The sequence below is a fragment of the Sturnira hondurensis genome, unplaced genomic scaffold, assembly GCF_014824575.4.
Source record: "Sturnira hondurensis isolate 20B ecotype Veracruz unplaced genomic scaffold, ASM1482457v3 Scaffold0005220, whole genome shotgun sequence".
NCBI lineage: Eukaryota > Metazoa > Chordata > Mammalia > Chiroptera > Phyllostomidae > Sturnira > Sturnira hondurensis.
The window spans coordinates 7,630,973-7,847,667 of record NW_028077851.1 but is presented as its reverse complement, the minus strand read 5'-3'; the positions used below and the strand labels follow the sequence as shown (position 1 = coordinate 7,847,667).

Here is a 216,695-nt window from a genome sequence, read left to right as displayed (position 1 = left end):
GTTCTAGAAGAAGCAGTGTCTAAAGGCTAACTTTCCTTTTCTCATTCTGGTAGCTATTACCAAGAATTTCTGAAAGTTTTGTTTAAGTAGTCTAATATTTTTTATGTAAAGAGCATTAAATTTTGCTATGTATAAATTTTTGTAACCTAACAGTGAATCAATATTTTCTATCAGTGCCAAGGGCTTCCTGTAGTTCTATTCAAGTGTTACAATAAATATTTGTAGATAATAGTCATTACTTGTGTATGCTTATTTTAAAGAGCTATTTAGGTGGAAATAGTTGTGGATGTACTAACAGAAATGAAATAAAATTATAGCTCCATGAAGTTGCCTTTTTACATACATAAATACCTTCGTCCTCAGTATGGTGTCATTTTGAAATACATGCACAATCAAGATTTCACATTGGTATGAAATCAACTTTATAAGAGAGTGCTACATTTTTTCATCTCTGACAAATCTCCTTTAAGTAAGAACAATTTGAGGAAATGGTGTCGCCCCCCGGGCTATAATTCACATAACGTACCATTAACACTTCATAGCTCTGTGAAAAGTACAGAAATTTTCCAACGGGCTTCAATAAATGAGAGCAATAAACCTATGGCATTAACACAAAACTTAAGTTTGGGGAAAGTATAAGGAAGAACCTTCATAAGGGTCCACGTGCCACATGGCCATTTTATAAACCCAAGGTATGAAAATCTGCTGAAAGGTTTATTGGGGGATATTTAAAAAGCCCTGACCAGGTGGCTCAGTTGATTGGAGTGTCATCCTGTACACCAATAGGTTGCAGGTTCAGTTCCCAGTCAGGGCACATGCCCAGGTGGAGGGTTCGGTCCCCCAGTTGGGAGGTATGTAAGAGGCAACCGATCGATGTTTCTCTCCCTCCCTTCCCCCATCTCTAAAAATAAATAAATACAATCTTTTTTTAAAAAAGAAAGAATGGCTGAAAACTTCTCTAACGCTGGGAGAGAAAGAGACATCCAGACATACAGGAAGCTCAGAGAGTTCTAAAAAAGTTCCCAAGGGATGTACACAAGACATGTTATAATTGAACTTTCAAAATTTAAAGGAGAAAATCTTAAAAGCAGCAAGGGAGAAACAACTTGCTATATCCAAGGGAACTCCCATAAGACAGTAACCATGTTGTGCAGCATAAACTCTGCGGAAGGGAGTGGCATGGTAAATATTCAAACTGCTCAAAGAAATTCAAAACCACCAACCAAGAACACTATACCCAGCAAAGCTGTCCTTCAGGACTGATGGAGAACGTTTTCCAGAGCAGCAAAAGCTAAAAGTCATCATCACCAGACCGGCCCTGCAGGAAATGGTAAAAACAGTCCTGCAGGCTGAAGTAAAGACACTAATTAGCAACAGGAAAACATGCAAAGTACGAAACTCGCTGGTAATGATAAATACACAAATTCAGCATACTCTTGCAATAGTGGTGGGTAAATCACTTTTAACTCTAGCATGAAGTTTCAAAGACTGAAGTACTTAAAAAACTATACAATACTTTTAGTGGATATAAAATATAAAAAGATGTAAACTGTGACATCAAAAAACAAAATGGGAGGGGCTGTATAAATGTAGAAGGTTCGTGTATGTTCAAAATTATCATCAGATTGAAAGACACAGTTATAAATATGATTCATGTAAGCTCATGGTAACCACAAAGCAAACACCTATAGTAGATACACAAAAGATAAAGAAATATAAGCATACTACAGGAAATTATCAAATCACAAAGAGAAGAAAAACAAAGGCATTACAAACCAACAAAATGGCTATACTAAGTCCATACCTACCAGTAATTATTTTAAATGTACATGAACTCAATTCCCTGATCACAAGACAGAGTCACTCAATTTTTAAAAAAGACCCATAAATATGCAGCCTGAAATTTTAGCTTTAAGAACACACTGGATTGGGTGGCCACTGGTTAGCACCGAAAGTCTAATGTACCAGGAAACCTCTCAAACTGGGGTGGCTGTTCACCCTCAGAGCAGCTCTCAGGGTACTTCTTGGTGACTATAATGGCAGTGTCATTAACTGCTCCCACATGGCCCGAGATGCTCCCACAGCGAGATGCCAGACTGAGAGCTGCAGGTGTACAAAGATGAAGGGGGAGCGAGAGCAAACGGGTCTCCTCTTACCTGTGTGGAAGTTACGCTGCTGCTGCATTTCAGCGCGGTTACCTTGATTTGGTTGATGTGTGGTTTCTGAAGGTCATTCTGGAGAGGAACACCTAATGGGTGAGCCATTCCAGGTCCTCCTACTGGATGAGCTCCACTAAGGACCAGGCCAGAGGCAGTACTGGTCTCAACCCTGGGTGGCCTGGCTCCACAGCTTGATGGTCACAAGCCTTGGTCCAATCTCCAACCTCTCTGCTCTGTGTTCCCTAATCTATAAAATGTGGGAGGTCACAGTACCTACACTTCACATGGGTGATGTGAACATTAAGTGGGTTAATACAGGTAACACAGTGAGTGCCCATACAGTGCCCTGTATGGGCACTCTCTTCTTACCACCCTCTCTTCTTACTACCATCTAAGGGTTTGTGTTGATTTCCAAGAAACAGACGCCAACACTAAAGACCAGTGGTGATACTGTGCTATTTCTAGAGCCTAGAGTGGAAAAACCTGTGTCTTTATTTTCAGGGACAAATCTGAAGGATAGATTTGGGAAAGATGGCCTCGGTATGACCCGTGGTAGCTGCACTCACTCTGGAGAGCAAGGAGCGCAGATGAAACTTCCAAAATGCAGGACAGGAATCTGAGCAATACGTTTTCAAGGAAGAATAATACAACACAAATATGAAAGAAATGAGCAGTTCATTCTAGTGTAGTGAGAGGCCTAAGAACAAGAAATTCTGAAAAGGCGTCACCTGACTAGATTATTTTTGGTTTGTGCACCAGAGCACCAAATCAAATTATGAAAAGGAAACCACACTGGATCAAACACGTTTTATTGAGACGTCTGCCTTATTACAGAGAAGTCATAGGCCCTTCGGTGTTACAGGAGCAAAAAGCTGGCCAAGCACACGCAGTTACCAAAAGTCATCTGGTTCTTCATGAGAAAGGTCTGCGAAACTAAATTAAGACAAAAATTTTTTAAATGTTAAATTCTTGTCCAGTTTATTCAAGGACCTTTATAGTATTCCCATTCCTTCCCTGTGGGGTTGCTGCTCTTGCTCACAATTTGTATCAGTAGTAATATGGAACTTACAAATATAACGGATTTGAACTCGGTAATTCTGATCAATTCAATCATTTCTTACAGGCACACTCCAACATCTGAATGGTTGCCTTGGCCAACGAACCCATTAGCAGGCTAATGGTTTCACGAGAACACTACGCTAGGGAAAGCATACCTCTCATCTTTGTCACTAGATGGCAGAGTGTCCACTTGCGAAACTTCTCTGACAATCTTCACGGAGCTCTGATACAGAGGGGGAAATAATTCTTTTGAAATCAGATACATATTAATTTATTAAACACTTTCTCTAAGAACTTTTGAAACATTTATATAATTTAAGAACCCCCAAAAGAGGTGACTTGTAAACATGAAATTTAGCAAGCACTTCAAAGTCTCCAGTATGCATTCTCCGTACCCATAGGGTTTCAGATTTATGCAGCATTTGAATGTCTCGGACAGTACCGATGCATTCATTGTTCACTGACAGGGCTTTCATTATATTTCACTCTGGTTCCAGAAACAACACACATCTCAGCTTTACCAACTTTGACAAGTCAAAATCTGTTCAACCTTTTACTCAAGCAAAAGCAAAAAAATTCTGTCAAGAGTGGAATATATTTTTTCCCAATTCTTTTATTTAATTATTTTTCAAGTAGTTTTCTGTCTATTACTCCCATCCCATCCCACCCCCCATCCTCCCCCCTCCCTCCCATTTCCACCCTTCTCAGTTGTTGTCCATGTATCCTTTATATATGTTCCTCTAAATCCCTCCCCTAATTTCCCCTGAAATTCCCTCCCCTCTCCCCTCTGGTCACTGTCAGCCTGTTCTCTATTTCAGTGTCTTTGGTTATATTTTGCTTGCTTGTTTGTTTTGTTGTTTAGCTTCCTGTTAAAGGTGAGATCATATGGTATTTGTCCTTCAACACCTGGCTTATTTCACTCAGCATAATGCTTTCCAGTTCCATCCATGGAATATATTTAAAAGACTTCAGCTCTGGCTGGTGTGGCTCAGTGGATTGAGTGCCAGCCTGCGAACCAAAGGGTCACAGGTTTGATTCCCAGTCAGGGCACATGCCTGGGTTGTTGGCCAGGTCCTTGGTGGGGGCACATGGGAGGCAACCACACACTGGTATTTCTTTCCCTCTCTTTCTCCCTCCCTTCCCCTCTCTTTAAAAATAAATAAGTAATCTTGAAAAACAAAAACCTCGAGGTTCCATTTGAACTTTGAATTTCCTCTGCTTTTACCTTTTTGTCTCCAGTGGAGAAGACAGGTTCCTGTCCCAAGGTTTTCTAATAAAGCACAGAAGCCCTCATGCCCCTCCCCAGACAGCGGTTCACAGCACTGGTACCTTGTCGTCCTCCTTCTGGTCCTGATTCTCCTGGATAATTTTCATGTATTTCTCGAAAGGACTTTCAGCACAAGCAGATTTGTCTTTTGCTTCTTGAATACTCACTTCTAATTCTTTCTCCATTTCAATCTTCAATGACTCTTCAATCATGCACTGTCAAACAGATGGCCACCGAAACAGGAAATATAGAAACACATTTTAAAAAGACATGGTAATATAACTCTGATCCTTTAAGTAAAACCTGCATGTCAGAAAACTGTTTCCTGGGGGTGGGTAGGGTGGGGGCAAATTGGTGGCGGGAAAATGGAGACAACTGTACTTGAACAACAATTAACCAAAAAAAAAACCCCAACCCTATTTCCTTTTTTTCCCATTGAAGTCATTACTACTGGATGACTTCAAAGGGGGACAAACACGTGTCCTATGATAGACCAAACAGGAAACCTCCATATGTAGGATTAATTTATGTAAGATTCGGCAGGTATGCAAAGTGGCCAGAGTAATCCATCTGTCTGAGACCAGAATCAGGACACTGAAAACCAAAGAGAAGCAGGAAGGAGGTGGGCAGGGGAGCCTGAGGAAGCCACCATGGACCAGCAGTCACTTTCCTGGGGCTCCTGTGGTCCCAGCTAGCTGACATGTAAACCGCACTTACAAAGGGAAGATCTATAGCAAAGCACAGTCCACCTCCTTTACGAGTGTGTTTTTAGGACCAGATGAGAGTGCATGCACACGGGCTTGCAAAAGCTCCCGTTCACTATCGGACTGCTAAGGCGTGCCTGTGCAGCCCTCCTGCCTACAGCAGGCTTTTTTATTGTAAGTTACCCACCGCTGCGACTTTGGGGCACACGAAGGTATCACTTCCCTGAAAGCAAGGTGCTTACTCAAGATGTGCCAGGCAGAAACCAGCATGGAAAATTCAGCTATACTTAAAATTATTACCCGTTGTTGGTTGAGTTTTTCTAGTTCTCTTCGATCCCTTTGTGAAGCTACTTGCAGGCTCTGACTTCTTTCTTCTCTTTGTTCTTGTTCTTTAAGCAGCTTCCATATCTTTTCTTCTTCATTATCTTCCACAGTTTGTGTTTGATCTACGCCTGAAGGGACAGAAAATAAAGAGTAGCTCCCAGCATCATTTTTTCAAACCAACACAGGACTTGGTTTATAGCCGCCCCTGCGGAGCCTCGGGAAGACTCCTTGATTCTTAGCTGATGCTGCTGGCCCGCCGATGCACCTTCATGGTCTTCCGGCCCCCAGCTCCATGCCTAGCATGGCACCCGCCTTCTACTTTACGGAGATGAACACAAATGACCCTGACCGTGAACAACTTCACCTGTCCTGCCCTCCACTCCACATTTTCTCACCCTCCTCACCCCTTCCTCCCTCTTCCCTCCTTCCCAAGCCCTGCATTTCTACCACTACACTTGTTTATAATGTTCCTCCACTATCTTTAGGACTCTGACTTACCACCAGTCCCTATTTATTGCCACAGCAGTTTTATAGCGCTTGTCCTGACTCCCACAAAGGCACTTGAGCCTCTCCTGCCCAGAACACTACAAAACCACCCCCCGCCCCCAGGCATCTCACTGCCATTCTCTTCCTCCCAGATGACACCTTCCTGGGTTTTAGCTATCACCTGTGTCCTGATCATCCCCACATCTTTTCCTCCAGTTCTGATCCCTCCCCACCTCTGCATCCATGATTCTGATGGGTTCCCTGCCAGGAACTCGCGGAAGTCCCAAGGCACGGGCTTCATACCTTATCATTCTTGCCCCTTTAATCATGTTCTTCCTGCACTGCTTTCACTCAGCCACTAGGGCTTCCAGGTTCTAACTCCTCCTCTGCTGTCATTAGGGTCCTCATCACCGCTGACCTGAACAGCCAAAGTCACCTAGCCAACGCTCTCCCTGACACGGGTCCCTGTGCATGCAGGCAAGCCATCTGCATCAGCACCAGTCATTTCCTGAAGAGAAGATGTGGGTTTTCTGTGTGCTGGCTCTGCTCCGCTGGAGTCCAAACCCACAGCGCTGTAGGCTCTGACCACCTGTCTTTTTCTTTGTGGACTGACTTCCTACATCCCCTTACTTTTGCATTCGGAACCCTCTCCTCTAGCAGCAGACTCGCTGTTTTCTGACTACAGTTGTACCTCCCTTGCTGGGCCTTTGCCGTCACTCTCCCCTAACCTGACGTGCTCCCTTCCGCCCACCTCTCCCACAGAGCCCTTCCCCCGGCAAGCCCCCACTCAGTGCCTCCTCCAGGGGAGGTCCTCCTTACTCTTCAAGTGACAGTAAGGCTCTCCAGCACTGCACTCACACAGTATTCTGTGCCTACCCACCAAAACTACACTTGTCTGTCTGTCCTGGGTCTGTCATGTCAGGCTTTACTTGTCTATTCCCTGTAGCTTGCAGCACAAGTCCCTATGTCTCACAGGTTTAATGCAACTTCGGTCCCACAGATGATAATGCTGACTTTTCTCCTCCAGCTCTAGACAGGGGCCTAAACTTTTCTTAGGCTAAACTTTCTCCCTCGGCTCTGCTAAGAGACAAATTCATAGCTTCACCAGAGAACTCAGAATAGGGCAGAGCAAAATGTTCGAAGTCCCCTGCAGGAACTAACTAAGTTTTACTAATAGGACAAAAGCAACACAGTCTGTTCTGTCTCGGGATCCTGGTCATGAAATCCACATACTAGAGGAGGTTGGGGGTCATTTCCACAGGCAGAAAAGCAATCTCCTCCTTGCTGGTGGAAGAAGGGCGAATCCTAATGGCATGAAATAGCAATCGCAAAATAGGAATGCTGTTTGGTTGCTGGTTTAAAAGGATAAAGAAGAAACAAAGGCCACTTCCTTGCTATGGGGTCTGCAGTCATACACCACATACCAAAACTGCAGTCACAAAGGACCACATGTGCAATGGTAATGATGACATTGTGGACAAAGATGGACCGCATATATGATGGGAGTCCCGTAAGAGTACAATGGCCCTGAAACTCCTGTCTGCTAGTGATGCTGTGGCCACGGTGATATCATACCGCAGTGTACCACTCGGTGCTTGTGGAGATGCCGGTGTGAGCAAAGCCAGTGTGCTGCCAGTTGTATAAAGTAGGGCACATACAGTTACGTACAGTGCATAATGAAAGCACCGCGTCACTGGTTTGTTTGTTTACCGGACTAGATTTCTCATCCATATTTTTGAGCATACTCTTTCTACTTACAAAGAATACCTTGCTGTAAAATGGTATGTCGTGTTACATGGGCAGCACCCCAAAACACTTCATGTTTCCATCTCTTCATGGCCTCATTTTCTCTTGTGCTTCATTAAATGTTGTGTTTTATACACTAAAGTACTGTACAGGCTTCTAATCTGAGAGAAATAGGCTGTACTATAAAGCACGAGTGTACAGGCGGCGGTTACCATGTCGGTTTGCGTAAAGTGCACTCTGGGATGTCCACACAATGACAAATCACCCAAGGTCCCGTTTCTCAGAATTTACCCCTGCTGCTAAGGGGCGCATGACTGCGCTTTGGAGCTGCAGAATGACACACAGAAACCTCTTTGGGTGTAAGAGCAAACAAAAGCACTGCTTCCCTTGGGCACCTCGAAGATACCAGCTTTTGGCCTTTTCCATCTCCCTTTGTACCCAAGTGAAGATGGGAAGTGATAACCAGAAGAGAATTTTTTAATGATCAAAATGTAACCAGACTAACAATTTTAAAAGGCATTACTGAATTTACATTACCTCTGAAGAAGAACACCTCTCACCTCAGTTAGTTTTCCTTGCTCTATGACATGATCTTTATTCCCTTCTCACCCACGTCTCTGCCGAATGGCTGCCTGTCACATCCACCTGTGGGTGGCCAGCACCCTACTCAGGACTTACGCCCTGGGAAGCCCTCAGAGATGGCTTGCTCACTGTCCGACTTCCCCACCAGAAGCTGCATGAAGCACAGGTTTGGGTGGGCTCACTGCTGTGTGCCCAGCTCTCCGGGAAGGGCCCAGCATAGAAAAACTTCTTGATCAAGTGTCTGAATAAGTACTTTCCAGAATGATTCACTCTGGAATCAGTAACATGAACCCTTTCAAAGTCTCTCGCTTCTTTCACTAATTCCTCCTATTTCTGAGTAGGTCGAATCACACCAAGAAACGACTTACAAGAGAAGGAAGGCTTTGCACACTTAGGTTTGGGGGGTGGTAGTCCTACTTAAACACTGGGAAAACATGGTGATTTACAGGAGAACTTTCCTCTCAAGTCTCAGGCTTAAACACTTTGGTTGAAGGAGAAAAGGACTGGACTACAATGAAGCCGTGGTCTCCCACCGTGGCTTTCCTCCCTGCCCACTCACACGGGGGCAGGATGTGAGTACTCTGGGGAAGGTGAGAGGGAAGAGAAGGTGGGCCACACACATCTGATGACCACTTCCCCCTCATCCGCTTCTCCAAAAACTGAAATATAAAGGCTTTTCTGTCCTGATTTTTCAGTACATGAAGGCAGCAAAGATACAAATGGTATGTTACTGTTTCTTATACTATAATGACATTGACAATGTACATGGGTATTAACCATTATTTCAATTTTACGCTATGGTTTCCTAAGATGGAATGGTTTTGTAGAAGTATCTTAAGGAAAACGGTAACTGCTCTGTCACACTTTGGACAAGAAAAGATATAAAAGCCACCGGCCCAGGAAGTCTCAAGAAGAAGCCTGTTCTTCGGTTTCCTCCTTGGCATGGTCTTTACACGTTCAAATTGGGAGTTACTTCAGAAATGTCATTGACAATGATAACACCCCAACCAACCCCAAGACTTGGGAGTAATTTGTGCTTACAAAAAGTCCTCCAACAACACATGAAATAATTTACAGGGCACAGACTGGTGTCCAGTGAGAGGTCATGCTACCTGTCAGTCACAACCAAGGAAAACTTACCTGGGTAGTGGGAGGAGACAGGTCTGGCAGGAGGAGCAGCCGCGGCAGCGTCCAAGTGAGGCATGTCACCAGCAGGACGGAGGCCATCTGCTTCTAAGCGCTTCGGCATGTCCCCTGCATCTACACGAGCTACAAACAAGAGTCCCATGAGTCCTGAACAACTACAGCAAGAGAGGGGAGTGCAGGGTCGGGGTAACTCACTACAGAGTGCAGAAGTCTCAGCCAAAGCAACCATGCCAGACCTTTCCTTACAGAATCAGTTCTAGCCCCGGCTGGTGTGGCTCAGCGGATTAAGTGCTGGCCTGCAAATCAAAAGGCTGCAGAGGTTCGATTCCCAGTCAGGACACATGCCTGGGTTGTCGGCCCGGTTCCCCAGTGGGGGCATATGAGAGGCAACCAATTGATATATCTCTCACACATTGATCTTTCTCTCCCTTTTTCTCCCTCCCTTTCCCTCTAAGAAGTAAATGAATAAAATCTAAAAGAAAAGATTTTATTCATTTATCTTTAGAGAGGAAGGGAAAGAGAGAAATATCAATGTATGGTTGCTTCTTGTGAGTCCCCTGCTGGGAACTGGCCTGCAACCCAGGCATGTGCCCTGACTGGGAATCGAACCGCGACTGTATGGTTCACATACCCACGCTCAATCCACTGAGCTACACCAGCCAGGGCCAAGAATCAATTCTAAGACACTTGCAACACAACCACTTGCCAGTGTGCTCACTTCTCCAAGTGGTCTAACACTTTAAAGAGGTACATTTGTTTCCAAAATTAGATTCATAACCCAACAGGAAAGGGCCAGAAGAATTCACCTGGCTTGCTGATAATCATTTCAACTCCATTTAAATAGCAATGACTCAACTAAGTCATTAAAGTAGCTGGCAAAGAATTTGCAAATTTTAATAAGCCCTCTCATTTAACTGTGCAAAATACACTTTGAGTTGGTGCTGAAGCTCACAAGGAGAAATGACATTTATATACAAATATAAAGACTCCTCAGGCTAGAAAGAACCAGAGCCGACTGACACTACACCCCAATTGTACACGTAAGCAGTTGACCCTCAGGGAACAATCTAAGGCAGGGCCAGAGCCAGGACACCAGTCTGTAGACAGTGAGGCTGATACATGTTTACCTCCCTTCTTCCACTAAGGGTGGGTTTTCTAAATCTGAGCCAGTCGACAGAATCTGTACGATTTAAAGAAAACAACATCTTCACATTCCATAAAATGGGGAAAAACAAATTAAAAACTCGCTTTTAAATCTGAGGTTATCCCATAGTTGGTAAATTAAGGGTTCACTTGTGAGCTCAGCTCCAACTTTGAAATTATTGGTTATCCTGAAATCTTTTGAAAACGGAACTCAAATGTACCCCCTGAAAACCTTTGTGATATAAAAATGAGGCTATGTATCTGTGTTTATGGTGTTATCACAAAATACAAATGTCCTAATTTGTAACTGCTTTGATTTTTATAACAATGGATATGTTTCACCAAAATTAAGCTTTCCACATTTTCAACGTACAAACACTGGTACTTATATTTGAACTTACATTCAAGAGATGATTCAAATTCTTCATTAGCATTCAGAGATTGCTTGTCCTTGTCCGGATTCGAAAATTCAGATCTGTCTCGGAATTCAGCTTGTCCTTGATAAAGACTGGGTTGGAATAATAAAATTCGTGAGCGTGAAACTGCAGTAACCTAAGACCCAAGAGCACAGGATGGTGCGAAGCTTCTATGACTGGAGAAGACACTTCAGAGTGTCTGTGCTCCCCGAGAACGAGGGCCGCCCGGCACGGGCGCTGTCTGGGCAGCCGGCAGCACGCTAAGCAACAGCACGTTAGCTCACGGCCCTCAGGGCCCCCTGACCCTGGGGGGAAGACACCACCGTTGTGCACAGGGGAACGCTGCACCCTCGGTGCTCCTCCTGGGAGTTTGTTTCTTCAAGAACCACAGAATGTTTTAAAAAATATTCTGCACACCATCAGCATGAGCCAGCTGAAGATACAATCTATACACAGCATGGCGTCAAAGTGCCCTAAATCCCCGTGTGTATCCTGTCTCCTCTCCTGGCTTTATTTTGTCACAAGAGAGAGTGATATAAAATGTGTGTCTACACACACATGCATATGTGTGCATATATGTACATGCACACACACGCACACACAGACACAAGTCCCACATGTGACTCGAATCCTGGCCTGGGTGACCCACTGCCGAACTCCCAAACACATCCACTCCACCCAGCTTCAGCAATCAGACCCAATGACCCACTATCACTTCAGAATTTATCTCCGTAGACATATTAGGATTCTGTTTGGACACAATAATACACCATCATAATTTTTAAATGACTTCTAAACGCTGTGTGAAACATCTCCAAGTTTAAAAATAAACTGAAGTTACTTGCCTTTGCAGATTGTATGTTGCTTTTTTACCTTTATAAACTGAGTGTATTCATGTTACGATGAAGATGCTTATTGATATCTTAGGGTGTATTCTATATGTCAGGCTTAGCAAACAAAAAGAAATTACTTATTTGCTACAAGGATTTTTTCCCCAGGTAATTCAGATGACTCTATCACATCGCACATCATCTTACGGCCTGACTGCAAACTCTATACTGCCACAAGGTCTCGCACATCACCTGAACAACCCAGGCAAGTTGAGGCTGAGCTGCTGTGCAGCTGACCAGACCTGGCTGAGGCTGACCAGCACGTGGACTCACCTGGCCTCCTGCTCCAGAGGGCTGGAAAGCGAATGGATGGAAAGGCTGTGCCTAGACTCAGCAGGCGAAGGCTGCAGCATTCTTTCAGGATGAGGACTGGAGGCAGCAACTTGGGATCTACGCAGACCTAAGGGGCACAAGAAATCAGGACAAGAATGTTACAATCACCTGGGGGAAAAGGCTCTGTGATTTCTAAGGAGTTCTATTAGTTGGAAACTCTACCGCCCTTTCACACAGTTTAGTGTGATGTATAAATGACCCACGCCATGGACAATTCAAGCACCTAAGTGAAACTGCAGTGATTACAATAAGACATATACAAGTAATCGGCAGGAAGGGAAAGCCACTGATTGTCACTCTCTGAACACTTCCGCGTACCAAGCAAAATGCTGGAACTTGCCACTCTATCCCATTGCCTCCCACACCAACCCTGTGCCATAGGACAGACACTACTGGTCAGCAGGCAATCACTGGGGGAGCAAGGATGCAACTGCTCCGGCTAGAGATTTCCCAGGCTCCCTCCTGCTTTCTAAGAGGTCCACCGAGGACCACCCAAGCCCAGAGCACCCTGCAAGTCTTTCTGCAGAAGCTTACCTTCCAGGTGCATTTCAGCATCCATGGTCTGTTTAGCTCTCTCAAGAGCAGCGGTGGAGAGGCGTCTGCCAGGACCTCTGCGGAGCCGGGAGGCTGTTGTGCCCATCCACGCTTCTATCTCGCTCGCTGCAGGCTGCTTGGGCACAGCTCCTTCTTCTGCAAAAACACGTCTTTCCAAGGAGTTCCTGGGAGCTCCTCGCACCTGCAGGGGAGGTGGGCTCTGGGACATAATTGGGTTTTCAGACTGGGGCCGATGACGAACTCTTTGACAGTAATCTCGAAAAGCTTTCTCTAAGCACTCGGCCTCAAGCTCTAGCCCTCTCATTCTTGCCCTGGTGTTGGCTACAAACTCAAAGTCAGATTCAGGAGAGCTACCATCTGTGCTTGCACTTGGATAATTTACGATTCTTGGTGTAACTGTGCCTGCCGTCGCCGGCTGTTCCTGTTTGAGAAGATTTTCCAAGAAATCCTCGGTTATTCCATCAGGAGACAGCATGAATCCGTTGTCCAGAAGCGGCTTTACACTGCGGTACAATTCATTCTCTAGGACTGCGGGTTACAAAGAGATAAGGTGACAAATGAGCTGAGAGTAAAATTCAAATACGCTTGAGAATGTTTTTGAAAAATGAAAGGAGGTAACAATAAGAACAAGTATGCACATTCAATCATCTCTGCAGCCACGATAATGCTAATAATTATTTAGTAGCATTTACTGAGAGCTTTTATATACCAGCTACAGCTTCATTGGTCTTCTTTTTTCAGGCCTTCTTTCTTAAAGCATGGTATTATTTCAAAGTCCGTGATACACAATCTTGAAACCCTAAAATCTCTGAGAACCAAAAAGGTATTCGTAATTTATTTGATCGTAAAACCTCCCAGGACCTGAACTCATTGGGCTGATAAACTTGACCTGAACTGATGTAAACCCATTCATAATCTGTACTTATTCTAGCCAGCAGGGACGTTCATACCTGACTGCAAGCATGTTTCCCTAAAGGATGCTGCCCCATAACTCCCAGAGCGGGGACAGAATCTGTCATAGGATAAGGAAGTTTTGGACAAGGGCATGAGGACCTGCGGTCAAAGCAAGGCCGTGAGCTAAGAACCCCCACCCCTCCCATACTACAGATGGGGGCCGAGGCGGGCTCGCACAGGCAGCAAGGTGTACAGACGCCATGACCTGCTAACTCCAAGTCAGTGCATGTGGACACTATTCCCCCTCCGCGCCTCCAGGACAATGCACGTGTCTGAAAAGGGCCCACCCTCAAATTGAGACAAACTAAGGAACAGGGAGAAGAACTGGGCAAAGAGAGAAAAATTAAACTAATGCGGGAGAAAGGGACAAGGACTAGTGAGGAAAGAGTGCAAATGGAACTGAGGACAGCTTAGAATCAAGAAGCACAAGAAACCAGTTCAAATGCTAACACACAGAAACTTCCTTTGAGCGCCTTTCAGTGAAAGAAGGGACCTAAGCTTCAGAACATGTCTGACGAAGTAGGAAGGGGCGGCTGACACGCCTCCTTAGTGAACACATGTAATAACATGACAGCAGTAACTGTTCTGAGTCTGATGTGTCCTGGGCGCCCAATGGGGACCCATCCCTTTAGCTTCTTCACCAAGGCACAGTAGGTATTCTTATCCCCACTACAAGTGCGGAAACTGAGGTCCCCAGAAGTGAAATGTGCCCACCATCAATCAACTAACGTCAAAATTAGGGTGCAAAAACAGACATTATACGTAATCAATCTGACTTACACTGATGTGACAAAAGCCACCCTGCTTCTCCCGTATGTCTACTCAGATCTCAAGGAATGTAAACACTGAGGTGTCAGAATTGATAATTATTGGGGTAACAAATATCAAAGAAAAGCCTAGGACCACGATGAATTTGGGGACCTCAGCGTCACCAACACACCTTTCCTATTAGAGGTATGAGGCTCTTGCAAGCCATGGGACCTGTAAAAGTAAACCACGTTAGCAGATGACCCAGCTGGTATTCCTGAAATTTCAGAATGGAGAGTTTTACATCTAAGATGATTATCTCTATGGCTTTTCCCCTACTGTGAGAATTACTAAAAATTCAACAAGTAACAATCATATTTCCACATATGCCCGAAGTTTTACACATACACGTACACACTTATAGGTTAAAAATGTCTCTAACCTGTCTCAGTTTGTTTCAGTTGCATTTTTAAATCAGCCACCTGCACAGTTAACCTCCTTACAGAGGCTTCGTACTCCAGTATCTGAGCCTTCAGCTTTGTAGAACGCTCAATCTGAAAAGATTTAGAGAACGAAAAGAAATCAAATCAAAGAATGAAAAGAACAAAACCAACAAAACGAAATCTCAGTTCACTTCAAAAGGACCAATTCTCTTATTGGTCGTAGTCTCCTTCACCAGTTCTGAGCAGCCTTACACCCGTAATGTGCAGGTCCCTAGAAAACGATGAGAGAACGAACACACAAATTCCCCACCTCCCTTTCCTCTCATCTCAAAGAACAGCTACTGCAGGGCATGGGGCAGGCACCAGAAAGACAGTGTCAATATGCCTAAGTCGCAGGGTGAGAATCAAGAGACACTAATAGTGGGCACCATCAGGACTGGACAATTTCACGTTTACATGCGTTTGCTTTCCTCTGGGTTTCATTACTATTATGAATATAGAATCACATAATCATGCACGCATTTTCTGGCATGAGACAGATACCCTTACATATTACATGAGTAGTTTTTAATGTTGAAATCGATCTGATTTACACCAGCCTGACACACGCCAAATTGCACACGTATACAGAGTGACCAGCTGAACACCTGGCCCGGCAAAGAGCAGTACTCACTTCAATTTTCAACTGCTTCTGCAGAGCTTCCCTTTGGGTTTCGAACTCCTGATGCCCTAACAGGATAGCAGCTTTTGCTTTCTTCAATTCCTTCTGAAAACTCAGCAGCTCAGGAGATGGCTGAGTTATGCCTAAGGTAAAAAAGCCTGGTGATTACAACTCTAAGTTTTCTCATTTTACTTGGCAAAAGCATCTAAAGAGATTTTACATGGTTATTTCTTTTCTTTGTATGCATGTAATTAATATTATATTAATTCTATTAAATGGACTAAGTGCAATCCTGACCCACAAATTTCAGAAGACTGTAACACATGCAAATACAAACGACAGTACTCTTCCTAGTCCTACTCCAAGTAAAACTTCTTTTAAATCCTCAAATTAACTTGAAAGCCCGCCACTTTCCTCTACCACGCACAGAAGGTGCAGAAGGTACCCTCCATCAAAACGGCTGATGACCACCCCGAGGCCCAATCCAACCTGTGCATCTGTCTCCGGCATTCTGGGTCCGGGCACAAAGCAGATGGAGTTCCCCCATCTCAGTCACGGGTGGACCCGCTAATAAGGGATGACTCATGTAGGGTGGCAACAAAGGATGGCGGTGTTCCCTGGGCTAGTAATGGGGCCATACCCTTACCATCCTTGGGCCTAGAGGATCAGGGAGGGACGAATTCCCAAAATTGGAGCGAGTGAGCTGGCATAGGTGCATAGCGCTAGTGACAGGCCATCTGCGGGCACTGGGATCTTGCCTGGCTGAGAGGCACAGGGCCACCCCAGAGCCACTTTACACAAGGAGGGAGGAGCGGGGTAGGGGGTTGCAGTGAGGGCATAACAACAAACTTGACCTGACTCTCATCCCTCCTTCCCAGTGCTGAGGGTGTCCCTACTGGCCAGACCCGAGCAGCGGAGAGTGAGGGGACACCAGTACAATCCAGAGAGGCAGATCTGGACAGTTTAAAAACATTTCTTCTTAGTGACACTACCAATTATGCAATAGCAAGCACAAAGGAAGTAACTTCAAATCGAGAATGTTCATTTTGTAAAATTTTCCCAATGGAAGCCTCCCTAAGTTGTTTCATAATCATAAGCTAATATGAATTTAAAAAAACACGAAAATCAGGAAAACAACATACGGTTTAAGAGACTCAAGTTTTCATTTCTACTCTCTTGCACTTGTTCTTTGAGTAGTTTATTTTCCTCCTGAAGCTCTTCTTTCTCCTCTTTTAGAAGTGAATAGTCGCTCATGGTTTTTGTCTTTTCACTCAGCAGGTGGTTTTGCTTTGTTATTGCCAAACACTGGGCTCTGAGAGACTCAAGCTCAAGCTGGAATCGAAGAAAGTAAAGACTAGCAATACATGCTTTTAAATGTGAAAGGGGGAGCTATTGCAAACTTGCTGTGGGAGCTTCCTTTTCTTTGCGCCTCTCAAGTTTTCAAAAAAAAAAAGCCAACAGAGTTTTTAAATAGGTCATTACAGCTGCAAAAATAAATTTTTATACAGAATGTGTTTAAGTACCTAAAGTTACAGCTCTGTCCTTCAGATAGCACACCAGAATGAACAGAAATAAAATAACAGTGGCACATGGAAAATGCATCTCGCTTTGTTTTAAACTATAAGACCCTGACGTAGTAACAGGACTTTTTAGCTATTGCTGATGGGAAGGAAGAAGAGATTGTGGTAGAACTAAGGTGTACTGGCTGCCTGCTACGGGGTAGACACATGAATCAGCTCAATGAAGTCCCTTAACACCCATGGACTGTGGGCAATATCCCGATGTTTAAGGACCATGTTTGGAGGCACACAAGCAGTAAGGGAAAGACAGGGCATTCAAGCAAGATTCCAGACCCCTAGGATGCACTCTTTCTATGCTTCCCTAGCAGACTAAGATTGAAATGAACTACTGAATCAACTTAAGGTGGGCTATCACCTTCTTAGTCATATAATACATGGGCCAAACATATCGAGAAGATAAATAATGACTGAAACTAAAAGGTCATGTATTGCCTAACAGTGACTGCAAAAAAAATCCATAGGCTTAACAATTACCTGAAGTTCTTTCACATGATTTGCAGAATGACTGAGTTCTTCCTTCCTCAAATTAACAGCTGCGAGCTCCTCTTGCAAACGTATAGCTTTATCTGAAAGAGAGAACCAACCAATTAAACATCATGGTTTCCTAGTGAATATAAAACTCATTTAAGAATTTATGGCCAATATATCAGACCTAATGACCATTATTTCATAATCTGAAATAGGAGACATGAGAATCAAAAAAAAAAAAGGGACAGGACAAGCAATAAATAAGCCCTGTTGCCCAACAGGTGATGAGAAGTCGGTTATAACAGTCACATATGTGGTGAGCTTCCTTTTGCTACATACACCAACTAGTCACACCATGTGCCAAAAGATGTGAATTTCCTTAAAGACAAAGATTTGTCCTATAAATTTATAGTCACTATTTTGTCCTTTTCACTTCATCTAATACAAATTTGTGTAGATGTATCATCAAATGACCACTCGCTGACTACATGACAGTAGTAATTCCTAAAGAAGTATTAGTCTCCACAGTATAGTCACAAAGAAGCAGCCACACACAGGGTGACCTTACAGATCAATATCAAGTACCCAGCCCTAGTTTACTCCAGGGATTCCTTTGAAATTTCTACCTAAAGTTCTTGTCACAGGCAAGTTCCTAGAAATATACTGAAGTGTAAAATACCTGGAGATTGAAAATGACCCAATGTTCCTACTCCTGGGCTAATGTACAGAGCAGTTTAGGGGGTTACAAGTCAAGTGAAAATCTCATGAAGCATAAAAATATATTAGAACAAGTAAAGGAAATAAGGAATTATGTCACAGGGACAGAGAAGCTAAAATACAAATGTCCAGAAGTAAAAAATGAAGCTTCTCAGGGTTAAAACCACAATGGGATATTCCCTCACACCTGTCAGAATGGCTATCACCAATAAATCAACAAACAACAAGGGCTGGCGAGGACATGGAGAAAAGGGAAGCCTCGTGTACTACTGATGGGAATGCAGACTGGTGCAGCCACTGTGGAAAGCAGTATGAGGGTTCCTCAACAATTTAAAAAATAGAGCTGCCTTATGATCCAGCAATTCTACTTCTTGGTACATCCAAAAAAAAAAACCCAAAACACTAATTCGAAAAGATGCACCCCTATGTTCATTGCAGCATTACTAGCAACAGCTAAGTAATGGAAGCAACCTGGATGTCCATGAACAGACGAATGGGTAAAGAAGATGTAGTATACATACACAATGGAGTATTTTGCCTGTCTTGCCCCACCCCCCCAGAAGACCTTTTGCCTTGGGGGCTGGACAGTCAAGTGCCAGCACCTTCACGTCCCCCCCAGCAACACCAGAAAGCACATTCAAGCCCTTTTACTTATCTCTACCATCTGTTACTAGCCGACCTGGGTTCAGAGATGGTCTAAAGGAAAGATGTCTCCTGTGGTGAATGTCTTGGGTTCTCTGACCTCTGACACGTGAAGTCATAAAGCAATGGTCTCCATGGTGATGTAAACACATACACACACATTCATTTGTTCCTAAAAGTTTAACAGCTATTGCTGCTTTAGTGTTTGCTGCTATATTCGAAGAGGTGACATAAAATATGTCAAGATAACACCCATTCTTTCAAAACTGATACATGGAAGGGTACTATATTTTGTTTCATTAGAATTCTTTTAAAGAATGACCTCAAGAAACCCTTGCCAGTACTATGTGACAGAATATCAATGACAAATTATGGGCAAGGCAGTAAAAAAAAGGCCAATGATTAAGAAATAATCATTGTATTATTGCCCTTTTCTCCACTGTATATATATATATATATGTATAATATATATCTGTATATATATATGTATATATACAGTATATATATAAAGTTGAATAAAACCCTGCCAGTACATCACTGACCTTTGTGAATATACAAAAGGTTAAACATGAAGGCTGCAAAAATGTAGTGAGAGACAATGGTTACTTTGTAAATTCTGTAAGATTAAAAGGGCAAAAATGTGTAATTTTGTACTAATAATGAAGTGTGAGCCTTGTATATTGTTTCAGTCTTGAAGAGCCCCAAATCAGGAAGCTAACAACCTGTATCAGAAACCAAACACAGCTCCCCTCCCCCAAGAACCCTCATACTGCTTTCCACAGTGGCTGCACCAGTCTGCATTCCCATCAGTAGTACACGAGGCTTCCCTTTTCTCCATGTATATACATATATACTACATATATGTGTATATATATGTAGTATATATGTATATACTCTCTGTATATACTTACAAATTCCAAATTCCACCTGTCTTGCCCCCCCCAGAAGACCTTTTGCCTTGGGGGCTGGACAGTCAAGTGCCAGCACCTTCACGTCCCCCCCAGCAACACCAGAAAGCACATTCAAGCCCTTTTACTTATCTCTACCATCTGTTACTAGCCGACCTGGGTTCAGAGATGGTCTAAAGGAAAGATGTCTCCTGTGGTGAATGTCTTGGGTTCTCTGACCTCTGACACGTGAAGTCATAAAGCAATGGTCTCCATGGTGATGTAAACACATACACACACATTCATTTGTTCCTAAAAGTTTAACAGCTATTGCTGCTTTAGTGTTTGCTGCTATATTCGAAGAGGTGACATAAAATATGTCGAGATATGTGTATATATATGTAGTATATATGTATATACATATGTATATATATAAAGTTGAATAAAACCCTGCCAGTACATCACTGACCTTTGTGAATATACAAAAGGTTAAACATGAAGGCTGCAAAATGTAGTGAGAGACAATGGTTACTTTGTAAATTCTGTAAGATTAAAAGGGCAAAAATGTGTAATTTTGTACTAATAATGAAGTGTGAGCCTTGTATATTGTTTCAGTCTTGAAGAGCCCCAAATCAGGAAGCTAACAACCTGTATCAGAAACCAAACACAGCTCCCCTCCCCCAAGAACCACCTTTAGTCTTCCTTTCCTCTTCAGCCAGTCTGTTAGTTCTGGCGATGTAGTCGTCCTTTAGCTCTAGTTGGTACCTGAGAATCAGAATGACCGGAAATTAGTTTCTTGTCACTTTCCTGGACAGACCCCTATCCATGTTCGAGCTTAGCTATGGCACCTGGGTGCCGAAGGGCACTGAACATGGCCATACATATGTCAAGGTCTCTCAGTACTAGGCCAGAGATTCAAGTTCTGAATTGACAGGGTCCAGCAAAAGCCCATGGCAAACCTGTAAAAGGGGTCCCCAAATTCATGTTACTGAGAACAATACGGTGGTCTGAACTGACACAAAAACACAAACGAAGTTAAATTTACACTGTATACATCTGACCCTAAATCCCCCAAAGATAAGTAGTGGGTCACTTCCAACCCACCTGTCTTGCCCCCCCCAGAAGACCTTTTGCCTTGGGGGCTGGACAGTCAAGTGCCAGCACCTTCACGTCCCCCCCAGCAACACCAGAAAGCACATTCAAGCCCTTTTACTTATCTCTACCATCTGTTACTAGCCGACCTGGGTTCAGAGATGGTCTAAAGGAAAGATGTCTCCTGTGGTGAATGTCTTGGGTTCTCTGACCTCTGACACGTGAAGTCATAAAGCAATGGTCTCCATGGTGATGTAAACACATACACACACATTCATTTGTTCCTAAAAGTTTAACAGCTATTGCTGCTTTAGTGTTTGCTGCTATATTCGAAGAGGTGACATAAAATATGTCAAGATAACACCCATTCTTTCAAAACTGATACATGGAAGGGTACTATATTTTGTTTCATTAGAATTCTTTTAAAGAATGACCTCAAGAAACCCTTGCCAGTACTATGTGACAGAATATCAATGACAAATTATGGGCAAGGCAGTAAAAAAAAAAAAGGCCAATGATTAAGAAATAGCACCTCAGGTGACTCATCTCTTCACCAAGAATTCATTTACTCAACAAATATTAAAGTGAACACTTATTATGTGCCAGACAGTATACTAAGCACTAGAGAGAAAAGTCACCACACTGGCTTAGTGTCTTTGCACTAAGATATTAGTCACTGAAACACAATAAAACTCAGGCTATATAGAAAAGCCATGGAAACCATAGCTATCCGTACTTTCCTTTACCTGTATCATTTTTTTTGTTCAATATAGTTCATTTTAGTTTGCTTGTTTTGATTCTGGCTTTGCAGAATTCTGAAGGACTACAAGGCACATGTTCACTGACAAACACTAGAACCACCAGATACAATCATTTGAACTGACAGACACCCCACTGTAGCAGCAGTACAAGTGGGGCGGAGGAAGAGAACTAAAAGTGACCATTCCGATCGTATCATGCAGCGGCAGTGGAAGCTGAGCACATCACAGGATGTCCTAAAAATTAAAGCAAATCACAGGCCCTCGACACCTGTTACAGAGGCTATGGGTAAAAACAGAGGACACTATTCTGCGTACTGTATCTTTTTAGAACTATCCTAACTCAAACACTCATGGGAAAAGCTTGACTATCAATGGAAACATGTGTTCTTTTAAACACGTGTTTAACTTTCACCGTAACATTAGTTTTATCTACTTCATCAGTGTTGCTATGTTTCCATCAACTTAATTCAAACACATTAGCTCTTTACAAATTCCAAACAGTTACTTGAGAATTTCATTCTTGAGCTTCTGTTCATAGGTCTCCTCCATACTCTTTATATTCAGTTCCCGTCTCCTAAGTGCATCACTCATGCTTTTATTTTTTTCTTCTTGTAGCCTCTGGGCCCTGAAATGAGCAAAAATATTAAAAGCAAATTACAAAACTATTGTACCTGAAGTAAAGCCTTAGGAGAAAAAAATAGCATGGGGTTTTAGCTCCACAGACTAAAACTGTTACGTGACTGTCACCACTGGGAAGTAAGCAAAAAGAGCCAGAGGTCTACTTTATGAACTGACCTCATTAAAGTATGGGTCTGAAGTAGCACATGGAGCTCTACAGTGGCACCAGGCTGCAGGGAGTGTGAAATTGTCAAGACCAAAGTGCTTCACACTTAAAAAACATGGTTACAGGTGATAAATGGCCATAATCAATTCAGAGGTGAAAGAATGTTACTAAGTTACAAAGCTCTAGTGATTGAATATTGCAAAGAGTGCTGAAAGAGAGAACAGAAGTTAGATGGCTCCATCAGAACTTCCAAATACTGAAGAATGGGATGGTCTTCAGGGTGAGATCTTTAGTCAGCCACACATCAATTCCAGAGCCTGGAATCAGGTTCACGAGTACCATCAGGCCATGAGAAGTGCTAGGGAACGTGGACTATTCTAAGCAGAGGGTAAAAAAAGTTCCATGTGTTAGCTCCCTCTGCTGGCCAACCGGTAAAGCAAAGGAGCAGTAAACTGCATTTACTTGCTCATGTGCTTAATTAGAAGGACAAGTCAGGGGAAGTGGAGGCAAAGTGATGATATAATCATGAGCATTCTCCACCCAGTTTTTGTCACCTTCTTCTTCTCTTTCATGATCAATTTACCACTTCAGTACTGCCAAAAAGAGAGTAAGGTAGGCAGAGAGGAGAAATCAAATGAGTTGAGCCCATACAAATGAGAGAAAAACATTCCTGAAGATGGAGACAAATTTTTTCATGTAATAAGAGTAACTGTGAGGGTCAATTAATAGCAAAACCTAACGGGAAAGAAAGCTTACTCCAAAAACTACAGACTGGTGATCTTGCTATTAATCCCAGGTGAGATATGAAGAATGAACCATTTGCAATCACTTAGGAAAAGTACACACACATCACAATACATAGTTTCACCTGGTAACATCAAGTCAGAGCCCCGATATTTCCTTTGACAGCAGAGCAGGTAAATGTGTCTGAAATTCAGTTACTATATGCACATGGCAACCATTACCTCTAAAGGACTGAATGTAAATGTGCAAGAGGATTTGTTAAACCATTATTGCCTTCTTCAAATTATTTGTCTGGTTATACTATAGCCTGGTGATAGTGTCTCATTCTGCTTTTCATCCCAATGTCTAATATTTCAAAAGCAAAATCCTAGTCTTTATTTCTCTTAACTTGGGGCTGTTAAAACTAGGTGATAGCACCTTCACAACCAAGAACTCTACTTGGCAATTAACCTTAGAATACTTAGACACATGTAGTTTTTTTTAATCTCCTAGACTGTCAATATCCAAAATAAAAGTGTATTACTTACAAGTCAAAAGCTTCAATTCTTTGCTTCAGCTCCGCCTCTCTGCCTCTCAGCAAATCTATATCTTTTAGCAGAAGCTGCCGTTGAGCATAAATTTCTTTCGTTTCCATCTGTACAGGAAAGCATGAATGTTTAGCAAGTAAGCTAAAGAAAATAGAACAGATCTGAACTAATAGACGGCTTCCTAAATTCCAGAAAACAACCAAAGCACAGACAGTCAGAGTAACAATTTCACTTTCAAGAGGTTTCACTTTGAGATATGCATTCTGCTTGTTCTAGTTACACAAAAATGTATTCTCTCCCCTAATGACGGTTAAGCTACATTGCCCTGTATTTCTAACATCCCTGGTGTAATTATTCTACTTTGTTGACATCTGTCAGACATTTACTTAAAATTTTGATAAGTTCTTCGGCAAAAACAAAACAAAACAAAACAAAAACAAAAAAAACAGAGCCCTGGCTGGCGTAGCTCAGTGGATTGAGCACGGGCCTGCAAACCAAAAGATCGAAGTTCGATTCCCAGTCAGGGCACATGCCTGGGTTACAAGCCAGTCCCCAGCAGGGGCCAGTTCCCAGCAGGGGACACACGAGAAGCAACCATACATTGATATTTCTCTCCCTGTCTCTTTCCCTTCCCTTCTAAAGATAAATGAAATCTAAAAAATAAATAAATAAATTTTTTAAAAAAGAAAGAAAAAGAAAAAGAAACAATGTACAGTAAGCAACATAACTTAACAAAATAGAATCCCCGTGGTTCAGTAGTTGTCCAAGAGTTTCAACTCATAGGTAATTCTCACTCAGCATTGGCAAGTTCATACAAACCCCGGAATGAATAGGCCACACTTCCATTCGCGTGTTCCCTGAGCAAGAATTCACTGAATGGCATGTTAGAAAGCTCACAGGGCCCTGGCTGGTGTAGCTCGGTGCAGCTTGCAACCCAAAAAGTTGCAGGTGCCATTCCAAGTCGGGGCACGTGCCTGGGTTGCAGGCTGGGCCCCAGTGGGGAACATGTGAGAGGCAACCATTTGAAGTTTCTCTCCCTCTGTTTCCCCCCCCCTTCCCCTCTCTCTAAAAATAAAATCTTTTTTTAAAAAATCACACTGGGAGCTGGATATAAAAAGGTGAGCAGATACAGTCCCCCCATGCTTTCAAAAAATTCACAATTTACTAAGGGAGAAACAATCACTCTACAATGTGATGATTTCACAACCAGAATCCACAGTCCCTGTGGCAGGAATGAGGCCCAAATGGGTTCATCGGTGGGAGTCAAGGAAGGTGCCACCAAGAGGTGGCATTCAAGCTGCAAGTCTGAACGACAGGGCAGTTTTCTCAGGGAGAGAAGGGGAAGGACATTCCAGGTGGTGGAGTAAAGGCATGGTGCCTTTTGTGAGGACGGCAACCTGCTCCAGAGCCTTCAGAGAACCCAGTAACTAAATGGGAACTCAGGGGTTGTTAGCTATCAGGTGGATCTGATCTAGTCGGTCACCTACCTTGAAGATGGAAGTGTTAGTCTGTACACAATCCAATCCTCTCAACGGCCAGTGCTCCCAACATTCACTTTCACAGCTAAAATGAGCCCAATTCCCAGACATGCTATATCAAATCATGGAGGGGGTACAATTACTAATACTAATGGGGCCTTACTGAGAAGCTCCAAGCAAGGGTTGACACCGGAAGCCTCTTACTTCCACCATCCCCCGGTATCAGTAGCTCTGGCCGTACACAGGAAATGGTGCCCCAACTCCAGTCTGGTCTGACACACCCTCGGGAAAGGAACTGCTTTTCCTAAAGGAGCAGCTCTAATCCCTCTTGCCCACATAGGTCCCCCACTGCTCCTCAGCCTCTCCACTCCTGTCCCGCCACTTTCCTGGGTGGCAGGATCAAACTGCCACATGGCAGATGCTTGCAGCCCGGGACTCCTCAACTCTGGGGCCCTTTGCCTTTGCTCCGGTGAAAGCACACTGCATTCGGTTTCCAACTTCACCTAAAACCTCAACCTGCAACTCTGTCCTCCTCGTCCACCCTTCTTCTTCTCCCCATCAGTATCTCCAGACCTATTCCTTCCAGTCTTTGAGAGGAATTGCCACATGGCCCTCCTTTCTCCCCTAGGTTAGAGCCACGCACCCTCTGTTCTGGTCCCCTTCACCATCATGCCGGACCCCAATGTCTTCAACTAAATGGGCAGCCTTTCTCAAATCAAGTAAACTCAGCTCCATAAAGCTCCATTCCCCAAACATGACTCTGCCCTGGCTCACCCTCCGAATCCTCCCAAGAGCTACAGCAGAACAACCATCGGTAAGCACTTGGTCTACTTCAGTTCCAGGTTGCCCACCTCAGCAGGGCCCCTGGAACAGATGAGCAGCCCTGTCTGCTTCAGAAAGCTGCTCTTCCTTTACCCCAGCAGGCGCGCACACCTCTGGCCCTCTCCTCGAGGCTGCCCCATAACCCTCACACCTGCCACTTATTTAGCATGAGTTGCTCACACTCCTGACACGCACACTCACACCCAGTTTCCCCCCCGGCAGTCTCGGGAGAAGGAAGTCTGCGTGTTGTTTTCCGGGACAATTCTTCTACTTGCTCGGGACCCCAGTCCCTACTGCTCCTCTAGAGCCTTGTGCCATCGATTATTCCAGCAAATGCCCCATCTGTCTCCTGGACTTTAAGTCAATCTACTAATAGCTGCAGGAAAGAGCCAACCAGTAAATGACTAAAATATTACCTCCTGGTGCTTTTGAATTCTCTCAAGGGACATCTTTTCCCGAGAAAGGAGGGCTTCCGATTTTGCTTGACAAGCTCTCTCAACGTCATTCCAGAACTTCGCTAATTCTGCCTCAGACTTCTTCTTCTCTTCCTTTTTGATTTTTTCTATTTCATTATTTTTAAAATGCTGCAGCTGCCAATTGATCACAAATAACTGTAAATACTAATAAACACACTTAAAAAAAACAGTAACAAATTCTCCATGGTCTAAATTTAACATTTGTGGTCTAAATATATTGAGTTTCGTTCATCTTTACTTTCACCTCATTCAGTGTCCTGCAGGAGTCATTCAAAAGGCAAAAAGACATGACACTGAGTGGAAAAGAAAATAATATTAACAACAGAATAGTGTCACATTCATTAATAAAGATTCTAAATATTGTCCTATATACATAAGATGAAAAATGAAAAGATAAGCAAAAACACCATTTTTGTTAATAGCAATAAGATACATTTACCTTTTGTTGCATTTCTGCCTGAAGCTGCTGTTCCACTTCTTTCTTATACTCATTTAACTTGATTTCTAAAAACTCTAACTTTGGACGCTGAGGGTAAGCATCTGCAAACTGGTCATCAATAAGCTGAAGCTTCTCGGCTATTAAAAAATAAAACAGGAAATTAGGATAGAGGAATGTGGTCAGGTGATCAAGAGGCCAGAGTGCACTGTTTAAAAAGTGTACTTAGGGGAGAGTGCAGGGATGTTTATGGCTTACTCTGAAGTAATTCAAAAAATTAAGATTAGTAGATGAACATATAAGTGATCAAGCAAGTAAAATACAAACTGAATGGTGAAATCAAAGTATACAAGTGTTCACTATAAAACTTTCAACTTTTATGAATGTTCGACAATTTTCATGATAAAATGTCAGGGGCAAAAGAAAGCAAAGAGTACAGCTGAAGTCAGAAAACACTGGCATCTCTTTGCAGCATCTAAGTGCCAAAGCGGAGAGTTCTTTTATTGGTCTTTGGTGAAAGTGGAGTCGCATGCTCAAAACGCCGACTGTCGCATGACTCAGTGACGATGAGTTTCAGGTCTCCCATTTTACAGGGAAGGATGCAGATGCCCACACAGTGTAAGTGACCCCAGAGGCTACACACCTCCCCGAAGGCATAGCTGGGACTAGAGCCAGGTCTACCGATTGTCTCTCACCCCAGTGCTCTCAGCAGACCCACGACCCTCAAACCACCATGTGGATCAGAATCAACCACACAGCAAAGTACAAACCCAGGCAGAGAGTAAAATCTCAACCACGTAAACACCAACGCCCACCAAAGAGTTATGCACAGGAAAAAAAGGCTGGCAGAAGGAGATTAAGATATCTGGACTTTTACTGTCTTACAAGTTAAAGCCACCAATGCTCATGAACGGTAGGAAGGGCCGAGAAATGTGTGTCCCTTCTGTCCTGAGCACACCACTCACAAAGGGCAGGAAGGTACTGCAGAAAGGCTGCGCAGCGGGAAAGGCTCTGGACCATGGACAGAAAACACGCACTCTAGCATCAGTTCTGGCCCAGACTGGGTGTTTCCAAGCTGCTTTTCCTTCCTCTGACGACCTCAGTCTCCTCAACTATAAAATGAGCCAATGGGCCATTGACTTGCCTAGTTCTCTGCAATGCAAACAGTCTAGGGTTTTCTCACGCTAGTGGCTACGAAGTAATGTTCAATGAGACACAGGAAGAACCTCCCAGCTGAGAGTTTGAACCCTGCAAACAAAAACGTGGGCCCCTGCATCCCCATGAGTCTTAGAAAGTGTGTCCCTGGTGGTCCCAAAGGGAGGAGCAGCACTGGAGAGCAGCGCCTGGTCCCTTCTACCAACGGGGCCCAAGGGGAGGAGCACCCCGCCTGCAGCTCACATCCCCACGGGTCCAGGAACACACACAACATGGTCAAGCAGGTCATTTCCTCCCGCCCAAAACAAAACAGAAACTGGAAATCCTGAAAGAAGCCTACAATTACCAAGAGAGTCTTTGCCAAGAAGTGTTGCACTTGTCTGAGTTTCCACGTCACGAATCTCTTTGGTCTGATGGTATTCGGCCATTTCTTTTAGAAACTCGAGGAGAAAACCTAAAAAACATAACACACGGTTTTGTCTCACAACTTCCTTTCATGCAACCATTGTTCAGTCACACTGTAAATTATGGTTTTATAACATTATCCTTTACCACATTGTGTACCTTTTTTATTTATTCATTTTTAGAGAGAGAGGAAGAGAGGGAGAGAAACATTGATCTGCTGCCTCTCCCACGCCCCGACCTGGGGACCTGGTCTGCAACCCAGGCACGTGCCCTGACCGGGAATCAAACTGGTGACCTTCTGGTTAGCCAAGTCGTTGCTCAATTCCCTGAGCCACACCAGTCAGGGCACAGTATGTATCTTTTAAGAAAAATTTCTGAGGGAACAAAAATCTAGATGCAATAAAAAGAAATATTTAAAAACATAAAAATCAAGAACTTTTATATAGCACAAAATAAAGTCAAAAAGTAAATGATACACTGGAAAAAATATTTGCTATAGTATGGAAACAGAGCAGTTATTTTCATATCCAAGAGCTCTTACAAATCAGTAAGAAAATTTAAAAAGGGGCATGGACAAAGAGTTTATAGAAACAAATTAATGTCAAATAAACATATACGAATTTGTAAATAAATGCAAATTAGTACTACAATAGAGAGATTCTATTTTCCCACTAAGATTGCTAAGATTACAACTCTGTTCATCCTTAAGAGTGTTTACAAGGGAGTGGGGAAATCGACAGATCCAATCACTCCAGGAGGGACATTGTCTGTGTTTGTATGTATTCGAAATGCATGTACTCTTTCACCTAGTCAAACAATAAACTCACACAATAAGTCAACAAAACCCCCATCAAGAGGTGGTTAACTAAATACATTCCTTAAAAATAATTAGTCTAAATACAGGGCTATGGAGATATATTGGTGACTAAAGAAAGCAAATTGTAACAGTTATCTATAATATGACCTCATGTGGGTGGGAGTTTTCATTACATAGACACAGGTTTTCAGGTTGGTAAACTAAATTCTGGTAGGATAAACAGGAATCTATTCATCCTAGTTATCAGCAGAATGTGAGATTTAGAGAATATGGCCATAAATTTCTACAGTTCTTTCACTTTATACCCTTCTGAATAGTGGCAAACTTTCTTTTTAACCCATGAGTATCAATTATTTTAGAAGTTTTTACTTTCTTCCAACAGAGCTGAATGGACTCCTGCCTGCTTTCACATCAGCCAAGTCAAGGGCTCTTCTTTTTTCCTTTTTAGGATTTTAGACCAATAAAAATTTATTTTATTTTTAGAGAGAGGGGAAGGAAGGGAGAAAGAGAGGGAGAGACACATCAATCAGTTGCCTTCTGAACACCCGCAAGTGGGGAGCTAGCTGGCAATCCAGGAATGTGCCCTGACCAGATTCAAACCTGAGACCATTTGGTTTGCGGACCATTGTCCTGTGGACAATGCCCAACCAACTGAGCCACACCATTCAAGGCCCCAGCACCCTTTTCTCCCCGCCCCCTTGTGTGAGGTTACTGCAGTTTTGTCTGCATTCCATCCTGGGATCACCTGACCTCCTATATTTGCATATATTAAGGTCCACTTTGTAAAGTTCTACAGGTTTTGACAAATGTCTAATGCCATGAATCATACAATTACAGAATCACAGAATACTTTCACCACCCCCAAAAAATTCCCCTGTGCTTCACCTATTCAGCTTCCTATCCCTTCCCTCCAAATCCCTGGCAACCAGTAATGTATTTAATCACCTCTATAGTTTAGCCTTTTCCAGAACGCTATATATATAAAGTTGTATAGCACGTAGCTTTTTCAACAGGCTCCTTTCATTAATGACACACGTTTAAGATTCATTTATAGCCCTGGCTGCTGTGGCTCAGTAGACTGAATGTGGGCCCAAAAGTTTGCCAGTTTGATTCCCAGTCAGGGCACATGCCTGGGTTGCTGGCCAGGTCCCAGTTGGGGGTGTGGGAGAGGCAGCTTACTGATGTATCCCTCACGCATCGATGTTTCTCTACCTTTCTTTCTCCCTCCCCTGTCTATAAATAAATAAATGATTTAAAACATTAAGTCAACTGATCCATTTTTTTCTTCCCAGTGTCATGCTTCTGGAGTTACGGCTCACTACTAAACCCAATTCACATAGATTTTCTCCTGCTTTCTTCCAAAAGCTTTATAGTTTTGCATTTTACATTTAGATCTATGGTGTGTTTTGAATTAATTTTGGTGTAAGGTGTAGGGTCTGTATCTAGTTTCATTTTTGTGCATATGGACATCTGATTGTTCCTGTACCATTTGTTGAAAAGACTATCCTTCTGGTGGGGGAACTCAACAGTTAAAAAAATAGCTTTAATTTGCACTTAACAGGCTTAATAATTAATGCATGTAGAAAGCTACTGTTTCAGGAACTGGAATGTATGACCAGTCCTACCCTGATTCCAGGAGGCCCACAAGCAATTCGACCTTTGAGCCCCAGGAGGACTGCAAGCCGTCAAGATGGTATCTGAGCCACTGTGCTCCAGGGACAAAACATTCAGACGCAGATGAAGAATTGCTGGGATGCCAGGAAAATCATCGGACTGCACCTTTCATCTGACTAACCTTTTCCCTGAATTCCAAACCCTTTACCTACTTTCTTCCTGAATTCCAAACCCCTTACCTACCCTTTTTTCCTCCTAAAAAAGGTCAGCTTGAGATGACTGACATGTTAAGAAAGTCTTTGAGGGCACATAACCCGCCATCTTCTCAGATCGTCAGCCATCTGAATAAAGTGCCCATAAAGAGTCAATCCTTGTCTCTACTTATTGGTTCTGGTAGTGACAGGCAGCACAAATACCACCTTTTCCAGTTTCACTTCCTCCAATAAACTGTCTTTGCTCTTTGTCCAAATGAGTCGACTGTATTTGTATAGATCTATTTCTGGGCTCTCACATCTGCCCCACTGATCTATGTATCTATTCTTTTGCCTATCACAGGACAGGGCCCTAACTTCGGGAAGCAAAAAGCCAGTGCCCAAGTTTTTTACCCTCATCCAAATTTCCTGCCCTGCTATTTTCTGGGCATAATGATCTCTGAGGGAAAAATTAGGGGCAAAAAGAATGGGTAAGTGGCATCTGGGGCAAAAGCACTGTGGCCATTCAATAGATCAGCAACACTGAAGTACAAACATGGAAAGATAAGACTATAGGTCCCTGTGAGGGGACAGACAATAGCTAGGTACGAAATATTTTCCTATATGTTTTCTGATGGTCTTACCCTATTAATCGGAAGCCACCAATTTTTAAAATCGCTTCACTTTAACAGTGGCTGTTTCACTGTTAGCAAAGTTCTATTCAAACTTTTCCACTAAGATGCCTGACACGTGTGCTAATTTCTGAGTTTCTGAAATTCTACTAGGATGCTGGCTAAAGCTGGGAAGAGCTGTTAGCCAGATGTCTTTCTGAACCAGAAGGATTTGCAGAGAGTATATAAAGCTGAAAAGCTATTTTTAAGGATAATATAAATACCTATAATAAGTGGATTATTTCTTAATATCCATTTAAACCCCATATCTTTCTGCAATAATAAAACTATAGACACCAGCTATCTACATTAGACCTGTGCTTTGTAATATATAACTACTATTCATGTGTAGCTGTCTAAATTTAAATTACAATTTCAGTTCCTTGGTCACACGAGCCATATTTCAAATGCCCAATATAACCACATGTGGCTGTTAGCTACCATAATCAGACAGCAGAGATACACGCATTCCCATCATTACAGAGAATTTCACTGGACAGCACCGGCGTAGAATATAAAATAGAGGACCACTCACCATACCGGACTTCCATGCGGATAACCTACTTTGCAGTCAGTGTAGAACATCTTGTGATCCAGTTTACTCATCCTCTGCTAACATGACTCCAAAGTGACCAGGCAACTAAGTCACATACTAATGGCTGGCCCAAAGTAGGTACTCAAATGCTTGCTGAGTGGTAGGTTCTGAATGAATGCTAGCAGTAATGCTGACAACAGACAAAAACCCAGGAGTGCACAACATAAAAGGACCGCTACATAATGTTGCAGATGACTTTGAAGACCTCAAGAATAATTATGCACTATAAGCAGGTTACCGGCCTAAGCTCATGCTGCAACGTCCATCGTCAAGCCTAGCCCGTGGTCTGGCACCATGGCAGTTGCGAAGGAAAAAATATCTGGTTTTCCCCCTTCTGTCTAGGGGGGAAACCCAGCTCTTCCGTACTAGGTCTCTCTTCCCTGCGAGTCTCCTTTACGTTTACACAGGCACCACCCAGCACTGTACTTGCGACACTGCTGGTCACCAGATGTGTGTGGGGTTTTCCCCACGCCTAGTGATTCTCAGCAACTTTTGTCAAAGGTTGTCAAGAAGAAAAATCATAATTTAATTCAAACTAGATTCCCTAGTCTTCACCCTAAAAGTGATTAGTTTCATACTTTTATAGGAAAAATACATGACAAAAATGTTACTATTATCTCTATAAAGATGAAGGCTCCTACCTTTATTGTTTTCTTTATCAAATCCTGAAACCTGTTAAAAGAAAAGTTTACTTTTATTTGACTATTCAGGTATAATTAACAAACCAAAGTAGGTTATAAAAACTAAATAATCCTACCAGTGATTTGTAGAGACTGGACTCAGGGTTGATTTTAATGAGCTGTAATAGATCCTGCATAGTAAATACCTTAAGAGAAAAACATTAAGTAAGTAAACATTTTTACATCAATGTTTAAATGATGAATTAGGATGTTTCTGAATATAAAACTAAGAATCGTTGCCAGATTAAACAAAAGAACTAGATTTTCCCCGGCTGGTGTGGCTCAGTGGATTGAGTGCCAGCCTGCAAACCAAAGGGTCGCTGGTTTGATTCCCAGTCAGGGCACGTGGCTGGGGTCCCCACTGGGGTCATGAGAGAGGCAACCACACTTTGGTGTTTCTCCCCTTCTCTTTCTCCCTCCCTTCCCTCCTCTCTAAAAATAAGCAAATAAAATCTTTTAAAAAATAAAATGTAAAAAACTTTTGGGCAATTATAGATAAAAGGAAGAGAGTAAAAACATAGGGACAACACAAGAAGTGCACCCTGATGTCAACTGCAGTCTTCGGGTCATGCTAACATCACAATGCAGGTTTGCCAAGTGTAAAAAGTTGATAATGGGGGAGGCTGGACCCGTGCAGAGGCGGGGAGCGTACAGGAACTCTCCTTTCCTGCTCCATTTTGCTGTGAACCTCAATCTCTCTAAAAAGTTAAGTCTATTTAAAATATACAGAGATGTTTTCTCTATCCACCTTCAAAATAATAAAGTGCGACAAATATGTTCAAAGCAATGGTAAAGAGAATTAAAATAATTAGAAGAGTGATAAAACATGTTTTAATATTTGAGAATGCCACAGATTTTGAAAAAATTAATGCATTCCTCGCTTGCCTTATGTAAGCACGGAGAAGAGAAACACCACGGGGCAGAGACTGTGGCACTGTAAAGTCATCTCTCAGGGGCCTGCATTTACTGCCCTGAGTTGCCACCTGGCTATCCTGTGGCCCTGAGCAAACCACCCACCTCTCCAGACTGTGCTTCCTCATTAGGATACACGTACATCTGCAGTGCCACGAGCCTGGCGCCGAGCTCTCAACAGACACTCAGCACAAACGGCACTTACGAGTCTCAATTCGGATCAATTCTAGCTGTGAAACATTTTGTGATTCTACACAGCATAAGCTCATAAAACTCTAATCGAGACTCCATCGACCCGATAACAGTATCAAACTTGAGTCGCGTAGTATACCAACTCTGTGATGGGACTTTAAAGATGACTGAGAAATGGACCGATCCAGCTGGGGAGCACTCAGCTATTATGCAGCACTTTACTATCATCTGGGAGGGGGGGCGTTAATAGGAAATTCAGAAACAGAGAGGAAAAACTTTACCTGTTCCTCTGCCAAGCCACTTTCTGGGAAGAACACCGAAAGCGAATACTCATAGCCACATCTTCGTAAGTGATCTGCCACTAGAGAGTTGGAAGCGCCTATTAAGAGGGCGCTTCCTTCCACTGAAATGGACCGGGGCTCCATTTCTCCGCTCAATACAGGGTGCATCAGCTCCTGAATGAGCTGCTTTCTCAGCTGCATCTAGCTCAAAAACAAAAAAAGAGAAACGGAGGGAACAAACTTTCAGCAGGATTGTTGCACGGAAGATGCACATTAGCCACATAAATGAGAATCTCCCTTCCCTTTTATTTCCACAGAGGTCCTGGGTCCATGACCAGAAGTTAGAAACTTCTTTGCTGCACTTTGCCTCACCCTGTGAGACAGGCAGCCCACAGGTTCTGGTCAAAGCAGCTCACTTTCGCCAGTGTCCAAGGGAACCGGTGGTGAGCCGGGACACAGGGGGACTCCAACTTGTCCCCCGTGAGCCCATGTCAGCAGCATTTGATTGGGATATCAAGTATAAGAGAAAACTCTGTTGCTTCCTCATTTCTCTGCGAACTGTGGGAGGATATGAAAACAATACTGGGCGAAACCAGCTTACTGGGCATACCGATCAAAATAAAACTGGGTTCCCCCAAAGGAAATAACAAATGCAAGAGAGAAATCAGTAAACCCAAAGAAGGCTTATTAAGATACACTTTTGTATATAGTATTTACATCTCACAACACTGTGAAATCCAATATTTTTTTCAATTTTATAAATAAGAAAATTTAGGTTCAAGGTGGGTAGTTTTCTCAAGGTTCTAACTAGTGTTATTATTCCTTTGGGTTTTAAGAAATCTCTGAATTAACTGAACTATTGATATTTGTTCTGATCTATTTTGCATATAACCTGGAAACATAATTGGGCTAAGCTTAAGAGTGTGTTGCCTATATCCACACGGTTCAACACTAAATAATATCTCATGTATTTGTATTAATAAAACACAAGCAAGAAACAAGTGGAGCTGCTATACCTCTATCTTCTGTCCTTCAGCTAGAGACAGGAACAGTATATAATTACCAGTACAGAAGAGGATTTATACATCGAAAATCCTGTCATACAAAACACATTTGCACTGAGCAGAATATACATGCTTGCCCCATCTAATCCAGTTCAGTAACAGGAATAATAAAACAGAAGAGAAACTACAGCATTCTCCACTGGTAAAATTAAAAGGTAGTTTAACTAGATTTGTAACATACTAAGGAATTAATATATTTACATTAATTGATAAAAGTGATTCAGGGTGTCTTACAAACAAGTACTGAAATAAGATAAAATTTAAAGGAGTGATACAAGCAGGTTAAAAGGAAAAGAAGAGTTAAAAAAAAAGAAACGTTATAAATGAATTCCCATCTTGACTAATACAAAATCATGCCATCTAACATTTGCTAGAAAGAACTGCAAAACTGGCTGGGCTTTCCAGCAGCCAATGCAAAGAGGACAATCCGTTCAAACATGAACCTTGCAATGTCCCTAAGATTAACATACTAAGCATAATTATTATGGGGTGGGGGCAACTGGGAGAAGAGAGTCCTAGGAATCCTCAGCACATCTCAGAAATTGACAGACGGAGTAGACTCAAAATACGGAAATGATTTCATACACTTCATTTAATATCTATGACTTTGTACTCAATGATAATACAAATTCTTTTCAAACATCCAAACAGAATATGAGCTAAGCCACTAAAAAATTCAGTAAGTTTTTAAAAGTTAGAACTCACCCAAGCCACAGTCATTGAACTGAGAAAATAAAAATTAGCTCAGACTGAGAGTAAAACTCTGCCCTGCCACGGATGAAGCCTGAATTCCAGAAACAACATTCCAGACAATGCGCTGCAGCTGCAGAGCAAACAAGGCTAGCTCAAAAAAACAAGGACACCTCCAGAAGGATTAGTGGCCATTGGGACTACAGACAGGAAGTGAGATACTCTCAAATCTAACCCAGAAACACAGGAAAAAAGTGCCATGCCCAGGAACACAAGGACCATTCCACGTGAGAATGTGGACTGAAGTGCATTATACACTACAATTCACTCCAGGTGGGTTCAAGTGTTAACTATAAAAACTAAAGCCTGTTTCAAAACTTAAAAAGTGAATATTTGTGCTCTTAGTAGAGGAAAATTTACTGAGAATACTCTGAAAAATAAATCAATAGATTTGACCATCTAAAAATATAACATCACATTTTAGAGAAAAAATAAAATTGAACACTGAGATAAAGTATTGCCACAAAAGTGGAAAAAAGATTAATAATTTCAATTAAAAGGGTTCTTACACATTTATAAGAAAACACTAACACCCTAAAAAAAATGAGCAAGAGACACGAACTGCCAATCCATGGAAAACCATACAGATGGCCAGAAAATACGTACAATCTCATTAATAATCAAAGGAATAAATACTAAAATAAGGGATTTTCAATCTTACATTGGTTAGTGTTATTTATTTATTTTATTGATTGATTTTAGAGAGAGAAAGGAAGGGGGGAGAGGAGGAGGGGGAAGAGGGGAAAAGGGAGAGACATACCAATTTGTTGTTCCACTTATTTATGCATTCACTGGTTGATTCTTGTATGTGCTCTGGCCAGGGATCGAACCTGCAAGCTCGGTGCATTGGGACAACATTCTAACCAAATGACCCACTCGACATTTTTAAATTCTGATGATAATATTGGAGTGAGACAAGCATTCTCAAACTCCTGGTGGAATATACACTATTACAATCTTTCTACAACGAGATGCTAGGAGCCTTAAAAAGAAACGCTCATGCCATTTTATTTGATTTTCCACGATAAAGAGTAATATGGCAACATAAGCAATGCCACTTAATCTATCCTAGGCAAGAAATGAGACATGCAATTGAAGGATGTGTAGACCTGGGTATAACCTATTCGACATTTTAAGTGTAAAATACACTTCTGAAATACATAGTAATGAAAACATATTCCAACTAGCCCCACTCCTTGCTGTGAATTTATATATAAAGTGTCCTAATAAATATTTCCTGCCCAAATTAAATATTCAACAGGGGACTGCTACATAAATTACACATACATCCAAACACAAGCGGAGTCCCAGTGAAAATGAGAATTTCAAGAAACTTTTAAGGACACAGCAAAAAGCTTAGCATGTATTGAACTGAGAATACACACACCCACACACACACCCACACACCATTATGCCAATTAGTGGTTCTGAGAGATGACTGTCCCCCTTTGTTTTCTGTTTTTTTCAGATGAGCCTGAAGTGTTTGGTTTTTTTTTTTTAAGTTACAAAAACAATGGGGGGAGCAAAGCTCACTTTGCCTTAATTTCCCATTTTAAGTGGGAAATACACTTTGGAAATGTATATAGTCATGAAAACGCATTTGAGGTAATCCTACTCCTTTGCTGTTAATTCATACTAATAAGTATTTGCTGCCCAAAGGAAGTATTCACGCCTTTCGACAGGTTTTAAAGAAGAAAGTTCTCATTCCCCAAACTATTTTACGGTAAGCAGTACACTTAATGTTTTCTATATGGTGCCAATGTCCTTCATTCAAGCACGACTATTTCAAACCCATTTATTAATTTGGGAACCTATAAACCAGTTTCACAAAACAACCCTAACTTTACTAAAATGTGTTCATTTCATAAAGTTACTCCTGTCTCTTGATGTCACTTCAATAAATCTATCTGAATATATTCTAAGGCTCCTCAAACTCTAAGCCATTTGAGACTATCGTTCCAGGACGAGTTACACAAAACATTAAACTGTCACCAATACAACTTATATATCATACTATTTTTAAAACCCAAGACCTGGATGGATTTAAGTGGGGACTACCTGTTACAAGTCACACCTGAAAAAGTTATGTAACAGATATGCCTAGAACTGATACCTTGAGCGCGTCCAGTATACCCCGGTCCTTAAACATCTGGTACAGCCTTTTGCGCAGCTCATCTTGAGTCAACACGTCATATTTGGGGGGCATGGTGGACTGAAAGAGAAGATGGTTTGGGTTACCTGGCAGGCAGAGCGGATGTGAGTTTCTGAAAACGGACCAGTGGCTGACCTCCGGGGAAGCCAAGCCCTAGGAGGCCGGGCGGGGAAGAGCGCTTTAAGGAAAACAAATAGGACGCTTCACCTCTGCCGGCGCCCGAGAAGGAGCCGGTGTGTCTACCTGGCTCTGCCCTCACTGGGCGGCTTCCTTCCAAGCCAGCCCCGCCCAGCCCGCCTCGAGGTGGGGATGAAGGGAGTCCCTGCCCCAAGAGCCCAGCCTCTGCGCCGGGGAATCCGGAGGCACTGGGCTGCTTAACCCTCGGCCGCCCGCAGGGAACTGGAACTCCGGCAGAGAAAAGTACTTCCTTCCTTCGGGTTCTAACGGGCGGGCGGCGCCGGGCACAGGACCCGGGGGCGACTCTCACCACGGACTGGAGGGCGGAGTCAGCGACGGAGGAGGCCTGGGAAACGTGAGGCCAAACAGGGCGAGGCATCATGTAGCCCCTCCGCTCACAGCCGGTCCCGCCCTCTCCCGAGGCCCGCCCAGCAGAGCGCTCTGGTTCACGTCACGCCACGCAGCCGCCGGAAGCCCCGCCCAAGTGGCGCGAGAGCGTGGCGGCTGAGTCTCGCGAGGACTGTTAGGCGGTCCTAACTGAAGCTGCGGAAGGCGGGTCGCTGCCGCGGGAACTCCCTGGATATTTACGCTGTCTGCGTCTCGGCGCAGGTAGGGGATGGAACGAAGGTTGGGAAGGAAGAGGTTGCTCCGGGGGACGTCGGGCCCTTGCGCGACCCGGTGTTGACCCTGCCTCTCCATCCTGCTGCGGATTGGGGTGCTGGGCCCAACCTGTCTAACCGCCGGCTGATCCCATTATAGCTCTCGCATTGCAACCTACAAACGTCCTCCAGCTCGAGGGCTTTGCTTCTTTTGCCTTTCCCTAGGTCACTCAGCTAACCCAAGGCTTCTTAACCGCGGCACTGTCGCACTTGGAGCCCAAAAAGTCTTTGTGGTGGGCGCTGTCCTGTGCACTGTGGGGTGCTGAACAGCATCCCTGGCCTCCACCCACTAGATACCAGTAGCACCTCCCCACCAGTCTGACAGTCATGAATGTCTCCAGACACAGCCGGATGTCCTCTGGAAGGCAGAAGTCCCCTGCTGATAATCAGTGAGCTAATCTTTCAGTACCCCCCACTTTGCATGCAGTGAGGAAGATCAAAATGAGCTGGGTACTCAAGATGCTTAAATCTAATTAGAAAAGGAAGCAGTCTTTCCAGAAGCAGTCATGGAAACAGCCAGAGAATTGGATAAGAATAAGATGCACGGTGGACTGGGCTAAGAGTTTAGAAAAAAGAGAGGTGGTTGAAGATAGAAAGCAGCAGGGACACATCTCTGGAAAAGTGTGAAAAGTGTGACTTCATTTGGGCTTTAATGGGTGTGATTGTGATGGCAGCAAAGAGTAAATACTCAGCACTCACGTAGGCAACGGCCCTCCCCCAAACCGAGGAGAGTGGGTAATTATTGATCGCAGCGATCTTTCCCACTGACCACACTCAGTCTCAGAATCTTTCCCAGCACCAGTTCTTGGCCCTGACTACCAGTTGATGGGAACTGCCTCAGGAAGGGAAACCCATTTGACATCACTAGTCAAATCCCTTTTCCATTAGACAACATACCATCTTTAAGGATAACAGTGTGCTGTCCACCATCCCTTCCCCCAAAAGTCTTTCCCCTGCTCAGTTTAAACATCTTCAGTTCCTTCAGTAGCTTTTGTCAAGAACGTTCCCTAGCCTAGCTCTCACCCTCCTCCTAGTGCACAGTTCAGTTATTGATTCTTTTAAAATGGGATTTCCAGAACTGAGTCCATTCCCCAGAGATAATATTATTAGTGAAGAGAACATGGTCTTCTCTTAATGCAGCCTGGAATTCCATTAGAGTTGTTTTTTTGGTTGTTGGTTGTTTTTTTTTTTTTTTTTTGACTATTGTATCAGACTGCTACCTCTTACTGAGCTTGCAGTAAATGAAAACTTTTGGGTTCTTGCAGTTGCTCTTAAAATTGGATTCCTCATCCCGTTGTTGTGCAGTTCATTTTTTTAAGTCCATGTACAGGACTTGATCATTCATCCTATCAAATTCTACTCTGTTCATTTCATACCTAATGAAGAGAGATTTTTGAATCTTGACTTTTGCCTTCTAATAAATTGACTCCTTGGAGTATTGTTTTTGAGTGTGGTAGGTTGGTGTCCTCTCACAGTTATTGATCCAAATGTTGAGAGCTGGTCTAGGTTAAGGCCAACTTCAAAGGCTCCCCAGAGTTCCCATACTGTCTACTGCCTGGGAGCACTTCAAGATTCTAGTCAGCTGTGAGGTGTGTCCCTTGGTCAACATAGAATGAGTCCTTCCTTGGCCCCCAGCACTGTTGAAGCTCTGGGCCTACAGAGCTTGTTATCATCCAAGCTAAAGGTCTCTAGTTGTTTTTAGGGAGATACTAAATTACTTCCCCAGAGGACTTACTGGCTCCTGTGTTTTCCTTCCACGTTTGGCATGACTTGTTCTCAGTATAACCAGGTGTACATGAAGGAATAATAACCCCTTCTTTTTTTGTCTAAGGATTCACATTAAATGACCTAATGTATAATGAAAACTCCTAGTCTGGTGTCTGACCAAAGCCGGCCATTTAATACATATTTCTTGGTGTTTTAATGTCTTTGAAAATACTGAATTCTAGACTAGGAGATAAGCATTTTTGTTTCGGAAAATAGGAGTAACACTTACCTGTATCTGATGATATGGTGCTTTTCTGTTCCTGCAACTTCTCAAATGTCACTGATCACTAGATATATAATCACATTTGTGAATCCAACATATGTAGTTTACTAAGACATAAAGAGTTGTGTTTATTGAAATGTTTAGATTTTTAAAAATATATCCGTCCTGAGGTTCATAGCCTGCCTAACCTTGTTGCTATCACATTTGCTGTTTGAAAGTCATTCTCTTTGAGAAAATTAAAGTTCAGCAGATCTGTGTCTTCTGTTATTTGTATACCAGGTGCTTGAAGCAGTTGCCTATGGTCCCGTGCTTGTTCTTGATTGCAGCCTAAAAAGCCTTAACATATTCCACACATTTCAGCTTATTTTAGGCTGTTGCCCTTCTGAGGCTACCCTCGCAGGTTTCTGGTCCCAGGTCTCATTACTGTGTTCATTACTAGTTTGTGCCCGACTTCTTACATTGTGTACACATCCACTTTGAGTTCAGGGTGGTCCAGAGCTCTGTGAATGCTGACTTCAGCTCTGGGATGCTGAGGCCCCCTAGGCCCCCTCCCTGCACCCCTCCACCCCCCACAGGCCCTCACCTGGGCTAATTAATCCCACCTGGCCTCTCACATTCTTTTCTGTATGCCAGGGTCATCCCCCACTGTGTAAACTACAGCCCCCTCCTGGCAGTTCCACTCTGCAAACATTGAGCATCTGTTATGCCCTAGGCTTGGTGTTAGAGACTCAGGCTGGAAAAAACCACAGCCCTTGTTCTTTTGCATACTGTCATCCCCATTTGGCTCTAAGTAGCTTCGTCTGGACACACCATTGACCTGCCCAACCTTTTCCACAATGCTCTGGAACCCGTGTTCCATGGTAAATGAACTCCCTTTGTCCTGACTGTAAAATGCACTTTCTACCAGTTTGCTGCCGCTTCCTTGAATAGTTCCTTTTTTCTCGTACCTACAAGTTTTTTTCTTTGCAGCTTTCACGTGTGTGCTAGTTTCCTGCTGCCGTGCCAAATCACCACAAATGCAGTGGCTTGAAACCACACAAATGTATTACTTCACAGTTTGTAGCACAGAGGTCCAACATGGGTCTCCCTGGGCTGAAATCCAGATACCAGGAGGGCTGTGTTCCCTTCTGGAGGCTTTTGGGAAGAATCTCCTTCTTTGTCCATTGCCGCTTCTAGAAGCTGCCCATATTCTGACTGGTGGGCCCTTCCTGCCATCTTTAAAGCCGGCAACATCGCATCACGTGATCACCCTTCAGTAAACAGAGTTTCCCCTCCCCTTCCTCTTGTGCCTCCTTCTTCCATTTTTAAAGCCTATTGTGATTACATTGGACCCACCTGGGTAGTCCAGGATTGTCTCTCTATCTTAAGGTCAGCTGATGAATAATCTTAGTCCCTTCTGTAGCCTGGATTCCTCTTTACCTTGTAAATTAACATTCACCAGTTCCCAAGATTAGAATGTGGGCATCTTGGTAGGGGGTGGGGGGTGCTGTTCTGGCTACCACCCCATGTTCAAAACCGACATGTTCATTTTCATCCCTCTTATTTCTTTTCTCAGTAAATAGCATCACATCTTGGTATTCTACCTGATCACCTCAGCCACACATTTGGAAACATCCTCAGTTCCCCAGTTCGGTCCATTGCCAAGTTCTGGGTAATGACCTCCTCCACAGCTTGAGACCTAGTCTTCCTTGGAGATGCTGGAAGGGCCCCTATGTGAGGTGATGGGGAAGTTTAGCGGACACATACACAACTCACACAAACACAGCAGCTTATTTCATTTGTATTGTGTTCCGTATTGGAGTTTAAGTCATATTCCATGGGTGGAGGGAAGGTGCAGGAGATCCCAGTACTTTCAAAAAAAAAAAAGGTTTGGAATCCACTGATCTAGACCTGTACTGCCCAATACAGTAGCCATGAACTCCACGTGGCTATTTAAATTTTAATCATTCAATTAGATTTCACATTCGGTTCTGCAGACACACTAGCCACATTTGAAATTGGCCTCCAGGGGCAGCCACATCGGACACGGCGAGTATAGAACATTTCCATTCTCGCAGAAAGTGCCACATATAGGCCAGCACAGAATGCTAGAGTGTCTCCCCTTTGCCCACCACCTGGGCGTGGTAAGCCCGGAAACATTAAAGGATTGTAGGTGTCCCCTTCCTGAGACAATGGGTTGTATGCTTTCCTTTCCTTCCGCCTCACCTTTCAGTTTTTCCATGTCAGAATGGAACAGAGTTACTTCCCTTCTTCAGCTGTTTTGTGAAACCATATTCTTAGCAGTTCAAGTTCTGCCCATCTGGGTAGTTGGTGCTATGACCTTTATGTGGTGTTTCCTCCAGTTCCCTTTCTGTTCACCCGCACACTGTGCGTAGCTTCTCTCCCAGTCATGGGTTTCCATACAGAGGAGGGTGTGTAGGGGGTAATCTTCCTCATACACGTATTGTCTTCTGCTGCTTTTTAAACGTGCATGGGCGTGGGAGGGAGTATCCACGCTATTTCTTGTTTCTCTGCTGCTGCTTAAATGTTTGTGCTGGAGAAAGCAGGCCCTGTCCTTATCAAACTCCACCTATGAAACCTATTCCAGCAAAAATGAATGATATCATTGTTGACTTGGGTAAAATTTCAAGCCCCCATCCCTCTTCCCCTCACTTTCCCTTGAGAATTATTGCCAGTTCTCCTAGTTTTTCATAGCTCTCATGTCTTTCCCGCTTGTCTTTGTTATCCAGTTTTACTCTTTGGGCCTTTTTCTCATTGTTCCCCTAAAACAGGGACAAGTTTTTCTGGAAAGGGCCAGGTGGTCTCTGTCACAACTGCTCTCACCTCTGCCATTGTGGAGAAAAGCAGCCTCGTAGGATAGTAAAAGGATAGATGAGGCCACGTTTGGCCTGCGGGCTCTAGTGTGCCGACTCCTGCCCCAGATCCTATGTTAAATCCTACTTACTTCATCGTGCCCAGAGGATCTCCCGTCTGCCTTTTTTTTTTTTCCAGACGTGGCCTTCCGATTCTAGAGTTCTACATGCTAGCTGTGCCCTGGTTACCTTTAGAAAATGTTGTATTCGTTAGGAAATGCATTTCAGATTTCTTGGGCTTTTGTTGCATGATCTGTGTGAACCAGCAGGGGTCCCAGTGAAGTTTGGCGCGCCCTGGGCTCTGGCACCCCTCGGTTCTGCTTTCCCCGGGACGCCACACTCCCAGTTAACGGATTCCTGCCCCGTGTGGAGGCCTCCCTAGTCACCACATCTGTGCGTGTGGTGTTCTGTGTTCTAGAGAGCCCTTCCTGAGCCCTTCCTAGGAGCCAGACACTGCGCTGGGTGCTTTACGTGCATTAAGTTGTGCAGTCTTCAAGCTCACCCTAGGGCAGCTAGGAGCGTTATGTCCATTATCTTTATTTCACTCAGAAGGACACACCACTCCGAGAAGAACAGCCATTGGGAGTGGGAGGTTAAGGACCCTTCCTTGGGTGGTCGCATTGCTAGTAAGTGGCAGAGCTGGACTTGAACCCGGCTTCATCTGATTCCAGACACCCTATGCGACAAATACACACGGAAGTCCATCCATCCATCTGGATTTTGATCGTGTGTTTCGAAAGCCACAGAATCGCTGATGTCCCCCCACCCACCACTTTCTATTAGTTGTATTTCTTCAGCAAACCTATTGACCCCAGTTCCCAGTCCTCCTACAGCCTCAGCATATCTTCTTCCCCTTTGGATTAGAATTTCTTCCATCTTTTCTAGAATACAAAACCTCCCTTTCTCATAAGTGGTGTTGGAAAAGGTATATCATAGGCCCTTTTATTTGTAGCAACTTTGTAGATAAATGCTATGAGTATCGCTCCTCTGTATAAGTGACACGAGGCAGAGTTGTTTTTAGCTCCCTTGGAACCATCTCTCCTGAAAATTCCCGAGGCAAGCCAGTTATTCCCGAACAAGCACCCTTTATTAATCCGTCCAGGTGTTAGGGCTAATGCTCACTACCAGTCCAGTCCAAAGATAGCCCAGCTTCCTCTAAATGCCCCGAACTTTCAGGTCCTGCGATGTGAAGGTATGATTTTATATTAGAGGTCTTCTAGTTTACCTATGAAAATAAAGCACTGGGTTCTACAGGCATATCTAAGGTATAAATCTGTATGGTCCAAAAGCCATATATCTGTGGTAGTATATTGGAAAGCAGGCCAAGCTCTGGCCTTTTCTGCAGTGTCAGGTTTAAATAAAAAACTGAATTCTAGACTTCCTGTTAATGTTTTTGATTTTCAGTTTTGATCACTAAAGTTGTGTCTTATTTTCATTTCATTAGGAGCCACATATTGCAGACAATGTCTGGAAGTTTCTACTTTGTCATTGTTGGCCACCATGATAATCCGGTTTTTGAAATGGAGTTTTTGCCAGCTGGAAAAGCAGAATCCAAAGTATGTATGGAGCTTGAAAAACTCCTACAAGAATTGTTGTATGTGGTAATGTTGATGGTGTAATATGATTTTAGAGCTGGAAGAGATCCTGACATGTGAGGTAACTAGAATCTACCACAGTTCAGCGAGGCTTGCTCTGCAGTCCCACGCGTTGACAGAAGCCAGCCAGGGAACGTCCTCTGAATTGTTTCTTCCTCCTTTAAATCAGTGCTCACTTAGCATACACTAGGGGATGCTCTGGGTTTCTTCACCCGGTCTGCATCTCACTGTGCCACCCTTAGGAAAAGCTGCTCCTTACGCACATAGAGACATGGTCCACCCATGGTGGGTCTGGAAGAACAGTCGTTGCTGCCTTGAAAGGCCACAAAAGCCTGTTCTATCCCAGCAGATCACATGTTTCATCAGGACAGATGTAGTAGATCCATTTACACTTGGGAGGGGCAAAAGAGACCCTTCCTTACATGTCTTCCTCTCGCCCCTGAGACTAGGGCAGTTTTCAGTGGCCTTGTACGTCACCTGCTGGCTAGGTGGTACCCTATGCTCTGCTCCCCAGTGATGCACTCAGCTTCCTTGTTGTCTAAATAGGCGAGCTTGGTTGGAGAACTCACCTTGCAGAGTAAACAGAGCCATAGAGTCCTGAGATGAGAATGGCCAGGTCCCCGCCATCCTTCTGTACTAGTCCATGCTGACAAGTTGTGCTGTGTCTCTCCCGACCTCCAAAATTAAGCTTTAATGTTAAGATAGGAATTGAGTTTGGAAATTAATTGTAATGCATAATGTCCAGTCCAGTGTATGATGCTTCTCAACTATTCAGATCTTGCTGCCAAAATATGATAGAAATTTAAGTGATTGTCCTACCGGGTGTTGTTGCTACATTATTGTCCCACATCCCTATGAGCACACTGCTGATGAAAGCTTTGGTTTGAGGCATCTCTGTAGCAACAGTTGCTTTGCATTACACAGCTACTTAAATATAGTCCCTGTACACTCCAGCGGGCTGGTGGTACATAAAGCAGTACATATCTTAGGGGCGTTTTTTCCTGCTACCATTTACCTTCTGAAAGCATTTCCAGTTTTCTGATCTCTCAAGATGGACCATCAGTGTAAAGTAATGGAAAATGCTGCTGTAAGCCAGGCACAAAAATACATCCACTTCTCTAAGGATTGAATTAGCTGCATCATGGCAACGGGAGTGAAGTAAACATGCTTGAGCTGTAAGAGGGATTCTGGAGCAACGGGCAGCCTTCCTCCAGCCCAGGCACAGGAACGGCCTCCTCAGCAAAGAGGTTGTATTAGTTTCCTAGGGCTGCTGTGGCAGAGCACCCAAAACTGGGCGGCTTAGAACAATGGCAGTGGATGGGCTCGCAGTTCTGGAGGCCGGAAGTCCGAGGTCAAGGGTCGGCAGGGCAGGGCCACCCCAGGCAGGGGAGGTGCCGGGGAAGGGTCTGTTCCGGCCTCTCTCCCAGTTTCAGGTCCTTCCTTGGCTTGTGGCAGCAGAAGTCAGTCTTCACGCGGCGTTCTCCCCGGGTGTGTCTGTGTCCAAAGGTCCCCCTTTATGGACACCAGTCCCATTAGATCAGGGGCTCACTCTACTCTAGCATGACCTCATGTTAACTAAGTACATCTGCAAGGACCCTCTTTCCAAAAAAAGGGGCCACATTCTAAGGTACTGGGGGTTAGGACTGCAACCTAGGAATAGGGGAAGGTGTGGGACATAATTCAACCCATAAAAGAGGTGGTCTTGGAAAAATGCATTTTGAAAGGAAGACTTCCACAGCACTAAGACCGCATTCTGGGGTGTGAATCCCCTCTCCGCACTGTGGTGGGGCACATCCCCCTTCTCCTCCAATGGAGCCTTTTCAGCCCACGAAAGGGACAAGCCCAGCTCCACCAGGGCTGTCTTCTGCTATCACACAGGTGACCAGCTGCTCACAGGGGCTGAGCACGGCCTCCTGCTACTCCCAGGTCCCCCATCAGGTAAACTCCTTACACCTGAAAGAGGCATATGCCAACCCTTCAGGAGTGCCACCTCACCTGTCGTCACTGCTCACCAGGTGTCACTGCATAGGAAGCCTCCCCCTTCCCCCCTCCTCGAGGCCTGTGTCAGTAGCACCTCTCCATAGCTGTCTTCCTCTGAAAAGAGAAAAGCTTCTTGAAAGAAGGGCCTATTTTTTCCTTCAGTAAAGTATTTTTTTTTTCAGACGCTTAAAAGGTTACAGAATCTGGTAGCTTCCTTGCAAAATTTTAAAAAATCTTTATAGTTTCTTGAACATGTTTCATTTATTTATATTATAGTTAATGTACTAGAATTCACTGTTTCTATTTGGTGAGTTTTATAGATACCAAATTTAAAAGTAGAATATGATATGAAAACACTCAAGATCTTGTAGAAGTCTCATGCCAATAATGAATGAAATAAAAGCAGAAAGTGCCCCCCGCCCCCGAGAAAAACTGTGTATACAATGTAGGGAAGAAGGGTTGCCTTTCTCGATGCGGCGCGGAGATGTTAACGTGGTGCTGCTCACACTGTCATCCAGGACGACCATCGCCATCTGAACCAGTTCATAGCTCACGCGGCCCTCGACCTGGTAGATGAGAACATGTGGCTGTCCAACAACATGTACTTGAAAACTGTGGACAAGTTCAACGAGTGGTTCGTTTCAGCATTTGTTACTGCAGGTCATATCCTTGCCTTTTCGATAAAGATAGTTAACTAAAGGTTGGGGTGACAAGGTACACCATGGGGGACACAGACACCAGGCTGAGTCTGTGGACTTCAAAGGATCAGGTAAAAAATTGCCATTTATGGGGCTACCTTTTTCTTTTTAGGGGAAAAATACATTTTGTTTAACATTATTTGAAAACCAAGTTTCATATAAAACTAAGGTTTATCTGAACCCTATCAAGGGTGGTTTATTTTACAGTATTTTTTAAAAGACTTTATTTGTTTATTTTTAGAGAGAGGGGAAGGAGAAAGAGAGGGAGAGAAACATTAATGTGTGGTTGCCTTTCATGCACCCCCTACTGGGAACCTGGCCTGCAACCCAGGCACCTGCCCTGACTGGGAATCCAAAGGGCGACCCTTTGGTTTGCAGGCCCGTGCTCAACCCCCTGAGCTACACCAGCCAGGGTTATTTTATAGTTGTTTTTTAGCTTTAAAAGATTATATTCTCTTTAAGGTAAAACTAACCTAACTTTGAACCCAGTTTGTGTTCAACTTTTCCATCGTAAAACACACTGCATGTCACTTATTTGAAGAACATTTGTACCAACTGATTGCTTTTCATTTTTCATTTCTGAGATTATACCTTAATTATTTCACATATGAGATTTATTATGCTTCATGACATAAGGCAAGAAGATGGAATAAAGAACTTCTTTACTGATGTCTATGATTTATACATAAAGGTATGGTATGTTCTATAACTTTTTAAATCTGCTTATCAAAAGGGTTTCAAATTTTGACAGGGGACTGGCCTGTTGTAGAAGGTCAGTCTCTAGACTGGTCAGAGACTAGACAGGCCAGTCTAGAAGGTCAGTCTCGTAGAAAGTCAGGTCTCTAAAGGGACCCCTTGATAGTCCAGCTTTCATCCCAGATTGGCCCTTCCTCAGTCAGAACCATCCCTGAAGCTCCTTCACCAGGCAGGTCTCCATCACCAGGGTAACAGGTATCTAGGAGAAGAACTCAGGGTGGTTATTTCTACATTGCTTTCATTCTCCCCCTTTTGGTGCATAGAGTTGATTTTCCTGGGGAACCCAGAGAGAGAGAGAAGGAAGTATTCTCCATAAGGGAAATCGCTTTATAATTTTAACCTAAAATGTTTTCCACATGCTTTACAAATAAGTTACAACGCAGGAATAAGATCACAAACAAGCAGGAAGTGATTCATATATTATCAAATAGTTACTCAAGTAGAATGGTGTCACCCATATTTCTTGATACGTAAGTGGAAAAAGGTAAAAAATTAAGAGGACGTCAGTGGTTAAACTGCAGTGCTAAAAACAGTATGTTCTTCATTTAAGTGTTCTGTATTTGAACAAGGATTCTTTGGCATATCAGCAGAGCTAACAATCAATATTCCTAGTCAGCAGTAGTAAGTAAGAATACTTATCCCTCTTATGAAAATGAACGGCGATTAAGGTGTAAAAATTGGTAACTCCTTTCCTCACTTGTGATTCCATTTGTTAATCATTTTCTCTGCCATGTTATGATACGCCCATTACATTACCTGAGAAACTGATCAATTACCTTGTGTTAAAGGAGAAAACTAAAAACCTGGTTATTACAAAATTAATAACACAAGAGTGACTTAGTATCAGTGAGATGTAAGTTTTTCTTATCTCTGACCACATGGCAGGCTTTTCGTTTGTGTTTTATGTAGCCAAAGAGCCTTACAGCTCGATCCACGTTTACAGTGGATGTAAGATTAGTCACACACAGGGCGAAGCCTGAAAGTTCATTTCACTTACTTGGACAACGCCTACCATATGGCCACAGGCACTGCTCAAAACTGAAACACCAAGACAAAAATGTCCTTAAGGGGAAGGTACTGTTTAACAATGGCACATTTTTGTGGGAACTTAAAGTGGAAAATGTATTTTTCAGACTTTTGTTTTGAATGTCTGATGATTTCTTTTCATTTTAATGTTTAGAGACCTATGATTTGTCAGCCTTTTTACTCTGACAAACTCACTAATACTTTCTTCTTTCCTAGTTTGCAATGAATCCCTTTTATGAACCCAATTCTCCTATTCGATCCAGTGCATTTGACAGAAAAGTCCAGTTTCTGGGGAAGAAACACCTTTTAAGCTGAATGCAGGAAAATTCGGAAATAATGTCACCACAATGGGGTATACTCAGGAATGTGTACATTGTAAGTTACTTGATTAAATAGACTGGGAAAATTTTACTTGTAGTATCAATTTATCTAAACGTAATGAAGTTACTTTTATAGTTAAAATAGTACATTTACTTTCTTAGAATTACCAGTAGATCAATATTTGCGTAGGAATAATTATTTATAAGGAGTGCTTTATCCATAACCTTGAAATACCTTTATTTTAAAAATTGAAAATAAGCTTTTGACTTGCACATTCAGATAGCTTGACCTTGATGTAAGAGTCCTGAACCAAATGCCATTGTCAGGATTTGGAAGACAGTAAGCGTCTGCAGTGGGGAGTGAAGTTGATAGCAGGTATATGGGCTTACCTATACATCTGGAGATGTTATAAAAATGTATAGGCATCTTGCATAGCATTACTCAAGAAGCTGAAGCAAACAGCTTTTGCAGTATCCAGTGCCATATGCCTGCCTGCCTGAGACTGGGGACAGTGACCCTGCTGTCATTCTGGAATCCAGGATCCACACTTGTAAAATGAGAGATTGGGCCCAAAGTGCCAGGAGGTGTTCTTTTATTTCCTTTCCCTTAGACTGTATGCTAATCAGGGGTATCCAACCCGGGGCCTGTGGGCCCGTGGGCCACATGCAGCCCACGATGGCTGTGAATGCTGCCTAACACAACATGGTCAATTTACTTAAAACATGAGATTTTTTTGGTGTGTGATTATGTATTGCAATGTAGTTAATGTGTGGTCCAGAGATGCCAAAAGGTTGGACTCCCTTGGAAATGAAGCTGTTGATATCTGTGCTAGTAAAAAATTGTAAGGCAATTTTAGAGTTGTAAACAGAGAAAAGCTTGTATTATGTTAACATTTGCACTCCGAGCTATACACCGGAAGGGGCAAGAGTGGTCTTTCGTACTGTAACACATGTGGGATCTTACCATGAACAAGTAAATGTCAATCAAGAAGCACGTAATATAACCACAGATTTTCTGTGCTAATCATGAGCACTTGAAGAGTTTTGTTCCATTCTGCGTAACTTGCACAAGTAATTGTAAGTTTGGTCTTATGTGTTGGTGTGAACTTCCTACCATAACTTTCCCCCCATCCATTTTTTTGACTTCTTAAATAAAGATGTTTCTCCAAGATTGTGGAAGTTTAACATCACGTTTTTAAAGGGCTGCTCATCCTGCCTCCACTATTTTTTTAGCTCTCTTTTCCCTATCGACGGTCTGCAAAGTAATACATACCTGCACCCGTGTTTGCAGAACTCGGATTGCCTCGAGTTAGGTGCCAGAGCTTTGGGAGCAGAAAGATACTCAGCCAGAAATCCAGGAGTGATTTCAGCTCATTAGAGAGACTCAAACACGTTTTATATATAGTTTGCTTTACCCTCAATGACCACGCAACACAGAAAGCTGTGACACAGCAGGCCACCAGCAGGGTGTTTCAGTAGGAAGTTCTAGGGTGGAGACAGACCAGGTGCTGGCTCAGTTGCACAACAGCGGTGCCCTGCAAACAGGGATCCTTTTCTCTAGGCTTGTGAGGGTGAGATGGGAACAGGTAACGAGAGCCGTGTGTGAGTACATTACAGCAGTTAAGTACCAAATTTCATGGAGGCCTGCATCTTTGAAGGAGCTGGAAGGCAAGTCCAGTGATGAGTACAGGAGCTGGTCAGCTGCAGAAGAAAAGCATGCTGGGCAGGAAGGTGTGGGGAAAAGCAGCACTGGGTATGAGGACTGGACAGCTGATGGGACAGAACCAGGACCAGTGGGAGGGGGAAACCACAGGCAGATCGTTAGGAAAGCTGAAGAGCTGGCACAGCACTGATCTGCTAGTAGGTGATGTTACTGAAGGTTCCAGAACACCAGAGCAATGGAGGGACATCAGCAGCACCCTGGGCCTCAGGCCGCACTGAGCACAGGTATGTCAGCACTAAATCTGTAATCATTAGCACTCCCACCGTGGTCCACATGCAGCAACCTGGATTGTCCATCCCCAGAATGCTGCATTGTTGCCCCCATGTCCCGTGTATACAGAGACCACCCATCTCTGCCTGACGCCCCGTGTCCTTTCTCTTCAGTCACAAAAGCGCCCCCTGGTGGGCAGTCCACATGGGTGACTTCTCAGAATCCCAGGCCCATTTTTCCACTGAAAGCTTACCCAGGTTTTTACAGAAATGTACAACAAAGTTTCCTTTAAGGAGGAAGAACATCTAGGGTGGTTTTTTTTTTTAGCTTCAACTACAGTTTTTCATGAGGGGGGAGGAGGTGACTAAAACTTGAGGTAACCCACTGATGAAGCTGTACCTTTTCATCTTCTGCACAGCATACCATAATTGCTCTCTCGGCAGTCAAGGGCACATCTGTCCCTTCTCCCAGCCCAGTAGTCCTGCCGTTAACACTGAACTGAAAGGCTCCACGTTCAGACAGCATGGAAGCACACAGTCACAGATGGCCCAGTACACAGTGGCGAGCGACAGTACTCCATCAAACACGTGCCCTCTCCCCAAACGAGTCCTTCCACCTGCTTCGGGGGCTCTGCAGCTATTTCTGCCACTCCTGCACCCCCTGCTTTGGTCCCCAACTCTAGTTTTCCCCATGTATAGGTGATAGCAGCCGATTAAAGCACCCTTTCCTTTCCACAAAAGAATCGAATCTCGGCTACCTCTTGATGCTGTGTGCAGAGCTTTCCCAACAGTTAGTTGCAGTTTCTTTGACAGACAAAGCTATTCGGCTGTCCCATTTGAGTACTGTGCTTGGTGTATTAGCCACTGTTCACCAGGTCCCCGTAAGTCACCATGTAAAGCGGGATTACTCCCTTCTGTAAGCCCGTCTCCACACACGAAGTCCTGTTCCTTGGATCATTTTTGCTGTCCAGCCCTAGACCTCTTGAATGCCAGCTAATCTAATCCTTAAGCATTTATCTGAAAATAGATTAGTTCAAAAGATGCTTAACAGTTTTTAAAACACTAAGGTATTAGTTAAATCAAGTACCAAAACTGTACATTCTGTAAATACCTACACATACAAGTTATGGGCCAAATTGTTGCCCTCCCCTCCAAATTGTTGAAGACCTAGCCCCCATCCAGACCGTCAGATTGTGGCTGTATTTGGAGACTGGACCTTTTCAAGAGGTGATTAAATTGGGATGAGCCCCTTTGGATGGCCCTAATCCACCCTGGTGGATTCCTACAAGAGGAAATTTGGACACAGATAGGGGGTGGCAAATGACCCAGACAAAAGGTCATTTGCAAGCCAGAGGGAGAGACCTCAGGAGAAACTAAATCTATCGATGCCTTGATCTGGGACTCCGAGCCTCCAGCACTGTGAGGAAATAAAAGCGCATTGTTGAAGCCACACAATCTGCATTTTGTTAGGGCAACCTAGCAAACTAAGACAATATGCTTTCCTTATGTACTCAATATCCACATGGGTACCCCAGAAACTGACACAATACCTCCAGGGACAGGAACTAGGTGGCAAAGGGACATACGTCCCTGGTGCCTTAGCATTTTGAAACATGTGACATGTAGAATGCTTCATTGTTGCCCCAATTTTCCATGCATGTAGAGACAGTACCGACCAAGGCGGGAACTGGCACTTTCCTAATTACTGCTCTGTGTCTATTGAGGGAGGAAGGTTTGAAGAGTTGTTAGGTATCACACAGCTAATAAACGAAGGAGCGGTCAACTATAATGTAAGTATGTCCCAGATATATTGAGAAAAGGAAGGGCAAGTCACAAAACAACGGGTACGTCTCTGATTTTAAGCAAGCCCCCTCAACAAAACAAAAAATATGTAATACATACCAATTTGTTAGTGGTGGGTTCCTATTTTGTTTTTTGGATGGAAGATTAGTTTTGGGGGGCAGAGAAATGATTGTGAATAATAAAAACTAGAGCTCTAACCTGAGAATATGAAGGAATTTAGTTTCCTCAAATTAAAAAAATTTTGCTTATAGCCAAATTGTTATGTTAGGAAATGAGATTTTCAAAAGCTTATCTTACTGTAATCGTACTCTGTTTTCAGTGGTTCCCAATGAGTGGAGCCGGGGGGGGGGGGGGGAATGCATGCTTAGTTTTTCAAACTGTACCCCCACCCAAGCAGGTCCTTTGATAACCCCGCCGTTCCATAGTCGGTCCCGTCTTCACTGACACGCGGTCCTGGCATTGATTTGCCTCTGGAGGATGGAACTGGCATGACTGTGCAGCACGTGTCCTTACCCACAAAAGGCCACAGTCTGATTTATCAGTAAGTCTGGTCATTGCAGCAAGATGAAAAATCTTGAGAAAAAGTCACTAAACAATGTTCAGTGAAAGAGAAGACACTAAATAAATACAAGAGCAAATGGTCTTCTATTACCTTCACACAAAATACAATCCTCCCCATTTTCTCCGAGAATGATGATAAAACTGGCTTCTGGGATCAGGGGAGGGGGCGTGGTGAACGTGCGGCACACAAATGACGAGCGATTACTGGTGGGATCGATTCTGACACATAGAACAAAAATGTGCACACAATTTCGGAGAGAATGAAGAAGTCATCAAATCACTGCAGTGTAAATGCATTCAACTTTAATCTTTAATATCTAACATTATTGCTTTAGGAAACTTTTACCCCCAAACCAGGAATAGAATGCTAATTACATAAAAATATACATATATAAAAAGTAGTTCTCCATTTTCCCAGGAAAAGAGCAATATTTCTAGAATATTCAAGTGTTTTGTTTTAATCGCAATTAAAGTCTTGGTCATCTATTAGCACTGTAACTTACATATTTAAATTAAATGTTATTAGACAACCATTACAATTTATAAATGTAAGATGCCATTACAGAGTAAATAGGTTCTGCTGCGAGTGGTGTGTCCCTTCCCCCACCCAATCATGAAGCAGCAATATGATTAGTTTAATTTTATGAGTAGATGACCCACTGCTGCAAACGCTAATTCTCTTCTCCCCCCGTGTTTATTTGCATGTACGTGTGAGTTGGTTAGAATGATGGGGCAACCTAATGATCAACAGCAAGAGGAGCTCGCCTTGGGCTTCCGGTGCAGACTGACAGTGTCTGTCTGAATCAGGGGGTCTGACCTATCCTCCACGGCAAGCACTCTTCGAACTGCTTCTTCGAAGGCCGCTGCGACGTTCGTGGCATCTTTCGCACTCGTTTCGAAGTAAGGGTAGTCGCCGTTGTCCCTGCACCAGGCTTGGGCTTCTTCCGTAGACACCTGCCGATCACTTATGTCAATCTTGTTACCCAAAATCACAAAAGGAAAGCTTTCGGGCTCTTTTACATCTGCATAGTATATGAATTCTTTCTTCCAGTTACTCAAGTTCTGGAAGCTTTGAGAATCATCGACACTGAAAGTGAGCAGGCAGCAGTCAGAACCTCTGTAAAAGGGTGTCCTCAGGCTTCGGAATCTCTCTTGACCAGCTGTGTCCCAAATCTGCATGGTAACGAAATGTCCATCTACCTCCAACTCTTTATTTAAAAATTCCACACCTATGGTATGGAAGAGCTGGGCATCAAACTTATTAGTTACGTATCTGTTCATCAGAGAACTCTTTCCAACTCCACCATCTCCAAGGAGAATTACTTTAAAAAGGGATGATTTTCCTGCCATTATTAATCTCAAGATCTTTGACTTCAGAAGCCTGTAAAATAAAAAAGCACCATTACATTCCCTTAGACCTGTGCTCTGCTCTACAGAATTCTATGCATATCAGCATTTATGGGAAATAAACGCAGAGCCCCGATGACTTTCTGCACAGAGACAACCTAACAGCGAGAGCTGCCATTTAGGGAGCACTCCACCATGCAGCAGGCACAGTCCTCCATCGCCCCTGCGACGGCTGGTGTGGGGGGCTCACTCTTCCCCTCCTCTGGGCCTCAGCTCATGGAAGCTGGCACTCAAGGCCAAGACTGACCCCCAGCACCTTGCTCTCAACCGTTTCTCTCTACTCACAAAAAAGCCCTGCCACCATTTGTTAGAGACGCAGTAGGAGGCTGAAGTAGGCAAGTCTCTGTGACAACTTCAAACAGCCTTTGGTGACAGTGACAGTGTTCCCCGATGGCTTTCCCCTCCTGCCAGGGGTTTTCTCAAGGACACCCGCTTCTTCTCTTCCAATTCTGTCACCACAGGAGCTGGTAACCGGGAGACCAGAGACAGAAGCTGACTGATTTGGCAGGGAACAAAAATAAGCCAAACACTGAGTAAATGAACTGTATTCTCTCTGTTAGGAACACTACTTTGACTTTGCCAAAATTATATGTCAGTAGCAATGGGATTTTTTATATTTTATTTTTTATATTGATTTGAGAGAGAAAGGAGGGGAGGGAGAGAAAGAGAAGGGGGAGAGAGGGAGAAGATGGGGAGGGGAAGAGGGTAAGAAACATCAATTTGTTGTTCCACTTATTTACGCATGCACTGGTTAATTCTTATATGTGCCCTGACGAGGGATGAAACTCGCAGCCTTGGTGTATCAGAACAAGCTCTAATCAACTGAGCTACCAGGCCAGGGCATGGAATTTTTCATATGATATTGTAATATTGCACATTCTACCCACAAGACTCATTTGGGCAGTTTCAACTTAACAAGTGCGAGCCTGTGCTGTTACTTGTGAGTTTCGAGGGGGAATCAAGTACACCTTAAATAAAAATACGGTGCTTCACGTACTCCTCGGGAAACCGCGGGGCAGGATTAAACACTTTCCTACAACCCAGGCACCAGCCTGGCGGGAGGGATTGCAGCTGCCCATTTATAGACGGCTGCTTCTAAGTGTTGTCCCCATTTAAGCTCCTGTTTTAATTCTTCATTATGGAATATTTCAAACATATATAAAATTTCTGAATAATAAGAAAATGATGCCCCACCCTAAACCTACCTTCACCAATTATCAACTTATGGTAAATCCCATTTCCTCCTTAACTCCCAATTCTCCCTTCTCCCCAGTTACTTTGATTCACATTCTATCACTTAATCTATAAATGTGTCCATAATAAGGGGCTTTTAGCATATTAAAGGTGATGAGAGAAGACAGGCTTCCCATTAGCTGCAGTGGTGCGCACATCCCCGACCAACGGTGTCTGTCTGAAGGCAGCCACCAGCCACACGTGGCTGTGAGGCACTTGGCATAGGGCTGTGGGGCGTGAAGGACTGAATTCTGAACTGTATTTAACTTGAACTCATTTGAATAGCCATATTTAGAGGGCCAACAGCTATATTTGAGAGCACAGCTCCAGAACAAAAATGATAATTACCTTGAACATGAGACTAGATGTTATGAATCCCTCAATGGGAAGGTAATAAAGACATAAACAATAGCTGTGGTGTTACTGGGATGAATTTGCCGCAGTAAACATTATCTGACTATCTCCTGGTTATATGCAGATGTGACCCAGTGTAAAGTAACTGAACACCTCCTACAACATGCAAGAATTCTGTATTTCCAAATACATGCTATATACTGTTCTGGTAAAACCTGTAGCAACTTGTCCCTGACTCCTACTGGCTCTTTTCAATTACTACTATAGTAATTACCACTAATAATTAATGCAATTTAAATTGGTCAACAAAAGCACTTAGGGTGCATACCTCTTGGAGAGTTCTGACTGCCAATGGATCACTCAGCCCAATGCCCAGACTAAATGTTAAAGAGGACATTGAATCAGTCTCAAGCCTTTTAATTTCCTGCCTTATATAACAATGTACTAAACAGGTTCCTTTGTTTAATTCTTTGCAATCTTGCTTAAGTAACTTCACCTTAACAGAAAAAGGAGAAACAAAACCAAGAAAGCACACCGACTATTCTGACTTAGGGAAAGTAGCTATTCAATGGCCCTTCCTTAACATTCTTCAGTAGTTCTCCGCAGATGTGAGTCCAAGTCCAACTTCTAAGGCAAGACACTTGGCCCTGCTCCCCATTCTTGGCTTCAGTCCTTCGGAAAAGCACAGTCAGATGCAGCTGAAATTCAACTCCACTTGCTCAGCGCACACCCCTTCCCTTGCCTTCGCCCTGGCACAGACTGTCCCTCCACTGGTGATTCCAGCCCGCTCCACCTAACTCACCGCTAACTGACCACTGGGCCCTCAGATCTGCTGGGCATGGTTGTTACCAACACTGGAAACCATCCCCAGCAGCTGCCATCCCAAGGTTGTTCCTTCCACACAATGCTTACACCATATGAACACAAAAGGACCAGGTTGTGTAACAGATGTGCATAATTCTAGTCCATCGTGTATCCCAATATTTTCATAGGTCCATAACTGCCTTACCAGATACAAAGTTCCATTGCACAGCCCTGAATTGTTAGATTCTCTACATCAAATTATAAACCAGAGTATGCAACCCAACAACCTCCACTCATGACTGGCTGTGTATGTCTACCAAATAGAGTCTTAGAAGTTCCTTGGGATTTGTCATGGCACATTGATAGTTCTTTTCTTTTTTCATGATGGGGGATTTCCTAGTCTGTGACATTATTCTGACCAACCGAATTTGCAGAATGCTAGACTCACATATCAGGAATTAGGGCACAATGCTTATGTTTCCCATCTAAAATTTGGGGCCTTCCAGATATTCTGTTTGGAAGTATGCTGGCACTGACTAAAACAACAAATATACACACACCTCTCTGATTCTAACTAGAATGTTGTATATAAACATACATGGTGATGTACATAATTGTATAAACCATCTCATGCCCCAATGACATCTAACAAAAAGTAGTTTCATGCAATCTATACATAACTAGAATCAGTTTACAGATATTTAAAATGTTTCTTTTTTCAAGACTATACTTTCAGGGATCATTTCTATAGTTCGTTACTAAAATGTTTCTTTTTTCTTTTGTAAAAGCAATAAAATCTTTCGAAACGTCTTTAATATAAGCTGAATGAATAAAAATATCCTGCTCCGTTATTTTCTGAACTTACCTTACAATATAACGTTAAGTCTTTTTATAATCCACAGTTTGGAATGATTGCCCAAATGCAACAATCTTCACCAAGGTTAAAATACAACTTTAGCAATTCAACTAAATTCTATAAGGAAATCTGCACAAGAAAAGCATACTACATAGGTCATAAACCTGACCTTAACTATTCAGTTCAAGTGTCATCATCTGCAAAGCAAAAATTAGAAAGCTCAGCTCAGCAATGTACATTCGATCTGTTTTCATAATTTTAAGAGTAAACACAAGAATTAAAATGTGAAAGATGTGACTTCCCATTAGCAGCTAAATTCTTCTTGTTTTAAAGATTTTATTTATTCATTTTTAGATAGAGGGGAATGGAGGGAGAAAGAGAGGGAGAGACACATCAATGTGTGGTTGCCTCTTGCACACCCCCTACTGGGGACCTGGCCCACAACCCAGGCATGTGTCTTGACTGGGAATTCAACCAGCAACCCCTTCGTTTGCAGGCTGGTGCCCAATAATACTGAGCCACTCCAGCCAGGGCTAAATTCTTTTTTTTTAAGATTTTATTTATTTTTTGAGAGAAGAGGAGGAGAAAGAGAGGGAGAGAAACATCGATGTAAGAGAGAAACATCAATCGTTGCATCTCACACACACCCCAACCGGGGACTAAACCCACAATCTAGGCATGTTCCCTGACCGGAAATCAAACGGGCAGCCTTTTGCTTTGCAGAATGATGTCCAACCAGCTGAGCTACACCAGTCAGGGCTAAATTCTTAATTTAAAAAGGAAATTACACCTGAAAGCTGCTCATGACCTTTTTCAGCGTAAAACTCCTGGAGTCAAATACTACCCTTTAATCATTGTTTTTTTTTTCCTAGAAGTATTTTACTTGCCTACTCTTCTTTTCCAAGTTTCACTCAGACAGCTATAAAATTTTGTTAAGATGTAATGTAAAATATTTCATTCAATCTTCAACATTTGCCCAATTTTTTAGTGGCTCAGAATAATCACATGCCAGAGAATAAAACAACGCTAACACAAAGAAGGGAAAAGGAAGGGCCATAAGAGGGAAGGGCCCCAAGTGGACACAGGAAAAGTCAGGCTAAGGCAGTAAAGAGTGTCATGAAGCTTCTTTCTGGACAGCCACGCCAAGGTGAAAACTTTCTGATGAACCAAGTAAAAGCCACCATCAGACAAGAGAACTGGTTCCTGGTGTTGAAGGCCAAAAATTCTGACCCACATGCAATCTACTTGACATCCTGAAGCTCACAGGACAATGGTGTCAATAGTACTTACCTCTTGAACTTTTGGAAAGATTCACTCAAGATGCAGACAACGAGGAGAGAGATTCAGCACTGTGCCAGGCTCATCATAGGAGTGCAGGAAGTTTCTGTGGAATGAATACAGGAAGAAGTCTTTACTGGCACTGTTACAGAAAGGTTTCTTTTATGGCCATTTCTTCAGTCAAATTTCAGTGAGAGTTCTGGCTGGAACAAGTCAGAGGATTATGCAGGCAGACAAGGGAAGCCAAAGGTTCCCAGCCCTAGAGATGAAATTCAATGGGAAGGTTTCCCTGGGCTAAAGCACCAGCCTCTCTCTGTGTAAATCAATGTCTAAACTCAAGCCCCCATCTCCCTTAAAGTAAAGGCCATTTTGGGGGGACTCACATACAGCAGTTCTTAACTTACAATTCAATCAATGAAAACAATGAGACTCCAAAGCCTTGCTATTTCGGAGTTAAGAATAAAATAGCAGTAATAATACAGGCAACCTCAGAGATATGGAGGGTTCAGTTCCAGACCATCGCAATAAAGTGAATGTCACAAGAGATCAAGTAACATGAATTTGGGGTGTTTCCCAGTGCATACAAGTCACGTTCACACCACACTGTAGTCTACTAAGTGTGCAATAGCATGATGTCTAAAAAACCAATGTACACACCTTAATGAAAAAATGCTTTCTTGCTAAAAAATGCTAACCATTTTCTGAGCCTTCAGTGAGTCATACTCCTTTTGCTAATGGTTGCTACAAACCTTCCGTTTGTAAAAAACTGCACTATCTTCAAAGTGCAATAAAGCACATCGCAATGCACTGAGGTGCGCCTGCGGTGACGACAAGGCCCACACTGACTAAGCCCTAAGAGCCGTTTACCCTGCTTCAGTGCCTTCACTCCTCACAGGTCTCTCTATTCCACCCTGTAGATGGGGAGACTGACTCAGAGCAGTGGCACACCCTGCTCAAAGTCAGACAGCCCGTAAAAGGTGGGAATGACTTTAAAAAAATGTGGCACACTTCTCTAAACCCCAGCACTTAGCCCACTAGGCTCAGGTGCCTTGGCATTTATTTCCAAGGGTTTTCCTGTTGCTGTCATGGGCACAATGAAAATAAGCAGTTGCAATGGTAAGTCTTTCAACTGTTCACTTTATTTCAAGATCTGCACAAAATGAAGTTAACCAGACAGCAGGAAACCCATTGGTATGTAGCATAAAGCACATCTGAGTGTACCTAAGTTTTATTAGAGTTTTAATAGCTGAAACATGTTTTAAATGAAACATCAAGCAAATGTTTGCAGAACTCTATAAAGTGTCACCCCAGAGGTGGGAAAGCAGTTTTTCAACAAGCACTTAGAGAGTGCTTACTGTGTGCCAGACGCCGAGGATGGAAGCCACACCCAGTCTAAGCACCTACTGTGCACCAGGTGCTGAGCATGCAAGCCCACACCCAGTCTCAGGGAGCTGGTAGAGAGGAGGTGATGATCCACACCCAAAGCCATGGCATTACAACTGTGGCGAGTCCTACAAATGAGAGTCTGTACTTGGTACAAAATACAGCTATTCTTATTCAATCAAAAACCGAAGAACCACCTCAACAGTACAGGGGATTCTACCCAGCATCTCCCTTGATGACAGATGCAATGTGTAAACCTGCCCCTTGTCCGGGCATCTCAGGAGTACCCCAGAGTTCTGTGTGATTCCACCCATTGGAGGACAGTGTCAATTTCCTACACCACGGTCCTGTGACACAGCCAGCTACTTCACCTGCCACTCGGTCAAAGAAAAAGCGGTAACTTCCAATGCCAGAGGAAAACTGGGTGTGTTCAACGTTGTTAGTGAGAGACTATACACCAGTTTCCAGTGTAGGCTGTCCCAAAGCAATGTCCCAATGATCAATTTTGCCACATGTGGACTTAGAGCACAACCTCACCAAGGTCTGCTTCCCTATAGGTGGGTCTGACCCAGGGAATGCGGGTTTGACTACAAGCTGAGCTCAGTGGCAAAAGAAAACTGTGAGAAAAGCGGAGGGAGCCAGAACCAGGAAGAGGGACCAGCCCAGACCAAGGTCCTGCCAAGGCAGCCTGGCATACGCTGGGCGAGTCCAGGGTAGGCCCGAGCACCTGAAGTCCAGAAGCAGGCAGGGCCCTAGAAGCCAAGGAAGGATTTCTGGAAATGACCTAAATGTCTACGTGGAGACATGGGACTACAGAAATGCACTGTTGAGTGATAAACCCAAGTAGCAGGCACACAGCGATCACAACATGTAAAAGCATACAGATTTATATTAAAGTCTTCAAGAAAACATAAAACAATCAAAACCAAGTTCAATCTTCAAAGATGTGATTTGGTGGCAAAGTCATACTTTTTTTAAAATATCAAAACTGTATGAAAATGGATCAATATCTTCATTTTCAGTTAAAGTCTACCTTGACTGAATGCTGCAATTAAATGAAACAGAAAGTGTTTATTTTTTAATATTATTTATTTATTTTTAGAGAGGGGGGAAGGGTGGGAGAAAAGGAAGGAGAAAGAAAGGGCAAGAAACATTGATATGTGAGAGAAACATCCATCGGTTGCCTCTCACACGCCCCCAACCAGGGACCTGGCCCGCAGGCATGTGCCTTGACCAGAATTCGAACTGGAGACCTTTTGGTCGATGGGATGATGTCAACCAGCCATACCAGTCAGGGCAAAATCATCTTCTTTTAAATCTTCTTTAAATGCTGCTGTGCACCAGACCTCAGGAACAATTGTTTCCTAAACTTTCCTACAACTCTGATTATACTAAAATAACTCGATATGACACCAAAAATACAACAAAACAAAAAATTAATTAATTAAACTTCATCAAAATTAAAAACCTTTGTGCCTAAAAGAACACTACCAAGAAAGTGAAAAGACAACATACAGAATAGGAGAAAATATTTGGAAACCAAATATCTGATAAGGGACTTGTATCCAATATATAAAGAACTTACAACTAATCAATAAAAAAATATAAATAGCCTGTCCTGGCTGGTGTGGTGCAGTGGACTGAGTGCTGGCCTGTAAACTGAAAGGTTATAGGTTCAATTCCTGGGTTGCGGGCCAGGTCCCCGGTTGGGGGCATGCAAGAGGCAACCAGTCGATGTTTCTCCAGCACGTCAATGTTTCTCTCCCTCTCTCCCTCCTTCCCCTCTCTCTAAAAATAAGAAAATCTTTTAAAAAAAGAAAATAAATAATCCAACTTAGAAATTAACCAAAAAAAAAATGGTCCACATCAATAGCCAGTAGAGAAAGGCAAATAAAAACTTCAAGACATCACTTCACACCCACTAGGATGTCTAGAAATCAAAAAGAAAGATCATAACAAGTGTTGAAAAGGTTGTGGAGAAACTATAACCCTCATACACTGCTGATGGGAATGTAAAATGACGCAATGATAACGAATAACAGCCTGGTGGTTCCTCAAAAAGTTAAACATAGAGTTAGCATGTGACCCAGCAATTTCTCTCTTAGGCATATACCTAAGGGAATGCAGACATACGTCCACATAAAAACAGATTTGTGAATGTTTACAGGAGCATTACTCATAATAGTCCCGAGGCAGAAACAACCCAAATGTCCATCAACTAATGGATAATAGGCATATCTATACAATGGAAGATTAATCAGCCAGAAAAAGGGATGAAGTACTGATCCTAAAACATGGATGAACCCTAAACACATTATAATAAGTGAAAGAAGCCAGACAAATGGCCACATATATAATTCAGTTTGTATGAAATGTTCACAATAGGGAAATCCACGGACAGAAAGCAGATCTGTGGTTTCAGGGAATGTCGGGGCAGGGGACACAAACAGGGAGTGACTGCTAATGAGTACAGGGTTTCTTTTGCGGGGAAGGTGCAAATATTCTGGAATTAGAGAGTGGGGGCAGCCGCACAACTTCGTGAATATACTAATAACCACAACTGTGTATGAGGTCTGTGTGAGAAAAGGCCAACCACCGTTACTATAACAAGGTCTGCACAACATCGAGGCAGTCAAGGAGCGTGGACTGGAATCCACATATGTAAACAATGACGACTTCATTGTACTAGTCACTGAGTAGAGCAACAAACCCACATCAAATTTTGCGTTAAGCTTGAACATTCCTCCATGGAAACTATTTGGATCAGAAGGTCGTAGTTATGGGCACCTGGTGATTGGCAGCTCATCAAAATAATGAACCCACTCATGTATCACATTTCATGCAGTTTTTTTGCAAAACATCAAATCACCCAGATGACTCAGCCTCTCTAACAGCCCAGATTTGGCGCCCTAGGACGTCTGGCTTTTCCCAAAACCAAAGTCACCTTTCAAAGGGAAGAGATTTCAGACCATCGGTGAGATTCAGGAAAATATGATGGAGCAGCTGATGGCAACTGGGAGAACTGTGTGAGGTCCCAAGGTGGCTACTTTGAAAGGGACTGACATCTCATTGTCCCATGTACAATGTTTCTTGTACCTTGTGTCTTCTTCGATAAATGTCTCCATTTTTCATATTACATGGCTGGATACCTTCTGGACAGACCTTGTATACTAGAAAGATGGAGTTCATGGTGTGTTAGATATAATTATGGATACAGATATATTTATGGATATACCCACATATGGCCCAAAGTCTTATTAGCAAAAAAGACCCTAAAACTAGATTTACACAGAGCCACAAATAATCTTGTCCCTGCAGCACTGTCCTTTTACATAAATCAGTTACAAGCATAACAGATACTATTTTAGGATTACAATTCCATGTGCTGGCACCAACACACCTATATGGCACACACTAATCTCAATGGGAACCTGGGTAAGTAGGTCACTGGCAGGAAAGAAAATGAACCATGTTTTCAGCAGGTACCACAAAACTAAAGATAAAAAAAGAGCACTGTATGTCAACCCTTTCCTTTTCATAATACTACTTTTCCAACTCTTCTACTGTGGACTTTTATCTTGCACCATCAATTGTTCATGGATAGTTTACGGGTAGTAACCTTTGCTCTGGCCTCTCTCGGACCCCTTGCTGGTTTCCAGAGCCATATACTATAATAAACCAAGGGGGACTCAGACCCAAGCATGGAGAAATCTTTAACAGGAATGTTTAATTAAAGATAGACATTTTGTCCTGGCTGGTGTGGCTCAGTGGATTGAGCACTGGCCTGTGAACCAGAGGGTCACCGGTTTGATTCCCAGTCGGGGCACATGCCTGGGTCTTGGGCCAGGTCCCCAGAAGGGGGCAGGTGAGAGGCAACCACACATTGATGTTTCCCTTTCTCCCTTCCCCTCTAAAAATAAATAAATAAAATCTTTTTTAAAAAAGATAGACATTTTTACTGGCCATAGATCTTATTGTCTCCATTCTTACAGATAGCTAAATCCATTTATTTCTTCATTATTTTTATTATACAGGATTTTGAGCATGACATTCAAAGAGGTATCCAACCTTATCCAACTTACAAGCCTGTCCCAATTATATCCCTACAAGTCACCATCCCCAAATCTATCATAGGCATTTACTGTCCTGCCTTTGATCAGACCCTTATCTTGACATGGGAGGCCCCTCCCTATACCTGGACAGCTATGAAAATCCTAGTCATCCAAAGGCCTAGTTTAGATCCCTCACCCAAAAAGCCTGCGCCTCCCCTGCCTAATCTTTCTCTGCCTTAATCATTTCTACCTCTGTTGCAGCTCTCATTCACTTACACTCTAACCAGTCAGTCGTGTATGAGTCTGTTCAACTCCCCGGAAGGACACACGACACGTAATGCCATCACTCGTTTCTTCTTTCATTGTTCTGCAGCAGTTTTCACCAAGCTTTACAGATGGTCTGGTACCAAAGAGGTGCTAAACTAAGAACGAAGTAAATTACTTCCTCCTTTATTCTTGTTATTCTATTTTTACTTTTCCATTTGTACTTTCCATACTGACAATTCTTGGTTTCTCTAATCAATCAGTTCTTCCCCCATTCTATTCTTGAGGTCTCTTAAAATGTGTGGGAAGAGACAAAAAAAAAAAACAATTCTTACTTGCAAGTCTAATAAGGAAAGCACTTTAAAATAAGTACTACTGACTGCAATGGGGAGCTGGTGGTTGAAAAAAACAACATTCCTCTAACAAGCAGCCAAAGGGAGAGCAGGCCACATTTGCAGACTGCTTTTCTCAAAATTCCAGGTTTTGAAACACATACTGTGGCCCCTGACTAGTTCTTACTTCCAAACACTTAAAATGAATTTATCACTTCTGGTATAAATTTAGGAACAGATTTGTTTTTCAAAATCATGCGTTCCTTTTGTATTCATCCTCAGTGTCCTAGTTAGAGGCATACCACTGATTTCGTTTCATAGATTAAGAAACTGAGGCTCAAAGAAACTAACCAAGGAAATAAAAACATGGATAATCTCTAAATTACTTCACTTTTCACTGGAGCTGTACTTATTTCCTTATAATATCTTAATATAGGTGTGTCTTGCTGAGCCTAATTCATTCCACTCTTTGTCTCTAAGGCTTTGCGATTGTCCTGCTGAAATACATGAGCAAGAAGCAAGTCAAGGAAGTCATTAAATCTGCCTCTACTACAAGAAGTCGGCCGGGGTCGGGGAGGAAGAATTAAACAAAACACCATTGGAATAGACCAACTCGGAGGCAGAACCGGACAGATGAAATAAATTATCCAGAGGATCACTGAGCACTACCTCACAGAGACAGCTAGAGAAGGAAAAAAACTAAAATCAAACCGCACATCGCATCAGTGCAGCTCAGCCTACAATATTTAAAGAACACTTCACTATGTTTCTTTTGTGAAGATGAGTCATAGAATGAAAACTTTTAGGAACTACATACTCACAGTTTTGCTTAAAACAAGGCATGTCTGTAGAGCTGGGTTTACTTACTGACTAATCATTAACAGTTGTGGAGAGAGTAGGAAAGAGAAGAGGAAAAAACAGACTTGGCTAAGGAACTGTTCTGTTGGCCAAAAAGTTCACTTAGTTTTTTCCATATGAAGGCTTTAGTATTGCTTAGTTGTCTTTGACTTCATTTGAAAGTTAGCTTAGATTGTATTGTGCCATCTGTCATATCAGTGAGCATTTAAAAAGAACTTATCAAAATTGGTGAATTTTTGTGTGGCCATTTTAATATTGAAGATGGAAGAAAATATGGAACATTTGGGGCATATTATGCTTTATAATTTCAAGAAAGGTAAAAATGCAACTGAAATGCAAAAAAAAGATTCATGCCATTATGGAGAAGGTGCTGTGAACATGTCAAAAGTGTTTTGTGAAGTTTCTTGGTACTACTGACATTTTGGCCAAATAATTCTTTGCTGTGCGGCTGCCTTATGCTTTGGAAGATGTTTAGCAGCACCGCTGGCCCCTACCCACTAGACATCAATAGCGGGAGATGGCCGACATACTCCAAATATCCAGGTCAATGAAGTGATTGCTGAAAATGAAAAATGTGTCTTTTATTTTACAGAGAAAAAACGCATGGACTTTTTGGCCAACCCAATAAATCTTAAACTATCCTGAAAACAAAGAGCAGCAATATGACAGCAGTCATGGAAGCATTCTATGGCTGTGCTGTCCAATACAGCATCCACTAACCTCACATGGTCACAGAGCATGTGAAATGTGGCTGGTCCCACTGAGGATCTGAATTTTTAATTCTATTTCATTTCAGTTAAATTTATATTGGTACATGAGTACATACTGGACAGTGTAGATACACAGTGTGCTTCACTGGAGGTCCGTGAAGGAGCCACAGGAGATAAATGCACCTAGAACCGCATGTGAAATAAGGATGAGTTACGGATGGAAGCATGTGAGCTTCGGCTCTTCTCTGGAAAGAGTAAAAAAGGTTTCATCAGATTCTTAAATAAATCTGGACCTTCAAGAAATGGTCAATACATGTCTGCATCATTCGTGTATCACATATGACCCATTTGTGTAGTTCATAACACTCTCAAAACTTTCATCTTTACTCGGCTTCACTATTTCCCGTTCCCTCCCCCAGTCATGAGACTTCATTAATATTACAACCATGAACTGTGATGGTTCAGCGAACAGACTAGAGGAAACTGCTAACCCTGGAAGTAAAGATGTTTCGTTCTCTGTTGTGTTTACTGGGGCCCTTAAAAGAAGAAAGCGTGAAGATTCTACCTGTAATTGGACACTTATCTATAAAAGGCACTTAAAATGTTTGTCCATAAAGAAAAGAGTTGGGTTGTTTAATGTATCACTTTGGGAAGCAGAACTAAAATGCAAAAAAAAAAAAAAAAAAAAAGATAAAGATCACAATACAGGAATATAGTACTGGGAATTAGGCTGTTATTTCAGGAAGAACTCATTGTAAAAGAAATGAATTCAAATACACATGTTAGAACACTAATTAAACATGATCTGCCTCCTTTCAAGCTAGATAAGAAACTAGATGTCTCTAATTTGGAGCAGAAACGTGTAAGGGCTGGAGAAGTTCCAAATAAATACAGGAAAGAGTTAGTATACAAACACTGCCCTCGAGGCACAAAGCCACAGCAAAGTGGAACTTCTTGGCTGTTAGAGAAATTAAGTAAGTGGAAATTTCCCAAGATATATTTCAAGAGGACGGCTCTATGTGTGGCATACAGGACTCAGCTAGATGAAAGGTTCCCATTTTGCAGAAAAGTTGTCACCAGGTCAAAATGAGAACATAAGAGTAGCTTTCCAGAAAGTTCACTTCATCCCACTTCTCTAACAATGATGCCCGTTTGCCGCCATCCAAGGTAATGAAGCTGACTTGGCTTACAAAAAGCTTCCCAACCCTAAACTTCCTGTGTCGTCACTACCCATTTCACGTCTACGCCTCATCAACCCTCTACTCTGCTCACTACACGTGCTCCCAACTTTATTCCCCAACTCCTATATATGCAGAAGTCACCAAACAACTCCTAATGGCCAATCCAAAGGCTTCTCCTCAGGCCTCATCTAAATGGCTTAAGGCATATGTACCCCCAAAGTGAATAAAGAGAAAAGTGTTTCTCTTAGGACTTCACAGTGTATGCTTCTAGAAAACACCCTCACGGTTAACCAGTGTCCTCCCCTGAGGCCCGCCTGTTAGACAGTCAATTCTCTCAGATGTAGCCAGTGCCTGGATGTATATGACATAAAATCTCAAAAGGGTACTGCAGCATTTTTTGTTAGTTTGGTGTTTTAAAAGGAAAACTGGGATTTTATTGTGAAATCGTCGTAGATGGAAAATTAAACTGAATATTTATTCTGTCCATTTCATTTAAAAATAACCTTATCACTTTTTTTGGGGGGGTGCCATGTATTTCAATTCCCTGTTTAGTGAAAGTAAAGAAACCTGTAATTCTGGGCTTGTTTTAATTTAAATTTTATCATTGAATTCAAGACCCCACCATAAAATGCATTGCCAACAACCACATCCCAAGCCCCCAAGCAAGCATTTTTTTTTTAAACAAATAAGCCTATAAGTTGGAGGCCCAACTGGGACAGACTCTTGCAAAGTATCACACCTCTAGCTGGAAGCATAAGACCTTCCAGTCTTAGCCAGACTCAGCTGCAGCCGAAGCCCAGCAGTGACCTTGAAAATGCTTCCTACTTAATCGTCCATAAAACTACCCTTGACAATAAGTTCCACCTTCTCTCCCTTTCACCCCCTTAGCTCTCTGAAACCAGGTGGCTCCCTTTTCTAACAAGCTCTTAATGTTGGTATACGGCAAGGTTGAAGCCCTTTTGTCTTCCCAAACCATATCTCCCTGGGATATAAAAACCAGTGCTTTCTAAACTAAATCCACCTCCACCCTCCCGCCCCTTGGGGGCCAGGCAAGAATTCCAACTCCTTTTATAATATGTTCCCCCTAGTACTCTGATGGCATTGAAATTCAACACCTCTCAAACCAAGCTAATAATTTCCCCCCGTTTACAAGATCTCTTGCTTAAAAAAAACATCTTTCTTCTTCTGTCTTACCCGCTGTATTCGCCACACAAGAAATGTGTCCACCTCCCTAACCTATTGCTATTGTCTTGTTTGCTCACCTAACAAATGCTATGATGGGAATAACATGAGCTACCACTGTTTACTAAATATCTGCTAGGCATACAGCACCTTCAAATCACCTGCAAGTTGCACATTATCACCCATGTTTTACAGATCAATACATGCAAGTTCACAAAGATTAAACAACTTCTCCCAGTCGAAACAGGGCAGGTCAAACAGGTGTTACCTTCACTCCCACAAACGACAGAAAGGACTAAAAAATGCACAAATCCAAAAAGGACTACAAGAAGGAACTACAGATGAGAGCCAGCAACAAAATTGAGAAAATGGAAAATAAATGGTCCACTAGTGACAAACTGAACCCTAATGCGCTTCTTGACACTTACTGAGACAGGCCAGCCAGGGCTGAATGGAAGCGCAAGGTTTTCGCTAGAAGGCTGGAGACTCCAGGAGCACCGCTCTGCACCAAGGCCCCTTTCTCCACCAGCTCTACTTCCTAAAGAAGCGTGAGCAGCAGAAAATGGGAACGAAACACTATGGACAATGAGGGAGAGGGGATCAAGGGGCAGTCTGCACAGAAAATAGAGACAGGGCAGGCTGCTTTAAGTTTCTGAGGGAACCGCAGAGGCGCTGGGCATTTTGCAGGACACCATGCAAACTGGCGCTTGAAGTAGTTCACAGGTCCAACAGGAGATCGCACCACATTCCTTTCGATGACCTCATACCTTTGCAAAGCTGGTTTTCCAGGGCTGCTGTGATAAAAACTCAGGTACTATGCAAATATTAGTGTGGAGCGGGACATGAGGGTGGCAGCTCTTTGCTCCAAAACAACTTTTCATGACGTTTTATTTAAAAGGACTGATGCTTGCCCTGACCGGTGTGGCTCAGTTGGTTGGGCATCGGCCCGCACGGCAAAAGGTCATCATTCCATTCCTGGTCAGGGCACATGCCTGAGTTATGGGTTTGGTCCCTGGATGGGGCACGTGTGAAGAGGCAACCGATCCATGTTTCTCTCTCCTTCTCCCTCCCTCCCTCTCTCTCTAAAGATAAATAAATAAAATCTTTAAAAATACATACATAAACAAATCCAGAGAGTGTTCTACATTTACTAGTGTCTGGTCCTCACACAGTGCTTCTGTTGTTCTGTTGTGACTTCTGACCAACCCACAGTGCTTCGTCCTTTTGGGCATGTTCATCTAATCGCTGCTCTCATTACACAACCCTGAAGCTGGAAAGACTAGAGCGGTCGCCTTATGGCATACGTAGCTTAGTGACTCCTAACTCTTTTGAGCCTGTTAAATCATTTCAACGCTCCTCCATTAGAGTTTTACATAGCAAGTTCTCCAAACAGCAATCTGTAAGGTTTTTTTTTTTTCAGGCTTCTCTCACACTGATAACACAACCACTCTTATGAGAACTAACACAAAAACTACCTTAGCCTCTGAAACCAAAAACTTAACATGATGCACAAGAATTTCAAATTCAAACAGTTCGGTTTACACTAAACAGTGCAGTTTGTTGGTGTACACTGCTCTGCTACCCCGTCTGCTACACACTTGGATAATGAATGTGGCCATGGAATGAATGCATCACGTTGTGCCACACTGTTTCTTCACCCTTGTCAAACAATGCCACACATTTGTGAGGCATCGGGCCTGGGATAAACGTGAAGTCTGTGTTCAGACTCTCCATGATAAAATGGGCCAGGTTCAGTAAAGCCTCGACTGTGTTTCCAAAGCGCACAGCTGTCTCTCTCCAACCCCCCGCTGATCTCGCTGTTACCTTGCTTACATTCATTTCCATCTAATCATCCTCTCTACGTTCATGACTAGCAACAGCATTGGAAAACCTGGGCCCACCATGGTCAAAAACAAAAGGTAATGAGACAATCCAGATTGGGGACATCCCAGAGCTCAAGTTCACAACACATACAGTATCAAGATTCACTTTGGGAAACCAAATTGTGAACCCCCAAATTGTGGTATGAGCCGAAGCACCCCGAGGCTCCCGCCTTGCCTTCCCAGCACAAAGCAGCCAGGCCTCCCTCCATCTACAGACCTGAGCGGGAAATGCCCTCCCTCAGGTATTCTGACCTTTAATTTACATCAGAGCTTCTCACACTCCCTGAGGCATCGTGTGAGTTCACCCTTTCCCTCCCAAAAATATTCTGTAATAAATATTCTGTTGACAACCTACGTAATCATAATTCCTATTTTCTTTTCCCTGGTTTGGACTAATAAATTTATTTCCTAGCTAGCTTTCAAGTGAGACACATTTCAAACACAAACACACAGAGACTTCCATTTGGCTTATTTCTTCCTGCTGCTTAACTAGCAAATTGCCTGGAGCAGAACTCCTTGGAAACCAATAATCTGATGTCTCTACTTGGTCTCCTGTAATCTCATAAAGAGAAATGTGGTGACCTAATTTGAGCAGAGCAGCAAGCCAACTCTACAGATTGAGCAAGACTCCTCGGAGGCCAATGGATGTCCTTCCTGCACCAATTCCTGTTGATCCTTTCCAGAATAGAGCCCCTCCAGTAAGAAAAGAAACACAGATTCCTTTGTTAGATCCCATGAGATAGCAATCATTTCAGATGTATAATTTAGCATCCGCTCTCACCCCACAGCAGACAGCTCCTGATGAGAAATCTATTCTTTGGCAAAGAACACACTGTTCATCGGCATGAGTCAAAAAGCAAAGCTATCCACAAAAGATGCCATGTTGACTGTGCGAGTAACAAACACTTTCATAGAGCTCACCCATTTTGACTCCTGATCTCAATCATTCCCAAAGTTCACCTAAAAGTTACACCTGTCCCCAGAATGAAGCAGTACATATATCGAAGCATGGTGAAAACAGGCTGGAAATTGCAAGAAAAGAAAATGACCTTTGGGTCATTTTTTAAAAAATACTTTCATCATTTATGTCTTGATTTCCATGATAAAATGCGTGCAAAACTATTGTCTAGTGAGGCTAAATTTCAGAATTTTTATGCTCAACAATAATGGCTATGTGGTTTGATTCTTGTAAATATTCACAAGTGGTCAACCCACAAAGCTATCAAAAACACACTAACTTTCTCTCGCACAGTAACTATCATGATACAGGTACATGTGTGTGCGTGTGCACCTATTATGTTTGTTTTTTTTTTTTAAATGACACCTGGCCCCTGACCTTGGGCAGCCCAGACAATAAATTTTGTTCTAGGGTGAGTCAGAACCTGATCTTATGATCGTGATTACACTGTAAGCACCTGAATGCCCTTCCTATTGGCAGTGCCTTTCTATCGGTGGACGACAGGCTACTCAGAAAATGCTTGTTGACAACCAGAATAACAGACACCAAACTCCCTACGTTTACTTCTACAGATCTGAATGGCTCTCGAGTTTCTTTGGCCACTTGTGCCTTTATAAAATGGATTCTGTAGCCCTGACTGGTGTGGCTCAGGTGGTTTGACGTCATCCCACAAAGCAAAAGGTCACTGGCTGGATTTCTGGTCGGGGCACGTGCCTGGGTTGTGGGTTTTGGTCCCTCGTACAAGAGGCAGCTGATTGATGTTTCTCTCCCTCTCTTTCTCCCTCCCTTTCCCTCTCAGTAAAAATAAAATAAATAAAATCTTTTTAAAAAATGGACTCTGTTATCAGAAATTATTGGCTCACCCCTTAATCTTTCAAATGAATAAATGGCTCTTAGTCAAAGGAAATCTCTTCAAGTTCTCAAATTTCCCCCTTGCTCTTTCTTAAAAAAAAAAAAGAACAAAAAGGATGAGGACATATCCTAACTAGGAAAGTATTGTTGCATTTGAAGAACTACATAAGTCCTGAAACATGAGCTCTGAAGTTACAGACCACCAGAAAGCAGGCTTTCTGGATGCCTGCACTGGTGACATTTTGGGCCACACAACTCCCCGTTGTGGGGCCTGCCCTGCACATTGTAGGATGTTGAGCAGCACCCCTGGCCTCTACCCACTAGATGCCAGCAGCTCCCATTCCCAGGTGCGAACCCCAAATGCCTGCAGACATTACCAAAGTCCCCTCTTGAGATTATCACTGTCAGTTTACACAGACCTGCTTTGAATCCTGGCTCTGCCCTATGTGATCAGGGCAAACAGGCCTAACCCCTCAAGGCCCCAGCAAATCACTCACCTGTAGAATGGGGCCAGTAACAAAGAAGTGCTGTAACAATGAAAGGAAATGATGTGTGTACAGGATTCACACACACACAGAACATCCAGCAGCAGCCAGAGTGGCTGGCTGCCCAAGAAGTGACGGGAGGCTACAAATGTAACTTATAAAACCACAGGGACTTACCTTCAGGCCTCTAGAGTAGTGTAGCGTAGGTGGACGACGTGCCTGATATAGAAACAAAAAGAGAGGTTGGAAAAGGGGGAGCAGTACTTGAGTATTTCCCTAATTTCCCTAAAGAACCAAGTTAGAATCAAGGCCAAAGCCGTTCCAGCTAATTTTCACGGTCCCCTTTAACCTCACAAATGATACACCAAAACTATCCCCACGTGACAAAACTCTCCAAAATAAGTGAATCACCAGGCCCGAAACTTTTTAGTGTAAGCAAGAGGCATTGACTACAATGTGTACACAAAAATACTGAAAGCACCAGCCTGCCATCCCACTGTCTTGGATCTGGAAACCTAAATAAGATACTGAGAACTCTAGAGAAGTAGCGATCACTTTAACATAAGGCTCTAAACGAGAACCTAAGAATAGCCTTCTTAAAAGTCCGCGAGTAAAGAGTGCTGGGTTTCCCTCATCATTACGGTTTAGCGCCACGAACTGGTTTTTTGAGATTACAGGCAATTTAGGGATTTTCCATTACCACCACTGTAGTAGAGGCTGCAAGTCAAGTAAAAAAATTTCTTTAAAAAAACTTTTTAAGTGTCTATGGATTTTATTGAGACAGGAAGGGAGGGAGAGGAACGTGGATGTGAGAGAAACATGGATCCATTGCCTCCCGTATGCGCCCCCCACAGGGAATCAAACCGACAACCTTTTGGTGTGCTGGAGGACGCCCCAACCAACTGAGCCACACCAGCAGGGGCAATTATTATTATTTTTTTAATTTTCAAAAAGCAATCCAATTCTATTTGGTTTCATCGGGACTCTGAAATCCTATAAAAAAGGTTGGTCACGTGACAATGTGGAAACTAGCGAAAAAAGTCATTCCTCAAAAGAACCGTGGTCACGGGATGTGCCATCACTTAAAGAAACAACAAAACCAACACCTCCACCACGATTTATTTGGTCGGCACTCAAAATTCTCATCCTGCCTCTTGACATACGAAGTTGGAAGAGCGCAGGGAACACGATTCTGAAACCTTAGCCAGTCTGAACCCGATAACACCCCAAACCGCCTCAGCCCGAAGACTGGCTTTACATTCCAAATTCCTCACCCGGGGGGTCACGACGGTTCGCAAGCGTTCACCTAGGGAGCACGGGAGGAGTCGCCAACGTCCACTCGTGCGCGCGCCTCTGCTTTCTCCGCACGAGCCACTCGGGATGAGGTTCGGTTTGGGTGGGCTGGGGTGTGGGGGCGCGTGTCCCCAGTGGTCGGGGGAAAGGCTGGTGTGTGAGTGCGTCCCCGCGGGTGGCGTGCGCCTCTCTCCCCGGCTGTGTGGGTGTGGGAACCCGTCTTTCCCGCTGCGTCAGTCAGCAGGAGGCAGGGGGTAAGAAGCCGGCCCCCTCTCGGCGTGGCAAGCGACCCGCGCAGGCCCCGCGCGTCCCCCACCCCAGCTGCAGGAGGCCCGGACCGCGCTGGCCGCCTCGAGAGCTCAGACGCCGATGACACCCACCCGGGCCCCGGCCCCCGGCCCCCGGCCCACCCCGAGGGAGTCCGCGCCCCGCTCACCTCCCGGCCACACGGAGGATGTCCGCGAGCTCCGGCCTGGCCAGTCTAGGGGCAATGAGGAAAGCGACACCGTCGGAGACGGGCAGGCTGGACGCTGCGGAGAAAGCGCTACCACAGTCTGACTCCAGTGGCTCCCGCCCAGCGCCGAGAGAACAACATGGCGACGGGCAGGGGCGGGGCCCGGGACGAACGGGGGTGGGGCCAGGGGCGTGGGCGGGGCCTGAAGTGGGGACCTTGAAGTTGCCATTTGTCCCCGCCTAGCACATTCCTGGACTGCCTATCTTCCCTAAATCAAGGTATTTCTTCTGGTAGGCTGTTCCCCGTGTCCTGCGTTCCGTAGGAGAGGGCAGGACATGATGGTTATCTGTAAAAATTTGCTTCACGTAGGAAAAAACAGATCGCACAAGCACCATCACGGGATATTGTGTATTCGACCAGAAAAAGAATGCGCAAAGAACAAATGGGTAGACGACAAATGAAAACAGCTGCGATATTGTGAAAGAACAGGAATCAGATTTACATTTTTTCTTACTCTTGTTCATATACTGCCTCTGTCATCTCTAAATATAAAGCAGTAAAGCAGTAATGGGAAAAGGCGTTATTGGGGAAATTTCTTAATGCCTCCCTTTGTGTACTGAGTTGACCGCGTGGATCTTAACGGTGCAAGGAGTCTGCTGGGGCTTTTAGTGACCTCTCAGTATATTTTGTAGGGCGGATTTCATTTGCTTCTTTCCCAGGAGAAATCTCTCACTTTTATGATTTGCTGGGTTATCATTAAATAATCTCTGATTTTTAGGGAGTCATTTTCAGGCAATGAATCCAATGTAGTCTTTTCATTCAGCACTGGAAAGGTAATGTTTGAGTTTCTCACAAGTATAAAAGACAGTTTTAGAATACCTGTGAAAACGAGGCATGTAAAAAAAGTTGAGTTCTAGTTTCAGTTTAAATGAATTTTTCCTTCATAGAAAAAAACGATTTTTTATCAATGCAAGATATTTCCCTGAGAAAATATGAGTAAAGGTTTATAAAATTCAAATCTGTTGAAAATAGGGACAGGGGAGAGATATTCATAAACATATAATCATTAAATCTACACAAAACATATAAAACCATTGCAATTAACTTTCAAAAGAAGAAATCTAGAGGGTGATGTACTTTGGACTACATTGCAACAAGCCATGCACAGGGTCACTAAGGAAATGGTCCCTGAAAATCGTATGTCAGACTCATAATCAAGGATCGATGGAACAGGAATTTATCTCTGCAAATGCTAATACGGACCAGCTATTAACAACTGTCCTTATGAAAGTATTGTGTCTTGGCTTAAAGCAAGCATTGGAAAACCCAAGAGTTTTCCAAAAAGGGTTCTAAGCAGGTCCTACAAGTGATTCTTAGGCTTTTCCCAAATGTAGGTGGAGCATGCAACATATCTTGGGTGTAGTTTATAGTCAGCACCTGAAGAAAGACTAATGAAAGTTATTTTTTCTGAAATCACTATTACTTGGACACTAGCCAACTGACACTTAAGAATATTCATTTTTTACCAGCCCCCCCTGCTTGGGGCACAGTCCTTCCCATGGCAGACACTTGGCTTCCGACTTTGCCTTCTTATCCACACCAGGTGGTGGAGGCAATGGGCCAGGAGGGCCAGAGCCAGGCTGGGTTGTTCCTGGAAACTGGCTTAGCCTCCAGGGCCCTCTCAGTGGGTCGGGAATGGGAAATCAGATGTGGGGGATTCCTTGCCCACTGCCCTGTGAGTTCTGCTGGGAGGATGGCCTACTGTGGACCTCAGGCTAGAGTGGGGCAGCCTGGAAACCCAGCTGCAGGGGGGCGGGTGAGGCAGGACAGGGAATGGAGACCAACTCCAAGGGGGACTCCCCTGAGCCCTGCACCACCCAGACTGGGGCAGTAATATTAACTAATTTAAGAATATCCAAAATCTAAAGTACTCTTAGCCAATGTCATTGATAGTTTGCTTCAGAGGACAGTGGAATCTAAATCCTTGCAGCCTTTCCTGGAGGACTGTAGCAACACTGTATTTTTTGTACTTGCTCTGTGCTGCTTGGAACTCTTAGTTTGATCTTCAAATGTTAGAAAAGCTCAGTATTATTCAACAGAAACTTTCAAGAATAATAAGAAGCTCTTTGAACTTTTTACAATTCATCTGATCTTCCGGAAGTATTGGGTTGGCCAAAAAGTCCATTATGTTTTTTCCATATGATGACTCTAGCAGTGCTTAGTTGTCCTTAACTTCATTCAAAACAATTTTCTTAGACTGTATTGTGACACTTGTCATATCAGCGTACATTTAAAAAAATATCCAAATTAGTGAATTTTTGCACAGCCATTTTAATATTGAATATGGAAGAAGATGCACAACATTTTCAGTGTATTATGCTTTATTATTTCAAGAAAAGTTAAAATGCAACCAAAACACACACACAAAAAGATGTATGCAGTGAGTGTATGGAGAAGGTGCTGTGACTGATAGAATGTGTGTAAAGGTGTTTGTGAAGTTGCTTGGTACCATTGACATTTGGGCCAACCAATTCTTTGCTGTGGGGCTGTCTTGTGCATTGTAAGATGTCTAGCAGCATCTCTGGCCTCTCCCCACTAGAAGCCAATAGTAGGAGGTAGCCAACATACTCAAAACGTCCAAACCAATAAAGTGACTGGTGAAAATGAAAAATGTGTATCTTATTTTACGGAAAAAAATGAAACAGACTTTTTGGCCAACCCAATACAAAGGACAATACATCGAGACCATACCTTTCTCTGTATTAATCTAAATTCAACTCTCTTCATTTGGGGTTTACTGAAATGCAACTCCCTGGCTTCCAATGCAAGTCATTAGACTTATTATTTTATATATATTAGGTATGTGTTGCTAATTTGTAAGATTAAAAAGATCATCAAAGTGCCCTGGCTGGTGTAGCTCGTGGATTGAGCACGGGCCTGTGAACCAAAGGGTCACCAGTTCAATTCCCAGTCAGAGCACATGGCTGGGTTGTAGGCGAGGTTCCCAGTAGGGGGCATACAAGAGTCAACCATTCATTGGTATTTCTCTCCCTCTCTTTTTCCCTCCCTTCCCTTTTCTAAAAATAAATAAACAAAATATTTATTTTTAAAAAATCATCAAAGCAACTAAAAGTCTTCCAATTAAAGTTTTCAGTAGCATCATTTATCATGAAAAATAAAATGTTTTTAACTTTAAAAATGAAATTTATAGAAGCTCTGTAATTTTTGAAATGTTACAGTTCAACTTAGGTAGTGCTAATGTACAAAATACAATTTCCAGAATAAATGACACTGGGGTTATTTTTTGTAAACTTCAGAAAAATTCTTAAAATATGTGATTATTCAGAATAAAATTGGTGTTTATGTGGGAAAATAGAATAACTCGTTTATTCCCCTCCACCGTTCACTTCTTTACCTAATTAATTGGACAGTGCAAGAGGAGGGTGGGTCAAAAGATTGTTCCCTGGAGGGCAAGTTTGGGGGATTTTTGTGCTGCGACAAGTATGGTGGCAACTTGACATACATTAATTTAATGGTCTCATCTCTCTTGCTCCATGAGCATGTTTACTGATGAAAAGCATTTAAGAACTGGCCTAGTTGGACTCCCTTCATGTAATTAGGATTTTCCTTCTTATATTCTGTAAACATCCAGTGCATCACTCATGGAGGGAAAAGAGGTCAAGGTTGTGAACACTAATGATTCCTTTCCTCAAATGACACCCACCCATTAGTATATGAGCACTGAGAGTTAATACCCATTTCAAGCTGCAGTCTGAAAGCAATCACTGCTGGTAAAGAGTTTTACGTGGGCCCTAGATTCAGGCAGAAGAAATACTATTAAAATGACGACAGGCGTACCTCGTTTTACTGAGCATCACTTTATGGCGCTTCACAAATGTGAGTTTTACAAATTGAAGGCAAGACCCTCCACCAGAGAAAAGAATACTCACTGGATTGCAATACTCTATTGATGGTGGTGGTCTAGAAATGAACCCAAAATATCTCTGGGGTGTGCTTCTATACTGTATACATATGAGGGAAAACACAGAACTCGATGGTAGGCAATGCTACCATTAAACAGCATCTAAATAATCAGAAATTTGAGTCTTTTCTCATGCCATTGGCCAAAATAAGAGATTTGTTCTCAATATTGCGTAAAGGTTCTTGTGCAGCTATATTAAGAAGGGAAAAAAGCATAGAAAGTAACTCAAATGCCAGTATATTATCTTTTAAGGTAAAGTCAGAGTAAAAATAGATAACTACATAGTATCTTAGATAAACATTTCAATATATATTGAAAAGTTATATAAGAAATGCTTCCTTCACCAAATTGAGATTTTCTTCCATATACTATTTGGCAACATTCTTTTTTTAAAAAAAAACACAACATTTTATTTATTTTTAGAGAGGGGAAGGGAAGGAGAAAGGGAGAGAAAGAAACATCAATGTGTGGTTGCCTCTTGCATGCCCCCTACTGGGGACCTGGGCCATAACCCAGGCACGTGCCCTGACTGGGAATCAAACTGGAGACCCTTTGGTTTGCAGGCGGGCGCTCAATCCACTGAGCCACACCAGCCAAAAGTGTGGCTTAAGCGTGTGTTTTAAAACAAGAGAAAGAGAGGTATATCCGCTATGACCCCTCTCTTAAACAATGGAGGTCCTAGCACACAGAAGAAAAACAAGCATGAGGACTGCAAAGGGAGAAGCAAAACTATTCAACACAGACAGGATGCTTAGAAAATCCAAAGAAACTTAAAGAGTTAATTTAACAAGTTGGTTTGCTGTAGACTGATTGTGTCCTCCGCCAAATTCCAATGGTGAAACCTAACACCCAATGTAACGCTATCAGGAGGTGGGGGCTTTTGGGGGGTAACTAGTCCTGAGGGTGGAGCCCTTACAATAGAGCCCCCACAGAGCTCTCTAGTCCCTTGCACCAGCTGAGGACACAGTGAAAAGCTGGTCATTTATGAACCTGGAAGTGGGATCTCACCAGACCCCGAATCTGCTGGCACCTTGATCTTGGACTTGCAGCATCCAGAACAGTGAGAAATGAATTTCTGTTGGTCCACCCAGATTATGGTGTTTTGTTATAGAAACCCAAATGGACTAAGACAGTGGATAAATTAAAAGTGGTTAACAAAAATAACTTACAACCAACATACATAGGAAATATAAATTTAAAAAAAACCACCAATTTCAATAACAAACTTTATTTAGGAATAAATGTAACAAAAATGTGAAAACCTTTGTGGGAAAAACTAGGTATGGTATGGTGCCTAAAAGGACTAGAACTGTGCTAAATGTAGGCCTCTAGCTACAAGTACTTACTTAAATTGAAATTGAAGTAAGTTCAAATTAAATAGCATCCAGGATTTGTTTTCCTTAATCATATTAGCCTAATTTCCACTGCTCAGTAGACACACGTGACTACCCCACTGGACAGTGTAGATATAGAATATTTCCCCCATCACAGAAAAGTCTACTGGACAGCACTGGACTAGCATATGGGCCTTCATCTCATAAATCTCCCATTACAATGGATTGTTAACACTGCTTCTATTATACCCCAATCAAGGGAAGCATGACTTAGTAAGAAATACAGATTGGGAGTTGTAAAGTTTTCTTTTGAGAGTTTTGGGGGGTTACCTTTTGGGGGGGTGGAGGTTTTGCTTAGCATCTGAACACCCTCTGCCAGAGAGCCAACTATTTTGTGAGTCTTTTCATTAAAAAGCCCCAGAGGCCAGTTATTTTGATAGTTGCTCTTCCAGCACCCCAGCAGCAAGGATGCAGGCACAGGACCCAAGACTGGCCAATCAGATATTGCTTTTGGAGATCTGAGTCTTGGGCGAGCAACTGAGAGGTGCTGGAACAGCTCAGGGTTCATTCGGGCGTGGGCAGTAGTGGCCTCTGGGCAGGATGTCGTGAGCACGGGTGGCCCCGGTGGCAATGATGCCAGTGGCAGTGGTTAGTACCCGGCAGTGACAGCATCTTAATCAGGCCAGGCGTGTTCTGGATACATGTTGTTCTCGCCACTGAACAAATCCAATGCTCCAGGCATGCTAACAAATACCTATTATCTCCCCCAAGAAATTCCTTTTCTAAGTCAGAAGGAGTTGTCTTTATTTGCAACAGTACCGAGTTACAATGTATCTTATAGATTATCTAGTGCAAGCTTACTGTGATTCATAATGTGAATGCAGGAGATGGCATTATACCGTCTCTTAACACTTCCTATCAGTCAGTTTACGCTAAACTATGCTGTGGATAAAAAAAATCACCCCCACCCCCTCTCCCCAAATATGGCTTATAAAGAACAAAGATTGATTTCTCACCTTAATGTCCATTATGGGTCACCTGTGGTTCCGTTCCACGTCATCTTCCCTCTGGACCCAGGCTGATGAACCTGACCTAATGGAGCAAATCCTGTCTCAATATATTGCAGGTCTCCTTGGCTGATAGAAAGAGACCAAAATAATACTTCTTCTGGCTCTTTAAGCTTCCACCCAAAAGTGACACCAATCACGTCCACCCACATGTCACTGGTCAAAACCAGTTCCCCACTGCGATGTACAATCCAAAAGCGGGGAAGTACTGCAAGTCACGTGGCCAATCTAATCTGAGTGCTGTGGTCCCACTGGAAGGATCATCCAATATTTGATCGACACTACAGCTAACACAGCTCTTATGACTCAGGGCTTTGTTTTATCAATACGGTAAGTTTCAAATTCGATGACAGGAATGAAATAAAGTTATTTGGAATAAATTCTTTTTTCTAGAGATTGGGCTTGAAACATGAATACAAGTAACAGTGATTCACTTTCTTAAAGTTAGACACGGTGCTTCCAACGTGTGGGGTGAAATAATGCAGAACAGAAACACATACGAACTCATATGGAAATTCCACTCCCACTTGGAGTAAACACTGACTTTACCAAATTGCATTAAGCATCTGCCATACCCAGAGTTAACCTGGGAGCTTTGAGGATTACAAACATAACTTGATGGACAACTGAAAGGGAAAAAAAAACCATGTACACAAATAATATTAAGCTATGATAAAATAGAGGAGATAGAATACAAAAAAAAAATCATCACATGAGCTAAATGTGAAGTCCCCCAGCCTTGTGAGGTAATGGAATTACGTGAGGAAGGGACGACTTCACAAAAAGTCATACAATCCAAAAGCACCATCGTCTTATGCCAGAGGGAACCGATGCTACTACTTGTTGCTAAGAATTCCGAGCTTTGTTCCTCACTAAACACAATGACTTAAAAGTCCTTAATAAAGGCAGTAGTTGTGGTGATGAAATTAGACTGAACACAGCTTTGCCAACTAAATTAGGAAATGAGGAAAAATATCTGTGTTTCCTACTTCTTCAAGAAAAAAAATCATATGACCTTTCTTTTGTGGCTAGGAGTTGAATTTTTCTGTGTTCAATATGTCAAGTTTTGCATGTGGTTAACCCAAAATAATTACTGACACAAACGTTTGAAGAAGTGTAATTGGGACAGGTGTAAATGTTACATTACTTATGTAAATTCTGTTAAAGCTGCACTTTAAATAAAGGTCAGCACGGTTCCTTTGGTTAGCAAAATATGGTTTAGTTCTTAAGTTTAAAAAAAAAATTCACGTGAAAGAAGCCTGAAATAAAAGGCCCCATATTGCATGATTCCATGTATATGAAACACCCAGGACAGGCAAATCCGGACACAGAAAGCAGATGAGTGCCCGCCACAGCTACGGGGGAGCTGGGGATGGGGAGTGACTGCTAACAGGGACTGGGTTTCTTTCTGGGATGATGAAAATGTTCTGAAATTCGATAATGGTGACGGTTACACAACTTTGTAAATATACTCAAAACCACTGAATTGTAACAAAAATAAATACATGCACATGAGCTTTAAAAAACTTGTAAGTTGCAAACAGTGTTTACATGTATGATTTGGGGGTGATTCTTTTCAAAGAGGCACTTTTGAATCACCAACATACAGACAAGTACAGTCTGTAATGCAGATAATTAAGTCAATGACAACAACAAAATCCCCAAACAACTCTTTCGACTATATTATTTATTAAATACTTGCAGTGAACAAATAGAATTTTATTTTTGACCTCCTATTCCTTGTTTGTTTCTGGTGAAAATGCTATTGAATACTAAAATGGAAAACAATGAAGAAAAAGAGAAAGTCCCTAAGACAAAATAAAGTTCAAGCATATATGAGGGAGGACCCAATGAAAATCACAAGTGTCTTCTGGAGGGCAGGCCCCTTGTAGTACAGGTTTCCCCAGCTACATGACTGTTCTCGGAACCCATCTGTTACCAGGGTACCAGCTGGCGCTGTTGTGAGAGGCTGTGTTCAGCTTCAGTGAATTTTTGTTTTGGAGACTCTTTGAACACATTTGCCCATTTCATGTTGGGTGACTTACCCACACCTGCCCACACCGTGCTGCGTGTTCAGCAGTTTTTGACCAAAAACAGCATGGTCCCCATGCCCCAACCTCCCTATTCACCAGATCTCACCCTTCGCAACTTTTTTTTTCTGGTTTCCCTGGATGACAAAAGTCCTCAAAGGGAAACATTTAGCTGATGTAAAAGAGGTGAAACAAAAAAGGGCAGAAGCACTAAAAGGCATCAAAAGCAACAAGTTCAAAAACTATTGTGAGCAGTGGAGAAACATCTCAATAGATGTACTGCATGAAATGGAGAGTACTTGGAAAGTGACTGAAGTTGAGACACATATGTGCATTTCATATTTCTGGCTTTTCTGTTTTCCTTAAGTGCATGAATTCAACAAATATTTACTGAAGGCTTTCCATGTGTCAAGAACATAGGGGCTGAGGATAAGCTCTGAACCAAACAGACAAAATTCCCTGACCCTATGGAGTTTACAATTTACTGAAGGGGAGAGGGTGGGAAACAGACAGTGAACAGTATAAATAAGTAAAGCATTGCATTAAATGGCAAATAAGCTTTATTTTAAAAAATCAGAAAGGATGCTTAGGAATGTATTAAACAGTCAGGGAAAGCCTCACTGCCCAAGATGACATGTGACCTAGGGCTTGGCAGAAGTGAGGTCAAGTCACTGGGAAATCTGGGATGAGGGCATCCCAGACAGAAGCAACAGCCAGTGCAAAGGTCCTGCGGCAGGTGTATGCCTGGCATAGTCAAGGACCAGCAAGGAGGCCAGAGACCTACTATAAGCCACGAGAAAAAAAGGTTTTCAAGTAGGAAGCAAGAGTGTAAATGCTGCTGATAGGTTTCATGGCTGAGAACTGCCCCTTGGATTTACCAACACGAAGGGTAGAGATGGTGGTTGTGACCGAGACCAGGGAAGAGAGCAGTGTTAGCCAGAACTCAGGCACCTCATCCAAAGGTGTAAGTGTGAGGCAGAGTTCCCATGTCCAATTGCTGTGGACAGGAAAGTGTTTTGCAAACTGGAACATGTGTAGGACTCACTGAGGGCTTTGTGACGAGGCAGATTCAGATTCAACAGGCCTGGGTGGGGCCCTGGTTCAGTGTTTGGTCTCCAGTGATGCTGATCCTCTATGAGATGTGAGGGGGGCGGGGCGGGGGGGGGGGGTGTTGNTCCAGTGATGCTGATCCTCTATGAGATGTGAGGGGGGGGGGGGGGGGGGGGGGGGGTGTTGCAGGCCTAAGTGCCTCCTGACTCAGCCAGAAACCCTCAGGCTCAGGGCGTGGCATACATTGAGGATCCTAGGCTGCAGCCGTACTCCTGACCACACTCGTGGCCTGATACCTCGGCTGTGAGTGGGGCAGTCCTGCAATTTTGGTTGGGAGCCAGTGTGTCTACAGACAAGACTTGGCTGGTGGCTGGAGAAGGCCAGTAGCGGAGTCACCAGCCCGCCTTCCCCAGCAATCCCTACAAGGCGCATGGCAGGACATACGCTGATCAGGAACGTTGGTTCCTGTGCATCCTGACTGGCCTGCTTTCTTCCCAGCTTGCCCAGGGCCCAGCCCCACTAGGGCCTACAGCACTTTACAAGTAAGGTCTGCCTTCTTCCAGCCCTCACTACACAAGTGGGAACTTCTTCCTTTACCCCTTCATTGGAGCATTTCAGCCATTTGCTACCTGAATTCCTCCTCTGGTGGACAGAGGCTGGGGGCAATGCAAGCCTGGTTCTTCCTACCTACCCGCCCCTGTTCCCACGCCCTGATGGACGGACAGTTTGCTGTTAATAGGAATAGGGAGTGGTGAGGGAGGGTTCTCCCTTTACTCCTGACTGGGCTGATCCCTCCTCACTGCCACTAGTTGTTGTCCTGTGATGTCATCCTTTCCCCCTCCCCGCAGTTCAGAGGGCACAGGATAGGATCAAGAAGGACTTAGATGCCTGTGCCTATTCACCCCCACACTGGAAGGATACCATCCACCAACCTGCAGTGAGGGACAGCATTCCCGGGGTTGGTGCCAATAACTCTGAAGAGCCCACCACCCCTTCCCCTACAGTATGCCAATTCCTCAAGTACTGGAACTGCTGGGTAGGGAAAAGGAGAGAACTGTAAAAGAAACACTTAAAATGTGGCAGTTTGTAAACAGTCTAGGCCATGATGTTGTTGGGGCAGAGTCTGATTCTTACACAGAAATGACTTAAAAAAAAATCCTTACTGCGCAAGCGTTGCACTTCAAGACTATGGGAAATTGTGTAGGGAGTGTGTCCCCTGATCTAGCAAGGCTGTTGTGCTATTTCTTCAGTTTCAATAAAATTATTTGTAGACCCTGCAAAAATACTAACATTATAATTAATAACTACATATGCTGCTAGGTGAATACTGGAAATATCAGGGGAACGCTTTGTAAAGTATATGACTGTCTAACCACTATGCTGTACACCTGAAACTAATATAAAATAATATTGAATGTAAACTGTAATTGAAAAAATAAAAATAAACAAAAGTAGCTGAAGGGACCTCTCTCTGTGTTTATAGACATTTTGAAACTGAGTACATATTTCAAAAGTAGTAAGAGCCTGGCCGGTGTGGCTCAGTGGATTGAGTGGCAGGCTGTGAACAAAAGGGTCACGGGTTCGATTCCCAGTCAGGGCACATGCCTGGGTTGCAGGCTGGTTCCCTGCAGGCCAACTCCCAACAGGGGATGCACAAAAGGCAACCACACATTGATGTTTCTATCCCTCTGTTTCTCCCTCCCTTCACCTCTCTAAAAGTACATAAATAAAATCTTTAATACAAATAAGAAGAAAATTTTGAATGACCAATATTTTAATTTGCTTATTCATTAGATCGGTAAATTTTCCATGGCTGTTGTACAGTTTTTAACAGTGTGGTTCATCATCAGAAAAAGATTAATGGCTACTTGGAACCCACTCCTATTTGTACCTTGTTTATATTTCAAAAGAAGGCAAGAATGTGTTCAACGAATCAACTTTAATTCTTATCTTTTTACTGTCCTGTAGGACACTTGCAATAATTTAACAAAGGATGAACAACAGCCTGGCTATTTTGTCATGATTGTGACCTGTGTTACATATTTTTCTAGGCCGTACAGATAGAGAACAAAGATATAAAGGTCACTATATTTTTTAAATATTTTATTTATTTATCTTTAGAGGGGAAGGGAAAGAGAGAGGGAGAGAAATATCAGTGTATGGTTGCCTCTCATGGGTCCCCTGCTGGGAACTGGCCTGCAACCCAGGCATGTGCCCTGATTGGGAATCGAACTGCAATCGTCTGGTTCACAGGCCCGCACTCAATCCACTGAGCTACACCAGCCAGGGCTGAGGTCACTATATTTTATAGGAAATGGCATTTGAAACTGTATTTATAAACCTATAGTCTTCAAATTCATAAAAATATAAACATATAAATGCCCCTTCCGAAGCTACATGTTTTTATATTTTAAAATGTAAGTGTTTAAGAAATCATGTCCTTTTCAGGAAATCAGATAAAACCATGTAGGTGCCACAAGAAGGTTCGGGGAGGTTCTCTTATGTCAAGAAAGCTGGCGACACATGCCAGGCATTTTGGACTGATCTCTCCATCAGAGGCAGGAATACACAATGCCAAGGTGAAGTATACAAACCACAGGCTGCTGTCACTGAAAAAACCAAACCATAATTTTTAAGAAATGGTTTAACCTCGTGCGGAATTAACAGGAAGCCTGGCCTTTTCTGGAAGCAAACTGATAAGAAAACCCCACATGTTTTATGAGATATCCTGGCTTTGTCTGTGTACCCTTGGGCAGGTAACAATCTCAGCGTCACTTTTCTCACCTCAAAGATGCTGGCAAGGTGGTTGTAGAGATTCAATGAGATGCTGCATATAAAGGGCCAGGAATCCAGCAAATGTGGTGATGGAACGTCCTTTGCCCTTCCTCCGCCAGGCTAACTTTAAGATTTGCCTGAAGGGTCACAGCCTCTGTGAAGCCCTCCCTGATGCCTCCAGGACCCTGCACCCCCACCTCTTCGGCCTCTTGAAATGTAAAATGACTGCTGGCTCTTGGCATTGGCACTTCCCCCGCTTGTGTGGGTCCCAGGGATGGTGTCTTGGTGATGTCTTTGCCCCCAGCACATGGCAAAGTGTAAAGCACTGTGCAATCATTACCACGCAAGCCTTTCTGATAACACACAGTGACACCTCTGGAAACCCAGTTGTAAATGAGATTGCAAACCCAATATTGCAAATGAGATTATATGAAGTCGTTATGGGTTTTGCCTTCAAATTCTGGTCTCTTATGAAAGCCAGAAAGGTGCCTTGTGTATTCTATGTCCTTACAGTAAATACGTCGGAGACAGAAAAGTATTTGAGTCAATCACTTTGCATTTACTGGCAAGTTATAAATAACAAAGCAATCTGACCCAAAAGATGAAGGCCTGGCCCGGGGAAAGGCAATGGAGCCCTGCCAGCCGCAGGCTTCCTGACTGGTCCTTGGAAATGGAAATAGCGAATGAAAGGAGCCTCTGATCACGGGAAAGGCTGGGAAGGAGACAGAGCTGCGATTGTACCAACTTTTGATCTAAAAGGAATGACACGGACAAAAGGAGAGTGGTGCGGGCAAGCCCATGAAGAGGGCCTTTCTGCATTCAGGTGTAACAACTGATGTTTGTGCCCCACGCAGAGCGATTTCCCGTAGCCATGGCAACCAGGGTCCAGGCTATACTCACATTGTGCAGTGTTTCTGTGCTGTTTACTTTTCATTATGGGCCACAGGTAGGGAATTAGTGGTTGGTAGTATTTTATGAAACACCCATGTACAATATTGCCAATGTAGAGAGGGAAAAAAATCGCTTTTCTTCTACCCACATCTATATTCTTGGCTGAGGCTCTGTAACATAAGAACAATTAACAAGAAGAAAGCACATGTACTTATTTAATGTAAGTTTTACATGACATAGGAGCCTTCATGAGGAAGTATCCAAAGAAACGGTTAAACCCAAGTGGTTTTATATTGGGTTTCATAGAGGGTGGAAAACCATGGGAAACTGTGATAGGACAAAGGATATGAGCCAAGGGTAGTAAACTGGGGGAAACCTGGTGGGACCCGTTTGCTCAGATTCCTCTCAGCCTCGCTTGATCGGTAGACACAAGAATGGTCTTTCCCTTAGCCGTGGGGGTGGGGCACCTCTCACTTCAAAGACCCTATGACCTGCTTCAGGAAAAAAGGGGGAGATCAGAGTCCTTCCTGCACCCACCATTTCTCAATTCCTTTGGCTTAAAATATCCTATACGCCAAGGTGCCATGTTTTGGGGTAGCGTGCCCTGAAACCCATCATCAAGGACTTTCTCCACTATAAGGATAGACGGAGAGCTGTCTTTGCGCACTCATGTTTGAACCCAGGGCCATGAAATTTGGGTCATTGCTATGGCCACGGGACTGGTGTCCCTGCTTCCCTGTCCTTGCTTCCCTCCCCATTGAACTTAACATAGCACCCTCCTTAAAGGTCATTCAAATCTTATCACTACCGATTCCCTAGCTTCCATGGCTTCCCAGCAGGCTTGGGAAAACTCCTAAGTCCTTATCGGGACTGCCAAGGCTTTCATGAACCCAGTGGCTCTTTGACTTCACCTCCTTTCCCTTGTAACTCTGCCTCAGCCCCAGTAGGCCTCTGTTTGTGACAGATAGCCTCAGTCTCGGGGCCTGTTCCCGTAAAAGTGATTTTAAATCAAATGAAGGATCCTTACCCACAAGTGATTATTCTTTTTTTAAAAAAAATATTTTTTATTATTTATTTATCTTCAGAGGGGAAAGGAAGGAGAGAGGAAGGAAACATCAATGTATGGTTGCTTCTCGTGCATCCCCTGCAGGGAACTAGCCCCTGCCAGAAACTGGCCTGCAACCCAGGCATGTGCGCTGACTGGGAATAGAACCCCGATCATCTGGTTCGCAGGCCCATGCTCAATCCACTGAGCTACACCAGCCAGGGCGATTATTCTTTTTTTTAAAAAAAAAAAAAACACCCTTTATTCTTAGGGAATAAGAAATAGGATGTGAAAGAATAATCATCTATGCCTAGAAAATGTAATGCTATCTCATTGGTTAAAAAAGAAAACAGAACCCAGACCACAATTTTCCTAACTCTAGTTGGAAAAGTCACTAACAAAGTTAATACAGAAATGAGGAAGACCACTGAGATTTTTACATCTTGGAGTATAAAGGAATTTCCATTTCAGGTGCTTTTGTTTAAAATTTAGTTTGTAAAATTCCAGTATAAATAAAAACTACCCACCCCCAAAACCCCAAATGTCAAACACGCTCACCAAAAAAAACCCACCCTAATTCAAAGCAAACACTGACATGAACTAATCACACTTGGTTTTAACATACTGTGCTCTTTTGTACCCACTGAATACTTTTTTAGATCATTCCAAGTCACGTGAAACCACACTTCATGAAACTTGAAGTTTTAGGTGACTTTGCAAGTTTCTCTTCAAAAGACTAACATAGCACACCTGAATAAGCAGCCCTAGGAAGTAACAGGGAGAAAAGAGATCTAAATAGAATTCACACTTGATGGCCTCAGGCTGATGATCTCTTCAAAACCATTTGAACGCATGAAGATATTTTAGATTTCAAGCACCTTTGGAGGATTCTGTCAATGAGGTAGGTAAACTGTGCATGCTCGTAGGCTTTCAGAGTTCAGGCACAGCATGTTAAAAAAGTTAGGAGACCCTGGCTGGTGTAGCTCAGTGGATTGAGCACGGGCCTGCAAACCAAAGGATCGCAGTTCAATTCCCAGTCAGGGCACATGCCTGGGTTGCAGGCCAGTTCCCAGAAGAGGACGGACGAGAGGCAACCATACATTGATATTTCTCTCCCTCTCTCCTTCCCTTCCCCTCTGGAGATAAATAAATAAAATCTTTTTTAAAAAAAGTTAGGAGAAGTCATGAAAATGCGTAGGTTGTATAGGTCTGTAGATAACTCAGATGTAAACTTGTTAAAGCTACTGCAATTAACATTCCATGAATTTTTAAGAGAGAAAAAATGAGCTGTAATCCCATAGAAGGATTGTTGTGTTGAAAGAATGATACTGATTGGTTAAACACTGTAAGGCCTCAAAGATGTCATTTCCTATTCAATTCATTTATTAGAGGAATGTTGGCAGAGTCAAAGGCTGAAGCATGAACTTCCTGACAGTTTAACCCCTGTCTTTACATAAGCAGAACTGGAACTTCAGGCCCCGAGGGGTTCAGAGGATGCCACTGCAAGATAAGGATCATTCTGAGCTGAAAGCACATGAGAATAAGCAGGTATAGGATGAGTTCCCTGTCCTTCCCGAAAGCAGAACATAAATCCCCCTCACGAATGCTGTCCCAAGAAGGGGGAAGCAACCTTTTCGCCAGAGAGGAGAAGGCGCTGCAAAGAGTCTACACGAACAAACCTGACTAAATAACTTACCATCTTCCACTAGGTCCCTCATGTATCTACTTTCCCAGCTTGCTGCCCCTAGAAGCCTTAAAGCCCCTTTGCTTTGTCTTGTTACTACTTCTCTACAAATTTACTGTTCTTTGGGGTTTTTTTTTAAAGATTTTATTTATTTATTTTTAGAGAGAGGGGAAGGGAAGGAGAAAGAGAGGAAGAGAAACATCAATGTGTGGTCATCCTGCCTCTCTCGCACCCCCTACTAGGGACCTGGCCTGCAACCCGGGCATGTGCCCTGACTGGGAATCGAACTGGTGACCCCTTTGCTTCACAGGTCCGTGCCCAACCCACCGAGCTGCACCAGCCAGGGCTGTTTTTGTTAAGACACCAACTTCTGATGACACCTTTGCATTATCCATCACTGAGTTTGTCCTATGTGTATAATAAACTGGTTTTCTCTTGCTAACCTGTCTTCTGTCGGTCTGATTTGCCACCTCCCAGCTACAGAGCCTAGGAGGGCCTTTGTCTCCCCCACCCCCCTGCCCCGCACAGCCCTACCATTCATGCCCTTGAGAACACGAAGACTCCCTAACATCAAAAACAAAATGTCACAGTTGAAGAGTTGATATGCCTTGGAGAACTTTGCAAAGAAAAAAAAAATACATGACTCCTTCCACTCATCTTAAGGACTCAAAACAAAATACTGTAGGATTAGTTATAGGCTAACTTTTGTAGCTTAAGGGAGACCTTGAAAATGAGAAAAGAGGGGGAAATGACGAAGCTCTGGTTATTCAGTGTTAGAGCCTAAAGGCACTATTCATTAAGTTCCCTGTCTCCAGGAACACATTGCTCAGGGGTCAACTTGGGGGCAGTCTCTGCCAATGAGTTCAGAGGAAGAGAATCTGGGAGCAGTCAGAGTCAGGCTCTCTATGGCTGTGCAGTCAGGGCAAGTCACTGCACCTGGGGGGGGGGTCTGTTTCATCATCTGTAAAGTTTACATAACAGTCTTTTCTCGGAGCTGTGTGACAAGAACCACGTGAGAGCCTCGAGGCGAGCAGTGCTCAACTCTGGGGGCATCTGAAAATACGTTGAGGAAATAAAATAGAAATGTTGACACCCTGGGGTGCAGCCCATAGATTCAGATGTCACTGTGCAAGGGTGGGCCCTCTGCCTCGGTGGGGTTTAAAACCTCCCCAGATGATTCTAATATGCAGCCTAGACGGCAGCACTTCTCAAACTACTGGGCCAGATTGCGCGGGGATCCTCCCACAATGCAGATTCGGATTCAATAGCTTGGGGCCTGAGAGCCTGCATTTCTAACAGACTCCAAGGTTACGCTGAACTCCTCTCAGCCACTCTGAGGATAGCAAAGTACTAGGAGGCCACAAAGCACAATGCAGTCATCCACTCTCCATCCAAACCATCAACTTTGTGGCAGTGGTGTGAACTTCAGCAAACGACTTCCTTTTCTTTTTTTTTAAGCTTTTCATTTATTTATTTTTAGAGAGAGGGGAAGGAGGGAGAAAGAGAGGGAGAGAGAAACATCAATGTCTGGTTGCCTCTTGAGCGCCCCACACTGGGAACCTGGCCTGCGACCCAGGCATGTGCCCTGACTGGGAATCAAACCGGCGACCGTTTGGTTCGTGGTCTGGTGTTCAATCCACTGAGCCACACCAGCCGGAGCTCTTCCCTTCTTCTTAGGGTTGTTTTAAGAACAGTGTGCGTAAGATTTTAAAAACAAGCATACAAGGGTGACACAAATAAAAGGTATCACTCCTGTCACCTGTGGTGGAGAACATTTCTTTACAATTACAAGCACACCCAGCTGCTGTGGTACCACTGCTCCCCACACTCATTACAGATCACATAGGTCATCATGTCTTCATCTGGGTTTGATTTTCGCACCCAGCTTGGAAGGAAAAGTGTGCCTCTGGCAATTACAGTGACTCTGCAATTGAACTTCTCACAGCGTCTGCATTTTATTTTCTGCGTCTGTGTGCCCTCGGCCCCTTGTGGAAGGCAATGCTCCTGTATGCCAGATTCCGTATAGGAGGCTCTCAACTGTTTCAGTTCCTTGCTTGCCATTTGCATTGGGGTCATTTCAGCAAATTCTCTTGGCGACACGGTCCCAGAGAGCAAGTTTTGTTGTAAGTGAGAATTCTGGGGGTTCTTCAGATTGGCGACTTTGCTTCTGATACAAGTTTTATATTTTTTGAGATTCTTCGAATAAAGGGTAAAAATGTGCTCCTCTATTTCCCTTGCAAAGTTTTGCCACAATTCAGCTTCAGGCTGGTCTGTGGAAGAACTGGTCAGAGCTCCATAAAGAAGCTCTGTGCACTTAGTTCTCACGGCCACGACAGGATCCAGCAACTCACTTGCTCTCTTGTCAGTGGGTTTCGGGCCACCGCCCTGGAAACACTCTTCCTTAGGTTCCATTCGACTAGGGCTGTTTTCAGGCGCAATCATTTCAGTGGCTTTTGCCCTAACATCTTGGGACAATAGCAGGGAATCAGAACTGGAACCACCCAATGTCTCATCTTGACTTGAGTCACAAGAAAGTCCTGAGTTTCTGTTATTTCCCCCTACAGGGCAGAATTTGGGGTCCCCTGGTTTGAAATGAGGATCCTTATAAAGAGCTTTCCATTCTGAGAGCAAACACTTGGCTTTCTTTTTCAAAGCCACCGTGGGGCAGGTTTTGAGGACTCTGTACACAACCCTGACCACATCTGTCTGCTGGAGATGTTCCCTAGTCACATGTAGAGCTTCTAGCCCAGTCAGGTGCTTGCCAAGATCCTCAAAGTTCCTTTCAGACATCAGCTGCTCAATGAGGGAAGCCCTGGCAGCTATCTGGGTCTTGTCAGACATTTTCACAGCTGCAAAGAAAAAACAGAGTTTTCCATTTTCTTAGGCTTGCGTTTGCCAGTCACAGCTTCCTGATAGGAGCAGAGCACTTTCTGCTACTCAGTGCTTTCTAAAGGAGTTACATAATAAACATGGGTGTGACGCGTTAGAAAGTGGGATCTACAAAGTGGCATGGTTTAGTTTCCAAAGTTTGATTCTCAGTCATTTTTTTTTACAAATGACACTGCAAACAGCTTCTGCATTAACTGCTTCTTAAAGGAGGCTTGCTGGAAGACCTGCCATAACTTTTGCCACCTCCAATTTCACAATCAATGAGCTTCCTGGATCAAGATTGGTCAGTTCTCTTGCATGCATCAAATTTAGTGGTCACGCTGGGGATGAAATCATGCCAGTTGTCAACATCTGCGGGGTACGGCTGAGCAAGACTGGACTACTTCCCCCCCCCCATACTCAGCTGTATACCAGAACTACTGACTGATTTTATAATCTTTCCATGAGACTTTCATGAATATGAAAGAGTGAGAAACAGGGCACAAGGGGATGCTGTTTAGATGTCCCACGGAATCTAAAGAAGTTATGAGCTAGCACAGGTTGGGAGGCAGTTGGAGCCAGGTCTGATGAGCCCCAAAGCATTCAACAGGCCCCACTGTGCTTACATCTGAGTCTTCTGAACAACAGGGTGAAGGTTCAGACTAATCAATCTGGAGGACTTCTGACTTTGGACTAACTGGTCCCTAGGCCAGGGTTCAGCGCTGTCAACTTTTTTCTTTTCTTTTTTGAACTTTTAGGTGTAAAAAGTTGCTCCATGACTACATCTGTGTGCATCTCATCCTGGGCAGGCAAATGTTTACTTTACCTAACCAGTCTATCTTTCTCTCCACGAACTTACTTAATGTGCAGAACCCTGCCTACATGATGCCCGGGGATCTGTATCCGCTCATCTGGTCTACACGTGAACATGAGCAGATGGCAGGGACCCTGGCTTTTAAAAAGTTCATGGACTCCCGTTTTACAGTACTTGATATGAAATACCCAGCGCCAAAGATCCCCAGGCTAACAACATGGAGGTGATCCCAGTGAATGCAGTCTTCCTAGAAACCATCTGCCAAGTGCTGGGAAGTGTAATGTCCTTTTGGTTAGCAAATCCACTACTATAAACTTACTTTCAGGAAATGAGAGATGCAGGGGCTGTATAGGTAAGCATTACTCATACCAGACAAAAAGCAGAAACCACCCAAATGTCTATCAATGGTGAATACACCATTGATGAATACACAAAATGTAGTATATCTGTACAATGAAATGTCATTTGGCAATAAAAACACATGAAATTCTGATACATACTACAACATGGATGAGCCTCCAAAACACTATGCTAAGCCAAAGGCACAGAGGACCACACAGGGTATGATTTCGTTTTATGAAATGTCCAGAACAGGCAAATCCATAGAGACACAAAGTAAATTAGTGGTTGGCTACGGCTGGGCGGGGGGGATGAGTGGGTCAAATGGGAAGGGAGTGGCCCCTAATGGGTGCAGAGCTTTTCCTGGGTGAGGTGAAAACTTTCTCCAGAGCTGACTGGAGTGACGAGTTGTGACGAGCTGTGCAACTGTGAATATACAAAAACCCACACAAAGCATTCAAATTCACCATCTTAGCCCTTTCTCAAGTATATAGTTCGGTAATGTTAAGTACATTCAGTGTCCCTTAAGTGTGGTAACGTTAAGTACATTCAGTGTCGTGCAACCAACCTCCAGAACTCTCGTCTTGTACACTAACGTGCACACTTTAAATAGGGCGATCATACGGCATATAAATGATATCTGAGTAAAACAGATATGTACAAACAACATATAGAGTCTGAAGCAAATTTTACTTAAAAATCCCATGTGAAAGGCCGAAAATTGGCACATGAAATTTTAGACTGGCATTTTCTGAATGGTTAGATTAAGGTGATTTTTTTTGTTGTTCTCTTACTCTTTTCTGTATTTTCTATGGCGAGTACGCTATTATTTTCATAATCAGAAAAGTTATCAGTCTGATATAACTTCATGACAAAGTCTACAGACATTTAAGATATGTGCCTGTTGAAAAATGGCGGTGTAAATGGATCAACTGACCCTCCCTCGGGAACCAGAACACGGGACAGGTGCTCCATCACCTGGGGCTCTGCGTTCGGATTAGCCTTCACAATGACCTCGGAAGCCTATCGATGGCACCGAAACAGCTGACTCTCCCCCCTCAAACTTTACCACCAAATATAAGAATTAAGTACCCTTGGCCACAGCTATGAGGTTCCTCCTGGTGTTTCCCTGTAGGTCAGCTCAACAATGACCAAGATTCTGAGAGATTCTGAGTCTTGCATTTTTGAAAGATTTTATTTATTTATTTATTTATTTATTTTTAGAGAGCGGGGAAAGGAGGGAGAAAGAGAGGGAGAGAAACGTCAATGTGTGGCTGCCTCTCGCACGCCCCCACCTGTGGACCTGGCCTACAACGCAGGCATGTGCCCTGACTGGGAATCGAACTGGCAACCTTTTGGTTCACAGTCCAGTGTACAATCCACTTAGCCACACCCAGGTAGGGCTGAGTCTTATATTTTTTACCACCAGAGGAAACTGGAATGTAGCCAACCTGGGCAGTGTGTTATTTATCTATTTTTATTTTTTAATTTATTTTTTTAGTCATTTAAGTGTCACTGAATTGGACCAATGAGCCATCAATTCAGGATCTTAAGTGAATGGTTATTTTTCTAATTATTAAGATTCAGTGTTTCTGAGCGCGGGCCTGCGACTCAGACGATCACGGTTCGATTCTCAGTCAGGGCACATGCCTGGGTTGCAGGCCAGTTCCCTGCAGGCCAACTCCCAGCAGGGTACACGCGAAAGGCAACCACACATTGATGTTTCTCTCCCTCTCTCCTTCCCTTCCCCTCTAAAGATAAATAAATAAAATCTTAAAAAAAAAAAAGATGCAGTGTTTCAAGATCACTGTTTTTCCTTTTTGGGACTCACACCTCTAAAGACCAAAAACAGTAGAAGAGGTCTTCTCAAAAATCAAAGGCTCAGTAAACAAAAAACAGGCAAGATAGCACAGAAAAATAAAAAAAAATACACACCCTCAATTGCTGGATATTTGCTTCAAACTTATCCACCTGAGATCTCGGGGTTCGGAGGAAGTCAAGGAAGCATGTCATAATGATGAGGTCTCAGGCCCTCCCCCACTTGCTGGAAGGTTTTCTAACAAAGAGGAGACATTCATCCTGCCTCCATTCTATATTCATTCTATATGCATTCACACCAAAAAAAAAATCAGGATTGAAGTTCGCTGGATGTCAGCAAGCTGGTTAATAAGAGACAGGTCTAGAGTGCCCACAAGGAGGTTAGGCAATATTTAACTTGGGTTAGGATTTCTCAACGAAGGGGTCAGAGTATCCAGGAAATTTTGAAGGGGAACCTAACTGTAGCTTCAGGGCGTCAGTGCCCTGAGAGCAGCAACCTGGCATCCGGCAAAACTTGTTCCTTACTCATGGCAATCTACGCAAGGTATGCATTCACACGTAAGCACTTTGCTCTTCACTCCATATGTTCCTTATTTATCCTTTTTCCGTATTTATTCATTTTCCGTGTTTCGTTGTGGCCAACTACACATACCACAAAATTTACCATCTTACCCCTTTTGAAGTGTACGGAAGTATTAAGTACATTCAGCACTCTGCAACCCACCTCCAGAACTCTTTTCGTCTGTCAAAACAAGCTTTGTACGCATTAAACACTAACTCCCCAGTCCCTACCCCTCCCCGCCCGCGGCGCTGGACAACCACCATCCCACTGTCTATCTCTACGAATCTGACTACATTCGATACTTCACACAAGGGGCATCATATAGCATTTATTTGTCTTTTTATGTTTGGCTTATCTCACTTAGCATAATATTGTCAAGTCTCTTTCAAGAACTTTATTTGTGTTAACACTTAAAAAACCCGTATGGCATGACAGTAACTACTTAAGGAAAGAGGTTTCTTTCCCCTTCCGAGTGTATGATATTGTGATAGTTCAGGCCCTGAACAGAACTAGTTTTTTCAGCCTCGACCTGGCTTACTCTAACAGGATGGGGTTATGTTTGTTATGAGGTGTGTGTAGTCTCATGTTTGTTAACTTTGTGGTCCTTAATCTTTTGTTATTGAAGTGTTGAGGTAAACAACTTTTATCCCCTAAGGGGTACGTTTTAAACCTTCCATCCCCTCTAGAAGTCAGTGTGCCAAGCCAAACCAGCTTGATGGAAGTAACGATCCACGGCTCTTGTTTCCAAAGACAAGTAAGTACTGTTCGGAGTAGCAAAACTGTGAGCCAACCCAGGCACGGTGTAAGGCCATTCCGAAAGCAGCTCAAAGTTTTGCGAATGGACATGTAGTATGCAAGCCACATTCTGCTTTTAAAGGTTGTGACAAATACAGATGAATTAAACAGAAAAAGAAAAACAAATATCGTCAGGTTTCACCCATGTTGTAGCAAGTGTCAGGATTTCCTTCCTTTTTGAGGCTGAATAATATTTCACTGAATGAAGAGCCCACTTTTTGCGCATCCATTCATCTGTTGGCGGACACTTGGGTGGCTTCCACCTTTTGGCTGTTGTGAATAACGCTGCTGTGAGCACAGGGGGACAAATACTTCTTCAAGGCCCTGCTTTCGATTCTTTGGGGTACGTGCCCAGAAGGACTGCTGGATCATACAGTCATACTAGTCTTAAGTTCAAAAGGATCAACCACACTGTTTTCCATTGTTCTCCATATTTTTTAACAGCATTTAAACCCTGTGAAACTTTCTCCTCCCCCATGGGACAATTTTGTGAATATAAAGAACGTATTCCCTAGGGAGGGATAGCACAGAAGCACTGGGATACAACGTTTGGGGAACTGCAATAAAAAGACAAAAGCTGCTGCTCTGGAGTTCTACCTAGCTCCTTCAATAGTTATTATGTATCTAGTGCATGACAGATGCTGAGCCTAAAGAGATACTCTCTGCCTTGAAGGAGCTGCCAACCAGTAGAAGGAAGGAACACAGATAAGAAAGGGGCCAATTACATTCCTTAAGGACAGACATCATCCACTAGGGGACACAGAAAGGAGGAACACTGAAACCAGATCTGGGCTGGCCATCCTCTGGCCAGCTCCAGCTGCTTCCTCACCGCCTTCCCTGCACTTGGTTAGAGAGCCCATTCTTTAGCACAGATCCCAGCAAGATAGTCCCTCATTTTCCCACTTACGGCCCTTCAAGGCTTCCCTTCTGCCCTCAGGATGGAGCCAAGGTCCCTGGCCAGCTAATAAAACACCCCCTTCTGGCCTCCTTTGTGCCCTGACTGAACTACCTACAGGCATTGCCCACTTCACAGCTCGGGGCCTTTGCTCCAGTAGCTCCCTGAGCCTGGCTTATCTCTCACCATGAGTGGTTCTCCATCCTCACTCTAAATCCAAATCACCTGGAGAAATTAAGCAGCAAAAAAACAACAAAAACAAACAACACCAGGCCCTCGTTTGAGAGAATGACATCAGACTGAATTAAGAGTGTCTGAAGGTAGACCTGGGTATTGTTTCAGCTCGCCAGGTGATTCTGATTTAAGCCAGAGCTGCCACCACTGCACAGGCACAAGTCCCTTCCGGCAGCAGGAGTGACCCAGGTATGCTGCCATCAGCCCAAAGACAGCTCCTGTCCTGCTCCTGGACTGAACACACAGAACCGCCCGACAGATGCGGTTTTGCTAGATGAGCCCCCAATAAATCAGGAAATAGTAAAAACATCTGCCATGCACAACCACTCTGAGACCCTCCCCTACAAATTACAAGTGGTGGCTGCCAGGTTGTGTCAGTATGCACCCAATTCCCTTATTTATTCCCTCACTCACCTCTTAACAGCAGAAGACAATGCACATTTATGGAGCAAGTCACGTGCCGTACACACTCATGTCACCTCAGTCCTCACAAGAACCAAGACAGGCTTATCTCTGTCTTACAGATGAGGAAACCTGTTAAAAACATCAAGCATTTGCACATTGCTTTTTCATGGCACGTATCACATTAATTTTTTTATTGCCTATCTTCCCTCACAAGACCGTAAGAAGGACGCCTGTTTCATTCACTGATACACACCTGGCAAACATTTGGCCTGTGCTCACTAATACTCAACAAATATTCTTTAAAGATTTATTATTTATTATTTTTTAGAGGGAGGGGAAGGGAAGGAGGAAGAGAGGGAGAGAAGCATCAGTGTGTGGTTGCCTCTTGCACACCCCCCACCCGGGACCTGGCCTGCAACCCAGGCATGTGCCCTGACTGGGAATCAAACCAGCAACCCTTTGGTTCACAGGCCAGTGCTTAATCCACTGAGCCACACCAGCCAGGGCTCAACAAATACTTTTTGTTAAATGAGTGAAGAGGTGAAGAGCAACCAGGATGCTCTCTCCTGTGTGCTTGTGAGCTTCATTCTTTTCACTACAGATCATCTTGCTTGTACCCACTGCACCTAAGCTCAGGGCCCTCTCAGCTTCTTCCACGACAGACCAAACTCATCTCGATTCCAGTGTAAAAAAATCACTAACTAAAATTTTAGTTAAAAAAAAAAAGCATCATGTCTACTGTAAGGTATCTAGGGGCTCTAGGAGTCAAATCATTTGAGGCTAAGAAAAGGTACAGTTCCCAGAAGTGGTGTGTGTTGACCACACTGGGTAACCTTCATGACCATTCCGCACCTCGTTTTCCTCATCTACAAAATGAGGGAAATCCAACATCCTAGGATTAATGTGAGAATTAAACCAGATAGTCCTTACAAAGTCCTTAGAACGACACTTGTCACACAGTAAGCCTGACTGACAATTACACAGGCCTACAGTGAAAAGGTTTAGCATGTATCTGCCACACCAGGCATTATTCTAGAACAGGGAGTTGGCAAACTCTTGAAAGGACCCCAAAGTCAGTGTTTTACTTTGCAGGCCATCTGATCTCGGTGTGCACTGCTCAACTCTGCCGATCCTGCAGCAGGAACACCAGCCACTGATGATATAGAAATGAATGGGAGGGGCTTTGCTCCAAGAAATCTTTCTGCCAAAGACAAGGAGGCTAGATCGGGCTGCAGGCCACAGTTTGCTGGTCTGTTTTTAGAGCAATGCTCTCCAATAGAAACATAATGCACGCCGCTGAAAGAGCTTAAAATTGTCTAGCAGCCATATTAAAAAACAAGCAGGTAAAATTAATCATACATTTCATTTAACCCAGTGTATCCAGAATACTGCCATTTGAACGTGTAATAGACATAAAAATTATTGAGATACTTGATCTTTTTGCATACTAATTCTCAACAGTTTGCTGTTTTATACTTCCTTCACAACTCAGCTTGGACTAGGCACATTTTCAAATACTAAATACTATATATACTTATAGTATTTATGTACTATACTTATGTAGCTAGTGGCTACCATTCTGGACAATATAGCTCTAGAGCATATGCAAATACAGATAATGCTTAGATAACCACCGATGTGCCAGCTTCTGAATACATATCAAAAACAGAGTTTATATAGCACCAGCAAGAGCAGGCCCTATATATCTGTTGACTGAATGTATGTGAAAGCTTGTAAATATTAACTAATACTATAGTATGGGCAAGGTGCACACATTGGCACATCTCTGGCCTAAACCCAGAAGAACAGAATAAGCAAAGAAAATTTCCCCAAAGCTGGTAACAAATCAGCCATAACCTAGATATGTGTAGACCTGTACACCTCTCCAAGATCTAAAGAGAAAATTTAACTTTCTAGCTATAACCCACATACACTTCAGCTACACACGGAGCCCCTTCTCTGTATAGAGAGAAGTGCCAAATGTTGGTAAGGGCGTTCAAGTATCTGAATTGTCACTCAATCGTGCACTGGGGCCCTCTTATGTTATTCTAATCCCTAGCAAAGGTGCAGTGAGGGGAAGGGATCAGCCCAAGGGCCCACCAGGGTTCTCGGTCCAGAAGGTGAGGTGGAGTGATAAGCAATGCCTGCTGCCAACTATCCCAGGGGGACAGCCTGGCACCAAACACACAAGTACCGCCGTAACCCCCCCCCCACCCCGTCCCACCCCCGAGAAACCTGGCCACCCTGGTGACCTCATCTAGAGGAGAGGAGGAGACAAAGGAATGTTGGAGCCTACCCAGCCCAGAGTACACCAAGACCCTCCCCGTCCTCGCTTTGCCCCTCCCCCTTCCCCCCTCCTCCTTTCACCCCCGCCCCCAGCCCCAGAAGGCCCGCCCAGGGAGTAAACAGACCCTCCCCGAGCAGGGGTGGGCAGAGATCCAGGCAAACCGAACCTGGGCAGGGCTCACCGAGAAGAGCAGGCTTAGAAGGGGAGCCATCAGCGGCCTCCAAGTCTAGAGAACTCCCGGTTCCCAGGGCCAGTTCGTAAAGGCTCAACCGATCAGAGCCCGCAGTTTAGAGAACAAGGCCGCATTGAGCGCATGCGGGCTAGGGAAACAGCGCCTGCGCAGAACGATCAGTGGCGGTGGGGCAGCCTTTTTTCGGCAGCTCTCTCTGGAGGCTGTCAGCCCGGGGCTCAGAGTCGAACTTCAGAACTGGAATTGAAAAAAATTGTGCAGCCAATGTTTTTGAGCAGCAGTGTTGAGCTACTCAACAACATACCCTTTCTGCTTCCAGTCAAGATAGTGTTCAGTTAAATATTGACAAAACTTTGGACAAAATGTTATCTATTTAACACAGTAATTAATTCCTCAACGATTTATTGCACCCTGGGCATACTTCAGTTGATGTGAAAGTGGTAGACATTCATTAAGTAGCCATGTGCTTCCCACACTAGTCACCTGTACACATCTTTCCCTGCAAGTTTCCAATAAAATCAAAGTGATGGTGGAACTAGAGAATGTGGCAACCTTCTCTGCTGATCCCCTCCCGTAAGGCAGCTTGGGAGGAGGTTCACAGTAGCGGGGCTTTCCTCTGGATTGGATGCTGTCAGGAAGCAGAGTGATTTTACGAATCAGCAGTGTAATAAACCTTACCTAGAAGAAGGGAAGACAAGACCAAGACCGAAGCTGTAATTAATAATAAAAAAAAGGCAGTGATAAAAACTTTTGAAATACTGTAGGTCCATTCTGGATGTAACCCAATAGACTAGTTTCAAAAGTTTATTGCTATAAGATTGTTTATATTACAAGAACAAAGTGAGATATCTATAAATCTAATTTATTGCACAACCTGGGCTTTCTAGGGGGCATGTAAGAAAAAAACAATTTTTACCCTCACTATTGCCTTCAAACAAGGTCTGTGGTCTCTCTCCCCCGCCCAATGGCTCCTCCAGGGCTGGAGCTTGAGGCCTGAGCAAACCCAACTTTTCCAATTACTGTCAGGTACAAAGAAATCTTTTTTTTTTCAAAATGATTTAGGCTGTTAAAAAGTCCTTTCTGCCCTGGCTGGTGTGGCTCAGTGAATTGAGTGCCGGCCTGTGAACCAAAAGGTCACCAATTGGATTTCCGGTTAGGCACATGCCTGGATTGCAGGCCAGGTCCCCCAGTTGGGGTCTGTGGTGGCAACCAATTGATATATCTCTCACATATTGATGTTTCTCTCCCTCTCTTTTCCCCTCTTGTTAAAAAGTAAATAACATCTTTTTAAAAAGTCCATTCTAACCTAACATAAAATGTTCAATTATTCCTCTAATTCTAAGCTCTGACCTTCCCTCAGTTCAGTTTTGTTTTGTGACTCTGTGAAATAACAAAGGGAAAAACATATGGGTTAGTTTCCTCATTCACCTTATTGTACCCTTTTCTGATTATTCCACTGTTTTCTGATCTCTCCCGGGTGAGGACAGGAGGAGAAAGAAGTGATTTTTAAAAAGTCCTATTTGATTAGTGTTGTAGGTTGAACGGTGGCTCCCCCCTCCCAAAAGATATGTACACTTCCTAACCCTGGGAACCTGTGAATGTGACCTTATTTTGGCAAAAAAGTGGGGGGGGGGTGGTCTTTGAAGATGTATTTAAGTTAAAGATCTCAAGATGAGATCCTCTTGGATTATCCAATCCAGGTGGGCCCTAAATCCAATGACAAGTATCCCTATAAGAGACAGAAAAGGAAGAAACACAGAGGACAGAAGAGAAGGCCAAGTGAAGACAAAGATGGACATTGGAGTTAGGCAGCCACAAGCAAAGGAAGTCCTGGAGCCACCAGACCTGAAAGCAATGGGGGTTTCCTCCTAGAGCTTTTGGAAGGAGAGTGGTCCTGCTAACCCCTTGAAGTTGGACTGCTGGCTCCAGAACTGTGAGACAATGAATTTCCATTCTTCTAAGCCACCCAGTAATGGCAACCACAGGAAACTAATATGATTGATGATGTTGTTACCTAGTATTGGAACTCTGTTCTAATGTCCGAAGGCTGCCTCTTTTCTCCTTTGTATAGGTTCACTTTGGGGGTTTTTCAGAGCCCATCCCCCAGCTGGGGGCCCTTTCTCACCCATACTCTGCTTGAGATGATACACCGGTTGACCACTAGCTCCTGCTTTTGGCGGCATGACTCATCCAACCTTTTTCTGTTTGTCTCTACATCTGCAGACGGGCCCCTCGGGCAAGGTCCTTCAAAAACAACCTAAGCCCAGCTATTTGCTTGGTATGTGCTTAGCCTATAGGAAAACCCCAGCCACCCCACCCCCACAACTAATCCCTGGAAGCAGAGGCTGCTCCCTCTGCGGCCTCTCTCTTCACTGCCATAGATGGTCTTAGGCAGCCCCAGCGGGTTTCTCGCCTGTTGAGTTTTTCGGGAGAGTCAAGCACCATCTCTTGTGCCCTTTCATGAGAGGGGAATCTGTCAATCCCTCTGAGTGGTTCTTTCAAACTTCCTCCACTTGCCTGGAAGAGGGCAGGAAGCTTGCAGAATTCTAACAGGCCTTTTTTGCCCTTGCCTTCTCTTTTACATAAGCTGAAGAGGGGAGAGGGGTCGTGAATGGCAGATGTAGTTTGGGTTCTCCACTTAGTCCTGTGTAGATTGTCTAGCAATGTCTCTTTAGAACCAGTGGGTAGTTAACAGCGTGTTCCCTGTTGTTGTCTTGGGCAAAACTCCAAGGCAGGAAGAGTCCCATTTAACACCCTGTGTACCTGTAGTAATAATCTTCAGGCCATTTTCATACCTCTTACTCTCCTTTCCAACACCATTAGTCCATTTTGTCATTTCTCTAGAATGTGAGTTATTCTACCATAGATTTGTGGCAACGGATCAGCAGAGAAATGAAGGACCAGTAAGTCTGGCTTTGAAATCACTTCTTGGTGCAGATCATAGGATAGAAATTCAGAGGCAAGGCAATAATACTTATACTGCTTGGCTACTGGGGAGGCTTCAAAATTCCATTTAATTTGAAAAATATAGCAAAAGCACAGACTTCTGGCCAAGATGGTGACATAGGCAGACATGGCTAGTTTCTTCCCATAACCACATCAAAATTACAACTGAAATATAGAACAACCATCACTCATAACCATCAGAAAGCAAGCTGAATGGAAGTCTCATGACTATGGAATTAAAGAAACCACATCAGTCCAGACTGGTAGGAAGGGCACAGACACAGAACAGGCTGGTCCCACATCCACTTGTGGCGGACAAAAATTCGGGAGGGATATCTCTAGAGTGAGGAGTCCCAGCCCCACACTAGGCACCCCCAGCCCAGGGTTCCAGTCCCAGGAAGAGAAGTCCCACAACTTCTGGCTGCAAATACCAGTGGGGATTGAATCAGTGGGGAAAAAACTGGAGCGCCAAGCAGTTCCTCTTAAAGAATCCACACGTGGACTCACCTACTCAGACTCACTCCCTCTGAGCTTCAGCACTCAGGTATCAAGGTGAAAGGTACCAGTGGTATATAGGGAGGAACTGAAGTGTCTGGCAACAAGGCAAGGAGAGGCCATTGTCCCTTTTCTGAACCTTCCCCCAACAGAGCCACAGAGCTAGCAGGCTGGTGCCATATCTGAGACTCCATCAACATGGCTAATACTGTTTGCCCTACCTTGGAGATCCCCTGAAAATCTGCCCTACCCAACTTATGGGCCCACCCAAGCTGCTTTTCTATATGACTGGCTGGTCTTGGCTCATACTTCACAACTTCCTGAACCCTCTCAAACAAGCAACAGCTGGCTTCAGTGAGCCCTAGGCCCGGTACTAGCAGCAGCCAGCCTAGATTCACAGCTTGGCTTCACCTGGGAATCTCCAAGCCCAGCACAAGTAGTAGTCATCTCAGTTTGCTTTATAACTCAGGAAGGGTGACCCCAGATAAAACACAAGTGGAGGGTTGACCTTGGCCTGTACCACCCAGGAAACCCCAGAGCCTATACACCCAGTGGACAGCTATAGACCATGAAAGAGCTCCACCAACCTGCCCCTGCACAGCTGATCCCCCACAGAAGGCAGAGGGTGGTGCTCAGTGGTCACGGCCAGTCCTTGCAGCTGACTGGCCTGGATAAATCCCATCCATTGCCCTACCAATAGCAAATCAGGCTCAACTGCAAGAGGAGGGTGCACTCAGCCCACACGAAGGGTGCACCAGCTTGGGTGAAGAGGAGGCTGTACTACTGGACCCTATAGGACACCTACTACATTAGGCCACACTACCAAGACACAGAGGCAAAGCAGTTCTACCTAATACATTAAAAACAAACATAGAGAGGCTTCCAAAATGAGGAGAAAAAGAAACAGGGCCCAAATGAAAGAGCAGATTAAAACTCCAGAAAAAGAATTAAATGAAATGGAGATAAACAATCTATCAGATGCAGAGTTCAAAGCACTGGTTATAAGGATGCTCAAGGAAACTAGTGAGGACCTCAGCAGCATAAGAAAGATCCACTCAGAAACAAAGGATACACTAATTGAAATAAAGAACAATTTACAGGGAAACGACAGTAGACTGGATAAAGCTGAGAACCAAATCAATGTTTTGGAACATACAGAAACAAAAAACAACCAATGAGAACAAAAAGATTTTTAAAAGACTCCAAAAAATGAGGATAATATAAGCAGCCTCTGGGGCAACTTCAAGCATTCCAACATTCACCTCATAGGGGTGCCAGAAGGAGAAGAGAAAGAGCAAGAAATTGGAAATCTGAAAAAATAGTGAAAGAAAACTTCCCTGATTTGGTGAAGGAAATAGACATGTAGGCCCAGGAAGCACAGAGAGTCCCAATTATGATGGACACAAAGAGACTCTAAGACACATCATAATTAAAATGCCAAAGGTTAAAGATAAAGAGAGAATCTTAAGAGCAGCAAGAGAAGTTACTTACCTAGAGGGGCATACCCATAAGACTGTCAGCTAATTTCTCAAAAGAAACCTTGCAGGCTAGAAGGGATTAGCAGGAAATATTCAAAGTCATGAAAAGGGGGGACTTACAGCCAAGATTGCTCTACCCAGCGAAGCTAACATTTGGAAGCAAAGGGCAGATAAAGAGCTTCCCAAACAAGAAAAAACTAAAGGAGCTCATCATCACCATTATATGAAATGCTAAAGGGACCTATTTGAGAAAAAGAAGATTAAAACTGAACAATAAAATGGCAATATACACATGTCTATCAATAATTGAATCTAAAAAACAAACTTTAGGAGGAGGACAGTCTACCAGCGATCCCAATGTGTCGACTGCTCCATAAAAGCCTCACTTCATTTTGGGGCTCCTGTTTTTCTTTTAAAGGGAGATCATTTTGTGATAGCAGTTCATTGGAGTACCAATGTAAAAAAATCACTGGTCTGTGCTGTTTCCTTGTCTTTTGTTCCTGCACCACATCACTTCGAGGCTCATTTTCACGGGCTGACTCTGTACACACCACCCACAGCCCTCCTTTCAGGCTATAACCAGGGTGTGCTGTCAGCAGGGACCATTCATCAAAACGACAATATGAAGGATAACCATGTTTATTCCAGGTCTTCTAAGTCTTCAGGGAGACACACATTTGGCCAGAGTGCACTGTTCTGATTTATGGTACCTAAGAGAAGCATTTTCCATTTTGGCCTCATTTCCCCTCCCTTCCCATAACAACCTAGCACATTGTTCTCGCTGTATCATTTGGCTCATATAATAGTTATTAGGCGTTCTTCATTTCAAACATGACTCAAACACCACCTAGGTTTCTAGGCGCTGAAGAGAATGAAAGCATCAAGTCCTTTGCCATGACAAAAGTAACTCATTTAGATTGGTATATTCATTGGAACAATTACACGTAGTTAATCCTGGCTGCTATGTGATAGGGCCCGCATGGTAGACTTTGGTGGGTTTGGGCCAGCAGCTTTCAGCCAACTTTCTGAACAGCTCATTAGACACCCAACCTGCCCTAGCTAGGGGACAGCCACATGGCCCAGCCTGGTCTGATTGCACCTCCCCTCCCCAGAAGGTGAATTTTGAGCAGAGTAATGTGGAGACTAACATGGTAACAGATCATTCTGGAAGTGGTGGCATCCTGATGGACAATGGCTTTTTTCTTACCTCTGTTTGTAGCCCTGCAGCCCATCTCAAGTCCGGGTCACTGGTCTTTTCACCTGCCAGCATACTTCTGCTTCTTTACTGCAACTTCCCATTGGCATAAGTTAGCTGAGATCTGTTTCTGTTGCCCGCTACCAGTGAGCACTAACTGGCACAGCCCCTGTCTGAGTGTAGCTGTGAGATTTGAGGGCCATGAGAGGAGAGTCCTTGATTTTACCATGGTGCTGAAATTGCCTTCTTACTCATTCGTTTGTATGAAGGCATTGGAAGTTGCTATTATAAAACAGAAAATATGTCCTGGCTGGTGTGGCTCAGTGGATTGAGCACCAGCCTGTGGAGCAAAGGATCACCGGTTCGATTCCCAGTCAGAGCACGTGCCTGGGTTGCAGGCCAGGTCTCCAGTAGGGGGCAGGTGAGAGGCAACCACACATGGATGTTTCTCTCCCTCACTTTCTCCTTCCCTTTCCCCAGCTCTAATAATAAATAAATCAAATGTTAAAAATAAAATACAACACAATATTAGTCAAGGTTACAGTTGCAGCTGTTTATTCCTGACCCTTGAGTTATCTTACAAGAGTAGTATCCCTTCACTTGTTGTAGGACTGATAAGTGTTGACAGGAAAGAATGAAAGTTCTGCAAGATTGGAGTCTCCAAGATCTCAGGGGTGACTGAATTGAAAGAAGCATGAGTTCCTTCACAAGACTCCTGGGAAGGGAGAAATGGAGCAAAATGGGGAGCAGCAGAAGCCGAGGCTACCACAAGGGGGCACTGCTGGGGCTCTGAGAAAGGGCCTGAAAAATGAATGGTGCAAGTGGAAAGTGTCTCACCTTCGGCAGGAGAGCAGTGTGACCACAGTGTGCTCTCACAAGGGAAAAGATTTTTACAAGACCAGTGACAGGGAGGAGGTGATGCTAACTGGAACAGAGGAGGTCAAGGAACTTCGAGGCCAGGATATTGGATGGGTCATTTGCACAGGTTGGTTGATGACATGGCTAGGAAGGACAAAGGGCTGTAGAGCTACTTAAGGGCACCTCCGATGAACAATGGCTTTTACATGGGGCTTGAGAAATAAGAGATTGTAAACAAGAGTAGAGCATGAGAGATGCTGCCTTCACCTCTACACCCTGACATGTGTGCAGAGTGAGAGGATGAGGGCAGTCATTCGGTAAGGCTGCAGGGGTAGAGGAGGCTGTGGGAGAGAACTCAGTCCAGCTAAGGTTGAAAGATGGAGGAAGACATCATCAGCAAGCATTAAGATGAAGCAGAGTTTGTTTACCAGACCATAGAGTATGTGTGATGGGGGAGGGGCAGAAAGAGTGGGAGTTAGTGTCCAGAAGAGAAAGCCCATGAGAGTGTGGGGATGAGCAAGTGGGAGAGGGTGGGTGGAAGACCTGGCGGTTTTGCACACTGGATGCTGTCCAGGGTCAACCGATATGGGAGTTGTGGCTGAATCGACTGACCATAGGTTTCCTCAAAGGAGGCAAAGTATGATTCGGTGCTGGTGCAGGCTACAATTCCATGACACTACAGGCTGTTGATTGGGCTTTAAAACAATCTTGGTATTTAAGGGTCTAAGAAGTGAGTCCCCAAGACTTTATGCTCTTGTGGTAGAAATGGCAGAAGCAGCCCTCAAGAATGGGAGAGTGGTCACCTGAGTCTGGAGTGTGCCTTGTTTGAAACCCTAGGTGGGCCAAGAAAGGATTTATGTTTCTTTCACTTCATACAACATCTGGAGCAGAGGCCAGTCTGGGACAGAGGCAGAGATACCAGAATGTCATCAGTGACCCAGGCTTCCTCCAGCTGTGCACTCCTTCGTAGAGTGTGGCCCTTGCACTCGTGGTCACAAGGTAACTCATAGAGCACCTGCCTTCACAACCACACTGCAGGCAGGAAGAAGGAGGAAGAGATATGGCAAAAGTGGGCCACCAGCAAAGATCCATCTTTAATGATGCTTCCTGGAAGCCCCAACAATGCTTCAGTGACTTCCTCCAACTGAAAGAGATTTTAAGAAACGCAGTCTTTTAGTTGAACACATTGTCTCCTAGCCCCCAAATATATTCATATGTGGTTATATTAGTAAGGAAAGGGGTGAGAATGGATATTGGGTAGGTAACTAGAAGTCTCTGCTGCAGATAGAGAAACAGGAAATATTATTATTCAGTTCAGCTTAGCTCAGCTTCATACCTTCATTTTCTATCCAGAAAGGAAGTCTTCTTTAGATTCTACCACAGTATTCAAAACCACATGCATCAGTTAGCTTTCGCTGTGTAACAAACCACCCCAAATTGTAATGTTTTAAAACAACCATTTTATTATGTCTTAGAGTTCTGTGGGCTGATTGGATGTAGCTGGACGGGTCTTCCCCTGATCTCACTAGAAATGCTGTTTTGGGGGTTTCTATACGTACTAGCTATTCAACAGATACAGCTAGTCTTGTGTAGAAGTAACTGCTTCACCTGAAAGAAAAACAATGTTTCCTCACCCTCCCAAGAGTTTCAATACAAAAAAACTTTAAGAGTGAGACTAGAAATTTTAAAGATTAGTAAGTGAGCTACCTTCTCTCTTTCCTTTCTCCTGTGGCCCCATGCCCTCACTGCTTTAGGAGACAGCAAGCCAATATCTAGAGAACCTTTTTTTGGAAGCTTTCTTGGAGCAATTTGTGACTCTGAATCTTAAAGCAGAATATCCCTTCATCTTCAGAGAACCCAGTCAGGGTTCATTACCACACAAAGCTGTTCTTGACTTTGGAAGAAAAGTAACAGAAAGAAGGCATCCATCTTTCTTTCGAGTCCTGCTACTTGCTTAATTTAGTTTTAGGTTCTCTGAGGCCTTGAATTCAACAACTTATGCTAATTTGCATTGCAGTTGTGAGGCTTAATAAAGTACTCACGTGTTCCCATTGTAGATAATAATTTTAAGAATTTTTAAGAATATAAAGTATTTCTATAGAGAAAGAATAAAAACCATGTTGTTTTCCAGCAAAGCAAATAACCATACACATAACTAAACACAAAATCAAATAACCACAGTTCTTTACTCAGAAAAAACTTAAACCATGAGACAAGGTGATTATTTGGATATTATTATTACAAAGAATTTAAATATACAAGTTTGGATACAAAAGATCTGGTTAAGCCACTTAGGTAAAAGTCTATCTGTGGTGTCATAGTTTTAAAGATGTGTCATAAAAGCCACACAGTTAAACATTTCTCTGTTTTGTTTTTTTGTAACTCTAGAAATGTTGTATGGAGAGGTTCATTAACACCAGTAGACATACGAGATATATGGGGCGGGGGGCTGAACTGATATTTTCACATTTTATCAACCCAGAAATGAATTTAAAGCAAATATTGATGCCTCTCTATAAGCAAGGCACCTTACAACAATGCTTGTGTTGGTACATGGCAATTTTTCAGTTTGCATTTTTAAAGTAGAGGGGAATCTGTGATATAAAATCAAAAGACAGACACGTGACATTAAAAGTCACATAGAAAGATAGAACAGACATCAGTAGCATTCAAGCACCCACGGATAAAAGGCCATCGGGACACAAGCCGGACACGAGCACGACACCGTCCACTGCAATCTCTCCGGTGTTGCCCTTGCCACGTTCTGCTTCAAAAACGATCTAATAATGGAGAGAGGATAAAAAATTACTTCAAAATATTAAAAACAGTGATACAATCAGACTCTCTAATGGCTATTAAAGAGGATTAACCTCATGTGCCCCTACTGCACAGAAACAGGCTTTGACATTGAATAGTAGGAACATATTCTATTTTTCCACGTGACAGCTGTCTGTGCTGAGTGACTCATGTTCAGAGAAAACTGGAACGCCTAAGAGAACCTGGAAACCCCTGTAAAGCTGAGGAGGGTACAGTTTAAGAAGAAATTTTTAAATTCCCACTTCAAAAAAACCCAAAAGTAAAAGAATATGGTTTTCTTAAAAAAAAAAAAACCTGCCTAAAAGAAATTTAGTATTCCCTGTGAACATCTAATGCAAAACTATATAGTTGAAAGGGAATTATTTTCAGATATTTAGATTTTGGTAGTTTGCAATAACTAGTTATTTTTCTTAAACGATTGATTTACGAACTCAAATTTATCTGGCATGTCATTGTTTTCATGCATTGAGAAATGTATCATAATAGGCCATAATCACTTTTATCTAAGACATTTCTTAACAATCAAGGGAGAAGCAAACTTCTTTACATTTTAGAAATTTCTACTGTATAAAGAACAGAATCACAGGGGAAAAGGGGAAGGACTCACATGAACAAGTATAAAGGACACATGGACAATAACTAAGGTGCGGGGGCGGAGATGGGAGGGAGGTGGGGAGCACTGGGGGGGCGGGGCTGGGAATACAAGACAGAAAACTGTACTTGAACAAGAATTAAATAAAAATTTTTAAAAAAGAACAGAAGATGAATACAAAAAAAAACCTTATCTTCAAATTGGACACAAAATGGCAGGGGTGACTCATTTAACAAAATTAAAGATATACAGTGACTATTTTATATTCACTCATTTACCTAAAGATATTTTCAAAGAAATATTAAACTTTTTGCTGAATGATGCGTATAACTTTCTTCAATTTTGTAATGTTTTAAAAACTTTTGTAATCAGAAAAAGACACCAAAATATTTTTAATTCAATAATTATGAAACTAATAACAGTTACAACTTATTTTTTTAAATGTTTATTTATTTATTTTTAGAGAGAAGGGAAGAGAAGAAGAAAGAGAGGGAGAGAAACATCAATGTACGGTTGCCTCTCACGTGGCCCCTGCTGGGAACTGGCCTGCAAGCCAGGCATGTGCCCTGACTGGGAATCGAACTGGCGACCCTTTCAGTTACAACTTATGAATCACCTATTAAATACCATTTACTATAAGGAGTAGCAATAAAAAGGGTAATATGCCTAGTGTGCTCTTTAATTCTCACTATTAGAGATAAGCAGATTAGAGGACAGCAAAATTATTCTGATTCACACATGATGAAGGTTACTCTGAATCACACAATTTAGGAAGAAAAGAATATTTAATTTGGAGCATGTTATTCTTCTTTAAAACTCCACACTCATGTCCCTCCCTCAAAATGAATTCAACAGCACGCACTGTTTGTACTGTGGATATAAATAGATTCAAATATGTATTCATGTGGACAGTAAAATGCAAAATGTGGAAGCATTGATGTTACTGTGGAATGATTATGAACCTTTAATTTTTTTTTAATGAAGTGATTTCCCTTTGTCTTTTCTAAACTTTTTAAAAACAAAATTCAAACTTGCAGCAAATTGGCCTTGTAAAGAAAGGTCCTTCACAGATCATGCTCACGATACCAGCATGCAACTCTTCATTGTCCCCAACAGCGTCTCTGTCCTGCTCCATAGATAATCACGGGATAGTTTTCAAGGATGAAGTGACGTTAGGCTCGCTGTCATCAGCATCCTAATCTCCCAGGATCTCCAAAGACAGAAGGGGGAGGCTCAGGGGGACAAATGGGGCAAAGGGAGAGACTGCCCACTGCCTGGTCTGCCCTCTGTTGCCCCCAAGCTGCTGGGATTCATTTTCTTGAGAACCGCTGCAGACAAGTTATCACCAGGCCGCAAGTGACAGCTCAGTGGGGAATAGGAATTTCTTCCCCTCCTAGTCTCCTCCCAGGAAGGAACTGCTTTCAGGAAGATGTCCTTCTGAGTATTTTTTAAAAGTAGCAAGTCAGCCCTGGCTGGTGTGGCTCAGTGGATTGAGCACAGGCCTACAAACCAAAGGGCTGCCGCTTCAATTCCCAGTCAGGGCCCATGCCTGGGTGATGGTCCAGGGCCCCGGTAGCGGGTACATGAGAGACAACCACACATTCATGTTTCCCTCTCTTTCTCCCTCCCTTCCTCTCTCTCTAAAAATAAATAAAACATTTTTTTAAAAAGTAGTGAGCCAAAAAGCAGACCTCTAGGTGGGTTAATGAGGGTGGGCAGGTGTAGACCCTGGGATATGGTGGCCTCCCCATCACTGAAATCCCTGACTGATACTCCAGGATAACTAGAAATAAGGGTCAGGATAATTAGTTGCCATCCTAATTTGTGTTGGTATTTAACTGCATTTTTCCTTATCCTGGTACAAACATAGTCCGCAGGCTTCTTATGTTGTCTTAGAGAAAGGGCATTTGGGATCTAATAATTGAAAGCAGATTTTTCCACAAGACAATTCCTTCCACAAGCTCAACCTCCTTGAGTAGACAATGCCCGTAGAAGGTGGAATGGACTTGGGTCCCTGGGAGATTGATTCTAAGTCTTTGGAATATTCTAACTCCTCAGACCATCTTTGGCCATGCCGGGCAAATTGATGTGATATACAGTGGGGACGTGCATCCCACAAGTATCAGCCTGACCTCTGGAGAAGCTGGAGACTGAGGAAGTAAGGTCAGCCACAGGGTCAGTCATGTGGGCAGGCCGACCCCCAACAAAACCCTACAACTCCAAGGCATGAGTGAGTGTCCTTGGTGGGCAGTACTTTGTGCACATTGTCACACATAATTGCTGAGAGAATTAAGAGTTCCCTTTCTCTATGACTACTGGTAGAGGACAACTACAAGCGTGTGCCCAGTCTGTCCCAGACTCTGCCCTCAGTCCATATTCTTCTGCTGTGACAAACTTCAATCATGAATGTTAACAGTTTTTCCCCAGTTCTTTGAATTCTTCTGTGGTGTCATGGGATGTGAGCATGGTTATGGGGCCTCCAGACAACAGCCACTTAAAATATGACCTTCTGGTTTTCATTCACTGTGATAAGTGCTGGGCATAGAATGAATGAGGAAGATGTTCTTTTACACATTAAGGAATTTATAGCCTGGTTCAAAAGCACGCTGGTAAGAGGAGCTTGACACACAAACAGACTGTTCCCCCACAGCATGGCATTTGTGCACCTGACAAGCATTATTATTAGCAGTACTGATTTATCGCCTTGCCTAGTTTGTTCCAGAACACAAGCTCTTCAAGTATAGGGGAAAAGCCTTATTTGCCTTTGCAGTCCCAGCGCCTAGGTACTTCAGGAAGTGTTTTGTTCATTAGATCATCGAAAATAATGTCAATGTCTAGTGGAATATACTTTTTCCACTTACACGTTTGGTAGTGTCAGTCCCTTGATGTAACTGAATTTTCCCGGTCTTCCACCTTTCAGTCTCACTCTTGGTCCCCTCCCATGCCAGAGGACTGTTCCCGTTTTTCACCAGCACTCGAAGTTTCCCGACTTTGTCTCCGGCCAGCCAGTAATGAAAGAGCAAACAGAAGTTGCTTTGGGGCTGCAGGTCAGGGAGGAGGAGTTTCAGTCGGCCGATGTCCTTCTCACGGCCTGCCCGGGCCGGGACTGCCATATAGTAGCCGACAGCTTTAAGAAAAGAAAGATGCGCAGTTAATGAGGCCATCGCAAAGAGTTTGGCTACAGGGTATCAGACAGCTATAAAGAAAGAATGGGGTCTTCTATAGGGAGAGCTGAAGTGCTTTTCATTTCAAACATAGGAACAAAATTTTCATGCGAAAATAGACTTCAGGGAATCGTGGACTCGAAATCCTTTTTTGTATAGAAAAGGAGGGTCAGGGAAACTGAGGAACATGTTTACATTCACAAAGCCTGGCAAGAGCAGATATGGGGTAAGAATCTAATGCAATGACCCCTTAGCACTGTGGGTAGTTCACAGTTGATGGAGAGCTTGTGCTCCAGAACTTGGTTTTTTTTTATGATTTTATTTATTTATCCTTAGAGGGGAAAGGAAGGAGAGAGGGAGAGAAATATCAATGTATGGTTGCCTCTCGTGAGTCCCCTGCTGGGAACTGGCCTGCAACCCAGGCATGTGCCCTGACTGGGAATCGAACCACAATCGTGTGGTTCGCAGGCCCACGCTCAATCCACTGAGCTACACCAGCCAGGCCAGAACTTGGTTTCTTGAACTTTAGAATACATTTCCTCACTGAATCAATGATATGGATGATAGCCAGTAGGTGGGTCTATAGTAGGGCATGCAATCCACAACCTTCCTGAGTTTATACTAACAAGTTTCATGGAGCTCAACCACCGTGTGTAACATAGCATTTCAACTTCAGATTTAAGATGATCAGAACACACCCTCTATTCCTAAGTGTCCATCTTCTGAGTATCTTTTAATCAGGGATAGTAGATGTTTGTTTATCTCCCATCTCCTGAGTGTGGCTTTGATGAACTTGGGCAAAAACTCTCATTGAGCAGGGTCTGAAGAAGTTGGTAAGAAAGATGGATTCCTGTAGAAGCTCGGAGGAAGACACTGGGGGTGGCATGGAGTCTCTTGCTGGTGCAATTCCTGGAGACACTTGAGGACCCAGGCTGACATGGCCTTAGTTTTCACTGGACTCAGAGACTGTCCGGTCTTCTTAGCCAGCTACTAAGGTTGTCAGATTCCGCAAATACAAATACGGGTTGCCCGGTGGCGTTTGACTTTCAGATAAACAACACGGCTGAGAGATATGAAAAAGTATCTGTTGCTTATCTGAAATGTAGGCATCCTATGCTTTATTTGGCACCTCTACCAGCTACAGTCTCTCTTCCATGACCCACTGTGGCAGGTTTCTATTTCTTTCCCAGCTAAAACATACTTCAATCCATCTATGAGATTTTATCCTTTTAATGATGTTGATTTATCCTGTGGTTCTTTTTTTCTATTTAACTCTGTAGGCAAAGACACTCCCACCTATGGATGGAGAGGCAGAAGGGGCGGAAGTACAGTTTCGGTGATGCAGACCCCAGGGCCTTTTGTGAATCAGGTGTTTGTAAATAGGGGGTTTCCCACTGGTGGAAATCCCAACGTAAGACATTGCTGACCGTGTGAGTGGTCGAGATCCTGGAAAAACCTAGCAGGGGTATCCAACCTTTTGGTGTCTCTGGGCCACGCTAGAGAAGCGTTGTCTTGGGCCATACAGTAAATACATTGCGACATGTAATCACAGAAAAACTCATCGTGTTTTATGTAAATGTAGGATTTTGTGTTGCGCTGCATTCATAGCCATCCTGAGCCACATGCAGCCTGCAGGCCACAGGCTGGACACCCCTGACTACAGACTCCTGGCGTGAGACAGCTCTGGTAGACATAAGTGTGGAGATTCCATGATGTCAGAAAGGAGAAACTCAGGTTAGTTATGACAAGATAGCTTCTCCGCATATGGATTCTCTGGGCTGGTTGTTGAACTTGCCCTGTGCCTGCCCTGATTCTTTAGCGGTAGTCCCACTCACACAACTTGCCATGTGGGGTGAATGCCCTCCACTGGAATCCCAAATTCTAAAAGGAAATTTTGTTAGGACATATCCATGTTTTCTGATTGCATGTGAGGGCTTGAAGGAAAAAACCTTGAAAAGGAATTAGTCTGAAGGAAGGGTCTAGAAGACAGATCTACTAATGGAGGAGTGAGCCTGTACATCCCCCAGAAAACAACTGGTTTGGTAAGAAACCGGAGTCCCTGAAGGTATCACAATGGTCTCTAATTATATCATAACCCTTAGGAGACAGGGATTCGATGTATTCTCCAAATAGGATCTGCCAGCCATATGATTTGCCCCAAAGGACAGCTAGGGCCCCCCAAGAGTGTTTAGGTAGGCCATGCAATGTAGGCAGGTTGGAGCTGAGGTGGAGAAATGTCCAAGGTTAGGTGGAAAGACAGAAATACTCAAGGAACAGAAGGGAAAGTTCAGTCCGGGAGTTCACACCAGGTGGCTGATTTGATGCTCATTATGGTTTGATGCTCTGTGAGGTACTCCACTAAAATCCCCGGTTTAGGGAGAGGTCCTACTTCCTCTTAAGATCCCAAACAAACAAATAAACAAACAAACTACAGAGCACCGTAGGCGGTTAACTGGGGGAACGGAACTTCTTTCCACCTTTCCTGCAATACTCTTGAATCTCATACAAATGCCAACGTCTCTCTCAGCAGCAGGGCAATGAAGGTGGAAGGTTTGCTGGAGCATCCTTTGTGGGGGTAGGTGGTTGAAAGAGGGATGGAGGGGGAGAATATAGTATGCTGAGCCAAGTTAGTCATTCATCTGGGGAGGCTGGGGAAGGGCTAACCGTCTCCAAACACAACATACAACCCTGCCCCAAAAGCGCTGGGAGTAATAACCCCCCCATCACTGGACAGCTTTCTTTACCTGAGCCATATCGTAGAACATGAAATAGTGAAATCTAAATACCGTTATCTTCATCCGCAGGACTCCAGTCAAAATCGTCGTCTATGTCCTGTTTCCAGTCACAGACCCCATGGTCGAAGCTGCAGTCAACGGAGATGTTTAAATCTGCTAAGGGAAAGGGTGCATCTCATGATCATTAAGAACATTAGAAACACGTCTACCATTTGGAGCTTTGGAAGCTAATGCCGTGTTTTCAGTTGTAGAGGGTTTAGCAAAGCTACTCCGTGGTGTTGTTGTGTTGGCCTCCATTTTGTTTGGTCCAGCAGCCTGTGGGGGCTTTGAACTTATACGAGCCCTCATGCAAGTGCATGCCCTGTCAGGGGTGTCCACCCCTTCGGCGTCTCCGGGCCACACTAGAAGAAGAAGAGTTGTCTTGGGCCACACATTAAATGCATTGTGACACAAGATCATAAAAAGTCTCATAATGTCTGAAGTAAATTTATGATTTTATGTTGGGACCCACGGACCACAGGTTGGACACCCCCGCATAGGCTGCAGTGTCAGAAGTCAACGTAAGGTCTTGATAGGACTTCTTCAACAGCCCTAGTGATAAACAGTCCCCTGCTTCCCAGGGCCTTCCCTTTAGGTAAGACCCCTGTGGAGCTTACCAAATGTCTCATCTTGTTGGTTTGAATCAAGCAGTCCTGCCCTTGCTTGGGAACCCTGAAATGCTGCACAAATGGACCCTAAAAAAACGATGTGCCCCAGGTCCTGCCTCTTTCTCTGTAAGCACGCGGCCTCAACCTCCCCATGTGGCCTTGTCCTTCCTCCCGGACCTACCAGTGGTAACTTCTCCATCTCCGTTTCTTTTGTGGCCTTTTGCTGAACCCTGAGGCTCTACTTAACAAATAATTTAACAAAAATCATAACAACAGGCCGGCACACACACACTGCTGCTTCCCTCTTCTTTCTTCTAAGCCCCTATTTCCCCCTATTCCAACGAAGGTATTTTCTTTCTAGCCCCAGTGTGAACTCCTTGCTTCCAGTCTTCAATACTCTTTAGAGAGTGCCACCACAAATTTGAGAAGTTGCAGTTGCCAGCCTGCAAAGAGCACAACATAAATTTTTCACTTGGTTTATAACCAAGGTGGCATGTTTGGCCCTAAACCCATCCCTTCCTCAACATACAGGAGACCACAAATGTAAACTGGGACAATGGAATCATATAAAGCCAACTACTCCTTAAAGAGAGAAAAGCCAAGGCTTTGGTTCCTTGAGTACAGTAGTTCACTTGTCCAGCACTTTACAGTTTGCAAGGTGCTTTCAAATATATTCTCTGATTTAATCCCTATCACCCCTGAAACAGAGGCTGTTGGTGCCACACCAACATCTGTCCCAGGTGCATGTCTTTCTACTGCAAACACCCACAACCGTCTGCACGGAAATACACTGGCTGGAGCAGGCTATTTCTCCAGGAGACTCCTCAACCAGTGGTGGGCAGGCATTCCTGGATAGATACCTCCATTTCTTTGCCTTTGGGTAGGGCCACTAAGTGCTGGAATCAGACACAGACCTTAAGTCAGACTGAACTCCAGGTTCTCTCAAGTCTTGCAGATGGTCCAACTAGAACAGAGGTCCATTTGCCTTGGTGGTGCCCTTCTCTGCTTTCACAGAAGGGCAGGAGCACCGGGAAAGGATCACCATCCTGGGAGCAGCCTTCATTCAATGTCAGATAGGAGTTGGTATATAAGTACCACAGCTCCCTTGCCCCTCCAGTAGGGCAATTCTGAGCTGCATGGCCTACACTGGCTCCCAGAGTTCCCCAACAGGATTGAGCTCCAGTTACCTGGAGGAATCTTGCTTGAGAATGCACCCTGTGTTGCTTCTTGGTCTTCCCCGCCTCAATTCTCCCCTCCAAAACACTGTTTCTTGGGCTCATCTCCCACATAAACCATGGCACACAGATTCTCATTTCAGGGTCTGTTTCTGAGGGACCTAGCCTAACACAGCACCTTAGATAGGAGTGTTGCTCTTCTTCCAACTTTACGCATGAAAGCAATGAGGCATCACAGGTCTATGTGACTTGCTCAAGGTCAACAGCAAGTGGAAGGCTTTGGGTGCCCACTTGAGTCTTTTAGTTGAGACTGAGTACTCCAGAACACCTTACTCAAGGACTCAGAAATCACAGGGTCACATGCTCATATGCAAAACTGGAAACTTTCTGTATTTCATTAAGGATCCTGTAAGAAGAGGTAAAATATAAAACCCAGTATGTTTGGGGATCCTAAGAGGACTAAAAACCTTCATTAAGGTCGCTTTGCAAGTGTAAAGTGCAGCTGGGGCAGAAGTTCTGAGTACCTGGAGAATGCAACTTATTAGCTGACCTATGAAACATTTTCTTCCTAACCAAGAACATGGGTAATATGATGTTTGATGCAGATAATTTTTTGAAAAAAGGAACTCTTATTTCCCTGGCTGGTGTGGGTCAACAGATTGAGTGTGGCTTGTGAACCAAAGGGTCGCCGGTTTGATTCCCAGTCAGGGCACATGCCTGGGTTGTGGGCCAGGTCCCCAGTAGGGAACAGTCAAGAGGCAACCACACACTGATGTTGCTCTCCCTCTCTTTCTCCCTCCTTTCCCCCTCTCTAAAAATAAATAAAAAGTAAAATTAAAAAAACATAAAAAGGAACACTCAGGAGAAATATTGAGGAAAACAAGATGACTGTAGGAGCTGAGTCAGGGGTCATTAGTTTGGGGTTTTAGTAGAAGCTTCTCACATTAATTGGGAGGACTGAACCAGAGAAGTACTTTCTTCATGGTGGAGACTGCCTTATAAACCAAATGGGTGAAGTTGGAGAATGTACTCAGAGGCCAATGCAAAAGGGAATCAAATTAGCACAAGCTTAGGACATGTACAGTGGTAAGTAAAAGTTTGAAAAGGAAACAGAAGATCAAGGAATTCACATTTATACTGAGTACAAAGGTAAATATACAGGTAGGCTTCTCCCTGATGTCTTTGTACAGATGCCATATATAATTTGTCATGGGTTGTAAAGGTGCTAAATAAACTCAGAGTATTAGGGATCATGACTCAGAAATTCCAGATTATGAGGCTTTGATAGACTGATCCAAAAATGGTCTGATTTTGACCCCTGCCTAAATTCATGCTCTTTGCAGTATGACTTTGTAGCGCCTTCCTGGCATGTAAGTCTGGGCTGGCCTTGTGACTTGCCTTGGCTGATAGAATACGGTGCAAGTGAGGTTGGGCCAGTCCTTGGTCTAGACCTCAAAAAGCCTGTGTGCCTTTGATCTCTTTCTTGTTCCCGAGAACAAGCTTGGTTAACCTGTTGGAGGATGAGAGACCACATGGAGCAGAGCCAAGATAGCTCAGTTGTCTGAACCGAGGCCCCAGGCATCTGAGGGAGCACAGCTCAAATCAGCAAAGTCACTGAGCAGGCCCACAGTTGACTGAAGACACGTGGGTGAGCCACACCCAGGCCAGCTCAGATGAGCAGAACTGGCCAGCCAGTCCACAGACTCATAAGCAAAAACATTTATTGCTGCAGGCCACTGGGGGTTTGTGGTTGGTTGTTATGCAGCACTATTGTGGCAATTGGTAACTGACTGGCACAGGTACTTTGGGTCAGGTACATGGTGATTTTCCGATTGTGGGCCCTTGGCTGTTAGAGTTGAAGCGAATGAGTCATTTTCTCCCACCTCCATACATGCAGTCTGCCTTGGCTCTTCACTCTCGGCGTCTGGTGGGAATGGAGGAAAGGAGAAGACAGGCTTACTATGTCGTGATCATTGGTACTAATTGTGTAAAGACCTACTATTTCCATACTGGCACTGAGTATTATGATGTAACAATTTCTCCCCTGGGTGTTGAGGAATGAAGCAGTGACTCATCAACAATCATCTCATCCTATGAAGAAACAAATGGCATGGGACTGCGTGAGAGAGCATGTACCCGGGGAAAGGGTTATTTACCTTTGTGTTCCAGTCTGGATGGCATTGCTTTTCTTTGGACCAGAACCAGTCCCAATTCACCTGCTTCATTCACCTTAGGGGCTAATGGAGAAGACGTGATCAGTTAGGAACAACCCGAAAGCCCACATGCCTAGAAGGTATGACTGGATGACCAAACAAAGTGGGTTTTATCACATATTCTACTCTCAGTACATGTCAGAGCGCTGTACCCTAACATTTGCAAGGCAATCACTTGGGTCCAGTTTCCTCTTCCAGAACATGTTTTTCCAAAGGTTACCCCAGTTTATCTAAGCATCTACACTAGTAACATGTCCCTTCTCACCAGGTCTTGGACATCCGCTTTTGTACTTGCACTCTCTATTAGGGGATATGATGTGTCATTGGCACACTACTTCCTGGATAGGTAGGCCCGTATCTACTTCTCATGTGGTTAAATCCAACAGTCATGGAGCCAAGAACAGACATGGCAAAACATAGAGGGAGCAACAGCTGCCCAGAGAGAATGAAATGGAAAGTCTCAGGGTGGGGGAGTCAGAGTGGGTTAGAACCCATCCCGGAGGGGCTGGGACTGATGGTGGGTCCTGCAGTTATCCAGTTCATGGAGAAAACTGAAGCTTAAGCTCTATTCTATATAAAATTTCCTTTGCTAGGATGGTCTATTTTGGCTTTTAAAATCATAACCACATGGTGGTGAAATTCTCCTTTCATCCGGTGGGCCTACAAAAGATACGTTCAAGAAGGAAAAATGTAGGATTTGGCAGATGCACCTGGTAAGGCTCTCTCTGGTTTGGGGGCTACACCACCTGGAGATCTGGGCAGCCAGCCAGACAACTGTGACTGCGGGACAAGCAGGCTGCCTGTGCTGGGAGTGCAAAGAGAGTGTCTGTGTCAAACAGGAACCGGCACCCCAGGTAAGGGGAAAGGACCTGTGCTCTTCATTTCCCAGAGGAGCAAATTGGATTTCATATCTGTGGAAGTTGTTAGTTTCCTCACTTTATAAAAGAACCTGCTTCCTAGGACTTTGAGTTGAACCCATTTTACTTAATGAGTGAAACTGTCTTTTCTTCTTGAATTTCTTAAGGACACCACAGTTCATTTTTCATAAAATGTCTACAATAACAAAAATGATACTCACAAAACACATCTCCTCGAAGGCTTTGTTCCTGCTCCACATGGTTCTTCAGGGCTGCCTCATCTCTTGTCCCTTCCCCCAGCCCCTGTTTCTTTCTCTCCTCAATCTCCTTGTTTCCCCCATTTGGGTTCCCATCTCTGGAAATACTGTCTTCGGAGGCGAAGGGCCACAAGTTACCCTTAGGGTCAGGAGTCCCAGCAGGTTTTGTGATGACGTTTTTTATTTTCACCTTCTTTTTCATGCTGTTTTTGTGAGCAAGCAACTTCTTGATTCTGTCTTTGATGGTGCCAGGTGCTCTGAGGACTTCCTTCCCAGACTTTTCAGGGATAACTAAAACAAACAACCGCAGGTCAGAAGTTCTGCCATGGTCGATAATTAGATAAGTCACAAAACACAGAGCATTTAAAAAGTGTTCAAGTGCAGGAAATGAATGCTTCCAGAATCAACCGGCGTGAGGCTCTACTGTTTGATATTTTCAGAACTATATTTGCAACTGTTTTCAGCAGTTCCAATGTTATGATAGTATCTTTTTAAAGGATTTTATTTATTGATCTTTAGAGGGGAAGGGAAGGAGAGAGGGAGAGAAATATCAGTGTATGGTTGCCTCTCGTGGGTCCCCTGCTGGGAACTGGCCTACAACCCAGGCATGTGCCCTGACTGGGAATCGAACCGCGATCGTGTGGTTCTCAGGCCCGCACTCAATCCACTGAGCTACACTAGCCAGGACCAATGTTATGATAGTATCTTAATCAGCTTTCCTTAGAGGACATTCTTTTGTTTTCCTTCAGAGACTACAGTGATCAAATACCTGCTCCTACCAAGTTGGGCTACAGGTTCTAAGGTGGTAGATTTTCCCGGGTCCTTTAATACTTCCGCTCTCACACAGGTAATCTCCAAAGCTGGTGCTGTCTAGGTAAACCCTATAGATTTGCCCAAATTTGCTGTCCAAAGATCATAGCCACAGCATCAGGCTGACCCATGTAAATGGTCACTTATGGGCCACTTGTGACCTATAAAAATGTGATTTATGGTTCAATGCGCACATACCAAATTTTTCTTCCCTGTTCTCTCTCTACTTTGACTTTCTTAATCTCAATCCACTATTACCTAAAGTGAAATAATTTTACTTATTGAATACTTATAAAGAGGCTTCTACATTTACCGTTTTACATTTACTGTCTTTCTCAGCACTAAACTAAATCGCTTTAAAAATGCACCTCTAGGTGGATCAAGGGCCCTTGGGGGAAACGTTGGTGCAGAAGAACTCGTGAGGTAGAAAAAAGGCCATTTAGTCCAACACCTTTGTTTTATACGGGAGGCCACTGGGTCAGGTTCAGTGACTTGCCCAAGGTCACTCAGATACCCAGGGACAGAGCTAGGATTTCAGGGTGAAGCAGATGAATGACTATTTTCCAGTCATATTTCCATGACTGGTTTGTTCCTGCTTCAGGATTAAAGGTTGCTTTTCTCTTAACTGGTTCAAATTCCTTGAGATCTAGAATCCAAAGATGCATGCGTCCTCTCCAGGGATCTACTCATGCTAATTAAGAATACCCAACTGGTAGGGAGAAGAGTAACTTTTACAAAATTAATAACACTGATCTACAAAATCAAATATATTGTCATTTTATAAAATATCTAGGCATGTGCTACTCTAAAACTAAGCAAGCAAGGTCTAATAACCCCTGAACCCATTTATTCAATTCTACTACTTGGATATAGTTTAGAGGGAAATGAAATAAGGGCATAGACATCAATTTAAGCCCGTGAAAAGAATACTATAAAAGAAACTGGAAATAACATTTTTCTTGGCAATGTTTTAATCTCTTTCTTCTCTTGCTCAATTCCTTCTCCATCATTTGGCTCATTCAATCTATACCAAAGTGGTAGAAAAATAAACAAGGAGACATCCATAATATCCACAATATTTTGGGCAATGAAAAGGAAAAAAAAACAAATGCTTTGAATAACATACATGCTCTTAATTAAAACATTGCTTTTACTTTGAAATCAACCTAAGGCTGTTATAACAAGAACTACATTTCCCTTTTCAATGAAATGTCCTGGCTATTTATCAAAGTGACAGCTTGTAGTTGTAGGTTCGAATCCAACTACTACTAATACAAGTAACACATCATTACTCATTTTCTTGACTCACAGATGGCCTGTTTCAGCTTCTCTGCCAGAGGTCACATGTTGAGTTTTGATTGTAATATGCTCGTCAGCTATAGACCTTCCCCTGGAGGCCCTACTGTCTGTGCATGGTTCCCTGAATCTTTTCCCAGGACCCAGCATGAAAAATTGACAGGAAACACCCATTCCCTGGAAATTTCCATTATGCAATCAGTATCGCAGAACTAAGGACCTTTAATAAATAACAAGGAGACGGTTTCAACCCACACCAAGCAAACCTAAACATATGCTTTCAGTTTCTGCTTTGAAGTTTTGATTTTTCCTACTAAAAAAAAATCAAGCCACACAACCTTTGTGGAATCAACAATCTCACTCCCTTAGTATGTGGAGAGAGAACTGGGAAAAGGACAAAAAACCATGCATGTACATGACCATGAATGGATGGATTTAGCTTTCTCTGGGTATTGCTATTTCAGATTTGACATAACCGATTTTTTTCTCTTTCATATTTCTTCATTATCTCATCATCTTCTTGTGAATATAAAAATGTAGCAGGAAGTTGTAGTAGGAGGGTCTTTGACACCCTGGGGGATCTCAGACACAAAAATAGGGAACTCCAGTTTTTTTTTCAGATCCACAAGGCAGTCTTCTGTAGATGAAGCTGGCAATTTCTCTGGGGGAGATTTGAGATTTCTCTAAATATTCACCTACCTGAAAATCATAACTTTACTTAGAAAAGATCACTATGACAGAGAACATCCTCCAGGGAGGAATATGACTTTGACCTTCATTCACCTGTGTTTAGTTCACCAGGTGATTTCTTACCAACTGCCAGGAGCAACGCTCCTCTCATCGGAGCTTCAGACACGGCCCTGGGAGGAGAGGCTTTGTTGTGAATGAGGAATGTACCACGCGCTGAGATCCAGGAAACAGGAAGGGGTAAGGATGGCAGAAAAGCTGGCTGTGAGAGTGTTGGGAAGGGGCCCACGTGCAGTCTCCACCCCAGGGGAGGGGCCATGGGTCATGGACACACCGATCCCATGTTAAGCATATAGCCCTGGAATGCAGGTTCCTGGGTCGGACTCCCACATCTTCTAGTCACGTGCCCTCTAATCAACACATATCACCTCTTTGCCTCAGTTTCCCCATTTATAAAGTTGGGATGAGAACAGGGTTTTGGGGAGGCTGAAATGAGCGAACACATGTCAGTTACCAAGATTAGTGCCTGACATATATTTGGCCTGTGTTTGCTATTATTTTTAGAGTTAATCACCAGAATGTTGAAAATCTTTTACAGAGTTAAAAACTCAAAATTTCCAGGCCATACCTCCAAACTTCCCATGATTATGTTATAATTGAAAGAAAAAAAATTAATGGCCTGGTCGTAGCAATATGTATGGCCTCCAATATGCTCTATGTGAACTGAACTAAATCAGAAGCATATTTCTAATGACTAGGGAAGCTGCTTTCCAAAGGGAGCAATTGTTGAGGTTTGGTAGAGAAGCCCCTATTACTGCTACTACTAGTGCCCAATTACTGAGCATTTACTATATTCTGGGCTTGAGCTAAACCCTTTATCTGGACATTTATTTATTATGTATAGGTTATTTCACGTAACTGTCCAAACAGTAGCAAGGACCAGACATCATTATGTATATTTTGCAGATGTGAAAACGGAGACACTGAAAAGTTCACAAATTTGTTTTCAGCCCACGGGTAGTAGGCTAGGGAGCCAGGAATCAAGCTGAGATCATTTGATTCCTGGAAGCCACACTCCTGGTAACTCCATGATACAATATCCTTTCCTGAACTGGCTGTTACTACCCAAGTTGGGTGCTATCTAACTTTTGATACTCTTACAATGAGGTATGGCTGCTGTCAAATTGGGGCCAAATTATCCAGCAGTGTGTTATTAACACTCACACGTATTAGAATAGCAAAAACAAACAAACAAACAAAAAAAACAGACGTCTACATCTGGGTGCTTCTCCCTCTGGGTATAGATGACACGTGAGGATGTGCTTCCAAACTCCTCTTCACTATTGCAATGTACAGTCTGGACGTTGACAAATGAACTCATTGTAGAACACACCTGAGAGCTGTTCCACCCTGCGAAGGGGAAGCTGAGTATTTAGCCACAGACTTCTGGACCCACTGCGTGTTGACTCTGGTTTGTACCACTTACATGGGGCTGAGCAGCCTTCTAGAGAAAGCTGGAAGGCCCCAGAGCAGGGGGAATCCATGCCCTGGGGTTAGGATATGCATGGAAATGTCCACCTGCCTTGCTGGAATGAGGGCGCTTCAAGGGCCTGTGGCCTGGCCCACAACAGGCACCCCCCACAGGACTGCCATGAGCCCCGTTTTGGACAGGAAGAAACTGCGTTTGGAGAGAATAGGAACCTTGCTAAACGTCAGAACCAGCATGGGGCAGAGCTCAGATTTAGGTTCAGGCCTCCCTAGTCCTGGAGCCTGAGCTGTTGACCGTGACACCACATGGCCTCAGACAAGTGAGGCTGGACTGCACAGGTTCAAATACAGTGGCCTGAAGGAACCCTTGACCACTCACTGATCCAGTATGGAAACTCATTTACTCAGTCTCCTCTCCAGGGGCTTCTCAAAGTTAAGGCATCCCTCCCCACAACTCACCCATGCACGGCTCTGCACAGGCAAGCCAACGTCTCTTTCTTTGAATACAGTTCCAGAAGGACATCATGGACACATCTATACAGAGGGGCAGACACCACAGCGTCGAGTGGCTGGAGACTCAGTGGCCATTTAATCCTACCTCCAGCCAATGGAGACATCCCTCCCAGAGCCCGGGGCCTGAGAGCCTGCGCAGTGGAATGTCCCTACTCAGTCGGGTTCCTGCTCCACTCTCAGATACCTGGCAGCCATTTTTAAGAGAGAATGTAACAACCACCTCTCAGTCCTAGTTAGCTTATGGAAGGCATTTTGGTTTCACATTCTTAAAATATTTACTGGCAGAGTTTATGCTTTTCTACAATATATTCTTTTTCTTCCTGATTAAATGCTGCCCATCTGTTTGGGCAGCTCTTCACAGAATTTGATTCCATGCTCACTTCCTTTGACCACATTCTTTTGTACAGCCTGTTCCAGGGGTGCTCAACCACAGCCCATGGGGGTACTGTGACCCGTTACAGGTGTGCCGCTCAGTGCCTGTCATGGACGGACAGTTTATCTTTGCCATCACCGAGAGTGTTGGCCATATCAGCCATGTGCAGCCATATTTGCTGGAACATGTGGGGATTCTGCTAAAGGGCTTCATGGAGGAGTAGGGTCAGAGCAGAAAACAAATCTAATCACTCAGTGAGCCAAAAAGGACACAACCACAGGGACTAACCTGGGTGACTTTAAACACTGAGACGCTTTTTTTCAAGGGAGTGACATCCTTGCTGGCTTGCCTTAGGAGACCTTTCAGGGGCTCATCATGATTCCTAGGTTTCCTCTCTTTTGGGACACACAGGATTATACAGATTTTTGCCTCGACTTCCGAGCTGAAGTAATGAAGAGCTAGTGTGTGATCGTCCCTGCTTCTTTCCATGCTGTGACAACCCTTACCATGGTACCATAAGATGTGGGGCCTCTGTCAGCCTGGGTCCCTCAGTGACATGGAGAAGACACACTTTGACAACTCTCTTCGGACACAGCACAGGTGAAAAGTAATGATTGTCATAGCTGTTAATAGCAGTGACATTCTATTGTGACACACTCGGTTTATGAATTTAAGATTCGACCACCTGAGCACTAGGGCATTCATGAGCAAGAGCAATGGGACTCTTTATTACACGCCAAAAATGTGTATCCAGGGTTGAGGATGAGAGATGAAGTGACATCAGCTTCATCATAGTTTGTTTTGATTTGCATTCTGGAAAAAGTCCTCATTCACATGGTTAAAAACTTTTGTGATCCTAAGCCACTGATATTTCTAGGACAGCTTGTTACTGTACCATAACGTAGCCTATTCTGACAGATACATTTGCTCAGTGTCATTTGTCTTACAATCTTATTTTTAGTATTTGGAAGTATGCTGTGACCAGAAAAATATCTAGAACCCTTGCTATTCTTTAAATTGAGTGCCTGCAAGTTCAGGATTTGCACGTTGGGGATGTGGTTCAGTTAGCAGAGAAGAGAGGGCCAAAGTCGAGTTAAATTTTCAAACACGCAAGGCACAGCCACACTGGGGGGTGGCGGGGATGGAGTGCAGTACAGATGAAGGGAGGAGGGAAACATGGACAAAATGCTTTATCTGGAAAAGTAAACACACCATGGCCAAATGCTACTTACGAGAACACTGAAGTCCACTGCCTTTATATCCCTGCTTGCACTTGCACTTGAAAGATCCTTGGGTATTGAGGCAATTGGCGTAGAGGCTGCACGTATGCGTATTCACAGCACATTCATTTATATCTAAAAATGGGAACACCCCATGAATAAACTTGTTGTAACAGGGCATGCCGAAAGACTGCCAGCTCTTACACTTGAGCCAACCGTCAACACGTCAAGTGTGCCTGCAGAGCTGAGAGGCGTTCATAACCCCTGGTGCTTAGGCCCAGAGGCCCAGCCTGCCTAATGCCAGGTAGGTATGGAATATAGCTCACCACCCCCACAACTATCTCATCTGCTTATCGACACTGTTGAAATCTGTAAGATGTTTAGGTTGTCTTCTTAACTGTTTCATCTGTCTAATTTAGAACTAAATCACAGTATGAGGAAATAAATTATATGCATGGAAAGGCTTGGAACACCTAACCAACAACAGACAAGACTGGCTAGGAACCATTGACCTCATCTGAATAGGTAGGCCTTTTGTTCAAAGACTACTAGGAGCGAGGTCAGGCTGGTCTGAGCTTGTCTGCTGCATTTACAGTTGGCAAGTTTTCCAAATTCCACACAGGTGAGGAGTTCATGAGCCCTCTTCTCCACCCAACTTTCATGCTATGCTTTTGTAGACAGAGGCTCACAAAATAGCCTATTGTTTTAAAGTCAGCCACAAAGGGAGCTCAGATGCTGACCTCTGTGACTTTTAAAATCACAAAGATTTGTTTCCTTTGAAAGCTCTCCATGTGACTTCACACTGTGTCCTGTGGAACCTCCCTATAGGTATCTGCTTGGCGACATGGCGTGACTGATCACAGAGCCAGATGGGTCCGCAGTAGGGTATGGAGGCCCATGAGAAACGAGGATTTTACCAGCTCGTGTAGGGTGGCATTTGTACTTGAGGACATTGAGGGAAGGGCTGTGGAAGCTTCACGAGACAGTTCAAAACCCAGGAACTGAGTGTTTTGTTGCTCCAAAACACTCGGTGCCCCAACATGATGACACGGGATGTGTCTTGGGATGCTCCGAGTGCAAGGTTGAAGGAAATCTTTTCTCCCAACCGTTAGCTTCCATGCCATGTGCATGTTTGTTACATACACCATGTAAGGAGGAGTCTGCAGGGAGCCCCAACTCCCCTTCGCTGTAGGACGGGCCTGTCCCGTATCCTAGCAGGGCGACGGGAGTGCATCCAAGGGCTCCAACAAAGCCCCACTGCATGTGCTCATTGAGATTTGAAATCCCTTCCCTAAGGGAAAAATATGTTATCTCACACAGATCTAGCCCACGGCTGACTGACATCAGAATTGTAGCAGAATGGGTTCAGTGACCCTGAACAGGGAGCGTTTTAGGGGATGGGGAGCTTGGATCTTGAAAGGGCTGAAGGAGGGGACAGAAAAGAGCATGCGTCTTTCTCTCCTTCCACCATTTTTCTAAAGTCAGCCCTGCTGGACACTGTCCTGACCAGATCACGGAGATCAAGACTGAAGAGGACTTGTTAGTCTTCCTTTTGTCAGATATAACAACTGCTTTATTGTTCCCATTTTTACATATGTACTTGGACAAAGAATCAGACATTAAAAACAAAACTAACCAATTTTTTTAAAGGCCATAAAATGACCTCAAGATATTTATCCCCATAACAGACCTATATACACTGAAGTTCCTTAGTTTAAATCTTTACTGACCTGGCTTCATATATTTCATGTCATCAGAGTTCTCTAAATGCCAGAGACATAAAAAATGTCACCTTTTCTGTGTTGTTAAGCTGATTGGTACCATAGATTGCTCAACTAATAGATTGAATTGAACTAGCTAGGGAGAGGGAAAAAGAAAAAAGTGCCACCAGATCTTACCTACACAGTCATATCGGCCACCGATATATTTCAGCTCGAAACCAACATGACATTTGCAGTAGTAGCTTCCAAATGTGTTCACACATCTTCGATTGTAGGGACAGACAGCTTTGCCAGAGGCACATTCATTGATATCTATGACGGAGAACCAGGTCTCAGGGTTAGCAAGGGAAGCACCCTCCCTCTGAGATATACATGCACATGCACGTGCACACACACACACACGTTACATGTTTGCTGAGTGAATAAATGTTTTTCCAACTCTGCACATTGCATAACATATACAATTTTTGCAAACAGACTCAGATAGCTAACACTTTAAGCAAACCGAACACATTTACATTTTCCATGTTACAAAAGAATGACTTCATAAGCAAGATCCTTCCAGTCCTGCAGTATTGACCAAAATCACAGAAATGTGCTTTCTCAAGAACGTATTTTGTACATAAATTGTGGGTCAACGGTAATGATGTAACAACACAACTTTAGCAGACAATAGGCTTCCTGCCCTCTCTACCGCTGAAGGTCATGTTACAGAGGGGCTGACAGCTCGGTTCACCAAACTGTTTAGAATCAGACTTCACTTCCCTTTCAGGTATCAAAGCAAAGAGATATGCTGTTATTTCAGAACTGTGGTTAAACATGCAAGTTGGTGCCGGAATACTGTTTCCTTTGCATCCTTCAAATAATTAATAAATAAGTGATAGGCTGGCGAAAATTATTTTTCCATGATCCTTTTCCTGCTTATCCTCTTCCTCGTTCAAAAAAAAAAAAAAAGGCACCCGACCAATCCAAGAGGTGGATGAAAATGTGGATTCAGTGTGTCAGGAATGAACCTTGTCACAGAAACCTTGTCTCACTCCAGATTACTGCATCTGTGCTTCTAACTACATCTTTGATTATGCTCAAAGAACAGAGACAAGTTTTTAACATATGATTTTTTAAAAAGTGTTTAACTGGTTTAGTACCCATTTGGCTGAGCTTCCTAAACACAGTTTATCACATTACCTACAGTTAGGTGAATAAACATCCATCACCTTAAGCAAAAAATATTTCTACTGTGGTAAGGAAGTAAGAATGTAAAATCATACTGCTATTTCCTTATTTAAATAAAAAGATTAAGAACTCTTTCAGCAGTCTCATTGGGTTTGACATTGCTTATTCATGCTATGTGCTTCTTGTTCTAAGTATTGTGCATACTTGGTGCAATATAATGAAGTACAGTACTATGACAATGTACAATTTGGTAACATGGTCAGGGTAAAAATACTAAAATAAAATTATTTTGCTTCTTTTCCCACTACAGCATTAGGCGACCCCCAAATAATAGAGAAGTATTCTTCCTAGCATTCTAAAGTATGCCTAGAGCATTCGTGGGTAACAATGCTGTCTGAGAAACGGACATAAATCTGTACTTTTGGGAGCTTATGAGGTCTAGTCACCATGCAGATTGTGATCAATGAAAAAGGAGGAGACAAGTAAAGGGAGCAGTGAAGGGAAGAGGACAGGACGTGGGGGCGACGCCTGCTGCTCCTACCGATGCAGACTCTGCCATCTGGGGCCAGGTGGAGTCCCGAGGACGGACACAGGCACCTCGGCCCTTCATCCGTGTCTTCACAGCGGTACTGGCAGTGAGTCATGGCGCACGTCCTGGAGTCTGCAGAAGTAGGCGAGGGTGTTAAATGGAACACGTGGAATGGAATTCCAGGGTGAGCCTCACGGTTTGAGAGCCAGATGGAATCTGGGCAAGGTGGTGGTGCCTTGGTGGCCCATGGTCATTTTTTTTTAAGATGTTATTTCTTTATTTTTAAAGAGAGAGGAGAAGGGAGGGACAGAGAGGAAGAGAAACAACAATATACGAGAGAAACCGATCGGTTGCCTCTCACATACCCCCAAATGGGGACCTGGCTTGCAACCAAGGCACGTGCCCTGACCAGGAATCAAACTGGTGGGACGACACCCAACAAAATGATCCACACCAGTCAGGGCTCCACGGTCAGTTTTGTTGGCCAGTGTATTGAGCGTGACTGTCTTTAGGCAGGGCACGCACCCCTCAGTTATCACGCTGCATCTGTCTCTCCTCCAGCATGAGCGCTAATCACTCCTTGTGTCACCTGGCTATAGACTTGAAATGCAGCCTCTGATGCGGGTGATCCATCTGAGTAATTAGGGTCAATGAATCCATTCTCAAGATTTCTCCATGCATGTTTAACCTCAATGAGAGTCATTCAAGTCTCAAGACAGACATTTAGGTGCCAGTTTTAAACCATGTGGCAGATACAACTGATTGGCTGCCAGAAAGCCATTCCAGACCCCCCTTTCTCTTGCTATTGCCATCATTGAAGCCGAAAGTCCATATATTTGTATTTTTCCCAGTGTCTCTTGCAGCAACAAATAGTGCCCATGGGACTCTGTAGTGGCCAAAGAAATATACAGATAAGTCCGCTGGAAGGAGTGGGACTTCTGGAAAAGATACTGCTGCATCATAAAAGGGACAGTCATGAAAGAGGTGTTCTTCCATTGGCATCATTCCTTTCCTCTCTGTTTTGCCTACCACAAAAGTATGTGTGGTATCTGGAGTGGTGGCAGCCATATTGTGACTTTGAGGCAACAAGCATGAGAATGAAATCAATACCTAAAGGATGGCACAGACTGAGTCCTTGCTGAGCCACTGTGCAACTGCCTGCCTCCCTCTTTTTTTTTCTCCCAAATGAGATGATTTAGCTGGTTGTTCTTATCACTCATTATCTCACAAAAATGCATTTCCTTAACAGGAGTTCAGTGTGTGTGGATCATATGCTTCTACAACAGGGAGCATGGTGAATACACTGCCTTCATCCACCCTATCCATGACATGCCAATCATCCAGTTGAACAAAAGACACTGCAGCAGGTTTGGTGAAATAAAATCAGCATCCAGGAGAGAGGTCCAGGGCTACCTGCACACTGTGAGCTATAGACAGGGAAGCCTAGGCAGCCCTTACATCTATAGAAAGAGACAAAGAGTACACAGAGCTAGATACACAGGCCAAGGCAATGTAACAAGCACTTACCAATGGTAATATTTCTAGTTCAGCCTTCATTCTCTTTAGTTGTCTTCTTTTAAAATTAATCCTTAAAATCACCTAATTCTATCTTTCCATTTGGAGAAAGATATCTTTTTTTGGCATTGACTGGGCTGCACAGAATGTTTTAGAAACACCCATTAGCATATATCGTCTCAAAAATGTTAGGCAATTACTATAAAAGCCTGGTTGGAAGTTCCCATGGAGGTGAGGGTGTGGGGTTCTGGCAAAGTTCTATTTGGTAGTAGTTACACAGGTGTTCACCCTGTAATAATTCATTTTGCTATGTATTTGTCTCTTGTGGGCTTCTGTTGAATTTATAATAGCAAGAATTTTTTAAGCCTGTTTGAACGCCTGCTTTATCTCTCCGGTTTGCCTGCTAAGGAAAAGTCTAGATGGCAGGTAGTGCTAGGGCGCTTTGCCAGGGAGGGACAGCACAGAGATGAGCCAGAGGAGCAGTGAGCCGTGCAGTAGCCAAGATTTTACAACGGCAGCAAAACCCGGGATGGGCTGGGGAGTCCATGAGATTCTGCAACCACAGGACGCTGGTAGAAGGCACAGGATCCTGGCTTGTTGGGGGCCACTGGGCAGTGGAAAAGGAGATGGAGAGAGGGGAGGGAGCAGGGGAGGCAGGCAGGGAGGATGGGTTTACCTTTTAGTTGCAACATCAAACCTGAAAAGCCTTCTTTCTCAATAAGTGAATGGATCTAGACTCTCACCCTCCCACAGGACGTGGGTTTCTCTTGATCACAGAAGAGCTTTTCTTTTCAGGAATGTGAATCAGAGCATGTTTGCAACAAGAGTCATGAATCTTTGAGCCTGGGGTAAAGGCCGTGAGAAAGGCAGTTGGTGGGATTGACATCCCAAGATGGAATTTAAATGGACCACCTTCCTAAACACAGTACGCTTATTTTAGTCTACACACTTATTTTGGTGAAGAAACGTAACACATCCCTGCATATATATATAGATGTAGAATTTAGTTTTTCTTTCTCTAGTCTTTTTATTGAAAAACTAAAAACACCAATAAATAAATAAGTGTCCAGAATAGCCGCGTCCAAAGAGATAGAAAGCAGATGCATAGCCTCCAGAGGAATTGGGGGGGGGGGTGGTGACTGCTAACGAGGATGGCTTCCTTTTAGGGTGAAGATGTTCTGGAGTCAGTGGTGATAATTACACAACATTGTGAATGTATAAAATGCCCCTGAACTGTATACTTTAAAGTGGTTAACGTGGTGAATTCCATGTTATATGTATTTTCCCACAGTTTTTTAAAAAGTGCTCAAAGAGCTCTGGCTGGTGTGGTTCAGTGGATTGAACGCTGGCCTGCGAACCAGACTCACCAGTTCGATTCCCAGTCGGGGCGCATGCCTGGGCTGCAGGCCAGGTCCCCAGTAGGGGGTGCTTGAGAGGCAACCACACACTGAGGTTTCTCTCCCTCTCTTTCTCCCTCCCTTCCCCTCTCTAAAAAATAAATACAATCTTTAAAAATAAGTAAATAAATATTTACAAAGGGCAAAAGTCAAGCTTCAAAGAGTGACTGACGGCAGCCTAGCTGTCGTCGACACTTACTGGCACATGTGGCATCTGGCATGAGCATGTGGCCACTGAGGCAAAAGCACTTGTAGCTTCCATGTGTGTTCACACATCTGTGTTGGCACGGCCGGGGCTTCTCTCCACACTCGTTCACATCTGCAGGGGGCAGTTAGAACACAGGGAAGGTTACCTGAATCGGAAAACATCCACATGGGGAACTGAGCTGGCTTCCCTGGACCCCCACCCCTGGGTTTGGAGATACGGGACACTGACTGACCCCTTCTCCAAACCCGTTAAAGGATTGGTGAGGATGTGGAGCAAACGGAATGATGGTAACTGTTAGAGGGAATATAGTGGGTACTTCCAGTTGGGAAAACTATGTAGTGGAATCCACTAAATCTAGAGAAGAGACATACCTGTGACCTAGCAGTTCCACTCCCTGGTATCTACCCAACAGAAACATGGATATTGCTCACCCAAGAACTCCCAACGGGGGGATGGATGCCAACTTGTGTGCTCATGTGATGGAACAATATACAGCAAGAGGCTGAACAAACTACAAGCAAGTGGATGAAGCTCATGAACATGATATTGAGTGGGAGAAGCTAAACACAATGTATACATTAAAAAGCAGGTATAACTAATGTATTGTGTGAACGGTCAAGCTATGGTTCCTTCTGTGGGGGGACAAGTGGCTGGACGGGGGTGGGAGGGGCTCTGGGTAGTCTATTAAGTTTCTGTTTCTTGATCTGAACACCAGGTACGCGGGCACTTCTGAAAATCCATTGAGCTGTACATTTTTGGTGCATGCACGATTCAATGCGTACACTACTTGAATGAAAAGTTAGAAATGTACATGTTAAATAATACTACCTTTCACACTGTCCCAGGCAGCCTATGACAGATGCCCACAGCAGAGCCTCCTTTCAGTTGCCGATGTTGTGGGAGGCCCTGCACTGGCAGCTAGTGGTGGTCAGGTCTTAAGACAATATGGAACACCACGTAGAGATGTTCAGAGGATATTGTTTTGGGTTTATTTTTTTAGATTTTATTTATTTATCTTTAGAGGGGAAGGGAAGGAGAGAGGGAGAGAAAGTCAATGTATGGTTGCCTCTCACGGGTCCCCTGCTGGGAACTGGCCTGCAACCCGGGCCTGTGCCCTGACTGGGCATCGAACCGCAATCATGTGGTTCGCAGGCCCACACTCAATCCACTGAGCTACACCAGCCAGGGCAGAGGATACTGTTAAATGAGAACAGAACATTGTCAAATCACCTATACAGATTGATGCCAACTTTGTACAAAATAGAAAATAAAAATGCATAGGGAAAAAGGCCTGGGCCCTGGCAGATGTGGCTCTGGTGGTTGGAGTGTCATCCTGTGAACTGAAAGGTTGTAGGTTCAATTCCCAGTCAGGGCACAGGACTAGGTTGAGGGTTTGGTATCTGGTTGGGGTGTGTACAAGAGGCAACCAATTGATGTTTCTCACATCAGTGTTTCTCTCCCTCCCTCCCTCTCTCCCTCTCTTCCTTTCAAAAGGATGAGCTATTAATAAATAAAGACGTGCTATTAATAAGCATGTCTTCATGCGAGGACAAATAAAAGGCCGAGAAGGCTGTGTTCTACAGGCTAATAATGGTTATCTCCAGGTGCTGAGACTGCGGGGGACTTTCTTCTCAGTGCTTTTCAGTGTTTAGTAAAAAAGGTTTGATGCCCTGGCTCGTGTAGCTCAGTGGATTGAGCGTGAGCCTGCAAACCAAAGGGTTGGGGTTCAATTCCCAGTCAGGGCACGTGCCTGGGTTGCAGGCCAGTTCCCAGCAGGGAATGCATGAGAGGCAACTGTACATTGATATTTCTCTCCCTCTCTCCTTCCCTTCCCCTCTAAAAGTAAATAAATAAAATCTTTAAAAAATAAAAAAGTTGGAACATTAACAATAAATAACATTTATTACAATACAAAATGCTACAGAAGGAAAGGAAAACAAAATTTAATAAGTGATCATGAGTAGAGCAGCTTGTGTTTGGAAATGCTATCATGTGGGTGCCTCATGCCTTAACCCCCTCAAGGAAGATATAGAAGGGAGAACACAACTACATTTCTTGTAGGACGAAAATTCCGTGTGGCAGCAGGCAAAGTGCATTGTGGGAAATAAGGAAGTAGCTGCTTTCACCTCAGAAAGGAACCTTAAGCGGGGATTTTCCAGTGTCCAAGCTGCACATTTGAAAGCCTCTTATCCATTGCCTGTTCCCTGCACCCCACCATCTCCCACATGCACCCTAATTGCTTCAAAAGGGGGAATTGAAGAATTCTGATTGGACATAATGGGAAATCCAGGAATATCCATCCCTTGGCCCTAACTCAGAGGGGACGCCCTTGTCTCTTGGAAGAAGCACTTTTGGGAAAGACATCAGTGGAAGGCCAGGCCTGTTGCCATTAATGGAGATATATAGACTTTGATCAGGCTGTCCCAGGACTGGGAGGCTGTTGGGGGGAAGACAGGCAGTCCCAATCCTGAGCCAACTGGACAACTCCCTCAATCCTAATATTTTACTGAGACTTGAAAACCAGCATGAAAAATATCTCCTGTATTTCAACTCTCTTAGAAGGCATCTCGGTACAGGATCCAAGACATATGGAAAATGAAATTTCCCGGTAGGAAGCCCCTAGAGAAGCTACAGCTGAATTATTACTTATGCACGTGATTCTTTAAAAAAAATTTTTTTTATTTATTTTTAGAAAGAGGGGATGGAAAGGAGAAAGAGTGGGAGAGAAACACCAATGTGTGGTTGCCTCTTATGTGTCCCCTAGTGGGGACCTGGCCTGCAACCCAGGCATGTGCCCTGACTGGAAATTGAACCAGCAACCCTTTGCTTTACAGGCCCATGCTCAATCCACTGAGCTACCCCAGCCAGGGCTTATGCACGTGATTCTTGATGCAGCTCTCTTGAGCAGCTGGGTGTGGTTCTAGGAAGCACCTTAGGGCTCTGGCCTTTAGGTTGGTGGTAGGACATATGGGAGACAGAGACTCCTCTCTGAAGCTGCCGGGCTATAACTCAAAGAATGGCTATTTCAGTGTATACAGCTATGCTCGAGGCTTGGCGGCTAGGCCTGGGCACAGCCGAGTGGAGAGGCTGCTGGCCCTGTTCTGGAACTTCATTCTCCCTTCGAGAACACTGGCAGCCTTATTCTGAAGGGCAGCTGAACTTGATCTGCTGCTCTTTGCTCAACGGCATTTGGGAACCAGGGACATTCTCTGAATTACTGCAGGTTTCTTCATGCTAGGGTTCCTCAGCCTCAGGATTGTTGACATTTGGGTCAGATTATTCTTTGCTGGAGGGCTGTGCGGTGCACTGTAGGATGCTTATCCACATCCCTGGTCTCCACCCACTAGATGCTGGCAGTGGCTCCTTCAAACGTGTTCAGATGTCCCATGGAGTAAGTTTCCCAGATTTAGCAAATACAAATACCGGATGTCCAGTTCAATTTCAGATAAATGATTAACACGTTTTTAGTGTACATATATGCATATATCCCATTCAATATTTGGATGGAACAAATGTATGTTATAAACTTATTTCTTGTTCATCTAAAATTCAAATCTTACTGGGGATCTGTATTTTATCTGGCAATTCTTCCTGGGGGACAATATTATCCAGATTGAGAACTGCTGGTCACAATATTATAAATAAACTCTTCAGCCCTGGCCGGTGTGACTGAGTGGATTGAGTGGTGGCCTGAGAACCAAAGGGTCACCAGTTTGATTCCCAGTCAGGGCACATGCCTGGGTTGTGGGCCAGGTCCCCAGTGGGAGGCGTGTGAGAGGCAACCACACACTGATGTTTCTCTCCTTCTCTTTCTCCCTCTCTTCCCCTCTATCTAAAAACAAACAAATAAAATCCTTAAAAAAATGTAGCACTTCGGTAGCTTGAAAACACAATAAAATGATTTGTTTAGAGGAAAAGAAAGGCCTTTTATCTGGCATCTTGACAAAAGCATCAGAATGACTTTGACATTTTTCTGGGAGAAGAGACAGACTGCAAATTCTGGTTCTGAAAACCCTTTCATTTGAAGATTGGAGTTAAAACCTGTGATGTCCTGAGCACTGTATCATGTCATGAACCCCCCTGCAATGGCAGGAGTGCTTGTGAAAAGTCTGGGATACATTTGCACTACAACCCCGGTTTGTTCGACTGACCTTGACTGCAGGTCTTCCCGGTGTATCCTGGGAAGCATCTACATTTGTTTGGTCCCACACAGTCACCAAACTTGCAGCCAGGTTCACATGTAGCTGTGGAAAGAAAAGGTGTTTTGAAGATAAAAGAACAGGAATAGTTAGTGCATTGTAAAGCACGCACGTCAAACTCAACCGCCTTCTGTATGACAGAGAAATCCATGGGGACAGTTAGAGGACTCTCTGGTCTGTTTTTGCCATTAACAGACTGGAAAGTATTTTGCTTGTGGACTAGATCATCCCTTCCCACCCCAATGAGTGCAAGTTCCTTGTAACTGTGCTTAGCACCACCACACCTCCAGTGGCATTCAAAGAAAGATAGAGCCTCCCAGACCACAGCCAGCTAGTCTTGCACACAGACACAAAGATTTAATGAAAGAAGTATAACAACGGGTCAGCTAGAAGAGACTCATGGGGCAAGTGCCAAGGTCCCTTTCCTTCTTTTTGTCGCTTGCCTCCTATTTCTCTTCCATATTTTCTCTCCCACTTTCCTTCAGAATGATTAAAGTTCTTTTAATGTTCTGCATGATTGATAAACAGAACACCCCACAGATTGGAGGCAGGGAAGGTGAGAAGCTCTAGCCCTGAAGATGGGAATGAAAAGCATGATGATGACGACGAGGATGGTGATGATTGGGATGATGATGAGAGAGGCAGAATTTTTCTATTTTTTTCACTTCTGTACCCACACCTCTGAAGGAGGCACTCAACAAATATTTGCTGAGTGAAGTCGTAGAAAACACTAGGATAGGATGTGTCCCCAATGGGGTTAGAGGCAGGATAAAAAGCCAACAATGATGGAAAGGTTGAATCCAGTTTATAGGGAGGAGACAGGGAGAAAAGCAGTAGACAGGAAAACAGGAAAATGAGAAAACCCAAAGAAAAAGGAGAGAGAGGAAAAAAATAATGAATGGAGGGGACATGTAGAGAAGCAAGGACCCTCAGCGATTTTGTGGTTGTAGTAGGAGATCAGGAAATAGTCGTGGTGTAAAAGAAAGACTCAGCAGTTGCCGTGGAATGTGGCTGACTTCTCCAGCCATGGATTCCCAGGTTCGCAGCAGGGCCATGTCTAAGCAGGCCTGTTGTTGAAGACCCCGGCACCTTCCCCTTCAATCCCACACCATAGTTTTTCTCAATGTCACCTTTCATCTCCCAGTTACCTGGAATCAAAATTTCAGACATCTTTATTTTGTCTAGTTCTCAAACTAGTCAGTTACAACATTTTTTTCCCTGTTCTTACCACCAATTCATTAACTGAGCAAATATTTAGCCGATTGGGATCATTTTGCCCATAGGTAACTAGGAAGTTACAACACACTGTACTCCTCATACCTCACCCTTTTCTCCTGCCACTGCCCATGACCAGTGCTTGCTTGACACAGGGGTCTAATAGCCTAGCCCCTGGGCAGGACAAACTCTGATACAATGAACACCCCACAGCTCCTGCGGGATCAGGCTGAAGCTGGACTTCTCCTGCAACCACATCTTTGACCAGCTTCTTCACCTGTTCCCTTGCTTCTTTACAGGTTTTTCCTGAGATCATCTCTCCATAGAATATTTGTACAAGAATCCCCTTTAAAGGCTCTGATTCTAGGAAGTCTGCTGTCAGACATGACACTAAAGTGATATTCCAAAAACATGGCTCTGGTCATGCCATGCCTTGCACAAAAGTCATTAAATAATCTTCATTGCCTCTTGAATAAGGGACAGGTACCATAACCGCAATCTGGCTTCCATCCCCTTTTGCAGCCTTAGCTTACTCTGTTCCCTACACACAGGCAACACTGTGGTCAAGCTAGATTGACCCCTTGCTTTCTGTTTCTTCCTATCTCTTGTTCCCCTGCCTGGGGCAGCCCTCCCCAGCCCTCCAATGGTTAACATCCTCTTGGTCCTTCAAGGACTACCCTTCCTTCCAGAATCTTTCACAGTCTCCAGCCCCATGCAAACTTCTGTTCAGCTTTGAGACTGCTACAAAACTTCGGAGGGTTTCCCCTGTGAAATTGAGCAGTCTTCATCTTATCAAATAATTAGGCGTATATCTGGCTTCTCTCTACTACGTGGTTGTCTGAATGCCTTCAGAACAGGGACTTACACATTCATTTTTGGTTTTCCTGTTGCATTGAGCAGTGTTGTGAACATGTTGGATACCCAAATAGTTCTGAATAATCTATAAAGTAACAGTAATAAATGAAGTGTAGAACTTTTAACAGGGAGACATTTTATGGCTATGAATAAATCCTAAGCTGGAAGGTAGGGGGGGAAATACTTTCCAACAAAAATTCTTCCACTTTTGGAGACAAAAGAGATAGAATTTGATTCCCAGTGTCCGTTTTGTTGTGCATATGTACTTAGGGTGCAGGTTTAACTTTACATGCTACAAAAATAAATCCTTTACTTGTTTGAGCCCTGAAGACCTCTGGTTTTTCCCTGGAAAGTTACTCACAATGTGGTCCAAATTGGAAAGCCCAGGCTAACTGCCAAATAGAACCCAGAAGCAATGGAAATATTACTCTTGCTGCCATAAGGTCAAAGCACCAGAAAGATACTTCAATTTGCAGAAACTTTGGACCCGTGATTTGGATAGCCAGCCAATCCACAGCAAAATTCCATTTATGTTTAAAAATGGCCTGAGATTCAAGAGGGCTTTAGGGAAAGTAAAGCTCTGCTGTTCCATCCTCCCCCAAACTCCACCATCTGTAGCTTTCATTAGTGATTTGTTCATGGACAACATCTGGCTGAGTGACATACATTTGAAGGTTAATGATGTGGAGCTGAGCAGACCCGGCCCGGGAAACAGATTTTGGCCAAGATCTAGAAAGCTCTGGCACTGAGGCGGGCCCTTGTGCGGAATGAAGTGTGAATAGATGGAGGTGAAGACATGCGTGAACTGGGACGCCACAGGCTGGGGTCTAATTCTGTGTTCTTGTCCCATTACCACACAGCCCACATTCTGGCTTAGCAATGAGAGACGTGGTGATCAGGGACTAACCACCCTGTGAATTGGTGCTTCAGGGAACATGTGAATTTGCTATCAAGAAGGACCATGCAAATTGGATAAAAAATACGATAGAGTTTTTAGATATAAAAATCATGGCAATGGCATTAACCTGAACATTGGTCTGGGACAATGGAGATGCTGACAACCTGTTCAGCCTGCCAGACTTGCATAGTGAGTATTTTTCCTTGAACCCTCTGTAGTTGCTCTTTTAACAGCTTGCTTTAAATTTGTCCGTGCCTATAGCATCGGCCATAAAAGCATCAGGAATGTGATTGGCCATGTGTCATGTGGCCAAACTGCTCTGATCTAGTTACGGACTAGCCCTTTCAGAAAGCCAAAGCTCACCCTCATTTATTCACCGGAGACATGCAAGTTTTTATGGCAGCAGGTGCTGAGGGTCGTGTGACTGTCAAAGAGATTCCAAATCATGGGACTCATGTGGTTTTTGCCCCTTTCCACCTGACTGACTTCAAATAAAAGTGTGTTATGTTGTGTCTAGAAAAAAGAATAAATCAACACTTAATTCCCCCATCACCTGCTGCTCTAACAGACAGAAGTTTCGGAGGAGACTTATGACTGCTTTCTGAATCAAGGGTCACGTATGAGGTATTTTCTATGTGAGCCAGGGAACGGCCACACTCTTTAATGCACACACTCCTTACCCCCTGAAGCAGGTATTACTCTCTTCCTGTTGCAGAGGAGGAAACAGAGCCTCAGGGAGCTCATGTGCCTAGCCCAAGGCTAGTCATGCACATCATTCCGGTTCTAAAGGCAATGGCCTTGATCATGATACCGTCAGTGTGGGGACCCACCCTTCTCCCTGACAAAGTCCCGGGGGGGGGGGTGTCTAACTTTCCCAATGTAGGTAAGCAACAATGATCTTCAGAGATTTTTTAAGTGCCTTCACACTCCTGTCTCATCACAAGGAAATTGGGATGGTGGCAGTTTTTGCATGTAGGAATGATGTCGGTGTCTCCCAATATGTCGGGTTTTAGATATGATCAAGTTCTGTCCTTACCTAGCCGGAAATTTTTTGAACCCGAGAGAGAGCAGTGGGCTGGGGCTGGGACAGATGGGCAAAAAGAAGGCAGCACTGTCATTTTTTAAAATGGCCAAACTTATTTATTTATTTATTTTCAGAGAGAGGGGAAGGGAAGGAGAGAGGGAGAGAAATATCAATGTGTGGCTGCCTCTCACGTGTCCCCCACTGGGACCTGGCCTGCAACCCAGGCATGTGCCCTGACTGGGAATCGAACCACAATCCTTTGCTTCATAGGCCCGCACTCAATCCACTGAGCTACACCAGCCAGGGCTAAACTTTTTTGATTTACAGTCCATAGTCTAAGGTGATCTACACGAACACCCAAAGCGTATGGGAGATGCAGTGGTATATCTGTCCATTTAACAGATAAAACAGCGAGGTTCAGGCAAATGCCATCTAGGGATCCAGGTTGGTTGGGTATCATCCTGCAAAGTAAAAGGTCGCTGGTTTGAGTATCAGTCATGGCATAGGTCTGGGTTGTGGATTTAGTCCCCGGTGGGGGCTCGTATGAAAGACTACTGATCGATGTTCTTCTCACACATCAATATTTCTCTCCCTGTCTTTCTCCCTCCCTTCCCCTCTCTCTAAAAATAAATAAATGAAATATTTTTAAAATAGTAACAAATGACGCAATCATGCTCACTAAGATAGCAGCGGAAATAAGTGACAAGGCAGGTTTCTGAGAACAAACCCTGTGTAGGGTGATGGTATCAGTCACATTTTGGATGGCAAGAGATGTCGCAGGAATGCAAAGCTTGGGTGTTGGTAATTGCCCATGTCCCTCTGAGGGGGAACCCGAAGCTTATGGTGTCACCAGACAAAAACCTAAAGACCATGCCCTGTTAGTCGAGCACAGGGTGGCCTGAGTTTATACAAAGTTACCTTCACAGAGTCCCTTGCTGCTCCTTCTCCAGCCATAGCAGCAGGCCAGCTTGGTTCCATAGCGACAGACCCCAGGCTGGAGTGCCGGTGCCGACCAGCCGTGATCCCTTGGACTGCGGACAAAGAGCCATGTGTTAATGCTAAGAAAACAGAAAGGGCAGCAGACAACCTCCCTGCTACTCAATGAGCAGCGGAGTTGTCAGTTGCCTGGTTAATTTCAATAAACCCGATGTGAGTGCTAAATTCCATTTTGACAACCTGAATTTGTGGTGGCCACTCTGTGCTACCATCCTTTGTGGGCCTTCCCCAATAACTGGGGTCATCTATTCCCTTCTTCCCCAGGGTTAAAAGAATTGGATTACATAGTCGATGAAACTAGGGCACACAAAAGTGGCCAAAAGTTTATCTTCCTGAAGCTCACAGAATGCCAATTTTTAAGTCTGCTCCACATAGACACCGTGGCTACTCAGATCTGCATCTGTTTCAGTGCTGAGTGTGGTAATGTGACTCCCTGACCTTGCGGCTCTGTCCCAAACAAGACCACTGAACTTTTACGCCATTGGCCACCTGGGAACCATTGAACAAACTGGAAAGTCCACATGCTATAGTAAGGTGAGGCCTGGAAGGGCTCTAGAGACCCCTCAGCCAAGCCCTCCCACATCACAGATGAGGAAACTCCAGCCCAGGGGCCAAGAAGCCACTCCCTGGCAGAGTGGTGTCAGGAATGACAGGCTGGGCACCTTCTCCTTTCTCTCTGCCTCCTGGAAACACAATTTTCCAGGCCCTTTAACTGTGCAGCAGGGGTGGGCCAACATTTTCCATACGGGGTCAGATGGTAAATAGTTTATGCTTTGTGGGTTATTCCATCTCTGTCCAACTGCAAAACTAGCTGCAAGTAATCACAAACAGGTGAAGTGGCTGTGTTCAATCAAAGCTTATTTATGGAGACTGAAATTTGAACTTAATATACTTTTCATGTGTCATGTAATAGTATTCGTTGGAGTTAAGCTTTAGCCATTTATAAAGGGAGAAAGCATTCTTAGCTCACAAACCACATGAAAACAGATGCCCACCCAGCCTTGGCCTGCAGGCTATAGTTTGCTGACCCCTGATCAAGTGAGCCCTGCCCCCAAGTGCCCCTAAGTAACCTGGGCTATGGATGAAGCTCCCTCCATGTTTACTTACTGGCCTAGTGTGGGACAGGGTCGCTACCAGGTTCTGGAAGGAAAGATTTAGCTGTATATTTTATGGAGGGCTGGGGTTGTTTCCACAAGCATATTAAATAAACTGAAAAATGTTTCTGGGGCTGTGTAACAGACGAGGAATTCACATTGTACCACGTGCTTTCTGCTACAGGATTGACTTTTATGCAAGTTAATAACATCTGAGTCAAGGTCGGGAAGTTAGACAACCTTGTCGCTTTCCCTCGTGGTCTGCCTCCCATCCACTTGGTTATTCAGGGAAGAGCTGCAAAGGTATGGTCTGGGGTGTTTCATTAACTGAGAACACCAAATTCAAGGATGATTTTATTCTTTATTTTCTCTCGAAGGGACTATTTTTTCATCCTCTGAAAGAATTAATTTGGGGGATAGGATATATATATGTGTCATTTGCTAAGCCCCTAAAGGAGGTTTTTCAATCCCTACAACCTCTATGTGACCAACATTTTGAGCCAGATAAATCTTTGTTGCTTGGAGGCTGCCCTGGGCATTGTAGGATGCTTAGCAGCATCACTGGTCTTTACCCATAGACACCAGTAGCACCTCCCCCTCCAGTTGTGTCAGTCAAAAATGTCTTTAGACATTGGCACATGTCTCCTGAAGGACAAAACCGTGCCCTGTTAAGTACTACTGCATTACAGTGAAACATTTCCTGAGCACTTGCTATATTCCAAACACTGTCCCAGGCACATGGAGTGATGAAAATGATCCGATCTTTGCTTACCTAGGTTCACAGTATACTGTGAACAGATATGTTACAGTATCTGGTTATTCATTATTTAATAGATTAGTCACTCACTCATTCACTCATTCATTCATTACTTATTTATTTATCTATTGAGTACCCACAATGTTTCAGGCACTGGGTTAGTCTCCAGAGGTTCAGCAGCCACCAAGAGGGCCATAACGTCTCTGTCCTCATGGAGATCATATTCTGACCAATCGGATGGGAGTGAGAGAGGGATGCATTATTGGGTAGACGGCAGTGCTGTATTTCTGGAATGAGGAATATGGGTGGAGGGACGTGTCAGGGAATAGAGGAAATGATGGGTTCTCTGTGGGATGTGCTGATTTTGAGGTTCATTAGCCAGGCAACCAAGGGCAAATGTTGGGTAAGAAGTCTGATATCTGGGCCAAGTCCAGGAAGCAGGATGGGATTTGGGAGTCATCTGCAGGTAGCTGGTTACTGACTCTATGGGAACCAATGTAGTATGAGAAGAGAAGGGGACTTCGGGCAGAGCCTCAAGGAACCCAGTACTTGAGAGGTGGGCCCAGGACAGAAAAGGTGCAACAAGACTCCCAGGAAATGCTCAGAAAGGTAACAGGAACACTTGGCTAATAGGGTGTCAGGTAAGCAAAATGTGGAGTGTTTCTAGAGTGAGCAGGATCAGCTCTGATGTTGAGAGGCTACAAAATGTGGTGGTTAGGACTGCGGTTTCTTTTCGGAATTTGAATCCTGGCTCTGCTATATATTAACCCATGACTTCCAGCAAGTAACTTCATTTTTCTATGTAAGAGCTTGGAGCGGTGACTAACACAGTACATGCTCTCTAATTGATTTCTCTTAGTAGTACTAGCAGTAGAACTAATGTCATTTGTGTTGAGTAAGATATAAAGTTGAAAATTGCCATGGACTCATAATCCATTAACTATATCTCAGTCTGAAGTAGGGTTCTGCTTTCCTCTGAGCCTTCTGAGAAATAGAAGGCAAGATGGGATTAAATACGCAAGGATTTTATTAGGGGAAATGCCTGTGACAGAAAATGGGCACAGTGCTAAGGAAGGCTGGGAGAGCCACTGGACCACCATGGAGTCTGACCCTGGATGAAGGACAGAGGAAAAGAGGGTTGGGTGGAAGCAGCCGAGGCTGCTGTGGGGTCTATGAAGTTTCGGCAAAGCTGTAGGGGCATCCATGAGCCAATATCGGCCATCAGACAAGAGCAGTGTTTCCCACTAAAGGCCCCGCCTCCGTATCACTGACACGCTCACCCTCCGGGAAAAGTGATCATGGATTTCTAAGAGCAGAGTTGGGGCCCTGCCCTTGGTCAGATCAATGGTCAATTACACCCCCAGCTGTTGGAGGTCACATGGCTGCCAGTTTCCATGTGATTTTCTTTTTTAATGTAAGTAGGAATTCATTTTCACTGTAAGGTATGAGGGGAGATTGTCATAGAATTTCATATTAAGGAAAGCGACCTTAGGTAGCATCCGGTGCTAATCTATGATTTTATACATGAAGAATCTAGGGGCGAGAAAGACTGTTGACTTGTCACTGGTATTAGAAGTCAGAGGGGAATCCATTTCACCAAACTATTGAAGAGGAGCAGAATTTGCCACCCCAAAATATGCTTCTTTGCACAGAGACACAAAAGAAACCCTAAAACCCTAGTATGTTACCCTTTTATAAGAGAAATTTACGAGGGAAATCTCCATTTGTAAGGGTGTCCCCCTCTCTGTGCCAGGAAGGGAAGGGTGGCACTAAATCTCCAGAAACTGTATCCACTGAGAAGTCAGACTGAAATTTGCATAACACCTTACCCTTGTTTACTGCGCTTTGCTTAACAACCTCCCTAACTGGCCTTATCCCCCTTCCCCCACCCACAGCAACTTCTTTTGCCTTTAAAGGGTATATATGATATTTAAGGTGGTGGCTTGGGCCATTTCAGGGAATTACTCAGTTTCCCTGGGTCTCCCCCGTGTACACAGGAGGTATCCATGTTATTAAACTTCTGTTTGACTCCCCCCTTTTAATCTATGGTGGGGGGCGTCTCAGCCAAGAACCTACAAGGGTACTGGGAAAATTATTTTTCCTGCTCTACACTATTCATCCATCCATGTAGCCATTTAGCCACCCCAAATTTATTAGGTAATTACATGTACTAGGGCACATGTATTGGGTACTATACTAGGCACTGTGAATTCAGAGGTATATGAGAACAGCCCCTTTCCACAAAGAATTTATAGTGTAGGGATGAGGATGGGCAAGTACGTGGATTAATTACACTCCACCACGATGAATCCTGCCAAAGGAGTAAACTCGTAGGAGCTAGGGGAAGATTACAGAGCTGTTAGGTTGAGGTGGTGGGTGAGCGTGAGTTAGGGTATGTGGCGAAATGGCTGTAATCAATAAGGGCTACAAGGATTACCAAGGAGATAGTAAGAAAAGCCTGCAATGGATTTATGGTTAGGAGTGGCAGGGACCAACTCAATCCAACCCGGAGACTAATTTCACCTTATGGTGACCCCCTAGCCTCGTGATCTCATTGTAATATATTAGTGTGCTAAATGAGACACCAGAGCCACTGTGATTGGAAGCAGAAAGCCTATATGAGGATACAACATGGCCCCCAGGACTCTGGCCAAAAATCTCCACCCCTTTCATGGACAGATCCTGAATATTCCTCCTCCTGCTTATGGAATACCCTACACCTTGATTATATGAGTAGCAATAAAAATAGTAAATCCCACTCGGGACAAGATGCTCTGTCTGTGGAGTAGCCACTCTCTGTCTCACTGTTTCACTAGTAAACTCTCTTTCACTTTAAACTCGATGCTGGCTTGACTTTGAATTCTTTTCTTTCACAAAGCCAAGAACCTACAGTAGCCCATACTCTTAGGTCCCTGGAACCCTGGAATGCCTGCATCAAGAGGTTTTCTGGAGAAAATTGGGCCTGATGTAAATTCTGGTGATGGGTGGAGCTTACCCAGGTGCAAGGGAGGAGTCTGTTTAGTGCGGAAGGTGTTCCAGGCAGAGAAAACAGCTTGTATCAAGGATGGAGGCACTAAGAACATGAGTTGGTGGCTTATCAACTCAAGCATAGAAAGTAGCGTGTCTTTGGACTAGGGGAGTGGGAAGGGGGGCAGAGAGACTAGTAGGATGGAGAAGGAGCATGGAGATTAGCAGGCACCAGAAAAAAAGACCCGAGTCCATTTTGTCCATCCTGAGAGCTTTGGAGAGCTATGGAGGGATTTAAAGCAGTTGGGAATTTCAAAGAAATTGAAATTTCAAAGACTTGACAAAACAAAAATCAGCCTCTGTAGAACTATGATGAACTCGATAAGCTCTAATAAGATTATAAAACTGTTACATGTGAACTCACATGAAAACAAAATGAAATTTGTTGAAATATGATATGTTTCAAAAAGTCTAATTAGACACTTTTAAAAGAGCACAGGTGGCCAAAGCCATTTCATACGTATCAGGCAAAGTCAGCGATTGTTGATTATGTGGAATACTGCCTGAGGATAACTAACAGGAGAAAGTTACCAGAAGATGAAATTCATACACTGTTTGCACATTACCGCAACTCTCCAGAGCCATTCTCTTTCTCGAGTTTTATTGCTTCCACATGCATGCCTATAGGTGAAAAGGTGAAAATGAGAAATCTGAGGTGTATTAATTTCTCCCAAGTCATCATTTCTAACATGGTACAAAGTATCACTTGTAAAACTGTCCAAAATGTTAATGAGTAACATTTGGGCCATCAAAAACTTGTTAATAAAGTAAGATCCTCACCCACTGTAAGAAATTCCTTGCCTAGTCACAAATGCATCTTAGGATAGAAGAAATCAGAAAATTGTCCTTGAATCTAGTCTTAGTCTCATTTGTTTAAAACACGAAAACAATAGTTAAGAATCAACTCATGATTAGGAACTACACAATGGATTCTGATGTTTGGGCAACTAGACAAATCAGCAAACACTGGCTCAGCCTCCAGCTGCTCTGTAGATGCAGCTACACGCTCTGCGCATATTTTTTAGAGACGACCAAGCAGCTTCAAACAACATTGAATGAAAAGCCATCAGAGAACCATGCGAGTCCATAAATGAACAACCTGACTTTTCATGAATGGGTGTGCCATCCATGCATCCATCTAGTTTGGAGAGAGAGCTTCAAAGGGGCAGCTACCGATGGGATTTTACTGGTTTGATCATCAGGTCACCGGGTTCTACATCCGGTCACAAAAATGGAAAAATAGTTTAAAGGAGGGAATTCCCCACCGGACAGAATTTCTAATAATTACTTGCTGATTTATAGATACCAGAGGAAATTGATTTATTACACCAAGAATCCAGCTCTGCATTCTATGCTTGCCAGGTTTTTTTAATGCACATGTGCAGCTATTTCAAATCATGAATAAAAATAAAATTAATTATTAAATGTTTTTTTTAAGATTTTATTTATTTATCCTTAGAGGGGAAGGGAAGGAGAGAGGGAGAGAAAGATCAATGTATGGTTGCCTCTGGTGTGTCCCCTGCCGGGAACTGGCCTGCAACCCAGGCATGTACCCTGACTGGGAATCGAACCTCGATCGTGTGGTTCGCAGGCCCACACTCAATCCACTGAGCTACACCAGCCAGGGCTAATTATGAAATGTTTTTGTTTAAATTGAAACAATATTATTGAGGGGAAGAAAGGAATACAGCATAGGCAAGCATGGTATGGAAAATAGCAGAGCACACTATCTTATAAAATCTCTTTAAAAAGTGCTAAAAAAAGCTTTAACTTTTAGTTTCTACATAGTTCTCACATGCTATTCCACGTTAACGTTAGCAAATGATTCAAATTATTCTCCCAGCAGCCTCTTCTGCCTTTGCTCTAGTACCAGGCCCACCCATAAACTTTCTCAACACAAATTCAATAATTATTTTACTTTAATATCTGGTTGTGAGTATTCTGGATCAGGGCCATAAACTGTTAGGTTAAACTATGTGAAACTCATTTTTTAAAGTTAAAAATGGCCATATATCTTTAGTTTCAGATGTTGTTGCAATTTAACAGTCATGGAAAAGAAGGTTATGTACTCTTGGGCAAAAAGCTACACTGTACTTGCCAGGCAAGCCACCAGTTAGTTGGGGTCACATGACTGCTTTTGGCCAATGAAATGTGAATAGAGCACCTGCAAGCCAGCTTACAATGCCTCCCAAGTGATCCTTTCCATCAACCCATTGACTATAGAGGACTCTGTAGACCTGGAAGAAGATGATGCCTCACAAGATGGATGGAGCCTGGCCTTGTGTGAAGGCACATAGTCCTCTTGGAAACATGCCTTGGACTTAGAGGTAGGCGAAGAAGGAAACTAACCGTGTTCAGCCACTGCGATTTTTGGGTGATTTGATGCACAAGTTTGCCTACCATGATCAACATGGTAGTATTTGAAGAACCATTTCTTTTTACTTATTGAAGAAGATACAAGAAACATGGTACATAGGGCAATGATGTCTCAGTCCCCTTCAAAATAGGCACCTTGGGACCTCACATAGTTCTCGAATTTCATGCCAAGACCCTGCCTCAAAATCTTGGACAGGGTAATTTTTGGAATCCCCAGATCAGCCTCCAGTTCTTGTACCATCGGTGGTTGATCTTTGTTGATTGCAGCTTGTACACATTCAACATTCTCAGGTGTTCTGCTTGTTGCAGGCCTTCCAGAACGGGAATCGCTTTCAACGTATTCTTGACCATCTTTGAAGCATTTGCGCCACGCTTTCATTTGCGCTTCACTCATTACATCATCCCCGAAAGCCTTCGGAATCATCCAAGTCGTTTCCACAGAGGAACATTCAAGCTTAACTCAAAATTGGGTGCAGATTCATTGCTCTACTCACTCAATCATTTTGAATACGACAGCCACACCGTACACAATGCTCACTCAGCGGTGTCTACCACCCTCACTGACTAGTACAGTGAAGCCATCATTGTTCACGCATGCACATTGCAGTTCACTCACTCTCTTTGAGTGCCAGGTCACACAAACCATTCTCATTATATTAACAATGGTGGACTATAACATTGGAGCAGTGCATTCCAGGATTATTAAGGAAACCTGGTTAACATTGGAATTTAATAGATGTCTGAGTATAAGGAGCTTTTATGTATTTGGCTGGATTGACCCAACCCCATGGAACCTGATAAACCTGGAGTCATCAATTAAAAGGAGTTTGTGAACCTAGAAAAAGAACTCCTGACCTCAAAAGGAAATGACGCTGCCAACATCTTCTGCTGTCTACCACCTGGGAGGTCTGGCTGGGCATGCCAACTTCTCTCTCTTACTCTCTTTCTGTCCCTGATCCTTCTTCTTAAACAATGTTTGGCACAGAGAAGGCCTAGGGAACTTGGACCTAGGGCAGGGAAGTATTAGCCATAGGTGAACAAGTCTCTGCAGAGAGGAGGCCCTGAGCTGTGGGAGTCTGAGCTAAATGCTGAATGGCTAGATTTCTTCTAATGCACTGTATAGCCTGCTGTCTACATTGATCAAATTAATCAGAAAATCGCTGTCTCCGCAGCTGAAGTTAATTTTAAAACATTCCAGGGATTGTGTAAGTAGTATAGTATTTCTTCTTGGGATTCCTTATTGTCTGCAAAAGTATACTGTGCCAGAATTCTCTGTATGCTTATGGTTCCAGGAAACTTCATGATATTCTCCAAGACAAATTGAAAGTTAAAACTTCTTTTACTGATGTCTAAATCTATTTAAATATTGCCAAGCAAATAAAATGTTTTTTTTTTCTAAAGAGGGCTAACAAGGTTCAACCATGATGGGTTTTTTTTTGGGGGGGGGGCGGTTGCTTTTGACTTTTGTTTTCTTTTGTTCAGAGGTCCCAGTATGGGAAGTCCTTTGTACTTAACGAGTTAAGATTAATTCTGGGTTCCCATCCATGTTCAAGATACACAGTCCAAATGCAACAGGCCCAAGGATACCCCAATGCATCTCACCTTCCCAAACATATAGGCTATTAAGCTCCCTGGTCCACAGTGTGTACGGAGGCATCTTCAAATTCCTCATGCCATGAGTGGTAGGACAAAACTTGGAACTTTCCATTGCTTCCTCTATTTCTCTCATTTATCTTCCAAGATCGGGAGTTAGGTGGAAATTGGGGAAGAGGAGAGTGTTAGTTTGCGCTCCCCCAGAAGCAGACCACGAGACAAGGATTTGAATGCAAGTGGTCTATTGATGAAATGAAGGGAAGATTGACAGGGGAGGGGGCTATTGAGACAAGGAAGGGAAGGTAGTCCAAAAAACCAGTGTTATCAAGACTGCTACATTTATTTTCCATCACATTCATCCACTCATAGTGAACATGGGGGAGAATGACATAAAATAGAGTTCGAGAAGTGGGAAAAGGCTAGATCAAGCAGGCCCTTTCACACCATATTAAATAGAACGGATTTTATTTTTTAATCCAATGGGAAGTCACTGGAAGGTTTTAAGGAAAGGGCTGACATGATCTGATTTAAATTTTAAGCGCAACACTTTGGGCTGTAGATGGGAGAACACAAAAGAAGCAGCAAATGGAAGCTATTGTGAGGGTTTATGTGAGACCATGGTAATGTGGCTGGGTGGTGGAAGCGGAAGGGAAGGGAGATGGACTTGAGACATGGTGGGTGATAGGACTTACTGCCATGCTGAACACAAGCGGAGAGGAAGAGCAAGTTGTCAGGAATGATGCCCAGGTTTCTGGCTTGAATCAGTTTGGGTGCAGTTTGTTCTGGGGTAGGGAGAAGGGGTGAGGTGGGGGCCAGCAGGTTCCAGAGACCTGATCGAGAATTCAGCTTTAGATGTCCCAAGCTCAGTGAGAGTCTGGGGCATGAGATTCCTGGTTTGCACAACCTGCATATAGGCGTATTGAAAGCACTAGGACTAGAGAGGGTACAGATACAGGAGAAAACAGGGTCAGAGACTGATCTCTGCAAATGGAGGCTGGGAGAAGAGGTTGGGAAGCAGTGGCCAGTGTGGGAGGAGGAAACCCAGCATGTGTGGTGTGTTGGTTGTAAAATATACCCACAAAAATAAAGCTTAGTTCCCCTCCTCTTACGTGGGACTGTAGTCAGTGTCTGGCTTCTGACAAAGAGAACACAGTGGGAATGATGGAGGGTAATTGCTAAGATTAGAACATAGGAGGCATTGCTATGAGGAAAGTCACCTGACATGTCATGAGGACACTCAATCAGCCCTGTGAATGAGGACCTGAGGCCTTCTGTCCACAGCTATGTGAATGCATCATTTTCAAAGCAGATTCTCCAGCTAGAGTGCAGGCAACAACTGGAATGCAGCCTAGTGAAAACCCCTAGCCCAGTGCAGCGAAAATGCTCCTGAATTCCTGCCTCGCAGAAACTGTGTGAGGTAATACATATCATTGTAAGCCACTAAGTGTTAGGGTATTTTGTTTAATAGCGATAGACAACTAACATACACGGTGCCCAGAAACCAAGCCAAGAGAATACCTGAAGAGCCAGGTAATGATCTTTGTAAGGATATTTTTAGCTCTGGTACCTTGATTAAAAAAAAAGTATGCATTGATAGGAGAGAGGGGGGGAGGGAGGGAAAGGGAAAGGGAGGGAGAGGGAGAGGGAGAAAGGAGGAGAGACACAGAGAAACATCAATTTGTTGTTCCACTTATGTCTGCATTCATTGGTTGCTTCTTGTTTGTATGTGCCCTGACCAGGGTTGGAACCCGCAACCTTGGTGTATCAGGGGACGAACCTCTAACCCACTGAGCTACCTGGCCAGGGTGGTACTTCAATTGTTTAATTTGCATTTGTATTCATCGAATCTGAGATGCCATGGATTATAGGCACACTATTGTTATGTACATTAAGAAAGAAAAATGCCGGCAATTAAACTGAACCATGATTCATTACCTTAATGATAATTCTGTGCAGTTGTGGGATGAGCATGAATGGGTCATGATCTTCAAAGAATACAGAGCCTGCAATGCCCTTCTCTGCTTTCCATTGCTCTCAGAACAAAGTCCAAACTCCTTGGCTTGACATATGGGGCTCCTCTCAGCCTGGTTCCAGCCTGCTTTTTTTTTTGTATTTAATTATTGTTCAAGTACAGCTTTCTGTCTTATACTCCCATCCCAGCCCACCCCAGCCTGCTTTCTTGACCACTTGGAAGCCACTGGGCTCAGGACCCCAGTTGCTGGCCAATTCTCTCTGTATTTTGGGCCAAAGCCTTTTATTTACATTCCTCTTGCAGATATGTATCTATTCATCCAGCCATTCATTCATTCCTGTGTGATCCCTACTATGAACTAAGCACTGGAATACTTGCCTTCTCTCCCATCTTATAGTAGGTGCACTCACATTCTGAGGCTCAGTATCTTCCTGTCTCCTAGAATTCCTCAACAGGAATAAATGACAGTGGTAACTTTATTTAAATCCTCGCCGAGGATATGTTTTTATCAATGAGAGAGACAGACAGACAGACAGACAGACAATGATCAGTTGCCTCCCCTATGCACCCTGACTGGGGATCAAACCTTTTGGTGTATAGGACAGTGTTTTAACCAACTAAGCCATCTGGCCAGGGTGGTAACTTATTTTTATAACACTTCTTTCCCTCCTCTGTCCCACTTCCCGGCTTCCCTATGAGAACTCCCTGGGGTGGAGCTGCCTCCCAGAGAAGCCATTCACACTCACATCCTGGTCTGAGTCTGCTTCTAAGAGAATGTAAACTTAGAGGAAGGTGGTGGTGTTGGAAGGGTGGAACATCAGTGATTCCCACTTAGTCTACACTCTCCCTTGACTGTGCTGGGCAGAGGCAAGGTAAGAATCACTGGTGACAATGCATGGGAAAGCACTTTGAAAAAATGTCAGCTTTCATATGTTCATTTGGGGGGCAAATACATTTGGAATACAGGCTCACCCCCAAGACATTGCAGATTCAATGCCAGACCGCCACAATGAAGCGACTATCGTGATAAAGAGAATAACCTGAAGTGTTTGGTTTCCCAGTGCACATAATAGTTAGGTTTAGACTCTACGGTAGCCTATTAAGTGTGTGATAGCATTATGTCTAAAAAAGCAATGTGCACACCATAATTAAAAAATCCTTTATTGCTAAAATATGCCAACCATCATCTGACCCTTCAGCAACTCACAACCTTATTGCTGGGGGAGGGCTTGGCTCTTGTCACTGAAGATGCAATACCTGCAAAGTGCAGTAAAGTGAAAAAATAAAAAGAGGTGTGCCTATAGTGGAAGGTCCCTGTTCTTAGAGCAGAAGACCAAACCAAATGCAGTTTGGGGAAATCATTTAATTTCAAGTTTTTCCTTCTATTGACTGGCAAATAGACACAACACCTATTTCTGGAAATTGGTGAGAGAATTCACCGAAATCACAGTGAAAAGTGTTGACACATAGTAGGGTCTCAACAATATTTGTTGAATGCCAATCTGATTTATGAAGATGAGATAATATACTTATTCTCAATTTATGTTTACATAACCTTGGTTTATACACATAAATCACATATAAGTAGGACTTGAATCCCTTTCAAGCCAATGAAACAACTGAAATAAGGCTGCTCAGAAATAATTTCTATGTTGTCATTGGACATTTCATGGTCACTATTTCCTAGAAACACTTAGCTCTTTAGTTTTGACTTCATCCCCACAAATTCTGGTTTTAAGAATGAATAAATGACACACCAATGATTTACAAATCACTGAAATCATGTTTGAAAATAAGATCTAGTCCATAAATCTAAAACAACAGAGTCATGGCTCAGGCTTCCTGTGGAAGGTTGAATGATGCCCTCCCCTCAAAGATGTCTGCTTCTTAATCTTCCGGAACCTGTGACTGTTACCTTACACAGCACAAGAGATTTTGCAGATGTGGTCAGATGAAGGATTTTGAGATGGAGAAATTGTCCTGGGTTTAGCTGGATGGGCCTGGTATAATCAGAAAGGTTCTTCCCCAAGGGAGAAAGATGACTGCGAGTCAGAGAAAAGGCCATTTGATGAAGGAAGGAGATTGGAGTGATGTGGTTACAAGCTGAAAGACTGTTGGAAAACTTTAAAAGCTATAAGAGACAAGGAACCCATTCTTTGCTGGAGCCCCCAGAAGGAACGAGCCCTGCCAATACCTAAATTTTAGCTTCATAAGACTCAGTTTGGAATTCCGACCTCCAGACTGTAAGATAATAAATTTGTGTTATTTTAAGCCACTAAATTTCTGGCAAATTGTTACAATGGCCCTTCCTTAATGGCTCTAACAAGAACCAATTCTCCATACAGGGTGTGGTTTGCAGAAAAGTAAACCATGAGTGTAGACCCTCTGCCCAAACCCAGTCACTCCTTCACCTCTCCCATTATTTGTACTTTAATTCAATACAGAAAAAACACATAGCAGAAATATATTTTAAATAGGGACTTGCTCCAAACTTGAGTCTCAACTATAGCAAAATTAATAACATTTACCTTATATGCCCAAGGCTAAAAGATGCCAGACTGAGGACCTAGAGTTCAGATCAATAAATGCTCTATACTGACACTTTCCAGTAGAAATATAACAGCCACATAAGGCATTTAAAATTTCCTAGTAGCCACATTTTAAAAAATATAAAAGGGGTGAAATACATTTTAGTAATATATTTTATATAATATTTACAACATTACCATTTCAACACATACTGATATAAAATGATTAGTGAAGCAGAGAACTGTGGGACAAAATGGAATTATAGGGAAAGCAAGAAATAATGAGAGGGAATAGGATTATGGGGAAAGTAGAGAACTATGAAAGGGAATGGGATCATAAGAGTGAAGAATTATGGGGGACAATGGGATTCAGTGAGAATCAAGGAACTATGGAGAAGAATGGGATTATGGGAGAGAATTGTGGGAGAAGCACAGGGATGTCTGGAGATAATAGGATTATGGCAGAAAATAGAGAATTGTGAGAGTATAAAATTGTGAGAGAAAATGGGATTATGGGAAAATCAGGTAATTATGGGAGAGAATGGAGACTTATGAGAGAAGCAGGAAATTATGGGAGAATGGAATTATGGGAGTAGCACAATATTATGTGAGAGAATGGAATTATGGGAGAAGTACAAAACTGGCATTATGGGAGAAATAGGAAACTATAGGAGAGAATGGGATTACGGGAAAAGCAGAAATCTATGTGAGGGAATAGGATTATTGGGGTAAATAGGGAATTAATTGTGGTGGAGAATAAGATTATGAGAGCATGAAGAATTGTGGGAGAAACAGAGCTGTGGGTGAGAATGGGATTATGGGAGAAAATGGGATCATAGGAGCAGAGAACTATGAGAAAAATGGAATTATGGGAGAGAATGGAATCATGGGAGAAATGGAGACTAATAGGACAGAATGATATTATGGGAGATGCAGAGAATTATAGGAGGGAATGGGATTATGGGAAAAGCAGAGGACTGTGGGAGGAAATGGGATTATGGTAGCAGCAGAGTACTATAGGAGAGAATGGAATTACGGGGGAGAATGGAGAACTGTAGTAGAAGCAGGGGAAAGCTAGGAATAGACAAAGCAGGTCTAGAGCATCTAAATTGCCCCAATGCCCAAAGAGCATATATAAGTCTGGAGTTCAAGCCAAATATTGATGCTTAAGACCACAGAAATGCATGCTGCTAATGATATATTTATTTGAGGAGTGTTAATCGTCTACTATAGGCTAAACACCATTTAAGAGGCATATACTTTTCTTGGTCACTAAAGTTATGGTGAAGTTTTTCAAGTAAAAATGTCCCTGGTAATTATATCAAAAATCTCTCTATAGCAGGGGCAATTTTTGCTATAAGTTGTGAAACCTCAGCAAATAATCAGTAGACATACTTTTCTGCAGCCAACACCTAGCCTTTTCCATTAGCATGTCCCTGTAACTGGGAGTCTGGAGTTGATTAAACACAGTTCCTACCAGTTCCTTGAAGAGCTGACCACTCAAAATCTCCAAGCATGTTGAGGATATAATAAGCACACTCGCTGTGAACCTGATACAGAGTAAAGAAACCACATTTCACATCTTGAAAAGTGTAGGATCCTAATATGGACGCTGCACTTTAATATTCTTTGGTTTATTTGGGAGCTTTATGGCTTTTCATTTAATTTAGTGGCATTTTGAGAGTGGTGCTTCTGGAGGTCAGTTTGCTGGTTGCTAAAGTACTAGATCTTTCTTTTTTTTAAGGTTTTATTTATTTTTAGGGCGAGGGGAAGGGAAGGAGAAAGAAAGAGAGGGAGAGAAACATCAATGTGTCACATGCCTTCCTCTGGGGATGTGGCCCACAACCCAGGCATGTGCTCTGACTGGGAATTGAACCTGCAACCCTCTGGTTCCCAGGCAGGCGCTCAATCCAATGAGCCACACCAGCCAGAGTGCACCTGGTCTTTCTTAAGTGAGCTTTCTAGCAATAAAAGAACTGCTGCCTTCTAAAGGACAATGCGATTATGAGCAAATGACATCTGCTCACATTTTTATCACAAAAACAAAATAGAAACTGTGACCATATATTCTAACAACGTGATTTGACGTTTGTTCTCTTTGAACTCCTAAATCCCTTAATACTCTGGCGGCCTCTTAAGCCCTTTTTTCCCCCGAAGTCACACACAGACAGGCTCACCTCAAAGAAGCCTCTACTGAAGCAAAGCTCTCAGCCCGCTGTCCCAGGAACTGTCCACCAAAATATCTCAATAGCGACGTGACTTGTCACTCAGCTACAGGTGATTCTGCCTCCCACCCCCAAGGGACCTATGACAATATCCAGGGACATTTTTTGGTTGCCCCAACTTGGGGAGATTGCTATGGGCATCTAGTGGGTAGAGGGACTACAGACGCTGCTGCTAAAAATCTCACAATACACAGAAGAGCCTCACCCACCAGTAAGTGTCCATTGCAGCCACAGTGGAGAAGCCCTGCTCTAGTAGACAACCCAGAAAGCGAGATAACACAGTCAGGGAACCATGAACCCTTTTCCAGTGAGCGACTCTCAAAAGACTGCCCTAACGACTGGTGCAGAGGAGGACTCTGGGCCAGTCTGCCTGGGTTTGAATGCTGGAGCCATCAGTCCCTGGTTGTGCCTTCTTGGGCATTTGGCCCCCTCTCTGTGCCTCGTTTTCTCCTCTACAACAGGAGGATGATAACACTAGTACCTTCCACAGAGAACAGTTACGGGGCTTTAAATGGGTTAATAGTCCAAAAGTGTTTCATACAGCACCAGGGAGCACTATGGAAGTGCGTAATTCTTAAATGGGTTTGCTGATCTCTGCAAAAACGTTTCAGGGCTTAGAAAAGGTTATGGGGAGTAAAGAAACATCCTCAGGTTCTGAACCACCACAGCAAGAAGAGTGAGTCAATTCCATCTGACAACTATGTTCTTTCTTTCCAGTTCATCAACCCCAATCAGAGAGCTGCTGAGTAGAGGAGCCCCCTTCACAGTGGCCTCAGCCCACAAAAGGTAAACGTTTAGTCGTCATCCTCCCCAGTTTCTTTCCCTCCTTCCCCAGCAAAACTAGTGACTGACTATCAGCGCCGTTAGGAGAGAGTGGAGAACACAAAACTTCACAGGGACAAAACCCACCCACTTACCCACACACGCACACAGCCGCCCCCACAGTAGATGTCTGCAGACCACTAAGCCAGACTGTACCTCCCGGGCTGCGCACAGAGCCTCCCTCCTCCTGGAACCACCAGACGTGGTCAGGTGGGGCGCCATGGATGCAAAGGGAGTTGGAGAGAAGCCCGTGGGCACTCCGGGGTTGGCATCCCTGTTAAATTCCATCTCAGCACGCACTCGCCCGCGGGGAGGGCCGAGGGGGACTGGGACAAAGAGTAGGGGTCCCTGTGAGGAGCTCAGATGTGGTGGGGGGCGATCGCTAGCCACTCACCTGGCCGCATTCTCTGATCCACCTGCCACCCAGGGGAGCAGCAGCGGGAGCGCAAAGGTCCAGGGCAGCGGCATCTTCATCGGGGGGCCTCCCTCTGCCGCTGTTGCCTGCCACTCCTCCTCCTGCCCCTAGGGAGGGCTCAGGACAGAGCGCAGGGGGACCTGCAGCTTCTCTTCCCTGCTGCGCTGCTCGGGGCTTCCACTCCTCCCCAGCCTGGTCCTGCGGGGCAGGGAGGGAGGCTGCGGCAGGGGGCGCTCGCGGCCCCTACAGAGGTGGGGGCGCCCTGGCCAAGCCACCGCAGCTCCTCTGTGGGTGAAGCAGGGTCCGTGCACGAGGGGGAGGGAGGGGCGGGCCATGCACATCTGGCTGGGACCCGCCTCCAGCACCGCTAGCTCATCCTCCGTGTGGTGTTCACCAAGCAACTTACCCCAGACTCAGTTCACTTCACTCCAGTCTATTTCAGACATGGGCAGCTTTCAGTGAGTGATACCTGCACTGGAGGGTTTGAGAATGCGGTTGAGAAGTCAAAGCAGGAACTGAGCATGCCAATTTACAATGACACTTCTATCTTATTTCTGTTTAGACTTCGACACTCTGGTGGGTTTTCACCCACAAACTGCAACTCATGGGCTGCTGGTGCTGGAAAGTGACCTCCTATGCAGCCCCTTCCTTTGACAAGTGACCTGCCATACTCATTTTTTCACAGCTCACTCACATGAAAACACCAGACAATGTAGGAATATAGTAACCAGTGCAGAAACTAACGGCAGAAACACAGCACTATGCGAGTTCAGAGAATTCACTTGGGTGCTTCACTTGTTCTTTATTTTGATAACTTGTTATAGTCTAATGAGTGATTAGTCTCTCCTTCACCCTGCATCCACACTCTTTATCTTCATGGGAGGCAGAGCCTATGGCTCCACAGTTTGGCTCTGGACTTGACTGTGTGATAGGCTTTGACCAGTGGCATTATGGTCAGTTCCAAGCCCAGGCCTTAAAACACCCGAGTCTCTATCATGGTCATGAGAGGAGCATGCCCCAGCTAGTGTCACAGCTCAAGGAGAATGAGAAACAGGTAGAACGCAGCTACGTGACCAACTCGAAGACCTATTGCTAGTCAGCAAGCTTAGTGTGTATCAGCAAAGGTCAGCGGTGCGAGTCAAGCTACCACTGCTTATTGGGATGATGTTACACGAGCTATAGCTGACACGCTTGTGACCTGGTGTTAGAAATAAAATAAAGAAGAATATGGAGAAAGAGGAGGTTTGTATTGATTATAAGCTTCATTCGTTGTTTTAGAATGGGATTGTAAACCCTGATGGGGGTGGGGGACAGCTACTAAGAGGGGTTCCTGGTGGCTAAATGAGCTCATTTTTTTTTAAACAGAGCCCTGCAGTCATTTCTAAGCAGGAGCTTCTCACACAAGCCGTGCTTCAGGGAGAAACCTGCACTGAACTACCCACCTCTGTATGAAACTGCCTGCCGGCTTTGTGTCCCTGCGCTCTGAGCCAGCCCTTATAAAGGTGTTCCTGGAGTCCTACTTTAACCAATAGCACTGAGACCTTCGCCATCCAATGGGAGCTGGGGCCAATCACAGCAGCTCTATTTTAACCAATCAGGACAGTGCCTTTTGGGCCAAACTGCAAGAATTCGGAGTCCTCATGGATGCACCAATCAGGGACCAGGGGCGGGGACTCTTGTCCATATAAACCCGTTCGCCTCCTGCTTGGGAAGTGCGCTTTCCCTTTCCACCAAGGATGAGCACTACCTCTCTAGGGCTTGGAGCAGAGCAGAGCTTTCTAGCCAGAGAGAGGCCTGGCCCCAGGGCTGCCCCACAGCTCTGCTAATTCACAAGCATCCTGTTCCATAGTCATGCTGTATCATAATCGAGCTGTTTTGTGCTGAAAACAGTTTCCTTCTTCACCGCACCCCAACCTGGGGATTCCTGTTGGCAATGATTTGGTGCCAATGACCGATGGGCAGGTTTATGCCATAATTCCAGCCAATGAAATGTGGTGAGGATGAGGAAAAGTCTTGCTGCAGCTTCCTGGTTTACACCAGGGCTGTCCTTAATAAGGTAGCCATGTTGGATCTTCTGTTTTACAGCTGAAGACATCCTAATGGATTCAACATGCCCGGTTTGTAACCAGTTAAGCCACTGAGCTATTCATAGCCAACAGTGACGGGCATTGTCTTAGACACTTTGCAGGCATCAACTTCCTGAACACCCACCCCCTTTCTCATCTTCTTATCCCTTTGTGACTTCAGATGTCCAATGAGTCTCACGAAGAAGGTAACAAGACGAACTCATCAAGACTGTTACCAAAACGCTTTAAATTCTTCATACTATAACTGGTCTTATTTACCGGAAAGAGTAAAATTCAAAGGAAAGAATATAAGGTATGAACTGTATACCTGCCAATATCCTAATGCAGATGGAAAATAAAATTTGCCTTGGGTGACGTTTGCCCACAAGCAGATTCGGAGGCAAGGACTGAAGTGGCAACGCTTTGTTCTGGAGGAGAGGAAGCCCTAGCAGGGGAGAGAAGCAGTGAGTCTGGGATGGGAAGGCAAACAATAGTTGGTGTGAATCAAGTTATCATTGGGGCAACTACAGCATCATGCTGCTAGGCACCTCCCAGAGCCAGCCTAGAACATGCATCTCCACATGATCTCGCGTGAAAGGCCAGGGAGCTGGGGTATTTAGACACCATCTCCATTCAGTCATCGCCTGAAGGCTTCCATCAGAGTGCTGATTGTAGGACTTCTGCCTGCTGCGCTGAGGGCAGAGAAGAATCCCACAGATGCTGACTACTGACGTGCTCCTGGCGCTGTCCAGCCTGGGAGGAGGTGGGTGGGGCATCACATTGGCGGCTACCTCGTGCCTAGCAATTGAATTGAATTGAAAAGTATAGTTGTGCCCATGCCACTTCTTCCTAAACAATCAGATGCAGATCACTCCCTCCCCCGAATACACCATCATTCAAAAATATCCTAATGAAACATGAACCTAAATGGTAGGGGCCATCCTGCTTTCTTAGCCTGAGTTGTCACGTGTCAGAGGAGCATTCTGCATAACGTTTATCTGTCACTTTCCAGCTTTGCTTTCAGCATTCTGAGGCTGTTTCTGTTCTTTTCTTTTTTCAGAGCCAGTTTCCATCCTGTAGTTTTGATGGAGATGACAATCATTCTGACAGGACATGTCCAGAGAAGGTCAAAGACTCCATGGCCAACCTGTCTATTATTTGGGGTCAAGGGGGAAGAAAGTGGCATGAGGTAGCCTGAGGTACAGAGAAACAACCTGGAAATGATGCGTTGCCAGGTTGGGTACAAATTGCTACGCAGAGGCAGGTGTTTTTCACAATCATACTGGCATAACTGACTGAAGAGAACTACTCTTCAGTGTGCCCTCCTCCATTCTCCAAAGGAAAAAACAATCTTTGATTGGAATCTCACAAAATCATCCATACCTATTACAGGGCTATGTTTTGTTCTCCAAATCTATTTCTATGTAGTCACCACCCACCCCCGTGTAGAACAGGTATGATGGGATAGTTTGGTGCTTTCTGAATATACACACATAATGCACATATAAAACATATGACACTGAAAATGTGCCTGGCACCGAGATCCAAAACTTACATTGAAATATCAGCACCAGAGGCAAAGCACTGTCGAGTGAAAGAGCTGGATGGAAGAATATCTAGGCCAGAGTTTTGAATTTCAATATAAATTACTGGGGAAGGGAGAGAGACGTGTTAAAATGGAGATTCTGATTGTATAGCTTTGGAATGAGGCTGAATCTTGATTACTACAAAAGCTCCAAGTGGTGCTTGTCTGAGAGCCCCTTAGGGTGATAAAATCTAAAGACCAGCTGGACCAGCAGTTTTTTTTGGCTGCCCAGTGGAATCATCTGGGGAGCTGCGAAACTACTGATGCCTGGACCTCACCTCAAGAGATTCTAATGTCTGAACTATGGCTTGGCTGTGGGGACATGTTGAACTTCCTCAGGTAGTTTCCGAGGAGAGTGAAGGCTAAGGGTCATTGATCTGCACAAACTCTGACCACTTACAGTTGGAAAAATTCAGGTCCAGTGTGTGAAGTGCCTTGCCCAAGGTCACGCACAAAATGAGTTCACCTCTGTGTGTTTCCATCATGTAGTCTTCCCCTCAGATGTCATGACATTTTCCCGATCGTTCCCACAGAGGGAGACCATGGCACCTTTTGGTCATCTTTTAGGTTTATCATAGCCCAGCAACATGCTCTAGAAATTGATATGTTTTTCCCCAATCTGTTTCTTTCCATTCTTTCTCGTTCCACGAAAGGAGGCAATGAAGTGTGAGATTCTCAATGCAGACACTGCTACATTCCGTATGGGAAGGTATATCTTGAGATATAAACTCTTTTTCTTTATTCTGTGCCCATCAAGGACCCTGTTCTGGAAGCTCTATGGTAGAAGCAAAATCCCAACCATGTCCAGTCTTCATTTTCTTCCTCGCGCCGTCTTCCTCCCCTCTCACTTTGTTCTCTCCCTCCATTCTTGCTCAAGTACTTAACTAGAACCTACAAAGTGCAAGGCCTGTGCTAGGCAGTGGGGACCACTCGGTGGAAATGTGTCCACCAGATCCTGTTTTCTTGTTCTCTCTCTAGTGAGCTGGGCTGGACAATTAACATGTAATTTTTTAGAAAGTCTTGCCTTCTTTAATGCAATGAGTCTTCCCACCTCATGGGGAGAATCATTAAAATGAAATTAAAAAAGAAAAAAAATGACACCTTGATTCATTTCCCCTCAAAGATTTTGCTGGCTTTTAGAGCTGTCCACTTTCTCCTTCAGGAAGAAAAAGAAATTGCTATTTGTGGATGATTACTACAGGCTGGACATTTTATAAAGGGTAGTTATTTACTCTTGACAACACTTATAAGGCAGATGTTATTACATAATTTACAAACGAGGAATTTGAGGCTTTTAGTAGTTAACTATCTCCGACGTCATTCATCAATATAATAAAAAGAACATGGATTTTGAAGTCAGACCTCACCGGAGATTAATTTTGCCACCAAATTTCATTCTTCATAGCAGATGCATAACCTGGTGTGTGTGTGTCGGGGGGGGAGTCAATTCACCACCAGAAACAGTGAATAATATTTTATATGCAGGGAAATATGTTCTGGTGAAAAACAACATGGCATTCATCTGATTTATAAGGGAGGCTATGACCCTTTAAACCTCACTAGTATGTAGAAAAAATCCCCTTGCTGTGAGTGAAATTTCATTGCGTGAATGCTATCTCCCTTCGCTTCTACCAGTTTCTTAGGTTTCCAGCTTAAGGCACTCAATCATCAGGGGCTTTTCTTTTTGTCTCTATTGGGAGCAGATATGGCATGAGTCCATCCCGTACACTTCCTTCCTGTTCCATGTGTAAATATCCTTTGCTATTTTCCTGCTCACAGTTGAATGTAATAATAACTTGGCAAAGCTTGTCTATTTATTTTTACCTGCACAAAGCCTATATAATGACTTGCAAGAACTAAACCCAGGCAACTCCATTCAGACAGGCCTTAAAAATAGACTCTTTACTCAAAGTTACTCCAATTTAACTTGGGAAACTTTCATGGAGAAATCTGTGTGCTATAAAATTGGAAGTACGTTTTTTGATCCTTCTTTTTAAAAAATAAACATAGCAAAACTTTCTAAACCAAAATTCTTTGTTCTTTTCTTTCTTTTTTACGTATACACCTCCCTATTTAAAAAAAAGTTCTCATACATGGTTTACAAGTTTATTCATTCCATTAACAAACATTTGTTGTACCCACGCAGTCATGTGCTGGGCACTGTGTTTGAATGAGATATAAAGATGGAGAAGATGTAGTCCCTTGTCCTGGGTGGCAGGAATATAAATACATTACTAGAATTAATGGCATACATGATAATGGAAGTACTTTATGGTGCTGTAGAAACCAGGAAGGAAGAAGAGAAATTCTTTGTGTTCTATACATTTAAATGTTTGTTCCTGTGTTATCCCCTACTTTTATGAATTATACTACAAAATGATCTGTCATTGGAAAGATTTTCAGAAAATGGAAAATCTTGCAAATTGCCTGTGTGCAGATAACAACCCCAAACCCCATTGTCCTAGTCTATAGCTCAGCTACATTTGAGTGAGGCAGCGCTGTTTGTTATGTAGAGGCTAGGGTTGGACATGAGGAGATCAGGATTTAGTTTAGGGTTCTACCAACTAATTTCCTTAACTTGGGCAAGCCAGTTCATCTCTTTGGGCCTCCCTTTGTACATCTATATTACGCTTGCCAAAGATTCTGGATCCTTAAATGTCTTTCTCCCAAATTCTGTGATGTTCAAATTTTCTTTGGCAGGAAGGTAGGAGGAAAACTCAACTATGACCCAAAGACTGTATCTCAGATTGGAAGTTGGGTTCATCTCAGCAAATAAGGAATCCTGATCCAATGAATAAATGGATAGATCAATGAGTGCATGAACCATTTCTTCTATTGCAGCTGAGATCCATCCTGCTTTTCTTCTGGCTCTAATTCCACCTTGTACATGAATTTCTTCATTACTCACTTGGTGCCAGACACCATGCTTGGAGTTGGTGATCGAACATTCAGAACATTTGTGTCCCCAGTCATTGTGACTATCTACAAACCCACTGCGCGTTTCCTAAACACCCTCGGGGGTGGCACCATCCTGTTGAGAAGCACTGGCCTACCACAATGGGAAGCTTTGTCCTATGGGCTATGGGAGCCACTGGGGGACTTTGAACAGGGCAGTGACATGATACATGACCACATGTGAGTTTGAGAGTGCTGAGGCTTCTCCAGAGACAATGGATTGAAGGCCAGGATCAGAGGCTCAGGAGGCTGCGGTGACAGTTCAGACAAACGGACCTGCACTGCACTAAGGTGGCTACAGCATTCAGTGATAGAGAGGAAGAGAACCAGTGTAGGAAGGGGAGAGCAGAGGGAATAATCCAGACCTTGGATAGGAGAGCCAAACGGCTTTGTGACCTTGGACTGGCTGACTGTGGGCAACTTACCGGGCCTCTCTGTGCCTCAGATTCCTCAACTTTAAAATCGAAGGTAATGGCCCTGACTGCTGTGGCTCAGTGGACTGAGCGCTGGCCTGCGAACCAAAGGGTTGCCGGGCTGTTGCACAAGAGGCAACCACACATTGCTGTTTCTCTCCCTCTCTTTCTCCCTCCCTTCCACTTTCTCTAAAAACAAATACATAAAATCTTTTTTTTAAAAAAAGAAGGTAATAACATCTACTGCATAGGCATATTAACCATTCCTATAAAATCTCCATGAAAGCTGAGACTTTGTCTCTGCTCACCCCTGTATGCCTAATGCCTGGTACCATGCACTTAGTAAGTGCTTGGTGAATGACTGAATCCATTCATTAAATGGATTGGACAAGAATGAAAACCATGTAGAAAAACATGGCCAGTATTATGATACGCATGCATCGAAATTTCTGTGCTTCCCCAGACCTGCACCTTGCTAGTGTTTTGTAACCTCAGGTGACCATCCATAGGGTGTCCCAGTCCTTGCACGCTTATTCTCAAGGGCTCTGTCTCTCATATGCTATTTCTGTTCATGTCTTCTCTGCTGGTTAGGATCCTGGCAGGGAATAGCTAGATGGACACCCAAGATTTGTTTCCGCTAGAATAGAGCTAGACTATGTCTCCTAGACTCCAGGCATTTACATGGGATATGCTGGCCAAAGGGATCATTCCCGTCCCGTAAGAGACAGAGCTGGACAGAGTAAGGTTTCTTCATGATATGTTCAGAATGGCATGTAATTTAAAACTTAGAATTGTTTATTTCTGGAATTTTTCTTCTAATATTTGCAGACCGTGGTTGACGGCATGTAACTGAAACCATGGGAAGCAAAACTGCAGCTGAGGGGGGCCCGCTGTAGTGGCCAAAGCCTGCTTACCTTGAACACCTGCAACATTTTATTTGAAGGTTTTTTAGTCATGGATGACAGCTCTCAACTATCAAGGGACAGGGATTTGGTGGCTCAACATCCCAGCTACCTCGCCCCTTGGGAGAACTCAGGCATGCTCTGCAGTCGCTCAGGGTTCCCCAGAGGGACTGAGCTCCGGATGCCCCGAGTGGAAGTGGCTTGACAGCTTATGCTTTTTGGTTTCCTTCTTTTCCCTGTCTCACTTTCCCCTTTCCTGGCCAGTGTTTCCTGGAATTGTCTTCCAAGTAACCTACTGGCATCCCCTCCTTGCCTTTGGGGAAACCCCATGTAAGACGCCTATATATTCTGCTAGAAACAATTTCCACACAAACTTCGAATTACATCTTGTCACACATATGGAAAGGGAATCTCCTTTCAAGTTCATTTAACGTCAATTCTATTACCTGTGTGAGCTCTGAGGTTCCCCATGGCCACTTTGAGCACTGTGGGGTGCTGGGCAGTTCTTTCGATGGGTAAGTGGTCATTTGGCGAGATATGTCCAGGGGGCAAAACCTATGAACCAAATACTAAACTCATTGCTTGGTCACAAACCTTCCATTTGACTAAACTTGTGAACACATGGTGGTGTTTTTTGGATAGTGTGAAATTTGTATGGTGTGAAAGTAAAGAAAACGTCTTTCACATTTTGTTCTCAGTACAACAAAATATACTATAAATTCCTCAAATGACAGATTTACTACATATGTAAATTCTAGCTTTTCCTTCTTTTGTTAATCACAATGTACTGCTTGGATGCCAGGAACAAGACTTCATGTAAATGGAAGCTTATGACAGAAACACAATATGATACTTATTATATATTTCCAAGGCTGCTATCTTTTTTAAACAGAAAAGAGAATGTATAATAGTCTTTTGCTGATGTTAAATAAGCTTCAGATTAGGAAAATAAGGTATCTTCTGTTTGCTACTGGGCTCTACGAAGATACACATTAATTACTAAAACATTTTACATGATGGCATGCATTGGGGAACTAACAATATAACATAGGCCTGCTGGGAATGCGGTTGCGCAACTGTGCATGAAATGGACTGTGGAAAAGTTGATTTTGTTTGTTCTTTCATTCAACAAATGTTTACCAAGCATCTACCTGTGGGACAGAGCAGTGAACAAGAGAAAACTCAAAGAAAGCTTCCTTACAATACGGAAGAAGAGACAATGAACAAATAAATAAATAAATACACAAGTAGAACTCATGCTTTTAGTTAAAGAAAGGGTTTTTTTTTTTTTGAATAAGCTGGACATCCTGTTATATACATAGGTCTTTTCCTAATCTGGCTTTATAATCACAGAAAAACAAAATGGGAAATTTTTGTGAAGTCACTGGTCCATATGTGGGTTTACACGTCATTTAGTTAAACCACATCTCTTTTCTAAATCATATATGTTTGAAAGCAATGTTTTTAAATGATTTCTTACAAATAGGAAAACATTCTTTTGGACACCTGGGGAGAGGTGTTGATTGTTGCACGTGTGCCTACAGATGCGACATTGGAGCTCATGTAAAATGGTCACGCAAAGCTTCATATTACTAAATCCTGACGGTCAAGGGGCCATTCCACCCCAGGAAATGCAGAGAAAAAACACAAGCTCAGACTTCTGTGAGAAAGCAGATTGCCTTCTTAAAGAAGGAAAAAATGCCTTGATAGGAATTGTGCTGTATTGTTGAGCTTTGCTTCCAGTTCAGGGTTCTAAGTTAACAACCTCTTGCCCTGGCTGGTGTGACTCAGTGGACTGAGTGCTGGCCTGCAAACCAAAGAGTCACGGGTTCAATACCCAGACAGGGCATAGGCCTGGATTGTGGGCCAGGTCCCAGGTAGGGGGCATGTGTGAAGCAACCACACATTGATGTTTCTCTCCCTCTCTTTCTCTCCTCCCCTCTCTAAAAATTAATAAACAAAATCTTTAAAAAGCAAAGGAATCTCCTTTTCTCGATTGTTCTTAATGAACTGAACCAGAGACCTGATCAAAACCTATTGATGGGTATCCCCGAAATCAGCCACATTATTGAGGTGCAGTGTAGCTCTGACTCCATCATTATGAATTTTGATCTATTTTCCTGTCATGAGAGAGTCATGCACATGTATTTGTGAGAGCAAATGTAGGTGGACTTCTAAAACTCATAAATCAAGATATCGCCCTGGCTGGTGTAGCTCAGTGGATTGAGCACGGGCCTGAGAACCAGAGGATGGCGGTTTGATTCCCAGTCAGGGCACATGCCTAGGTTACAGGCCAGTTCCCGGCAGGGGATGCAGGAGAGACAACCATACATTGATGTTTCTCTCCCTCTCTCCTTCCCTTCCCCTCTAAGATAAATAAATAAATATTTAAAAAAAGAAAATTTACCAAAAAATCAATATATCTGTCTAAATAGTTGCTACCAGTTCCTGGCAAAGTGAATCGTTGGAAGGCGGTATTTCTTCCCCAGTCCCAAAGGGTCAATGAGAATACTTTCAGGATACAAGACATTTAGAAAGCCTGTATTCCCATTTGCGTGTGAATGTGAACAGATATGAGATACCGCCTTTGAAGGAGATGAGCCAAAGCCTGCCACCCATAGCTCATCCTCTTCTGGTGCCTTTTCCTTTTTGTCCAGTTTCAATTGATTCCAGGTGGCCAGCTGAGAACTTTGGTTGCTATTCTTATTCATAAGGCATGGGCATAAGAAATGGTGAATTGTAAGACAAGTTTTGGAAAACAAACTTCCAAACAAGTAGATTCCATTTTATCTGGTCTCTTCTATCTTTATTTTGTTTCGACTTTGTTTTTATGACACAAAATTTCAGAGGTATATGGGACCTGTAATCACGTGGAATGAGTTAAATTTCTGTTTCTTCATACAATCAGCTGTAAAATGGGAAGAAGTACCTCCTAGGGTCATTGTGAACTTCAATGAGTTAATACAGACGTAGCCTTTAGAACAGTGCCTGGTACCAGGTAAGCACCCACTAAGTATTAGATGTCATGGGGTTGAAATTGATTTTCACGAGATGTGGCCAAAGCCCATGACTTGAGAGTGGCAACTAGAGCTTCCGACCCCCAGCCCTTGCCGCCATACTATGACCCACCTTCAAAACCGACATTAGCTTTGGAGTTTGGGGGTCCAATACAAGTTAATCTCCCAGTTATACTGTTCATTATACCAAAGAGGCATGCCTTTTGGAAGGCCTAATAGGCAGCCAGTATCTTATCACAAGAATTCTGCTTAGTGTTTTCTAACATAAAAAGCTTATTTGAAAGACATCCTGTTTGGTCTCCTGTTTTCTACAATAAACCCACTAAGTTTATTTTTTCTTCAGCCCTGTAAAATCTTCAACACTCACAACCACAGCGATGGGAAAACTCAGTCAAAAAATATGTTTTGTCGTATGGGGATGTAGAGAAACCTTTGTATTTCAACGAAAGGCAACATGCTATTTAGATCACACCCTTCCTGGTCCTCTGATTCTAGCCCTTCATTGTTTTTGAGCTACTTGACTGCAAGTTGTAGATGGCTGGCAACAGTGCAAAATCATTTGTATCTATAGACAAGTTCTTCAGGCCCACCGGAGGTTCAAGTGACTCCCCTCCCCCATGCAGGAAGAGGCCATTTGCAAGTTCACAGCAACATTCTTGATCTATATATGTATCTGTTCTTTGGTTTCTCCTTTGAACTACTGGTAATATCTTATTAGTTCCCATGGTAATGAGTTATAAATCTTTGATACGGGTTCATCTTATATCTTTATGAGTCACGCTTTTGCATTTTTTTGGAAAATTATCCCTCGATAAAAAAAAAAAACCCAGAACTAACAGATATATTGTTTAAATAAGTGAGAGATGTAAATATATGTAGTACAAAGTATTTTTTGAAATACTGGTTTTCTTTATTTGTGGGCACTGGTTTAATAACTTAAACATTCCCAGTTGCTATTGCTTTAGTCTTTATTACTTTCATCAAGTTGGATTTCCAAACCAGTTTGGGATTTTAAAAAATTCTTCTTTTGATTGTTTTCCACCATTTCAAAATGTAAAAAATCATTCCTAGCTCCCAGAATGCACAAACACAGGCTGTGGGCAGGATGCGGTCAGACCATAGTTTTCTGATTCCTGCCGTACAAATATCAGTCAGCCCACACAGTTATGTTTATAAGTGATTTCTGCCATTTCACATTTCCACACCCTAGCAGACCAGCCATGATGTGCAACCTGGAAACTCCATTTTCTCCTCAACTATGATGAGTTTCTCTCTCTTGAAGTAAGAATTGGGAGAGACCTGACTTCCTTTAGAGTTAAATGGTGGGACCAAGGTTGGGTGGAATTTTTAATGAAAAAGTTATATTATGCATTGAAAAATGATATTTCCAACAATTTAATGAAGTCATTTCAAATACACACTTAAGGAAAAAAGACTTGAACGAGAACGCCAAAATAGTCTGGAAACTAAACCTTAATTGAATAAGTATGCCATTTGGCCTAAATTTTTGGAGAAAAAAGATGATGTGGGAAACACCAAGACCATTCAATGTTTATCTGTGGAAAGTCCTCAAAGGCAGAACAGGAGTCAATCCAGTGAGAGTTTCTACCATTTCACTGGATGTTAAACACCTGGGGTGCGAGGGCCTCATCAGGGATGGTAGGCAAGGCTTTATTTCCTGTCAAAATTCTTTTCCCACTGTTCAGGCTGTCCCACTGATGCGATGACTGTCATTTTAGTAAACACTGTGTCCTTGCTGCATATGACACAAGGAAGTCACTTAAATGACTTTGAAGTGTTACAGTGAGTTGAATATAATACAAAACAAATAGTTCAAGGCTTTGCAAATGTGGGCCTCTGGGCATTCTAAATGTTGCCATTCAAAATCAATCATTTAAGCAGCTGAAAATAGCTCATAGGAACATTATTGTTCTAGACTTTAGGGACTTTAAAATTTTTTCTTTATAAGGACTTTGGAGTTGGCCAAGACAGGACTGGTGTTTTGAATAAAATATGGGTATCAACAGCAGCCCATACTTTATATGTTGTAAAAATGCTGTTTTGGGTTTAGCACTGTAGAATTGAGAGGATTTTTTTTCCTGCCCTTTACACTGGAGAAACATAGGGCGGATCATTTCATCCTGATGCCTAAGAGGCAATAATGGTTCTAAGGAGACCACATGAGGGTATCCTGCCCATTCCTAGAAATGGAGTTCAGGGACTATACTCCATAGGTATGAAGAGTGTGGACCTTGTTGGAAAAGTGAAGGCTTGGTACACTCACCCCGTTGGTAAAAGGCACGTGCCCTTCTTCCCTCTCTGGTGCGCATCACCTAAACTCTAAGGGTCTTCATGAGACTTGCAACCAGGGAACCAAGGCCAGTGGCCAGTGACATCTCATCCTGGGCTGATTCCTTGAACCTGTCCTCAAGCCAGTGAAACAAAGCAGCCCAGCCAAGGATCTCCTGTTGCTTCTCTTATCCTAAGCCCTTCCTTGTTTCACTGTCCCCCGCTTTAGTAAGCATACTCTCAAAATTTTAAAAAAGTTTTAGGATTCTGGCAGTAGAATTTGAGGGGAAAGGGTCAAAAGAGAAAAAAAGAATTGTGGGAGAAACAGGCAATGATAAAAGAACTGGGACTTGTGGGAGAGAATTGAGAATAGCGGGAGAAGCAGAGAATTGTGGGACAGAATGGAGAATTATCAGAGATGAGGGAGAACTGTGGGGACCTTCTCCGTAAAAAAGAGAGAACTAGAGGAGACACAGAAAGTTTTGAGAGTCACTGGAATTGTGGGAAATAATGGGAATGCGGGGAGAAATGGGACTTATGGGAAGAGATGTGAATCTGGGAGAGAATAGAGAATTGTGAGAGAAAATGAAAACAGAATTGTGTGGGAGAACAGAGAACTGTAAAGGAAAACAAAAAAATCATACAAAAATATGGAGAACTGTAGAAAAGACCAGGAATTGTAGGAGAACACAGCATCGTAAAAGGGGCATGAAACTGTGGGATGAATGGTAACTTTGGAAGACACAGTGAATTGTGGGAGAAGATGGAGAACTGTGAGGGAGACAGAACTTGGGAGAGACTAAGAAATGTGGGGAAGGATTCAAATTATGGGAGAGAATAGAGAATTGTGGGAAACAATCAAGAATTCTGAGATAAACAAAGAATTGTGGAAGCTAGGAAGAATACAAAAGCAACGCTGATTTAAAAAAAAAAAAAAGATGAACTGTAGGTTTGGGAAGGCAACTCATTTTACCAGCAGGACCAATAGTGAATTCAGCATGCAACTCAGAGAGCGCTGCTGATTTCCACTCTCTGCTAACCCGTCTGACGGCCACGGTTCCTGTCACATACCATGGATTGGCAGCCTCATAGGCACGGCCTCACATGGGCCAAGGTCTAGGACTCTTATTCCAAACCATCTGCATTGTCCTCTCCCCGCAGGCTTGCTCTGCCACAGTTTGGAAAGTTAGACACAGTGGTTTGGTGCCTCTCAGCTTTGTGTACCTGACACTCCCCTCAGGAACCCCGAGACAACATCTAACTTACGCAGTTGCGAGATTCATTGTCCATGTAATTTTGGCTTGTCAGTCCAGAGGGAAAAGGTACGTGGATCCTTGGCTAAGTGACATTTTCCCTCTTTTGTACTTTATTTTCCATTAAATGCTAGGAAGTCTGCTCATTCATCAGGGAATGGCCCATTTATCATTTTCATTAATAAATGCAATGAGAATGCTAGTTTCAGCTTGGAAGTATTATAACTATAAATCATTAGCTTTGGAATGAAAAAAAAAATCGTTGCTTGCCTGTAGCCAAGAGTTGATGGCTTTGTGTTGCCGCATTTATATACATCAGTGATTTCATAAATGTTTATAATTATAACCAGGGAGATCTCCTGGCTATAACTCAGGACCCTTTCCCTGCTTGGTCTGTAATACTTTCCATATGTTGGTTTAGACATGTTGTACCTCTCTGTTAGCAGCCTTCTTCCCCTGAAAAAGCCATCAGCTCTTAAAGACATGAGGGATATTTCACATATTTAAGTGGGAACAGCACTGCAACATTGCAGAAACTTACTTTCTCTTGAGATAGCTTTGCGCCTGTGCATACAAACGACCCCCACAAGGACTTGAGCTGAAAGCTGACCGTTATTGGAGACGAAAGTGGTTAAATTAACTCCCCGAGCCAAGAGCAAATGCGCCAAAGCCAAGCGATAATTAGAAGCTATATTATTGTATGAAGAAAGGCATTGGTGGCCAGCGAGGTTAGAGGTGAAGGCTGTTAGGCCGGCACCATCCAGCTTGTATGGTGTGAGTCGGAGCATAGGGTTCAGTTAATTAGGTAAAACTAAACATCTAAACAATCCAAGACCGATCACACTTTCACTGTATGGTGCCTGGTGATAAGTTCGTTCATCTTTTTCCTTATTGCTCGAAAAACTTCTAGAAAAAAATAGTAACACTTCCTTAGTACATGGCAAATGAAAAGAGTCAGAATGTGTAAGTGAGAAGTCTGCCTTACCTTTCCCAGCCTCCTTTAGTCACTCAATATTCCTTATTACCATTCATCTCATTATCATTCCCTACATGGGGATAATCCAGTTTCAAAATAAACACCAGTCTTGCCTGGCTGGTGTGGCTCAGTGGGTTGAGCTCGGGCCTGTGAACCAAAGGGTCACGGCTCAATTCCCAGTCAGGGCACAGGCCTGGGTTGCAGGCCAGGTCCCCAACAAGGGCACATGAGATGCGACCACACAGTGATATTTCTCTCTTTCTCCTTCCCCTCTCTAAAAATAAATAAATAAAATCTTTAAAAAATAAACAAGCCTTAAGCTCAAACTCTTTTGCACTAATATGATTCAATATTTGATGCAGCAAAATTCCATTCCAACAGAATAACTTGCAATGGACTGAAATGAGACACGACCTGTATTTGTGTCGCTGCACAAGGAGAGTAAAGAAGTTACGTGGTAAAAGAGTCAGCGGGTGCGGTTGAATGGGAGACACCTGAATAGCCATTGAGTCAGTGACGTCTGTGCCAGGAGGCACTTTGGGGGTCATATTCGATCTATAAGTTGTTCCGCCTGCATCAAAAATCCTGTGGCTTTAACCCTCTTCGACAACATCAGTTCCACTCAGAGAGGCAAAGTTCAGAACACCCCAACCTTCTGCAGTGCAGAAAAAGACGAAAGACATTCAACAGGGAATTTCAGCTTCTATTAAAGAAGAGATGGAATTTGCTGGGATTTCTTAAATTTGTGCTAGGGACAGCAGATTTCACTAGGGGGAGTCCTGTGGGAAAAGGAGGGGAGGATGCTGGGAAAGGCTGGGGAAGTGGGTCATGATACCCCATCTGACCCCGAGTGAAGGAGAGCGGAGAGGCACGTGGGTGGACGCATCCTAAATGGCTGCACAGACTGAAGAAGGTTTGGCAAAGCTGCTGCGAAGTCTTGGAGCCTAAGTCACCGTTAGGGGAACGTTGTGACTCCCAGTGACAGGCTGCCTTAGTGTCCCATTAGACTTGGTCATTGGCAGGGCCACTGCATGGGAGGGGTGACCTCAATACAAATGCTGCGATGGATTTCAGAGCACAGCCACCGAGGCCCTTGGTCAATTACACTCCTGTAGTGAGAGGTCTGCCAGGGACATTCATGGACGTCATAGGCCAGGACAGGTACTGCTCTTGGGCCTTCCTGTGTACGAATCAACCATTGCAGTCAAGGCTGACTTGGACCTTGATGGCATAGCCAGTCCGTTGCCAGCCTCGTCCTCATCAACCCCTGCTTATACGAATTATTTAGAAGGGTATATATCATTCATTTCCCTGGAGGGGTTTTAACTACTTTGACTAATTTCCCTGCTGTCATGATGATATCTTGAGTAAAAACAACCCTTTCACTTACTGTTAGTGGAACTGGACTAGTGAACTTTGGTGACTGAAATCAGGTTTCTGGCGCTCAGAAGAGGCAGGCCAAGCTAACAAAGGCTCTGCACAGCCTGGGTCGTGAGAAGCCCCGTGTCTCTGGGTGTGCAGGCCTCGCCTAAGCACCCGGAGGACACAAGGCCATGGCCAAAATATGATGCAGTAGCAGCAGGCTGATGCAGGAGCTAGATTCCTGGCTGAACCTGAAAATGCGTGGTAGAAAAAGAGCAGATCCAGAGGTGACAGAAAGTCCCTCAATCCTGCCTAACTGCCTCTAGCTGGCCCCTAACAAGGACTTGCTGTGATAGAAGAAAACTCCCTTTGAGCAGAGAAATGGAATATCGACACTCTATTTGCATATGTTTGGGCTAGAGATTGTCTCCCGTTTCGTGATCGGTTCAGGCTTGTATGAGAAGTGGAGATTAGAAAGCACAGCACATTCGTGGGAATGCAATACGATGCGTGCCTGTGAAATCCAACCCAGAGAGAGGGGTGGTTTTTGCAGCGTGGGCTGCCGGCTTGACCACACCGTGCCCGTCGTATCTATGGAGTGAAACTCGGAGCCGAGGTATCGAAACACTGGAAACATTTCTAACCTCTCAGCACTTTCACCAAGATTTCAACAAACACTGCCTGAGCCTCCTTTCCATAGCCAGAGTCAATTGGAGAGAACTCTAAACTGTGGCAAAGAGGTTTTGGGAACTTGTGCTCTGTTACTTATTCCTTTAACATTTATTTTAAAGTTTAGTTTAGCCCTGCCCAGTGTAGCTCAGTGGATTGAGCGCCAGCCTGCGAACCAAAGGGTCACTGGTTCAATTCTCAGTCAGGGCACATGCCTGGGTTGCAGGCCAGTTCCCAGCGGGGACGCATGAGAGGCAACCACACATTGATATTTCTCAACCTCTTTCCTTCCCTTCCCCCCTAAAGATAAATAAATAAATCTAAAAAAAACACATTGGTTTAAAAAAATAAAATAAAATTTAGTTTAAATTTGTAGTATACTTTGGGTAGAGAAAGTTCAAAAGTACAAAAGAATATGCCAGCAATGACAATGTGGAACTCTGCCTGCACCCCGAGTCCTGGAAGAAAAGCCGCGGTGTGCTGACTACAGCTGCCTACATACCGTACTTAAAAGTAGCTAAGACAGTAAATCTTAAAAGCTGTCATCATAAGAAAAAAATTGTAACTATATAAGACGACAGAAGTTAACCGAAGGTATTGTGGCGATCATGTCACAATAAATACAAATACTAAATTATTATGTCCTGCACCTGAAACTAATATAATGTAACATGTCAGTTACACCTCCATTAAAAAAAGAAATCTCCCCCATGCTTTTGAGTTCCCAGAAACAGCAAAGAACCACGTTCCCCAAAAGACTGCAATAAGACTTGTGAATAAACCTCTTGTTTACCTAGCACAAGGCTGGACCCGGACTCTCCCAATTTTCTTTTGTTTTGGGGGGATTTTTTGGCCTTAAAAATGATTCACTGAGCTGTTTTCTCCCCACCAATCAATGAGAACAGAGTGCTGGTGAACCAAAATTTGATTAAGCTGCTCTCCTTCCTCCAGATCCCGGGACCTTGGCCCACCCTCAGTCTGAGCCAGCAGACAATGTCTCCCTAGGGTGGGCTGGCCCCGGGAGGAAATTGCCCAATGGTGCCACTCCCGGTCATCCCACTTCCTCTCCCTTGTTCTTTGTAGCCTTGCTCACTTTTCCCTGTAAAAGGAAACCCCTTTTGTCTTACCCTGGAGAGCCCGTGGGTCTTTGCTGGGAGTATTTTCTGTGCGGCAACAGTCTTTGGCATTCTGTTGCAACAATCCTTTAGAATCAAGTCTCTCGTGACTACAGCTGGATTGGGTTTTCCCTAGAAGCCATCTCCCAATTCTCCATCCCAGAGACAACCATTCCCCGTTTCTTATTCATCCTTCCCCACAAGCCCATACAGTGGTCCACCTTATCTGCTGGCTGTTGGTGTAACACCTTGGCTCCTCCTCACATGGGCCTCTCCTGGGCTGTCGGAGTATCCTCACGACGTGGCAGCTGGCTTTTGCTGCTGAGCAATCCAAGAGGGAAAAAACAGAAGCTGTACAATGTTTTTTGGGATCAGGCTTCAGAAGCCGCACACAACCACTTTGGTTGTATACGGTCAGTCACACAAACCGAGCCTGATACCATGTGCGAGGGGGATCCACAAGCATATACACAGCAGGAGCTGAGCAGCACTGGCAACCATCGGGGAAGTTGGAAACCACCGGTTTGCAATCACAAATCCACGCTGCGGAAATGCTACTGCTCAAATAGGTCCTTCGTCAGATGAATTGTAAGCAAAAGAAAGGAATGGGAGGAAATCCTATAGATTGAAAGAGACTTAAAAGATACTTCAGCCCTGGCTGGTGTGGCTCAATGGACTGAGCAATGGACTGCAAAACAAGGGATTGAGGGTTCGATTCCCAGTCAGGGCCCATGCCTGGGTGGTGGTCCAGGGCCCCAGTAGGGGGACCGTGAGAGGCAAGCACACATCAGTGTTTCCTTCCTTCTTTCTGCTCTCCTTCCCCTTTCTCTAAAAATAAACAAAATAATTTAAATAAATAATAAAAGATACTTCAAATTTTAAAATATGGAAGACTGTGGATAGTGTCTTGATACACATGTCTGGGTAATAAAAGTATCTACAATGGAAAAGAAGTCATTACTAGAAAAGCCAACATGATGTCTAATCATGGCGTGAGACAGGGGAGGGGCTGAGATGGGGACTGGACACAGGGAGGGGGCTCTTGGGATGGCTAGCGCAATTCTTTCTTGAGCCGGTGATGGATACAAGGGGGCTTAGAATACGTCACTAAGGCGGGTATTTGATTTATCTGATTTCCTATATTTATATTTTGTTTTGCAATAAAAATAACATTTAAAAAACTAGAAATGTGTTCCCGGTCCGGTGGCTCAGCTGGTTGGAGCATCACCCCGTACACCAAAAGGCTGTAGGCTCAATCCCCAGGGCACGTACAGGAGGCAACTGATCGATGTTTCACTCTTTCTCCCCTCCCCCAACCTCTTTCTCTCTCTCTAAAAGTCAATGAACATATCCTTGGGTGGGGAAGAAAAATTAGAAACCCAAACTCTGATGTACAATGTTTTTTTTTTATAAAGATTTTATTTATTTATCTTTAGAGGGAAAGGGAAGGAGAGAAGGAGAGAAGTATCAACGTATGGTTGCCTTTCGTGTGTCCCCTGCTGGGAACTGGCCTGCAACCCAGGCTTGTGCCCTGACTGGGAATCAAACCATGATCATGTGGTTTGCAGGCCCGTGCTCAATCCACTGAGTTACGCCAGCCAGGGCATGACGTACAATGTTAAATCCTCCTAAGAATATTTGTTGGGCTCTGTGTGGAAAGTCCTACTTCCTCTGAATACTATAAATGAGGAGGCCAGAGATAGGTCGTTTAAATGATACTTTTCAAAAGTGTGCAATGCAAGCCTGTCAACATTTTGCAATGCTTCGTTTTTTTTCTCTCCCTGCTCTTTAAGGTAGTAAAACCAAGGAATGTCCAATGACGTCTCATGAACCACAGGAGCACAAGTCCTCTTTCTGTCTTCAGAACCAGCTTCCAGTCTTCAAACTGGAATAGGAAATTCAATGGGGTGGAATGTCCTCCCACCCACCTTCCATGAAAGGAATTTTTAATTGCCAGTCCCACCAGCCTCTCAGGCCCCTTTTGGATGAAAGGGTAAAATCCAGTTTCTCCCCCCTCCTCAATCAAGAACGTTTAGCTGTGCCAAATATCAGGAGAGATAACCTCCCAGCAAAAGATGCAGTTTCTGATAGTTCCTTAGAAAGCCCGACAGGAAGAACAAAGGAAACATCGTCCTAATGCCAAGTCATTTCTTAGCTATGCAGCTAAAACAAAATCAAATCAAAGAGGAAGTCATCTTTTTTCTTTTTTTAAAAAAAGATTTTTTTAAAATCTATTTTGAGAGAGGGGAGGGGAAGGAGAAAGAGAGGGAGAGAAACAACAATGTGTGGTTGACTCTCACACGTCCCCTACTGGGGACCTGGCCTGCAACCCAGGCCTGTGCCCTGACTGGGAATCGAATCAGTGACCGTTTGGTTTGCTAGCTGGTACTCAATCTACTGAGCCACACCAGCCAGGATGGAATGTGATTCTAATAAATATAAATCAAAAGGTCAGGAAATAATCTCTGTCAGTGTGGTTCAGTTGTTTGAGCATCGTCCTGCAAACCAAAAGGTCACTGGTTCAATTCCCAATCAGGGCACATGCCTGGGTCGTGGGTTCAGTCCCCAGTCAGGGTGCATGCAGAAGGCAACAGATTGATGTTCCGCTCTCACAATGATATTTCTCTCCCCCTCTTTCTGCCTTCCTTCCCCTGTCTTGGAAATTAAACATAAAATAACGGTTAGGGAAATAACCAAATTCTGCATTTTATCAGCTATGTGACCTTTGGCTTATTAACTTTAGCAACCTTATAGACTGAACATAAAATTCCTCACAGAAAAACGTTACACTACCATGGGTAAACCTTACAGTCATTATAGTCAGCGAAAGAAGCCCAATCCGGAGATTACAGACCGTGTGATTCTCTTTATGCGAAGAGCCCAGAAAGGGCAAGTGCACAGAGAGAGAAAGTAGTCACCCAGGGCTGGGACTAGGAATAGAGGCAGGGGGTGCCTACATGTGGGTAGCGGGCATATTTGGGGGTTGGTGGAAATGTTCTTCAGCTGGATTTCGGGATGGTGGTACCGCGGAGTAAATCCACTAAGAATCACTGCAGTGTATGTTTCCAGTGGGAGAATTTTGCGGTGTGAAATGACAGCACAGTAAAGCTGTCAGAATTTCATACTGCCACGCTCCAGTACCAGCAGCACCACGCTACTTTCTCTGGGGCACGCTGCCACTGTTGTGGCTCACCCAGCACTTTTAGCCACATGCCTTTTGCCCTTTGAGCACCACGTTTAGTTTGTAAAACAGGCCCGATGAGTGCAGGGTGGCTGGGGTACCTTGGGGCGGAGAGGGGGCTGGAGACGTGTCTCTGATGCCTGTCCCTGTGTAACATGGTGAGTTCCCAGGACCCCAGCACCACCACAGTCGATATCAGCTTATCGGGCCAGTAAGATGAGGACTGGAAAATAAATTCGTTCTGGCAGTTAGAAACTGATTTGGATTCTCTTTGAGTCTTCATTTCAGAGTTGGCCAGCTAATCGCCCACTTACTCTAAGCCCTTCTCTGTATGGGGTGGATTTTTTTTAAGACTTAATTTTTTAGAGTGGTTTTAGGTTCAGAGAAGAAGGTATAGAGAATTTCAAGTCCCTGCCCCCACAGGCACAGCCCCCCCCCCCCAATTACAACATGTCCCACGAGAGAGGGACATTTGTTACAACTGATGAGGCTACATTGATACGTCATCATCACCCATGGTCCCCAGCTTACCATGGTGCTCACCCTTGCTGTCATACATTCTGTGGGTTTGAACAAATGTGTAATGATATGTGTCCATCATTACTGTGGCTGGATTTTGAGTTCAAAACTGCTGGGCATTCCAGGGAAGACATTCCGGGGAAGGCAGCACCGTGTCCGCAGGGGTCATAACGTGTCTGACATGCACAGCTGTCTTCATCCTCCTATTCCCTAGTGGAGGTTTGCCAAGTAGATACAGCCAAACCTGTTATGAATTTGGAAAGACTTGGGGGGAATTCTGACGGCCAAATCTCACTACATTGTCCTACTCTTGTTAAAAACCGTGTGTATCTGTTGCTTGGAGACTAAATCCAACCTGCAGAAGCAATTTTATTCTTTCTCACCTTGATATGATTTGTCAAGGGGCTTGGCTGCCAAACCTTTTTCCTCTTCTTGTGCTTAATTATGCAGCACACAGATTCCGTACAAAGGTAGTGCAGCTCACTAATAGCGCAGGAGATGTGGCACAACCCATTTCATTATGAATGAAAAGGCTGGATAAGATAAGCAATTTGAAGCCTTCTGTGGGACTGCCTTGCGCATCCTTATTTTAACCCAGCACATAGCCAGACGGTGCTTAACGCTTGTTTTTTTCTCAGTGATCTGAAATGCTTAGTACTACGTGGAAGAATTTTTCTTTTACTTGGTTGTCCCGGTTTCAAAGCACTCCTGCTTTTAACCTCGTTGAGATAGCAATCTCAAGCACTTGCTGACATAAGGGCTTTTGTAGACCCTCCTCTGTGTCTTTGAGAGCAAGGCCCTGACAAAGCTGTGAAGGATCTGGTGTGATACCACTCACCAGCCAAGTTGGCCTGCCTTCCCCAGAGGTGGGCGGAGTACAAAGACCCCTGAGGTGGAGAGACAAAAACAGCAAGCAGCAGGAACCCTTGAGTCCTGTGGGTGATGTGCAAGTGGGCCCTTGTAGTGACTCTGTCAGAGCTTAGGAACCCAAGCATAGGAAACCCCAGTGCACAGACGGACTGCAAAGAAAGCTGCCCAACATCTATCCTGGAGGCAGACATTTATCTTTAGTATCCTGGTCAGGAACTAAACCCACCCTCTGCCTCAGAGCCAGATGCTGTCTCCTGTTCCACGGTGGGCTGCTATGCAAACACCCCTGGAAAGAAAATTTGGGATAAAAGCTATCCATGCCTTTACTCAGAAGATGGGAGGAAACAGGAGACACCTACAGAGAGTGGCCTTCCAATGCCATCGTCTGTCTCCATGCAGGTGTCTTCTCAGATGTCCCCTCTCTAAAGCAGTCCCTCTGTGTCACTTCCTTCTCCTGCCTCTGCTTGATTTTTCTGCATAGCACCCACCCTATTCTAATATTATATAGTTATTGGTTGTGAGTTTGCTCCATTAGAATGAAACCTCCAAGATATAATCTGTTTTGTCATTACTGTATCACCAGGGTTTAAATACTGCTTGGCACACAATAGGTGCTCCATGAATATTTACTAAATTAGTGAATGAATGAATGAGTAGGTTGTCATTGAGTATGCCCTTCGTGCTAGGTGGCTGAATGAAAGTACCATGTGTACCTGTACTTGTTAACTTTTCCCAAAAGAATGTCCCCAGATACTTTGCTCAATAATGGGGAGCCCCTCCAAAGTTCCCCAATTCCTTAATCATCCCACATTCTGAAATGAAAGATCCTGCCTGCTAAGTTTGGGATCCAAGGTCATGGTTGGAGCAGAAGCCTCATTTCAGCCATTGCCAAGTCCTCGTGGCAATGAGGACTTGTCTCTTCAGAGAAAGGTCAAGGCCCCAGTAAACGCACGTCCTGTGAGCCTAAGCCCGGAGAAGTCCAAGGCTGGACACAAAGGCCTTGGGAGCTCATTTGCGATGGTATGGAAAGCAGAGCACAGGCTCAAGAATGTAAAACCAGACACTGGCACGTATGAGAACTTCGCGGCAAAGGAAGACAAGAATGCTCAGTAGCCCTGGTTCCTTAGCACAGCACAAGCAGGGGCTGTCTTTTAGAGCTGAGCATACCCCAGACAGCCACCACAGCCCCCATCTCCTCGTTTAGGAATGAGTTTGGATTCTAAGCTTCCAAGGAGTTGGTTGATGCTTTCCACTGGAAACAATGGGACTCGGAGATACCTACTGGGAAGAACGCGGGGAAGTGCGCCAATCCCTAAGCTGCCATCTCACAGCCCCAGACTCACCCGCAAACATTTCTGCCTTGCCAGCTGCTCCCTGTTTGGCTCCACCATGATGTGACACCAGAGGGACATGGAGGGGACTGTGCTCCTTGCTTATTGCAGCTTCTGTTAACAGCATCTCTCCAGGAGCGGCCCTTCCCCCTGGCTTTAGCAGTGGCTTCCGGTTCCTGCCTTTTTCCTGCATCATCGGACCGACCTATTGTACACTCTCAGCCCTGTCAGAACCATTAAACCACATGGGAGCCCCACTGAGAGCCCTGGTTTGCAGCCCCAGGGGGACTGTCCTGTCATCTTCTAGGTTGAGAAACCCCAGCCCGGCCCTTATTCCCACCAAGCACTGGGAATCCTGGCTGCTGCCAACAGGTTCTATCTCCATGTTGCCTTTACATGTTTTCAGTCTCCCTCCACCAGCTTCACTAACTCCTTGTATCAAAGTCACTCTGTTACATGAGCTGCTATGAGTTGTGTTTTCCCAATGGGACTCTGACACTGGACAGCAGCAGAGGGGTCATGGCATTTGTTCACCCGAGTGAAACATTAATGGTCTCTTTGTGGTTGAGCTCTTTCATTTTCAGAATAGCTGACACGAAGCTGTGTGGATTGTAGAGGGAATGGCACCATCCCTGACGCTGACAGCGTCCCTTTGTTCCCCTGAGCTACATTTTCCTAACTTATTTCCTTGAATCCATGAAGAAGTGACAACGGAGTGCCTCATGCATTGCAGGATGCAAGCACTGACTCCTATGTTCTCACGATAACAGTTCCAATGCGTAACTCTTACACTGTAATAGACCGTGCATCTTCCGTCCTATCACAAAGAACTGTGATCGGCGCCAGGTGTCACCATGGCCTATTTTCAGTTTTTCAGAATGCCAGGCACTTCCACCTCACAAATAAAACTAGTGGGAAAGGGAAATTATTCACAGAGATGTGAGGGAAGGAGACATTCAGTACAATCCCAGGTTCCCTTCCTGACCCTCTGTGCTCACAAAGCAGCCGTTTCCGGGTCCCCTCTGGGCAGGATTACCTAAGCACAGCTGGCCACCTTGGGGGATTGGGGATGTGCTGTTTAAGTCACTATTTCACACCTGAAAACAGACAGCATGTCTTTTGCTCATAAAAATTACTTAGGGGACAATGAGCTGGAATATGCCCCCTGAGGAAAGAACCTACAGTGAATGAAGTCCATTTAGACCTCTGGGTCCAGATGACAGCTGAAGGAAATAAAGAGGACAGAGGTCTGGGCCAAACTGCATAAGAAGAGGAAAGAGCAAAATCCAGACCCTGAGAAATCGTATAGGCCCAAGGGCCTTAATTTTTTAACAGATAAGTTATAAGGAAAGAAAATAATAGAGGGGAAACTAGGGATTCAAAGAGACTCAAAAGACATATCAGGTTTTGATAAATGAGCAAGACCAAACTACAATGTCTAGGGACAGACCCCATGCAACAAAATACGGAAACACAAGGCAGCCATGTCTGTGCCAGCAGCGTGGCTCCTTTGGGGGCTGTGGCTGAGATGGGGGACCTAGCGGGCCCCTGAGTGGCCGGCAAAGCTGGATTTCTGGACCTGCATGGTGCTTACAAGGGTATGATTGATAGCAATTCATTAGGCTATGCTTTTCTTCTGTGTAGAGATCTGTACCTGTATTTTATTTCATGACAAGCAGCCCCTGACTGCCTGGCCCTATGAGCTTGGCTTTGGTGTTGCTAGAAGCCGGTCTGCTGCTTGCCACTGGGCCTTGGTGCTCTCCTGTTGAATATGCACACGCCACCCAGTATCAACATGAGACAAGGCCGCTCTCTGACCAGGGTGGATCAAGACAAAAATGAGACATCCCTGTGTGAACACAGAACACAAGACACGAGTGTTGTGAGCTCATCAGAATGATGGAACATGTCCTCTTCTGGCGAATATGATGACTGCTGTGTCTGCCATTCGCAGCTTTGGCCTCGTCAGTCCTTCTGCTTTATGGAGGAGATTCAAGATGCCCAGTCACAGAATTACCCCCCTTTTTCATGCATCCACTCCAATGCGAAACCCCACTTCCTTGAAGTCTTCCCCATATATTCTACCACGAGCCCAAATCCTAAAATAAGTCCTTTCTAAAGCCTTTAATGAGATACCCAGTAAGTCCCCATGGCGTGTAGTCTCCTTTATCACAAAGAGCAATAAACCCAACATGTTCTACTATAGGTGTTGAATTACAGGTTCATTCTCCTATAGGTGTCCCCAATGGTACCAGGAAGGTCTTTGGACAAGATAAAGAAACAAAGAAAGAAGGAAAAACATGCTCAGAGGCTGACAGTCCTTGTCTGGCTGGGAAGGAATGCCCGAAGCATCCAGAAACCTCTGCTGATCAATGTGCACGTTTGCTGTGACTGAGAATAAACAACACCGTGTGTGGAAATGTTTCTATTTCCTGATTCTTTGGGGAAATGGAGAAATACCATTGCAGTTGAGTGTAAGTTGGCAAGTGTGAGGAAAACATCTGGATGTAAGTTCCAGAACTCTTTGGCCCCTCTGCTGGTTTCCTCCCCAGGGGGAGAAAGCCAGACTGCTCTGGGCTAATCAGCAAGTCACTGCAAGGCTACTTGGCAATGACCGAATTCACAAACTCGAATTCGTCTGAGCCCAAGCACAGGAGTCTCCTGAACTATTCACATTAATTTCAGGTTGGAAAAGCTGTGAGCATGTCATTACCACAATCCTTTTTATTTGAGAAGCTTTATAAATCTTAAAAGGGCTTTCGAAACGTTCTATTCATTTACCTTCAAAACAACCCCGAGGAAGGTGGAGAGCACCTTTTCATTCCTATTTTACGGGGGGGAAAGAAAAGTGAGGTGACAATCTCATGCACACATAATTAGCAGTCCTCTGAATTCCTTACTTTCTCACTTTTGAAAATGCTCAATTGTGGCAAATTTTGATCCTATCGGGGACGATTTGATGGTTCTAAAGAGTCATGTTTCACTTCAACAAAGTGTGGCACATGAGGTAAGTGATACTTTTTTTATGGTCAAAGAAATATAAAAGGCATTGTCCTTAAGAATAAGGCTATTTTTTCATATGATATTTTCTGGTTCTTTGACCAATTGTCTTTCCCAAACATCGCACCATCTCCATGTGGACACTTTTAAACTCTGCTGTGGGCCTGTGTAATTGTAGTTCAGGGGAACGAAGGATTTACAAGGGAACGTGTTTCACATATCATCACTCTATTACTCTTCAGGGTTTGTGAACAGGGACTAACATAGTAAATTCTACGGAAACAACATCGTGGCACAATATTTGCTTCTGGGACTTTCTGTTCACATACTCAAGGAGTCTGGGCCCTACTGGAAGGCCCTTTGTCCTCTGTGGTGACTGTGAAGGCCCTCGGATGGGACATGTTACCATGCGGAGTCTCAGTTTCCTTGTCTGTAAACTGGGAGGAATCCAGGTGGCTTCCAGCTGTGCTCGGCAGTGCCGCCCCTGCAGCAGGATTCCACAGCCCGGGTCCTTTCCTGTCTCCTGCCCGCATCTCTGATGGAGGCGGCAGCTCAGGCCTTCCCTCTCCCTGAAGGCCAAGGCCATGTCTGAACGATGGTTCACTGCCTAACTGAACTCCCAGGGTCTCTTATGACTAATAGGTTACAGCTCCTGCTGTCCCGGCCTTAAGTGAAATTCACACACAAATACAACCTGCCTTCACATATCCTTTTTTCTTTAAAACTTTGGTATGCTTCTCTTAGAGTCACATACAGAGGAATAAAGTGAAAATAACTCATAAAACATATTTCAACATGTGAACAGTCAAGCATGACAACACTATAACAACAAGCATGACAAGCATCCCTGTCCTTATGATAGGGGACTCAAGACTTGGAAAATTTTAGCTCAAGGTAAAAAGTTATGTCTAGCAAGTCATGTGTACGTTAAAGCTTTTGTTTCAGAAACTACAGATAAGGCCCATCCGGGCTCCTGGGAAAAACAGCCGGGCTCCTGGGGCACTGGCTAGAGATGACCACCTGGGGACAAGTTGGAGGCTGCCTGGCCTTTTGTCTTCCAGTGGAGCAGGCCGCCACCCTCTTTGGGAACAGCTCACTGCTGAGGACAGGAGTGTTGCAGCTTCTGAATGTCAAAGCCCTCACCACACCTTGTTTGTCCTCCCCCGTCCACCCCCCTTATAAAAGGTCTGGCCAGGAAAGAGAAGGGGAGATTGTTTGTTAGGGTATGAACCTGCCACCTTCAGGTTCATACCCTCTATTCAGGATGGGTCACCAGCCATCTGAATAGAGCGCCCATAAAAGATTCAATCGCTGTCTTTGCTTATTGGATTTCATAGTGACAGGCAGCCTGAATGCTGGTGTCTTTTCCGGTTACAGTTACTCATCAGAAAATATTTTTAAAGGGCTCCATGATTGCCCTGGCTGGTCTGGCTTAGTGCATTGAGTGTTGTCCTACAAACCAAAGGGTCACAGGTTTGATTCCCAGTCAGGGCATATGCCTAGGTTGTAGGCCAGGCCCCCAGTTGGCAGTGTGCGAGAGGCAACCAACCAATCGATGTTTCTCTCCTTCCCCTCCCTTCCCATCTCTCTAAAAATAAATAAATAAATAAAATCTTTTTTTAAAAAAAGACTCCAAGATCAAACAGATTTGGACAGTTTGGAGTTAAACAATGCCCAGCATTTTGCAGGACCTCTCAGAGACCTGAACATACTACTGCCTTTTTGCCACACTACAAGGCAGAATTTGCTATGAAGCATTTTCCCAAATCCTAAGACCATCCAGGCCATTCTTCAGGGAGAGTTCACACAGCTAGTGTTCTTGAGGACAGGCTTTGAGAAGCATTGTCCTATATCAGTCATGGGTTACATCCAGTCACGGGCGATATCGCAGCGCCACGCACTGCTCATTGTCAAGGCTGTCCGGGATGCAGAACAAGGACACAAGTTCATTGAGCAGCATCCCTGGCCTCTACCCACTGGATTCCAGTAGCAGCCCCTGCCTCCACAACTTCTAAAATCAAAAGATGTTTTCAGACATCACCCAATGTCCTCTGGGGGAGAAAACTGCCCCCAGTTGAGAACCACTAAACACGTAGAAATACATGTGTAATAAAACATTGCTTCAGAAGTTTCCTCTGTCCACATTTTATAAAAGATAATTTATTCAGGTATTCCACATGCCTCTTGTGACAATGATGTCTTCATTCGTTGGGGAGGTACTTTTTGAGTCACTTAAAGGGATCTTCCATATTTCAATCATCTTCCCTTCCCTCTAAATTGTTTTGAGACACAGCCACTTCTTCGTATCTCATATCATTTTGATATGAGTAAAAGGCTTAGTAAGTGCTTGGCTCCAGGATGCGGTCCAAGCATATTAGATATTATCATATGCCTGGGAATAATGGCCAAATCTTTATTAAGAAGGGGCTTTTACTAGTGGCTTCTCTAGTGTCCAAAGGTTGTATTGATTAAAATCATTTCGGGGTAATTTTCCTCCCACCAAAAATATCTTGTTCTTGAAAACCCTTCAGGAACAACTATAAAGGACACATGGACAAAACCAAGGGTGGGGGTGGAAGCAAGGGAGGGAGGTGGGTTTGGCTGGGGTGGGGGGTAAATGCAGAAAACTGTAATTGAACAACAATAATTTTTAAAAGAACCCCAAACAAAATTAACTTGCCATCCAAACCCAACAGGGAGGAAAAAAAACCCACCTGTTCTTAACATAATTAAGAGAAGACTTTGTGATATGAAAGACTTCATATGAACTCAAATATAAGATGATTCCTTTTTTCTTCCAAAGGGTGTTTTTGAAAATTGCTTTCCTTAAATTCAGAAAGCTATGGTAAATTAATTTTCAATTTAGATAAGAACAACAAGGGCAAAGTATATTAGTTGGTTCGGGAGACAATTTTTACTGAGAGCTTCCCATGTGTAAGTGGAGTTCCGGGGTACAGTCAACCCTAAGCGCCAACACACAAACCTAAAAATGAATTCTCATGTAGGCGCTTTCCCTGGATGGCTGGTCCCTCCTTGCTTCTCACAGGCCTGGAGGGGTAACTGTGTTCTAGCATCTCACCTGCTTTGCATTTCCTTTCACGCTCCAAAGTGTTCTAATTCAGAAAATAAGTTAATGAATATAAATTATACATCTGATAACAAGTTAATATAAAAATATCTTAGAAACTCATATACTTTAACACTCCCTGCCTCCCCGCCCCAAACAATCCAATCAGAAAATGGGCAGAGGCCCTGAACACACATTTCTGCAAAGAGGACATACAGATGGCCCAGAGACATATGAAAAGACACTCCACATCACTAATCGTCACAGAGATGCATCTTGAAACCACAATGAGATGTCACATCACACCTGTCAGAGTGGCTGTCAGAAAGAAAGAAAGAAAAGAAAGAAAGAAGGAAGGAAGGAAGGAAGGAAGGAAAGAAAGAAAGAAAAGAAAGAAAGAAAGAAAGAAAGAAAGAAAGAAAGAAAGAAAGAAAGAAAGAAAGAAAGAAAGAAAGAAAGAAAGAAAGAAACAAGTGCTGGTGAGGATGTACAGATTAGGGAATCCTCATATGCCATTGGTGAGATTATAAACTGGCATGGCCACTGTGGAAAACAGGATGGAATTTCCTCAAAAACTCAAAAGATAGAGCTGCCTTACATACCGGCAATATATACCACTTCTGGGTATATATGCAGAGAAAACGTAGACACTAATTCAAAAAGATATATGCAGCCCAGCTTTCAGCATGGCTAGCAATTTCTCATCATGACCTAGAAGGCCCTCTAAGTAATTCAGTTATCCATGGGGTCCTGAACTGGTGCTTCACTTGGGGTCAGGGTCACGGTCAGAGTCAAGGTTTGGATATGGAAAGTAAAGAATCAACTAATATACTTTGCTCTTGTCATTCTTATCTAAGCTAAAAACATGCTTTGTGTTTCCAGGGCTTCTAAGAGCGAGAAGTAACTGAGCTGAACTCCATCAGCCCGTCTCCTTGCTCATATACCCGAGTGGATAAACAGGACACTGGTTTCAATGTCCCGAGGATGGCATCATCTGAACCAGCTCAGAGAAACAACTTTTAGATCACAGACCAAGCGAACTTCATAAACTAAGGAAAAAATGAATGCAAATGTCCTCTGAATAATTAGAATCCCCCACCTGAACGGCTGGACCCCAGCAGTCCTCACATGCCTGGGTGGTCTCCACTTGAGCAGTTAAAAATCCAAGCTTCGGTCCCTTAACACATGCGGAGTGATTCTGAACCACAAGAGATCTGAACTCTGCATTTCCCACAGGAAGCAGCGGCTTGCTGGTGAGAGTGGAGAGCGTACAAGGGCCCCCAGACTCAGATCTGAGGCTCCGTAATCAGATGCCACCGCTGATACAGGTCTCGAAGGGCGCAGGAGTTTTTTCCTGAGGCCCTCCTTTATTTTCATTACCTAATATCGTGGGATAAACGCAAAAGCATTCTAATGTCTACTGATCTGGATTTGAACTTCATGTGGCCCACAGATGTGTCAGTGGGTTACAGAATACATTTCTCTAAAAGGAAACGAGGAAAGAAACGAGGAGCTGTAGCCCTACTGCAGCACCCCGACTCCCGCAGCCGCCAAGGGAGGCATTCTCCATGCCACGCGGTTCAGGCTTCGTGGACACCTTGGGCAAGCCCTGCACGAATGCGGGCTGCATGTGGCCCAGGATGGCTGTGAATGTGGCCCAACACAAAATCATAAATCTTCCTAAAACCATTTTTTTTTTTTTGCTCGTCAATTTTCGTTAGTGCTTGTGTGTTTCATGTGTGGCCCAAGACAACACTTCTTCTTCCAATGTGGCCCAGAGATGCCAAAAGGTCGGATACCCCTGGGAGATGCTGACTGCTCTTCTGTTTGCTACCGAAACCTTATGATGTGGGGGCATCACCAGCCTCTCCTTGTGCTCCGGGTCCACCCAGGCAATCTGCAGTAGGTCGCGTGTGCTCCAAATTCTAGAAGCCCACATGGTGTCAGGGAAACTATGTTATTTCCAGACATAAATGCAATGACTGGGAATTGCAGTACAAAAGCTGTTTCTGTTTTGATGTAGCCAAACTTCTTACTAAGAGTAACGGTTTTGGTCCATTTTGTGACCATCCTCCATCTTTCTCACTGGCCTGTTTTCAGGTTCTTTGCTTCCTATCTTAGGTGACCTCATTGGAGAAATAAATTGGATCATTTCTCTCTTTCACTTAAAATCTACCCATTTTTTCCCCTCATTGCACAGATAGTAAAGCCTGGAGACCATGAAACTAATAAATTCACGTGAAATTGGTAAATTTAAGTTGCACACAGGGTCTGGCACAAATAACACCCCTTTTTACCACAAAATCTTTTACTACAAAATTAGAAGCATGTAATTCTGGAATATAATATCACACTCAAGCACACCCTATGACATTTACATGAAATGTTCAAATTAAAACTATTTACTACACCCATAGTACTACCCTACCAACCACAGTCAGGCAGGCATTACTTCTGCCAGACCCTGTATTATAGAATCTTAGAATAGAGAATATAAAATACGTATCTAGAATAGTAAGAGATTTAAAACAATCCAAATGTTGATCTCTAAGTGACTAGCTAATAAGCAGCAGCCCATTCACCTAAAGGTACACTATGCATCTGAGAGAAAGAATGAGGAACCTCTTTATATATTGGTATGGCAAGAACTCCAAGCCAGAGTCTGGCTTCACCCCTCAAAACTGAAGCCCTCATTCCCTCAGCTGCTGGAAATGTTGGCAAATGACACTTTGTACCCAAGTTCCCCTCCGGGAATTGTCCAGGTTGTCTTCACTTCCTTGCCATCTCTTTATTTCTGAACCCACAACAGTCCAGTTGCTATCCCTTCCTTCATTAAAATTCTCTTCTGTCATGTCTCGAATTTAGAGTCTCTAATACAACTGCAGTAACAAATAGCCTCCAATTCTTGGGGACTTAACATAATAAGGACTTATTTTTCGTCCTGTTACAGTCTGATGCAGGATGAGTCCTCAGTGGGGCGACTCAGAGGTCCAGGCTCCTTCCAGCCTGGGGCCCTGCCCTCCCTCAGAGCTCTCCTGAAGTTCCATGTGGGATCCTTTACATTCAGCCAGCCAACAAGCTGAGAGGGACAGGACAGGACTGCGCAGGAAGGGTTATGACTAGGCATACATCACTTCTTCCCACATTCCGCGGTGGTCAGCAGTCACGTGGCCCTAACCAGAATGCAGGTGAGGCAGGAGACAGGAAGGAGGAAATTCCAGCGGTGCCCCAGGGCTAAGATAAAGGACATCCAAACAGGACAGAGACCCTGTTCTGAGACCAGCTGTTCCCGCTTCCTGGAAAAGCGCTGAATCATGGTGACTCATGAACACACCTGCGCAGATGATACATGACCCCTGCTTCGTTATAATAGCATTACAATAAATTAACACTGTGCAACCCCCTTCCCTGGTGGCCAATCAGGGAAAATCATGGGAGACCACATGTGCAGCAGCTTCAAAGAATGCACAACAAAAGCCCACCAGAACTAGCCAGGAGGGATCCACCCTATAAGAATAGAATCCCTCCGGCCCATGAGGTCAGTCTCTGCTCAGAGCTGGCCTGCTACCCTATTTTGTGGAGTGTACTATCACTTAATTAACCTGCTCTCTCTCTTTAGGCTATAAACTCTGTGTGTTTGGTTCAATTCTTTGTCCACAATTACCAAGAACCTGGTTACCTGTGCCCACCTATGACACAAGGAAGTCTGACAATCTGGACTTCCTGTCTGTGTGCCCTGAAAATGTGACTGGGGAGCACCTTGATGGAATGTTCCATAGGAACAGTGAGCTCTTTACTGCCACCCAGTGGCTGCTTTGCAGCCCTCTTCTGCCCTGACCTTCCTAAAACACAGCTCATTGTTTTTGTCTTTGTTTTTAATTGTACTTTCTCTAGTACCATTTAGCCACCTTATACCCTCTTCCACCTCCACTCACCCCCCCTTTTCCCCTGCAATCACCACACTGTTGTCCATGTCACAAGTCCTTTTTGCTTTTTTGCTTTATTTCTCCACCATCTTCAAACAATTCAAGATGTAAATGTTAGACCTGAACCCATGATAATCCTAAAGAAAACACTGGCAGTACAATCTGGGACATGGCTCAGAGCAATATATCATCAGATATCTCTCCCCAGGCAAGGGAAACAAACAAACAAACAAATAAGCGAGTGGGAGTAGTATAGCTCAGAGGTTCCCATGACCCCATTCTTGGGCTCCATTCATTTGCTAGAGTGGCTCATAAAACTCAGAGAAACATTTTACTTACTAGATTAAAGGTTTACTATCAAAGGACATGGGAGGACATGATTGATCAGACAATTGGCTATTGGTGATTGATTCAACCTCCAGCCCCTTTCCCTGCTAGAAAGTCAGGGTGGGTCTGGAAGTTCCAACCCTCTAAACCAGGTTGGTTGCCCCGGCAAACAGACCCCCTTAGGGGCTTTCCCGTTCACTTCGTTAACATGTAAAAGACACCGTGATCACCCTCATTGAGTAGGAAATTCTAAGGGTTTTAGTGCCACAAAGAGGACCCAGACCAAGCACACATTTCTTCTTCTATATCACAAGATTGCATCTGCCCTGGGTTCACCACCAGTTTGAAAGGACAGGGCTGTGTTACATACAATATGTCCCCCTCTCTGAAAACACTGAATGTAGTTGCATTATTTATTTTTTAATTGAATTAATGCCTTGTTAGAATTATTTACAGTTCTGCTTAGATTTGGTGGGCAGTGAATTTCCCTTCTTTGTGGTGGTATACTCATCAGAGGAAAGCAAGATGTTGCCATAGAAGTTGTTAGATCTGAACTAAGTAGCCTGTTACAAATCTCCTGCCATGTAGCTAGGGCGACATCTGCTGGCCAATATTAGCCATCTTTATTTTGGAAAGTGCCAGAGGTGTTTCACCTTCTTAAAAATTAAGTCATCTTGTTGTTGCTGTTATTTACTTTAAAAAATAGCTTCTCACACTACTACAGGGTCCTGAATAGAGAGCGAGTCTTGGGCTGAAGACTTTGGTTAGAATCTGGTTTCCACAAAGGATGAAGGTGGGACAGGCTGCATCATCTGTGGGGCTTGGTATAAAATGCAAATGTGGGGTTCCTTGCTCACAAATTAAGAATTTCAAGAGGGTGACCACTGAGCATTAAGCTGAGTGCAGAGTCCTTCTGCAGAGCACGGGGTCCTGTGCCACCGCATGGGTCACATGCCCTTGAAGTAGGTCCTAGGGCAAGGGAGCCATGAGACAAGCCCAGCTGTCAGTGTCTGCAGGTAGAGTGAGGGTGACCACCCGCTGCCCTTGGAGCCCACAGACAGACTGCATGTTCACCCCACTGAAGGGGGACTGAGAGGAAAGTGCCTTAATTAAAGCGAAGGGGCTAAGTGAGCCATCGGGGACTGCCAGGAGGATCACACATTCTCACGCTCCTCCTCCTTCCTGGCAAAGGTTTGGAGAGGCAGGAGGAGTGAAGTGGGAGTGCAGGGGAGAGGGGCTGCTTTGGTTCCTTTAAAGTTGGCTCATTAGAGGAAGTGGTGGGTGGACAACACATCTGTGGTGTCTTTTCAATTCCTCAGACTCCTTGGACCTTCCTACTTGCCCCTGTCACTGAATGATAAAGTAGAAAACAGGGGTCTGAGAAGTCAACCTTCCTTTCAAAACGTCCTTGAAGTGTCTTGATATTGCCAAAATAACCACTACAGCTAATATTTCTTGCATAGCTATTCTGCACTGAAAGCCAGAAGTGGCATAATTAACGCACCCTGGGGCTTGCTATGTAAGTGCTCCGTACTAAGTGTTCAGTACATGTACCAACTAGTTGAATTTTGCCAACAGTCCTATGAAGTAGGTCCTCTTGTTATGCCCATTCTACAGATAAGGAAAGTGAAGGCCAGAGGTCTTGAATAACTCACCCAACGTGATAAAGCAGGACAATGACTGAGTCACAATGAAAACCCAGGCTGTCTGATTTCAAAAGTCAACAGTGGCCCTGGCTGGTGTGGCTCAGTGGATTGAGCATAGGCCCACGAACCAAAGGGTCGCTCACACATTGATGTTTCTCTCACTTTCTTTCTCCCTCCTTTCCCCTCTGTCTAAAAGTAAATAAATACAATCTTTTAAAAAAGAGACAACACTGGTAACTCCCTAAGTATACTGCACATGGCCTGCTATACTGGCTCTCAGCCAGTGTGTGTGTGTGTGTGTGTGTGTGTGTGTGTGTGTGTGTGTGTGTTCAGAGCAGAAGGGGAGGGCTCTGAAGACTAAGAAATAATGCACTTCAGGATTTCTTTCCATAATGATAAAAAGCCTTACAATTTCTTTTCGCCATTCCTCTAGATAACACATCAGCAAACTTTTTCCGTAAGGGGCTAAATAGTTTAGGCTTTGAGGGCCAGCCAATCCCCGTCTTAACAAGCCTGCATATTCTTGCAGCGTGAAAGTGGCCGTAGACAGTCCGTAAGTAAATGGGTGTGGCTGTGTTCCCATAAACGTTTACAAACCAGGTCTTGGGCCATAGTTTGGGAACCAGTGGGTCTCAACTATCATGTGCAACCGCATCACCTGGAGGGTTTTTTGAGGTGCAGAGGACTGATCCTCATGCCCAGAGCTTCCGATGAGGCTACAGGTCTGGAGGGGGCCTGGGAATCTGCATTTTCCACAAGCTCCTAGGTGCTGCTGGTGTACAGAGTACACTTTTTGAACCACTACCGTAGACCAAAATGGGCCAAGTGGTTCTTGCCCTCTTCGTTGGAGGAGTTTTGAAGTCTTTTTCCTGGCTGGGATCACGAACTGGGCCTGCGTGATTTGGCAATTGAAAACTCAAGGGTGTTTGCGTTGTTCCATTGCTGCGTATTTGTACATCGATAAGAGTGCCGGATTATTCAGACATCGAGGGCTGTTAATCCTGTGAGAGGACTTTAGGGAAGTTTTGGCACCATGTTATTCTCTCTTATTTCTTAGGCGAGAGCAAAGTTGGGAAGGAAGGTGGGGGCCGGAAAGCATTACCCCAATCTGTTCTCAAGCATTTGTCCCTTCTTATTTTGAAGTGCCTTTTATAATTTTTTAACATTGTGTTTATTTATGTTTAGAAAGAGGGGAAGGGAGAGAGAAAGAGAGGGAGAGAAACATCAATGTGTGGTTGCCTCTCATACACCCCCCAACAGGGACCTGGCCCACAACCCAGCCATGTGCCCTGACTGGGAATTGAACCTGTGATCCTTTGGTTCGTAGGCCTGCACTCAATCCACTGAGCTACACCAGCCAGGGCTTAAACTTTTAAAAAGTACAAATAGAAGCAAATTTAAATAAATATTCTCTTCTCCCCCACCCTTTTTACTTAAATGTAACTGTGGCAGAAACACTGTTATGTTGTCATCAAATTCCCCCCCTTTCCCCTCTAATGGACACAGGAAAACTGTATTTCCAAGCTTCTTTTGCTGTTAGGTTGAGGCCATGTGAGCTTCTGGCCAATAGGAGGCGGGCAGGAGTGATTACCCCACCTGCGACCTGCCCATGCAACCTCCTGTGCCTTGTTTATGCTCTTTCTTTTGTTGTGGCTTCAAAGGCTACATGTTTAAGATGATGACATCTAGATCTCTGAGTCACCTGCCACACAATGAGTTGTGTCAGGAGCAAGAAATAAACATGTATTATGTTAAGCTGCTAAGATGTCACAGTTTATTTGTTGCTGTACATAATGTGCCCACCTGGACAAAGGAAATGATAATTACTACCCTTAATTTTACTTTAGTTTACTTAAAACAATATATCTTGCAGATTTTTTCATTGCATTCGTAGGTATGCAGTATTGCATTTGTAGGTAAATCAGTCTGTTTAATGAGTCCCTTTACAATGGACATGGCTTATTTCCCATCGGTTGTTACAATGCACACATGTCATTATATAAATATGCAGACTGGAGAATATCTTAAGTGGTTGGTGTGGGAAATGGGAGAAAGATATGACAAGGGAAGCACAATAGGGCTGCTGCAATACAGAAGGCCTCGTTGATTTTGGACGGCATCAATGTGTTGTAGTAGAAAGCTAAGGAATTCCATGCTTCTTCACTAATGCTACCCAGCAGTTCAAGTGTAGCTGGGGAAACGGCAGACAGGTGGACCCATTGAGGATGCGGTCTTGGCAGGCTGAATTGAGAACTGGTCAACAGGCAAGGGGAGTGAAGATCTTAGCAGGCGAGTGGTTCCAATGTCGGTCTAAGTTGTCTGAGCTGGATAGGGAAGGCAGAAACAAAGGAGGAGGGTGTCTGGTAGGGAAAAGTTTAGATACCAGTGGGTTGGAGTCTTGATGAGTCAGAAGAACCAAAGTATTGGAAGTGAGCGAGAGGGAGAGTTAGAAGGAAGGAGTTTGTAATCAGAGTGTCAGATACTCGTGATTTCAGAGGTGAAGGCAGGTGTTCTTCCCAACAAAGAGCAGTGGTAGGAAGTGACCACATGGCTGGCATGGAATGGAAGAGAAGGTCCTTGTTGGTGAAGAGAACACAGAAATTAGAAGCAGCATTTTCATTTGAATGGTTGAGGCTTCCGAGAATATCACAGGACTGAGTGCAAAGAGTAGGACTATGAGCCAGAAACCAAAATAATTAAAAGCCTTCTGGGGTTTAACTTGGGATCCATGAATCCCTAAATGACCCATGCTCCCCCACCCCTCAACTTAATAATCACAACTCTCAAACAGTGGTAATAGAACCTTGTGCGATGATGACAAATGTTCTACGTCTGTGCTGTCAACATGCCACCATGGTAACCGCCAGCCACTTGTGGCTGTTGACCATTGGGACGTGGCTATTGTGACTGAGGGACTATGCTTTAATGAATTAAACTTAAATTCAAACAGCCACAGCTAGTGAACAGTGCAATTCTACTTGTGTGGTTTACAGAAAAGTGCATATTTTGTGTGTTTCAGCAGCAAAGATCAGTTGTGCCCGTGGTACCTTTACAGATGACAGCTCCGCTTTGATACTGTTCTATTTTGATGCATTTCCTTCAGTGAAGTGGGACTTAGCTTCTGCGTTCGCTGGACTCGCAGCACTGCTGGCTACCCTTCTCTGCTAAAGTGCTATTTGTCCACTTGACGATACCTACCTACATATGGTAGATTTTTTTCCTGTATCCTGCTTTCCCTAGCAGTTCCTTAGAGGCACCTAGGGCTTCAAGTTACCTTGCAAACCTCCTGAAACCTAGAGTGGTCACAGGCCCTCAGAAATTAGCAGTGAGCTAACCCGCTGTGGCCTGATTCTCTGAATTTTTTGGTTGTTCTCTCCACAGAGCTGTGTGTCTCCTGCGAGCAGCCCTTCCCACGGGCATTAGCAGAAGCCATCAAGGGGAACTGGGTAAAAGAATCTGTAGGAGAAACAAAACCATAGTCATTGCATCAAAGTCCTCCATGCCCGGTCTTCCCACATTTTTTCAAATGCCTCAGCCCAGCCCTGAGGGTCTTTCCACTAAGGTACTTTTTACCATTCTGTCTCGTGACTCTACATCAGGCCCTATTCCTCAAACACGGTCCACATTTTCACCTCCCACTGCTTCTCGTGATGAGTCTCCTTGCCTCCCTTCTACCTTTCTGGAGCCCACCACTGTGGCATTAAATGGTTAAAGAAGACAATTTAGGCGATGCAAATAAACTTTAACATTTTGTGAAATGGACAGTCTCCATTTGAAGAACTGCAAAATGGGGCAGGAAGCTATCACAGTTCAAGAATAAACAACGAGGGAGGGAAAAATAGAAAATACTGGATTGGCAGGGGCCATAGTCGGCCTTGTTTGGGGTGAGAAGCCCAGAGCTGGCTTGGTATTTGGTGGTTGGCTGACTGGACATACTGTCTTTCTGGTCAAGAGGGACATCTATAGGGACGTGACAGTTATCTAAGTTTTGGTTTGTTGACATGGCACCTGGGTAGTAATGGCTCCATCTTGAGCCTAGAAGTGTATTTCAACACTGGTAAGATTCCATGTGAAACACCATTTCCTCTAAGAACTGTTTGCGACTTTCTTTCCAAAAATGAGCCATATTCCCTTTGTCTCCAGTGTGTGATACCTCTTTTAGGATGCTTGGATATTTTTTATGGTGTAATCCACTTAGCTAGGTTAACAGCCCCTTGAACATAGGTATTCTATATTGTACGCTTTTTCTTTCATTTGAAAGAGCTCCAGGTGGCTTTCAAAGACATATAGTAGTATATTCAATAGAAACAATAATAGCGATAAAATAAAAAAACAAGGTAGCCCTATGTCTCTAGAACCAAAATTCCTGTGAAAGGAGCCAGTCTCCAGGCCTGTCGAGGCCCAGTCATTACAATGTCCATGTTGGGATGGTGATAAGCATGGTATAATTAAAGGTGTTCAGATCCTCTGGTCCCCTCTTTCAGACCCTTGATTAGACATGAACCTTGACTCATCAGTGGCTGGAAGAAAAGCACCTTGAAGCCAGCCATCCATCCGCTGGAAATGACAGGAGAGAAGTCTGTTCTCTCGGCAGATGCACACTTCCGCTTGCCATCTTCTTCAAAATGCTTACACACATGTTTACTTGGCAGTCTCATCCGCAAGTATGGCTAGGAAGCGTATCTGCGTTTTGCACCTGCTGGCATTGTGTATTTTGAATGAAGAGATGCTGCCACCTTTCTCCTTAATGTCAAGTGTGTGTGTTTTGCTTTGCTTCCGGTCGGACATTGAGAGAGTAGATATGTCTGCTTTGTCCTTTAATAGCCACCAGACTTTTCTGTTACTTTTAAGCATTCTTCTAGCTTGTTCTCAAGACATCTGTTGGCACCAAGCATCTCAGAACATAAAATGATTTGCTGTATCATAAAAGTCGTTCTACGGGATATTGGCACCAGATACCATTAATTGGCTGCTTGGATGAGGCTTTAAAAATTGCTGCTTCCAGTGTTGCAACCCACCCTGTACTTCCTTCTCCCCCACACCCCCACCCATCTCAGCTTCAGCAGGACTGATGATCGCCCCTCACTTAAATTACATGGACTCTGCTTTTCCCGGGTGATGAGACAGTCAACTGCAGGGGGAAGAGCTGAAGGCTTAGACATGATAGTTGTGCAGTTCGTACAGGGCTGAAATTTTCTGCCCGGGCAGGACTGTCAGAATAACAAGCCTTAGGATATTCATGGTCATGTTTCATGACTAAGAAGAAGAAACTGCCTACTTCTGTAAGAAGAGAGCACACTCAGCTGAAATAAAGTGAAATTATTAGCTGCTAATTCTCCAGACAAGTTCACCTCCGCACTGGTTTGTGAGGAGGCAAGTTGAATATTTTCTATTTGAGAACATAGGAAAAGTACAAATAAACACACAGAACACAGTAGTGGAGAGCCTTGGTTAATGGTGGTTTGAGACACTTCTCCATGGGTCCCCCAAGTTCCTGCGGGTCTTGTAGGTGGAGGTGCTGATGGTCTTTGTTCGGGACTTCATTTTCCAGGGATGTTTATACAGCATCCTTTGAAAGGTAGAGATGGCATTTTTCCCCCAAAGCGCAAGGCAGGCTTGTTTACTGTCCAGTATACTAAAGATAGTATCTCCTTGTGGGGCAAAAGTCAGGCAGGCGGACTCCACCTGACATAGAAATCCAGAGTCCACCTGAAGAGAAATGCACCTTTTCCTGTGGATTCAAATGGCCATAAGGAAAATTCTGGAAGGATGTATTTGCCTGGGTTATTACTTTGTGTCAAACCAGTTATCAGTCAATAATCAGCGGAATAAAAGGTGCCATCGAAGCAAGAAGGGGCCAGGAAAAACCACCAGCAGTGATTATAATTGGGTTATGGACTGACAGAATACTTAAATGCTTTTGTATTTTTCTGCATTTTCCAAATTTTCCACAGCTAGCATGGATTGACTGCATAATCAGACAGAACCAGGAAATGTCACAAAAACCATTCCTATAGTCTGAAATAGCACGGGAAATGATTCTGTGATACCAAGTTACAGAGAGGAAAAAAAACGTATTTCTCCTCTGCAAAAACAAACAGAATCTTCACAAACATGAAATAGTGGAAGAATATTAATAGAGAGATTATGAAAATGCGGCTAATTTTTCATCTTCTTTATATTCTTTTGTAAGTTTCAGATTTTATATAAGGTATCTATGTTACATTTAAACGTTCTTTAGAAAAAACGTAACTTTAAAATAAAGTAAACACTATCTTGAAAAAACACAAACAAGAAACTGATTACACTTTTGGTCTCAATTGCTTTGCTTCTGCTGTATTCACTGGGCAATTTGGGCTTCGATAAGACCACCAGTTCCCAGACGAATCCTCTGTACGTGCAAGAACGGCCTTCAGCGATCCCCACACGGTGGCAGTGGTGTGCTTGTGTGCGTCCATATCTATGCAAGTGAAAGTGTGCTTGTCGTCTTGGGGGAGATTTGCTCTTCACTGTGGAGTCAGAGTGTCCATTTTGTACTGTCTCCACTGTGTTGAAAGTCCCCAGATTTTGGTTGGGTTAGGTATTATCTTTCTGTCCTCAGCTCTTCTACCTCTTTCCCCCAAATCTGAGGTGTGTGAGGAGAGGGCCTCAGAGTCAAATGTTGATCCCCAAAGATCCATTCTTCATCCATTTTTCCCCTTATAGTTTATCAAGAAGGCGATGTTGAATCTTGAGGAGCAAAAGCTTTCGGTCTGAACAACTGGAAGCTTGCTGTTGTTTTTCCCCCGAGATGGGGAAGGACCGCCGAAGAAATTGGTTCTATTTCATATGTGAACACAAACAAGATGGCCCTCCGCAAGCCCTCCAGGAACTGCTTTGGTACCCAAAGGGAAGGGAGGCTCTTGTGCTCCTAAGGAGGCAAATCTGAAAGTGTTAGCATTCTTGGCCAGGCTATTATGGGGGTGATGTAGTGTCCTTCTCAGAGCAGCACGTCTGGAGGCATATGATGCCCAGGTTTAATTTCTCTGTGTGGAGGCTATTCCCTTGTGTGCATGCACCACTGTTTATTCAACCGGTCTCCTATGATTGATGGATAATACTGCAACGGATAACCTTTTGCATACAAGGGTGGGCAAAAGTGAGCGTGCAAAACAGATTTTATTCTTGCATTATTATTTATTAGTTATTGGAGTATTTATTTGTGTTACAATTGTAAACCTATTTTTGCCCACCCCTGTATGCATTGTCCTATTGGTAGGGGCGATTTTCATATTGGTAGGGTAAATTTCTACAAGTGGCGTGGGTGGGTCAAAGGTCAGTGCATATGCAGGTGCGATCTTGGGATTTATAATAAGCAACCTATACTCGATCTTCAGCCCATCTGTGGCACAAGGCTGTAGATTGCATTTGGGTTAACCCTAAAGTAAATGTCTGGGCCCATTACTTTACATCTCAGTTGATATTTCTAGGAAAGCACATGGAGTTGTATAAGTCATCTTTCATCAGCGTTGGGCACTTGTATTTATTTTAAATCCTTAGCTTCATGTAACGTTTGTGAGCAAAGCCACTGAGATTTATGTCCCTACGTGAGAACTATATATATTTTTCCTTCCTAGAGAAACAAACCAAGGGATCTAATAACAAGTCTAAATTAGTTTACTGGGAAAAAAAAAACAGGAAAATAACAAGCTGCCAGCCGGCATGTGTTACTGCCCAAAAAGGGCTCTTCTCCCCAGAAACAATTTTATTTTCAGGCAAACTGTCCTGGATTTATAAAGCCCACAGGCCCTCTCCTGAGCCATGACTTCTCCCAGCGGCCAGGTGAGGTGGAATTTTCTCAAGTCTCTCTCACAGACACAGAACACAGCTTGGGTAAAACAGCTGAAATCCCAAGTTGAATTCCCTATTTAATACGTTGCATGTCTCTTAAATCGGTTTTAAATGGAGCTTGAAAATTTCCTTTGAAATCAAAAACAAAGCACCACTAGTGACAGCAGAGGGCGCCCTTCCCCTTGCTATGGCGTTGACACACAAGCCTCCGGGAGAAGGAATTCGGACTTGGGTTTGTTTTTCTGTTACTTGGGGCTGACAATGGCCACACATTCCGGTTTGGGCTGACACACCCATTGCTGTTGCACTGTCTCCCTCCCTTTCCTCATTTTCCTTTTTTCCCCTCAGTGGGATGATCTCATATTTTGAGAAGCACGATAGAAAGGAGTGGTTCCTGGCTGCAGCCGTGCTGGGGGAATACCTGAGAAGAGGAGTCCAGGTTTTCTGTGCAGCTTCCAGAGCTCCAGAATGGGCTACAAGTCCTGCTTCTCTAAAGGGGCCTAAATATGTGTTTGAGATCTGTGTTGGGTCCGCTACCCTGCCCCCAGTTATACCCCATCTGAGGGAAAGCAGAGTGGAAGCTATAAAATCCAGAGCATTTGCACCCTTAGCTTCCACACCCCACGGTGTCATCTCCTTGTTTTGGGCTGGGATCATCCCTGCTGTCTGCATGCCACAATGAATGTCACAGAGAACATGTCAAGGTCAAAAGCAGGGGCATTTGGGGAGCACTTACTTGGACAATTAGTTGTGAGATAATGTGACTCACAGTGTCTCCCCCTGCCACAATACAGCTGTCCCTGAAGAAGATGGGACAGCTTCTTGCACTGTGGCAGTCAGCATCGTGGCTGTAAAGAAAATGGGAGAAATCAAGACAGAAAGTGGAAGAGTCTAGGCATTTTGCTAGGAGACCTTTACAAAGAAACAGGTATGGAACTATTTATTTCTTGGATCAGGCAGTTTTCTGTAGTTATTCTAGGAAGAAAAATGCCCATTTCCTTTATCTGATTCTCTTTATTTCGGAGTTGGCCTTTTGACATGGGCTTTTCTGTCTGCCCCTTCCCCCTACAGCCAGGGCTACAGGATTCCCAAATAAGGCAACAGGTTCCTGCCTCGTTACCCAATGTGATCGCAGCTGGACTATGTGTCAGGAAACCAAGGAAACTGAGAAACCACAACCAGTTTTGGGAAGTCTCCTGCCTTTGTGCGTGGAGAAGCGTGAAGGCTGCCTTGGTGAGTCATCCCCTCAAGGTGGAGAGGAGGCTGCGCTTTGGCTCACATGCCATTCGGCTTACAGGTTTAGTGGTGAAAGCTGCTAATCACAGCAGGGCGTGTACAGGACCGGCCACATGCTGTCCCAGCAGACTCCCTAGTAGGACATTTGTCACAGTGACATCATCTGCCAAGCAAAGAGGAATGCCCCACGGCAGTGGTGACCAAACCAAGAATCATATACTCAATGCCCTACTTGCAAATGTTTTCCTAAAAGGGCTAGCCCTTCCTAAAAACAGCAGGCCTTCCTAAAAACTCTTGCCAGATGCTGGGTGGCGGTTGGCAAGTAGATGGGGGTCTGGGAGAAATTGTGGGGGAGGACAATCTATGTATGTTTGTGCTGGAGTCTTTATAAGGTACAAGCCAACTGAAGCTATTGGTCAAGAAAATCCCATATTAGGTGGGTTTTGGAAACCATAGCAAAGATGGATTCTGGGCTCTGAATGGACTGTTAACATATGTTAAGCTTGCCCCAAACTTCTTCAACGCTTTCTAAAACCGTATTTTTCACTTCGTTATCAAAGGCACCCCTCCTTTTCTCCCACTGTCCCTTTCCAGCATTTTCTCTTCTGACTAGATTATAATCTGTTTAAAGATAACAGCAGATTTGCTTTGATTCCCATCCAGTGTCCAGCAAATACAGAGCACGGGTGCCCAATTAACGAGTGCTGAAATATAATTAGAAGAACTGCCCTTCATTCTTTGCTCTGGACAAAGGGGAAGATAAATGTCTTTCCTTTTTCCTTCTCTTTACAGAAATTAGAAGAGGGAGGGAGCCTCACCTAACAATTTGTTCTAGTTCAAGGTAAAAAAGGCATATCTGATTCAAGTCTTGAGCCAAGCCTTTGTATATAGCTATGGGTAAACAGTAAGGGTTAATGGCTCTGCTATTTGATGTGGTGCTTTGGGTAGGAAGATACCCAGAGCCATGGTCTAGAAGGAGGAGGTGAGAAAAGAGAACCAGCCTTCTGCATAAAATAAGCTACATTTCCACGGTGGATGGGAGAATTAGGGTAGATTCAACTAAAGGACAGTCAAGACCACCCCTCCCTTCCCTGAGGATTACTGTTTGTTCTTTGGAAGGGTGTGCGTGTGCGTGTGCGTGTGCATGCATGTCTACCCAGCGGAAGTTACTCACAGGAAGCCGGAAGGCTACAGGAAGAAGGAGGGAATATTTTTACTTCCACTGGCAGGGATCTCAAAGAGTTTTTAAGAGTAGCCCAGACTGTGGCTTCTCTATTCTGAAGTTTTCTGCAAGTTATTTCAAGCTGGGGCAAAAGTAGGTTTAGAATTGTTCACATGGAAAATAATACAATAATTAATAAATGATAATGCAATAATAAACTCTGTGTTTCATGACCTAGGGTGAGCGTGATGATTGTCGGTAGCGGAGAGTGCTTTTTCTACAGACAATGGAAATGTTCGGGATGGGCTCTACCTTGAAGACAGAGAGGCGAGGTCATCTTGGCTTGTCATAACAACCCCTGACGTTTACTGAGGCGTAATTAGATGCCAGGCTCTGTGCTCAGGAGGCTATGTGTTTATCTCTCGCAACCATCCTATGAGGAAGATATTACTATCATTACCCCTGATTTTACAGATGGAGAAATTGAGGCACAGAGGTTAACTGATTTGCCCAGGGTCACACAGGAAAGATTTGGATTCAGGCATTCTACTGGTGCCAGACACATTGAGGAAATCAGTATTTTATTTGAGCTTATTTTAGCTTGAGACGAGAATGAATAGACTTTGCACAGTTAGGCTGAAAGCCCATCACCCAGTGAGTGATTGTTCCAGTGTAAGCATGTTTTTGGAGTACTTAAAACATTAACACAATGTTTTGGAACAGAATCTCTCTCTGAGTTGGGTGTGGTTTGGGTTCTGCCTGTGCTCTGGGGTATGTGTGCCCAGGATGTCCTCTTTGTCGCCGTGGCGGCCCTCTGCTTGTCCATATTCCGTTAAATGGGGTAGAGCACAGGACAAAACAATTTAGAATTTGAAGCCTCTGTTCCCAGGTCTCTGGCAGAGCAGGGCACCTGTTCCCTGCCATCTATTCAGGGGCGCTGACTTGCTTTTCCCACGTGTTCGATGTTCTTGCAGTGTTCTGGACAAGCTTCTCATCAGTCTGGTCACGCTATTGTGGCTTAGTGGTGATTGATTGTGGGTGCATGTGTTCTGGCCTAGGCAAAGGCACAGATGCAATGAAGCTGTAGGTTTGCTTTATTTGGCTCTTTCTTGGGATTGTGAAGACTGAAGGTGAAGAAAGAACAAAAAGCACCCCCAACATGATGCAATAGATTCTCTAAAGTCAAATGAATAGGAAAAATATAAGACATGGGGCAAAAGCAAACTCCTGAAAGCTCAGCTACCCCCTTAGTCTCCATGTCCTGAGGAAGTTCTGAGGACAGCGCAGGAAGCACCCCGAGACTGTGCTGCTGTTGCTGGCCAGCATCTGGCATCCTGGTTGCCAGGAAACACCTTTTAGCACTTAGGTAGGATGGATAGTGAACCAAGGCAGGGAGGAGGAGGGAGATGTGTCTCACCTGCTAACTCATCAGTCCCGAGCCTGGTCCGATGACATTGCCAGGTGTTCCGACAGCACAGGAGACACCAAGTTAGCAGGGGAGGAGGGCAGTCCTTGAAATTCTATGGAGCATTTCCACTCTCTGGGAAAGAAAGCCTTTGAAACTGTGTATTCATCCCAGGGCCTGAAAGATGGGAGAGGGGCCATGGTGCCCAGAGAAACAGCCCATAAAACAACTTCAGTTAATTGACCACCTCTGATCACTATCTGTTTTATGAGGGAGTTCCTAATGCTTCCAGAAAAAGCCCATTAATAACTTTGAGTAACTGCCCCAACTTTAATTAACTGCCTCCTGTCACGTATCTGTTTTACAACAAATATTCTGCAGCAAGATAAGGATTCAGGGTGATAGACGCCCACACATACCTAAGTTTGGGTAGTCACATTCCCCCTCCCCCAGGGCAAGCTGGCACCGCCTGTACCCGCCAATCAATATGTAACATTTTTACTCCCATCCCGCCAATGCTATAAGTCCTGAGAACAAAGGACCCGGGCAACTTGCCAACCCTTACATTTGCTGCCTGGCTTTGCCCCGAATGTATGCCTCCCTTTCCCTGCCCCAGCTAGGCCTGATCTCTTCCATGGGAACGGATCACTAATAAACCCTGATTGCACGCTAATAGACTTGCTGATCTGTAACTCTTCACATGCACTAGCAAGAAGAACCAGGTTTCTCCCATTAACAGTTCGAATACCTAAATGAAGGAAAGTATGAACAAGGCCACGGTCGGGTCTGCAGAACTACAGACCAAACGAAGGAGTGCAACTGCCTAGAAAACCTGTTTCCCTCTTCACTCCTGTGCATTCCAATGCGATTCTTAGTCAGTCTTGTGAGATCATTTCAAACCTAAAAGCTCTGCAATGCATTGGCAGGCTACTCGCTGACAACTTAAAACTGTTAGACACTCGATTGTTCCAATGAGGATGAGAAAACCAGCAGAGGCTTCTAGCTGCGTGGCAAATGCGCTCTTCCGCATATGTTCCTCTCCCTGTGATCATTCCTGCTCACCCATTCCAGGACTGGATCGATAAAATTTATTTTTAGGGCATGAGGGAGCCTTCTGGTATGCTCCAGAATGTTCCACAACAGGGGTCGGCAGACGTTTTTTGTAAAGGACCAGACAGTAACTATTTTCATCTTTGCAGGCATGCAGTCTCTGTGTCAGTTACTCAGCTCTGCTGCTGCGGCGCAAATGCAGACAGACGGCATGTAAACAAACAGGCGCGTCTGGGGTCCGCCGCAACCATGTTTATGAAACAGGCCGAGGGCCGGACCTGGTCTGCCTGTGGTTCCCCCCACCCCTTCTTTAGATCATGATCAGAATGGTAGTTTCATAAGTAGGTTCATGTGGAAAATTTCATCAAGCTACAGTGTACTTCAGATTTTGCACATTTCCTGGATTATTATACCTCCGTTTTTTAAAAATGAGATATCAGCATAGAAAATACAGGCAATAATATTGAAATAACTGTATAACTGTTATAACTGAAATAATAACTGTTATAACAGTTATTGAAATAACTGTATAACTGAAATAACTGCCAGGTGAGTAGCGGAAATACCAGCTTGGTATAGTATATGATGGTCTAACCACTATGCTATATATCTGAAACTAATGCAAAATAATGTTGAATGTAAATGGTAATTAAAAACATTTGTTTAAAAAGAAGAAATTTCAAAAGGAGATATCCCTTTTTTTAATAGGCACAGTGCCAGATTTTCTGGTGCATTTTTTAAAACTGCTATCTGAAATCGATAGTACATTGATTCAGCAACTTGTGACAAAAATCCACAAGAACAGGGCAGGAGAAATGCAGAGAAAGGTTGCTGCGTGGGGTTGGCACGGAAAGGTTGGCACATGCGCAGAAGCGAGTGCAAAGCCTCATCTGCTCAGTGACTTGTGTGACACATTGAATGAAGTGGGAGGGAAAATGTCTGTTCATGAGCTTTGGGCAAATTACTCAAGCTCTTTGACCCTCGGTGGCTTCAAATGTTAAATGTAAGTAATTACACCTGTGTCTGACGGTGTGCGGGGACTAAATGACAGTGTTTAAAGGAACAAAGATATGGTACAGTGTAGTGGCTAAAGCATGAGCTCGGGAGCCAGGTGTGGTTCAAATGCTAGCTCTGCTCCTTGTAAGCTGTGTGACCTTAGGCAAGTTGCTAAACCTCTCTGTGATTCCATTCCCTTACCTGCAAAGGGACCATATATTAATAGCACCTCTCTTAGAGGTCTGTTGAGCCGCTTAAGTGAGTTCTTGTATGTAGATTACCATCCTGAGCGGCCTTTCACAGAATGAGTTCTGTATAGGAGTCATTCATATTATTTGCTCTCAAAACCTAAACCTAACACAGGGCCTGGCCCATAGCTGGAATTTGGAAAATGGAGGGGTATTTCTCCTGCCCAGGTGTCCTAAAAAGGTTAACAGGGTACCCTTTCCCTTCTAGCATTTTCTCCCCTCCTCCCAGTCCCCTCAGAGCCTGCTAACTCTACCCGACAAAAATCCCAAGGAGCAAACTTCTTTTGTGAAAAATTATATGAATCAGAAAAAAGTCCTTTTTTTGTTATAAGTGTTTTTCAATTACAGTTTACCTTCAGTGTTATTTTGTATTAGTTTCAGGTGTGTAGCATGGTGGTTAGACAATCATATACTTTACAAACTGTTCTCCCTGCAATTTTCAGTACCCAACTGACACCATACTTATTGATTACATATTATTTGGCTATATTTCCTATGCTGTACTTATTATCCCCATGAGTATTCTGTGACTGCCAATCTGTACTTCTCAATGCCTTCGATTTTTGCACTCACTCTCCCAACCCCCTACTCTCTGGCAACTATTGGTCTGTTCTCTCTATCAGAAAAGATTATTGATTGCTTGGCTCTGGATTGGGTCTCATATACGTTACCTGCCAAGGCCAACTTCCCCTTTTTACCTAAAACTGCCCCATTTCAATGCCCCTCCTCAATCCGGACGCTGCATTAGGCTGGTCTCTGCTCATAGATGGGCCCAGGAATCAGTTAATCCACAGGCCCACCAGAGCCCTACAGTGGCCCTGCTGGGAAGAGATGAAATGGGCCAGTGTGATTTCACCTTTCGGGAATGTGAACCAGTGACAGAGAAAATGTCTGCCAGTTTGGGGCGTAGAGCGCCAGCTGCCCAGATCTAGTGCAGACCAGCTGGGTTGTGGTAATGGTGGAGAACTTGAATGAAGACCCTGAAGCCAGGAGAGCAATCTGGGTTCTAGAATATTTCTCCTCCTGCAGGTTCCGAGACAGTCAGCGAAGCATCTCGGCACCTGTAGCCTTCTATCTCTGTTACCTGCTCCACGCACAGCACAATATCAAACCTCTCTTACTTTAGCAGGCTCAGGGAGCATCTGTTTCTTGAATTCAAGAGATTCCAAGTGAAAGAATTTGAGGGCCTAAAGCAAACCTCCTGAGACGCAATCTGAGGGAAGTCCCCTCTGAGGGGAGAGATGGCGGCTCTGTGTAGTCCTGTGAATTCTCCCAGGCGACCTCTATGACCGTGTTAAGTCTAGTTGTAGCATGAGAGAGAATTCAGTCTCCAAACCCATCACATGGGGCTGGTAAGGGTGGGGAAGTACTTCTGCAGACAGCTCACGCTGTATCTGTACGCAGCACCACCGATGGGTGATACTCAGTGAAGACACTGTCTGACCCGAGTGTCCTTCCTTTACTTGAGGTTGTAAGGATCAGTGGTCACTTGTCCTGCATGGTGGAGTGCCTTGGATTTATGGTCTTTGTTCACGGGAATGTAGTCAGTCATTTCCCCCTTCATTAAAATGGGGGCGGGGCTTGTGGTCTTGAAGACTTTGGGGTTCAGTAGGCTTGGATCTCAGCTCTCCTACTCACTGCCCAGGAGTGTTACTTATCCCTCATAAACAAAATCATCTTTTAACTGGTGCTAATGGGATCTTCCACTCAAGTTTGTTGTGAAAAGTAAATGAGAATTATTTTAAAAATGAGGCGCCTGATAACTCCTGCATGATGTAATACAGTTGTTTAAGGTCCAGGAGACCATAAAAAGGAGAAGGCGGTCTCAGTGTTGAGTAATTCAACAGCCTTGGGTTGACTCGTACAGATCTCGCGCAGTCTTTATGAGCACAAATAATGTTCATATAAGGCTTATTTCTGGGGTTAACCTGACATTGCTCCTTTGGGATAAATCAGTGCTATGGTTATATAGCTGTTGAAGAAATACAAGTGTGAAACTGTTCATTGCTTTATTGGAAAGATCTGGCCAGCAGCAGCTCTTTCTGACGTTATAATTTTATGAACTGGGTGTTTCCCTGACTCCACTCCACTGCACCCTTACTGATGAGGCGGGGACGTTTCCCCCCCGCTTCGGTTACACAGCACTAGCCTTCGTTTCTTCAGAACTGGATGTCCAGAGACAACACTGATCCCATCAGACATG

The 216,695-nt window shown here is 43.9% G+C and overlaps 5 protein-coding genes and 1 pseudogene across 19 annotated transcripts; 2 read left to right on the top strand and 4 right to left on the bottom strand.

Annotated features, from left to right (window-relative positions):
- Positions 1-2,953: 2,953 nt before the first annotated feature.
- OFD1 (OFD1 centriole and centriolar satellite protein) lies at positions 2,954-39,114 on the bottom strand. Of its 5 annotated transcripts, none has more exons than XM_037046318.1 (23): positions 38,933-39,114; positions 38,470-38,568; positions 34,543-34,743; positions 33,235-33,303; positions 33,119-33,149; positions 28,531-28,638; positions 27,033-27,169; positions 26,534-26,707; positions 23,818-23,924; positions 22,268-22,387; positions 20,601-20,674; positions 17,670-17,761; positions 16,758-16,947; positions 15,628-15,758; positions 14,954-15,065; positions 12,790-13,338; positions 12,196-12,322; positions 11,018-11,124; positions 9,468-9,596; positions 5,490-5,641; positions 4,548-4,700; positions 3,374-3,441; positions 2,954-3,092 (listed from the first exon to the last, which is right to left on the bottom strand). In XM_037046318.1, exons 1-23 carry the CDS (start codon positions 39,065-39,067, stop codon positions 3,050-3,052), a joined length of 3,108 nt encoding a protein of 1,035 aa, XP_036902213.1. In that variant the 5' UTR covers positions 39,068-39,114; the 3' UTR covers positions 2,954-3,049. The 5 variants fall into 5 exon arrangements, with proteins under 5 accessions (XP_036902213.1, XP_036902215.1, XP_036902217.1 ...); XM_037046320.1 differs by having other exon boundaries at positions 38,996-39,114; XM_037046322.1 differs by lacking the exon at positions 38,933-39,114 and adding an exon at positions 38,716-38,923.
- TRAPPC2 (trafficking protein particle complex subunit 2) lies at positions 39,114-51,732 on the top strand. Its single transcript, XM_037046324.1, has 5 exons — positions 39,114-39,294; positions 45,631-45,742; positions 48,280-48,424; positions 49,065-49,150; positions 50,458-51,732. Exons 2-5 carry the CDS (start codon positions 45,650-45,652, stop codon positions 50,554-50,556), a joined length of 423 nt encoding a protein of 140 aa, XP_036902219.1. The 5' UTR covers positions 39,114-39,294; positions 45,631-45,649; the 3' UTR covers positions 50,557-51,732.
- A 3,406-nt stretch (positions 51,733-55,138) lies between these two features.
- RAB9A (RAB9A, member RAS oncogene family) lies at positions 55,139-101,360 on the bottom strand. Of its 10 annotated transcripts, XM_037046313.1 has the most exons (6): positions 101,274-101,360; positions 83,009-83,084; positions 75,107-75,148; positions 68,521-68,633; positions 60,802-60,895; positions 55,139-56,238 (listed from the first exon to the last, which is right to left on the bottom strand). In XM_037046313.1, exon 6 carries the CDS (start codon positions 56,205-56,207, stop codon positions 55,602-55,604), a length of 606 nt encoding a protein of 201 aa, XP_036902208.1. In that variant the 5' UTR covers positions 56,208-56,238; positions 60,802-60,895; positions 68,521-68,633; positions 75,107-75,148; positions 83,009-83,084; positions 101,274-101,360; the 3' UTR covers positions 55,139-55,601. The 10 variants fall into 10 exon arrangements, with proteins under 10 accessions (XP_036902208.1, XP_036902205.1, XP_036902204.1 ...); XM_037046310.1 differs by lacking the exon at positions 68,521-68,633; XM_037046309.1 differs by lacking the exons at positions 68,521-68,633; positions 83,009-83,084; positions 101,274-101,360 and adding exons at positions 59,521-59,708; positions 76,659-76,841.
- On the top strand, positions 59,376-59,459 carry LOC118987290 (uncharacterized; annotated as a pseudogene).
- On the bottom strand, positions 94,110-101,362 carry TCEANC (transcription elongation factor A N-terminal and central domain containing). Its single transcript, XM_037046306.1, has 2 exons — positions 101,274-101,362; positions 94,110-95,383 (listed from the first exon to the last, which is right to left on the bottom strand). Exon 2 carries the CDS (start codon positions 95,373-95,375, stop codon positions 94,320-94,322), a length of 1,056 nt encoding a protein of 351 aa, XP_036902201.1. The 5' UTR covers positions 95,376-95,383; positions 101,274-101,362; the 3' UTR covers positions 94,110-94,319.
- An 11,569-nt stretch (positions 101,363-112,931) lies between these two features.
- EGFL6 (EGF like domain multiple 6) lies at positions 112,932-164,283 on the bottom strand. Of its 2 annotated transcripts, none has more exons than XM_037046304.1 (12): positions 164,076-164,283; positions 147,210-147,322; positions 142,252-142,344; positions 138,092-138,211; positions 134,993-135,112; positions 133,456-133,590; positions 131,570-131,692; positions 125,135-125,461; positions 124,000-124,080; positions 120,073-120,177; positions 116,984-117,249; positions 112,932-113,493 (listed from the first exon to the last, which is right to left on the bottom strand). In XM_037046304.1, the coding sequence occupies exons 1-12, from the start codon at positions 164,153-164,155 to the stop codon at positions 113,383-113,385; spliced, it is 1,674 nt and encodes a 557-aa protein (XP_036902199.1). In that variant the 5' UTR covers positions 164,156-164,283; the 3' UTR covers positions 112,932-113,382. The 2 variants fall into 2 exon arrangements, with proteins under 2 accessions (XP_036902199.1, XP_036902200.1); XM_037046305.1 differs by having other exon boundaries at positions 120,073-120,174.
- Between the last annotated feature and the right edge of the window lie 52,412 nt (positions 164,284-216,695).

Excerpts from the sequence above, each read along its gene's own strand:
- OFD1 (XM_037046318.1), bottom strand. The coding sequence starts at position 39,067 with ATGATGCCTCGCCCTGTTTGGCCTCACGTTTCCCAGGCCTCCTCCGTC. Across the intron at positions 34,744-38,469 it reads GTATACTGGACGCGCTCAAG|ATGCAGCTGAGAAAGCAGCT; the intron begins GTATCAGTTCTA and ends TTTTTGAGCTAG. Across the intron at positions 15,066-15,627 it reads AGAAGCAGTTGAAAATTGAA|ATTGAGCGTTCTACAAAGCT; the intron begins GTGAGTACTGCT and ends AAATCTTTTCAG.
- TRAPPC2 (XM_037046324.1), top strand. The coding sequence starts at position 45,650 with ATGTCTGGAAGTTTCTACTTTGTCATTGTTGGCCACCATGATAATCCG. Across the intron at positions 45,743-48,279 it reads CTGGAAAAGCAGAATCCAAA|GACGACCATCGCCATCTGAA; the intron begins GTATGTATGGAG and ends ACTGTCATCCAG. Across the intron at positions 49,151-50,457 it reads TCTATGATTTATACATAAAG|TTTGCAATGAATCCCTTTTA; the intron begins GTATGGTATGTT and ends CTTCTTTCCTAG.
- RAB9A (XM_037046313.1), bottom strand. The coding sequence starts at position 56,207 with ATGGCAGGAAAATCATCCCTTTTTAAAGTAATTCTCCTTGGAGATGGT.
- TCEANC (XM_037046306.1), bottom strand. The coding sequence starts at position 95,375 with ATGTCTGACAAGACCCAGATAGCTGCCAGGGCTTCCCTCATTGAGCAG.
- EGFL6 (XM_037046304.1), bottom strand. The coding sequence starts at position 164,155 with ATGAAGATGCCGCTGCCCTGGACCTTTGCGCTCCCGCTGCTGCTCCCC. Across the intron at positions 138,212-142,251 it reads CGGGAAGACCTGCAGTCAAG|ATGTGAACGAGTGTGGAGAG; the intron begins GTCAGTCGAACA and ends TGCCCCCTGCAG. Across the intron at positions 113,494-116,983 it reads GGACTGACACTACCAAACGT|ATCGTTTTTGAAGCAGAACG; the intron begins GTAAGTGGAAAA and ends CTCCATTATTAG.